This window comes from Triturus cristatus, chromosome 6, assembly GCF_964204655.1.
Source record: "Triturus cristatus chromosome 6, aTriCri1.1, whole genome shotgun sequence".
NCBI classification, from domain to species: domain Eukaryota; kingdom Metazoa; phylum Chordata; class Amphibia; order Caudata; family Salamandridae; genus Triturus; species Triturus cristatus.
In genome coordinates this window covers 1,377,849,081-1,378,137,438 of record NC_140589.1, presented here as the reverse complement: position 1 = coordinate 1,378,137,438, position 288,358 = coordinate 1,377,849,081, and the positions used below count along the sequence as shown (strand labels likewise).

General features: G+C 42.9%; 1 protein-coding gene across 3 annotated transcripts; it reads left to right on the top strand.

Moving 5' to 3' along the window:
- Positions 1 to 77,298: 77,298 nt before the first annotated feature.
- On the top strand, positions 77,299 to 270,377 carry CCDC85A (coiled-coil domain containing 85A). Of its 3 annotated transcripts, none has more exons than XM_085612372.1 (3): positions 77,299 to 77,916; positions 105,696 to 106,608; positions 170,970 to 172,603. In XM_085612372.1, exons 1-3 carry the CDS (start codon positions 77,707 to 77,709, stop codon positions 171,059 to 171,061), a joined length of 1,215 nt encoding a protein of 404 aa, XP_085468498.1. In that variant the 5' UTR covers positions 77,299 to 77,706; the 3' UTR covers positions 171,062 to 172,603. The 3 variants fall into 3 exon arrangements, with proteins under 3 accessions (XP_085468498.1, XP_085468500.1, XP_085468499.1); XM_085612374.1 differs by lacking the exon at positions 170,970 to 172,603 and adding an exon at positions 268,739 to 270,377 and having other exon boundaries at positions 77,300 to 77,916; XM_085612373.1 differs by lacking the exon at positions 170,970 to 172,603 and adding an exon at positions 115,955 to 121,269 and having other exon boundaries at positions 77,300 to 77,916.
- Positions 270,378 to 288,358: the final 17,981 nt, after the last annotated feature.

The window sequence follows — 288,358 nt, the reverse complement described above, 5'->3', positions numbered from 1 at the left end:
GAAAAGGTGAAAATAATTGGTTGTAAAATAATAATAATTGAAATAGCATGCCATTTTAAAAATAGCACTCATATATTAAACTGTCACATGCCATTATTTAAAAAAAATCCCAAAATAAATGATCCCAAAATTTAAAGCACTCCGTTATGACCCTTGCATCCCCCTCCTTGGTAAAAGTGGAGACATTTTTTGTTGCAGATAACATTCTTTAAAAAAATTAATACTTAATCATTAAATTGCCACCTTAATTTTTACTTAAATGTTAATTATAAAATGAATATTTTCATCCATTTACAAAACTTAAATACCCTAAAATTTAACACTTCTCAACCTTATCTCCTATAGCCCTTGTATCTCGTTCCTTACATAATATGTGCATGCAATCGATTGAAGAATTTAAAACAAATCAAAAACCTTTTAAAAAGTACAAGCTCAAGAATTAAACTGCCACTTGTCGTAAAAAAACAATAAATACTCTCCCCTCTAAAAAACATAAACAGCCCAAAATGAATAGACACCCCACCCTCATTTCCTATAGGCCTTACATTCCACTCCTAAAAAAAGTATGGAATATTTGGTTATGAAATAACTTTCATTTGTTTATATAAAAAACCTAAAATCCTTTAAAAAAACATAATACTTGAGAATGAAATTGCAAATCCATTTTTGTACTACAAGAACCTCAAAAAAGAAACCTCAACCGTTTACAAAAAAGAAACATCACTAAATGAATACAATTCCCAATCTTATCCCCTATAACCTTTGCCACCTGCTCCTAAAAAGAAAAAAAATTAAATAAGTAGAAACTCTTTCCTTTTAAAAATGCTCTCTCATTAAACAGCCACATACTAATATTAAAAAAGATAAAAACCCAAATATAAATGCCCTAACCCCTAAAAAGTATAGAGCCCAATATTCTCCTCTACTCCTTACAATTGTGGAGGGTAAACCCCGTGCTCATTTTTTAAAAGATATTGCTGCTTTACTCCCTACTATTCGGGGTAGACCTCACTAAACTTTCTTTTTTTTTAATAATACTCTTTCCCTCCTCACTATGGCTGGTAAATTTAGGCCTTACTTTTATTCCTAAATAATCTACTCCTTTTCACCTCTCACAATCCTGCCTGGCCTCTACTTACCACTACACAAGTTAAAGTCGTGTGGTAAATGCATGCATCATAAAAGCATGGGCACAAAATGTATCTGCGGGTAAAGACAGTGTGGTAAAGGCAGCACGTGGCAAATCCGGCATAGTAAAGGTAGCATACTGATATATGATATGACGATGGCCCATACTAGGAAGCTCTCACATTCCAAGTCTGATGATGGGGTGCTAGACTACGTATTTTCTATTACTAGTAATAAATGGCCTTTGAGCTGTATGCAGTTATAATGCAGTAAAGAGGTGCGCCAGTCACACCCACCATGTATGTTTGAACAACGAAGAAATGGTGGCTTCCAAGTATGCACCACCTTTAAGTAAACAAAGTGGAAGTGGTATGCACCAATATGAAGAAAGAGAAAGAGAGAGAGAGAAAGAAAAAAACCGAGTATGAGGCTGGACCCAACTGTAGAAATGTTCAACAGGAACTGACCTGCAGGAACTAGTAAGGACCTTTGCTCTTTTGTCTTGCTATATGTATAAGGAGTACCTGCTTGTATATATGTAAATGTGTGTCCACCTTTAAATACCTGTATGTTTGAAAACTGCATTTTAAATGCCTTTAGAACCTATACAGTTTTTATGGGCGCTTTGGCAAAATCTTCTTAAACATGTACAATTTTCTACACATTTTCCAGCATTTCTTTGTAAGGTGGATTTACAAATCTGGAAAAAATTGTTTTAAACGACTGAGCAGTTTTGACAATGACCCTATGCAGTGTAATGAGCATGTTTGTGACCTTTGCATCTAGAATGTAATGAAGTCAAGGTATAACCACCCACCCACAAAACATTCTGTCAAGCTTTTGCTATTTTACTTTGTCCACTGTGCTCCTTAGCGCTGTATTTTACAAGACTCTCACACATTCCCGATAACTAAAGTCAGTTGCCATGGCAGGCTCAGTACACAAATTATGTTTCAACACCACGGGCACCCTGCTCTGGTGGTTTTGCATCTACATGTGGTCACCCATGGTGGCGACTTCTCATGATGTGCCCGTGCCAGTGAGAGGTGTAAAGAAAGTGGTCCCAGCTTAAGGGACAGTGTGCATGTACAGGGTGAGGTATGGATTTACATAAGTATGCATTTAGCCAATGCCATACGTACTGCAATTCACTTGTTAGAAGTAACTAGTAGGAGAACTTGTCTGTAGAATGAGGCTTCTGGGCTCTCAATGCTGGCAGAACTGGGTATTCTGCAAATAGAGACTTTGGGAACAGTTGCAAAAGAGACGTCCTGCCTCAAATTTCAGCCTCTTTTTCTCCGCAGAAATATTTTGATTGAAAATTTAACAGAGAATCTCCAAAGGTGCAATGCAAGGAAGTTTAAGACACCTTGGGGCAAATGTGCAAGGAAATGTTGGAGCACGAGCGAGCTGCGCCAATTTTGGTAGCGCAGCGCTCCGACATTTTCAAAATGCAGGGATGCGCCATATTTACAACAATACAGTGCACCCCTGTGTTTTCCTCAGCACTAGCACTACGATTAGCTGCCGAGCAGCAACGCAGGCACCCTTCTAGTGCAAGGGTGCTTGCATTGCCGGGAATTATTGTTGATGTGCAGGAAGATGTCCCTTCCTGCACATAAACAATCAATAGTGGTGATTTGTTACTTCTATGTGAATGCAGCACACATAGAAGTAGCAAACTGTCATTATTAAATGATTGTTTATGTGCAAGAAGGGATATCTTCCGGCACATAAACAATCATTTGTCGCGTTTTGCTCTTTCTGTGTGCTGCAGAATGCAGCACATATAGAGAAAGCAAAAACGGGGAGAAATAAACGTATCGCAATTGTAACACCTGCTCTTGCATGGCATTAGTTTTTGGCGCTGCCTCAGATTTACACGTTCCTGTAAGCCCGGGGCGTTAAAAAGCAAAGGGTGTTGCGGTGGAATGCCCACTGCAACATCCATTGCACGCCCCTTTCATGAAAAAAAACTGTGAAAATGAATCATATTTACAAAGCGGCGTCAAGCCACAAAAAGTGGCTTACTGCCACTTTGTAAATATGGAGCAGGGTATTGCAGCCCACAGGAATGTCGTGAAGAGTGACATTTGTTAATTGCAACTATAGGTCCCAGTGTGTCTTAACTCTAAAATAGAAGCATGGAGCCATTCAGCTTCTGAGCAGGAGGCATGCCATGTCATTCCTTTCCCCCACAAGATATTAAATATCATTATATATCACATATACTATATATCACACAAGTGTAGGTTAATATTCTTCAGGAGGATTTATGACTAGAACGTTACTTCTTAATAATACCTTCCACTAATAAATCCAGACGTTTGTGCTTTTAAATTTGATTTATATGCACAAATTGCTCAAAAATCGGGGCCGCCCTATTTGCCAAACACTACACAATAATAGGAGCAACAAAAAACGTATAGAAAACTATTTTTAAAAGCATAATCTTCAACCTAAACTTCGTGAAACATAAGAACCATAAGTACCAGTTTTATCCTAAATAAATGATAGGTGCAAAATATGTGGCAAATTCAGTCTTCTTTATGTTACTGTGGGGAATTATCAGTTGCACAGTTCAGACAGAGAAAGGTAATTTTAAGAACAAATCTCTGAGTCAACAAGAGTAGATCTACGAGTAACTCTGGGTACTATCAAGAATTTAAAAAATCAAGAAATCTAGCAAAAAAAAAACAATAGGTCATCATACCTGAGTGTATGTTCAACTGCTGACATACAGTTGTATTTCAAAATAACCCTATGATGTGAACTATATTTTTCTGTACAAGATCACAAGCCAATGATCCACTGACGACTAGAATTTAAAAGTGGTGGAGAGTAAGGCCAAATACTTCAGTTATGTGTGGGAGAGGCCCATTTTCCCATCTGTGTTAGAGGGGTACTTCCCCCGAGAAGATTTGTAAAAATTGCTTTACGTAGGTGCCATTTTCAGCACTATTTCTCTGGTAAATGGCCCAAAAATGCTGTTCTTGTAGTCATTTATAAAGGAAATCCCATACAACTGTGTATTTGTGTATTTTCTTTTTACTTGTGGTTTTTGCAGCTTATTACACTTGTATAGTGTGTGATTTGAACTGAGTGACCTGCAGGCAACGGTCAAGAGTTCTGGAGTTGAGGCTAAGGGCAGTGCCAGTCCCTCAGAGTGCCTGCCACGCAGATAAAAAGGTGTTCAGAAAACATGATCATCCAATCATTGGCCTCTCTGCAGAGTGCACAGAGCAATGGTCACACATTCCAATTGCAATTATGTTTCTGTGAGAATGCACATGATGGACGTATACAGTTACCAAAATATTAATAAGATAAAAGTAAAACAATGTAGTGTTTACAGGTGAGTGGATGCGTTGTCTGTTTTGTGGTTGGTTAAGTGAAGGAGATGTGAGGAAGTGCATTGACGGGAGAGTGAAAAGAGGGGTGCTGAAGAGGAAAGAGATGAATTGTAAGACATGTTGGTGGACGAGATGTGAGGAGAAAAAGGGAGTCATAAAGAGTGAACATAACAGAAGTGATTGAGACAGTCTGGAGACCACTACCAGTCCTGCAGGCCCAGTAATATTTAATTCGCAATCTGATAATTTCAGAATAAATATATCTGGATGCACCAAAATACAGGTTGATTGGCACATGATAGAAATCACAGAAATTTAATTTATTTTTGTATGCCAAGGAAAGCTTTTGATTTCTTCCCTGTCCCATCCAAAGATAAACACTTGCAACCTTTCTATTTTAAGCCCATATGTAAGCAGCCAAAAGTTAAAAAGGAAAAATATTATTGCACTCCACTTCCCAAAAAATTCACACATTATTGTTCACATCTCATTGATGTCATAACCAATCCCTAAAGCTTTATGGAGCCTAAGTACATTACAATTGGGACACTTATAAAAATAAACTTGCACTCACTTTCAAATATGTGGCCGCTAACGTCAAAAAATGTAACTCTCCCTAGCTGCACATTAATCATAAATTAACTCTTTTCAACGGTGCCTCCTTACCTCGGTATCATTAATTCAATTTTCAATCAGCAAACCCATTCACTTGACTGGATTGTGCCCTGTGCATGTAAAACAGTTATTTTAAACACTCCCTTGGCTTTTGTTTTATAGTGCCTGCGCCGCCGTATTAATATCTTATATTGTGCTAGCAGCTGAGGCTCCATAAGGGGCAGCAATGGGGACTTTTTACCGCCACAAGTTCTCTTACCGGCAGCATGCACCCATTGGCATAACGCAGGCCCCGCATCCCCCGCTGTGCGGTGTCCCCCTAGCTCCAGGGGGACCTTTGTGGGCAGGTGGGTGGGGCTGCCTTGCTTACGCGGAGCAGGAGAGGAGTGGTTTGCTCACTCCTAAGTGCACAATGACTGTTTGAGCAGCCCTCTGTGTCCGCCCAAACCATCATGCGCACTTTCCCAGTTCTCCATGCAGGCTGCATTACAGCATGCATGGAGAACACGCCCAGGCTCCAATTCACTGGTTGAGCGTCCCAACAGGATGCTCAAAACCAATCACAAAGCTACTTTGCATTGTTGTGATTGGTCAGGGGAGCCTGGCTTCCTGTCCCATGATGAGAGCAGGAGCAAGGAGGAGAGACGCAGTGGCAGGAATAGCGGCAAGGTAAGTGTTGACATTTTTTTCGCCGCACATGCAGCCCTCCACCCCCTCCCCCTCACCCCAGCCCCTGCTACACCACCCGTGAGCCATGCCAGCCGCCACTGGCAACAATATGTCATTTAGATATAGACCGGGCTCATTATAATGTCCATACACTACCATGCACCAGTAGAGTTTCACAGATCGCATTATGAGTTTTAAAATGCGTCAATCCACCACACCTTTACATGAAAAGTATTAGGGAGCTGCCTAAGGATTTTGCTCATCTGCCAAACCAGCTCATTTACTAACTCTAGATGTTAGCAACTCCCTGTATTTTAGAGAGCTAACATGAATGTCCACCACTCTCATCCTGAAAATTGTTCCAGCACCACAGAGAGGAGATTGGAATGTAGACAATCCATGCTCAGCTAATGCTTTTTAACATGGTTATTGGTTTCTACACTGCAAAGACAATAAATCTCAATGGGCTGTGTGTAGTACTTTGTCATTACAGTGCTTTTGCTTTGTCAGGGGTAGTATGTGGTGGATACCCTACCATCAGTAAAATGAGTTATAAAAAAAGTGTGCAGATTTCTGGGTTTCACCAGCCTGTGAGTGGGGGATACTAGAACACACTTCTAGTTCCTCTCTAACCAATGAAGTAAAGGCTTTCAGGCCCTGAGCTACTTACATTTGCAGTAGCTCCTGTTTGCTCCACTGTAACCAGGCCCAAACTGCCATGTGTCTGGGCATTATCAGGCTGGTGAAAGTCTTCAGCCACACTAAACTTAGGCTTTTAGGGCTGGGGTGAGTGGGGAGTGTACTATGGTAACCCTAGTGTCCTCTCACATCTAACACTAAAATACAGTTCGAAGCAGGAACTGTAACCACAACAAACCCGTAAACAGAAGTCCAGTAGAACCAAAGCAGATTACTTCAGCATCCAGATAAGCTATACACAAGAATTGTCCTAGCATCCTGTTTGCTCCCTTTGAAGGGTGTAAAACCTTTGCATGTGCATCGGACAGACCTGTCACACAGAATTTGACACTAGGGTGTCAACAGGAGGGTTCCAGCCCCTACCTGGCACATTCTATTTGACCTCAGAGTAGTTATCTCTGCCCATTCAATTGTGTGCTACTGGGAGGAATCTAATACATCCTTCACCCCTTATTTGAGACTGAGCACTGGATGTGAGTAGCTGGAGAGCTAGTGCAAATTAACCCCAGAAACCTCAGGCAGGTGAAGGGTAACTTTCTAAAAGTTACTTTTCCTTAATACTTATTGAAAACCCCAAAATCAAACTTCACCATTGAATTGGATTTTTATAAACTATTAAAAAAAGTGGTTTAATTAAATTTGAAGCTAGTCCTTTTCCCTAGTTAGCAGTACAAGCATTTTAATCTGCACTCTGATTTTATACATAGGACAGCTATGCCAAACATAGTGAAAATACCTGTTTAGGTCTTGTCACTGTATGGATTTACTACATGTCCCACTTTTAAATACCATACAACCTACCTTGATGGCTACAAGATCTGTACAGGGGTCACTTACCAATATTTAAATTGGAGGTGTTTACAATCAAAAGTTTTTTTTTTAACAGGCCACACTTGCAGTCAGGCTACATTTGTAGGCCTCAAGCCATGTTTTGCTTGTCACACTAGCGCAGAGGTCATCAAACTATGGGGTGCCTCAGCAAGTACTAGTAAATGAAGATGGGCTGGAGGCACGACTTTGTTCATTTAGCGCTTTTCCCGACTGTTTTCATTTACAAGCAATAGCTGAAGTGCAATAAGAAAGGTGTCAGCACTGTGACCCTGAGCGCCATGGCGGCTAGGTAAAAGACATTTTTTTAAAAGCAAAATTTGCATTAAGTCTTTTGTTGTGTTTTTTTGACTTTCCTTTAACAGCAGACAAAATAATACACAAACCTTAAATGAAAAAAAAACAAAAGTTAAACTAATCAGTTGGACATGCACTCTTTATTAGGAAACCTCAATTGGTTAATGTACTCACTGCAGATGTCTGTGTGTAAGGCAAGAGAGTAACAAAATTGAATCGTGATTGGCACAGTGGGTAGCAGGGGCTGTGCATTTATAGTGCTATCAGGTCACAATTTATAAACAGTTGTATGACTGAACCATGGATGCCACTTCAACGCATGCCTTTACAACGCATCCTTAACAACACATATGCTGTTACAATGCATTTCTTTACCACGCTAAAGGTCACCATGCATGTGCCTTCACAATGAAAATGTAAGTATTTTGCCTGGTAGGTAAAAAACCTATATATATATATATATATATTCCCAAAGAATGCCCCGTAGCTTCAAGGACGCCACTCCACTCAGGATCGTTCACAAGAGCCTTTATTCAAACCGGAAACACTTCCCCAATTATGCACGTTCCCTGACGCGTTTCGGTGCAGCTGCACCTTAATCATAGGGAGGGGGAGTATGCAAAACCTGGGACACACTTCAATTTTTCACTTATTTGCATCCCGTCTCCAGTGAACAGCATGCCGGTATTTGAAGTGCCAATTTCCCCCGTTAGTGGAGCCCATCTGTTTTGCAGTTCTTTACAGTCCCCAATTCATAAAATTATTTCGCAGCCCTCCCTATGATTAAGGTGCAGCTGCACCGAAACGCGTCAGGGAACGTGCATAATTGGGGAAGTGTTTCCGGTTTGAATAAAGGCTCTTGTGAACGATCCTGAGTGGAGTGGCGTCCTTGAAGCTACGGGGCATTCTTTGGGAATATATATATATATATATATATATATATATATATATATATTATCTACTGGCGGTCGCCAGTAGATAGTTATAGTTAGGATCGTGTTTCCAGAGGAAATCTCAAAATTCTATTTTGAATAACTTTTGCGCCGGTTGACGAATCCTCGTGAAATTTTCAAAACTAATGGGGCGCTCCGTTCAGCTCCTACCCTAAAAGTCTCGGGGTGATTCGTCTAGTAGGGGTTGAGAAAAAAGGGGGGTCCCAAAACGCGTTTTCCCCATGCATTTTCCCATAGGACCTTTAGACACAGCTACAGCCCGAACGGCTGAACAGAATTACTTGAAATTTGGCAGAGAGGTAGCCATAAGGTCAAGGAAGTGCCTTTCGCAGGTCTGGTGTAAATCTGTTCAGTATTTCCTGAGAAAATAGCATTTAAAAGCCTATCAATATCTATACGCTCGCAGGTTGCGCGCACTGTGCAAGCCCTGTGCGCGCACCCTGCCGTGCGCGAGCGTAATTTTGATTGGTTGTTAGATGTCAGTAAACATTCGAATCGGTCGAAATCAGGAAGTGTCGGTCGCCATTTTGTCTGTCGCACTGAAAAGGAAAGGTGGAGACCGTGAATAGGGGGCAGGGTAGGGAGTTATTGACCCCTAGCCATTGTGAGGGGGTCACAGTAGGAGCACGAAGGGGGAAAAAAAAGATTTACATTTTTTTAAAAAACATCGCGAGGTGCGCGCACTCTGCTCGCACCCAAAACCCCCCCCCCCCCAAAAAAAAGAAATAAAAATCACGTTTAAGTGTTTAGATATTAAGTGGCTCTATAAAGAGCCCTTGTGTTTATTGAGTGTTTTTCGGTACCTACAAGTAAGTACCGATGCAGAGTCTAAAGTTCAAGAGGAAGACTCTGTTCCCTTCATCACTGAAATGTACACCGTCTCCTCTATAAATGTCTTGCATGTTGTAACGCAAGTTGTTGTGGTATATAGAACCCATACCATAGTCTCTGAGGAAAGCAGAAACAGACTTATCGACGTGCTTTCTTGCTTTGTCAATTTGCGGACAAAATTGGTTGGACCAGTTCCACTTTTGCCTTTGGCATATATTAGAATATACAAAGGCAGTTTGTGGGTGGAAAAAGTGACATCAATTGCAGAAAGGTGTCCTTAATAAGCATTTCCAGACCTACCCCAGTTAAAGTGCCTAGGTCATTACCACCACAGTGCACAATAATAAGGTTAGGCTGTGGGAGATGTAGAAAGGTTTTCACCAAAGGCATTAATTGGTGCCACTTTAACCCTCTCTGACCAATCCATTTAATGTCTACATTTGGCAAAGCAAGGTCTTTGAAAATACCTCTTTTTTCTGCATACTTTTCACTCCAGAAGACATAGCTGTGACCTACAATCCACACTGTGAACATCTTCCAAGGAGAACAGGATGCACTCAGGAGGTGTCTTTCAGTAGAATGGCAATATGAAAAGAAAGACAGTTGAAAAATGGAGGCATACATACTTTTTTTTAATAAAAATAACTCATTGGCTGATTCAAACCATTTTACAGTTAAAACTAGGCTGTATGTTTATATTTTTAAAAGCATGTTTTGGATTGGTACAGAAAAATGTGTTCCCACTGAACATTACTTTGGATTTGCTGTTAGGTTTGAAAAGTCAAGCAGTCTTGCTCTAAGGATTAGAAACATTGTGTGCTGAACTTCTGACCTCTCTGCTCACACCAGTGTTCCATGAGCTGTTGCTATGGTAGCAGGCAGAAGTCATGTTGGGGAAAGGGATGATTTGGAAAGGGGTTGAAAGTTGCAACCAATAGAAATGTGTGATTCCATTTGAAAAAATGTGGGAAGGACTGTGATTTTACATTAACATGTATATGTGGGAAAAAAGAGAGGGAAAATTGCCATTTACTGGTTGTGGAGAGAGGAGAGAGGTGTACAGCTCTGAGATTCTGGCTCTGATAATCTGCTGTTTGAGTGCCACATTTCTTTCTCAACTAATTAATTTTAAAGGTGAGTTATGAGTTTGAGAGGGGAAGTATGTGGTGTATTTTGATATAAATAATAGAATTGTCATTCTTGTTTTAAAGTTGTGTTTTACATTTTGTGATTTAGGAGAAATGTAACTGTCTTGAACTTGTAACATATTATGGAGTATGTCTTCACTGTAAGTTAAGGAATACTGTTTCGTGCCTAGAATCACATCATGAGTCTGTGTGCACACAGGATTTGTTGTCAGAGATTTAATTTGTGTTGCTCTTGTTCTGTTAGCCTTGCACTCGCAGAAAAGGGGCAGTTTGTTTGCTTAAAGTGTGATGGTTAGCATTCAGCAGAAATTAGTTACTCACAAAAAAGAGGCAAATGCAAACACATTTGAAAATAGCATGGTACATTTTCCTACCACTTTAACAGTTGTGTTTTACATTTTATGTTAAGGAAGATATTTTGGTGCCTTGAACATGTTAGATATTATGGAGTATGTCTTCACTATAAGTTAAGGTGTACTGGTATCACCCAGGAATACTGTTTTCTGCCTAGAATCACACCATGACACAGTGTGCACACAGGAATTGTTATCAGAGATTTAATTCGTGTTGGTCTTCCTCTATTACCCTTGGACTCGCAGGAAAGTGGCAGCTTGTTTTTTGTAATACATGATCATGGTGTCAAGGAGCTTTTAGGACATGTGCTCTTTTCTGCTTGTCTAAAATATAAGAAAAAAGTGTCAGGCTGTCACAGTAATTATCACTTACTCCACCACAGTACTAAATGTGCTTTCAAATTGCCAAAGAAAATATCGCTTTGTGCCTAGAATCACACCATGAGTCTGTGTGCACACAGGAATTGTTGTCAGAGATTTAATTTGTGTTGCTGTTGTTTTGTAAAACTTGCACTTTTAAGAAAGGGCAGTTTCTTTTTTTCAACTGTGTTGCTTAGCACTCAGCAGAAATCACTATCTGAAAAATGAGAGGCAAAAGCAAACACATTTGAAAATAGCATGGTACTTTTTCCAACCAATTTAAAAGTTGTGTTTTACATTTTATGTTAAGGAAGATATTTAAGTGCCTTGAACTTGAAAGATATTATGGAGTATGTCTTCACCATAAGTTAAGGTGTACTGGTATGACCCAGGAATACTGTTTTCTGTCTAGAATCACACCATGAGACAACATGCACACAGGAATTGTTGTCAGAGATTTAATTTGTGTTTCTGTTGTTCTGTAAAACTTGCACTTTCAGGAAAGGGCCTGGTATCACCCAGGAATACTGTTTTGTGCCTAGAATCACACCATGAGACAGTGTGCACACAGGAATTGTTGTCAGAGATTTAATTTGTGTTGCTGTTGTTCTGTAAAACTTGCACTCGCAGGAAAAGGGCAGCTTGTTTTCTTCAATTGTGATGGTTAGCACTCAGCAGAAATCACTATCTCACAAATGAGAGGTAAATGCTAACACATTTGAAAACCACAGGGTAGATTGTCCTTCCACTCCTGCAATGGGTGAGGTAGTTCCTACATGTTCAAAACTCCAATTAACCTTTACCAAACATGTACTCTTACACACATATCTGCAGTCTTCATGCAGTTGAAAAAGTCTCCATGCAGATCTCTCTTGCAACTGACAATACACAGTCTCCAGAAACACACTCTTTGCACACATGCAGCAGCTTCTCCTACACTCCCATGCATAATACTCAGCTGTGTGTTGTGTTTCAGATAGCAGTGTGTAACGCAAACAGATTGAATGTCACTAAGGCTCTTTTCCTTTGCTCTACTCTAATCACTCACCCTGTAACACATGCTGATGGTCTCAAGTAGCTATTAGGACATGTGCTCTTTTTTGCTTCTCTAAAATATAAGGAAAATGTGTGAGGCTGTCTCAGTAATTATCACTTGCTCCATCCACAGTACTAAATGTGCTTTCAAATTGCCAAAGGAAATATCGTTTTCTGCCTAGAATCACAGCATGAGTCTGTGTGGATAGAGGAATTGTTGTCAGAGATTTTATTTGTGTTGCTGTTGTTCTGCAAAATTTGCACTTTCAGGAAAGGGCCAGCTTGTTTTGTTCAAATGTGTTGGTTAGTACTCAGCAGAAATCACTATCAGAAAAATGAGAGGCAAATGGTAACACATTTCAAATCAACAGGGTAGATTTTCCTTTCAATCTTGTAATGGGTGAGGTAGTTCCTACATGTACAAAACTCCAATTAACCTTTACCAAACATGTACTCTTACACACATATCTGCAGTCTTCATGCAGTTGAAAAAGTCTCCATGCAGATCTCTTTTGCAACTGACAATACACAGTCTCCAGAAACACACTCTTTGCACACATGCAGCAGCTTCTCCTACACTCCCATACATAATACTCAGCTCTGTGTTGTGTTTCAGATAGCAGTGTGTAACGCAAACAGATTGAATGTCACTAAGGCTCTTTTCCTTTGCTCTACTCTAATCACTCACCCTGTAACACATGGTCATGGTCTCAAATAGGTGTAAGGACATGTGCTCTTTTCTGCTTCTCTAAAATATAAGAAAAATGTGTCAGGCTGTCACAGTAATTATCATTTGCTCCTCAACAGGAGTAAATGTGCTTTCAAATTGCCAATCAAATATCGTTTTCTGCCTAGAATCACACCATGAGTCTGTGTGCACACAGGAATTGTTGTGAGAGATTTAATTCATGTTTCTCTTGTTTTGTAAGACTTGGATTCATAGGAAAGGATCAGCTCATGTGATAGGATTTGAAAAGTTGAATAAAAAAATTGTAATGAATTAAAATTACATAAAGGTATTTTTTTTTTGTTTTTTGCAGGTATTGCTGTGCAACAGTGAAAAAATATAAAGATGCCTATAAAGTCAAGAAAGAGAAAAGAAAAGAAACAACAACTATATTTGAAGACAACTGGTAAAAAAAAAAAGGAGGAGAAGCGTGTGTTGGAAAACAGAAAAAGTCTTCTGGTAAGCAAACTAAAGAATTTTTAAAAAATATCTTCCCAAAAAAAAAAATGATCGAAAGATAAATTCGAACAGTGTTTCAAGTACAAAACAACAACAGTCAACAGCAAAAACAAAATGCTAATGTAGACTCAGAAGTAAGAAAGAGTGACTTAACACGGAAAATAGATTTTAAAAACATTAGTCGAAAAATGTTTCAGAGAAGAGTGATGTTAAATTTGCTAAAGGATGTGAAAAAATATAAGAAAAAAAACAAATTTTATAAGAAAAAGAAATTAATTGAAAGTATTGTTACTAAGGCATTAGAAATAAAAAAAAACTATTCATTTTAATTTTGAACAGGATGCGTAGATTAGATCAATTAGTCAATGCAATGAAGTCACAAAGCAAAAGGAAAAGAGAAGTAAAAAAAAATAACTTTTGTAAAGTGTTCTTAGGAGAATGGAAGCATAGTTCAAGTACTGAACCATTTTTTAATGAAGAGAGTTATCTTCAAAGTAATAGTTTGCTGCATGCAGTTGACACCAATGGAAGAGCATATGAAGTTAAGGATGGTTGTGTAATGGAAAAGGAGAAAATGGTTCCAAGAAATGAGGAAGAAGTGATGGCTGATGAGGTTATGGGGAGACGTCCTAAAGCCCCAGTGTACACTTGGAATTGTAGTAGTATTTGTACTGTGCGTCAGGAATCTATTGATAAATTACGTGACTTTCTAAGAGAATATAGTAAAAAGAGTGTTAAACAGAAAATTAAGGTGCTTCAAAGACTGGATCCATGCAGAGTGAGAGAGAATACTGGTTTGCAAGGACATTCTCTGGCTTGTCGATCTAGGAAAGTGTGTCAAAGTGTTTTTCACCATTTTAGGATGCTCGCTGTTCATCATACTGAAATGAGAAAGTTTGTGAGAACATTGTATTTTGCTAAAAGTCCAGCACTAAAGTTGAATGAGTTGAATAATGCTCTGTTCCGTGGATCTGTATCAGATGTAGTGAAGGTTACTGATGAGATTCAGTTTTGTTACTTTGGTCCAGAACATGAAAGTGCAGAAAATGACACAGTTATTGATGAAAATGTGGAAGAGAATGTAGAACTTACTGTTAGTAAAAATTTTGAAGATGAAATGACAAAATTTACTATCATCTCTAATGAAAGACCAAGTATTATTTGTATTTGTTGCCGGAGAAGCCATTACAAAATTCAAACAAGGAATGTTGATTTGTATAAAAAAAGTGAAAATGAAGATAATTATAAGTGGAAGGATTTTGCAACATATATATTTCTGGAAAATAGTTTTGATTTGGGTGAAGATCAGCGTATTTGTAAATACTGTTATAACAAGTTAGAAGAAAATAGAATGCCATCAAGAGCTGTACTTAATAAATTAGAATTGGTTGATATTCCTCCAGAACTTTCTGATTTAAATACGTATGAGTCTATACTCATTCAATGTGTCCATCCGTTTGAGACCATAGTGCGTATGGAGCCAAAAACAGGTAAATTACCTCCTTCGGATTTACAAAGAGATTTAAAAGGAAGAGTTGTCTATTTGCCATTGGATTTGAAAAAAAATATGGAAACAATTGATGCAGATACTTTGGAAGCTGAACCATTAGTTATTCTGGTTAATGGAGTACCAACAAAGAATAAGAAAATTTGGCAGGAGCTGGAGGATGTACGAAAAGTACAATGAGCAAATTTGTATTTGAAAAAAAATAATAAATGGTATGAAGCCATTTATATGGATGAAGATGAAGAAGAAATACTAGAAGACACAGGAATACCAACTGGGCAAATTGAAAAAGTGGATAAGTCAAAAGAAGAAGAAATTTATGAACATTTCAGCATACATCCTCTTCATTCTAAAGAAGTTATGGGAAACGCTATTGATCTGTTTCAGATGAAGAAAGCAAAAGGAACTCCTGTGAGTGTATGGGAGGAGAGCTTGGAAGCTCGTTGTTTTCCCCAACTGTTTCCTACAGGAGAAGGTGGACGATATGATGAACGTCCAGTACAGATTCCTGCTTCGGAGTATCGGACTACAAGATTATATGCAGAAGATCCCAGATTTCGTCAAAGTATTCCTTATTTGTTCCATCTTTTATTTGAAAGTGACTTGTCTGCACTACCTTATGCAGTAAATCACATTTTAAAAACTGGAGTACATCTACATAATGTGTCAGCAAAGGACTTTCTCAACAAAGTGCAACAGCGAGATGATCATTTGGAATCTCAATTGATCAATTTGATGGCTTGTCAGCGTGGAACTAATGAATATTGGTACCGACGCCATGGAGAATTGAAGTGTATGTTACGGAATTTAGGAACTCCTACATGGTTCCTTACCCTGAGCTTTGCTGAGTACGCTTGGGATGATTTACTGGATTTTCTGCGAGAGGCAAATTCAAACATTGAAAACATCCAATACAAGACAGCAGGAGAATTGTGCTCATTAGATCCGGTTAATGTTTGCAGATATTTCAATCATAGATTTGAGGCTATGATGTCCTTCATCTGCAATAAAAAAATCCACCTCTTGGAGAAGTTGTGGATTTCTTTTGGAGAAAAGAGTACCAAGCAAGAGGTGCTCCTCATATTCATATGCTGTTGTGGATCAAGGATGCCCCAAAATTTGGAACAGATGCTGATGAAGCAGTTTTATCTTTCATTGAAGGATATGCAACATGTGCTATACCTAAAAGCACAGAAGAGAAAAACTTAAAAGAGCAAGTTTTACGTTTCCAAAGTCATCGGTGTGGAAAATACTGTCGACGAAAGTACAAGAGTAAAGATAAATTCTACACAAAATGTCGATTTGGATTTCCATGACCTGTTCTTTCAAAAGGAAGAGTAAACAGTTTTATGTCAGCTGTGCGACATACTATTACAAGAAAATCGCCTAAGAATACCTACAACCTAAGAAGAAAAGAAGAGTCAAAATATATAAATGACTACAACCCAGTCATTTTATCCATGTGGAATGCTAACATGGATATACAGTATGTGGCTGACAATTCTATTGCTGTTGCTCGGTATGTCATATCTTACATCACTAAATCTGAGAAAACGGAATTGAAGGAAATGTGGGAAGAAATTTCTCACGAGAAGACTGTCAGTAAGAAGCTATACAGTTTCAGTTTAAAGATGTTATCGCATCGAGAAATTGGATCCTACGAATGCTCAGATAGATTATCATCTGCAAGTCTGTACTCGAAATCCAGAAGAATAATTTGGGTAAGTTTAGGCCTTGCAGGAATGCGAAATCGGGTACTGAAATTTATTCGAGAAATTGAATATTTAGCAGAGTTCATACCAGAAAGTACAGACATTTTAAGAACAAACATGTTGGACACATATTACCCACAAAGAAGTCATCACCTTGAGGACATGTGTCTTTATGAAGTGCTGCAGAACTTCATTTTTAAACGGAATGCCACAGAAGATATCAACAATTGAAAATATAAAGTCAGTGGTGAGGAGGGATGTTTGGTGAAGCAAACAAAAGGAAGTTTGATAAATCACCGGAAGCTGAGTTGCGACACTCCTGACGAAAAGGAATTTTACTACTTGGCACTTTTGCAGCTGTTTAAACCATGGCGTTCAGAGGATGAATTACTTGGAGATTTTCAGAGTTATGAAGATTCCTTCAATGCTAGGAAAGACAGCATAGAATGCAGTACTTTCACAACTAATGTTCAAATGTTAAATGAAGAAATTGAACAAGAAGCAACAATTGCAGCTGAAGTAGCTAGAGACAGTTCTCAAGACAGTCAAAGTTCTGGTACATTCAGTTAAGATCCTCTAGGACAACCAATCGTAGAAAATGAAGCAGCAATAGCCATGAATGAAGTGGAAACAGCTATGAATCAAGCTCAGGAAGATTTAGTAGACTTAACATATTTGGAGCATCAACTGAATGAAGAACAAAAACAAATTTATGAAGAAGTCAGGAAAGAAATTGATCACGGATTACTACATGAAAATAAAGAGTGCTCATGCACATCTTTTGAACCAATGAGAATGTATGTAAGTGGACAAGCTGGAACTGGAAAAAGTTTCTTAATTAATGTAATTAGAAGCTACCTACAGAAGAAAATGGATTCCATTTTGTCTTGTCTTGTTACTGCTCCAACTGGGTTAGCAGCGTATAACATAAAAGGAGTTACCTTACATCGTTTGCTAATGTTACCAGTAGAGCATGAGAACAAAATACAGTACCACAAACTAGCAGGAGAAGCATGCTTGGAAGTTTCAAGTGTATTGAAGAAATTGAAAGTATTCATTATTGATGAGGTAAGAATGGTATCAAACTTAATGCTTGCCTTTGTGCATTTAAGAATGCAGCAAATTCTGAAGACAGAGTATGACGTGTTATTTGGAGGAAAACACGTCATAGTTTTTGGGGATCTTTTGCAACTTACTCCAGTTAAAGGACAACCGGTATTCCATACTCTTACACATGAAGACACGAAAAAGTCGTTAGGAAGTATAGGTAATGTAAATAGTTGGACATATTTTGAGTATAAGGAACTCATTACCAATATGAGGCAAGCCAATGATGAGGACTATGCAAGCATTCTGAAAGATATAAGAATTGGACTACTCACAGAACATGGCAGAAAAGCATTACAGAGTCGATTGCTGAGTAATTTGTTTACAACAGAAGAAATAGTTCCAGAGAAAATATACAAGAAAATTGCTGAAAAAAATACTGTAATCTGCTTAATGCCAACACTACATGAATGCTCTGTATTCAATCAAGAACTTTTGACATTGGAAAATGAAGAGATCATAAAACTGGAAGCTGTGGATAAAATTCAACATGAACGAATAACTATTATATTGACAGGCAAATTGGCTACAAAATTGGATTCTCTGTAGAAAAACATTTCAAAAACAGCTGGTTTGGAAAAGAATCTTTATGTGTGTATGAACTGTAGAGTAGTTTTAAGACGCAATTTGGATGTAGAAAAAGGTTTAGTGAATGGAGCTATGGGTAAAGTTGTGGGTTTTGTAAAGTACCAGAAAAAAGATGGAATTGAATTCTTAAAAATAAAATTTGATCAGATTGAAGAGGTTAAAGTCATTAGTCGTTGTTCAGTTTGTTTTTTGCTGGTGAAAGACTTATATGTACGTAGGAAGCAGTTTTCGATTTCTCTAGCATATGCTGTAACTATTCACAAGTCTCAAGGATTAACTATTGATAGTGCTTTTGTAAACATTGGGTCTACAGTGTTCAAAGAAGGTATGGCATATGTTGCTTTGTCACACGTGAACAAATTATCTGGTTTATTCATGATAGACTTTGATGACTCAAAAGTAAGTGCTGATGCAAACTGTGTAAAGGAGTATAATAGATTAAGAAAAAGCTATGCTCCTCATTTAGGTCAGTATCCTGTGTTTGAAAAAGATGTTGTTTGTCGGAAAAGGAGATTTGAGAATATCTGTAATGAGGATGTACAGAAGAGAAAACAAAAAGATAGTGATGTGACTGTAAGCAAAAAGAAAAAGGACAGTGTGGAAGAGGTTGTTGGTTGTCATTTTGAAAATAGCTCTGGTGTCAACTGCTACGCAAATGTAGTGCTGAATGTTGTATTTTATCTTGAAACTTTGCAAGAGCAGATAATACTAAATCATGAAAAAAGATTCTGTTCTTTGCTGAGTCTCCTTTATGAGAAGCTGAGTAATGATAAAAATAAAATAGAAAGTGCTTCTGATGTTAGAAATCTTTTAGATGTATGTTCTGGATGTACACAGTTTACACAAAATGTCCAGCAAGATGCACAGGAATTCTTGATGTATATCCTGATGGTACTGGAAGATGAAGGAGTAGAAGTAGAAAATGTATTTGGTGTCTCTTATACATGGGAACATTGTTGTGATAACTGTATGAACACAAGCAGTAGTAATGTAGATTCTGAAAGGTTCATATATTTACCATTACCAGAAAGTAAAACAGTGACTTTTAGTAAATTAGTTAAAGATGCTAATCACAACATGGAATGTTCTAAATGTAAATCTGAAATGTTGTCAACATTATTTTTAAAGAAATATGGACAGTATGTAATTTTAATGGTACAATGTTGTAGAGCTGATGGAACAAAATTGGAAACTTTACTAAAGAAGTTTGTTGGCAACCAATTATCTATATCTGGAAAAACTTTTGTAGCAGTTGCAATAATTTTTCATGATGGTCCTTCTATAACTTCTGGTCATTACACAGTTTATCTTAAATGTGAAAAAGGATGGACACTGTGTAATGATTCTCAATTGATTTTCAAGCAACGTTTGCCTTATGATTTACCCAATTGTTACTTAATTTTTCTGAAACCCAAATTTTAAAAACTAAAATCAGCATCAGAAGAAAGCATTATTAAAATTTAAAAGGATTAAAATTGGATATTTCACTCAAAAGGGATTTTAAACTTACCATTTGGCCTCAAGGAAAGGTAAAACAAACAATTGTGGACTTCTTTGACAGATATTATTTTGGAAAATGTTCTTTTGCAACAAGGTTTACAGACGTTATTTCTTGTAAATTGTTATTGTTCTTAAAAGGTATTTTTGACATTTCTATTAAGGTATGTTTTAGTGAGGATACATTTGGGGCTTTTTTAAACAATCTTTCAGATTGGTTTTTTTTTGCCCGCTGTTTAATGATGAATACAATTGATTTCACTATTTTCAGTGAAAATCAAAACATTCTGAAAACAGCAAAAAAAGGGCAAAAAATTGCTTTGCTAAATATGAAAAAACATGTACTGTTTAATAAGGTGTATTGTTGAATATTAATACTTTTTTTCTTTTTTTCAGAACTAGAAAGAAAATTTAGAAGATGTAGTTCAGTTTCCTTGCAATTAAATAAAAACATTTTTTTCTAAATAATTTACTTTGATGGTCAGGTAAGTTTAACATATCTGTATGTTTCACTGCTTTTGTTTCATGCTTCCTTTTCTTCATGTCTCCTTACTCTGCTTTTCTCATTTCTCTTCTCACTCTCTCTTCCTGCTTTACTACTCTTTTGTAACTCCCTCACTCCTTCTCTACTACTCCCCTACCTTTACTACCTCCATCACTAATTTTTCATCCATGTTTCTTTCTCTGTATCCATATGTCTTAGTCTTTTTAACTGCCTTACTCCTTCTCAGTTGTTTGCTCTCTGTCTCTGTATCTGTCAATCTCGGTTTGTCTGTTTTACCCTTAATTTCCTTAACATCTCTGGGGCACATTTACAGGCCACCTGCACCACCACTACGTCACTTTTCTTGACGTACTAGTGGCGCAGGGTGCTTTTCCATATTTACAAGGAGAGAATAAGCCACTCTGTGTGTCTTTTCCTCTCCTTGTAAAAACAGCCAATTCAAATGCAGCACTAAAATGAGCTATTATCTTTTTTGATAGGTTTGGGGTACCTATAGGTAAGTACTGATGCAGAGTTTAAAGTTTAATAGGAAGACTTTCTTCCCTTCATCTGTGAAATGTACACCATCTCTTTTTTAATTACTTTGCCACTCCCCTCTCTTTGTCAGGGAGTCCCTGAAGGTTTACTAAAGGTGAAAAAAATGATTATTTTTTTTTAAAAAAACCCCATTGGGTGCGCGCAGGGTGCGCGCACCCCCCCAAAAAAATGACAAATAGATTCAAAAAACAAGTTTTTGTGTTTTGATTTTAGGTGGCTCTAAAAAGAGCCCTTGAGTTAATGTAGGGACAGAGGAAGAGAAAAACGAAAAAAAAAAAAAAAAAACTATGGCCTAGTGCAAGGGTGCTCCTCAAATTTTCTTTGAATGAGATCAATACTGCTCTCACCCATAGTAATAAGAGTAGCACAATCCATGCACCGTGTACTCATCCTCCCAAAACAAGGACGAATATCCAGAGGTGTGTTAGAAGGTGAAGGCACCATTGCAGAAGAAGTGCTCGGCTGAGCTGCCGAAGATGTGCTCGGCTGAGCTGCTGCAGATGTCATCGGCTGAGCAGGTGGAGGGTTTGTTCCAGAAGCTTGATGAAAAGTCACAGGATGCATTTTCTCAACGTGCCTCATCATAGTGTGAATACTAAAAGAGTACTTCTTATTAGCATTCCCATGTGACAAGATGCGTTGACAAAGTATGCAGGTGACCTTTGGTGCATTCACCTTCTTTTGTCCCTCAGGAAAAGTGAAAAACTGCCATATAAAGGAGTCTTTCTGCTTCCTCTGCCTCTGTCTCTCAAGAGTGTCCTGCTCACTCTGAGAAGGTGGCTGGTGCTCTGCCATTGTCTCACAAAAACAGAGTAGCTCCTTCTCCAAGGGAATCAGAACTAACAATGAGGGGAGTGGGTGTAGTTTTGGAAGAATCTGGAACTGAAAGTACTTTGAACCAATGAAAAGTGATGGTTCTTGATCACATGACTTACCATGAGGGGATTGGGTGTGGTGTTGAAACAATCTGAAACTGAAAGTAATGTAAACCAATTAAATGTGTTGTTTTATTAATCACATAACCCGAGGTGCGCGCACGGAGCAAGCTCAGAGCGCGCACCGTGCAATTACACATGCGCAAACGCGTACGCGCGCATGCACATAAGTATTATGAGCGTACGTAACGCGTATACGCAGCACGCGCGAATGTCAGCGCACGTACTCTACGCGTATACGCGAGTGTAGCGCATGGAGCACGTACGACGCACGCGTACGTACGCATGCGTACTGGGTGCACCCTATGAGCGCGTACTAAAACGTACGTATGCATACGTATATAACGTACGCATGCGTACACAAAAAACGTACGCATGCGTACTAGGTGCGCGCTGCGAGCGCGCACTAAAACGTATGTATGCGTACGTAGATAATGTACGCCTGCATACATGAAAAACGTATGCAAACGTACTAGGTTCGCGCTCAGTGCGCGCACCCTAAAAATTTATAGAAAAAAAAAAAGAAATAAAGTGGATATAAGTTAATAGAAGATATTAACTATGCTGTTCAACTTTATCCAAATTCAAAGTAAAAAAAAAATGACCCACACAAAATTAAAGGATACAGATAATTTATAAATGTATACATAGGGAAATTTTTGAAAAAGAAATATATAAAAAATATATTAAAAAAATAAAAAATTAGCATTTAAAAAACCTTTGAAATTCACTGAAAAAACCATAGGTTTCACACACGTTATAGTTAGGAACTAGCATTTAAAAAACCTTGCAAATTCACTGAAAAAACCATAGGTTTCACACACGTTATAGTTAGGAATTAGCATTTAAAAAACCTTACAAATTCACTGAAAAAACCATAGGTTTCACACATGTTATAGTTAGCTGGACATTTCACTCATAAAAAACCAATGAAATTCCCCCGTTATAGTTAGTTCAGCTAACTATAACTCGCGCGCCCGCAATCCACTGCTGATGACGTCACATATTACATCACTCATGATATGGTCAGTGACATCACTCATGACATCACTGATGACATCTCAAATGACATCACTGATGACATCACTGATGATGTCATCCATGTGATAAATTAGCACACCCTAATGTAACCTTTGATACACCGACTCAAAATTTAAGAGTTCCATTCTCAAAACCATACATACTGCAATACCAATAACTACATACCCACTTATTAACTCTTAGGTCTACATACACCTCCACTCATTCACCTGTACAGTCACTCATACTTACAGTCACTCCATACAAAACTATCATATGCATTTATACACCTATATAGACACTCACACAATCAATCAATCAATCAATCATAGGCATTTGTATAGCGCACTGCTCACCCGGAGGGTCTCAAGGCGCTGGGGGGGGGAACGCTACTGCTCGAACAGCCAGGTCTTGAGTTGCTTCCTGAAGGCGAGATGGTCTTGCGTTGTCCGGAGGTGGATGGGGAGGGAGTTCCATGTCTTGGCTGCCAGGTAGGAGAAGGATCTTCCTCCGGCGGTGGCTCTGCGGATGCGGGGGACAGTGGCGAGAGCGAGGCTGGCAGAGCGGAGCTGGCGGGTGGGCTTGTGGAAGGTCAGGCGGCTGTTGAGGAACTTGGGGCCCAGGTCATGGAGGGCCTTGTGTGCGTGGGTGAGGAGTCGGAACGTGATTCTTTTGTTGACGGGGAGCCAGTGCAGGTCTCTCAGGTGTCCGGAGATGTGGCTGTGTCGGGGGATGTCCAGGATGAGTCGTGCTGAGGCGTTCTGGATCCGTTGGAGTTTCTTCTGGAGTTTGGCGGCGGTGCCGGCGTAGAGAGCGTTCTCGTAGTCCAGCCGACTGGTGACGAGGGCCTGGGTGACCGTCTTCCTGGTATCAGTGGGGATCCACTGGAAGATCTTTCGAAGCATGCACAGGGTGTTGAAGCATGAAGACGAGACGGTGTTGACTTGTCTGGTCATCGAGAGGGAGGAGTCCAGGATGAAGCCTAGGTTGCATGCATGGTCCGTTGGCTTTGGGGTGGCTCCCAGGGCGGGGGGCCACCAGGAGTCGTCCCAGGCGGAGGGTGATGATCCCAGGATGAGGACCTCCGTCTTGTCTGAGTTCAGTTTCAGGTGGCTGTTCTTCATCCATTCGGCGATGTCTTTCATCCCTTTGTGTAGGCTGGCTCTGGCGGTGTCCGGGTCGCTGGTGAGGGAGAGGATCAGCTGGGTGTCGTCGGCGTAGGTGATGATCTTGAGGTTGTGTTGACGTGCGATGGTTGCGAGGGGGCTCATGTAGACGTTGAAGAGGGTGGGGCTGAGCGATGACCCTTGTGGAACGCCGCAGATGACTTCGGTGGCCGCTGACCGGAACGGGGGAGGCGGACTCTCTGGGTTCTTCCGGCGAGGAATGAGGTGATCCACTCCAGGGCCTTCTTCTGGATGCCGGTGTTGTTCAGGCGCTGTACCAGGGTGCGGTGGCAGACAGTGTCGAACGCTGCGGAGAGGTCCAGGAGGATGAGGGCCGCAGTTTCCCTGTTGTCCATTAGGGATCTGATGTCGTCTGTGGCTGCGATGAGGGCGGTCTCCGTGCTGTGGTTGGCTCGGAAGCCGGATTGCGAGTGGTCGAGGGATCCGTTGGTCTCGAGGAAGGCGGCTAGCTGTCTGTTGACGGTCTTCTCGATGACTTTGGCAGGAAACGGGAGGAGCGAGATGGGGCGGTAGTTCTTGAGTTCGGAGGGGTCTGCAGTTGGTTTCTTCAGCAGGGCACTGATCTTGGCGTGTTTCCAGCACTCCGGGAAGGTGGCGGTGTTGAAGGAGGCGTTGATGATGTCGCGGAGGTGGGATGCGATGATGTGGTCGGCCGTGTTGAAGATGTGGTGTGGGCAGGGGTCCATAGGGGATCCGGAGTGGATGGTGTTCATTGTGCGTGTTGTGTCTTCGGTGCTGACTGGGGTCCAGGTGCAGAGGGTGGCGGTGGGGGGCATCGGTTCGGTGGTGGGGTTCGTGGTTGGTGGGCCGAAGCTGTTGTGAATGTTGGCGATCTTGTCGTGGAAGAAGGCTGCGAGGGAGTCGCAGAGGTCTTGCGAGGGAGTGATGTCATTGTTTCCGGCGTCGGGGTTGGAGAGCTCTTTGACGATGCTGAAGAGTTCCTTGCTGTTGTGGGTGTTGTTGTTCAGTCGTTCCTTGAAGGCTGTCTTCTTTGTGGCGCGGATCAGTTGGTGGTGTTTGCGGGTGGCGTGTTTGAGGGCCGTCATGTTGTCTGTGGTCTGGTTGGTGTGCCGGGTGTTCTCCAGGGAGCGGCAGTTCTTCTTGGAGGTGATGAGCTCGTCGGTGAACCAGGAGGCTTTCTTGCTGCCGCGTCTGCTGGGGGGGTTCTTCTTCAGTGGTGCGAGGGCGTCTGCGCAGTTGGTGATCCACTGTGTGAGGTTGTTGGCGGCTTCGTTGGGGTCCGTTGAGCTGGTGGGGGGGGTTCTGGCTGAGGAAGGTGGTGAGCTGGTCGCCGGTGATCTTGTTCCAGCTCCTGCAGGGGGCTTGTTGAGGGTGGTGGTGAGTCGTCGTTTTACTGAAGCTGAAGTGGACGCAGCTGTGGTCAGTCCACTGGAGATTGGTGGAGTGGCTGAAGGTGACGTATTTGCTGGATGAGAAGACTGGGTCAAGCGTGTGGCCGGTGTAGTGGGTGGGGGTGGTTACCAGTTGCTTGAGTCCGAGGTTGGCCAGGTTGTCCAGCAGAGCAGTGGTGTTGCGGTCCTTGTTGTCCTCCAGGTGGAAGTTGAGGTCCCCCAGGAGGATGTAGTCGGTGGAATTGATGGCGTGCGGGCTGACGAAGTCTGTGATGTCTTCGCTAAACTGTGTGCATGGTCCCGGTCGTCTGTAGACGAGGATGCCTCTGAGCGTGGTCTTGGGGTCGGTGTGTATCTGGAAGTGGAGGTGTTTGACGGAGGTGAAGGTGTCATCGGAGTTGGTCGTGATGCGGATGGTGTTCTTGTGGATGATGGCGATGCCTCCTCCTGTCTGGTTGATGCGGTCCTTCCTGGTGATTTTATAGCCTTCCGAGACGGCGATGGCGACGTAGGGCGCTGAGGAGGCGTTCATCCAGGTTTCCGTCAGGAAGGCGATGTCTGGTGCTGTCGAGTCGAGGAGGTTCCAGAGTTCGACGGCATGCCTGTGAACGGAGCGGGTGTTGAGCAGGATGCACATCAGGTGTTTGTTGCTGGGGCTCGGTTTAGCAGGTGCGGTGTTGGGTCGGAGGCCGGTGAAGCGGCAGGTCAGGCAGGTGAAGGGTCCGTGGGTGCGTCTCGGGGTGGCTCGGTAGCAGGCGGTGTTTCGGCCGGCGTTGAGTGCGTGGAGGGTTCTGGCGTCGTAGATGTGCAGGGTGTGCTGGCGAGGGCGAGGACCAGGGGGTCTGGCGCTGGGCGCGGTCCAGGCGCAGACGGGCACAGACGGGCTTATCTTTGGCGCACCTTCGGCGCTCATTCGGCGCTCCCGCTGCGCGGTCGCTCTGGGGGCGTCATAAGTAAGGAGCCGGGAGGGAGGAGCAGCTGGGTGGCGGGAGCGGGGCGGCGAATGGAATCACAGGGGGGCGGGGCCGCAGGGAGGCATCGGTGGGAAATTCCAAGAAGCAGCGGGCAGCGGGAAATTCCCAGGAGCAGCGGGAAATTCCCAGGAGCAGCGGGCAGCGAGCGAAGGAATCTGCAGGCAGAAGGCGGCAAAGGCAGGCAGGAGCGGCAGCAGTGAGTGGGGCGACCAAGCCCTGTGGAGGGCTGAGCAGTCACACCACCAATCATCCATGGAGGTACTCTCACACCTAGTCAGTCATGCAAATAATCACACTCCCATTTACTCACCTATGCGGTTATACACACTCAAGTTCACTTAGTCATAAAAATAGTACCACATTCTTACGCTCTTATAGAATCATTGATAAAAGCACACACTCATCCATACAGTCACTCTCACAATCACACACTCTCACATCTACCCACTTATATACTCTTACACGCATATATACTGCCTTTCACATATGTAGTTAGTCACAAATGTACCACTGAGATATACATTCAATCCCTAACACACCCATACATACACTCACTCAACCATACAGTCCATCACAGATGCACTCTTAAAACCATGCACCCATAGAATCACCCACTCACACATCTATGCATAGAGTCACACACACCCTACCCACACAAACACTCAGGAACCCATACAGATACTGAGACAAGAAATCAATAACTCATATAGACACTCATGTAGCTATTCACAAAACCATGCAGCCACTTATACACCAACATACAGACACATACAGACATTTACACAGTTTAGTTACTAGTCTACAGTAAGATACATTTAGTGACTCACTTACAGAATCATGTTACGCACCACAGAAAATAATACATTTACACACTTGTACACCCACTCATTCTTCAACAGGCCTTTCCCTATATATATTAAACATATTAAAATTGTTCAGAAACACATACTCAATGGATGATGTCATCAGTGATGTCATCAGTGATGTCATTTGAGATGTCATGAGTGATGTCATGAGTGATTTTTTACGAGTGAAATGTCCAGCTAACTATAACATGTGTGAAACCTATGGTTTTTTCAGTGAATATATATATATATATATATGTGTGCCAGCCATTGGATTTCCGAGGAGAATTATGGCACTGCAAGTGAGAAAGGGAGAAGAGAGAGGCCTCGGTCTGTCTCGGAAGATTCCGCAGTTTGAGCAAGTATAATTACAGCGTGGCAGCCACTATGCACTTTTCAAATTATTTTTAACAGTGTGCACCAGGGGACTATGGCAGCAATATACGTGACATTGATGCTTTGCAAATAACGCTATTGAGCATTAACGAATTTAGCACCATGTCACGTCACGACACCATTATTGTGATGCATTCTGGGGCTGGTATGAACTTGAGAAACAGCCATGTGACCACTGGGGTTGAATACATACACTCACCTGTGAACAAGGCGATTAGCTGAAACATGTTAGGTATAAATGAGTGATCTCATTGCTGCCACGCTTTTGACGAAATAAAGTCAGCTTTAATGGAAGTCGGAATTGGGCTCTGCTTGTTCTGGTGAAACCCATGTTTACAGGATTCTCCGCTCCTGTTACAAGAGCCCGCCCTGCAAGGTTGGGGGCCCCCGGCAAAACGGAGTTTATTTGGAACATGTCGCCAGTAGATAGTTATAGTTAGGACCGTGTTTCCATAGGAAATCTGCAACATTCTATTTGGAATAACTTTGGCGCCGGTTGACGAATCCTCGCGAAATTTTCGAAATAGGTGGGGCGCTCCGCTCCGCTCCTACCCTGAAAGTCTCGGGGGATTCGTCAAGCGGGGGCTGAGAAAAAAGGGGGGTCCCAAAACGCGTTTTCCCCATCCAATTTTCCATGGGGACCTTTAGTCCAAGGTACAGCCCGAACAGCTGAACAGAATTACTTGAAATTTGGCAGAGAGGTAGTCCTCAGCTCAGGGAAGTGCCTTTTGCAGGTCTGGTGTCAATCTGTTCAGTAGTTCCTGAGAAAATCAAAAGTAAAATCATATATATATATATGTGGGCGGAGCCTAACCACACATCTCATCCTGAGATCTGATTGGCTGTCAGCACTTCATCCAAGAAGTGTTGGCAGCCATCTTGGGACCAATATACATGATAGCACATCATTAAAAAGCATTGCAGTTAATAGAAGGTTTTAAGACTTTAGTTACATTATAAATCATTTGTTGATGGTACCATACTAATTTTAGGAATTGTGGTATGTTCTAAGGTGATTTCACCATGTGAAAAAGCCTTCTGCTGGGATATCATGATTGAGAGAAAAATATTCTCTCATGCTTTTCCCACAGAGATTTGGAAGGTGATCTATAATCTAAACTGAGAACTTATTTTCTGTAAATTCACATTATCTTTCTCAGTCATGTGAGAATGAAGTCTGACATTCTCAGTAAAACATGTACATCCAACAAGGGCAGAGACTGTCAGTTGATTCCTTTGTGTTCTACTGCAGCTTCCCAGAGTGTTCCAAAGAACAACTAGAGCGCTAACAGTCCTACTTATGATAAACGTATGGCACACCTGAAGCCATCTTGCTTGGATTAAAGTGGTAACTCTTAAAACATTTAATTTAAAAAGGAACAAAATGAGGGGGTTCATTTTTCCATAACAAGTATGATTAGTGCTGCAGAAAGAAAAACTAGGGCACATTTTGACTTCTGAAATCCTCTTTTATTTCATTAAAAAATTCTGACATGCAGACTGAAACATGCACTTTCAATACCAGCAGCAGTTTTCCCTGGTGAGCAGTAGCTTTACTACAGTGATCTAATGAGCAAAAAGAGTGCTAACATTCTGAATTTATGGCAAATGTGTGACACGTCTGAATGCCTTTTTGATGGAATCAAAGTAAAAAGCTGAAAGTATTTCCTACTGAGGAGACTGCAGTAAATGAGGAAATTAGGAAACTTCATAACAAATAAGTCTCCCAAGATGGCCACCAGAGACAAAAGAGCCCAAATGTAGCCCAAATATCACCCAGATGTAGCCCAAGTATAGCCCAATGACAGAATGTCCCAGAGTGTTCTTAAAAACAACTAGAGCGCTTACTGTCTTCATTATGACAAAAGTATGGCACACCTGAAGCCATCTTGATTGGAATAAACTGGTAACACTTAAAACATTTAATTTAAAAAGGAACACAATGAGGGGGTTCATTTTGCCATAGAAATTATGATTAATACTGAAGAAAGAAAATGAGGGAACATTTTGAGTGACTTCTCAAATCCTCTTCTATTTCATGAAAAAATTCTGACATGCAGACTGAAACATGCACTTTTAATACCAGGAGCAGACTTCCATGGTGAACAGTAGTTTTACTACAGTGATCTAATGAGCAACTAGAGTGCTAACTTTCAGAATTTATGGCAAATATGTGACATATCTGAATACCTTCATGATGGAATCAAAGTAAAAAACTGAAAGCATTTCCTACTGAGGAGACTGCAGTACATGAGGAAATTAGGAAACTTCATAACAAATAAATTTCCCAAGATGGCCACCGGAGACAAAAGAGCCCAAATGTAGCCCAAAATCACCCAGATGTAGCCCAAATATAGCCCAATGACAGAAGTGTGCAAAACACTTATTATTTTGTGTTTTTGCAGTGTTATATAGTGCAGACTTGTCAGGTATTGGAGTGCTTTACATGAGCATTGGTTACATCACACAAGAACAAATTCATTTTGGTTGTAGACATGGGGAGACTAAGTGATTTGACCAGAATCACAGAATGTCGAGCTGAAGCAGAAACTCCTACCTGGTTCCCCAGTTGCAAAGTCTGCAGTTCTGGAAGTAACACCACATCCTCTCCCCTAAGTGCAACATTTAATCAAGTGGTCAACTGGATAAAAAAAACATAAAGATAACAAATAATTTAAAAGTGCTTTGACGCTGTTTGAAAACTCAGAAAATATATCCTTATTTTAGTCTTTTAGAGCACTAACCATAATTTTGATGCCAATAAGACCCTCTCATATATGTAATTTCTAAAGGAAATGCTCTAGGTATTACAGTTTTGATTACATCAAGATGACGTCAGGCGTTCCACACTTTTGTAATAAATATAGAATGTTAGCAATCTAGTTGTTCATTAGGATACTGTTGAGAGGCATAGGCCAGGGGCACAGACTCTGAAAATTGAAGGCAGGTAGGAGGGTGCAAAGGCAACAATTTAACCACACTGAGCAGGCAGGAAGGGCCGTGGCAGCACAACAGACTATGGAGGGAAGTGGAAAGGGGGGCAGGGGCAACAAACCAACAATACAGGACTTGCAAGAGAGGCTGTGGCAATGTAATAGATCATTGTGGGCAGAAGGAAGAGGCAATGGTAGTACAACCATACATGCCAACAGACCCGATTCAGCCAGGAAACGTCCAATGTTTAAGCTCAAATGGGCTTTATTTGATCTGTCTACAATCTCCTCTTTTTCAATGTAACTCAAAGGGGAAAATCAATACCCCAGTTTTTTTTCAAACTCCCTCTTACCAAGTTCAAAATGTTCGCAAGTATGGTACATTGGATCATGGAAGGAAATGGGGTAGGGACATGGACTTGGATAACATAGGACAGGAGGGACATGGAGAGGTGCACCAAACTGACCCTGCAGGGCAGGTATCAGGGTTTGCAGCAGCACAATACACCACACAGGGCATGCGGGATGGGAGTGCAGCACAACAATCCATAGAAAGCAAGAGGGAGGGGACAGGACCATGCTCATGGACAACAGAGAACAGAGGGGCAAGAGGCAATGGTAGCTAGCTGACCATAATGGACAGACAGGAGAGAAAGCTGCAGCATAACAGACCATAAAGGGCAGGAGGGACAGATCAGGGGCATTACAATGGAACAGACAAGCCAGGAGGGAGAGAGTAGGGGTCTGCACATGTAAACAGAGGGCTGGGGGCAAGGGGGCAGGGCAGGAGCAGCAAGATAGCCATGGAGGTTAGGCAGGATGGGCACTAGAAGCAAGACACACCATGAAGAGCAACAGTGAGACTGTGATGGCATACACACAGACCATGGAGGGAAGGTGGGAGGGGGTCAGGGGCAGCTAACTGACCACACAGGGAAGGTGGGAGGGGCCATGGCAGCACAGAAGACCATGCATGGCAAGTGGGAGGGTTAGTGGCAGCACAATGGCTATGATGGGCAAGAAGGAGGGTGCAGGGGCATGCACAAAGGACGATGGAGGATAGAAGGGAGGGTCAGGACCTGTGCACAGACAAGAAAGTTCAGGGGAAGGGGCCTCACAACAGACCGCACGGGGCAGGCAGGAGGAGCAGTTGCAGCACAACAGACCAGGGAGGGCAGAAGGGTGTGGCAGTACAATGGACCATGTAGGACAGGAGGAAGAGGATAGGGGCATGGCATGTGGACAGGCAGGGTGGAGGTGGCAGGGACAGGTTACAGTCATCTGACAATGCTAGGCAGGTGGGAGGGAAGTGGCAGCTCAACAGAACACTCAGAATAGATAGGAGTGGCAGGTCCATGGAACATGGTAGGCAAAAAGGATGGAGCAGGGGCCTGCACAAAGACATCGGAGGGCAGGGGGAAGGAGACTAGGGGCAGCAAGCTAAGCACAGAGTTTAAGCAGGAGGTCAATGATGGGGCATAGAATTGGGCAATGGAGGGCAGGAGGAGGGGACTGGTACATCATACTAAATTGAGGGCAGTGGCAGCACATCAGACCACGCATGGCAGGAGGGAGGAGGCTAGTCCATGGATTCACACAACAGAGGATAGGGAGGAGGGGGATGGGGCAGCAAGCTAACTGTTCAGAGAAGGCGGGTATTAGGAACTTTATTGTTTTTAAAACGTGTGTCTGTGCGAACTACTTAAAATATGAACAAGTATGCAGCATAATCTCACTTTTATTCAGGAAGAAGAGGACGTTTGTGACTGTGACTCCGGGCTCACTTGGCAGAAACACCCCCTGACCCTCCACCCCCTATCGCAAAATGTAATGTCTGTGAAAAGGGTAGGTGAACACAGTGTTATATAGAACATAGTCCTGAGAGCACGATTGAAAATGAAAACTAGATATAGTGTATGGTATAAACTATGCATCAAAAAGTGTGATATAAGATGAACCGGGCGTGAAATATAATATGCAATACATTGTGCGCAATGACAGATTCATTGGAGAGCGCGAGATAGCACAGGCACTAGCGCGTGCTATGTGATGTGCGCCTTGGAGTGTAATATGCACAGGGCAGTGTTGTGTAACCTAACTAGTCTCTAAAGTTGTAATATAAAATATGTGCTGGGGAGTGTAACGTTGCATATGCACTGTGACAAAGATATGGATCCCAGATTGTAATATGTATGGCATAGCACTGTGCGTTATAACATAGGCATCGAGGAAGGCACGTTAGATGGGGCAATATAACCCGTGCGAAGACAAGTGTGGCATGACATATTCACGGGGTGGTGCTACAGTGCACATGGGCTAGAGAGTGTCATAGCATATGCACTAGCTGGTGGAATACAACACAGAGGTGTGTGGCACTCGGCAGGCAATGGTGGGTGTAACACAGCATTGGGCTCTGCCAGGAGCGCGCTGTGACTCTCAAGTGATGTTCGTCCCCTTTCCAGAGAGTAAAATAAAAAGTATTACACATCCGGCAGTGGATGTGTGTTTTATTAACCGTGAGGGGGGTTTCTTACATAGTTTTGGTCAAATTTTTGTCGAATCCCCTTTGAATGGCTTGGTGTGCATGTGTATTAAATGTGCCTGTCCATAGCTACCCATGTTTGTATAAATAAACGACAAGGGTGTCTACCGGGATTAGGCACGGTAGGGCCTCAGACATGTCAGAGCTTCACTAGTGGTGTATATACATTCCACGGGGAATCATTGTCTGCATAGTCGCCTTTTAATGAATATCACTCAAATCGTCATGGTGATAGGTACGTACGGTTTGTCCAGCATGTCCTAGTTGTGTCTATAAATACATATTTTTTTAAAATAATAAAAAACAGTGGCCGGCAACTGGGGATTGGGGTAAAAAAATATAATTAGGAGACAGGCCCTGGGGGATGGGGTCATCAGGGCCAATAAATTAGAATAAGAAGGGGAACCACACAGCCCCCCTTCTTAAAAAATTAAAATAAATAAAAGACTGGCATCGTGCTGGAGGCCACGCCCCCTCCTTGCAGCACTCTGCAAACGCGCCCCCTGGCGAGTTGTAAGTTGGGGAATTAATTCCTCTTCAATACTGAGGGTCCCTGAGGGCCAACTAGCCCAACGGGCATCTCCAGTATGCGCCAGGGAGCTGCGCTGCAGACAGGTGTTCTGAGGCCAAGCCCCTTTTTACACCTCTCTGCAACGCAGCTCTGTTGCGCTTACTAGAGGTACCTAGTGGTCTAGTTTGACCCTAGGTACCCTTAGGATTCAAGGGGACTTAATCTCTCAACTTAGAACAGCCACAGGGCGCGTTTACACAGTGGTGAAGGGAGGGGACGGGGCCTGAGGTGACGTGTGCAAACACGCACTATGGCAGGTTTTAAATTGGGGATATAATTTCCCTTCAAAACTGAGGGCCCCTGGGGGCTAACTAGCCCACCAAGTGCTTCCAGTAAGCGCCACTGAGCTGCATTGCAGAGAGGGGGTCCAGGCTGTGCCACTTTTTAAACCTCTCTGCAACGCAGCTCTGTGGCACTTACTGGAGGTACCTGGTGGGCTAGTTGGACCCTAGGGACCCTCAGGATTCAAATGAACTTAATCTCCCAACTAAAAACGGACACAGGGCGTGTTTACACAGTGGTGAAGGGAGGGGACGGGGCCTGAGTTAACTTGTGCAAAAACGCCCTGTGGCCTGTTTTAAGAGGTAGTTTTAATCCCCCTGCCCTATTATATACTAGGGGCTTACAGAGGAGGTCATGCTAATCACAGGGGGACCCCAACGCATAATGTTCCCTAGTGTATGTAGGTGTTTTCACTGTATTCTAAGTGTCTTTTAACATAGCACTGGCTCTAGGACTGGTTAGTCAGACTCAGTTACCACCAGTATCCGTCTGAAAAAGTTGAGGGTACAGGATGATTTGGCAACAAGGATTCTTTCTGCTCTTCTTTTTGTTCTTTCTGCACGTTATCCTTCTTCCTGCACTTTTCTTTGTCTTTGAGGACTTCTGTTGCTTCTTTCTGCACTTCTTTTTTTTCTTTCTGTGCATTTTTTCTTCTTTCTTCACATGTCCTATCTCTGTAGGCATAGTTAGAAATTAGCATTTAAAAAACCTTTGAAATTCACAGAAAAAACCATAGGTTTCAGGCACGTTTTAGTTAGGAATTAGCATTTAAAAAACCTCAGAAATTCACTGAAAAAACCATAGCTGTCAGGGGTGTTATAGTTAGCTGGACTTTTCACTTGTACAAAACCATTGAAATTCCCCCGTTATAGTTAGTTCAGCTAACTATAACTCGCGCGCCCGCAATGCACTGCTGATGACGTCACATATTACATCACTCATGACATGGTCAGTGACATCACTCATGACATCACTGATGACATCTCAAATGACATCACTGATGTTATCACTGATTACATCATCCTTGTGATAGAGTGGCAGACCTCCTCTCACCCTAATATAACCTTTGATACACACATTCAAAAATAGAGACTAAAATTTTCAAAACAATGGACATACCAATACCAGTTACAACAACCTCTTCAGTAATTCTAAGATCCACATACACATCCACTCATTCACCAACAGTCCTATACAGTCACTCATACATGTACTCACTTATCATATGTACTCATACACCTATACATCCTGTTCCACAATGCCACTCATCCATAGAGTTACTCACACATATAGTCACTCATGCTAATAAAGAATCAAACATACATTTACTTGCATATACAGTTATACACACACCACCACACTTACTTCTACGGAAACTTACACATACTTAGTCTTTTAAACAATCACTTATAGAAACACATACTTATTCATACAGGAACTCTTTCAATCTCTCACTCTCACATATACTCACTTATATACACCAATAGTCCCATATACTAGTTTAAAACATATGTAGTTACTCATAAAGACACTATTGAGACAGTCATTCACTCTCTAACACACCCATACACACACTCATCCACCCATACAGTCCTGCACACATGCTGTCTTCAACACATACAAACAGTGAGTCACTCATTCATGCACCTATGCACTACGTAATACCCCCCACCGAACCATGCAGACACTCAGACTGATACTCAAAAAACCAACTAATAACCTATATAGACACCCATGTAGCTACTCACCAACCCATGCAGCCACTTATACACAAAGTGTGAGACTGATACAGATATTTACATATTTAAACATTACTCACTAAGCCATGTATTCACTATGATACACTTAATCAGTCAGTTACACAATCAATTTTTCAAAAACAAATCATCCATTTAGACACTTATATACCCATTTATTCTTCCATCGACCTTGAGATATACATATATAAAACATTTAATTTTCAGAAAAACAGACATTCACTGGATGATGTAATCAGTGATGTCATCAGTGATGCCATTTGAGATGTCATCAGTGATGTCATGAGTGATGTCACTGACCATGTCATGAGTGATGTAATATGTGACGTCATCAGCAGTGCATTGCGGGCGCGCGAGTTATAGTTAGCTGAACTAACTATAACGGGGGAATTTCAATGGTTTTGTACAAGTGAAAAGTCCAGCTAACTATAACACCCCTGAAAGCTATGGTTTTTTCAGTGAATATATATATATACATAACAAACTGCCTCTGATGAAATGCTGTCAAGCATGAAACGCGTCAGGCTGCTTATCTTTTGGCAAGTTTCCTTTCTACTATGATGCAGCTTCTACAATTAAAACGAAAATTTTACCTGCCTAAGTGTGTGGCTCTCCTTAATGGGAAAAACTTTGTTCTGGATTTAAAACGGCTGGTCCCGGTCGTGGGAGAAGCCCTGCCACAGTGTAGTGGACCGCGTTGGAGTCAACCGACAACCAGCAAAGCGGACAGGAGCTTGTTGTGTAGGAGTTATAAGATGCACGAAGTATGAAAAGGACACTTTTTCATACCCACTGGGGTTTCTGAACGTTTTAACTTTCTTCGTGCAAGCAGCTCACTGGAGTTTATATATATGGCACTACAGAGACCATCAGGCTCAGTGGGAGCCGACGCCCACTGAGGCGGGTGGCTGGAGAGATAAGTACTGCCATTTTGCTGCACGGAAAATCATAACGAACTGCCTCTGTTGAAATGCTGTCAAGCATGAAACGCGTCAGGCTGCTTATCTTTTGGCAAGTTTCCTTTCTACTACGATGCAGCTTCTACAATTAAAACGAAAATTTTATCTGCCTAAGTGTGTGGCTGTCCTTAATGGGAAAAACTTTGTTCTGGATATATATATATATATATATATATATATATATATATATATATATATATATATATATATATATATATATATATATATATATATATATATATATATTCACTTAAAAAACCATAGGTTTCACACATGTTATAGTTAGCTGGACATTTCACTCATAAAAAACCAATGAAATTCCCCCGTTATAGTTACTGCAGGCAACTATAACTCACGCGACCGCAATCCTCTGCTGATGCTAATACTGTATTTAGACACTTATTTACCCATGTCTTCTTCCATTAATCTTTAGCTATACATATATTACAAATATTTATTTTTCAGAAAGACACATATGTCATCAGTGATGTAATATCTGACGTCATCAGCAGAGGATTGCGGTCGCGTGAGTTATAGTTGCCTGCAGTAACTATAACGGGGGAATTTCATTGGTTTTTTATGAGTGAAATGTCCAGCTAACTATAACATGTGTGAAACCTATGGTTTTTTAAGTGAATTTGCAAGGTTTTTTAAATGCTAATTCCTAACTATAACGTGTGTGAAACCTATGGTTTATTCAGTGAATTTGTACGGTTTTTTAAATGCTAATTTATTTATGTATTATTTTTTTTATATATTTATTTTACAATAAACTACGTATTAAAAATTATTATTTTTTTTTTTTTTGGTTTTCACCCTGCGAATAATTTTTTTTTTTTTGTAAAAATTTTTTTTTGTTTTTTTTGTTTTTCAGGGTGCGCGCACTGTGCGCGCACCCACGCGATTTTTTAAAAAAAAATTTTTTTTTTGCCTTCGGGGTCCTTCAGGGACCCCCTGACAAAGGCTAGGGGGTCAGGAACTCTCTACCCTGCCCCCTTTTCACGTTCGCCACCTTCCTTTTTCACTCTCGCACTGAAAACAAACAAAATGGCGGCCGACACTTCCTGATTTCGACCGATTCGAACGTTGACTAACATGTAACCACCAATCAGAATTACGCTCGCGCACGTTAGGGTGCTCGCACGGTGCTCGCACGGTGCGCGCACCCTGCGCGCATATAGATATATATATGCTTTTAAATGCTATTTTCTCCGGAAATACTGAACAGATTTACACCAGACCTGCAAAAGGCACTTCCTTGACCTTATGGCTACCTCTCTGCCAAATTTCAAGTAATTCTGTTCAGCCGTTCGGGCTGTAGCTGTGTCTAAAGGTCCTATGGAAAAATGCATGGGAAAAACGTGTTTTGGGACCCCCCTTTTATCTCAGCCCCCGCTTGACGAATCCCCCCGAGACTTTCAGGGTAGGAGCGGAGCGTAGCGCCCCACCTATTTTGAAAAATTCGCGAGGATTCGTCGACCGGCGCCAAAGTTATTCAAAATAGAATGTTGCGGATTTCCTATGGAAACGTGGTCCTAACTATAACTACCTACTGGCGACCGCCAGTAGGTAATATATATATATATATATATATATATATTTTTTTTTTTTTACTTTTTCAAAGAAATTTGAAGCAGTTAAACGACAGGCCTTGACCTCCAAAGCACCACCGATCCTTGTTCAGAATCAGGAAGAGCACATAATTTCTGACACAGATCTGAGTTCAGCATTCAGCAGTACTGATTCAGATGAGAGTTGTTCAACATCAGACCAGTTACAACCCAAGCATAATTTTACCTCGTCAGATGAATTGGGGTTTATAATAGAAGACTGGAGACATACTTTAGGGCCGCGAGTACCCCAAATAACAGCAGGAGAAACTACCGCCGCAAACAGAGGCGCAAGAGGAGGAAACAACAGGAGAGGAAAGAGGGGGAGAGGCAAGTTCCATCCAAGCCTATAAATTCAAATATTGATAACATTAACAACACTGTTATCAATTTAACTACTTTGAATTTAAATGCCGCAGAACTTCAACTTTCATTTTGCCCTAAAAATGGTTTCAAATATGTCCAATCACGAATAGACATCTTCAAGTTCATACGCAAACTAAAGTTAATTAAATATCACAAGCTCAATAAAGCAAATGTCATGACTACTTCAAGAAATATAGAAAATCAACCAAGTGTACAATTACATGTATCGGATGTCTCTATGCTTAAAACCATGTACTTCTTGGCAGGACACACTGGTGAAGACCCAAGTGATACTCAGCAAGAACTTCACCAAATGGGAATAATAAGCACTAGCCCAGCAGTAAATCCATTTCGTCCTCCTTCTTCGTTTTGTCCTATGATGCCGAGAGATGCCATAGACATTTTTAGCGATTGCGTCATTGAAGATTTAAAGGAGTTAAATAGAACAGTCATACAGAGGAACAAACACCGCAGTTATTCAGAACAACAATATTCCAAATTAATGAGAAAAAGTAAGGATAACAATAATGTTATAGTCAACAAAGCCGACAAAGGTGGCAACATTGTGCTTTGGCCTCGTGAAGCATACTTGAATGAGGCCATTAAACATCTTAGTGATCCGTCATGTTATAAAAAAGCTACATTTAATGACCTTAAAATAACAAAGGATCAAGTATTCAAGGAATTATCGCAATGGAAGAGGGAAGGTCTAATAAATAAAGATGAACATAACTTTTTGAGAACAGATCATCCAATCACTCCGACTTTGTATTTCATTCCTAAAATACATAAACAAACTAATCCTGTGCCAAGTCGACCAATAATTTCCGCTCAGCGAGGCCTGTTGGAATCCATGTCAAAGTATGTGGATTTTTTTCTTCATGAACATGTGGAAGCTCTTCCCTCTTACATTAAAGACACGGGCCACTTTTTAAGCAAAATAAGAGAGGTCTCTTGGGATACTGAATACTGTTTTTTAATTATGGATATTTGTTCCCTTTATACCAGCATCAATCACATTGATGGGTTAAATGCTATACGATGTTACCTGTCTAGCAGAGAAGTACAATTTAATCAACATAACAAAATGTTATTGAGAATGATTGAAATATGTTTGACTAAAAATTTATTTTTATTTAACAAAGAGATATACCAACAACTTCCAGGTGTGGCTATGGGGGCATGTTTTTATCCCAGCTACGCATGTTTGCACGTTGGCTGGTGGGAGAAGTATGTCCTCGGCCACACCTACAATGACGCTCTTGTGAATAATATTGTCAGATGGTGGCGATTTATAGACGACGTGTGTGTGATTTGGAAGGGATCTAAAGAATCCGCACAGAAGTTTGTCGATGAAATTAATAACAAGAATTTGAACTTGGAGTTTACAGCGAGTATTAGCAATGAGAGGGTTGAATTTTTGGATGTCGAATTATATGTGAGTAATAACATCGTTCATTCTAAACTCCATAGAAAGGCCACGGCCGGTAATTCGACACTACATGCTAGTAGCACACATCCCAGACATCTTATCAAGAGCATCCCCTATGGGGAATTTTTAAGGATAAAAAGAATTTGCAGTAATGAGAAAGATCTGACAGATTGCCTAGATGATTCAGTACATAGATTTTTGGCACGAGTGTATAGGATGAAGGACTTGCAGTCAGCTCTGATCAAAATGAAAGGCATAGATAGAGACACAACAATACCTAATGATCAAATTAGTGAAGCATCTATTGAAACCAATAATTCTGAAACCAAAAAGTCCGTGGTTAGGCTCATCACGACTTTTAATTGTCAAGAGAAACAAGTAAGGAGAATTATCAATAAAAGCTGGCCGATTCTTAAATCTGATATTACTCTTGCACCTGAATTGAATGCCCTGCCAGCTATCACATTTAGAAGGGCACCCTCTATGAGGGATGCCCTAGTAAAAACCAGTCCAGAAGTATGCAATACCAGTCACTGGCTATCCAACAGAAAAGGTTTTTTACAAATGCAGCTCGTGCAGGGCATGTAAAAGATGCTTTTTCTCTTACCCCTTTTAAAATCCAGGGACTATTTACATGCAAAACTGATTATGCTATCTATGTGTTAGAATGCACTTGCCATTTGAAGTACATAGGTAGCACTAAACTGCAGGTTTTTAATCGTATTTTACAACACTTACGTGCCATTGTAAATTCGGACTCCACTTACCCTGCTGCGCGTCATTTTAAATTAGTACATCACAATAACTTGAATGATCTCAGTTATTTTGTTATTGACGCAGTTCCCAAATCAATAAGAGGAGGCAACAGAGAGAAAAAACTACGACAATTGGAGAGCCAATACATCTTACAATTTGACACTAAGATGCCAAATGGTCTAAATACTGGAGAGGATTTATACAACTTCTTATAAACTAGCCTTTTATCTTTGAATATTTATCGGTGTTTTGGTCTTGCATTTTATCAGATTTTTTACTGGTTTTATTGCTTTTCCAAAAGAAATCCAGGACACGCAGGAGTGTATGTTGCAAGATTTAATGGGCAAGGTAGCGCCTCACCAACGCGTTTCGCTTTGCAGCTTTATCACGGTGTGGCTAACATTTTACATTTCCTGTATTTACATCCTCCCTCATTCAATGACATTGAAGAAGGACCTCAAAGGTAGACTACGCTTGCTGGTACAAACGTCAGCGCCATCTTAGCATATTGTAAAATACAATATAACGTTTTCACACTAGCTGAATATTATCAACTACGAGAACAAACAGTGAGTAATGAACATCACATTAATCAATAAATTACTTAAACAATTTACTCGCAAAATTTGATATATGAACACTGATGTCAGCAAAAACACAGGACTTCATTGTGTTTTAAACTAAAACATTAAATGTCAAAACATGGTTATGCTATATAAGCACATGAACAATTCGTGGATTAATAATAACCATAATGAGTTATAACCAAGCTAGCCCCAGTGGGCTGCAATTCAAATAACATCTCACTAAGCATCACATTGTAGGTGCAGAAAAGAGGAGGAGTCTCGCCCCAGTGGGCCCAAATTTCATTACATGAAAAGTATATAATCCAAAAAATTAAATCCATAAACAATTGTATCAAAAGAAACCATCATGTTGACAATCTGGCACACATTCGTCTGATTCGTATCAGCTCATAATAACTATCTTTGAAAAGGGAAAAAGAAACACGCATTTTTATATACATCTCAACCTTTGATGTTGTAATACAACAACTAATTCTATCCTCAATAGAATACTGCTTCATATATTTTCATACAAAATTTCCTTATATTGCAAAAAATCTTTTTACAGAAACCTCTCATATTGTCAAATTTACAGATGTACAGCCATCTCTTCACTGGAATTGAGTCCTTAAGGCATCATGGTGTCAAAATCAATAATGTACCTTGATTCCAAACATCTTAGCTGGCGCTCTCTGTCACCACCTCTTTCCTGTCGCACAATTGCATCTAGAATAACATAAGATAATAGTTTTTCATTTTGCTTATGTGTATTAAAAAAATGGCGAGCTACAGGGTATTGAATATCATGTTTTTTGATTGCACGTAGATGCTCCAGAACTCTTTTCTTTGCTTGATGCACTGTACTGCCTATATAAAACTTACCACATGGGCAGATTAAACAGTACACACTATAGTCTGTTTTGCAATTAAAATTCCCTCTGATGACAAAATCCCTTTTTGTCCTGGGTAAACTTAGTGTCTTGCAGTCTACACTATGAGCACAAGCCTTACAGTGTTTATAAGTCTTAAAGCCTGTATAACATTTGGACTGACTTGATTCTTTAGCAGTTATAGTATTCTTGCATAGATCATATTTCAAGGATTTACTCCTCCGAAAAGTTATCTGCGGGGTATCATTTAGATATCCGCTGAGAACTAGATCACTTTTTAAGATGTGCCAGTTTTTTTCAAATAGTTGTCTGATCTTGAACGTACTTTTTGAGAAGGTGGTTATAAACCTAACTGAATCAGTGGATTCAGGTAACATTGGTTTCGGGCGTAATAGATCTGATCTGATCAGTGCATCAGCCTTGAATATAGCTTGTTTAATGATTTTTTCGCTATACCCCCGTTGTTTAAATCTAGCACTCATAGTTCTTTTTTCCTCTTCATATTCTTCTGCTGTGCTGCAGTTGCGTTTGGCTCTGATTAACTCCCCATAAGGAATGCTTTGGATCAAGCTAGACGGGTGAGCACTTTGGGCATTTAAAAGACTATTACCAGCAGTTTGCTTTCTGTGTAGTTTGGTAACTAGTGTGTTGTTAAATACTGATATTTCCACATCCAAAAACACAATATTACAATGACTTATCTGAAAAGTAAAATGTAAATTTCTGTCATTGTTATTAAGGGAATCAATGAATGATTTAGCCGACTTCTCATCCCCTCTCCAGATCAGGAATATGTCGTCTATAAATCTAGCCCATGTGACAATGCTGTCCCCCTGGGTTTCCCAGCAATGGGACACCTGCTCCTCCCACCAGCCCATGTATAAATTTGCATAGCTGGGGGCGAAGCAGGTGCCCATCGCTGTCCCTTGTATTTGTTTGTATGTGTTTTGGTTGAACAAAAAATAGTTGTTTGTCAAGCAATATCTTATAATTTCTAACAACATTTCAGTGTGTGCCAGCAATGAAATCGATCTAGCTCTCAAAAAGTGTCTTATGGCCTGGATCCCCAGGTCATGCGGTATGCTGGTATAAAGGCTGGTTACGTCTAAGGTAACCAGCAAAAAATCTTTCTCCCATACTACACCATCAATTAGTGTTAGAAAAGGAGTGGTGTCCTTAAGATATGCAGGTAAAGCACTAACAAAAGGTCATAAATAATAATCAATAAACTTGGATGTAACTTCAAGTTGAGAACCCATAGAAGACACAATAGGTCTGCCCGGGGGTTTTTGACAATGTTTGTGTAATTTAGGGAGCAGGTACAAAATTGGTAGTCTAGGATGTTTGCAATACAAGCTACGAAACTCGTCCCATTCTAGTAAGCCTTGATCTTTCCAGTTCACCAGCATTTCATTATACTGGGAGTACAAGGCTAACACTTCTGATTGGTTACTGGATATGTAACATGAGGCATCACTAAGCTGTCTTAAGCCTTCATTCAAATATTCCGTCTTGCTCCATACCACCACATGACCCCCCTTATCAGAACATCTGATGACAATGGAGCTATCATTACGTAGATTTTCAATTGCTTTAAATTGTTTTTGATTCAGATTACATCTAGAACTGCCATTAGAATTGAACCTCATTTTCTTAAGTTCTTTGGTGAAACTTTTCTCCAACACCTCAATTGCATCACTGTGCACAGTTGGCGTAAATGTCGATTTAGATTTGAATCCGCTTGACTCAGTCGAATCAACTACTAAGTCTAGTATATTCAAATTACTCACAGGATCTTCATGGTGCACTATATCTTCATTGAGCTGTGCCAAGGTATGTAGAGTTTCAATATCAGAAATACACAATACCTCAGGGCCCACATTGGGGATATTTTTACGCTTTGAGGCAGCTTGAGTGTGAAACCATTTTTTCAACTTGAGTTTCCTCAAAAAACAGAAAATGTCAATACGGGTCTGTACATAATCCAAATGTCTAGATGGACAAAAAGACAATCCTAAGGAAAGTAAATTAATATCTGAAGTTGATAACTTACGATCCGACAGGTTGACCACATTCATTTGGCACCCCTCTTTGCACATGTTGACAATGCTACTGTTGTGATTGGCTCTCCTTTTTCTTCTCCTTGACCTGGCTTCTTGGTTCCTGCGGTTCCTCCACGCCCCTATATATATACACACATATGTATATATGTGGGTGTATGTGTATGTATGTCTCTATATATAGCAATGTTAGTGCCTGGTAACTGTCATGTTGTAAAAGCTGTTTCCCTTCTAAAACTTTATTTTACGCAATATAAGACAGGCTCCCAAATAATTATTTAGAGACAGATATAACAAGCTTTTTGGCGTTCGCAAATGGGACGATTTGCAGAATTGACCCATTTGCCACTGAAAAAAGGCATTTTTCTATGAATCAAACTCAAATTGTGATTCAGTAACACATTATACCACTCCCATCCCCTCCCACTTCACTTTCACCCTTCGGCACCTTAATGTCCACATTTGCAGTTCAGGGACAACAGTTTTTGTAACAAAACGTATGGGAACTGTTTATTTGTAATTAAAATACAATGAGCACATCGGTCCCCATAGATCCCACCCACTTTGTGATGCACATGTTCTTTCAGGTGAGTTGCAGGATGGCCAGCAGGGCTTCATTCAGAAGCCGAGCCCTGATTGTAAGGACACCTGGGGATTCAGAATAATGGCCCAGGAGAAAGAGGAAAGGAACAAGACCCAGAAGTAGTGTCAAAAACATAACCCACAGGAGGGGTGCCAACTGGAGCTAAGTGTTATGTCTTTAAACTGACAGAGACATATTTCCCAGAGAGATTCCCATAGGACAGTGGCCTGATATGGGGGCACATGTTTATTTTCTAAGAAAGGGTAATCGCTACTATTAATACTGCAGGTGCAGCTAGGACCAAAGGACTGAGGTGGCAACTGCACCTCAATTATGGCTGTCTTTCTAGGAAAAGTGGATTGGGGCCCATTGTTCTTGCTAGGATTAAGGCCCAGGTCACCCTTGTTGTGCAGGAAAACAGGGCTTAATGGATGGGGAGAAGAAGATGTTTTTTTCCCTTTTCTGTATTACACAAAGGGGCAGACAGCCTACTCTGGGCCTCAGGCCTAGATGTGACTGTCCTGTGTAGTGGGCAGAGGAGAAAGCCTGTTTATTTGGCTGTAGGTATCACCGTATGTTGCAGGTTAAGAGGCACAGGGCCCCACAGATGTGAGAGGCCAGCTAAACTTGAATTATGGCTGTTTTACTATCCATTAATGTTTACTGCCAGTGTTGCTTTGGGCCTCATAGCTAAGGCCCAAGGGAGGGGAATATTGAAGCAGTTGGGACACTTTAGCTTGGGCCTCAGAGAGATGGCAGGAATGGGATAGGCAAGATTGGAGTCTATGTTTTTAACAAAGAGCAGAAGAGACTGCCTGCTTTGCAAGGCAGTAGCTATCACTAGTGAAGCAACTAAAGTGGCATTGGGACCCAGGGGTCTGAGGGGCTCCACTGCATTAAAATCATGACTGTCTTACTTTTCAAAGGAGGCATGGGGACTTACAAGTATTAAAGCTGGGGAACCCTTGCTGCAAAATGATGGAGGGGGCAACACAAAGCAGCTATTTGTTGTCTGAGAGGGACAGAGAGTTAATTGCAAGATTGGTGTGATGGCCAGACATGGTGGGGAAGGTGTGACAAAAGATAGCTTGCTACTCAAGGCTGCAACTATTATTAGTGCAGCAGGTGCAGTTGCATTGGGCCCTGAAAGTGTGAGGGGCTCATAACATTTCAATCGGAATCCATTTCTGTTTTTGTTTGACAAATTTGCTGTGTTACAATTCTCACGTTTTGTGCCAATTTTGAGCTACAGAAAAGTAACCCTGAAATCATCTTATAAGCACGACCCCTGACTTCAGCCCTCGCTACTCCCTCTTCCGTCAATTCTTGCCATAACGTTTTGGAGGGTCGCATAGGGGCTCAGAGCAAAAAAGGTTTGAAGACCTCTGCACTAGTGGATGCCACAATATGTGCTCCAGTTCACAGGTGACATTTAACTTTCCATGCAATGGGTGCAGGTTCTATACCATGTTTTATGGCCGTGTAGGAGAGTTTAATATGCCAATCTGGGATTAGCCAATTTGTATATTATGGGATAGGAGCACTTACACTGGGGACAGAGCAGAGTCTAAAAAACAGCAAAAAAAGTAAAAAAACGTTGGCAAGAAAATGGGGTTGCGAAAAGATGCATTTTCTCACAGATTTTCTTCTGAATTTTATTGCTTACTAGACTCTCTTTGGCCTGCACATTGGTAATCAGGCATGAATAATAGAGATTTTATCCTAGCTTCTGCATAACCAGCAGACTTATTTCTTCTTTGCTATGACATCATGCCAGAAGTTGTTTCTCCTGGTTACATTTGATGTCTCGCCATTGTACCAGATTCTGCAATAAGGCAAACCATGTAGTATCCTTCCACATAGGTCATGTCATGCGACCTCAGTTATATAATAGCTTTAAGGCCTTTAATCGTATCCTAGGACGTTTACCTCGCCATATCAGTGAATTCAGCAATTGATTCCCTCACTTACTTTTCAGACTTGAACTTTGACTAAAAATGCCTTGCAAAATATATAGACTATGGAGCGGGATCATCATTTTAATTAATGCTATCTTTCCTGTTACAGATAGTGAAAAGGAGTACCAAAATCGAACAAATTCCCTCACCCAGGCAAACACCCTAGCAATATTAACGACTTGGGAGAATATCATCAAGGGGCGACGATAATATTATCGCTGCTTTAGAGCCCGTCTTCGGGTGAAAAGCGGCAATAATATTATCGCATTATCATCAAGGGCATGCAAGCGCGTGATTCCTTGACGTATCGCCCCTTTTTCACACGCCTCGCCTCGATAATGAGATGCAAAAGAGGCGTGGCTGTGAAAACAACATGGGATAATATCGCGAAGGCAGCTTCGCGATATTATCAAGGAGGGTTAGCGATATATAAAATCGCGTTAAGTATGCCTTAACGCAGGAATTTAACGTCTGTTAAATTCCTGACTAAGGCATACCTAACATGGGGGGTGGATTCTGTGGCTAAGACCACAGGCCCTATCATCGAGGATATCACCGTTTTCCACCATGGAAAACGGCGATATCCCAGCTATCTCTGGAATTTTTATTGCTTCGGCGATGCGCATTGTTGATAACGCGCTAACCGGGCGATAAATTCCATATATAGCCGGTGATAAATATGCAAGCGCTAAGCGCGCTTTGCGATATTTATCGCCGGCCTCTGATAATATGCCCCTAACTTGTCTATAAGGGTAGAAATTAACTGCATTCCTACATACTTAAGCTTGTGTGACTCCCTTGCCAGCCCACTATCTGTTAATTTGGAGCTGTGTTTTCCCACCAGGATTACCAGCAAGAGCAAATGAGACTTGAACTCTGATTACGAGTAAACTGGGTAAAGTAAAATTACACCCAATCTTACCATTATGGGTCAGTAAAATTGTCCAAGGGCCTAGAGGATCACAAGCGATTTTTCTGGCGGGTAAGATCTCATGATAACTGCTCATGTGCACAGTGTTGACAGAAAATGACATGAAACAAGAAGTTTGGATTTCCTGCTTCACATCTCATTTGCAGTGCAGAAGAGAGTGTTTTGCTAGAAGAGGCATACAGCCGTTTGACTCTGATAGCCATATTCCGAACGTTAACCATCTGGCAAGCAGTCTTTTTTATTTTCATTCCATCCAAATACACAATTTGAAGAACCATCCATCAATTTTTCTGGATTACATTATCCATCTTGGCTCGTGAGAGAGGCAGACAGTACATAGTCAGTGGGGCAGTGCTAAAAGTTCTTTCAGTGGAGGTGGTGAAACAGGACCTGCAACTAATAGGGCACTTGGGGCCGTATTACTGGAGTGCCCTGGGGCGCAGTGGGGATTTGCACCAACTTTAAGTGCCTCCAGGCCACTTTGGTATTACAGAGGGCACCACAGATGCTTGTGCGTCCCCTTCTGTAATACCGATAGCGCTGGCGCACATAAAGCACCAGCGCTATCATCAGAGGGTGTTCGCTCATTTGCATGGGGGCGTGGCCCCATGTAAATGAGGGAATCCCTTTGCCTTTGAGCCCGTGCCATATTACAGATGTGGGCGCAGAGGCAAAGAAGATGCAAGGAGGAGCACTGACAGTGACCCCTCTGGAGGGGAAAGGGGGTACCATGCCCCCCCGAGACATCAAAATTACGCTTGCAGGTGGGTGTAGTCACTGACAGCACCAGCCTGCTAGGGGATCTCTAACCCCCCTTCAAAGTGCAGGCGGGTTTCCAACTGCATAGTGAAACATGGAGCGTCTGCTTTGAAGTCGCTCTGTTTTTCACCTGAATGCACTGCCCCTAGCACATTCACTATAATATGGAGCATTTTCCTGCTTAGTGATGGGCACACCTTTTGAAAGGTCTTCCCAGCGCTCACCAGGAAAATGCACCGCATACGTAACATGGCCATTGGTGCCTAAAACAACAGTACCAAAACTTGATCTAACCTGTGGCAACAAATCACATATAATTTCAATGCTGTGTCGGCAGAGCCCCGGACAGTGGAGGAGTGACAAAAGGTTTCAAGACCTCCAGGGTCAAGTTCTGGACCTCCTCTCCAAACACAATAGGTGAGGCCTGGCCATTGGTTGTATACCTGCTCCTGAACTAAAGCTGACTCTATGGGAGGAAGAGGTGCACATTATCATTAACATTTCAGGCATTAAGGAGATTGAATAAAGATCAGAGGTTGGAGGTGTAGAGTAACCAGGCAAATGGTGCAACACAATATCATATATGCATAAACATCAAGGAAAAACATGTCTATATATTATGTTGAACAATAATGAATAATATGTTCATGCCTTCCAAAACAAATTGAAAACAGATAGAAAAGTGTTTTGCAAAGGATAAGGAAATCAATATGTGTTTGAGTTTTTCAACAAGAATGCAAAATCATAGTGATATCATATATTTCTAATATGTAAATGTTTAATAATTGACTTGTTCAACAAAGTAGACTCATCATAAATGACTGCACAGAGACAATAGTCCTCTAAGAACTGGTTCTGGGGCAGGTGTTGTTAACAGCATCACAGCCTGCTTACATCAAACACCATCTGCATTCTTGAGGGAACATATAATGATACCCATGCACATTATAAAGTTTAAGCCCCAACCCCCACTTCAGCCTGGTTCAAGGCACTTATGCTACCTTTGGTAAGAACTGTGTAACAAGCTATAATTCAAATAATATGCCAACAAAAACTAGGAACATCAATAGCTTTGATTTAAATACAAATCAAAGGCAAGATGAAAAAGGATTAATCAAAATATTGTTATATTTAAATTCTTCTGGTCATTTTTTTTTAATATGAAAAGTTCATATATCTATTTCTTCAAAGATGAGACAAAATTATACAGTACTAAATAGTTTATACAGTTATGTCACTTAAATATATACAAAAAATTGAATCACATGATCTGTTTTACAAAGAATGGTTTTACGATCAATATATAATCGATCAGAGCAATGCGGTAGATGGAGACTACACACGTTTCGGCAAAACTGCCTTCATCAGGAGACCGTCTATTGCAATACAGTATGGCATGTACAGCTTCACATAACTTGAAAATGATTCTCAGGGTTGTTTGGTGAATGTTAGGACAATATATGGATATGAGATCTAAGGATTCCTATAGTATGTCAGCCAAAGTCTTTGATAGCATCTGATTTGTTAAGGTACTGACTGCTGTTGGAGTCTGTTGGTATCCTTTTTAAGACTATATTGGCCGTCCACTGTCAAAGCATATTATGGGAGATTTCAATAAATGGATCCCGAATAAAGAATAGATTTTCTCGAATGGAAATGCCCTATATTTAAATCATTTTTCGGTGTGGCTCAACATAATTATTGATGGTATCAAAGTGCGTATACTTGACTCTGAATAAAGAGTGATATAACCCACGAAAAAAGGAACCGCTGAATGATGTGGACCCAACCGTCTTTAGATATGGCTCAACATAAATGTCAGTGGTATCGCAATGTATGCACTATATTCTTGTTTATAGTGTGATAACCTCCGAGCGAAGCTTCTGGAAGGTAAAAACGCGAACCCCCTCTTCAGCCTGGTTCAAGGCACTTATGCTACCTTTCACAGAAAAATCATATAATAGTGTTGTTTTAAATGTGATACCTTAACATTGAATCATGGAAACAGAGCCACTATTATACCTGCAAGAAAAACATGTATATCGTTTGTCATGTTGAAAAGGAAATATATTATTTATTGATTTGCTTATATAAAAAAGTATTAAATATGTTTGCAACAATTATGCTCCGCAACCACCATCTGCAAAGCGCCCAATCAAAAATGGCCACAAGCAGCAAGTGGCACTACTGCTACATAGACCTTACCAATTCACAGCTCTCTGCAACTCACTCTGTGTCCTCAATCACTGTGCCTGCAGTAACCAAAAGCTCAATGGCACCAAGCCAGCCAGCCTTACCAATCTTCGCCCCCCTCGGGAAACATGGCGGCCGTGAGCTATGCGGTCACGGCCGCGGACGCTGTCAGGGGAAAGCAATACGCATTGTTTAAGAGAGATGTGACGGGAGCTACGAAGTGACATAACGTACCGCATTATATTGTACTGCACGAAGATGGTAGTGACACGGGCTCCCTCGGTCGAGCTTCCCAGGGGCCAAGCAGTAGACTGCAGATCTCCAAGTACACGATGGAAGGATGCGGCAGCAGAGCTGCGGCGTTCCTGGGAGGCCGGTGTTAGGACAGGGGGCAGGGGCAGAACAAGTTGTGACTGCCAGCAGCTCCCTGTGGAAACTGAGCAGACGGTTGAGCAGGCGGCTGGGGGTCGGAACAACACACCAGGAACACGGAGGTGGAGGAGGGGAGAGTACAACAAGAGAGCGAGGTACTCCTCGCATATGGAGACAGTTATTGCCCCGGAAGGTGAGGCTGGAGATAAACCCTCCAGGTATACCTAAAGGATTAGGAACATTGGAGGAGGTAAGACAAATTTTATTCCTATCATATCAGAACCGTCTACAGCGCCAGCACAAGGAGCAAAAATTACTGTTAAGGGAAGGAGGGGTCGGCAAGGTGGAGCGAGTCTTCCGTGAAGGGGAGCTGGCAAATCATCAGGAGAAGATAGTGGGTCTAAAAATAGAAAATTAAAATCACTCCCTCATTAAAATCATTTTTTCGCAGACTACCAAGTATGCAGAAAGACGGAGGTGCAGACTCAAACCTGGGAGCATATAACCTTAGTAGTCGTGGGAATGGGTAGGAAATTGAAAAAACTTTAAATAAGGGCATCAATCTCGGTGATGGATCCCCAAAACAAAATCAAAATCAGTTAAGCTGTAAGACCATGGCACCTGAAGAAGAAGCTCCTGTAACTCTTGTCAGTAATAGGTTTGTTGTGTTGGCATTAATGGATGACCCAGGAGCCCCCGAACAAGCTGAGCAAGTTGAACAAACTGGGACTGGATATAGTCAGAGCAGTATGGATATGGTAAACTTCGAAATGGCCCAGGGAGGCTCAGAAGACTCGCTGGCAAGCATTTTACTGGGCTTAAAAAGCTAAATTAAGCAACGCTATGAAGTTTCAGAAGCAAACCAGATAGGCATACAAGCCTCTTGCCCGGAGTTAACTCAGAAACTAGACAAAGTTACTCTTCGCACAAGGAGGTTGGAGGAAGAGGTGGTTACGGTAAAGCAGGCTGTGACAAAGAACACAACTGATCTCTCTAAACTAACTAGACAAAATCAATCCTTTAAAGAAGATCTTGAGAGACTGGAAAACCACTCCCAAAGGAATAATCTGGGATTTTTTAACATTCCGGAGGCTGAGGAGGGGTCGGATATGAAGGCCTTCATCATCAAGCTGCTACAGAACACGGTCTTAAAAGACAAGGAAGGGATACATCTTGACTACGAAATCCAAAGAGTTCATAGAGAGCCCTTTCGCCGCAACTTGCAAAGGGTCAAACCCAGGAAGATTCTTGTAAATTTCCTCTCCTATACCATCAAAGAGGAGAGCCTCAGTAGTGCCCTAAAAAATGGTCCATATTTAGTGGATGGCTGCTCATTGCTAGTCAGGTCTGATCTATGTATATCTACAGAGCAGAAGCATTGGGAGCTAGGGCATAAGATGGAAGAACTAAGGAAGTTAGGAGCTACGGTCCAATAAAAATTTCCCGCAATGTTGCGTATTATGTGGGACAACCAAAAGTATAATTACCGTGCAGTAGAAGATGTTGAGGCATTAATCGATATGATAATAAAGAAGAGAGATTTTGCTAAGTGACCTCGTATAATAGAGTTATGTGACCGTTAGCTCTCCTATATATTCTGAATCAGCTTATTTGCCCAAATGGTGCGTCCAATAGGCATTCCCATGCCTAAAACGATAGGGAGGTTTCTCGGGGTTGGACAAGGAGGAGGGGTGAGATGGTGATGGGGAAGATTGGGCACCAGTGGGGAGCAGTGGGTTAAAAAAACTAAAAAAGTCCTCAGAACCACGAGAAAGTCTGCATAAGTTAGGAATGAAGGAGGGTGAATTAGAGAGGAAGCAATATGGTGAAAGTCCCTAGTATCGATATACTCACATGGAATGTGAATAGTCTCAGGTCAAAGCCTAGACAGAGGGTAGTGTTGAAGTATCTGGAATATAGTTTGGTGCAAATTATGATCTTACAGGAAAAACATCTGTTAGCAAGGGAAAGTAAGGATCTGTTAGCCAGGTGTGGTTGGGTCCAGAACTTCATAGTTTCTGACCAAGCGCAATGTTGTAAGGGTGTTGCAATATTAATAGGAAGAGGCAGTGGGACCAAGCTTAGGTCCTCAAGTATGGATAGCTCCGGTAGATGGGTCTTAGCCCATCTGAAGTGTGCAAATAGTGAGTTTGTATGCGCCGGTTTTTATGGACCTAATGAGGATGACCCGCAGCACATTATTGAATTGGAACTAAGATTGGTGGATAATTCTGCTCCTGTGATTGTGGGCGGGGATTTCAATGTATTCTTGGATTCTGTGATAAATCGATCTACACGAAGGGATAGTGCTCCAGCTCCCAGAATGAGGTATGCCTTGAAAAAATTGATGCAGGACCTAGGACTGGTAGACGTTTGGAGACATTTGAGAGGGAAGGTGAGAGAGTATAGATTTCATAGCAAAAAACATCATCTTTTCTTTTAGATTATTTCTTGGTGGATAAGTGTCTTGCCTCTAGCATTATTAGGAATGAGCACCTTCCAGCCCATATATCGGACCATTCTGCATTTACTATGATGCTACACGCCCCAGGCCCGCAGCCCTGTAAGAGGTGGACAATAAAGCGTGCCCTTCTCTTAGATGAGGGGGCAGGGTCTCCCTTGAAAGAGGCCTTAAAAATCTTGGGTGTGCCAAAAGTAGAGAAGAAAGGGCAGAATTAGCAAAGATCGAAAGAGAAGTTGGAAATCTTGAAGAAGCCCTGTACTCTATAGACGCGGGAGAAGGAAGGGAGAGGATGGTTAGAAGGTTAGAAGGTTGGAAGAGGCCCAACTAAAATACATGATCAAGTTGGAGCTAGAGTGTAAGGCAAGGTGGCAGGCCTCAAATGTTAGGGAATTTGAGTATGGAGAGAAAGCTGGGGCTCTGCTAGCATGGAAATCCAGGGTAGAAAGAACTAGAAATGAGATAAAGGAGTTGAGGGGGCCGTCAGGGGAGGCGCTTGATAAGTGGGAAGACATGCAGAATCATGTAGTGGTACTTTTTGCGCAGCTCTATAAGGAAGATGTGAAACCTGAGCCCCAAAAGCTTAAAAGTTGGCTTAAGTCACTTGGTCTCCCTACATTGAATGGCGAAGGGGAGCAGACGATGGAAGCTGAAATCACCCAGGAGGAAATTAGGGGGGCAATAAAAAGAGCTAAGAACAGGAAGGCTGCTGGCCTAGATATCATCCCCTCAGAAGTATACAAAATTCTAATAGAGGAGGTCCTCCCTGTCTGGGAAAATTTGTTTAATATGGGATATAGGGGAGAGGCACACTTTGCAGAATCATGGAGAGAGGCCTCCATAGTTTTGATTTTTAAACCAGCAAAGAACCCCGGGAAAGCTGAGTCGTATCGACCGATATCCCTGCTTATTGCGGACTATAAAATCTTTGTTAGCATTTTAGCAGGCAGGCTGTCTAAATTAGCCCCTCAGCTTATCCACGCGGATCAAAAGGGATTTATCCCTGGGAGGCAGATTCATGAATTGACTCAGCAGCTAATAGGTAGTATTGATCTAGCAACATCAAGGGCGGTCCACTTGGCGGTAATTATGTTGGATGCCGCCAAGGCGTTTGATTGTGTCTGTTGGAATTATCTTTGGGAAGTATTGGAGGCCATGAGGTTCGGGCCACTTTTTGTAACAACACTGAAAGCCCTGTATCATCGTACAACAGCTAGAATCCTCCTTAAAGGCACCCTTACTAGTAGCTTCCCGATTTCCATTTTTGTTCCATATTTATATTGAACCATTTGCCCAGATGCTTCGTCAGGATGAACGGGTGATTGCTTTCTGTGCAGGCGCATATAATAAGAAAATTACGTTATATGTGGATGATCTCGTCATCTATACAGCAGACCCCGCTTCAATGATCCCCAGGATGGAACTATTAGCTAGAAAGTTCGGGGCTTTCTCATGGCATCTGGTAAACAATGAAAAAAACTGGACTTTATGTTGGAATATCCCAGACTGGAATGGAAGGGTACAGAGAGAGATCAGGTATCTTGGAATAGACATTATTATTCATTGGAGTAAATCCCTCAGCATAATTTAGAAAGGGTGCTAAGGAAATTGAAAAAACACTTATCAGATGGAAACATCTACCGCTTTCATTATATGGAAGAGTAAATTTAATTAAAAAGGTGGTATTACCCAAGCTGACATACCTTTTTAACTGTATCCCTCTTACGTTCCCCAAAGGCATGAGAGATAAACTACAGGGGAAATTGGGTAGTTTTGTCTGGGTAGCTAGAGAAGTAAGGTTGTTTTGGAAAAAATTAGGACGAAAACTAGGAAAAGACGAGCTGACACTCCCAGACTTAAGATTATATTGCATGGCCTTCTAGTTTAAAAACTGCAGAATACTCTTAGGCAAGCCAGGCCCCTTGGACTGGGGTGGGCTATTGGAGGAAATGGTGAAGGAGCAGGGCTCAAAGGGGTTTCCCTATAAGTTTGGGGCAAGGAATTTTTTTAAAAAAAGTAAGACTTTAGATACTTAAGGCAGCACTTACCTTGTCAGTAGGCATAAGGAAAATACTCAGAATGGAATACTTCTCGGATGGGGCACCAATATGGCACTCACCAGGCACGCCAGAATGTCTACAAGATCAGCTAAGCATCCCGTTAAGGAGAGCAGGAATTGACCAGTGGGGGCATCTCCTGGTGATGAAGGAGGTAGTCCCATGGGAAATCTTGATGGTAAAGACAGGCGGTTCCCTCTCAAGGTTTAAATACCTACAGGTGTTATTATGGGCTAAAGTAAATAGGAGGGAGATTAGCGGAGTCTGGGATTTTGAAAAGAAATTGCAGAAAGAGGCCTCTCGGAGCAAGGAAGTTAGCGACTGGTATTGGACATTAGTGTCCGCGGAAGATAAGAAGTTAAAAGCACCATACGAGAACTGGCATGGTATAATTCAGATGACGGAGCCGCAGAAAATGTGGCAACTTTCACTCAAACTACTCTATAAAGTAGTTAAACCGCAAACCTGAAGGGAAACCACTTCTTTGCAATTAATCGGCTCTATTGAACCCCTCAGAAACTGGCAACATTTGTAATCACTGTAGCCCCAAGATGCCATAGATGTGGTATGTTAAGTGCAGACCATAGGCATATGTTTTTTGAATGCCACAAACTACAGGAGTATTGGCATATGGTCGGAAAAGTAATTAATGAAATTCTGCAGACCAATATTAGACTGAGCCTCACATTGATCCTGATAGGCCTGGAAGATCAGCCAACATTTTTTCTATCGGCAAATAGGAGGGCTCTACTTTTCTATCTGATTCTCCTCGCTAGAAGAGAGATTTGCAAGAGATGGATAGATTCTGTACCACCAAATGGTTTTCAAGGGCTTCAAGCGGTAAAAACTATTTGTAAAATGGACATGGGAATTGAAGGTGGAACATGTAATAAGATATGGGAAGACCATCTGATTTGGAATGAAATAACAAGATCTCAACTTTCCCATGTCCTATGATTACACCTGCGTGGGAGCAGTATCCAGGGAACTGGATGGACTGGATTGCAGGACTATATGTTAAAAAGCAAACAGGTGGGGTGGCACACATTCGATATCCAGCTTGACTTTGCAAACAATAGTGGTATGAGGACAAAAAAAGACCCAATCTTCGCTCCGTCAAAACTCCATCTCAGAGCAGTACTACAGCCACAATGTCCATTAATCAACCACTGTTGTCAGCGCACATTCCCCAAAGTGTTGAAGATGTTCCCAAAGATGATGAGAAAGAGGAAGTCGATGAAGTGCTGATAAGAGAAACAGATAAGGGGCTGACATAGATTGGTCCTTATCTGGTGTGAAAAAATAACAGGCTGTTTCTTCTGACATTCCACCACATGTGGCCACAACCTCAGTAGGAAACACGTTTTCACATATGTTATATATAATTTCACTTCTGAACGAACCACATTCTTTCTTCTACAGTTTTTCCTTACAGCAGAATGGAGGCCATGTTAAAACATGAGTATAATATCCAGGCTACAACAGCAACAAAATAGAGCTACAGCACACCACAGGACACAGTTGTCAACTCAACATCAAAGATTGGTGAACCTTGCTGAGCAAAAGACCAATCACCATGCAGTCCTGCGCAAGGCACATGCAGTTAGTTCACAAGTATGTTTGCAGAATGATATGTCACTGTAGGACTTGGTCCTTTTTGTCTAAAGTTCCCTAAACGTTTTGCTTTCCCCCTAGACCTTTTTTCTGACATGGTGTTGCCAACTTAGATGCTTTGGACACTTTGCCACTGCTATGTGTTCTGACAAGTGCATCCACTTGCCAGACCTTACCCTTCCCTTTCTGTGCACATCAGACACCCCTATGGTAGGTCCAGGGTACCCCCGGGGCAGGGTGCAATGCATGTGAAAGGTAAGACATGTACTAAGGTGTGTACCATGTCCTGACAGTGAAATAATCTCCATTTCATTTTTCACTGTCAAAAGGCCATCTTGCCCATAGAATAGAATGGGAAGGCTGTGTAATATGTTTTCCAGCCTATCTTCCCACAGGCTTAAGATGGAGAGGTGAAGTTTAGTATGCCTGAACTCACAATGTTATAACACATCTTTTTATGAAGGTGGTTTTTGCATTGTGTGTTGAGAAGCCACTCTTTTAGAAGTGGCTGGGTTTTTGTGCTCTATCATTTATGTGTGTCTGTCTGGTTGTGGATTGACTGTCTGGATTTGAAAGCGATAGGATCTGGGGAATGTCTTGACCCAGGGGAGGAGGTGAGACAGCAACAGTCTGAGCTGCAGCTGGAGTGTAGGGGGAGGAGTAGCCCCAAGAGGTGAAGAGGCCTGGGTTGCAGCTATAAAACAATTGTCCCATCTCCTGCTGAGTGATTGAGAATCCAGACCCCCACTAATCAAAGGAAGAAGGTGTCACTGGCAGGGAGGCACCCAGAACTGGTTTGAACAGGGGTCAGTGCCCCCTGAAACACAAAGACTTTAAAGCCATTGAGGGGTATAACTATGAGGGCTGAAGCCCCTGAACTTTGGAGAATGGCTTGATCAAGATTGAACAAGACTGGAGCTACTTCGTGGTCAAGAGGAACCTTTGCCAAGGAAAAAACAACTGAATAGACTGAAGGAAAGGACTGACCCTTGCTGTGTGTTCTGGGGCTGGCCTGCAGTTTGCTGTTTTAACCAAGGAAAGGTTAAAGGGACTTTGCTGTGTGCTTTGTCCACCTGCTTGAAAGGACTTTGCTGTGATGTGTCCTGAAGTAACTTATCCCCAAGGGCCCGAGGTGAGCTGGCTCCCTATTGCGGAAACTCAGAAACACAAAAATTTCCAGGAGAGTCTCTGCGGCGCTGTGTGGGTGTGCTTGTTGCAGCCTGAGACCCTCGTAAGGTGTGCCCTGTGATCGTGGGCACCTGGAGTCCAAACGAGGATCAGCCACACTGTGCGTGTGCTTTTTGCAGCCAGACCCTTTTGCGAGGATTGTCCAGTTATTGTGTGCACCGGAATCCAAGTAAGTCTCCACGACGCTGTGGACCTGTGCTTTGTGCAGCAGGAGACCTTCGTGAGGATTACCTTGTTATCGTGCACTGGAATCCAAGTGAGTCTCCACGATGTTGTATGGGTGTGCTTTGTGCAGCGGGAGACCTTCGTGAGGATTGCCTTGTTATCGTGCACCTAGAGTAAAAGTGAGTGTCAGTGACGCTGCGTGCGTGTTCATCATGCAGCCTGAGACCGTCGTGTGGAGTGCCTGGTGATCGTGCACCCGAAACTCAAGGGAGTCTCAGCAACGCTGAGTGCGTGTGCCCTGTGGCAGCCTGAGATGTTCGTAGCAGTAGCGGCCCGGACCGGCAGCCCTGGAGGAGCTGAGCCGCCAGCCCGAGCCCGCCGTTGCCAAGTCCCACAGATTGCATCGGAGGCCCAAGTCGCTGGACGAGGAGAGGAGAGTGAGTTTGCCCCCCCAGGTAACGTGTGTCGACTCCTGGGGCGGGGCAGGGTGCGGGCTCAGAGGGAGACGCTCTCGGCCTCTTTCTCATTTAAGCAGCGCGAGCCTCTGCTTCGGCTCTTATCGCGGCTTGTATTGCCAAGGAAGTGACAGTACCGGGCCGGAGTGTGGAGCTGCACTTTTTGAGTTATACCATACCCGTGTGGGGGGCAACTGTTGTCTAAGGCTACCTGTGAGTCAGCACGAGTGACTGCCTGAGGCACCGTGATCAGTGCCGAAGTGTATTACAGATTACTCTATTTCTGCATAACGGAGTACCTGATTGTCGTAGTACACATTGCATCATTTCTGCATTACGAAGTACCTGATTAGAGTATTACGCATTGCATTATTCCTACATAACGAACTGTCTGATTAGTGTGTGACACATGGCATTATTTCTGCATAACGAACCACTTGATTGTCGTTTGACGCATTACATTGTTTCTGCATAACAAACTACCTGATTAGCATATTAAGCATTGCATTATTCCTGCCTAACAAACTACCTGATTACTGTATTACGCATTGCCTTATTTCTGCATAACAACGTACCTGGTGGTTGTATTACGCATTGCATTACTTTTACATTGTAAAGTACCGGATTGTTGTGTTACCCATTGCATTATTTTGACATTGCAAAGTGCCTGATTGTTGCGTACGCAATGCATTATTTTTACATTGCAAAAGTGCCTGATTCTAGCATTACGATCCACCGAACATGGTGTTAGGATTACAGTAGACTACTTAGAAGTGCTCATTAATATCGCCAGTACTTACAAGTGCTGGCTGGCCTAACAACCGGCCAGAAGGAATATTACAAATACGCATATGTTGGATTTATATTGTGTGGTCTATTTGTGGTGTCATCATTGGGTTGCTGTGAGCGTGGTTGCAAATACTTTACACATTTGCCTTGAATATAAGCCTGGCTGCTCGTGCCAAGATACCAAGGGGGTGAACGGGGCTATCGCAAGAGGTGATCTTCCTTTCCCTTACGTGGAACCGCGGGTCCCTATTTGGCCTAAGGTACTTAACTCAGCCAAACAGGGATTCCGGGGTCTAACAGTCACCATCCTAAGTTTATAGTAGCATATACTTGTACTCTTCAGGAGGACGTTTTTAAACAACTTGCAGGCAGACAAATCAGTCCACCCACCACAAGATCAAGTAGCAATTCATCAATCACCATTATCAAGTTTTTCAACACCTTCTGAACAGGTGTCCCCTGTCATGCCTCAAAGAAGATCCGCCTGTATGTGGAGAAAACATGGACATGATGCTACTCCTGCAAAAAAGACAGTGCAGTGTTGCTAATAGTAAAGTTCTCTATTATGGAGTTGTATTATATATATTTATGTATTTTTGTGTTCATTTTTTTCTTCTATTATGCGTATCCAGCAATAATATTTTGTAAAAATTGTTTGTCGTTTTTTTTTTTAATTATATACTTTAAATAATCTTTGTGATGGAACAAAGATTTTTTTCAGATATCTATTCAATATAAAATGTTATTTTTTAAATTAAATATATATTTTCAGTATACATCCAAATTTAAGAATCATTATTCAATTAATTATTAATTTAAAAACATTTAAAAATAAATAGAAGTTACTTTTTTGTGTCTGTTTGTTTATTTTTAACATTGTAATTTACACACACCTTGCTAAAAAAAACTCTTTTTTAATTATGATAAAACTTTTGAAATTTAAAGCTGTGGAAATTGTTTTTCTAATTTCAAATTAAAATATTCCATATGTTAATGTTAAATACATTAATTTAAACTTGATTTTTATGTTTTAAAATATTTATACCCCTGTATTTTATATTTACCACCTGGTCTGGGCAGTAAATTTAGATTCTAATTCCACTTGAAGCTTTCCTCCCAGTTTTAATAGCAGTTTCCCTTTTCCACAAGTGGATTTTACTGCATGATAAAATTGCAAACAGTTTTATCCCGTGCAATTTTTTGCATGTGATTTTACTGCACTTGAAATAAGACGGAGCGAAATTAAAACATAAAGTAGTGCTGTCATTGTATTCTATTTGAGAGTATTCAGCATGCGTGGAAATGTCTCATCTGAGGGACTTAAATATATTAAAGTGTCCTCCGAATAAAAAGATGCACTATGGGTCATTCAACCCACAACAATACCCCATTGCTCCAGCTCACTTCATAAATAAGCCACCAGGGGCTCCAAGGCAAGCAAAAGTGGGGCAGTGGGCACCACTGTCTAGTGACTCCTAATAATACCCAACTATCACTGAGCTTTGCTTGCGGTGGTGTGTGGAAAAGTGTGGTCACTTTCATGAATGCTATTCCAAAATAAATTCTCAAGAGCACTTTGAGTGAATGTTACCAACCCACCACAGAATATCTTCTCTATGTCTAAGGCCGTTCTAGCATGGTCTTCTTTACTCAGATTAAGAAATAATTTTAAGAAAACCTGATGAGTTACATTAATTATAGCATTCTTATGAGTGATAAATCCCAACTGATCTGGATGAATCAGCTGAGGAGTACGTCAGTAAGCAGCTGGCAAGAATATGAATGGAAATTTTGGAACCTACATTGAGCATCGATAAGCATCTATCCAAGATCAAGTTTTTGTGTGGCCTTTATCAAGTTGTCATATGCCCACTATTAAAGCTGGTCTCTTTGAGCCCAATAGGCTGTGTCTGTGATAGGCCTTCATACACACTTTGTTTGGCCTATCTTACCAACTGGTGCTATTCCTTAAAATTCGGAAAGGAAGCCATCTGGTACTGGGGGTCTTACTCCTTAGTATGCCTTCAAAAGATATAGTCAATTCCTATTTCTTTATAGGAGCACCCAAAGTACCTCTCTGTTGACCTAAATGTCTTGGGAAATCAACACTATTTGGGAATTATTTTATCAGTTCCGATTAGAGGGATTGCTTTGTGAATTCAGTTGTCTAAAGTAGCCACAGGAAACTAAGCAGCAGACTGAGAGATGCGTCTGTCCCTGATCATCTATTATCTGTTAGGTTTTTGCTGATTTTGCTATCTTAGCAGTAGCCAAGGCATGAGCCTCCCGGATTTATCACCATCCATGTACCATCGCTTTGCAGTTGCGGTATAAGTGTATCAGTCTTGGGACACATTCAAGTCTGTCCACTTACCCTTAAGTGATATTTATAAAGAAAAAACAGTTTGGAGGAGGAAAATTATAAAATAACTTCTTTATTCTATTGATATGTTAGTTGTGACCTGCCGGTGTCTAACTACATAAATTTAGGTGGAGGCATGTGTGGGTTGTAAATTAATCAACCGTTATGTAGATGTGTTTTAATGTGTGGAAAGCAGTGCATAATTTGAGCCGGTAGTTGCCGGTGCTAAGCACTGGCCCTTAATTGTCAACACTGGCTCTAGGGACAGTCTGCCACAAGGTGGTGCTGTCTGGCTAATTTAAGAGATTGCCACAAATTACTTCAATATACATCACAATGACTATTACCTGCCACCCAAGCCATTCTTCTAGCTTTGGGGACCGCATTGCCACACTTATAGAAGTGTGAAGGTTATTAGTTGTGTTGTTACGATTATTTGCAGCATAGCAGGGTTAATGTGTAGTGCAAGCTACAGTGGCCTCCTGATGAGAGCCCTGACACGTATTTTTTTTTTTACAAACTATGCACTGGTGCAAAGATATTTTAAATCACTCACCCATGGTTTTTGTTGGCAACCAGACCATGAAGGGACACTTACTAGTGAGAGAAGAGGATAAAACAGACAAGTGTCCCATGAGCCCCTCCTTTATATTGTATTGGAGAATAAACTCATTTGGGGATAGACGGACAAGACACACCGTGTCTTGCCACTCACACTAAAAATGAGGCATTGGGTTTGGAAACTATGGTTGTTCATTATTCATTAAGCTAGTACAGAACATATGTAGCATAATGGTGCCAAAGATAATGACTTTATTGGCAGTAGCAGAAATTATAAAAGTAGCCAGAATGAAGACCAGAAGCATAGTATGTCTCTACAGTATATTTCCTATGTATCCTAGCCCTGAAACCCTTTAGGTATGTTCTGCCATCATAGCAAGTCAGATAGAGAGTTGCATATCTGAACGAGTTAGAACACTGCTTTTGGCCTGAATAACCAAAGCAAAGAATAGGATGGGGCTCTATCAGTGGCAGATGCCAAGCCTCTTCATAGAGTTGCTCCCTGGGTGCTTTCATTCCTCAGCGTTCGACTTATCATCTAATTTCTGATGGGATGCATGAAAAATGACCCTTTATAATAGTGATCTGTGGTGAGAACAGCAGCATGAACATTTGTACTGAGAGTGTGCTCCCACTGTGGGCTCTGTACCCAAATGTATTTGTTATATATATATATATATATGTTCCACAGGTGAATGGGAGCACCCGTTGCCTCCAGAACGAAGGGCGCGTCGACGAAAGACCTCCCAAACAAGGTCACAATATTCAGCCAAACTTCTCCAAGAAAAGCAGTCGACGCCGTGTCTGTGCAAAAGAATGAATTTAATGTCAGCTGAAAATGCTATATATATATACAAATTCACTTAAAAAAACATAGGTTTCACATGTTATAGTTAGGTGGATATTTCACTCGTAAAAAACCAATGAAAGTCCCCCGTTATAGTTAGTTCAGATAACTATAACTCGCGCGCCCGCAATCCTGCTCATGACGTCACATATTACATCACTCATGACATGGTCAGTGGCATCACTCATGACATCACTGATGACATCATCCTTGTGATAGAGTGGCGGTCGCGCGAGTTATAGTTATCTGAACTAACTATAACGGGGGAATTTCATTGGTTTTTTACGAGTGAAATATCCACCTAACTATAACATGTGTGAAACCTATGGTTTTTTAAGTGAATTTGCAAGGTTTTTAAAATGCTAATTCCTAACTATAACGTGTGTAAAACCTATGGTTTTTTAAGTGAATTTGTACGGTTTTTTAAATGCAATTTATTTTTTATGCAAATTTTTTTTTTTCATGGTTTGTCACCGTGCTGCGATTTTAAAAAAAAAAAATGTTTTTTTCATCCTTAGGGGTCCTTCAGGGACCCCCTGACAAAGGCTAGGGGGTCAGGAACTCTCTACCCTGCCCCCTTTTCACGTTCACCACCTCTCTTTTTCACTCTCACACCGACAACAAACAAAATGGCGGCCAACACTTCCTGATTTCGACCGATTGGAATGTTGACTGTCATAAATCCACCAATCAGAATTACGCTCGCGCACGTTAGGGTTCGCGCACGGTGCGCGCACGGTGCGCGCCTATAGATACGTATGCACTTTTAACTGCAATTTTCTCAGGAACTACTAAACAGATTGACTCCAGATATTCAAAAGGCACATCCCTGACCTGAGGACTTTCTCTTTCCCAAATTTCAAATAATTCTGTTTAGCCGTTCGGGCTGTACCTTGGACTAAAGGTCCCTATGGAAAAATGCATGGGGAAAACGCGTTTTGGGACCTCCCTTTTTTCTCGCCCCCGCTTGACGAATCTCCCCGAGACTTTTAGGGTACAAGCGGAGCGGAGCACCCCACCTATTTTGAAAATTTCACAAGGATTCGTCAACCGGCGCCAAAGTTATTCAAAATAGAATTTTCAGATTTCCTATGGAAACACGGTCCTAACTATAACTATCTACTGGCGACTGCCAGTAGATAATATATATCTATATATATATATATATATAGATATATATTACCTACTGGCGGTCGCCAGTAGGTAGTTATAGTTAGGACCACGTTTCCATAGGAAATCCGCAACATTCTATTTTGAATAACTTTGGCGCCGGTCGACGAATCCTCGCGAATTTTTCAAAATAGGTGGGGCGCTACGCTCCGCTCCTTCCCTGAAAGTCTCGGGGGGATTCGTCAAGCGGGGGCTGAGATAAAAGGGGGGTCCCAAAACGTGTTTTTCCCATGCATTTTTCCATAGGACCTTTAGACAGGGCTACAGCCCGAACGGCTGAACAGAATTACTAGAAATTTGGCAGAGAGGTAGTCCTCAGGTCAAGGAAGTGCCTTTTGTAGGTTTGGTGTAAATCTGTTCAGTAGATTCTGAGAAAATAGCCTTTAAATCAATATATATATCTGAGCCAGCTTACGGTGCGCTTACGGTACGCTTACCGTACGTGTACGGTGGCGTGCGCGAGCGCGATTCTGATTGGCTCTTAGATCTTAGTAAACATTCGAATCGGCCGAAACCAGGAAGCGGCGGCCGCCATTTTCTCTCTCGCACTGAGAGTGATGTTTAAAATATAAAGCACAAAAACATGTAAAGGGGCTGTTTAGACAGCTCCCACACACATAGCAATGTTGAGGGAGTCCCCCAAGATCCCCCAAGGCCAAAAACGGAATTTTTATTTTTTCGCTAATTTCGCCGATTACGCTTACCGTACGCGTACGGAAAAAATTATAAAAAAAAAAAAATTATCCACACTCTCCCCACCCCGTGTGCAATTGGTGTCTGAAGGGCACCAATTGTGCATGGCTTATTATATTTGAGTTAAACTAAAATATTAAAAAAAATAATAATAAAAAAAAAAATTAGCCACACTCTCTCCACCCCGTGTGCAAATGGTGCCTGAAGGGCACCATTTGTGCATGGCTTATAACATATACGAAAAATTAAAATATTACCTTTCAAAACGAAGTGCATCATATGTCCTCCATGTGCGCACGGTGCGCGAAGCGCATCGTGCGTACATGGCCCATCTAACGTAACGTGGGCACGCGGTGCGCGTAGCGCACCGCGTGCCCACCGTGCGTGCACGGCACTAACTGCCTAAAGTGGGCGCGCGGTGCGCGTAGCGCACCGCGTGCTCACTGTGCGCGCACGGTGCGCGAAGCGCACCGTGCGCGCACGGAACGAACTGCGTTAAGTGGGCGCGCACGCCACGAATGGCGTAAAGTAACTTAGCATTTAAAAAACCGTACAAATTCACTGAAAAAACCATAGGTTTCACACACGTTATAGTTAGGAATTAGCATTTAAAAAACCTTGCAAATTCACTGAAAAAACCATAGGTTTCACACATGTTATAGTTAGCGGAAATTTTACTGATAAAAAACCAATGAAATTCCCCCGTTATAGTTAGTGCAGGCAACTATAACTCACGCAACCGCAATCTTCTGCTGATGACATATGTGTCTTTATGAAAAAAAAATATTTGTAATATATGTATAGCTAAAAATGTATGGAAGAAGACATGGGCAAATAAGTGTCTAAATACAGTATTAGCATCAGCAGAGGATTGCGGTCGCGTGAGTTATAGTTGCCTGCACTAACTATAACGGGGGAATTTCATTGGTTTTTTATCAGTAAAATTTCCGCTAACTATAACATGTGTGAAACCTATGGTTTTTTCAGTGAATATATATATATATATATATCTTTTAATTGTTAATAATAAGAATCACAAGCATTATATTAGGTCATATGCCAGACCGGAATCCCAAGACTAGAAGACAGATGTTAGAAATAGGGTTATATTTCACAGGCCAGTGATCACATAGGCCTCACATTTTAAAAATAGTGATGAAAGTGTGACAGTTTGATGCCTGTGCTGTGACAGATGGCCCACAACATTGTAATGACGTTATGACTATTTAAAGACACAGTCCATTATTGTGATAGTGAATTACATGAAATGGTTTCCAAGCCTGAAGATTAATTAGACTGACATGGGACAGGTTATATGTGATGTGTACTTTTTTATTTATTTATTGAAATTGTATTATGTAGATTTTAGATTGACGGATGAATTACTTATTCTCTTTATGTTTGCACTTGTAACCTTTTCTGGATAAATTGCTACTTTTATGGTATTTTTATATACCGAATAAAGAATTTCTATATATACATGCGATAATTCGTGTTGTTTTAGTATGTGTGCTTAGGATTGGTCCTGGAGTATTCAAGCAAAGACACCGGATATGATGAAATGGTATATTAACACATTGAAACAATGTACTTAGATGCTACCTTAATTTTTGAATATCTTCAAGATGGCACAATTTAAGAGTAGTACATCAGCAAACAGTAATCTTTTAAACAGGTACAGTAAAATGTGCAGAAGGCAACATGAGGTCGTCCATTCATAGATATTCTATAGGTTATTAGATTAAGACCTTCTTTGTAGCATTTGTTTCCAAACATCTCAGTGTAGCATACCCAGGCCTTAATTGGTTCCTAAAGGGAAAAGAGGATGTGGTCCGTCGGCTACGATGCCGACTTTGGTGCAGGAAACAAGGGTTAAAGCCTCGAGGTCGCGTCCACATCGTGTGATTCTGGGCAAATCACTTAATCTCTCCGTGCCTGAATGTGTAATGTAAATACGGTGCTATGTAAAGCACTCCAATACCTTCGGGTCGAGTTCGCTCTATGTAAATATGCAAGCAAATAAATAAAAAATAAACTTGTCGTTGTCTGAAAAATTGGAGCCTGGTAAAATCTGGCTTCATTGATCAGGATAAGGTTGCTACTGGCGTCTCTCATATTTCAGCATCAGGAGCTGGTTTACATTTCGAAGCATATCTGCACAATCATTCTGTATGTATGTGTGTGCCACTTTATGCTCCTCTATTTATGTATATATACATCATGTGAACCAAGTTGGTAACTGAATTCATCCCATAAGGGATGTCTTGGTGAAACACAGCCATGAGCCAAATATTTATTGTGCTTTGCGCATTAATGCAGAAATCTACACTCATCATTTTATCAAAAGGGTATCCAAATTGTACAAGTAAAAACTCTGATGCTTAGCTTGGTAAGACCCCTAGTCTACCCATTAAAAAACGTGGTAAAGAAACAAACATTTCCTGCATGGTAAAGAAACAAACATTTTCTGCAGAACTTGTGCGCCATCAATGCTGTTGTATGGCCAAATGTTCCTTTTGTGCCGAAATCAACTACTCTTCTTCCGTGTGACCTTTGATCAGCCTCTAGTTAACTGGTATTGATGTAATACTGCTTTCATCTCTGGTCTTAATAGAAGGTCGCATGTCTCTCACCTTCCCATTCTTCTAAGAAGAATGATAAAGGTGACCTCCCTCAGGAGCCTCACCATTGTCCTCCAAGCTTACTTTTGCTGCAAGCAAGGCACAAAGAAGGCTTTGCACTGAAAGTGGACAGCAGGCACCGTAGGAGGCACCTTCGGTGAGGGAAAAACAACAAAACTGCATGCACTAGACATAGAATCAACTGGCTAGAAATCTAGAGGCAATCAGTTCAAAAGCTAGAGAGGAAAAACACACACAAGAACTTGAAAAAAGCAGAAACAAGAGAATGCAGTGCAATGGGCAAAGAATGCAATTAAGAAGGATCCTTGAATGTTGAGATACACCGAGGATTTGACTTTGGTACCTTATGTAGGTAGGCAGTGCTGATGCTTCTTCCAAACCCATAAAGTAATTTCCCATCATCATGGTGAGTAAAACACATAGAAAAACACTGTACTTCCTGTATGGCATTTAATCCTCTCATCTGATCACTAGATGTCTTATACCTACATATATAGTTTAGTCCCAGTCCTGTTCCTGCCTTTCAAGAGCTGAAAAAATATCCATAGATATTATGAATGTTGCCTTAAGGTGAGTATGGCTTTTTTCCAATGTAATTGGACCTCATAGTAGTGGTGTGTTTTGCCAAAATTGTGTCCATAAAGAGAGCAAGTTGCGAGTTGCATGGCATCTGCAGGTGTCAGCACTTGGTAAAGACTTGTGGTGCCCACCGAGCATGGTGTTTACTAAGGACGAGTGGCATCAGGAGAGCCCAGCACCTTCTGGAACCATGCTGGTGCCACCATGTCTAGTTGTCAATGGAGAAACCAAACCGCCTTTGCATGTCATTCTACCTTACCTTGTACAGCAGGACATCTATTCCTTTCCATGTATGGAACCAATTTTTTGGGGGGGGGGTTATCATTCTGTGTCTCTCACATGATTTGAAATCATATTCCTGAAGGGTAGAAAGAGTCAACTACTGTATTTTTCCTTGTGGTTCTACCCTGATTCTGCAGACCTATTCAAATGTTAATCTATCTGATCATTGAACAGGCATAATGTGGGCACAATGCTTCTAGGGAAAACTTACAGTTATGTGTACTCTGTGTTTGATATCCAAGTTACAGCATGATTGCATCCAAGTCATCAATAACTTAACTTGTACAGTTAAGGTTTCTCAGGGATAGAGCCTTTTAGGAATGGGAAGTTATTGTAGCGCATGGATTTTAGGTTATGGCAACGATTTCAAACCCATGCAGGATCTCATAAAAACAAATACTCCTGGATCTTTGCCCTGGTCCTCAGAAACAGAACAAACTTTTTTGCTTCTGAAAAGTGTGTTTATCTTCTGGTCTGCTCTGAGTATGCCTGGTCACACAAAACCTTGTACTCCCTGTTGATGTCAAGGACTGGACACTGTGAAAGTCTGTCAAGCTTTATCCCTGATTCCCCGAATAAAAGGGTGACTTCTCCTAGTAGCCACAATGCCTCCCTGCTTCTAATAGTACACATAAAAATGTGTCAAGGGCCGCCTTAAGAGAGTCACACTTTGGAGGAAAGGGCCTCAAAGGACAAAAAAGCACCTTGCCAATCTTATAGCTCTTGTTTGAAGAGCAGAATTATATGAACAAGGTACAAGACTCTCCCTGATAGCTGGGAAGAGGAAAGAGACAATCAAAGACGTCCAGTAGAAGAGCCAAATCATTGACAAAATAGTAGCAAGTGGGTGATAAACATGATGACAATTAAGGGAACAAATGCATTGTAAAGCATTCTTTGCTCATTAATGCCTTCTATATGTATGACTGAAAGAGGAACTGACATCACAAGAGCTATTTCTCTCCCAACCATCATCTTGGAAAGGACAATTCATAAGGCTTGACCACGCCTCTCTTGTCTCGTGTCTAACACTTTGCTTCTATGTTTGACATCTTTTACTGAAGTCCTGCTGTCACCCTTCCTGTTTTCAGCCCTTTGCAGGTCATGTCTTCCAGATAACCACGACCGTAGACATTTCAGAGCAGTTTGGGCCATAAGACATCAGCTCTGTGCTAAGCATGTTGTCCTGCAATGTGCTGCCAAACTGAGGGAAAAAAACACTGTCTTGCTCTGAAGGCTCACTGCCTCTGGTGAGTGCTCGCTGCGAAGGTAACAACTGTCACAATAGGAATGACCTTGCCCTTGGAGTTGGATTAGAGAAACCTAAAACGACCAAACTTAATTGATTGATTGAATGATTGAATCAATGAAGCTTTGGGCTCCCTCCCTGCCAGCCATTTCTTTACTAGATAATCATTGTTTTCCTTTTCCATTTGATGCAACTATTTTTTTATACTTACAATTCCACAAATGTGTTGTACTGTTTCGTCCGGTAAGTCAGATTTAATAGATTTTTATCTTTTGGGGGTTTTCTAACTATCTCTCGTGTTACAGTACAGCCCATGCTTGAGTCTTTTTTTTATTGACTTCTTTTCCACCAGGCTGCCTCGCAGTTACTTATTTTCATTATTTATTTAGATTTTCAATTATATTGTTTGCCATTTGTCCCTTAGAATTAATATTATATATCCATTTTGGTGGGGTTGTGTTTTTTCAAGGAACGCTTTGAACAAGGAACTGCCATTTCTAAATAATCCAATGAAGCCATCATGTACTTTGGCCGATCAGTAAGATGGCAGCGCGCATCTCCCATTGTAGTCACACATTTCCTTTATTTTTATTCCTTAATTATTTTTATATTTTTCTTCTTCATTACCAATTTCTATTGTTCCCCATTGTTTTCTTTAGTTCTTTTTCAATTTCATCCTTTCTTTGTTGCATTTTCTCTTCCTCTTTCTCTTTCCCATGCTTTGTACCTCTACCTTCCTTCTGTTCTCTCAACCTTTCTGTTTCTTTCCTTCCACTGTCTTTGTCCCTCTGTCCTCTTTCATTTCTCTCTTCCTCCAATTGCATCTATTTAAGTTAATCCTTTTCTATTTTCCCTTTTGTTTTTTGTCAATTTTCTTTCCAACTTTATCATCTTTCTTCCTCTTTTCCTCATTGCCAGCCCCATACCCGGCTTCTTCTGCCCACTGCTCCTCTTCCTTCGCATCACAGCTCTTTTGCCTAGGGCTGGCAGTCTCTCCACAGATAATATATGATCCTCTGCCTTAACTTGCACAACTGGTGCAATAGTCTTGACCTCACCTTTGAAGTAACAAATGCAACTAATGAGTGGCAGCTACAGAAAGAAATTCTGCCGCGGCCACTATTTCCCAAGGCGGTAAAGGAGCCCCAAAGGGACGGCTCAGCAATTAAAAAAATATTGTAAAATAAATAATTGTGGGATTCACACATTTTACACTGGATTTGCCAGTACTGGGCTATCCCTGGGTATGCAGGACATTATATTTAAAATACATTTAAAACAGAGTGCAGAGTTTTCTTTTCAGTTCCACAAGCTAGGAAAGTATGGGTTCATGTGCATCTCTCCACCAATTTTCCTCATATCGAGAAAGCATATTTTTACTCTTATCAAGTCCTGGTTTTAGTTTGCTTTCAGGCACTTTTAATTCTGTTTTTCACCTTTATAAATACAAACTTACAAGTTCCAAAATGCATTGGAAATAAGACTGAATGAATTACTCATGGGGCAACTTGAGATCTCTGAAATGTCTTCTTTTGATTATGCAAAGCTATCTAAATTGGAACAAAGGGACAATCACTAAAAGGTTTATCTTGTTTGTCTTTTTAGCATGTAGGTTGTCTCATGGATTTGTGGGATGTGCCAGTGTAGTTCTTCTATGGCAGTAAGTGCAGTCAATATAGTTAGGATTCAAGATATCACAGATTTTCCAGGCCAGTGCTTTTTTTCACCACCTATCTTGGCAAATATTAGCAAATTTGGCAAATGCCCCATTTTTCAGAAAGCGTCTACTGACAACAGAGTAGGGCAAGTGTACATGTGTTTCAGTCAGAATTAATAGCAGCTGTTATGAACAAAGAAGTATTGCATTCTTTTTTTACTTAGTGCCTCGTTGTCTTTTACATGTAAGTCAGCGCTGTCATTCTGTGCCTCTTAGTGGGTGCAAAATTGCATTCCTACTTTTATGTTTGTGAAATATTGCAGCTTTTTTTCAAAATCTGGTCACTATGGGTCTTGGTAAATTCTTCACTTTCCCCATGCCGTAAAAATAATACATTTCAAAAGTTGACGGATTGGCAGCTATGCTGCCCCCACTATGAAGAGAACATTATTCACATTCTCTCTGAGCATGTAAGAAAGGTAAACTTGATTGCTAGAGGTGGGCGACCATCTAAAAGTCCAAGCCTGATGCCTGGCTCTGGCTCAGCTCAAGGTCCTCTTGGACACTTGAGCCCAAAATGAGTCATGGTTTCAGGTCAATTCTGCCTGCCACATGCACTGTTGGACCTGGCCCTTTTTGCAGGTTTATCCCCAAACTTTTTGTCTTCTTCCTCCTATTTTTTTGGACCCTTTATGCTGGTTTTAGGAATCTGGGCACTATACGCTGCTCACCAGTGCTAAAGTGCAAGTGCTCCCTTTGCAAATTGCATTGGTGATCGGTTTATCCATGATTGGCATACTTGATTTACTAGTAAGTCCCTGATAATGTGCACCAGATGTGCCCAGGGCCTGTAAATCAAATGCTACTAGTGGGCCTGCAGCACTGATTGTGCCACCCACATGAGTAGCCCTGAAAACATGCCTCAGACCTGCCACTGCAGTGTCTGTGAGTGCAGTTTTAAACTGCCATTTCGACCTGCAAAGTGCACCCACTTGCAAGGCTCAAACCTTCTCTTTTACTACATGTAGGTCACCCGTAAAATATGTCCATGGCAGCCCCATGGGCAGGGTGCAGTGTATTTGAAAAGGTAGGACATGTACTGGTCGGTTTTACATGCCCTAATAGTGAATGCTGCTAATTACGCTAACAGGCACAGGGGAGGTGAGGCGCCAGAATAACAAAGCGATGTGTTGGTTTCTTACTCTCAGGGAAGGTGATGCGTTGGTTCCTTACTGCCGGGGGAGGTGATGCATCATACTTTGCCGCTGACTCTTCTTCGCATCGAGGCCAGAGATCAACGCATCCCCCCCCCCCACGATCTAGTAAGGAGCTGATGCATCACCTCCCCTGACAGTAAGGAACCGACGACTCACCTCCCCTGAATAGCAGTAAGGAACCAACGCATCACCTTCCCTTGCAGTAAGGAAGCAATGCATCGCTTTGTTTTCCGGCACCTTTCTCCCCTTCACCTATTTTCATCTTTGAATTTTGACACATCCCAGGTACTTTGTGTTAGAAGTGAAGCATCCATAGATTTCTATGGACTACATTTCATTAACCTTTGAAAAGTGATATCTTTACTTCTGTGTGTTGCATTTTTGTTGTTTTGGTCTTGTTTTATTCAGATAAATATGTAAACTGGTGTGGACTCCTTTTGTAGTGTTATTTCTGTGTTACTGTGTGTGTATGTACAAATGCTTTACACATTGCCTCTGAGATAAGCCTGACTGCTCGTGCCAAGCTACCAAGAGGGTTAGCAGGGGTTATCTTAGCTGTGTGACTCCCTTACTGTGACTAGAGTCAGGGTGCCTATTTGGACAGGGTCAGTGGTAGAAGTGGGCGGGATCGACAGGGAACTGTGTGCCCCCACTTTTTCAATTTAATAGAATCTGTTACCCTACTATTTTATTTTAAAAATGCATCCCAGGGCGGCAGAAATAGCCAAGGTCTATAGATAAGACTTGGTCGTTCGGGGACAGGCGAGATGGGCAGTGGAGGAAAAGGACTCTGTCTCTTCCTTCTTGACCAGAAAAGACAAGGACAGTGTTCACTTCTCCTGCTCTGCCGCTGTCAGCTGCCCTCCCTACCTCTCACTTTCTTCCTCTTCCTCTTCCTCTTCCTCTTATTGCCTTTCTTTCTGTCTCTGTCTCACTCTCACTGACTTGCTGAATGAAAACTATGACTTTAAGAAGCGGCTCTTACCCTCTCTTTCCTCTCCTTTCTTTCAGTTGTTCCCCTGTGAAAAGAATCCAAAAGAGAAAGAAACACTTTTGCTGAAAATGTCGTCTTTTTCTGACATTTTTCTATTCCAAAGTGCAGCCTCGGGACGGAGAGGAAAAAAAGGTTAAAAATACGAAATATAACTAAATAAAGCAAGACAAAATGGTCACAAAGTGGCCAGATTGGTTTTATTCACACCCAACACATTAAAGCTACTTTACAGAATTGGCCAGTGAATTGCTACTTTCGTTTTCTCGTCTTTCTTTGAACAACATAGTTTCTCCCTTGGTGGAGAAGTGCACTCTATCCGGAGGTACTGCAATACCTGGCTTATGCGTGGAGTGGAAAACATTTAATGTGACCCTTATCAGCTGTTTTCCTTATTTTAGTTTATAAAATGTGTACCCCACCTCTGTGTTCAAGGATGTGGTCTTTTTAAACCATACTGCTTACGTTTTCTACGGATATAAGCAATAGAGCGCACTACCGGGCCCTGTAGACATGTCCTTAACTTTTCAGGCAAAAACACTCATAGATTTCTGAATAATGAGTGTAAAAGCCTCAAGGGAACCTTGTTTTTCCTGATTACATTTCAAGTACTTTATTTAATCTTGCATTCCCTATGAGTGTTAGCTTTTTCAGGATTGTATTACTTTTTTTTTCAGGCATCATATTACTCTTGTCTAGTGCATAATTTGAAATGAGTCGCATCCAGGTGTTTATAGCTGTGCACAATTGGGTTGTATCTGAAGCCAGTGTGAATTTCTGTCAGTGGGGCTGTATGGTGTTCTGTGGGGGAGAGGATGTGGCGCTATGGCCTGAGCTGACAAATTTGGAACTGGGCAACCGGGTTCAGCATTCATGACCAATACACCATACCACTCTCCTGAAGGAGCACATTCCCATTCTACAGCTCAGAAGTCCCCACTAGACCTTAGAAGCCCTGGTGTCTTAACACCAGCAGGTGGACCATAGCGGTGGCAAGTGTGGGTTAACCTTGAAGGCCTGTCCACCACAATCCATACTGAGGTTCACCTCCAGTCCTGCGGGCAAGCCTATGAAGCAGCACACCTTAGAGCAATGGAGACTCTGCCACTGAGGTCACAGGACCCTTGAGACCAGTCGGCCTCACCGTTTGGTACCTCCATTGGCCTTCTCTCAGCAGTAGTTGTGCAACTCACCAGGGATCGGCAATGCAGGATTTGCATGCACACTAATCTAAGTTCACAAACTTCATGGTCTCTCTGCTTCATGGACAAGCACTTTTAAAATGTGCTGCCTGCTTTGGACCACTTGAATTATGCATCAATGGAGGACAAAATTATGTTGCAGTGTTGACTAAATTATGCAGCAAAAAAAGGCTGCAGCATAATACAGTACATTTTCTGATAATTAATTATCTTGACATGTTTTACATATACTAATAGTCTCTGAAAAGATTGTGCCTCATTAGTAGTAGCAACAGAGTAATATGCAAATGCAGCAATGAGAAAGGCGACCAGCCAACCTTTGCAAAGGGCCCAACACAAGTCACATTTTTTTTGTAATTTTTGATCCGTTTGAACTACAAATTTTTTTTTGTCAAAATCTTCAGATTATGCAGCAGATGATGTATTATGTGGCAAATATGGCAGAGACATAATTATGTGGAAAACATTTGCAAACTAGGATATTTTGCCATTCATGTTTGTACTGCTTTTGTAGAAAAAGGGAGAAGGGCGGATGTCAGAAACAGCGTGGCTTGGAGACAAATGGCTTGTGATTCCACTTTTAAGCGTATTTGGGACATTCTGTGATTGGAAAAGTATCCCACTTTGTGAATGTATTTTAATGTCAGTAACTCATATTAAACCTTAAATAAACATGTGAATCCATTGGTTGAATTAAATAACATAATAAATTGGGATGTTTTGCTTTTTCTGGCCACACCTCTGACTCCACCCACTGACCCAATCCTCAGGTTATTCCCGCCTACAGATCCCCTACTTTTTTTCCCCACTTCAACCACTGGACAGGGTGCAAACCACTGCCAACTGGAGACCCCATTCCTAACATGCACTATAAATTAAAGACTAAACATTAACATTCGTTGTAATAAAGGAGAGAAAGAGATATCCATCTAGTGGCTAAATTTCACAAGGGGAAACAGGGGCTCCACTGGACCCCAGCTTCCCCACTTGACCAAATTGTGGGATCCTAAGAAAATAGTTTATTACACAAGCATCCATTTTCTTCTGTATCAGATATGAACCTCCCTTCAAATATGTAAGGTCAGGGCACGTGCTGTGCATAAACGTCTTGTGTGCAATTTAATATGCTATAATGTTGCTCTGTCTACAATGCACATTTAGGCCACATATAGGGTAAATATAACAACTGACTTGCCTCTTAGTTCACTCATGGAATTGTGGTCACCAGGAATATTTTTAAGTTTATGTTTAAAAACTATCACTTTTAATAAATGCCTCTCAAAGTCATGATATAACTGATACACGTTTCCGCGTGTTGCAGATTTACACTTTTTTAAACATTTTTACCTGGTGTTTGTTGCATCAGCTAGATGACAAATATTGTTCATGCTCTGCTGGGTACTTTACAGGCTGCCATGACAGACCCGTAATTCGCTTGTGCCTGTTAATTTGTGTGTTCGCCCACCTGTATTGATTGTCCCTCTACTGCAAGAACCTGTGACCAGTTATCTGTGTGCGGCGGTGGTTTTAGCGCTATCTCTAAGTCCTGACCGTATCCCAGCTCTAACTGCAAGCCTTGCGTTATGAATGATGTGTACATGCGCTACATAAATTAACACAGTGTCAAGTGTTTAACAAATGTCACGTGTTCAAATGAACGCGTTCGTATTTTTAAAATTTCCACACAAGACTGAAACATACAGGGTTTTTGCAGGTGGTGCGAGAATTTCCACTGTAAAGCTAACTTTTGGAGCGCACAAGATGAATGCTTCTCCCTGGATTCACTCTCGCACAGATATGCTATGTGGGGCTGCCCCCGTGGGCGCGCGGCAGACACTTTTTTTGCAAAGGTATTTCCCTGGGTTGGGAGAGGCGGGAAGCCTGCAACGGCAGGGTTGGCTCCAGCAGGTGGCGACGGCGAGCTATACTTGAAGGATCCTCTTCTCTCCCCGCCCCCTATGGGCGCCTACAGCTGACACAGTAGCCGGCTGGTCTAAGTCACTGTGGGCTGGAGCCTGAGCCGGCAGCCTCCCTCCTCTCAAGCCTCGGGTGCATCCTCAGCCCTGCGGAAGGGCAGCGCCAGGGCGGAATGCGGGGGAGAGCAGCGCCAGCCGCACTGCCTCCCTCCCGGCCCTGCACAGTCAGAAGTACAGCGGGGGCAGTGCTGGCAGCCTCGCGGGGCAGCCGGTAGGGTCTGCTGCCTCCTCTCCGCACTATGCCGCTCTGGTTCGGGATCTCATGTGTTTGATCGCTGATTCCCCGCTGCCGAGCTGTGCGCCAGGCAGGGTTCCCTGGCTGTAGGTATGACTGCTGGGGCGATGGGGGCGCACGCTGTGCCTGCTACCTGTTGAGAGGGCTGCGTACCCGCCATCTGAGCAGGGCACCACCATGTCGGGGGAGGGCGGCGATCCCGCCCCGCCTGAGGACCTGGCCAAGGTACCGGACGAGGAGCTGATGAAGTGGACCAAGGAGGAGCTGATCCGCCGGCTGCGCAGGGCCGAGGCGGACAAGATGAGCGCGATGCTGGACCACAGTAACCTGATCCGGGAGGTGAACCGACGCCTGCAGCAGCACCTGGGCGAGATCCGGGGGCTCAAGGTACGTGAAGCGGACGGTTTCTGGCGCCTTGTAAGAGGGTATAATGCGGTGGGCGAAGAAGTCATGAAAGTAGCGCTGACTTCTCCGCTCCATCAGCACTTCGTCCTGTACTCGGTGGGATGGGCAGGCACCTTTGTTCGCCCCTCACAATCTGTCTTTGCAGCACACCATTGACTCAAAAGTTCAGTTTTCCATGAACTTCCAAACAGTGCAACTTTCTACAAGTGCACCGACTTCACCAAAACCAGGACTCGCAATTCCTAGGCACTGACCTTGGTTACACCTGTGTGGGGGCGGGGGCATTCACACATCTGTAGTGGGTTCTAACTGTTTGGGGGTACTGTACGTGCATGTTTGGGAATGGAAAAGCAAAGTGACCATATGGACTGAACTGGAATGGGCAACCGCCCTGCGTGACGTCATTATCTCAACCCACTGCGTGCCTCACGTCACCCAACGTTTGGTGAGGCAGTACGTGAAACGTAATAGGGATGTTTGATGTGAAATTGGGTACTATTTCTAAAGAATTGGCAAAACAAACCGTAGTCCCACCTTCGTGCCCCAATCTTGGAACTCGTCATGGTTCATGGAGCGGTGGATATCACCGGGCAGTAGCCACTCAGCCTGCAGCCCATTGGGACTGGCAGCCACTGCGCCTTTGACAGTGCCAGTGTGTACCGACGATGACCCGCAAGGGCAGCTTAATTGCCATTTCTGCTAACGCGCAGGGGCGGGGCTATCATTAGTGCACCAGGTGCAGTCGTACCGGCGCCTAAAGGTCAAAGGGGCCAAGTGCACTCAAATGCTGGCTATGTTTTTTCACTACTCATCCGGGGGGCTTCTTCGTTGGCATTAGGAGTCTTGACACCCTTGATGTTTCACCGCTGCCACTGAGGGCACCTGGTGTTTCTTTCCTTTCAACCACAGGTTCATGCATTATTAGCCCGAGTGGCACCATTGACTTTAATAGCCTCACAGTTTGGACTATCAATTTTCTGTTAAAGATCTCGTGGGTAAAACTCAGTAAACGTCACTCTAGGCTTTTCAGTAGGAGGTCCGGTGACTGTTCACCCCAAGCCAGTGGCTGGCAAAGATTCCATGGGCTGGTACGCAAGCAAGGAAAGAGCTTCCCCCTTCGTCCTCTGGTTTGCTAGTGGAATCGGGCTTAATTAAGGGGCAACCCGGTGCCGCTACACCTGCTGCACGACAGCCACGCCCCTTCAAGGTTTGGAAAATGCAAAATATTGCAAGCCTGCGGGGTCTCCGGGATGCTTGAAATGAGGTGCACAGGTCCATTCTTAAACAGAAGTGGATTGCCCCTGTCCTAAATCTAGCACATGGCTTGCAGACGGTGCTCTCGCGCTCAGATCATACGGCAGCCAGGAGCTCTTGACTTCCAACTGCAGCCCACGATTCAAGCCCGGCGCGCATCAATTTAGTGCCCTCCAGCTCTGTATCGCGGACGATTTATCCGAAATGCATTAAAGTGCAAGAAAACCCAATTCTTGGTTCTATATCCTACGCAGGTCAGCATTTCAGTCGGTTTTAGTGTCCCAGAGAGGTGCCCGGAGATTGGTGTTTACGAGCTCCATAACGCCAGGCCTGGCACAGCCGAGACTGGCATTATGTCATCGTTGAAGACGCACATTTTTTTTTGTTTTCCCTTTCAGGGAGCGGCTAATAAAACCGACAGACAGTGATAATAAACCACCCCCGTTCAACAAGTGAGCTCCAAAAACAGACAGCCTGGCTGGGGGACGCTGGCATATTTTTAAACTATGTTATATATTTTTTCTTCAATATTTGCTGCTCCTGAAAGCAGCGCCCGCGGCTCTGGCACCACCCTGTCACACATTTCAGCGAACTGCAGCACAATCTAGCAGTTGTTGTGTAGGAGGTTGGGAAAACAACGCGAGCTTTTTGATACGCAGTGATTCAGCGTTTTGGAAAGATCAGTGCTTCTGGCGATGACTATTTACCGGGGACATTGAATAATGAAAAGTAAACAGGTGCCGGTGCCAGTGTGTGTACGTCTTTTTCAGGTGCGGGAAAAACAAACATTCTGAAGAAAACGGAGGCTTTCTGAAATTGGCAAAAGGGGAAATGTTTTTCCGGGCCTTTCCCGAGTGCCAGGATGAGACACCTACTGTGACCTACAAGTCACCCACGACCCATGCCAATCTTTCCTCTCGGTCGGGTTTAGCAAATGGTCGCTAACCTTCCCGCCCTTTTCGAAGCCTCCTCAGTTCAGACTACGCAGACGCAAACCCCACCTTATACATCAATACGGGCCAAAAGTAAAGTTGCAAGACCAATAATGCTGACGGATAGAAATAGATATTTACTGTACGATCAATTAAAATCATTACAAACTTTTCTTCATCAATAAAAGCGGCATATATTGTTTTGCAATTGCATTTATATAACGCTTACTACCCCTGGTGAGATATATAGCATGATTAAAGGTGATAACTGAGAAAAAAGGCTAATGTTTTACTAATGCTTATGAAGTTACGGGGTCACCGGTGGTGGCTGGCATCAACGGGAAGGCGGGGCGGGCACATGCGCTCAAGTAAAATTCAAAAATATAAAAATAAACAGGTGCACTCAAACTTAATATATAATAAAAGTAAACTTACCTTAGGACAGGAGCACAATTAAACTTAAAATATAATAAAAGTAAACTTACCATAGGACTGGACCTCCTGCTTCCGACCTTTTGCGACTGCAGCTCCGCCATCGGGAACTCCCTCGACCAATCTTGGTGCTGCTCTCATGCTGGGAGAGCAGCATCCTGATTGGAGGGAGCGGCCTCATTCGGCACTCCATAGCGCTCATGAGGCCTGCACTTGTCTGAAGACAGCTGGCTTAGAGGTTTCAAAGTGCGTGTGCCTGGCTGGCCGGCGCAAGACAGCCAGCCAAAGGGACATGCGCACTTTGAAAATTGCCCACCCTCCTCCCTGCTGCTGTCATTCAGCAGCGTCCTGCCCCCTGTCCTCACGGTAGGCGCAGGAAGGGAGGCTGAAAAATAAAATGATGATGAGTGACCATTTTATCTTTCATCTCTGGGCTTTGATGGGATTTTTAACTGGGGAGATGCCCCAGGGGCTCACCCCAAAGGATAACCTCAGGACGTTCAAATGGCAGCTGCCACACACACCACCAATGATTAATGCTGCGCATTTTACAAAAGGAACTACAACATACCAGAAGAAGTAGAAATGACTAATATGAATCAAGAATTGGTCCCAAGGTTTTGGGACAACCACCCTGAAGCTCCGGATTCTTACAAATCTTGAGGGGTAAGAAATAGACGTCGGTCATGGGAGGACGGTAGGCTTATTTCAGGAATTTAAAGGATCATTTTGCTTCAAATGTACGTGAGTGCACGGCCAGTCTGGCATTATAGGTAAAACCAGAGCTTTAAGTGGGATGACATAACTGGAGGGTCTCTCAAAGTGGCGTGGCCAATGTAATTAAGGGCGTGGCTTAAAAGCACTTAAACTAAAAAATCTGTGCTTAGGATAGTGTGCCGCCCGACTTGTATTTTGCTGTTTCTGTCCTTGCATATAGATATATGATACAAGTAACATCATACCTACAACAAGTCAGGACTATTGGCTTTGTCAATGGTTGTTGCATTAGATAAATAAGCAGCAACTATGGCTTGTTGTATATAATATTGAAAAAGCTTCCACTTGGAGCCCTGGTGATACCGGGACAGTGTTGCTGCTCCCGACTTTCTAAAAGAGAAGGGAAATCCAGAGAGAAAAAGACTCTCTTTAAAGGATTTCCCTTCTCCTACAACGCTCACCTGGCATAACGTCATGCCGCAACCACTACCAGTGAGAAGTGAGCAGTTTGAGCAGCGCACATCGATGTGCCTGCTGTCACTGCAGTCTGGAAAAAAACCGGACTGCAGTGACAGCAGGCACAAAACAGAGCCCGAAAGAGACCCGTTTCGAGGCCCGCTTTTTAAAAACTGCCGGTGCTCAGACCCGGTGAGACCCAGCCCCCTTAAAGCCCTGGGTAAAACCAAGATTTGTTTTTAGTTGATCTTGGCAGGAACGGGAAGCTAATGGAGACTTTTGTGGATGGTAATGAAAGGTTGTCTCCTCCTAGGTCCCATGATCAATGTTCATACTGCGCCCTGAGCTTTCTGGGTGTGGTCTCAATCAATGTTCCTCTAGTGTCACTAGTATTCCTAGTGTGGTTGCATTTGTGATTTGAGTAGGCTTATAAGGAAAGACGCTTATTAGCGGTGGGTGAGCCAACAAATGTATACGGAGAGCCGAGCCAGAGCCGAGTCAACAAACAGCTCTTGCTCTAAGAGCCCATGCTCGAGCCAAGCCTTGAAAATATTTGGAATGCAAATCGTATAACAAACCTCATGTTAGAATATAATAAGGTGGCTTCCAAATTAAAAACAAATTATTTGTTTAAAATGCAGATTTACCATAGTGAATTAGAGTATACCTCTGTATCAAGAAGTATTTATTAAAAGTGAGAGCTTTTAAACCTGCATTGAGAAACATTCCCAACCCACATTGTCGACAATGCTATCAGCACAATGTGTCCCTAACTGTGGGTCACTACCCACTGATGTGACATGAGCTGATTTTTGGTGAGTCGGGAAAGTCCAAGCAATACATATAGATGCATTTAAATTCTGTATTTATCTTGTCACATTTGCTGTGCTTCAAAGTGAGAGGTCAAACATCAGGCTATCTCTTCTGACAAATTGCTGCTTATTTTTTAACACTGAAAATGGTGTTTACAAACTCTTCTCACTTTGCAGTCAGAGAAAGAAAATCAAAGTGAATAGTTGACAATCTTGCTGGGGTACATGGAGTGTGAAAGGAAAGGTTATAAGATATCAGTGTTTGGTACCATACAACAAAATGAAATGTAAAAATGTAAATGAAAGGTAGACATTCAGCAGTTAGGAAAACAAACATGAAGAACATTTGTGTTATAATTCTGAAGTGTGATGGAAATAAAGATTTTAATGGGATCAAAATAAATCAAGACACTTTACTTGCTGATGCACAAATGACAGATATTGGCTGAAACCCAATTTCCAACCATCATGTATGTGCTATTGTTTTACGAGTAAACTTTGACTGTGCAAATTTAGTGGCCATTTCAATGGAAAATCCGCTGTCTGTAAATGAGAAAGCACTACCGCATGATGCTTTAGTTACATTAAATAATTGCCTGCCTCGTGTGTCATGAAACCTTGTAGTTTTGAAAAATTGGGTTGTGGTTCAAAAAAGTTAAGGAAGCACTGTATTATTAATGAACCAAAAGGCAAGCCAGTTGTCATATGTGGCCTAGATTCTTATAGATGAAGCATCATTATAGGCTGTTAAATCAAACACGAGAGGTTTTTGTACAGTGCACATCCTGAACTCATTTATTTGAACGTGCTCACTTATCTGATATCGAACAAAAAGATGGGTCGGTGAAATAAAGTATTTGTCTAGGAGCTCATAATTTGGTCCAGCAGGGAAACCGAGATTGATGCCATATTTTCCAGTTTTACACTGTACAATCCAACCACTAGATGAGTACGTTTTTCTGACATCAAAGGTTAATGCTTTGCACTTTATTCTCAGAACATGAGATAAGAGTGTGGGAGATCAGCAGAATCCACATTTAATTTCTGCAGTTTTACACAGTGCAAACTTTCCCCAGAGATGCAAAAGCTCGTCATAGCAGACATAGACTATGTTACACCTTATATTTTTTATCACACAGAGAGATTTACCAGGATTCACAGGACACCCATCCTGGCCAGGATTCCAACTTGGATCCCTGTGTTTCATGGTTGGCAACAGTAGCGGCTCATGCAGGTTAGCGTGGTGGGCCGAGCCGAGCCGAGACGGGGGTGGTGGGGGTGAAAGAGACAAATGACGGGATAGGGAATGTAAAATAAAAGAAATTAAATAATTGACTATAACCACTTACCTTGCGCTTGCCACATCGCCGACTCAGCAATGAGGCTAACACAAGGTAAGTGGTTTTATTTATTTATTTATTTTACATTCCCTAGCCCGTCCTTTGTCACTTTCACCCTCCCAAACCTGCACAGCACCGCCCTGCCGTGATTACCTGCATGGGCTGCCACTTGGATGGCAACCTTAGCCAGCCTGACCACATGACCTCCAGTGAAAACTCAGCTTGTTTTGGGCTCGATGTTCAACGAGCCGAGCTCGAGCATTCAGTGGCTGTCCCACTTCTAGCGGTTAGCATGGAGCCAAATTCAATGGCGTGCAGGTCATAGCAGTGAGTGGTGAGTTTAATTGTAGTACAGTCAGTAGCGGTCCGTGGAGGGAGTTCCGTGGGGCGGTGAGGCGGGGCAGGGGAGGGGCAGGGTGGGGAAATGTAAACACCGGAATATGGATGAACGGAGGTAAGTACACATTTAAATAAATAAAATGAATTCCTTTGCGCGCGCTGCATCGCAAAATGCGATGCAGCGCGCGCAACGAAATTTGTTTTATTTATTTAAATGTGTACTTACCTCCGTTCATCCATATTCCGGTGTTTACATTTCCCCACACTGCCCCTCCCCCGCCCCGCCCTGCCCCGCCTCACCGCCCCACGAAACTCCCTCCTCGGACCGCTACTGAGTACAATTGCTGCTTGTAGTTGATATTGTGTTTATATCTCAAAAAGACACCAATCGCTTCGAGGACTTGACAGTTCATAATTGAGGGGAAAAAATCCTACCAATTCTTTTGTGTGTGTGTGCTTAGTTTCTGGTGTGAAAGTGACGATATAAGGCCAGCAAAAGTAATCGCGCGGTGTGTGGTTGTTTTAACGAAGCAGGTACAATAAGAGAACAACTTAAGCCCACTTCACTGCTATTGAAGCCAGCAGGCTCCAGACTGGCACAGATGTTGGAATTAGTGCTACAGCGCCAGCCTCCGAAGCGTGCCAAGAAGTAGAGAAGTGCCCTGCATTATTTATGAAGGGAAAGGAAATGAATCCCTCCGAGACGCGGCAACAACTTGCCCTTTTACTGCTGACATACTGGCATCTTTTTCATGATTCTGCCAAATTATGAAACTTTAGTTTTTGATTTTTAAACGTTCTGGCTTTTTTTCAGGGAGTAAGGAGTGGAGAAAGGAATAAAACCTCCTCCTTTGACAAATACTGTAATGGAATGTGAGCAGGAGTGCATCCTTGGCTTGAAAGGGCCGCGTTGTTCAGAAGATCCAAGGCTGCTATTTGAGGCATATTGAAGGGCATGCTGACCTTGGCGGTGTTGTCAGATTCTTGATGGGCCTCGAGCACCCCATCTCCCCAAAAAGACAACCCAATGCAATAATGATTGCAACTTGGGTACAGCCTCGATATTCATCTGCCATTACTGTTGTTGGTACAATTAGATTTTTAGCATTTTTTGGCTTGTAAGGTAGATCTTTTAGCATTATTAGGAAATGTTAACTTTGGACCCAATTCCCAAAGAATTCTCCAAGAATTGGTGTGACTTACACGTAGAAGTTCACGCGTGAGTAACTACTCGAAGAAAGATCTTAGCGATTTGGCCCTTACTTGGTATACAAACTATTTTTTCTTCTTCTGAAGAATCGCTAATATTCTGTTCCTCATTTGCATTGACTGTTTTTATGGTGGATAAACATTGTTCTCAATCAGAGGTGGCCAGCACAGTTTAGAGTGGTGGGGGTCAGGAAGTCGACAGGCGATGGGATAGGTAAAATGTAATAGAAAAATAAATAATACCACTTACCTTGCTCTCGCCGCCATCACCGAGTGAGCAATGCGGCAAGCGCAAGGTAAGTGGGTTTTATTTATTTTTTAATTTCATTTTACCTATCCCATTGTCTGTCGGCTTCTATCCCGCCGCTCTTACTTGTGCTGGCTGCCACCGTTCACAATGCCAGATTCAGTGTTGCCCCTAGATGTAAAAGAGTCATCCAGAGGCAATAAATATAGTTTGTCAGTGTCTTTTAATGGAGCTTGTAAATCAGCTCCCATCTCAATCCTAGTATAACAGTTGAATGCCCCTTGTGTATTTCTTAAGTCTTAACATTCTTTTGGAACTAATGACATCATAATGTCATTCACACATTACTACATTCTCCCCCCTAACATTCTTTTGGAACTAATGACATCGTAATGTCATTCACACATTACTACACTAGAGTTGGTACGGCATGAAATATTCGCAGTGACCGCGGCTGCATCAGAAATCGTTAACCTGTTATGTAGTTAGTGCCTGCTCCAAACGTGTACAATGAGACCAGTGTTCTAGCACCAGTCAGACTCTGGTTCTCACCGAAAGGCAGAGGGATGAACAGATCATGTATTGGTCAATTGTTGCTTGTTCCGAGCTCAGAATGCTCTAGCTTCGCAAGCACCCGAAGGACACCTACCCTAAATATAATTTTCTCAGGCACTTTTTTAGTTCTGCTGTCTACAAGAAGTATTGGGCTAGATGTATGAAGTATTTCTATGTATACAAATACTCTGATTCGGATTTGCAACCCTGAATATGTTTTTTTAATGTACTAATTACATTTTAGTAATGACAACACTTTTGCTGACTTCTAAAATGGGATTAAGATTCCATACTGATTCCATATTTGAAAGGGGTGTTTTTTAGGCATCCCTTCCAAATACTGAATCTCCGTGCAATGTATCAATGTTTTGTGACCAAAATCTGGTTGCAAAACATTGAAAAATTACTGACTCACAAATGGAGGTGGTAATACATTTGCAAAAGGATAGATGTTCCCCTCAGATCCATTCTGCTTTCTGAATGTAAAAAAAAATGTTGGGGAGGAGCAGTGGACAAGTGGACTACTGCAAACTCTAACACAATGAAAAAGAAAACTTTTCTTTTTAAATGTATACCTGTCTCCATTAAGGAAAATGGACTGCTTTAAAACATTACTTCATTGAAAGGTGATTGTCTGATAAAGTAGCTTGGTACGAGCAGACAGGCCTGTCCCAAAGGCAATGTGTAAAGTATTTGTACTCCAAACACACAGTAACACAGTGAAAACACCACAAAGGGGCATCACACTATTTTAGAAAAATACATTATCTTTATCTAAACCAAACAAGACCAAAACGTCAAAAATCCAACATTCATATAGCAAAACATGACCTTTAGAATAGATACTTCAAAAATAGCACTTGTAGAAATGAACAGCTTCAATTGGGGCTATTAGGACGTTGTGATAGGCATAAATACAAAGTACGGCACCGACCATGACCTGCATGGCACCGGGCACGGAGCCTCATGGACCCCCAAACGATAGTACCCTAGAAACGAAGTCAACAGATAATGCGCAGCGTTGTGAAGGAGAAGCGTCAGTGCCAAGGCAAAGCCGGTTCCCTTCTGCCATGGGTGAGGTGAGGCATCGAGTCCGTGAGGAGGCGAGGCTTCGAGTCCAGTACATGAAAGTTGGGAGGCATCGGTTCCAGTGAGCTGATGTGACGTTAAAGAGTTTGCGAAGGCAACCTCATTGGTGAGGCGCTGGCGGTGATGGCGTCGGTGCCTAGCTGTGATGGCGTCGGTGCGAGCACTGGCATTGGTAAAGGACGATAATTGCAGGTGTCAAAGAGCATCGGAACTGCGGTGCAGGCAGGGCGGTGCGTTGGGCGGTGCGTTGTGCACTACACGAGCAGTGTCCCCGTCCTTGGTGCCGGTCACCGCATCACTGCCTGTGTTGCTGATGGCGCTGGAGTGGTTTTTCTTGCTGTGCAGCACCAACCACATAATTCTCAGGGTCCAGGAACTTGAATTGGTGCCCTTTTGAATACAGGAGTCTAGAGAGGAGTCCAGGTGCTCGTCAGGGGGTTGCAGGTGAAGTCTTTGTGTCCCTGAGACTTCAGACCAGGAGGCCAGCACACACAGGCCCTTGGAGACTCTTCTTCCAACAGGTTCACAGCTAAGTTCTAGTCTTTGTCCTCTCCTTGGCAGAATCAGCAACTGCACGACAACTCAGCAAATCACACACAGAAAAGTGGCAGTACTTCTTCTCACAGCAATCCAGCTCTTCTCCTTGGCAGAAGTGGTCTAATTCTCTGGGATTTAAAGGCCAATAGTTATAACCCATTTTCTCTTCGTTCTATTTTGGCAAGGAACTCGGAGCCCTGCTAAAGCCAGTTCTGCTCTCTCTGGTGCAGCATGACCACAGGAGGTGGAGACCACATTGCGCAAATGAAACACAGCCTTTTCAGGTGTTAGTGAAACTCCTCTCACCACTCTAAATGCAGCTAAGGTCTATTCAGCCCATCTTTGAGTCACACAGGAAAGGCAGGACACACTTCAGACCCCCCCCCCCCTTGGGGCTGTCTACAGTGAATTCACATCCCCAGCTCCTGTCATTCGAAAGCCAGACAGACAGTCAATACACCAGCAGCAGATGCCCACTGAATCGTTAACTAAGAAAATGCCTACTTTCTAAAAGTGGCATTTTGAACACACAATTTAAAAATCATCTCCCTAAAAATGTTATTAAATTCTGAGTTCTTAGAGCCTAAACTCCATTTCTCGATCTTGTCCCAATAGTAAGTTATTCTTCTAGGATGTTACAAAGCAACTCCCATGTTAGCCTAGGGGACAGATAGCCTTTTAATAGTGAAAAACAAAATTGGCAGTATTTCACTATCAGGTCATGTAAAACACACCAGTACATGTCCTACCTTTCACATACACTGCAACCTGCCCATGGGGATACCTTGGGCCTACCTGTGGGGTTCCTTACATGTAAGAAAACGAAAGGTTAGGGTATGGCAAGTGAGTGCTTGCTAGGTCGACATGGCAGTTTAAAACTGCGTATGCAGACACTACAATGGTAGATCTGAGACACATTCACAGGGCTCATGAGGGTGGCACAAACAGTGCTGCAGGCCCACTAGTCACATTTGATTTACAGGCACTGGGCACTCACAGTGCACTGTACTAGGGACTTACCAGTAAATTAAATATGCCAATCATGGATAACAACTACAACAGTTTATACAGGGAGCACTTGTACTCTAACACTGATCAGCAGTGACAAAGTGCCCAACACATCTAAGCCAGAAAAACGAAATCCAGCATACAATCAAAATGACAGGAGGTACAGGCAAAAAGTCAGGGGAAACCACACCAAGGAAGCCACGTCTAAGATGACCTGTAAAGAATTCCTTCATTAAATACTTTCATGACTTATTTTCACAATATAACTGGTGTTTAGGATCTATGCAAACGTACCCATGTGTAAACGCTATGATAAGACTGAAACTATGTCACCTTTGGGTCTAGCTCACCAATGGAATGTATTCATCAAATGTTTCATTCTTAGTTTTACACAACACATCTGTTCTTCAGGGGAAAACTCCAGAGGATCTTAGACAGAAGTCTAGGAAAACCATAGATTTAATATCATACTTCTACCACACTCCAGTTAATCCAGGGGCTTTCCCGCTGACGGCCAATGTACAGCACTAAGTGTGGAAGAAATATGTATTAACACAAATAACTTTATTTGTGTCTCCACATGGAAAATATCTCCCATGTGGCATAATCTCTGCCTTCACTTACAGAAAATATGGACGGATTTGGAGAACTTTTCCACCTATTTTGTACACATATTCCAAGCTTATATTTGGGAGAAAAGTTATGTGTACAAATATGTTCAAAGTAATCTATGAGGAAATGCTCTCCAAGTCAAAAGTTTATGGATGTCCACTGCTATCCTAGTGTCTACATATTGCCCTCTTCTGAGACCATCAATGTTCTCACCCCTTACCATAGATTTGGATTTTTCCATGTAGTTAGTGGAATTTGTTGTAAAAAAGTTCTGGTAATCCAGATTTTAAAATTCAGATTTCAAATTCAACTTTTTTTCACACCTTATTGACAGGTAGTGTGCCAGGAAGACACTGTGTTGCAATGAATGTAAAAAGTGCACTTTTTGGAGCATTCGTCTCATCAATGCTCACAGTTTATTCCCTTTTTGTCAAAATCCACATTTGAGAAAATATTTTGTTACATGAATTGGGTTACTGTGTTCCTAAGTCTCAAAGCTCAATTTCAAATCAATGTTCAGACAGTGCCAAATAAAAAATGTTTCACATCTGACTCCATGGCCATGAATTGTCTTTGGCATTGAATCCTAACGTCTTTGAAGAGGAAAGTAAAAGAACAAGATAAGAACAAATATCAACACAATTTCTTATAAGAAAAAGTAGGCATTTTCATATGGGGTGGGGACGAGAAACTGGTTGGGCATTCTGGCTCGGAAAACAAATAGGCTTCAACCAGGATTTCTATTGCAGCATACTCTCACAGATTCTACAATAACCCAATCAGTCAGACAAATCAGGTTTTTTGGTTGTTGTATCTGATGCTGCAATGGCTCCTTCTGCCCAGACATGTGATGTTTTCTTGTAATCTCTGGGAGCTGGCCTACAACTTGTCTTGTAGTTTTGTGCAGTGCAGTGTGGTATATCCTCATAGTGTTATTGTATGTTATCCAGCCTAGCTGTCTCCTAGCTGCTCAGCCAGAGTGAGAGATGGTATTGGAATGCTGGTGTGACTGTGATGAATGGAATGCTTGGGTGCCTGTGTGGATAAGTGGTGACAGTTGATGATGGGCTGAGCAGCAGGCAGGCTGCTCCTAGTGGGGCTGGAGTAGAAGCTGGCGCAATGGATACACCCGGCAAAGGACTTATGTTTATATTTACTACCTGCAACTTGGAACTAATAAAGAAACCTACAAAACTCTTCCTGGCTACCTGTCATAAGGTACAACATATTTTGGTGACAACTGGACCAAGACGTATGCGTGTTTCAAGATACTACAGTACATGAACATGGTATGGACATGAAGAACAAGAAAGCAAAGAAACCACAAGAAACTAAGAGTAAAGCGTCAAGTATGGAGCTACAGGCTATCCAGCCCCACCAGTGTCCTCGTCAACGGACAGCGCAAGCATGGACAAGCTCCATTGGACTATTAAATATGGCATCATTCCTTATGGGTAAGTGGTTCTAGTCACACTACTTCCACATCTCATTTTGGGTATTTTCCACATCCAAATGGATCTACTAGTTTTGGTGGTGCTTGGAGGTTTGAGTTCTACATCTGTGGCATGTACATCCAACATTTTTCATTGTGGGATTTAAAGTGTGTTCGTGTTTTCAAACAAATTTCCTTGCCCACCGGTCTGTCAGCGCATTGTTATTGGAACCTTGGTATGGACGCATTGGTATGGGTTCCCAGCGCTTTAGTGGCATGTTACTGTGTGCCCGGCGCTTTACAGTAGTGTCAGTTTTTGCAAGAGACGCTGTTTCTGGGTGCCACAATGGTCGTGAGTGGCATTTCGGTGAAGTCTATTTTGGATGCTTGCCGGTTCAACCGCTGTGGAGTTTGTGCAAACTGCGGCATTTCTACAATGACTGTCACGCTTGACGGTCTGTGTTTCAATTTTGTTTACCAGAAACCCATGGAGAGCGTCAATGCTGGGCATAGGAAGGTCCGACTTATTTGGGACGCTGTCTTTTTAAAATTTGAAGTCTGACTAGAGTTTGGGCCATTTGGCGGGCTCAATCTCACCTGCACCAGGAAGACGTGCTGTTCATCTCGATGGATCTTCTGTGACGTCCTTGTCACAAGCTGCTATTGGACGCTGCCATGCACTGATGCGCTGTGAGCCATCCGGCTCAGCGTCAATTGTGTGCCACCATCTTGTAACTAGTGTCAAGATGCAAGCATCGGACTTTGCCAGTGCCCCGTGTCAAGCAATCCTTTTCTGAGTTTTTTGCCAACTGAGACCTGGGGCGTTGCTGAATTCTAGTGGATTGACGCTTTTACAGGTTCTATTTTAAGTATGCATCATGTGCATGTCCACGACAGTACGCATGCACATAGTCGAGGGGCAGCCACAAATTTCCCCGGATTACACATGGTGCAGGGGACACTTATTGACTCATGCCGTTCTTCTCACAGTGTTCTGTCATTTTTTTGTCTGTGTTGCCAGCACGTTGGAAATAAATGGGAATTTTGCAGTCAGTGCTGTGCCTTATTGCACAGTTTGCAAATTGACAGGCAACATTGTGGTATATATACAAGAAGTGTGGTTTAAACGATCTTTAAATGAGGCATTGGGCACTTAACTAGACTATGCTCGTGAGCTACAAACTGCCATAGAATCTATTCCAGTGGTATTTTGACATTTTGTTTTGATTGAAATATTACAGGCAAGTTTTCATGTCAGAGAGTTACTCTCCTGGGATGTTTGGTTTGTCAGTTAGCATTTTTTAGTTGCTAATCTACTTTCATGCTTTTCTGTCTTCTTTACTTTTGGGTTGCACAAGATGACAGTGTGCCCATAGTAGTTCTACTCAGGTGAGAGGTCGCTCACCGATATTGAGGTACTGGTGTAAAATTTACATTAGTATGGGCAAAGAGTTTTTGCTTTATTAAGAGTTTAGCGTGGACAAAATGTCATATTTTGGTTATTGTTTTGTTATATCACAGTTCAGGTTCCCTTACGTAAGGGTGGTTCTTGTCTTGGTGGCTGGTTCCCCACTTTTCTGTCTTGTTTTTACGCTACATTTATTTTTGGTGTGTTGTTTTGTGTGTAAGTCATAATGCACTGCACGTTTGGTCTGCACGTTTTGTTGGTTTGTGTGTAAGTCGCCTTGCACCTCACATTTTGTAGTCTTGTGTGTAAATCACCCTGCGCGTCACTTGTTGTTGTTTTGTGTGTAAGTCGCCATGCACCTCACGTGTTGTTCAGTGTAAGTCGCCCTGCGCCTCACATGTTGTTCAGTGTAAGTCACCCTGCGCCTCACATTGTGGTTGTTGTGTGTAAGTCACCTTGTGCCTCACAGTGTGTACACTCTGTGTTGTTCACCTTTTGCTACACATGTGCTTCATCTCTTCTTACTCTGAGTTGGTCTTTTGGGGTTTGTCCCTTACGTGTTGGTTTCACCCATTTTGTCTGTTGGGGTTTTGGGTGTTTGTCTTGGGGTGTGGCCAACCCTTCACTACATTTTTTAAATTGTTTATTGGGAAGGATGAGGATATTGTTTGTCAATGTTTTATTCTTGCTTGCCAATATTTTCCTTTTTCTTCAGGTTACGCAGTTTTCCTACTCTTGTGAAGTTGTATTTAGTTTTGCTTCCTTGAGTTTGAACTTTTTCTCGTTCTGTATATTTTCTTTTCTTGTTTATAGTTATTTCCATGTTTCATCACACTTTCATTTTTCATTTAAAAGGAAGGGGTTAATATTATATCCTCATAGTGTTATTGTATGTTATCCAGACTAGCTGTCTCCTAGCTGCTCAGCCAGAGTGAGAGATAGTGTCGGAATGTTGGTATGACTGTGATGAATGGAATGCTTGGGTGCCTGTGTAGATGAGTGGTGACAGTTGGAGATGGGCTGAGCAGCAGGCAGGCTGCTCCTGGTGGGGCTGGAGTAGGAGCTGGAGCAATGGATACACCTGGCTAAGGACTGATGTTTATATTTACTACCTGCAACTTGGTACTAATAAAGAAACCTACAAAACTCTTCCTGGCTACCTGTCATAAGGTGCAACACAGTGTCTGTGTGGTAATCGCCATTTCCCACATATTCTTATCTAGTCTTGGTGTATTTCAGATGAAAAGCACCACTGTCTTGGTTACTGGTTTGTTTTGGTCACATGGGTGGCCTATCTGCACACAGGAAGATGTTTACTTTTGTACTGCAAGATTTCGGACCTCTTCCTTAAATCTTAAGTTCTTCGGGTATTGTCAGATATCTGATGTCTTTTCGAATATTTCTGGCTTTAAAATGAGTTTAAGAGGATCCTCATTGTGTGTTTTCTCACCTTCCAGGTCTATCAGTCAGCTACCACTTTCTTCTTCTGTCCTTATTTTGTTAGTATTTTACTGGATACAAAATATCTTGCTTCACAGGTTCCTTAGCATTCAAACTTGGAAGACCTGTCTGTCAGAGGCACACACGGTGTTTGTAGGTTTGGGGCTGGTGAGCCACTGAATAGTAAAATCCAGTCAGGCTTTCAGGACATTCACAATGAATATGTATATTTGAGGCTAAAATGTATAAAATGAATTTCATGGTGTATTATTTGCATGTTTGTTGGTCATTCTAAAAACGCAACTGAGTTTACTGTTTGAAGGGGCTACTGAGACCCAGGCATTCTTTCTGACAAGGCCTCCCTTTTGACAAGTTTTGGTTCTAGCAGACTGCATTTGTAGTCACCCAGTGTCTAAACGTTCAAAATAGCTATTTTCCTTCCTAGAGGGATGGTTCTGTCTGCTTATACAGTTAATCTCATGTCTACACATGGATTTAAAGTCCAAGCCTGAAGCTAATTTCTAAATCGTGTTTCAATTTTAGGTTTTTCAAGACCGTTGCTAGATTTTAGCTTACATATAGCAATAATTATCTAGTTAGAGCCTAGAAATGGACAATGCATAGCAGCAGATGTAAAAAGTAATATAATAAGGCATGGGTGCTCAAGATATCCACAAAGATTGATTGTACATTGGTGGATGGAGCTGACCCTCTGCAAATTGGTCACACCCTTCAAATAATTCTGGCATCAGAGGAGCCAGTGTTACAATGGTCTGCTAAGATCTAGGCCCGCTTCCCAATGACGACTTGCATATGGCTGTAGCACTTGATATTTCTTACCAACAAACTCGGGTTTCCAAAGGGCCACACTCTGAAAGGATTAGACACACGTAAATTTAATAAATGCATACATTAGTAAGGTTGTGAATCCTATTTTTCTGTTGTCATTCCTTTCATGTTCATGCTTTGGTTACAGTATGCTTCTATTTGCACAATACATTGCTGAATTATACCTGTTTCCCAAACCCGGTGTGTGCTTAATGTATCAATTGCAAGCATCACAAATGCAAATATTTGGGAAAGCTTTTTTTTCTACTTGTACTTTCTGCCGTGCACTGACCATGTTTTTACAGTGTATGGAACATTTTATAAGCCCCTTATGTAAAGTGCCCACCCTATGAGAACTGAACAGGCTTGTGTACCTTTCAGCACTTACCGTGCTTTCTACGCCTGTATTTTTAAGTATATATGTAGTGCTCTAATAAGCATGGGGAAGGAATGATGTTTGTGAATAAACAGGAAGTTACAATATTTGCCGGTAACATCCTCATTAGAACCACATTTCCTTGATCATGCCCCTGTGAAAGTCCGGTATTCCAATACCAACTTAAGTTGTGCAGGTGGTTGCAGTTGGTGAGCATTGGCACTCATATTTAGGTTGAGCCTACAACAGTGCATGTGTTGCATGCGATCTTGCTTGCAAGACACTATTGCTTATAAGTAAGGGCTTAGAGCCTGCCCATTTCTTACCATTTGTTGACTTCCGGGTCACTCTTCTAGGCAGCCTCCTAATTGGCATGGGCAAGGGTCACTTGCATTCCTTTATGTGGAGTACAGACCAAGCACAGATTGATTAAACTTAGTCAGTGCCCGTTGACTGCTCCTGATGTGATTGAGGTACAATCACTTCATCCATGCCCTGACCCCTCTACTCCCATTTGGTGCTCCCTCCCACTTGTTTTATTTTCCCTATACCCCTCTCCTCGCGCTGTCCGTTATTGCTGCTCCCTTCCCTTCCCCCTTCATGTTGCTCCCCCTCACACTTTTCAAAAAACATATGCACCGTAGCACAGCCTGCTATGCAAAATGGCTCTAGAAAAAAGCTCTATATCGTGGTCAGTGCTGGCCACATCATAGCTCTTTTTTTCTTGACTTTAAGCATGTTGTAAAGCAGCTATTGCTGCTGTGCAAAATGTCTTAAAAACATTGACAAAGCCAATAGATCTTGCATAGGCGAGACCTTATTTATTTATTTATTTTAGTAGGTTTGTATAGCGCTGGCACTACCCGAGGGGTATCGGAGTGCTTTACAGCACTGTAACGACAGATATCGGACAGTCATAGTACAATAATAACACAGTCTAGTCAGTTATCAGTCAATCACAGTGCAATAAAAGTACAGTTTCCGGGGTCTAGTCATTCTCATTCAGTAATAAAGTATTACGAATGCAGAGTTAAGGGGTAGGGGTATATATAACTAGGTGGGGATTCTATGGTGCGATTGCATAGCTATTTTCCAGATGGCTAGAGGTGCCAGTTGAGGAATCAATTTTTTTAGTTGTCTCTTGAAGCTCATGAAGGAGGGGTATATGTATGGGGAGAGAATTCCAGATTTTGGGGGCGTTGCATGAGAACGAACAAGAAAGGGTTTTTTGTTTGTCTTTTAGGGAGGATGAGAAGGAGTGAGTTGGAGCTCCTTGGGTTTCTCGATTGTCCTGCTTAGTGAGTTTGGCTGCAAGGTAATCTGGTTTACCAGTGTAGGGCTTTGTAGGCGAGACAAGCGGTTTTGAAGCAGCAGCATGCTTCGATTTGTAACCACTTTAGGTTTTCAGTGCGAGGTAGATGTGATCATGTTTCTTTGCTCCTGTGACCATTCTTGCTGCTTCATTTAGGATGGCTCTCTTAGGGGTTACGTGTGATTTGGCTTCTCCTGTGAGTGTGGAATTTCCATAGTCTAGTCTGGACAGAACTAGTCCTTGCGTTGCAGTTTTTAGGCCATTTGGAGGTTGGAAGAGTAGGATTTTGTTGAGGAGTTTTAAGCTAGAAAAAGCACCCTTTGCAGTGGACCTTATGTGTGTGCTCATGTTTAGTCTAGAGTCCAGAGAGATCCCCAGGGATTTGGTGAAGTCAGCTAGAGTAATATTGCAGTTTAGGACATCTAGGTTATTTATCCGTTCTTGGACCTGTGGTGAGTGGCCATGGTTTGAGAAGACTAGAATTTCAGGGTTTTCTTGGTTGAGTTTGAGGTGGTTGTCTGATAGCCAGTTTTGTACTTTAAGAGTGTGGTGTTAAGTCAGCGAATGTCATTCATAGAAGATATTTCTAGTCAGAGCTGAGTGTCGTCGGCATAGAGGTGACAGGAAATATTTGCTTGACTCAGAATTGCAGCAAGGGGTTCCATGTAAATGTTGAAAACTGTCAAAGAGAGGACTGAGCCCTGTGGGACACCTCGGGTGATGGGTAAAATGTTGGACATTAAGTTGTGGATTTTTTTAGTTGGGGTCGGTCATGCAGAAATTAGGTGAACCATTGCAGAACAGTGCTGTCTGCTCCTCTTTGTGGTTGCAGGGCGCCCAAACGTAACTTGCGATCCACTGTGTTGAAAGCCACTGGTTGTTCTTGAAGGATGAGTAGGCAGCATCTGTTTGTGTCTATGGATTTATGATTGGCATCAGTTATATTCAATATAGCTGTTTCAGTGCTGTATCCCTTCCTGAAACCTGACTGGTGTGAGTCGAATAGGTTATTGGAGTACATGTGTTGGTTGAGTTCAGAGAGAACACATATCTCGATAATTTTTGTGAGGAAGTTAGGGTTGTTGATGGGTCTGAAATTCTTGTGATAGTTTGGATCGGCGTCTGTTTTTTCTTGAAAAGTGGGGTATTGGCTTTGTCAATGCTTGTTGTAGACTTTGCAGACTTTGACCCAGAGTGAGAAAAAAAGGCAGAATATTTAGAAAGTGGGAGGAAGCGAAAGATATGACCGTATTAAACGGTGAAAAGTTGGATGAAAAAGAGCCAACAAGAATGAGGTAGAGACCGGAAGGCTGGTTTGGTGGAAGAAAGAGTCTTGAGGGAGAATCAAAACTAGACAGCCTAGGAATTCTGGAACCCCGGTATTTGGCAGCACCAGAGGTGAGCTAGTAAAAAGAGGTTTGCACTTATGTTCTTTACAAAGTAATTATTCACTCTGTTTCTTGTTTAAAGGTATGTGTGCATGTATAATACAAATTTTGCACTCAGTACAAAATGTGTATCATAAGCATACTCTCATTATGCATTTTGTGTCTTTAATACTACTTATTCCAAGGCTTATTTAGTAGTCACTTGATTGTGGCTGCACAGTTTATGCACTTACTACACGTGTTGCATGACATCAGACTATCACAGCACTGACTTTGTAAACGAGTGTTTGAGACCTGCAAAGATGGCTTTTGCAAAGATCATAGCTAAGCAAATTATCTCCTGGTTACTATCCGATCAGAAGGAGTAACTGGCAACTGGAGGGAAGAAGTCCATCTCCAGCTGTGGGTGACCTATGGATGCAGGTCACCATACCAGCAGAACGGCTGTTTGACACCTGCCTCTTTTCTTACCGGCTTTACTTGAAGCATCCGCATTGAGTCTTATGGATATTTAAGATTCTCAATGTGGCAGGTTTTATAATATTATTGGTGGGGCCAGTGTCACATGACCAATTTTGAATATGAATTGAGAAGAATTACAGTGACATAGAAGTGTTGCGGGCTCATCTATTTGAGATAAATGTATATAATTTGACCTAAATTTATCATACATTTAATTTCCAAATCTCTGTTTTCCCCCCGCACAGACACCGTGCTGTCTGCTCATACACTGCCCTCCCTGTGATCTCACACTTTCCTTGGGCTGTAACTTTTGAAGACTCACTGTCCTCTCTGCAACATTTCCCTTCATCTCACAAACTCCCCCCCCCCCCCCCCCCCCCTCTGAACAGTCACTGCCCTATGTTGGATGGCAGGGGTGCCATACTTGAGTATTTTGTCATCGGATTTAATTAATAAACATTGACCTACAAATGCACAGACATAATACCAAATATGTGTGGCTAAATAAAAGTGCATGAGCCTAATCAGGTGCTTGCCCATCATCCTCAAAATTGTAAATAAATACCGCAACTTGATTCACATTAAAGAAGATTTTTTGAACGCACTCCAGCACTAAGCTGCACATTCAGGATTTTTTTACTTCAATGGATTTATTATCTGCCCTAAAAGGGAGCAGCGCCAGTGTGAATCCCAGGGCTATTTGCATTTCTCTAAAACAATGGCGCTTGCTAAAAATCTTTTTCCCCTATCTTACTGAGATCCCATTGGAATGGGAACTATTAGCTATGGTCACCACCTCCTGTGCTAACACTGTATTAGAACAGCTATGGGAATGGGAGCCATTAGCTATGACCACCACCTCCTGTGCTCACACTGTATTGGAACAGCTATGGGAACACATCTGTAGACTAAAGGGGACAAGAAAATGTCTGAGCAGGTGCATCTGCTCCAGGGCAGAGGTTTAGTGGGCTTACAAGTGCCTCACATGGATCGCTTATGTGACATGATGATGTGTGTCCTGCACTGAGGCACTGTAAGATTGACCATTCTTGTCCCTTCAAGGGTGGAGCTCCTCAGCTAATTTTTATTGTAGTTTTATACAGCGCAAACTCAACACGAAGGTATCAGGGTGCTTTACATGGCCACCAGTTGTATTACAGAGACACATTCATTTTGCTAGGCACAGGGAGATTACGCGATTTGCCCCGAATCGCAGGATGTTGAGCATCCCTGCTGAGACTTGAACCCTGTTCCCCAGCTGCTTCAAGGTTGACCGCTGTAGCTGTTAGGCCACATATTGTTGGAGCTCAAGCCCTAGTGCCCATATACCCTGTAATACCACTCCCTTGTGAGTTCACAGTACAGAACATTGATACCAGCTGTTGCATCTTAAGGTAAAGGTAGCATTGAGCTTCCATTTGTAATTAGATTACCAACTGCCTTTGGCATACATCCATAGAATGGACCAGGGTTCACCAAAGTTGGTCCTCCATGGCCGGATCTATGCCAGATTTTTAAAATAACTAGATTTATCTAAATGGGGATATGCTAAAATTCTGTCATGGATCGGGCTCTCCAGGACCGAATTTGGAGAACCCTGGACTGGAAAATCAAATGGGCTCATTCACACAATAAAACTGCTCTTGTTGTGTGAGGAGCCCTATTGTACATATGTAACCCACCCAGTCATGTCACTTAACACTTCCAACAACACGTGCAGTCCTTTCGTTGGAGAAAACAGGCTGCAGTTTTTTAGCAATCGCCATAAATCACTGTTACAGCAGGGGATCCACATTTGCACCCTCCATGCTTCTAGTGGTGGCTGGCATGTAAGGAGGGGGATAGGGCGGGTGGACAAAATAAAAGTAAAAAAATAAGTAAACAAAAAAATAATCCCACTTATCTTCATGGCGCGGCATGCTCCTCCTCATAGTGGTCTTCTCCAGGTAGGTAGGCTCCAGGGAATTGCAGTAACCAATCCTGGGGCTGCTCTCCTGCTGCATTAGAGCAGCGCCAGGATTGGCGGGAGTGGCCTCTCTCGCTGCTCCTGAGGGCACTGGAGCTTCAAGCTGTCTCTAACCTAGAGGTTTAAAAGGTGCATGTCTGGCTGGCCATCGCAAGACGGCCGGCCAAAAAGACATGTGCACTTTAAACTTAAAATGCCCTGCCCATCACTGCTTTCTGCTGCTGCCTGACTGGCAGCATCAGAAATCAGAAATCCCCGCCCCTCCGTTCTGACGCTCGGCTCGGGATGGGGGGTTGAAAAAGAAAGTAGTAATAAATGAACTTTTTTACAATTTTTATTTTTCTATCCGTGGGAATTTTTGTTAGTGGGGTGACGGTCCTCCGCCTTAATGGATGAGCCGCCCCTGCATGCTCCCCTGGCTACTGTTTGTCTGTCTTATTAAAGCCATCCAAGACGTGACCGGGCTGTTAGTGCCAGGTTTCCTCTGCAGCTACCTCCTGTCTCTTTCTTATCCACGGTGGCTCTCCCATCAGGCATACCAAGACCCTGGCCATGGCAACCTTTACCACCCCCTCGGTCTACCAACTGACCTCCAAGTGATAACTTGTTAGCAATTACTGCTGTTTCTGCCACCTAATGCCGCCGTAGCAGCTGCCTCTACTCCAACCCTACGATTGGAACAACCGAACCACCGTTCTCTTGGTGGTGCAGGTAGGTCATCTTTTTTTCCTAAATTGCTAGGCTATCCCCACAATTCTGCCATATAGGCTCTCAACCAGACAATCCCTCTGTTGCCATTGGTCAATTTGAGGTGCGTCGGCCAAACCAGAGGGCATACTTTCATGCCTTTATTTCAAGTGCATTACTGCTGCCCTCCCCCAATGACAGGATCCTTGGCACCAGTCAGACCTGCTAACTGAACCCTCCGCTAACTACATCCTCCTAGGGGACCTCAACTTCCACCTGGAGAACAACAACGACAGGAACACCACCGCCCTGCTGGACAACCTCGCCAACCTCGGACTTAAGCAACTGGTGAACACCCCCACCCACTATGCCGGCCACACGCTTGACCCCGTCTTCTCATCCAGCAAGCACATCTCCTTCAGCCACGTCACCGGACTCCACTGGACCGACCACAGCTGCGTCCACTTCAGCTTCGGAAGAACTACGACCCACCACCACCCGCAACACGCCCCCCGCCGGAGCTGGAGCAAGATCACCGCCGAACAGCTCACCGCCTCCCTCAGCCAGAACACTCCCGCCAGCACAACGGACCCCAACGAAGCAGCCAGCAACCTCACCAAGTGGCTGACCGCCTGCGCCGATGACCTCGCACCACTAAAGAACCCTCCCAGCAGACCCGGCAGCAAGAAAACCCCCTGGTTCACCAACGAACTCAAGGAATCCAAGAAAAACTGCCACACCCTCGAGAAAGCCTGGTGGCATGACCAGACCACAGACAACAGGACCGCCCTCAAGCACGCCACCCGAAAACATCATCAGCTGATCCGCACCACCAAGAAGTCGGCACTCAAAGAACGACTTGACAACAACGCCCACGACAGCAAGGAACTCTTCAGCATCGTCAAAGAGTTCTCCAACCCCAGCGCCGGATACAACTACATCACTCCCTCGCAAGACCTCTGCAACTCACTCGCCTCGTTCTTCCACCGCAAGATCGCCGACATACACAACAGCTTCGACGCACAGACAACGGACCCTACCACCGAACCAACGCCCGCCACCACCACCCTCTGCAACTGGACCCCGATCAGCACCGAAGACACCACCCGCACAATGAACTCCATCCACTCCGGATCTCCAACCGACCCCTGCCCACACCACGTCTTCAACAAAGCCGACGCCATCATCGCACCCCATCTCCGGGACATCATCAACTCCTCCTTCCACACCGCCACCTTCCCGGAGAGCTGGAAACACGCCGAGCTGACCGCCCTCCTGAAGAAACCAACGGCAGACCCCGCCGACCTCAAGAACTACCGTCCCATCTCGCTCCTTCCTTCCTTTTCCTGCCAAAGTCATCGAGAAGACCGTCAACAGACAGCTTGCCGCCTTCCTCGAGACAAACGGCTCCCTCGACCCCTTGCAGTCCGGGTTTCGGGCCAACCACAGCACCGAGACCGCCCTAATCGCAGCCACCGACGACATCAGAACCCTGATCGACAACCGGGAAACAGCGGCCCTCATCCTTCTGGACCTCTCTGCGGCGTTCGACACTGTCTGCCACCGCACCCTAGTGAAGCGCCTCAGCAACATTGGAATCCGAGAGAAAGCACTGGAATGGATCATCTCGTTCCTCGCCGGAAGAACCCAGAGAGTCCGCCTCCCCCCCCCCTTCAGATCCGAGGACACCGAAGTCATCTGCGGCGTACCACAAGGATCTTCACTCAGTCCAACCCTCTTCAACGTCTACATGAGCCCCCTCGCATCCATCGCACGCCAACACAGCCTCAACATCATCTCCTACGCCGACGACACCCAGCTGATCCTCTCCCTCACCAACGACCCTACCACCGCCAGAGCCAACCTACATGAAGGGATGAAAGACGTCGCCGACTGGATGAGGAACAGCCGCCTTGAACTGAACTCGGACAAGACGGAGGTCCTCATCCTGGGATCATCACCCTCCGCCTGGGACGACTCCTGGTGGCCCCCGGCCCTGGGCACCGCTCCCAAACCAACAGACCACGCACGCAACCTGGGCTTCATCCTGGACTCCTCCCTCTCGATGACCAGACAAGTCAACGCCGTCACATCTTCGTGCTTCAACAACCTGCGCATGCTCCGCAAGATCTTCAGATGGATCCCCACCGAAACCAGGAAGACCGTCACCCAAGCACTCGTCACCAGCTGACTGGACTACGGGAACACCCTCTACGCCGGAACCACAGCCAAACTTCAAAAAAGACTCCAACGCATCCAGAACGCCTCCGCACGACTCATCCTGGACATCTCCCGACACAGCCACATCACCGGACACCTGAGAGACCTGCACTGGCTCCCCGTCAGCAAGAGAATCACGTTCAGACTCCTCACCCACGCACACAAGGTTCTCCACGACCTGGGCCCCAAGTACCTCAACGACCGCATGACCTTCTACACGCCCACCCGCCAGCTACGATCGACCAGCCACGCCCTCGCCACCTTTCCACGCATCCGCAGAGCCACCGCCGGAGGAAGATCCTTCTCCTACCTGGCAGCCAAGACTTGGAACTCCCTCCCCACCCACCTTCGGCGAACCCAAGACCATCTCTCCTTCAGGAAGCAGCTCAAGACCTGGCTGTTCGAGCAGTGACATTTCCCCTTCCCCCAGCGCCTTGAGACCCTCCCGGGTGAGCAGCGCGCTTTACAAATGCCGTGATTGATTGATTGATTGATTGATTGATTGATACGACCTGGGCTCACTTATGTGTTTGGTTTGGCCTCCCGAGACCCAGCTCCGCCAAGCCAAGCCAACGCTCCTTTCTTGATTATTGAAGTAGGCGGTGCACAGGTACATCGCATGTGTAGAGCAGATTGGCGGCTCCTCCTCTATGGCAGAGGAGCATCGCCCCACTGCTTTCAAGCAGTGCGAGAAGGGGAAACATAACATGATAATAACTTTCAGTTACTCTCATGTTATGTGTCCTTTGCGGGCAGGAGGGTGGGTGGGGCTGATCTGCTCACGGAGCAGGGCAGGGACAGAGTGGTTTGTCCAACCAAGTGTGCAATGACTGTTTGGTCGGCCATCTCGGGCCACCCAAAGCAGTCATGCGCACTTCCCTGTTCTCCATGCTGGCTGCATTACAGCCTGCATGGAGAACATGCCAACCCCTACAGCCCCAAGCTGAGTGTCTTGTCACAGCACTCAGACCAATCACAACGCTGGCAGCGTTGTGATTGGTTATGGGGAGGGAGCCTGGCTGCCTGCTTCCTGTAAGCGGACTCAGGAGAGCAGGAGCACAGAAGATGCGTGACCCGGCCTTGAGTTACGTTTTTTTTGTTATTCTAAATGTCTAAACCCTGCTGCCCCCCGCGACACCCCGCCTGGTAACAACCCCCTCGTAACCCCCCGCATGGCTGCCGTATCGGCCCCCCAACCCACGAGCCATGCCGGCCACCCCTTGATATCTCTGTGCCAAGGAGAGACACATAATACGCCACACAATCCACACATGATATTGATTCATAAACAATAGGGTTAACATTACCAAAGCTTAAAAAGAACTGAATCTGAGTTTAAGTATTCGGCTGAAAGTTGGGATCACAACCACGAACTGCGTGGGTACTGGTTGAAAACAGTGATCAAACCAGTGTTACATAAGGCCACATTGGTCATGTTTCGACACAAATGTAAAAAGCTATAATTTTTCATTTTTATATATTTTTTTTTAAGTAAAACATTAGAATCGTACCTAAGAAAAAACGGGAATATTGTGGACTTCCTCAAGGAGTAATACATTAAACATCAAATTCCTTGCCTATCGCTGCTCTAAAAGCATCAGTTTACATATGCACGTAGGTAATACTGTGTGGGATGTTTCTAGCAAATACAGCAATCTGATAGTGAATGATAGCAGGCTGATGCTCTGCTTCATAGAAATATAATGCACCTTGCTTGGATGACCTCATTCAGTCAATTCCGGACCCAAAACGCTTCTAAAAGAAAGTTAGCCCTCTTGTTCCACATGTGCACGCTCATTGTTTTTTGATTATACCATTTTTTGTGTAGATTCTGGTGGTCCTGATGTGGCCTTGCAATAAAAAAGCTGAATTTAACAAATGTTGAGAAATGAGGACAGGCTCTGATACTTTTGTAGTATATCTATCTACTTTAATTGTGCAAAATTCATTCAAATCCTTACGTCTTTATTCAATAATCACACTTACATTGTAGTATTCATATATGCCTTCTCCGCATGTTTATGTCACCGGAAGAGATCTTTCTACCATACACACTTATGGATAGAGAAAACAGACTTCTATCATTTTTTAAATATAAATAAATGCAAAATCTAACCTTGTTTAAAAATAATGTAAGTTTCAGAGAAACTTTAATTACAGACTTTTACCATCTAGTTTAATTAAATCTGCCTTTTATCCTTAATTTGATTATAGTTTGAGTATGGGTCGTCAAAAGCAGGCAAAATGCACAGGCATGTAATAAAAAAAACAATCTGACAGCAAACAATTGCAACCCAATACATGCACCAAAGAAAGAGATTTAAGAAAAAGGCAGATAGAGAATCTAAATATATTTGTTCAACTGCACAAAAGCGATTCCAATAAGTGCAACTTTGTATATCGATATATAAAAGGAATTTTGTCTTCAAAATGTATCTTTCGTGGCATACTAGTGTGTTTCAAGCATTTAAAAAATGTATATTGTTACCGTCTAGTGATTGCCTGAATATTGTAGTAAGATAATCCCAAGAGGGTTCCAATTTTAAAAATTGAAAATATTTGAAAATATACAGTACTTAAAATAATATAAAAGCATCAGAACAGTGATATTTCCTAGGGCATGACCGTTTTAGCAAAAACATTAAACTTAAGTCTGTAGACCCATTTCTGATTTTGCTGATTTTTTTTTCTTTTCTTTTTAAGGATGTAAACCAAAAGCTGCAAGAAGATAACCAGGAGCTGAGAGACCTCTGCTGTTTTCTGGACGATGATCGTCAGAAAGGGAAGAAAGTGTCCCGTGAGTGGCAGAGGCTGGGCAGGTACACATCCGGAGTAATGCACAAGGAGGTTGCCTTGTATGTACAGAAAGTGAAGGACCTGGAAATAAGGCAAGAAGACATGCTCAAAGAAAACGTGGAGCTGAAGGAGGTTTGTTTGATGTTGGACGAGGAGAAAAGCGGTGGAGCGGGCAGTAGGAGTTCAATAGACAGCCAAACTAGCCTAAGCCAATTAAATCCAACCACAAGTACTTTCCTGCGGGATGTGGGTGATGGGAGTAGTACCTCTAGTGCTGGAAGCACAGATAGCCCGGATCATCATAAGCATCATCCGAACAGCAGCCCCGATCACCTTCAGAAACCGAGGCGTGAAGGAAGTCCTGAGCAGCAGAAGCACAGGAGTGGAAGCCCCGAACATCTTCAAATGCCGAGAGGGTCAGCAAGCCCTGATCAACAGAGGCACCTGAAGGGCGCCAGTCCAGAACATCACAAAGTTGTGGTGGTCAAAGGTAGCCCCGAGTTGCAGAAGCACACGGCTAGTACCCCGGAAAACCTTCAGAAGCACATAATGAGTAGCCCTGAGCATTTTCAAAAACACAGACCTGTGAGTAGCCCAGAACTTCAAAAGCACAGAAGCGGCAGCCCGGAGCATCTTCAGAAAAGCACAGACCATCTTCAGAAAGCAAGAGGAAGCAGTCCCGAACATCTCAAGCAGCATTACGCAGGCAGTCCGGAACATCTCAAGCATCTCGGCGGGGGCAGCAGAGAAGGCACGTTACGGAGACAAGTAGCAGACGACATGTCGGCTCATCACAGGAGTGTATACAATGGAATGAATGGTGGGTCCATAAGCCTGCTGAAACCACACTTGCACAGACTGCTCAAGTAGAAGTCATATGCTACCTTTGAAGTGAAGGATGGTTTCACGCGTAAGGATAGAGCATGCATCATAACTTTCAGAGCATTAACCCCATTTCTCATTTGGCAGTTCAGTTCACCATCAACTACACACCACTATATTTTTGTGTGTTCCATTTTTTTCGTTTGTTACTACTAAACTGTTGGTTTTAACTGTAAATTAATATTACAGCATCACAAACTAAGTTGATTTGTAGCCATCATGGCATGCTAACATTGTTTTAAGTTTGCTAGACCAAACTGATCCATCTGGTAAAGAAGCTTTCAGCACCATATGCTATTTTGTGAACGTATTTGAATGAATCATTTAAGTGCAATCTCATTACAATGAAATATTGTGTGGTATTTAAAGGTATTATTGCAAATTACAATTCCTTTTAGGTGTCACCAAGATCAGGTCCTTTTTAGCGATGGTAGGCAAATGTGGCTTTGTGTGTCAGTTACTGTAGCTTTTGTGTGTTTCTTAGATTCCGTTTTCAATTATGTTCTACATAGTAAGACCTGTGGAGTTTTATAGTTTTATAGCTGACATTTCTATAAAAGGTATTTGATATAACGTGGTTCAATCCTGTCTTAAGTTTAGAGTTTATTGTGGCTTGTTTAACCGTTTGCAGAGATGGAAGCATCATTCACACGACATGTACACAATTTTAAAACACATCTGAACACTTTTTCAGTGCCTACCAAAAAGTTGTAGACATGGAATGATTCAAAAGGAGCAGACATTTATCAAGTTGTGAAGTAAACTAATTAGTTGTGTTGTGAAAGACAGACCAGTTAGAGATGCTCACATGTGATCTGTAATGGTGTGGTCAGAGGTGGTTTGGTGGAGTTGCTACCCTTTCTTTTATGGAAGTCATGGCATTTGTTTTTTTATATGGACCAAATATTTTGAGGTTCTCTAAACTGTTCGGTTTGATTTAAATGGCTAGGTGCCTGGTATGAATTGGCTCAATGCAATTAGAAACACTCCATGACTTTTAATTGGTATATTGTCTAGCTCAAATTAATGTCAGTTAAGGCTTACACCTACCTTTGTGAAAATTAAGATTTTTGTATCCAAAACATCCCTACTTTTCCTCATTTATTATATTTGTTGGAGAATGATACAGGTATAACTGATGTCTTTGCCCCTGTTCTACAGATCTGGAAGTGACTAATTCATGCTAATTTGATCTCATGGGTCTCCCCATTGTTGTCTCATATTGTTTTATGCAAAAAAGTGTACACATTGTGTCACAGTGATGTACCATGATAAAACATGGCAACATAGGAAAATTTCTGGTCAGTCTTCGAGTTGATGGTACATTTAAATTATTCTGATTTGATGTGCATAAGAAGTTATGCAGCAACATGCAATTTGAGCACCAAAAACCATGAAATAGTGTGCACTTGAATATAACATAAAACATCAAACCACTATAGTGAAGGAATAGCGCGTCCTTAAGGAGCCAATATGCGCTCTGATAATAAAAAAATAAAAAATCCAATAAATTTATGAAGAAGATACACAATATTCATTATGGGCATCTGTGTTATGGTTTGATAATTTTCTTTTTTTTGCGGTTCATTCTCTGATTACCACATAACATTACAGTAAAAAAAAACAGTAGAGCTGTTCCTGAAACTGTGGCAAACAACTTTGTGGCACAATGAATTATTATATGGAGAACACAGTGGCGTACCATTAGCAACTGCGGCTCCTGCGGGTGGGGGTGTCGGGGCGAGCTCCAGGGATGTCCCCTCCGGTACTGTGCATGGGCGTCACGCCCATGGCTTGAGAGTTCCTGATTGGGTCAGTCGGGAAGGGGGGGGGGACCTCCACGTACTTTGCAGTACACCACTGGGAGCACACAACAATGTTCACCAAGCAAGCCCCATATCAAGGCCACTGGAATTATGCAGTATTGAAAGAAACATTTAGGAGGCAGGATTGACTACATTTTGCAGTAAAAAAGCGGCAAATAATGCAGCGTGATATTATTTTGTCATTTTAATACATTAATACTCTTAGCAGAGGCCCACTGCAACACTTAATAAAATCAGTTACATAAATGTGACTAGTTAACAGTGCTTAATTTGAGCTGGGTGTTTCCGGTGCCCAGCACTTAATTAACAACACCGGCGCTTATGACCGCTGCCACATGGTGACACTGTTTGTGTAATTTAAAGATAAGCAGAACAGCTGTTCATTCAATATGTATTAAAAACAACAATTACCTGCTCCCACACCTTTGTTAGAGCTGTGGGGGCCTCGAACAGTCTGAATTATCACACTTGTAGGAGTGTGAGGGTTAGTAGTTGTGTTGGTACTAATAGTGAATTACATGGCAAAAGTGGTAATCAAAAATATGCTGCATAAGTGGCCCAGCCCCTCAATAGATTTCATGAGAAATGCCAGGTTGTTTAGACCAACACAGAACTGCAATGACTATTTCGGCAAGATAAAAAGATGCCTTCTTTAGAACGGCTGAAAATGTACTTGCCATGTTTGCAAAAAAATATTGGAAAGGGCTGACTTAGGTTTTGCTCCACATTAATATTTTTCACACAGAAAATCACATTGGAGGTGAAAGCAGATCCCACAGTTGCAGTGATTTTACACTTTACCATTGTGGAAAGACAGAGATTTTAAAGACTTGTTGGCTTGCCTTATATTTTCAACCACAGCGGTGTTAGGTTTCCATTTCCAAGAGATGCTTCACTAGATGAGAAGTTGCAACTGTGGCAAACGAGTCAGCCAACAGGGGCCACTTGGTGACTTGACATTTGATGCTATTTTTATGAAGTGTCTGAGGGCTAATGTTTAGATGGATATTAATTAAGGATATTCTCATGTGGGTCACTTGTCTCTTATTGCAATATGATATGACAGGAGCATGGTCAGACTGGACGTGGCCGGCACTTTTGGTCTGCCAGCAAATTCTGTTTTTGGAAATGATTCTTTCATCATGTTTGAAAAAAGAATAAAAACAAGGGCAGGGTTCTGACTCAGAAATGTTAAGCAATCCACGTGAATCTTTGTAGGACACAATGCCATTGCTGTAAAACGCCTAAAATCTGAAACTGCATATTTTTTCAGGAAATGTTTGAAATAATTAACTTTTACATTTGGAATTGCTATGCGTATGTATATAAAATAGGTTAGTTTTGTACTAAAGCAAAAATCACAATTTTAGAACTATTATTAAGATCGTATTTTTGGCTCACTGAAGTTATTTTATGTTAACCTAAATTGCCTTCTTCATGCATTGTCTCACTCTTACTACAACATTGGAATGTTGGAAGCTCCATTGAAAACAATGGAGTAGCTCCGGGCTTATAATGGCTGGTATAAGCCCTGAGCTCCAACATTTCAATGCTTCTTTGTGGCTGTGAACAATGGCTTCAGGGAGCCTGAGGGGATTTCAATCCCCTCGCGCTCACTGAAGCCTTTGTTTAATTTGTTAGAACTTTCTGCCCTCTAGTGGTAGAATGTTCTAATAGCCTTATAGCCCTTCGTAGCAGGGCTATACCGGCTATTAAAGTCCCGCTGTCTTGTTAAAGTCCCTCGCCTTCGGCTCGGGCATTTAACGATGCATCGGGCTTTTAATAGCCGGTATAGCCCGCTACGGCGGGCTATAAGGTTATAGTACGTGTGATGGCAAGTTTTGCTAAACCGGATGTTTGCCTGATGAGATTTTCCAAATATTTCTAGGCCGCAGTGAGTTAACATGGCGAGCTGTGTTTCTCTGTTTGCCTGCATAGGCCCCTGTCGTCAAAGCCTTGCTTGTTTTGATCATTGTAAAGAGATTATCAACTTGCTGAAGACTCTCTTCTATTGCCCTTTGGTGTTTTAGTTCATGATAAAAACCTCTTCACATTTGTGACTACGCTATTAGAGGGGGTTTGCGGAACTACATAATCGCATTAAACTTCAAGAAACTTTTACAACAGAGCTCCTTATATACTATAGCTAAATTTTAGATCAATACTACGTTTTAGACGTTTAGGCCCTCCTTTTAGACTTGGTTGGAGGAGCTTCCACACAGTTTAATTTTTGCTATCACTTCCTCATGACAGCTGCCGGAGGTATTTGTTCTTGATTTCAGACGCACCAGAATGGGAAAATGGCAGATGTCAGCATTGCCATGCAGGGATCCCTGGCCGGGATACTGGGCCCTGTTATTTTTCACATTGTAAACAACATATACAGTCATGTCTGTCTTTAAAAGATTGCTTATTTATATAATAAAAATATGAGTGCCATGCTAGACGGGCAGTCCCAGCTCATTAGATCACAACCTCATCAGTCTGCTTTAACTAATTATATGAACAAAATGTCAGACTGCCATTTTCAATGTGAAAAAGCATGGCAGCCACTCAAAAAACCAAAGACCGGTGACAATTTTTCACAAAAACATCCACACCTCAGGTTAAAGCATTTTGTGATCTAAGATATAACTTAAAAGACAGCAGAGTGACACTACCAAATAGGAATTTCAAGTTAAGACAGACGGGAGAATCTGAATTCCAAAGGATTCAAGCACTTGGTGCTGAGGAGACTGGCTTCAAATGAGAAGACGAAGTAATGTCCTTCTACTCAGCTTGAATCCTTTCGGCCTACTTTTCCCTTCCCAACTATCAGACAACTTGCTCAAACCACATAGACACACAGTAAAGAGTGCATTTCTAATTCTTGTTGTCTAGGTAGAAAAAGTCTCTTTCACTACCGCAAATACTAAATGATGAATACTTCAGACAGGTGTTATTTTCTGTCATAGGGTAACATGCATTTCAGTGATCTTTTTTTGAAGGCAGTAACTCTTTACACGTGCTCTTCACATACATTACCACTTCATTAATTGTTTTCTTCTTATGAAGGCTAAATGTTAACGCCTAGAAATCTATGCTATTAATCAGTTTACAGAGTGCTGAAATTCTGAACAGTACATCTAAGCACTGTAAACCTTTTTGGGAGTATTTAGTAGAGGTGGGCCCTCAATAGCCTATGAAAACTTTATTGCTGTAAAAGTAAGGCAGCACCTTCTTCCATTTAAGGAAAAAATCTAATTCTGTTGTATTTTAATCATCTTAGGAAAAACCCTCTGTTACTGAAAACTAGTTTCCAAAGAAATAACTCAGTCTAATAGAGCTAACATGTTTGTAAGGTTAGTTGTTGTTTTTCTGTCCTTATTGTTTTGTTGTTCTTATAAAAAACACCTGTGGAATGTATTCCGTCATGTATTCATGGGGTAAGCTTGAAATGGTACGGTCAATGTTTCTTCACCTCATGCACTGTGTGTAGAGGGTGTCGTTTCCAGAGTCAGACGGGGTTCGCAGGGTCCTGTGGCACAAGGGGCCCCCATACTGCAGGGGTCCCAACCCTTTATGGCCCTCAATTGAACACAAGGCCAATGAATGTCTGAGATATTGAAGATTCAGGGCCCCCTCTTCATATTCTGCCGGTGCATCATTTTGCGTCCAGCCATTGCCAAGAGTCAATTTAGGACAGCAGTTAGAATCACTTATACAAATCTCGCCCTTCTTTGCGTGACTATTCGGCATCCGCAAGGATGTAGCAGTTTTTGTGACATACGGTTTCTGTCATCCCATATCCCATCAAGTGCTCTAGTTTTTTTTCACAACCTGAATGTGGCAGGGCATCTGCAGTCCAAATCTCTCTTTTTCAGTGAAACGTGTCATAGAAACTGAAAAGGTGTTGTGTCTGTGCCTTGTATGTTTATTTCTTGACACAAATATAGACTTTTTTTTAGTCTTTAAAGGGACTTTTTGTTTAAAAATTGGATGTTTTTGCATACTCTAAAAAGCAGCATAGGTCCACATAAGGGATATTTTTGGTTCAAAAGGAGAAGAGTGGGTGGGAATTGAGAGATGTGGTGACTTAAAGCAGGAAGTCTCATCTAGTTAGGAGACAGCATGTCCTTTTTAAAAGCGATTTCCAACCTGCAAATGAACATTAACATTACGTGTAAACTTCAGGCTAAAATTAAAATATCGTTCTGGCTTCATCTGAGGACGAGAGCTTCAATCAGGCAGACGCTTTGGTGAAATGTGGACTTTCTGCAAAAGTGATTTACTTTCCCATACCCATTTACCTTCAAGGGGGTTAACCAAAGGTCATTGCTACAATTTCTCTGAAGCACACAGTTATGACCACTTGTCAGAGACAAAGGTAACCTCTACAGAGACGGTCGGGTCCATTTCTGATTAGACAAGTGAGTAAAGTGAGATGTTGGCTTTGAAGTAGCAGGTTTTTTTCACGTATGTACAGCTCCAGAATTTTTCATGACGAACTTCCGGGAAAGAGCTGTCACGCTCTATGCATTGATTAATCTGGGAGCTTTAAGAGATGTAGACTTTGTGTTTATTGTATCTTGGGCACTTTATGATTAGCAATGAGCTTTGATTTTGTGTCCAATGAGAATGGTGAAATGGCACATAGTGGTGTGTAGCTGACCTGCTAATGAACTGATGAGGTAACACATGCTGTTTGCTAACCACAACACATGTGTAAGAGCGCACAATAGAAAATGGAAACAATTACTATTGGTAAAGTCTCCCTGCATACTCATACACATGCGAAATCCATTGCAAACGTGTGTTGGTTGTGCACATATATAGGTATGTGTGTGTAGGTGTATATATACATTTATGTATATGCCCACTTGTAATTACATAAAGTTAGATTATATATAGCTTATTTTTTGCATATTTCATGGTGCAGAATATTCTGCTTAAAACAAGATGTATGTTTTATGAATTTCATATTGATAATGTTCTGTCTTGTGCAAACTAAAAGTTGTTATTGATTTATGTTTTATTTTGTGTGTGTATATTATATATATGTGTTAGGTGTTTGTTATGTTTGGAGATACAGTTGAACGAATTTTTGTGATATTTGACTGTGACATTCAGTGCTTTGGCTGGGAGTAGCCAGGTGATGGAGGACTGGGACCCAGGGGCATAAGGGGGCCTCTACACCAACATGATGGCTGTGTTTTACTCCCTGGGTGGAGAGCAGGGCATCAAATGTCCTTCCTTGCAGCAGGGCCCATGGCACTGTTTCGACTCTGATGGCATACAAGAGCACACTAAGGGACAGGCTACCTATTTCATGCCGCCAGTAGCCATGGACTGCTGATCGTTTCCTTTAGGATAGCTATATGTTACTCAACTACAGGGTTTAGAATGCAGGCCAGCCTGATACTAGCATTTCAAATTAAGATAGATGCACATAGGTATGTGTAGTGACTTGGCAATCACATTTTTCAGCAAGGAAACCTCAAACATATTTCAACAGCTGCACATTTTTCAGAATTTTGCAAGGCTATATAAAATTGATTGATAATACCGTATGTGCTTCTTGTCCATAGCAACACATCTTTGGTTTCTTTTTTTGTTTTTTGTCAAAACTGTTCTCTGAATAATATAAAATATTTTGTTGAACAATTTGCGTGCGTTTCAATAAGTGTGCTTTCAATACTCGATTTATATTGGGCTGTTTGGGTTTAATTTTTTATTGTACTGTTTGGTTGCATTTCATTTTCACTTGTGTCCAAATTCAGGAATGCCTTCAGAAGGTATGCGTTTCTTTTAAATCAGGGCTCTCATTTCACATTTTAATTTTTTATTGTACTGTTTGGTTGCATTTCATTTTCACTTGTGTCCAAATTCAGGAATGCCTTCAGAAGGTATGCGTTTCTTTTAAATCAGGGCTCTCATTTCACATTGTGCCTATCCACAAATAATGCTATTGTTTGATCTCAAGAGTGTTAGCAATCAGCTACATTCCTATATGATAATTTAAACAGAAATGTCTGCCAATTTCTTACCTCTACTGATGTAATCATGACTACAGAAGTGTGATATTGTTTGACGAAGGGTGTGCTTATTAATAACTGGAAAGCTGACTTCACTCAGGAGCAGCAAATAAAGAGTATTTTTGGTGAGCGTTCCTTATTCTATATTAATGTTCAAATCCTATCCAACAATGCAATTGTAATAGTTCCTTGCTTACAGGATTGCATAGTGCCTTGTGGCATTACAGCAGGCTATGAAACCAACAGTGATTATGTGCAGTGCCACAGCATGTGATCTGACATGACACTCTCGAACACATTGTACAAATAAGGAAAATTCCCCCTGGCTTTGGCTTTACACAGCTCCTAAGAATGTCCCCCAGCTTTATATTGTCAAAAGCAATTTGCGAAACATGTTTACTTCTAGGAAATCTCACATCTGAGAAATGCATTCACTAAAGGACTCGAATTGTTGTTGAGTTAAACATGAAAATATCTGAAACTTTGAATGTGCCCTAAAATTGACTGTAGTTGTGGCACAACTCACTGTGCTACCAAGGGCTAAACGTGTACAAAATACCTGCCTGTGTTTTAGCTCTCCTCGTAAAACTGTGTGGTATCTATCACTTCTATTGCTGTGTTAAGAGAAGAGACTTGACATATTTGAGGACTCAATGGTGTTCCTTATATATTGATCATAACATGGGGGTTGAGATACCAGGAGGTGTTTGAGGAAGTGTAGTTAGAGTTGTTCCTGACTTATCTGTGGCACCTATGATGTCTGCTGCTCCTTGTTATTTAGTGTGGTGATTTGTGGTTCAGATGGGTGATGATCTAAAATGAATGTTGTAAAAGAAATTCAGCAACTCAGTTTTTGGTGGTAGTCATTTCATGCTAATCCAAATTTGGACATAGACTGAGCTTAGTGAAGTGTCCAAGAAAATATAGCTGCATCACACACTTGGAAAATAATATTTGTTCGTATACATTAATTGATAGTGCTGGTAGGCGAGAGGTTGTATGTCTGGAAACATCTACAGAAATATCATCTTGCATACATATTGCGTGGTAAATATTGTATGAATTCATAATGTCTCCATGGGTGCAGGTATTCTGTTAATGCGCTATCATTTGTAAAAGAAGAAGTACTGGTGCTCCAAACCCAAAGCTAGCGCTATCAAAGGTTGGTTATTAACGCACAACATGGCAAGACGAAATATGGGAGTTGATGATTATTTAGACATGTAAAAAAGGATTTCCAAGGTAACATTTTTCAGGTGTAGCCCAGCTTTCTCAATAGTTTCAAATGAAATAACAGAACATCTGCATTTTGCCTTTGTAATATTGTGTATCAACTTAAGATGTGTTACTAGGTTTTTGCAATGTAACCTTCATGTACCGATAGTGTGTGTCATTTGTTTTTTTCGTTGTTTCATTTTGTTTTCTTTTTTAATTTGCATTGCAGGGTCATATTTACTAATGCCTAACTGTATTTGAGACACACCTGAGGCACCACCATGCATCTTGCAAACAGTACCACAAAGAAGATGAGCAGGCCCTTAGTGAACAGGAACCAGCCCCCAACCCTCGCTGAAGCTGTGCCCTCACAGTAGCCATTTTTCCTGGCTCTTGTGTCAGCACTTAAACACTGGTGCACTCACAACAGAGGGGGCAGCAATTAGGTGTAGAAGTGATCGTGGTTGAGTACTATACAGATGATCTTGTGTATTTCCTTCTTTATTGCAGCATCTTGGTCAGATATTCTGTACGTAGAATCAAAGTGCCACATACAATACTTTTGAACTAAAGGAAACCAAAACCAAAATGCGTGAGAGCAGAAAAAGCGAAACAAAAAAACCCAGGAACACTCGACACATTGATTATTGTTCATTCAAGCACTGCCCATGAAGACCTGGATAAAGTAATTCTATACCAGGGGAATCATAGCTCATTGTCCTAACTTAGAGTATCAGAGAGGAGAAGCAAGTTGGTGGTTGACTCTGGAGCTCTTTGAAAATGGATGTCGATAGTGGTTGAGAGATGTCTTTAAGCATAGTAGGACCGTTTCTATTTTGAGTTTTAGGGTGGCATTTCAGACATCACAGTGGAAAGTAATCGTCTTTCTGCGGCAAGAGAGGTTTAAGTATGATGAGATAGTGAAGGGCCTGTGATCGGATGGGGAAAATAGGGATATAGTGAGAGGTGGACAGTGCCAGGTAGGGACGAGTAAGAGCTTGAGTTGATTTGAGCCTAAGTATAAGGCTGTTGTAGAGGACTTGTGAAGTACATGCCCGCTTGCTTGCCATCCGGAAAGGTATTTATATGTCTAACGAGCGTGGGAAGTTGAATTAGCTATACATGACAAAGCCTCATTATTTCTAAGGTCCAGAACTTGGTAGGACGCTTTCCTGCGAACTAGAGGAGGATTGTGATTTTGGATGAGTGAAAGGCAACATTTTACACATATTTCAGGTTTTCTGATTTTGAATTAGGGTAGTAGTTGAAAGGCAGATTAGAAAGAATTTGAGAAATGTATTTACGAGTCAATATACCAGACACTACCTCTACTGTAGAGTAAAACATAGGTTTAGGACAACTGTCCCTGAGAAGGTGGATACCTACCAATAATGAAAACATTAGAAACCGCTTGTTGTTATTTATATAATGATGTATGATGATGCCAGTACTAAGAACAGTGACCCATGTAGGTATTAAGAATAGTAAGTAACAAAATTCGAACCTACTTCTGACACCACGTAGGTACTGCGCATTTCCCAGAGATCTCAACACGTACAAATTGAGTATTTCCAGAGAAAATTGTGGCAACTCAACAATGCCCTTTGCCATTAGATAAGAATTGATAGCAGTGCCCAATGGTAAATTAAACCAAAACTCACTGAGAGAACGAAGAACATAAGCAAGCAGACATCCCCGGCATCCAGCATGTGCATGCTATCATCCACCACCAGAAAGGTAGCTGTCTTGATGTCATAACCTGACTCGATATTGATGAAGTGAATGATGTGAAAGGTGGTATTAGATTCCTCTTGGACATTATACTTGGAAGGTGTGTATCGGTTGAGACAAACTTCATATGTACGACCAATTAGAAATTCTCAGAATGTTCTTCTGGGAATCTGAGAGACTTGCACAGATTCCGTCAGCCAGTGAAGGAAAATGTTATCCTTCACAGTGATAAATGTGGTCTTCACATTGAGCGTTTATTAAATTTATTCTGCTCCCTGTCCTACTTGAGCACCAATGGCTCGGCTCTGTCGGTTAGGGCGATCTCAGTTGCCTTTGTGGCCTAAATTCCAATTGCCAGCAACTGAGTAGACTACATGACTCAAAGTGATTTCCAGATTGGATGCTTGCTAATTTTCTAAGAATATCAGTGAAAAAGAGACTGTATAAGTACAGTGATAGTTGTGTTTTGCAGGTCATATGGTACTAGTGAAGATCCTGTCACTGAGCCATCCGAGATTGGTGAGCAGTGGCCAGAACTGTGCATATTTTTCACAACTGTAGACGGGCATGAGCCTTCATCGATTGATATTTCGGTTACTCGTAGTTGAAGTTTTTTTTATATCCTTCTTTGTTACTAAATCTAAACTGCAGAAGTACACTGTTCCATTGAATATAATGGTTTCTTCTCTTTTCCCTAGACCTAAAGTAAAAGATGTTTAAAGTATTTCTTCCATGACATGGCTACACTTTTATTTCTAATTGTTTCTATTTGGAATGCAACAATCTCTTGAAATTTTGAGTGAACGTTTGTTCAGCTTTATACTTTTTTGATTTAGTTTAAAACTTTTAGTGGTCTTTCTTTGTTTTCCTGAAAGGAAAAAGAACACTCTTTCTTTGCAGTGTTTCTTGGCTACATTGTTTGTTAGTCCTGTTTAGCCTTCAGTTAGTTATATGATTTCAGTTGCTATTTGAGGAAGCACTAATTATGGCATTGCTTGGTTTTACATTTTTGGATTGTCTTTAATAGAGCTAACTTTACTTAAATCAAATAAGTGCTGCAAGGTCATATTATTGGCAATAACAGTGCTATACAAATATCTGTTAATATAGCACAACCTAACATAACACATTCCTCAGCAAAGTATTATACTATATTAAAAGATAAGTGTTACTGATTTGGGAGGCTACTTTTATTTGCTGATTGTGTGAAGGTGCAGATAGTCATACCTGCATACCATAGCATTTGTCTCATTGATTTGTTAAATATCTTTCCTGGTCTGAACGACTTTCATCATCAATCTTCAAGCTCCAGCTTTCAATTCCTGGAGGCAGATCGTTATCTCACTTAATAGACAACAAGTTAGCTCGGTTTTAAACTGCACACGTGATGTGTACAGGCTGAGTTCCCTGGGCTAAGACAAACTGGTCTGATCAGATCTGTGAATAGATTTGTATACTTTAATTAACAGTTTAAAAGCACTAAACAGAATCAAGAAATGAATCCACCTTGCTTCGCTTGCAGAAAAAAAGTGCAATTATCCTAGTGTTTACAACACTAAGCGGTGATGGTGATGACATTTCCCCTTAAGCTCAAAACATTCCTTTTGAAATCAGCCCTATTGGAAAACACAGCGATTTGGATAGGTGAACGTCCCTGTAAATGGCGTAACAACCTGACTGGAAGCCCATGTGTCGAAGAGCCACTGAGAATTGGATACAAACGTTTATGAAACACTAACATGAACATACAGTTGAATCTATAAGGTGTTTGCATTTGTGCGTGTTTTGCTTCACTTTGAAGAAAATGTGGTTTCATTCTTGTATATGAAGAACATTTCCAATTCAATTACCTTTCCTCTTCTCAATGTAAGCTGCATTTCTGAACATCAATACTTTTCTATTTCTGCTTCAACCTTGATTATGCTCTTGTTATTTCACTCTACTGGCATTACTCCTTGTAATCAACAATGTAATCTCTTCACCTCACTCCAAGGTTCCTTCCCTACCCATTCTTCTTAACCTATCTGCAGCATTCAATGTGGCTGATCATATTATTCTCGGAAACACTCTGTCATTGGTCCCTCTGCTCCATGCTTTTCCATGTTTTCTTATTTCTTATGTGGTTTTTATTATGGTAGCCAGGGTGGACTCTACTCTTTTCAACTAATTCTTCACTATGGTATTACTGAGGGTTTTCTTTTCTGAAGAAGCAAGCACCATATTGGCTTCCATCATCACATTTTCATTGCCTATTCTGTCATGTTTTCACTGATGATTTACACATTTGTTCCACTTTCTCACAATCATTTTATGACACTATTTCAAATACATCACTTATGTTATTTATGGGATTTGTAATCTCTGTCCTCCTCTGAACGTAAATGACACACAAATTTCTCTTTTTACATGTTTCTTGCCCTATGTCTTTCACATTTCCTACTACTTTCTTCCTCACTTCATTGCTTCCACACTCTGTCTATGGCCTGGTTCTTTAGAAACATCCCAAGCTCTGCACCTGCAGTTTTCTGACCTCGCATGGGTGCACATTTCTACATTTTTAGTTTTCTTAAATGTTGTTCAAGGAATGGGTAGAAAATTGCAACAGTTGCGTAATTCCTCACATGAAAAACCTGTTGTGAATTCCTTTTTTGCAAGCAAACTATGCAAGTATGTTATTTTGTGGGCAACAAAATTAGACCAAGCAAATGCAGAGGCTTTTAATCTTTTTCTATTTCTTTCTCAGTGGGAAAAATATATTTCCCCATAAAGACACTCTTATCCCTACATGCACATCACATTTATTTGAGGGTTGGGGAGGTAGAGAGTGTCACTTCACCCCTCACTTCCACCCCTCCCAGCCTCCACCAACCTCCACAGAAATGCATTTACTGTTGTGCTTATCAGCAGAAACTCTACGACCATTTCCATGGTGGGAAAGGATCAGAAACTGGATTGTAAATACTTGTGGTCACAAACATTCAGAACTTCCCCCTCCCTGGAATGACCACTCTCCATACAGAAGAGGAGATTTATTCACACAGAAGCATCTTGGCATCTTAAGGCTAAATCCATTAATAATTTTAGAACTAACTTTAGTAAATGGCAAAAGTCTGTAGTGATATCTCATGTTATTTTTTTTTTTAAAGCAAGGAAGAGATGTACATGTTCTAATAGCTTTGTTGCTCAATCCCAACTTTGACTCATTCTCAGTATTGTCCTCCAAAATGTCCTTTGTATCTCACACTAGAGACCTTTCAACCTCATAATATCTATACAATTGTTCTGCTCCTGGTAGTGAAACTCTCGTTTTTATCATCCTCATTGCAACTTATCCATTATTTTTTACTGATCCACCTTCACTCTTTTGATCTATCCAGCTTTAACTATCGATTTCGCTCCTCTATACACATTCTTGTTGCCCACATATCTCCACATTGCATGGCACTCTCTTTTGATGCCTGCTTCTAACTCTATTTACTTGTTCTACTTAGCAAAGGTATTCACGGCTCTGTACTTCTTCAGATGTCTTCTTTAAAAAATGTCTTCCCCATTTTCTGTGGTCTATCTCTCAGTTCCAACTAATCCCTGAACAAGCGTGTACTAAACCTCACTTTTGATATTTTACAATGAACGTCCCTAAACTCTCCCAGTCTCTTGCGGTCTCCAACTTTTACTCTTTTCTAAAAAATCACTTTACTTCTACTACTTTCGCTGGCCATTCCCATGCTTTTGCAACCCATAATCAACTCTTTTAATTATTTATAAATAACATTTGTAATCTATTGTACATATGCACTGTATTCATTTCTCTTCCAGATCGCTGTATGGAAAGTGATTTATAAATAAAAATAAATAATTGAATAAAAATGTTTTATTTGTAAATATGCATGCATGTTTTTTTTTAGAAGTCATTCATCAAAGACTGTAGCGAACTCCAGGATAAATATACCTAAAAGTAGGAAATTACAAGCCAAGACACGTTTCATAGATTCAGGTATTCAAAACCCTTTTTATATTTTTATTTTTCAGTTTAATCTGGCATGAGTTTTCCTGTATGTACGGAAACAGTAAACCAAACATAAACATACAGAACTCCTGACTTTAAAAATAAATGCAAATTCAAACAACCAAAATTAATGTCAAGATCTAAAAGCAAACACAAATTTATACCATCCAAAACTTAATATTAAAGAACATCTTCGCGGAAAATATTACGGAAGATGAAGGCACAGATCTGGTTAATGGTAATTCGAATACATTTAATAAAAAAATCTTTTTTTTCGTTTTTGGTCCATAGGTCAGAAACACTGTCACAACAATATAAAAAAGTCATTATAGTACAGTTACATATCACATAGTACCCACAGATTTCGGAGATAGTGATATAATGCCACTATCCCAAATGCTATGTCAGTGGTTCACAACCACACTCTCCAGCACATTATCTACCATGTTGATGCATTCCCTCACCAGACAAGGGGGATTATTACCCAGAGAATCAGATATCTTCATCAACATCAAAGGGCATTCAGAGAGATCCTCTGTTACTTTTTCATTTCTGAGTTTTCTGCATATGATGTTCATCAGCGAAGCCCCATTGCTGCAGGTCATACTTCCAGCATGTCAAACCAAGAGCTGCCCAGGGGAACCTAATGAATGGCAATTCACCTTTTCGCTAAGACAGGCCCATAGGCCTACATCATTATACAATGCTTTTATTTGCACCATACACCAAGCAGGCACCTTACTCCAAAATCAATCCACCCCAAGATGCACCCATTTCTTGCGTAAAAAATCTGTTACATGTGCACCACATTGCCCCCTATAGCTAGCCAACTTGCTCTCTCGCTCTTCTTTGTGTTGCCCCCTGTCCTTCATTAGGGCTGCGTATAAAACTATTATTTGCCTCCTACACCCTTCTAAGTCCAATAATCATGACATGACAGCATGTTGTGCAAGGACCTTTGGGAACCTATTCCACACTGTACCCATAGTGTTAGCCAATGTAACATAGTGGAGAAATTGTCCTGCCCCAAACCAAATTGGTCTTACGCCTTTTCAAATATAAGATCTATTACTGGGGAACAAGCCTCTGTTGTGTCGGGTTGTATTGCAAACGGCTCCACACTTCCAGTTCCTTACTTAATATTATTCGAAAAGCTCAAACCCCCTGGCATCACAGGTCGCGGACCTCCTGTCAGCACCAACCACCTTCCACATGGAACTTTGCATGAGCTCCAAACATTTTTAGAACCCTAAAACCCAACATTCTTAGAAACCCTAAAACATTCCTAATCCAACAGTCCTCACCTTTTAGGCAGACACCTTCTAGCCAGCTATGGAAAGAAGTATCTCTTACCATATTGCCAAATGGTTTGAGGGACCATATGGTCATTTTCTTTGCAAACAAAGGTCTGCTCAGGACCGTTATCGCCATTTTATGCCACAGTTCTCTGTAGACTGTTGGAACAGGTAGGGTACACCTCTCATGACCCCTGTTTCATCAAAGGAAGTTCAGATAGTGTGTGTTGATCATATATGCCTGCTAGCAGTGCATTTTTGCAATTGAGTCCCTCCTCGACCCTGTATAGTGCATGTTGTATCTGTGCCGCTTCATAGTACAGGAATAGATCCAGGAGTTCCAGGTCTCCTACACCCAAGGCAGGTTCAGCATGGCTGCTTTTACATGGCTGCACCACCTAACTCACATTAAGGCACATAACAGGCTATCCAGCTGTCGAAACGTGTTCAGGATGTGGCTGAGCATATTCTCCAGCACATACAGGTATCCGAGAGGAAGGCCGAAGTTTCCATGGTAATCCTACCCATAATCGAGAGGGGTATAATTCTCCAAAACTCCACCGACCAGCTCAATCTTTCCACCACTCTGCCCACATTAAGCGTATATTGGGAATACCTAAGAATTATTATAAAATGGATTGGGGCAGGTTTTTAGGCCTTGGGTATGAGTTATGTTATAAATATTGGGATTACTACTTGTCTGGATTTTATCGCTCATGATAATTACTGTGTGCGATGAAATACGCATTGCCCAGATATATTTTGATCTTTTGGCATGTCAAACAGGCCAGTATTTGCCGGGGCGGGTGAATGCCCAATAATTGATAGGACATGTAGATTCGGGTGAGGTACGCGCAAAATCCGAATGTTCTGCATCATTTTGTGGGAACAGCTTGGAATGGGCAATACTTATTACACATAAAATATAAGCACAGGAGTATCGGATTTTATTGAGTGAGATAATTATCGCATCTGACAACTGGACATTACAAGGGACTTACATGTAAATTAAAAATGCCAATTAGGTATATGCCAATCAAGCCATATTTAGAGGAGTGATTAGAAGCACTTTAGCACTGGTTAGTAGTGGAAACTGAAAAGAATGAATGGATAGAGGAGAGAGAGATAGAAAGAGCGGAAAAGGGGAGCAGGGCTGGTTTCTGTATTTTTGCCTTCCCATATAGACATATTTTTAAAATATATCTGAACTTCCACTGAGGCGTAGTTGAGATCTCAAAGAACTGGGTGATTTTATACATCTTCAATTTGCTGTTTATCAGCATGGCTGCAGCACAGAAGACATCTTGGGTAGAGAAGTGGGGCTATAATAGAAAGGAGAGCTTGCACAGCATTGCGTCACCACGCAGCACACTTAATATAACTAAGCAGATAATGAGCCAAAAGATACTTGTGTTAGAATTTTTTGGCAAGGACAGATCGGAATTGGGCACGAAAGTCTTTGCCAATCAAGAAAGAGATGCAGGCACTCACACCAAGGGTATCTCTTCAAGCATACATTGGAAGGGCACCTTTCCTCACAAACGCAAACACTTGATTTAAGAGATTTATTTTAAAAATGCTGATCAATCTATTATTCTTTGCACATAAGCACAAGTTTCAATTGTCTGATGTAATCCCACTTGCCAACTCTTGTGAGCGTCATCTGCGTCAAATGAGTAGTGATGTCCACTTTCACCACAGCACCTACAAAAGCTCCGTGCAAATTCACTAATAAGGGGGTTAACTAGCTGTCTAATCAACGTTAGTAATTTTGAACATACTTTGGTTTGGCTCAATCCTCACATTCAGCAGTTATCTGTCCACAAGGAAGGTAAATAAAACCAGAACCTGCCTCTACCAAAATCCAGCCAGTCTTGTGAGATAATGAGTCTCATGATCAATTCGGTCTCAGAAGTTGAATTGCATAGTAGTTTGTAGCCTTTGAATTTGTCTTCTGCTGCACGCCCTCGCCAAAAGAAGTCAGCACAATAGGATGGGAAGCCAAAATGCCTTGTCTTGTGTATTCTAAAAGCTTGGCATTACGGTGCTGGGAGCCATGACCACATACACCTGGACCACTGTTGTATATATATTTGGCCTAAAAACATCACCACATATATACTGACTGGGCTGACTTGTATGAGGCCAATCTTCACTCTGCTTGGGTGAGGTTTTGCCCATTAACACAGACGTACATGAGACCAAGGCAAGTGTTCATATCTCTGTCTTCACTGGAGATCCAAAAATAAGGATTAATCCCCCAAAACATTTTGGCGAGTCACAGTAGGTCGATGGTATTGCTCACAATAATCATGTTTCTTTAGGATCCATCAGTTATACAAGTACAGCAAACATCTTTTTATCAAGCCTCTAAGGTAATGTGCTGTGTTCCAAGTTTCCTACCAATAAATATATTGACAAAATTGTAAATCAGAAATGAACACCACAGAGAGGAATGGGGCAACAATACTATATTCCTTTGACAGTGCTTTGGCAAGGTGCAACTCAACTTCTTGCTAGAACCTCATCCCTTTGCAGTATCACTTGAAGTAAGAAAACAGCCATTACAATGACTATTAACAACTTCACAGTTTACCTCATAAGGGCCACAAAGAAACTTTGAAATCCTACTTTGCCTGTGGAACCTCAGTGACTGTCTCATCACAAGACCCCAGGTGGTCAGAGTGTTGCGGGCAACGATAGATACCAACCCTATTGGAATTACGAGATCCTCTGTAAATCTGTAGACTCTGTGCATGTCACCCGAATATTTTGGTTGCTGAAAGCCATAGAGTCAGTTGGTGAAATGCTGGAGAGTAATAAGGAATAACTAGGGAAAATAAGATAAGAATTACCCACTTCAATATTGCTGTATAACTTTTGGGGACCCTCAGGGTCTCACTTGTAATCCTCGCTAGCTCTGCCCATATCCCAGATTTTATGATGCTCCTAGTATTGAAACTCCTGGAGCAGGGGAGGCTGGATGGGAATTGGGAAACCAGGGCACTCTTAATGGGACCATGAATATGTATCAGAGGGGTCATGCCACATGGTACTTTGCCCACTGGATTACTTTTCTCGATGAGGAACATAGGACAGATGCCACTTGTGGGCTGTACTTTTGCACTGTTAACTGTTGCATATGTGAGGGTTACACACCATTGATCTCTTCTGAGCGAATGTTTCTTTCAGGTATCACTTAAGAATAGTAATTTTCAGGCTTGAAGTTTCTTATGCCATTGCACTGTAAAATGTTCAAGAAACCACTCAATGGCCTTTAGGTCACTCTGCAACACAAGCCTCAGGAAGGAAACACATGGAAGTAAGCTCTTTCTTCCACTTCTCCAGACAGTGCCCTGCCTGTAGAAAACATGAAAAGATCAATGTGCTATGACATCACTTTCTAGAACACAGAATGTGAGGTATGCCCTGGTAGATCCACTTCACCTTAATTCCCACAATGCTACTGAGGTGATATTCAAGAAAATGCCCTTCTACCTTTGTTCTGTGCTTAGTTTGTAAAATATAAGTTCTGGGGCCCAATTTTTTTCTGAGGAGCCTATAGCACACACTGTCAAATGTTGAGGTTGCAGAATACCAAGGCTGCCTTATCTTCTTTACGCCTTATGCCTTTTTGTTCTACCATCCTATACTTCCTGTATCTTTTTTTTTTTACTTTTCAGGCTCTTTTTCATTAGTGTTTTCTCACGTTGTCACTGTTTTTCAATGTGTTTCTTCCCCCTTCTTTTCTGCCATTCTCCCTCTTGCTCTGGGTCAATGATTCAATATGCAAAATAAGTCCCAGTACCCAAAAATGTTGCAATTGCCTACCACCTGCACCCAATGCACACATTAGACACTGTGCAGCTTCAGGTAAAGGCGTTGCTGGGTAAGAATTGGGCCTCTGGTTTTGATTCTTAATTTGACAGGATGCAGAGGTTGATAGTTACTTTGTTACCCTTACCATGCTCCATTAGGTTTCCATGCTACCTATAAACTGGCTCATGCACCAACCAATGTTCCTCCTTTTCAATTTTTTTTTTAAACCTTCTCCAGAAATGGACTGGCAATGTTTTCAACATATACCATAGAATGTAGCTCGAGAATGTTATGGGGCGATCAAACATATGGCCTTAAGGAGTGAAAAGACATGCATATGTAGCATCGTCCTCCTTTTGCGTTAATGGTGAAAGTCCTGTGGATGTTAAGTTTACAATTAAAATTAATCTACTAGAGTTCCGGGACAGAAGAGTGACCACAAGAAAGCAGCAAGAGTCTTACATTTTTCCTCAGTTCATAAAGGGTATTTTATTTATGAACTTTGAAGTCGGTTCTCATTTGTGAATCCAACACCTCAGAACAGATATGAAACACACATTAGACAGTGGGTACTGTAAGAAAGAACTTAGATGAGGATTTGAGTACAACTCCTGGTAGAATTGCTAAAAATAGCAGAGATGCCAAGTCTCTGCCACCAGTCATAGGCTGAAAATCTCCTTCAAGTAATACGTACATATATTCTAAATTGAGACAAGCAATACATGTAAAAAGGGATGTAAATATTCAACTCAGTGTGCAAGATGTAAAGGGGGCACTTTGAACCCTATATTTACGTAAGACAAATTGATTGGAAATTGGTATGATTCAGCTTCACCTGGTCACTACCCCTCAAGTTGTTAGCAACGCCTCTTCGATCAAGGGGGGGCAAGGGGATGGTTGTCCATAGGGGGACACTCCTTGAGGAATTGCAAAAGTACTGGAGACTATCTTCCACTTAAATTACTATTCAAATCAGGTACCCAGCACTCACGAGAAAATCACAAGAGTGATGATAGGCACCCTTACCCCACAACCCACTTAACCAATGAGGTCTTCTAAAAGGTTGGGCTGGGAAGACAGGAAATTGGGTGCTAGAACACATAAGGGCTCATCGTGAGTACTGTTGTGCCCCTGATTAAGGTGGAAACCTGACTCAAGATTACACTTTGTGGAGAGGAAATTTTAGCACCATTTTCCCCTACACATATTTCACCAGGTAAAACGTGCAATAAAGGTGGGATGAAGCATGCAAGATTCTCAGGTTTGCCCCTTGGAGTGAATGAATACATGCAGTTTTACCTTGTCTTTCACAATTCAGAGCTGAAAAATGATGAAAATGTGTCAGTACCACATTGGATAGATACTGAACGCCCCAGTTTGAGTATTTCCATACTGCGTACTACAGTATCAAAGAACAGGCAAGTCTAAGCTTAATGGAGTGATAGGGTCAGCTGCAAGGATGATGCAACCTAGAGGTTAAGTTAGGTGTAGGTCCTTTTTCAAGATCCCTACAACAAGAGAATGAAAATTATATATAGGAAAATAGGAGTAAATCAACTGTAACAATGTGAAATGCAAATAAAGCTGCAACTAAATCAAACAACCTAAGAAATTCCTGCTTCTTTAAAAGCGGTCTTCTTACTACGGCGCCTGTGTTGATTGCACTCCACAATACTGACTACCAACATATGATCAAGGTAAGTAAATGTGAAGTTAAGAATAGTAAATCTATACATATCTAGCCATACACTTCAACTGGAAGGTGTTGGATTTAGCCCAGTGAATGTGCTAAAGGCGCATGAAAGACATGTCTTCCCGAGCCTCATGTGGTTGTCATGGGAGCCATTACTAAAGGTTCGTTAGGCATGCATTTGTTAATGTTCAGAAAGAAGGTAGCGGTTACTTGATAGGTGGTAAAATGCAGACAAACTGAATCTGTCCTGTGGCGTATGAATGTGATGGACCCGTGCATGGTGGCAACATGTTGATGTGAGTGCGCTGATTGGTTGGATTAGGCCTATGGCCAGCAGTATGAAAGTCTTGAGTGTGGTGCATGAATGCCGTTCAATGGACCATAAAGCAGTTGATGCCATGAACAGGCTTTATGGCTTACCTTCAGAAGGCTTGGTTTCAATATTCGGATTCTTTGATAAGGTGTTTGTGCTATGAAGCCAGTAGTTTTAGAGGTGCTAAAACCAACCAGTGTGAGTGGTGGATTAACTTTAAGAAATTAGTGCCAGATTTATATCTGCACCAGTAAGATGGCCCTTGCTAAGAACTCATTGGTTTTTATTTTTTTTCCATTACGGGTAGCTGTGGATTTTGGGCCCTCGCTCATCTGGCACCTAGGCAAACATGCACATTTTTGGAAACTAGACAACCAGGGAAGTGCAGGCGTGCATATTACAGGAATGTTATAGATTGTCTCAGATTTCACTTATACAAAACCTGTGAAATTCAGTAGTTATAATTACCTGAGCTAACTATAACTTACGCCACCGCAAATCACTGCTTATGACCGTACATATTTCATCACATGGTCTTGTATCACAGCTCCGTTGACGACACAAATAAGGTACCTTCCAGCGGGCTAAGGCTGGTCTCTGTATCCAACCTATGCTCCATCGCAGTCGGCCTGAATTTTTGGACTAGTCCAAGTCAAGCGGGCCCAGGTAACCCCGGTTGGTGCTTTACACTTTTAAGCACAATATTTACAGATATTCATAAAAAATTCACAACTCTTGTCCTATTTACTGGATTTTTGTAGCTTTGGTCTTGTTTTGGTAATTAAATTATGCTCGCTCTATTTTTCTAACTAGGTGTGGTATCTTTTTGTGTGGTGTTTTTACTGTTTTTCTGTTTGAAGTGTTGCACAAATACTTTTACATTGCTTCTTAAGTTAAGCCTGACTGGTCTGTGCCAAGCTATCAGAAGGTGAGAACAGGTTAATTTAAGGTGCATTTGTGACTTAGGCTGACTAGGATTGTGGTTCCTGCTTGGACAGGGTGCATATCTCTGCAAACCAGAAACCCAATTTCTAACATTATTCCTAGGATGATGTTTTTTTTTCCGTTCAGCATATTACTCTTGTATAGTGCCTACTTTGAACTAAGTTGCCTCCAGGTGTTTATAAGTGCCACAAAAGCGAGTTCTGCTGTTCAGACTCAAGGCAGTGCGAGTTTATTGTAGTGTTTGTCAGTGGGTCAAAAAGGTGGTCAGAATTCAGGGTCATCCAATCTTTTGTCTCTCTACAGAGTGCACACAGACAACCATTGACAAAGCCAACTGTTAAAAATGGTGGTCTCTAGTTGGCAATGGTATGTACCTTGACCAAGTAGAGACCCTTCCTTCCAGTCAGGTTTAGGGAGTTACACCCACTTGGTAGCTTGGCACAAGCAGACAGGCTTATCTTCGAGACAATGTGTAAAGCATTTGTACATAACACACACAGTAACACAGTGAAAATACTAGAAATGGACACCACACCAGTTTAGAAAAACATATATCTTTATCTAAACCAAATAAGACCAAAATGACAAATATCCAATATACCCAACTCAAAATATGACTTTTAAAAGGTTTCAAGCAATTCTGTCCATAGAAAACTATGGATGTTTGATTTTTACACAAAGTACCTCAAACACATCAAAATCCACAAGGCAAAACAGCTGCAGAGAAGGGAAGCATCAGAAAACACAGTGATGCTCAGTTCCAGAGTCCTTGGGGAGACGAAGCAACAGTTCTGCTGCACGCAGGAGAAGTGATGCATCAAATCCGAACTGTAGTGATGTGATGATGAAGTGATGTGTCGATTCAGTTCTGGTCTGCAGGTGCTGCATCGGCGATACGTAGCACACAGGTACGATGTGCGAAAATACAGGATGCGCTGGAGGTCGATGTGGCAGCAGCAAACAGGTGCTGCGTTGATTACTTGAGCAGCGGTCTAGCAATGCATAGTTTCTTTTAGCCACACAGCAGGTCTTGCATCGGAGTCAGTGCGATGGTCTCGGACTTCGGAGACCAGTGTGTCGAGCTCAGCATCCGGTAGTTCTTCAGGCTCTTGACAGGTGCTGCGTACGTTCCTTCAGACGCATGAGGCTATGCATCGGGATTTTCTCCCTCACTGCGGTACTGCGTCGCAAATATCAGTCGCAAGAAGGGTGAAGTGTTGATTTTAAAGTTTCTTCAGTTCTTCATAGCTTTCTGTAGCAGGAAAAAACACTCAAGGGCACATAACTGGAATAGGCACCCCCAGGCAGGTCAGAACTCCCAGCAGTGAAGTTCAAGAAGGCTGTAGATGAAGTCTTTGTGTCCCTGAGACTTCAGAACAGGAAGCAACCACACACAAGCCGTTGGAGACTCTTGTCAAGCAGGTTCCACAGCAAAGTCCAGTCTTTGCCCTCTCCTTGGTAGAAGCAGCAATGGCAGGTCAACCCAGCAAAGCAACACACAGCAAAGGGGATGTCTCCTCCTCACAGCTCTTCAGCTCTTCTCCTTGCCAGAGGTTCCTCTTGATTCCAGAAGTAATCTAAAGTTCTGGGGTTTTAGTTCTAATACTTATACCCCTTTTTTCCACTTAAAAGTCTTTGTTCAGAGAGTCTCTCTTGCTCAGTAACACCAGTTCTGTCTTCCGTGGTCCAGTTTCATTATAGGAGGTGGAGACAACATTGCGCAGAGCAGCCACAGCCTATTCAGAAGTCAGTGACAATTCCTCTTACCACTCTAGTCCAGGATAACCCATCAGCATATGCAGAGTACACCTCAGCTCCCTTTGTGTGAGTGTCTAGAATGAATGCACAAACAGCCCCAGTCAGTCTAAAACCAGACAGTGAATCCACAAGCAGGCAGAGGCACACAGGATGGTTAAACAAGAAAATGACCACTTTCGAAAAGTGGCATTTTCAAACACATAATTTAAAAAACACCTTGACTAAAAGATGTGTTATTAAATTCTGAGTTCAGAGAGCCTAAAATCCAAATCCCTAGCTGTTCCCAATTAAAAGTTACACCTGTGCAATGCTACAAGGCAGCTCCAATGATAGCTTACGTGAGAGCTAGTCCTTGCAATAGTGAAACAACTAAATGCACAGAATTTCACTATCATGACATGTAAAACACACCAGTACATCTTCTACCTTTAACATACACTGCATCCTGCCCATGGAGGTACCTGGCGCCTACCTGAGAGTTGGCCTACATGTAAGAAAAGGGAAGGTTAAGGCATGGCCAGTGGATGCACTAGCCAGGCCGACATGGCAGTTAGAAACTGCATGCACAGACTCTGCAGTGGCTGGTCTGAGACATATTTGAAAGGCTACTGGTGTGAGTGGCACAATCAGTGCTGCAGGCCCACTAGTAGCATTTGATTTACAGGCCCTGGGCACACACAGTGCACTTTACTACTGACTTACCAGTAAATCAAATATTCCAATCACAGATAACCAATCATATTCACAATTTGCACAGGGAGCACTTGCATGTTGGCACTGATCAGCAGTGTCAAAGTGCCCAGAGTGCCTAAACCAGCACAAGGAAAATCCAGCACACAGTCAAAAAATACAGGAGGTTGATGCAAAAAGTCAGGGGAAACCACATCAAGGATGCCAGGTCTAATACCAACTGTCCATGCTGGTTTTAGGTGTGTCAGTTGTTGTGTTATATATCTTGATGGAACAACAGAAATCCAAAACACCGGTCGGGTGGGACACTATTGGAATCACAGAAATTTAGTTTAGTTGTTTAAGCAAAACCTGCACCTTCATAGCCAACGTCCCTTTTACATACCCCCCACACATATTTTAATCCCACATTAAGCTCTGTTTTTAGCTCATATATTGCAGTAAATGTCGTTTCTGGCCGACATTACTAACCTTGATCTTGCGACATACAACACATCTATATCAATACAGCAAAATGTTTGCAAAACAGAAAACAGGGAAAATATTTACATTGGTTAAATTGCATAAGCAATTTCTTTCCAAAATGGTCTAACCCAGCTTTAACAGATCAAATAGCATTTTTTTAGTTTGAGGGTCCTCAATAGTCTTCACAGTGTGTATATGCCACAATGGAAGTCGTAACTTTTCTACCTCTCAAGTTCAAACACGCCCTTAAAAGCACCACAACAATCGCTGATTGCGTTTTATGTGTTCTTGGTATTCTTGTCCTACTGATTTGTGAAGAGGAAACCCTGAACGTATACTGGCAAAGACTTATTTTATCCAATAGTATCCATAAAGGTGAGGGGTGCCCACCCTAAAGTTAGAATAAAACCTTGCGTTACCAGATTAGTAGATAGTTAGAGCCAGCTATTCAAAATCCTGACTGTTAGAAATGGGATTTCTGGTTGGCTAAGGCTTGCGCCAAAGTCAGGCAGAAACCACCACTCTAGTCAGGGCAAGGAAGTTACACGCCAAAGATAACCCCTGCTCACCCCCTTGGTAGCTTGGCACGAGCAGACAGGCTTATCCCTGAGGCGATGTGTAAAGCGTTTGCGCACGCACCCAGCAACAACACCCAAGGCCCACCACAAAGGAAACTCCACACAAGGTATTATATAAAAATAACCTTTGTATTATACACAACACCTTAGATAAAAACACACACTTTACAATGTGCCAACAGGCACGGGCAGAATTTACAAGGGATTATATATACAGGGGACAGGGCCACATGGACCACTGTCAGGAATTAGCACTCTTTAGAAATAGCACTTAGAATGTAGGAATAATATTTTAGAACATAGCACATACAATCACTGTAGCACTAAAAATAGAACATATAGCACACAACCAGTAACTACTGGTAACCAGAAAGTACCACCTATGCAACCCTAACCACCTTTAGGAATATCACGCAGGGAACTAGGACCTTACTAGTACCACCTGTACTAGGAGAAAAACAACCACCTAAGTATCACTCTACCTGTAGGGGTCTAAGCACATAAACACAGGAGGCATAAAATACATTTAGAGGTGTAAAGCACATGACGCATAAACACATTCAGAGGTGCAGGAAAGGAAACAAGAACACACTAGCATAATTACTACTAGTAAAACAATCTCCAATGCATAAACACAGTTTCGGAAGGAGAATATCATAAAGACATTGCGCAGACGCAAAAGTACATATATAAAAATCACCAGGTACCCTAGGGGAGGGCACAATACAGTAAAACTGTCCCCCAGGCCAACTGGCCTCTCAGGGGTGCAGAAATGACCAATAGCCAATAATGTCAGGGCGTGACTGCGCAGGCTGCGCAAGCCAGGCGCACAATGTACAACCTAAACGTTGCAGCTGCCCACGAAGTGCTGGGCAGCTGGAGAAGTGAGCGAGGGCACAACTGCGCCTTTTAAAACAAATGTGGCATACCTTGGAGCCTCTCTGGGCTCTGCCAACAAGAATGCCCCCAAACGTTGGAGCCTGGTGGGCTCAATAAACAAACGTGCCCGTTAGAGCCTCGTGGGCTCGAAATCAAATGTGCCCCAACCGTTGGAGCGCCACTCGCGCCACTCGCGCTCGAGAAAATAATGATGGCCCCCTCGGTTTAGAGCCTCCCTTGAACAATTGTCCCTAAACATGTGGGGGCAGCCCGCTGCCTTCCGGGGCCGCCCAATCCTTGGGGGGTCCCGGTGCCTTATGCTTGCACAAAAGAAATGGTCCCGCAGCAGGAGCCTCTTGGGGCTCCAAATTCCGGCACAGCGCGGAGGAGAGACCGGCGGGGACACCCCCACTTACCGGTTCTCTGCAGCAGCGTCCTCCCACCTCACCGCGACCGGCAGCACTCCGGCCGGCCGGCCTGACTCGCTCTCTCTTCTCCTCTCAGGGAAGCGCGGGGTAGGCTCCCGTCCGCTTCCTTCCGTCCCAGCGCCGCTTCCTCCGTGGGGGCCCCGGTCACGTGGCGACACTCCCTCCCGCTGGACCAGCGCGGCAGGGAGACGACGAGGCGGGGACTCCGGATTTCCTTCCTCGGGAAGGCAGCGACGCGGGGTAGGCTCCCGCCTTCGAAAATAACAATGCAACGGGGGCTTCCCCGTTCAAGGCACGCAAAGCGGGGTGGGCACCCGCGAGGAGGGCGCCGCAACAAGGGGTGGGCACCCGTTTTTAGAAATAATTAAATAAGCGGGGTGGGCACCCGCCAACGAATACCACAATGCGGGGTAGGCACCCGTGAGGATCGCCAGCGGGGGAATCCCTACGTCGGGGTTCCCCGGTAAAGGATCGCAGCACAGCGCTGCTGGGGCCACAGATAGCGCGCTCCTAGCGCTATGGTGAAAGGAAAGCGCTTCCAGGCGCTTTAGGGAGCATACAATAAAAAGCGCAAGTCCAGCAGAGTTTTCCCCTGCAAAGTTTGTAGGAAGATAGGCAGGGGGGCAAGGCTGGGCCAGGGGCCAGCTCACTGGGCCCTCCAGGGCAGGAAGGCAGTCCCAAGTGGCGGTTCCTCCTAGCCTCCAGCAGCAGCAGCCCCCTCCGGTCAGGATCCAAAAGCAGAACAGTTTCTGTGGGGACACAGCCCCATTTTTATACAGCAAACCCCTTTGTTCTGGGTTCAGGGTGAGGGGGAAAACCAGTCGCAGCTGGTTGGGGAGCACCCTTGATGTGCTCAGCCCCTCACTCTATTCACTGGCAGGGCTAGGGTCATCAGTCGCACCACAGGGGGCGGGGCCAGCATTGTGTGTGGAAAACCCTGTCCTATTCAGGACCCAGGTGTACTCCTCCCACCCATCTAGCTGCTGATCTCCCCATTCACCACTGGGTGACTCATCCTGACTCTGGGGAATCCCTAGCCCGTCACATGACATGACCAGCCAATCACGCGACAGACACACTGCACACAGAAGTGCCCACTTCTAGAAGTGGCACTTCCACACTAGGTACATGCACGCCGCACACATCATCGCGCAGCATTCACTCCCACGAGTCCGCACATACCAAACTCGGGCCTGCACACCCCACGCATCAGGAACTACTAGGGACACATACATTCCCCATGCATTCCTATGGGAGGGCAGGCCTATCTCACCACATGCACTCAGAGCACGCACGCACTTTACCCTGGGACACAGGGAAAGTGCGCAGAAACCAAAAAATCACCACACCAAGTCATCAGTAAAAAGAAAAAAGTTCAGGGGTGAACCTGCCAGAAGGGCCAAGTCCAACACTGACTGCAGCCAAATGCCTTAGAATAACAGGATACAGAATCCAACCATTGCCCAGCAAACTCCTCCTGTTTGAATGTGTCTTTTATATCATCTTCCTGCAGTGTGGCTGATGGTAATGCCACAAGGAACCACAAGACTTCCACATTGTGCTTTGGAAGACCCTTGTGGACGTGGTTCCTCTCCCAGGAAACCCATTCTTTAGGAGCTACTGGGCAGAACTGTGGGGGTTGAGGCCTTTTACTTCTGGTATCCCGGGGCCCGGCTTATTATGGGTCATGAGCAACTCTGCCAAGTACCCCTTCAACACTTGAGTCTCAGTAGTAGCGTGGGTTGAGCACTGCCAGGCTTCCTGGGGGGAGGTAGATACAGAGGGTGAACAAAGGATTACAACTTAAAATAAGTTCAGCAGCAGCAAAAAATGATTGTCCACATCCAATACTTGCTTTTATGAAAAAAGCAGTATTTATATATGTACACAAAGTGAAATACAGCACACACAAACAATGCACGCTGTACCCTAAGGTCAGGGCTCTAGTGTTCGATAGGTAGGTCCCCAAGTTCTACTTCCTTCTCACTAGCGGCAGTGGGTATTCCTCATTCACTATAGACAACATTCAGGTTAGTCCTACTAGTAGCCCGAGTCTCTGGAATCCCATTCCCACTCTTCAAAAAGTCAAAAGTGTTCCAGCCCCCAAAGGCTATATGGAAGAGTAAGTTCTGCAGGGGCCTCCTGGCCCTACGATCATTCTTACCCACTTCTGCAGGGTTTGCACTAGTAGATTCCCTGGGAGCGTGTCACTATCAGATGTTGCTCGGGGCTGCAGCAGCTGCTGACGGAGAGTGGCACTCACGGTTCTGCAGGGGAAGCGGCTGGGTCTCCATGGCACTTCCTTCAATGAGACAGTAAGTTCCACTAATCCTTCCCACAGATGGAGGGATAATTGCTTTGGTTTCAATCCTCAGTCGAGGACTGGGACATGCACATATCCATACGGCATCCTCACCTTGCACCAGCGGCTGAACCAGGAAATGTTCATTGTTTTTGATGGTGGTCTTCTGGGGTAGCTGACTTCACTCTGTACATGGGCTATAGCCCGATCAGCATGCCAGTATTCTTAACTACATCCCCCTCAGGCATACAGGATCGTCGACTTTACTTTGCATATGGCTATGGCCTGATCAGTGCAACCATAGCTAACTTCATGACAGTACCCCCTGTAGCATAGAGGCGCACCGATTTAAATCTGCTTACAGGCAATAACCAAATGGAAGTGGCAGTCATCTCACACCCCGCAACAGGGTTCCACTCACCAGGATCCCCCCCTGCACTTCGCTCCCTCCAAGTGCTCTCCTCTTCCTCACTGGGCACACTGATCTTTGCAAGCAGGTAGGCACTGGTGTTCTAGGCTACAGGGGCAGGTGATCTTGGATTCTACTGAGTGATGTCCCCTCAGACAGCAGAGGAAGACTGGATGGCTGTGGCCCCAAGGCCTGGTTGCAGGCAGAAGTCTTACAGAGCTTCTCCTCCTAGGACAGCCTGGCTGGCTGATTGATAGTTGACTATTTTGGGGACCTCAAGCTCCCTTTCCTATAGTCTAGTGGTTCCCAAACTTTTGACTCCTGAGGACCCCCAGTAAGTCACTACTGGAAGCCGGGTACCCCCAAGCCATCTGTACTATTTAAATTTCAAACATTGATACAGAAGTCTGTGAAAAATACACACACAAGTGCATACCAAACAAATACTCTAATAGCTAAAGATTTGATGATATTATATTGAAAAAATTGGCAAAAATGTAAAGATTTTAATGGGAAGGTTGGTGCTGCACCTCGGCGACTAACTTTTCAATGTTTGCTTTTATTTTGCGGTATGAGACTCCTGCTTCTGGCAGGGCCGTACTGGAAATGTAGTCAGAATAGTCCCTCCACTGTGCGCACCAAGTGTAGCGAGTGAGCCTGACCACTGCAAAGGGAGCTTTGGGGGGCTGTGTCCCCTTCTCCCCCCCAAGAAAATTTGGAAAAAACTGTGCATTTGACATACATTTGCCATTATATATTGAATTGTATTAGCTTTTAAAGCATAGTAAATGATGACCTTACTGTGTAGCAGGATACAACATTCTTTTGTTGGGGCTTCTCAATGATTCCCTCACTATCACCTCCAACACTACCTCTTATCTCTCCATAGCCCCTCTGTCACATGTAATGCATTTGTTTTATAGCATCTCTCATACCAGTATAGGGCAGAGACAATGAATCATACATGTGCAAATCAGTGTATAAAAAATGGTACGTAAGGCAAAGGGGACTTCAAGGTGTGGTATTCATGTCATCTATACTGGTAGGCATTTTTTAAGAGTGCTTGGTCTAGAGAAGCACAAACTCAGGATTCAGAACATGACAGTGGTTAGCATCGATGTTTATAATAAGAATTTATTTCTACCCAAATATGCCTTTATTAGCAGCATCAGGATAGTGAAAGACTGAGAGAAAACATAACTTACTATCTTGTACCATGCAGTTTGAATGCAGCTATTTGATGAAAGTTCATAGCTCACTGTGCTAGTTTATGATTGTAACTTGTGAACTGCACAGTAACAACAGAAGTTCAGTGACAAAAGCCGTAACCCACTGAGCTATGCACATCAAATATTGTTTTAGAAATATGCAAAACATTGCATTGGGACTTCAGTACCTGATCTCGTCTTAGTTCGATCCATTCTGGTTAGAGTTAATGTTCTTGACAGGGAGAGGGTCAAACGAGTCTCCCTAAAAGGCAGAATGCCAAGTGTTTTTTTTCAGGACAAAACGTCCTGCTCGAACTGATAAAGCTGACAATGTTAGTTTCCAAGGTTTGTCATTGACTGAGGTCGCGCTTTTTGATTGTTCATTCTATGGGCGCGTTCACTTGCATAATCATCACTTTTGATAACTTAGTTCTTCAAAACGCATTTGAACTTCATCTGGTCTTAAAGAGACCGTGCTAATATTTTGCGTGGAACTCTTACATAACAATCGAGATCATGGGCTCCTATTGTCAACCTACGCCAGCGGAACCGAAACTAATTCGAAAATGAATAATTTACTTGATTAGTATACCTTCTTCCTAGTTCTTTTTTGCCACAATTCTTTATTCATTTATGCAATTAACAAAATACAGTGAAGGGAAGACATTTGGGTGGGAACAGTATGCAGAGGTCCAGCTTTATATAAACATTACATTTTTTACTGCAAATTTTAAAACCATGCTCATACATAAAGCATTTTTTTATACCATGTGCAACATTGAAATGTCTAAAACGATTTAATGTAGCAGTTCCTACTTATTACCGTTTATCAGATGGATCAGGTACCCCATGTGATCATACAATACTGGATCAACTAATATCGACTTATAACCAAGCCACAGCTCTTCCCACTAGTTTTGACTTGTTCCTATGTCGCAAAAACCAAAGGAAATGATGGACGGAGTGTTGAACATTGCAAGCACTCACCCCCAGTCAACTGATCTGGGTTTAATCCATCACCGTTCTTTAGCCCACTCTGCCACCCCAGTTCAGACATGGCCATATGCAAATCAGTCTGACCCTGTGCCTCATGGGAACAGTCCAACCCGAACTGCCAAGCCATGTCTTCCCTGGACCGGAAACAAGCTTTCTAGGACCGGTTTCTGGCATTTCAGCCGTCTTCAGCCAGGCTTGCTTGAATCCAGTGGCAAAGTGAGCAAGGGACTCACGTCTGAGCATACCCTGCCAACTTATGGCGAACAAAGCAAAAACCAAAGGAAATGATGGACGGAGTGTTGAACATTGCAAGCACTCACCCCCAGTCAACTGATCTGGGTTTAATCCATCACCGTTCTTTAGCCCACTCTGCCACCCCAGTTCAGACATGGCCATATGCAAATCAGTCTGACCCTGTGCCTCATGGGAACAGTCCAACCCGAACTGCCAAGCCATGTCCTCCCTGGACCGGAAACAAGCTTCCTAGGACCGGTTTCTGGCATTTCAGCCGTCTTCAGCCAGGCTTGCTTGAATTCAGTGGCAAAGTGAGCAAGGGACTCACGTCTGAGCATACCCTGCCAACTTATGGCGAACAAAGCAAAAACCAAAGGAAATGATGGACGGAGTGTTGAACATTGCAAGCACTCACCCCCAGTCAACTGATCTGGGTTTAATCCATCACCGTTCTTTAGCCCACTCTGCCACCCCAGTTCAGACATGGCCATATGCAAATCAGTCTGACCCTGTGCCTCATGGGAACAGTCCAGCCCGAACTGCCAAGCCATGTCTTCCCTGGACCGGAAACAAGCTTCCTAGGACCGGTTTCTGGCATTTCAGCCGTCTTCAGCCAGGCTTGCTTGAATCCAGTGGCAAAGTGAGCAAGGGAGCGAGGAAGGTGGGAGGCTAGGCCAAAAAGAATAGCAAACTTACCTGGAGTTCACTGTCGCAGCCGCTGCATCTCCTCCAGCAGGAAGCACCCAGCCTCCCAGAATCCCCTGACCAATCACAATTTGGTCTGAGCGCAGTGTTTCGGCACTCAGACTGGGGCTCGATTGCTGGGCATGTTCTCCACCCTGTGGAGAACATGCACAGTGTTCATGACTGGTTGGTTGGCCTGAAACAGCCGGCCAAAGCCTCATGCGCACTTTAGGTGCCGCCACCATTCCTCCTTCGGCCTCGACGTAAGGGGAGGCCAACCCTGACCCGCCCTCTCAACGGGGCTGAACTGCAGTGCAACTGTAATAGTAAAAATAAAATGGTAATAACGGATGTTCCGTTATTATCATTTAATTTTTACTTTGCACTGCTTTAAAGCAGTGGGCGACGCCCCTCTGCCTTAGAGGAGGAGCCATCCTTGAGAACAAGAAATGGTCAGTTTTCTCAAAATAAACCTTCCTGAGTGGAAGTAGTGACAACCCGTTGTAGCTCTTATTAAAAGCTGGCAAAACCAACAAAGCTGCTGATGCCTTCTTAGTTTTCGTAAGGGGCCCTTAGCGCAATATACCGCCAGTTTTGACCCTTGTACTAAGCCAAAGCTTTTGCATTAGTCGCCCAACTTCCATCAAAATGAAGACCACAAGAGGTTTTGTTGAGAGATTAACCTTAAAATCCATCTGACAAGAACAGACACTGAGACATCAAGATATTTTCGTTGAGTGATTAACTTCAATATTTTTCTGACAAAAATAGACACTAAGACATCAAGATTTTCTTGACGACTTTCTGACGTATGATCCCAAAGGAACTTGCTTAACTTACAACGGGTGCAAATTACAAGTCCAAGGAATTTTTGCATGCCTGATTTTCCAGGTCAAACCTAGCCTTAGTTAATTGGGCAAATAGAGAACATTCCACTGTTTATGGAACTCGAACAGGTGAACGTAATTCTCCGTTCTAATGTGAGTAAGGTAGAAGGCTCACACAAAGTTTTCATGTTTAAATATAAAGCTCTGTGCAATTGATGATAACAAAGGGCCACATGTATCATGCATTGTACAGGTCTGCAAACGGCCTGATTCACAGAATCGGGCCGTTTGCGACCGATAAAATGGATTTTGGTATGTATGAATTCAAATTTGCGATTGAGTAATATGTTACCGGATCACAATTTGGAATTGCAAATACATTCGGTATTAGGAAGGGGCATGCTCAGGGCGTCCCTTCTTAAAACTGAATCGTAGCGGTATGTAGGAATGCTTTGTGACTGAAATGTGGTTGCAAAACATTAGCATTTTACTACCTACTTCAAGTAGTTGGTCACCCATTTGCAAATTGGAAAGGCATCCCCCCCACCTTGTGAATGGTAGTGAATTGTTTTTTTCCAGTGCAGGCATTGGTCTTACGGACCACTGCCTGCTCTTAAGAAATTACAAGAAAACTTTTCATTTTTCTTTTTTTGTACTCAACCTGTTTTTGCTTAAAGGAAAATTGGCTGCATTAAAAAAAAAAAAAGATTGCTTTATTTAAAAGCAATCACAGACATAGTGGTCTGCTCACCCCAGCAGGCCACCATTCCCGTGATTTTAGCAATTTCCAATGGGTCACAAATTGCAACCTACCTCATTAATATTCAAAAGGTAGGTCAATTTACGACCCAATAGGAATTGCTAAATGAAACTCATGGAGTTTCATACATTAGGGAATAGTGATTAACTAATTGTGATTCGCTATTTTCAATATTGATACATGTGGCCCAAGGTGTGCAATTTACACTTGCAAGATCAAGCAATTAGAAGCTCCTGGAACCGGGGCCCTAGTCTGCTCTGCTATTCCTTAAACATTACATTTTGCCAGAATTTCCCAATGAAAATGCCAAGGCAGCAAGTCCTCCAGACCCTTAGCAAATATAGATTTCTTTTTCTCATGATTCACAGATCTATTCATGCAGGCCTCAGGTCTGAAAAAAAGACAATTAAGAAATGCAATGTTCTCGCAATCAATACAGATAAAGTTCAAGTTACTTTAAATACACTAGGCTACATTAACCACCTTCCTGTCTAGGTCCGGACTGGCCATAGCAGGCACCGGGCAATCCCCCAGTGGGCCGCATGGGTGGGGGCTGGTTATCGGACCCTGGGGGCCGTTTTTGTTACAGGGCTGTTTTTGCAGCATAGCTGCAAAATCGGCCCTGTAATAAAATCGGCCGAGAAGAGAACCGGCCCTGGCAAAGAGCTCGGCGGCACCCCCAAACACCCAGGAGGGGCGCCGGCCAAGCACTTTGCCAGGGCCGGTTTTGGTTCCCAGTCCAGCCCTGTTCCTGTCCACTAAACATGAAAGCCTTCTTGGATTTGAAAAGTGGCTTAATTAGCACCTTCTCCTGCATTCTGTCTCGTCAAAGTACATGGCCCAAGGACAAATAATATTAAGGAGCGATGTGCAGGGTCGACATCTCATACAAGCTGCACCTCTTGTACAAAATGGCTCAAGCTCATAGCTGTAAATCTGGAACTGGTGGCACACATTCCCTCGTTTCACTACACACCACTTATTATGGGTAAATGTTTACTGTAATCTTTATAATGGGGGGGGGAGGGGTATCTCTCCATTGCTATTAAACTATTACAAGGTTCCAAGGCTAGATGCAAGAAATCCTTAAGCCATCAAAATGGCACCATTCTAGAAGTAGGACTACAGCAGTGTTTGAGCTACTCTTTGAGCACAAGGTCCTATATGCAAAGAGGGCGAATACTTTTTACCTGTACTAAACTCCACCAAGGGAGGAAAAATGTGATTTACGCTTTTACAGATAGATCGAGTAGCACACTTGTAGTGGCACTCACACCCTGTAGTATTTAAACTACTGAAAGTTTAGATGAGCTAAGTGGCACAGCAGGAGTGGGCATCACGAGCAGACCTCCAGCTCGTGCCCTTAGCAATATGCTTGACAAGCTTCACCTGTGCCACTGGTGTCTTGGTCATGTCAGATACGCTGCAAGTAGTTTCTGACTTTCTTTGAAGGATTCTGTGAATCTGGGGTGCTCCTTTTCTATATTTTGCTTGCCAGGAATGAGAAAATCTTTAGAATGTTGCATTATGTACAAGATTATAGTATTTATCCAGATTATTTTCTCCATTTGAACCTTTAAAAAGGTGCATTCTTTGATTCTGGGAGTGGTCAGATTTCCACCAATTAATTGAATCAAATGTATGTGCAATCTTGTTTTTCCTCCTCTCTCTACTGAACCAGTGTCACCATCTAAGGTGGCCTTTGGCCAGATGGTGCCCATAGTGAAACCAAATGTGGTGCCCCCTCCAACCGTTTTCAGTGTGTTGGAAAATTGAGTGGGGCAGGCAGACCCTGAGGGGAAGATAAAGAAGTCCATCAGAAGATAAAGACATTTGGGTCTGGGGGCCAATGTATAACACATTTTTTTACAGCCAGATTTTGCAAGCAGCCCCTATGCTCCGCTGAAGGATGGTTCTCTGGGCATGTGCACATTATGCCCACGCTAAAAGCCAGCCCTGGTGACCATAACGTTTATGAGATTAACCTTGACGTTACTCTGTACCCGGGTTAGAACACGTTTTATTTCCTTGTGTTTGTGCAAGGCAATATGGCCATGAAAGGCCATGGTTTGGTATAAGCCCCAGTAGAAAAAGTAGATGTTGTTTTAGTATTCGGAAGAGCAGAACAGTGGGATTGTTGCAATTTAAAATGAGATTTGCTTACTTTCATCTCCTTTATAATAACCAGTAGCTAAGGTGGGAGACTGCAAGTGATGTGTTACTTGCCATGATGATGACATCATGGTGTCAAGCTGAACAAAGGCAATGGTATATACACTACTTGCTGTTGTTCACCCACAGGTTTTGAATAATCACCTGCGCTCTGCTAAGGTATATATTTGCAGTTATTTTACTTTATAACAGATGAAAAGATTTATCACAGAAGCTTTGTGAAGAGGCACCAAGAGGAAAATCTTTTGCTGATTGGTTCCCAATGTGACAATTAATTTTATTTCACCTTTGATTTATTTCTCAAAATCATAGGAAGGTGGGAACTCTTGCTCATTATAGATGTTAGTTTGTTAATTATCCCATCATGAGGTGGTTAGATTCTGCTTTACATTTTCCTTAAAAGTGTGAACTAAGCAAAGTTGATGAAAAACTGAGAGTTTGGCATGAAGTGTGAACAAGTCTCAATTAGACCACTCAGAAGGCGTGGAGTTTTAATGCCCTCTAGAAAGTAATTATTATAATTTTTTTAATAACACTAAATTAGTTAAGTTTGCACTTTTCAACTACGCATATGTATACTGAACAGAACACTTACTAAAACAAAGTTGTAATTCTGCACTGAACACCAGCCTAACAGTTATTCTGTCACAGAATTTCTGGATATTAAACAATATGCCTCCACAGACCTATTCATCACTTCCGTCTTTGTCCATGAAAGTGGGTAATCCCAATTGAGGTGCAATGGGATTTTGAGATCGAATCGTGATAACATTTTAAAAAAAATATCACAAGTTTTTCCTGAAAAAATCTTGCCGAGTGAAATCTGGTAGGTGTGAGTACGTGCCTAGATTTACAGCTTGTAATGGGACAAAACATAGTATTCTAGAATTTCAATCCATTTTGATGTGTGGAACTCAGAAGGAAGATGAATACCAAACATGGTAAATACCATATTCCTTTGTATTGATATTTAGGGCCCGGTTATGATGTTGGGGGGATAGCCACTGACAAGCCGTGGTTGGCTGTCAATCTGACATCTCAGGCTACGGTCTGACTGCTGCATAATGATGCCATCAGCAGGAGCGCAGCTGGTGGAGGGACTGACCGATGTCTCCGAAAGGCTCAAGGAGCTCTCCAGCTCATAGGTCAAAGCGTAATCCCTACAATGGGGGAAGTGCCTGCGGAAGCACCATCGTAGGGATTACGATGACCCTGTTCCCTCTGCCTTTACCACGTTGTCCGACTGCCATGTGAAGGCAGAAGGAATGGGGCTTTGGGGACCCCAAGCAGGGCCCCTGTGGGCCTCTGCTATGGGCCCAGGGGGGCACATGTGGTGCTCCCCCAAACATCCATGCACCGTGTGCCAGGCAACAAACGGTGCCTGGTACAAGGTGCATGTTTTTTGAGAACTGACCTTTCCCACTGCTGCATAAGCCCTTTTCTTGGGTCGCAGCACAAGCCGCAATGGAACAGAGCAGTTTTCCGGCTACCTGAACAGCGGTCACATTGGAATCGGGCAGTTGGAACCGCTGACATAAAGTCGGTCGGACACCTGCCCTAGGCGATGGCGGACAGATGTTCATCCAACTGCCATCATAAACTGGCCCATAGCGTGTGCTGTTTTACCTTACAAAATAATTGGCCTCACACAATGAACTCCTGAGGTCCTCATTGCAAAGTATGTATGAATACCACATTCGTATTCCTGTACCCAGAAATACTGATATTGCCAGAGTTGGTACTTCTGGGTTGCAGGAATTCCAGCCTATTATAGAAATATCCCTGAGAAATAAGGACCAATATGTCAGAATCAGTGTTTCACAGGGTGTCCCACATGTTGTTCTTCATTAACTAGCCATTTTTCATTTAGTACTAGATGTACAAAGCCTTTTTGCAGTCACAAACGGTGAGATTCACAGAATCAGGCCTTTTGCAGCCATAAAAAGGCTATTTCTAATATATCAAACCCAATTTGCAATTCAGTAACACATTACTAAATCCCAATTTGGGTTTTCGACCTAATACTGATTAGGTATTTTGAAGGGATGTCGAATGTATTAATGTTTTGCGACTGAAATGCTGTTGCAAAACATTATTATTTTATCGATACCTCAAAGGAGGTAGTAATCCATTCACAAAAGGGAACTTCTTTGTGAATGTTAAGAAAAAGATTTTTTGACAGTCCTACTTTTAAAAGAGAAAAATGACACTTACATTTTTTTCGTTGCTTAAGCACATCCCATTTTCCTCCTTAAGGAAAACAGGTTGCATTTAAAGGAAAAAAAAGTGGTTTTATTAAAAAGCAATCACAGACATGATGGTCTGCTCACCTCAGCAAGCCACCTTCTTTGTGATGGCTGCAATTCCTAGGGCATCATAATTTGTGACCTACCTCATTAATATTCATGAGAAAGGTTGAATTGTGCCTCACTACTAATTGGTAATTTGCAAATTGACCTATTAATATATAGGGCCCTTCACAAATTACCACACTGGTCAAAAATATACTAGCCGCAAATTGCGACCAGTATTTTGTGACCAGTTATTAGAACATCTAGCCCTTCATCATTTCATTACGTTGAGGGGGTCTGGGTAAAAAACTTGTCAACCGCAGTAACCGTGCAACATTGGTAATTCCGGATGCGGCTTGTAACTCCCATTACCAGCAGCATCAGGAAATTAGTTAAGAGTAAGTGGTTAGTGGGGCCAAATACTACAGTACACTCGTAGTAAGAGCCTTTGTGTGAAAAAACTGCAATCCCATCTATGTAACTGTTTGGCGATCTGTTAATTTGCCGTTTTGACTCAGAATGTTTCCTGTGTTGTATCAGTCCTGAAATGCTTAAGATGTTTTTTTGGTTCGACTTGGTAAATTCCACCAGTGTGTGTTTGTCACCAGATATCTTAAAGGGAGGCACCTGGGAGTTTTCTGGAGAAGCTTGCCTTGCTAAATGGGTGCATTTCCATTATCATTCTTCATTTGGTTACAAGGAGTGAGCAAGCCCCCTATTACAGTGCCATCCTGTGTTCCTTCCAAGGACTGGGACCATTTAATTGCTGTCGTGCAGTGAATTTATGGCATACTGCAGTCATGGTGGTTTGCAGATTGTTGAAGGGTCCCACAGCACTGTCACGATGTGAGGGGTTCTGTTTGTGTCTTGCCTCCTGCAGCTACTTCTTTAGTGGGGAAAGGAGACTGGCATGCTTCTGGTGCCAGTGCAAGGTAGTAGTTCTGGCCCAGAAAGTTGGGGTATCTTATGGGATGATGACCCAATAACGTGACTGTCTGATGCACAGCCAGAATTCTTTGAGAATAACCTACTGTGTGGGTGATGGGCAAGTTCAAGTGGTTTCCATGGGCTCTGTGAAAGTAAAGTGAGATAGATTATGTGAGATTTTCAGTGTCTTGTGTGTCTGATTCAGTGTGTCGAATTTGATTTTGGATTGAGCAGTAGATTATCTGGTGCCAGACTTCTGTAATGTACTTTGTATGTAAGCGTTGCCATCCAGATAGGTAATTATTATGTGATGTAAGTGATGAGTGTGTGGTATCAATATTATCAATCAATCTTTATTCTGCCTAATTATGACCATATAAGGCACAAAGCAATCAGACATTAGTCAACAATTGATTAGAGTGCAAAGTGCCACATAAAATAGGTAAAATGTATTAAAACCAATGATAAGAAGTGCAAAATGCAGAGTTTAAGAAGCAACAAACAGATACATATTGTTTCAGCAGTGTGGTTCCGCCATGGTTTTCCTCGTTCTAACTGCAGCTTTTAAAAAAGAGCATACCCTGAAGCAAATAGCAGATGTATTCAATAGTTGCAGATGGAACAAAGCCTCTCTACATTTGCAATGGCCCAATGATTTTAAAAGAGGTTTGAGCAAAAGCCTGCGATGGTAAAAGTTGTAGAAAAACATATAGTATAATAGCGATTCCTCGGATACCTCACCACAGGAACAGGTTCAGATATGTCCCTTCTACATGTCAGTTGGAATACCTGCGCTCATGAGCTGCCAAACCGTACCAGCCCTAAAACTGAAAACGAGAGACGTCTCCCATGGAGTGAGGCTAAGTGTCAAATAAAAACTGGGCACTGCACTAGCAAAGACCAACACAGTGTTTCTCTTTAACTCAGTTTTTTTCATTAACTTGCAGTCTTCCAGCTTCACAAAAATCCGAAAAGTGGCACTTACCCAGTGATTTATCACCTTTTTTGATACTCTTCGGGACAGAAAAAGAGAAGCTAAGTCCAGCTCCTGAAATGTGCACAAGATATCATTTAACCAGGGAATGGGGCTCCATTTATTCAAGCTGAGATCATCCAAAATTATGACTCTACAGAGTTGGGGGTGCGGATGAGCCCACAAATTAACCCACAATAAGAGTGGGGCTAACTGCACCCTGTTGGCTATGTATTGCTGATTTAGCTCCTGGTCCATGATATGACAGGAGGCTGTCGTTGGCAAGTGTAAAAGCCTCCGGCATATACGATTTTCCTCTAGCTGGGGAAGGGCACTTTTGTTGCATCCCCAAACCCCCACCCCATACGTCACACCTGGGACACACTGTGCGTTATATACTTTCATCAGTGGCCAGATGGTTCCCCTTCCCCTCGTGTATGGGAGGTTGAAAATTGTCCCAGCTGACCTACTAAGCTTAAGACATGAACTGTTCAGCTGGGCTGCTGGTACCCCGAGGTATTAAAGATAACTCCCAAGTAGCTAAAGTTATTTACACTGTGCAATGACTGACCCTTGATAACAAGCCTGAGGGTAGCAATCCTACCTGAACCACAGGCCATAATCTGGTACATCTCATAGTTTGTTACCAAGTCAAGACTATCCATGAAATGGACAAAGTGGTCCACCAATACCCGCAGGACATTCGGTGTCCGGGCCAGCAGAACAGCATCATCCGCGTAGAGCAATGCTGCTACTTGGGTACCAGCAACTCCAGACGTGTCTATTGGGGTTATTGTCAAGTGTGGGAAGAGGTCATTAATATAAGGTATGAAGAGCAGCGGGACCAGAATTCAGCCTTGGGGCACTCCCCGCTTCAAAGAGGCTTCCAGGATTTCTCAATTCAAACTCATCCACACCCTGGCTGTGGAGTGTGTGGTATATTTATGCTGATTTATCTGAGTAGTTCTAAGATCTACATTGATTGGTGTGTGACAGTTCCAGTAATTTAAGAGATCTATGTCAACATGTGGCTATGATGTCCTGTTGTGTACATGATGATGTAAAGGATCTGTCCACCCTGTGCTGTCTGAGGATGAAAGTTTTTAGGTAGAATTAAATTATCTGATGATATTAAGTGTTTGATATCCAATGATGTATGGTACTAGAATACCATTGCCTAGATATCTTTTGACAACAATATTGTTTTAAATATTATTTATAAACATATTGCTACCCTGGAGTAAATAATATAATATCTACATCCATTGAGCTTTAGTTTTACCAAAAGTATTTAGACCACACTATGTATGTCAGACAATATTTTTGTAAACAATATTTTTTCATACAACGATCCAAATCAGGCAACATTATAGGAAGTCATAAGTATGTTGGCTGCCCATGATGGTGTGTCTATATTGAGGAATGTGTGTTGTGCCATAGGTTATGCTGATGAGTGCATCTTTAGAACTCCTTATGCTCTGCTCAATATGTGTGTGCTGTTAAGCAGAGTTTATTGAGGTATGAGTTGACAGTTGTTGTTGTAGTAGAGAAGCCAGGTAGGAACGGTAAACAAACAGAGTTTTAGAATCATCACTACGTGGCTAGAGGGGCGAAGACAATCCTACAAATAGATGATGGTTTCATATCATTGCATAGATCATAGGATAGATAGTCAATTCAACCATAGAATACATGCAAGATAAATAATAACAGCCATGTCCAGTCTACTAATTTGCGCTTGAAGTAGTTTACCTTACTAGTGTCAGAGTGCAATGACCTAATCTGTTGTTATGAGTTCTTGAGCTTTGCTGTGTCCTTGAAGATATTGTGGGCTCCTAGAGTAGTTGGCAGTTTAAGCCATATAAGAGAAGCCTTAGAATTGTTAATACACATGCACCTTACCACCACCTACACTCGCCTCTGCTTGGCCATGTTGTGAGTGTGATTATGCTAGGAGTTTTGTCTAATGAGTACTGATGTTGTATGTTACAATCTGAACATGACTTGATATGGGTATGCTGGTGAGGTGGCAAATGTCAAGCCATGTTGTGAATCAGGTGGAGCCAGGGATTGTCGCTAATCAATTCTGTGTTTCTTAGAAGGGTGCTCTGTCTACTAAGAATTGTTGAACGAAAGCTACTCTTTTGGGACAAAGGCCTAAAGAGAGACAATACAAGCTTTATTGTCACTTTCACAGCAGTGGCTTGGTTATGCTCAAATCATGAATAATTATTAAATCAGTAAACATCTTCAAATTAGTTGCTCTCCTTTTGACCTTGGATTATTCACGGCAAAGAAACTAACATAAAGGATTAACTTGCATCGCGAGGGTGCCAAGACTTCTATTTTATGAAAGTGCAGCTGCTCTGTATCTCTTTGTCTTATTCATCTCCAGTGTGGAGTTAGTAAGGATCCCTCAAGCCTGACAGTTGAAGAGCTGATCTGAAAATGTGTACATGTCGATTTGGGTTCTCGATTAGGAGTGGGCATACCTGGCATAAATCTCTCTAGCTTAATTACTTTAAAATCACTTGTAATTATGTTTAAATACGTGACAAGCATTATCCAGCATTTAGTGCTATTTTCTTAGTGCAGAATACACCCTTGCTTCCAAAATGGGCCAGATGTTGCATTTTGCACTAAGAAATTAGCACTAAATGCTGCAGTACAGGAACATCAGTAGGCAGCAGCCGCTCTCTTAGTTTGTTGTTCCTGTGCTCCTGTGGTAGGATGTGTGCTCTAAATTACTCTTAATTACTCAAACTGGCATAATTGCGTAATTTTGGTAACTTCACATCGCAAGACTAATGCTTTGTTAGTAACATTACTCTGATTTCTCCGGTGGAAATGAAAGTTTGCCCAGGCCTATTCTGGATACACCCAGGACCTAAAATGCACCAGACAGGAGTTACGAGTGTACCCCCACTTGGAGACCTAGGTGAGGATGACATTACCAACCTGCCATCAAGAGTAGACCTGGGCGTAAAATTCCGCTCCGCTTGCGGAATTTGTGGGATTTGGCCCACTCCGCGCTCTGCTTGGAACGCGGAGTTCTGAAAAACTCAGCGTAGCAGAGTTTTTTCTCTTGCGCGGCTCACCAACGTTACATTGGCGATCGAGGAAAATCATACTTTAGACCACCTCCTGGGGAGATATCTTAACGCAGGTAGTCGCAGCAGGTTGCTACCGCTTGTGTTTAGAAACCTGCCGCTCGTGTTATGGAAGCTGCCCCTCGTGTGGAACATCAACTCGAGTGGCAGAAAGAAGCAGCGCCCTTTTGTGCTGTGCGTGGTTCTGTTCGTGCTGATTTTACAGTGCGGGACAAACACCCAGTGCAAAAAATCAGCATGATAGCTCTGCTTACCGCATTCAATTGCTTGCGGAAATCCACAGAGTGTGGTGGAGGTTTTTCGGCACTTCATGCAGTTCCATATAGCAGAACTCCATTAAATTTGCCACACACTAATCAAGAGCTGGCATTTTGTATCGCACCACAGGCTGCTTCAAGGTATTAAGGGGTCAGGAATGGATCTGGCGCAGGAGGGAGGAAGGAACAGAGTGGAGAGCAGAAGATGCAATTAATCCACTGTTGACTATGGGTGTCCTTGTCAAGTCACTTTTTTTTAGTGCAGGTGCCTCTGCAGGGCTGCAAGAGTAAAGGTAATGAGCAGGGGTGGAGACTGATGGAAGATCTTGAGGTGCAGGGTTGAGTCAGAGTAGGTGCTAAGAGAAGGGTGCTTGATCAAACTACAGTACCAAAGTGATGAAATAAACTGTAGTATAATCTGAATGGGAAGAGATAATTGCATTTCATGGAGCAAGTGCATGAATTCTGCCTTCTGATGACAGCTTCTGTGGGTGGTTTCCAAGGGCGTTTAATATGAGACCTTCAGCGGCGTAGCTTTATGTTAGGTTAAGTTGCTCCTGTTGCCAGAGTGGAAATAGGAACAGTGCACTGGTCAATGCTGCAAGCTATCAATAATGAAGTATAGAAAGCTGCTAGAGCGCCTTTCCATAGTTCATTTTCTAGTGGTGCAGCCTAGGCTGTAGAGGGTTATATGGGCTCCCATTCTTTTTTTGTGCTCCTATAAATTCTGAAGGGCAGAAATGAATATGACATGGATGGTATAACACTTTCAACATTCAGAGAATAACGTAATTACTATGATGACCAATGTTGGTTACATCATTGCATACACTGTATTGGCAGAAGAAAGTACAGTTACCTTGCAGGCTACATGACAATTAAAATAAAACTAAACTGCACCTTCATCATAGTGAATTTTTTACATCCCAATGTAACTCCACAAATGCCAACCTCTTCCCAACAGGCACCACCGTTGCCCCTTGAATCCAGAGAACCTAAACATCATGTTAAAACTCCTTCCTCACAACCAAGCAATTCACCTAGGCCAGTGACAATGGTTCCTAATGCAAGCAAGGAAAATGAGCCCTTCTACCCAACCAGTTGATAGTAAAAATAAAAATAAGAGTGGGAAAAAAAGGGGCTTGGGGGTGTCTCCCCCCCCCAAAAAAAGCTCACCTGATGTCACGTCGAGAAGTGCAGGCAATCGGCGTCCTTTGAGAGGAAACGCAAAGAAACTTCCGCTTCCTCTTTACAACGTACGATGTCTCCACGGCAGATGGAGAGGAGACGATGTGAAGAGGTAAGGGGAATTTTAGTTTAAAAAAAAAATATATATAAAAGGATTGAGGGTTAAGGGCAGGGTAAATATAAGAAGGATTTGGGGCTGGGGGGTCACGTAAGGGTACAGGGGAGGGGTATAACCTTTACCAAGAGTATGCCCTTACCATGCATAAATTAACAACGAAAATAGTTGTAAAGGTACGCGTGGTAAAGGAAAATTAGTGGTAAAGGTTATGCGTTGAAAGAGCATTCCATTGTAACGCATGCGTGGTAAAGGCATGCGTTGCAACGGAATGCGTTGTGACGTCATACAACCAAATCTTCACTCCGAACCAACCTGTGTCAATGAAATTTCTCTGCCCCAAAGTCTGAAGACTCCCACTCAGCACTCAATGGCGCAGTTTTTGACACAGTTGTCCAAGATCATTGCTAACATTTGAAAGGCGAGTCGCATCACTAATGTCCCCATGTGGTTGTGTGTTGGAATACTGAACAGAGATCTTGTTCTGCAACCATTGTTCTGAGGATCGAGGGAGACTACATATGTGTTCCAATGGCTGGATTTCAGTGCACTCACCTTTCAAGACACATGTAAGGTTTTCCTCAAATGTTCTTCAACACAATTGTTACGTGTTTGAACCAAGCCAAGGCTCAAACTCATACAATGTTGGCTCGACCTTTCCTTTGCTCCAATGTAGGGTAAATAAAAGCTTTGATCCTTATTTGAATGCAGACTGATTACTTATCTTGTGCAGTTAGCTAAATGATTAGTAAAAGGTACTGTGTGATAGTAGTTATTATTTCAGTGACAATTTCACAGTTTATTGTAGTGTAGTATGAACATAGGTACATTAGATCGCAATGAAGTAATTAGCCAAAGTACTTCCCTTACAACATATGGAATAGAACACAGTTTTCTGATGCCCTCTTGTGGCCGTTTGTAATGATTCTGTAAATCAGCTGCCAATAATGGACTTAATAATGTACCCGCCCTGATGTCTTTTTGAAGTCGAATAATGACGTAAGATTTTTTATGATAGCTGTCATGCACATGCAGTGGAAAGATTAACAGCAATAAAATAATAGCACCAACAAGATTTATAATAACACTAATAATACTACTATTAACAACAATTATAATGATACTTTGTACACCTTTATAATGCACTTTTCTAACCTAATCATCTAGGGCGCTGATAACAGGTGTTCATATGTTCCCCGCATACATTAATAATTATGTTTGCTACTGGGTGGGCTGTAGTACATATTTTAATAGTGATTTGTTCAGTTGATCAATGCACATGTTTCTCGCAGGTACTATTTTTGTGAGCTAGTCTTGTAACAGAGGACCTATAAACTTTGACAGGTTTTCATCTGGTAGTCCTTAAGTGTATTCCTCCACTTATGAGCATCAGTTTTGGGAGTACTGGAAGAACAGCACGTTTTAAGACAGTTTCGATGTGTTGCTGCTGCAAAGCCTGCCGGGAAGAGTCCGCCAATGTTTACAATTTCAAGTATTTAAAAAAAAAAAAAAAACAGGTTGGGCTTGTGCGACTGAGACACAGTCCCAACGAAAACACCGTGCCTCTGACATACCACTTAAGGGTAGAAGACTGTTCTGTGATTACTGTTATCATTGTTCGCGTCAGAACATTTCCTCGTAGTCTAGACAATAGAGGTTATCTGGTCGAATAAGTCTCTAAAACAAATCAGCTGTTAACAGTACAATGAAACACCCAGAAGCCAGCAAGGGAAGCAAACAGGAGGGCCCGAGAGGTACAATTATCATGTTATCTTTGAAAGCACTCTGCTGCTTCTAATGTTATGTTATGTCGCTGAATCAGTGGCAACCCAACCAGGAAAGTATTTGTTTCATGTCATTTAATATCCATTGAGAAACTTGCTTTACAGAGGGTTTAAGATGCACAGCTAAGAATGTGGATTTGAAGGTGTGCATGCACTGTAAATGGCTTTGCTTTGTTGGAGGCTTTACTGTCTGAACACTTTTGTTTCTGAACTTTGGCTACCCTTCTTATTGCAGGCAACATAGAAACTGTGGGGTAGATTTACAAGCCCCTTGCCACACTTTTGCGCCGCAGTTGCGTCACTTTTGTGACGCAGCGGCGGCGTACAAAATACAAGGCAATTTACAACCTGACTCATCTAGGGAGATGCGTCACGTTGTGAAGCCGTGCGTCACATTATACCTGTGTCGGGTATAATGTATGCAGGGTGGGCATTCCCATGCAGGAAAGCATCATAAAAGTGACACAGTAAAATCTACAAGATTTCACTGCATCACTTCTAAGACGCCACTGCGTCAAAACCTTACACCTGCTTGAAGCAGGCGTAAGGAGTGATGCAGTGTAGTGGGAATAGGCCTCAAAATGCATTGTTGGTGTTGCTTTGTGCTTGCAACACAACTCCAGCAATGCGTGACTTTTACCCCAAAAGATGCGTCAGAACTTTTGATCCATCTGTCAATCCTTGCGTCATGGTGTGCCGTATTGTAAATACGGTGCATCCATAGTGGCGCAAGGATTTCTCAGGGTGGCGCAGGGAAAGAGACGCATCTCCACAGATGCGTCCCTTTCTTGTAAATCTGCACCTGTGTTTGTTGTTCATCACATGCTTCGTCACATTTGATGCAGTGCCACTGGTATGGGGGAGGGAGGCATGTAAAACTATTCACAGATTAACTTCGTACTTTGCTTTATATGCCCTAATGTACGGATGGATACTGGAAGGTGAAACACGTGCAGCAACTTAGATCACTCAAGCAGTGTTTCCAGAAAGATAACACTGAAAATAACAATTTAATCAATCCACAACTGATAAGGGAAGAGAAGAAGAGAGGGCAAACAGAGTATTTGTAAATGAAGAAGGCATCTTCAGAAACCCCAGGCATATAGGGAATCTTTAACTGAAAATATATTTTTATAAATAAACTGTGAGGTTTTGGATTAAATGAATGAAATTTAATAAATCTCATCATTATTAGTGAAAAAGACAATTCAGTTGAGCAAGTTACGCTACAGTGCTCCTTTCTTTCTTTTTTGTCCAAGTTTTAGCTGATATGTATTAAGTGCAGGGCCGGACTGGGAACCAAAACCGCCCCTGGCAAACTGCTCTGCCGGCCCCGCCTGTGGGGGAAGAGGGGTGCAGCCGAGCTGTTTGCAACGGCCGGTTTCGGCCGATTTTGTTACAGGGGGCCGATATTGCTGGCCCCCAGTAACAAAACTGGCCCCCACCCTAGTGGCCCACTAGGGAAATACCCGGTGCCCGCTACGGCCAGTCCGGCCCTGATTAAGCGTGTTGCTTTCGTAAGAGTTAATAGTGGCCTCACACTCAAATGGCTACAAAGAAATCCATGTTTAACAGTTATGTAAAAAACATTGTCAAAACCAATAGGTCTCAACTTAAAGTCCAAGCTATTGCTGTTTCCACTGCTTGTTTTCAGTTGAACGGGAATGAATACATGAAGGTGCTTATGAATGCAATCGTGGAATTGATTTTTTATTAAAGTAAACCCATTCTAAGGTTGCCCAATGCTTCATGAGGCATGAATCATGTTGCATGTGCGCTACATTATTACATGAGAGCATGAATGGGTAATGACATGCACACCCAATTAAAATTTTCTGTTCCAACATGGCAGACACTCATGTTACAATGGTACATAAAATGGTGAAAAATAAAAAATAAAAGTTACTGCGGAGTATGTAAAATAGGTGAGCAGCCCGGCAGCAGTTGGCAGCTGCCAGGCTCTTGTAAAGCGAAAAATAATAACCCTGGGAAAATTTGCATATTCCCAGTTGGCACATTTAATTTACTTACAAATTCTTAGTTTCTGGTACTACCTGTACCCAGGCCCTGTAAATTAAATGCTGCTAGTTGGCCGCAGCAATCATTGTACCACCGACTACAGTAGCACTGAAAAACATGTCTCAGGCTCAGCCTGACCTCTAAAGGGCACAGTTTTAAAACTGCCATTTGGACCTAGAAAAGTAAAATATTTCCAGGCCTAAACCTTCCTATTTTTTTTTTAATTGACCTCTAAGGTAGTTACTAAATGACCATAGGGCAGGGTCTATGACATATAAAATATAGTGCATACATATTAAATGCTTTACACACCCTGACAGTGAAAAACCTCCAAGGTCGTTTTTTACTGCGGCATGACTGGCTCTCCAAAAGAAACCTTCTGGGTTACACTATATAAATGTATAATTCTTAATTTCAGTTTGGGAGCAGATAGAAAAAGGACACTTTTTAATAGGAATTTAAAATCAAACTTAGTGGTCAAGTCAGCTTTTAAATGACTGTTTGAAAATTAAACTTTTATTAAGTTGTCATTGACCTACCTAAGCCAAAGGGGCCTATCAGCCAATCTCACTGCCGATGGCTCCCCAGTGGTGAAATGTGGATTGCTCCCAGACATTGGACAAAGGGCTTGGGTGTGGCGTGTTATTTTTCTTTCATGAGCTAGATGGCCTGAGTTCTGTGTCCAGCCCGTTCCTGAGCTTCAATGGATGCCTACAATGTCACAGGCAGATGTAACTCACAACTAGGCCTGCTTCCCTTTTTTTTTGCTAATCATCTTGACACTGTTGGATAAGTTACAGTAAACAGACAATAAGTGCAGCAACATTTAGTTGGGTTACCCCTGGGAACATCCACCCCATTGGCTTGGCAGCGCACAGGAGTTTCCCCTACACACAGGCTGGCACTGGCCATTAGAGAAGCATCCCCAGTACCCTCCTCGGAACACTCTTGTATCTGTGAAGTTTAGAAGATCAGAAGAAGGATGGCCCTGCTGTCTGAAAAACCTGAAGAAAGACTGGACTGCGTGGCTTGAATTCAGGACCTCAGAAGTGACTCTAGGGCCCAGTTGGCAGACCTCCTGTCTGAGATACAGGGACAAAACAAGCTACATAGGCCTCCGTCCCTGTAACTGCCCAGCTGACTAGTTCCAACTGGAACTAGCCTGGACCCTGCTGCTGGGTGAGTTCTAACCCCCAAGAGGTGCCCCCAGACCTGGACCTTTGACTGATGTTAGAGTGTACTTCTCCTGTCCCCAAGCTGCAAGATCAGGGACTTAGAAACTATTTTTCACATATCTACTTGTAGAACTGTCGGAGGCTAGGACCCCTGTCAAAACTGCAGCTGTTGACGTCGAATCACCAGTTGGCCTCAGCTTGCTGGTTCACCATGCTAAAAGAGATATGACTTCCAGACAAGTGTCCATGTCCGAATGTGGAGTGCTTCATCGAGACCGATGCCAAACAGCAATCCGTCGATGTCAAGGCCTTCCTGGATGCAGACTTCAGACTTCGCCCGCTCTGAGCCATCCCGCTTTTGTCAATGACTGTACGGGGACACCGCTCTTCAGCAACCTGCTGCTGCACAGCCCCACTTTGGATCCAGCTTGCTCTGGATGAGCCCCTTTTCATTAAGCTCAATTGGCAATCTTTTCACTGGGCAAACCTGATCCCTGTATCTGACATGTGTTCCATCGTGGTCATCCTTAACTTTGGACTACGACCCAGTCTGGCATGACCAGATAACTGTGATTGGCCCTTTTTGGTACTATTTTTAATTCAAATTTTAAAAATTCATATCTCTGGTTCTACGTATTGGATGTTTGTCATTATGGTGTCATTATATTTATTGAAATGTACTCTAATTCTTAAAATTGGTTTAGGAGTGTTTAGGTTTAGGAGACTTCTTTTGTTATATTTCTACTTTTTTACCGTTGGGTGCTGCATAAATACTTCACACACTGCCTCTAAATTAAGCCTGACTGCTTAAGCTAAGCCAAGCGACCAGAGGGTAAAGGAGAGGTTTCTTTAGCTACATTTGTGGATTACCCGACAAGGACTGTGATTATTGTTTAAGGTGGGATTTCACCCTGTCAACTAATATTCCTGTGTTTTCCAGATATTATAAATTTAACAGGCAGAAACAGAAAGACTAACATTGTAATGTCCGAGTAAAAGGTCTGTACCAGTCCTTTTGCCCTCTTACTCTCCATTGTCTTTTGTGGAGTGCCCAGCATTGCAGTGTCCTATTTTGTTGTTGTTGCAGTCTAAAAATGCACAGCACCTTACCTTTCAGCATATTTAGAAAGCTGGAATAGTCAGAAGTGTTTATAAATTGGATTTGTTTATGTAGTTAGAATTCAACTGGATGTGAGGTGATGAATACCCCATTCGATATTCCTCAGTCAACCCTTTCAGTTGTGAATCTGCAGTTTAAGGCAAGCTGAACAATTCCACTTTCTTGAGTTTCCTGAAGAGAAGATGGTTATATTCTGCCTTGCCCTAGTGTTCAGGGCCCTGCGCTTCCAGGATCCATACGTATGCTTTTATAACTTGATTGTTGACTGATCAGGTGTGATGTGGTAAACTGTATACTGGCTAGCCTTAATCACAGTGCCGCAAAAAATGAATATGGCTCTGTGTACAATGGGTGCCAGTATAGGGATTTCAGTGCCATTTTCAGAAGGATGCGTTTGTGTATGTCAAGGCACTCTCTGGCTCTCTATTTCTTCCAATCATTGTAGCTTTTTTGTTGAGCTTTGGGGGCAGGTGTAAATGATGTTGCTAGTCCAAAGACACAAACACAAGGGCTCCGCTTAGCTATACCCGATAACCATTTAAAAAGAACAACAGTATTTTCTAAAGCTTGTACAACATAAGATATATGCCCTTGACAATTTGGTTAATTTGTGATGCAAGTGATAGGGCTGAATTGGTAGAAAATTCCTGCTTCTTGTACATGGCTGGTGTTGCCCAGTTTTTGACCAGTAAATTAGGAACCGTTTGGGATCTGTTCCACCCAGGATAAAGACTACTGACTTCACCCTCGTCAGATAGAGGAAACAGGAACATCCTAGACTAGATATGTTTGGAATGTATGTCTGTCTTCCGGGATCCCCAGGTCATTCTTACAGAGAGTACAGTAAAAATGATGCACACACTTCACTCCTAATTAATGATATTGCAGTACTATGGTATGGCTCAAAAGAAGAGGAGGGTATGGGAATGAAATAAATAAAGTGTATCGTGGGGGAAGAAAATTGATTATGAATAAAAGTGGAATAACAGATGGAAAAACAGATCCCCCTCTGGAATTCAAAAAAGCGATTATTGACATAAATAGTTAGGAAACAATGTTTTCATATACAATTAAATATAATGGTCTGTGACCACAAGAAGGGCGTTGATCACAAGTGAACGGAAGGTGTCTTTGACACCGATCTACAGCAGAAATAAAGCCTAATTTTTTTAAATATTAAAATCATTTGTAAGAAAACAATAGGAGAGCGAGGAACTCGGGGTTGCTGAGGGTACGTCTTCTTCCCCAAAGTAATAAGCAAAACAACTTGGACAGATCCGCTGAAAGCGGTACCACTAGAGTGCACTCATCCAAGTTGTAGCAGAGAGCAAACATCCGATAGATTTTTTAGAAGACCCCTCACTCACCAACCTAGTTGGTGACATGCTTCATCATTGGCATCCCAGCTGAGTTGCTGATTGCAACCCAGCTGTGCTACGACACCTGGTTACAGTGGAGAGTTTTTTTTGGGGGTGATGTAAGTGCTCTGAGGGTGCTCAGAAAGTGGTGAGATTAAAAATGTCTCTAAAATATGCCCTAATAAGAGACTTTAATGTAAGGGTCTTAGGACATGATTGAAAAGTAAACTTTGGATATACAGAAGAACTAATTGTACTGCTATATCCCTGAAGGACTGGTCAACATGTTCCAGCCTTTTACGTCAGTCGTAAGGCTTTCATCAGGACCAAAAGATGTGCAAAACCAGTGAAGTGGTTACAAATGTGGAGGTAAGCGCGTGTGTGAATTATCAGCACACACCCTAAAGTGTGCTGTGAATGTTGTGGGCAAACAGTACTTACTGACCCACTGCTTGACGTGGTATCTGAGAAAGAACACACAACATAAAAAGACATACAAAACGTTTAAAATATACTATATAATATAAATGCAGTTTGCATACTTCCTACCTTCTTTTCATGCCGCATGTTGTGCAGTGCTCTGATGCGCAGGGTGAGTCAAGGAATAGTGGTAAGAGATACTGTAGAACAGTCATGCATTCGCTGAACAACAGTAATTATGCAGTACTATGCATGATGGTAGTTTGCAACATGCATAGTTTAAGCCTAGGTAAATTACCATGCGTGTTCACAAGTATGCACAGCAATACAGGCCACCAGTGCTAGTTCATCTGGGCTGGCGTGATGTTAAAACCAGTTATGAGAAGTTGGCATGGTATATGCTGTCCACTAATTAAAGTGGGCAACCTGTACCAGTCCAAAACAACCCCTTATGCTGATAGGTTAAAGAGAGCCTTTATTGAAAGCTATCCTAGTGGTAGCTATGGAGAGCAGCCTTCAGGCTAAGTCTTGAAGGAATGTAAAGCAGCTTGTTTTACCAGTCCATAATCTCTTGAATGACCAAATAAAAGGACAACCACACCAGGTATATATTCAAAATATATGTAATTAAGATAAAACACACCCCTCTAAGCTCTTTGAGGCTGAAGTTCGAAGTACTTAAGTTACAAGTCAGTATTCAACAGTAAAAGCACAAATACATGTTTGGGCCCTAGGGGCGTGCCAAACCATATACCAATAAAGTGGTATAAGAAGCACGACTGAACTATACACAAGGCCTAGAGCCTTTAGAAGCGTTTGGGCCCCAAGGAACCACCCAAGGTAGTGACGTAGAGGAGTCACGGGGGACACGTGCAGTGTTAGAACACAGGTGCGAATCGCCGTTGACTTCTATGAGGAAAGTCGCGGTTGGGAAATTACAAGTTAAGGACACTTAGAGGATGACTACAAGCAAACCGTTTTGGACTTAAAGGTGTCTAGGGACAACACCCATGGGAGCACTGGAGTACTCGAGTTACCTCACCCACGGAAGCCGGGTGCATAGGTGTCTTTTGGTGTCGGGTCACGGCGTTGTTTTCAATGGAAGCTGGCAAAGAAGTGCTGCTGCCGTGAAGAGGAGAAGTGTCCAAAGAGATCCAAGCCTGGATTGAGGATGGAAGGAACCTGAAAGCAGAGGGGATAGAGTCTGGGTCACTTACCAGTGACCAGGGGCACGATAGTCCAATGCCCACAGATTTTGGGTGCTTCAGGTGAGTTGACAAGTGTCTTCACTATTCAGCCACGAGGTCCAGGAGGTGTCGACGATGACCAGGAGCTGGCTTCTAGCTGTCCCACAAAGTCTGTCGAGTGCTGCGGTGTCGGCGACCAGAATGGACCCAACAAGCCTTGGCAACAGCAAGTCAAGTGGAAATAGAAGAAAGATGTCGGTGCAGACCAGCAATGTCTGGGGGACTCACCCAGCAAGGGTAAGTCACGGCCCATCTGGAGTAACCAGGAAAGCTCAAGCAGAAAAGGAGTTGCCTTCATGGGGACCCACTAGCCAACGGGCTAGCGGTTGCAAAGGAGCCTCGAGCAATCACACTGGAAACTGGCCCACGGGTCACTCGGGGAGTGGAGGCCAGAGATCTTTGGAGCAGTAGGTGCCCAAGGCTAGGGCTACTCGGAGCCCAAAGCACAACTTCAAGGAAGACCAGGAAGATGATGCACCGGCAAAAGTTGACGGTGTCCAGGGGTCACTGTTCCACATTACCCACGATAGCCACGGGCCTTAGCTTTGCTGTGGACTCAGGGTAGCCTCGGAGAAGTCTGGAAATCCACCTCTGGTAATGCAAAGACTTCAGCGTCTGGTGGGAGCTTCAGGGTTGCAGACCAGACAGTTGCTTCTTTGGTGCCTGCCAAGCATGGGAGTCCCTCCTTGACCCCAAGGGAGATTTCTTCCATCTTCTAGTTGAAATAGAAAGTCGAAGGTCAAGGATATATGTTGCAGAGTTTCTTCCAGGGTAATCTGAAGTCTCAAGGACTGGGTTCCTATACTTATACTAAGGGGGTTGGACATACTCTGGGGACCCACCTATGGGAGGGTTTGGAAAGAGGGGTGGTTACACCCATTTCCTTTGTCCAGTTTCACGCCAGACCAGGGGCAGGTAGCCCCTTCAACCGGTTTGAACTGGACTATGCACACGGGCACCAAGTGTGCCCCCAGTGCTGGACTTCAAAGCACCAGAGAGTGCTCCCGCCCAGCCCCAATACACATCTGCCTGTCTGGAGAGGTGGTTACACCTCCCTGTGACAGGAAACCTATTGTCCAGGCCTCCCCTGCCTGTGTTTCGGTCAGCAGCAGGATGCCAGATCCGTGTCTGTGGCAGTGGCATCCATTTTGTGATGCCAGGGCTCTAGAAAGTCTTTACTGGTTAGGCCAGTGGGTACATGTCTCTCCCTCTAGAAGGGTGGAATGCTACCCCCGCCGCCAGAACTGGCGGGGGGGGGGGTAGTATTCCAAAGTGTTTGACACCAAACACGACATGTTTCTGTGCAGCTAGTCCAAAGTTAGCATTTTCCGCGAGGTTATAATGCACTTAAGAGTATATGGTCAGGCTGCACCTCAAACCGCATCAGAGGAGGTACTCAGAACGCTGCAGAGGGGCTCTGCTCATGCAGACAGGGGCACCTCTCACATAAAAACCAAGCACTCTGCCTTCAGGATTGTTAAGGCCTGCCATCGGAGTGACTTATAGGTTTTATATGTGTGTGCCATGGTAGTGATATAGGTAGCCTATACCACAGTAATGGGTGCATGCACCAACTTACCCAGGCTGCAGTAGCAGGCCTGTGGTGTCATTTTGGAGGGCTTCCCAGGGGTGGCATAATACATGCTGCAGCCCCTGGTAGGCCTCTGAGGTACCTATGCCCTGGGTACATTGTATACCATATACTAGGGACTTATAAGTAACTCCAGAATCCAATTAGAATTGTACCTAATGTACATGGAAACCATTTTAGAGAGGAAACAGCTAGGCTGGGGTCCTGATTAGCAGGGCCACTGCCAGACTAAGGTCGAAAAACAGTGAAACACCAGCAAAAAGTGGGGGTACCCATGTGAAGCAGATCCTACTCTCCTACACAACCCCCCACCCCCAAACGCAGGGACATTAAACTAACCTTGACCAGTTGAGTCTTCATGTTCTAAGTTGAAATACCTAGAGAGTCCATCTGCATCCCCTGTAGGGAAATGGACCACCAAAGCAGTTTGGGGTTTTCACCTTTCATGTGTTTTAACCATATGAGGGGCTTATGGTCTGTCTGAACAAGGAAGTGAGTACAAAACAAGAAAGGCCTCCACTTCTTCAGAGCCCAAACCACAGCAAAGGCCTCCCTCTCAATGGCTGACCAACGTTTCTCTCTAGGGGTCAGCCTTCTGCTTATGAAAGCTACTGGCTGATCCAGGCCTTCATCATTCAATTGTGACAGTACAGCCCCTACCCCCAATTCAGATGCATCTGTTTGGACAATGAACTTCTTGGAGTAATCAGGACTCTGTAGAATGGGAGCAGTGCACATGGCCTGCTTCAGGTCATCAAATGCCTTTTGACAGCTAGCTGTCCACTGAACCTTTTTGGGCATTTTCTTAGAAGTTAAGTCATTCAGGGGTGTCACTATTGCTCCACACCCCTTGACAAATCTCCTATAGTACCCAGTCAGGCCAAAGATGGCTCTCACCTGAGTCTGGGTGGTTGGAGCACCCCAGTCCATGATGGTCTGGATTTTGCTCTGCAGTGGTTGAACCTGGCCTCCACTCTCTGGCACTTGGTGGCCTTGATAGTGAGGCCTGCCTTTTGCAGGGCCTCCAAAACATTCCTTAGGTGGACCAGTGATCCTCCCAGGTGGAGCTAAAGACAGCAATATCATCTAGATAAGCTGCACTGTAGGCTTCCAGACCTGTGAGAACTGTATTCACCAACATTTGGAAAGTGGCAGGTGCATTCTTCAAACCAAAGGGCATCACCACAAATTGGTAATGCCCACTTGGGGTCGAAAATACTGTCTTTGGCTTTGCATCATCAGCTAGTCTGATCTGCCAGTAGCCAAAGTATCTATAAGCTCATCTGCCCTTGGAATTGGATGGGCATCAGTCCTAGTGACTGCATTGAGACCCCTGTAGTCCACACAAAACCTCATCTCTCTTTTCCCACCACTGGTGTGAGGTTTTGGCGCAAGGACCACTGGACTAGCCCAAGGGCTATCTGAGGGTTCAATCACTCCCAAATCCAACATTTTCTGGACTTCTGTCCTGATACTGTCCCTGACATGGTCATTTTGCCTATAAATCTTATTTTTAATAGGCAGACTGTCCCCAGTGTCCACTTCATGAGTGCACCAGGTAGTCTGACTTGGAGTCAGAGAAAACATGTTTCTGAACTGATTGAGCACCTGTCTGCAATCAGTTTGCTGCTGGGCAGTGAGGCTGCCTGCCAAGGCCACACCATCAACTGACCCATCATCAGAGTTCTGTGAGAGGAGGTCAGGGAGTGGGTCACTCTCTTCCTCCTGTCCCTCATCAGTAGCCATGAGCTAGCCCATGTCAGCCCTGTCTACATATGGCTTTAGCCTGTTGACATGGATAACCCTGTGGGGACTCTTAGGAGTTCCTAGGTCTACTAAGTAAGTAACCTCTCCCTTCTGTTCAACAATAGTGTGGGCTCCACTCCATTGGTCTTGGAGAGCTGCTGAGGCCACAGGCTCCAACACCCATAATTTCTCTCCTGGCTGGTAAACAGTCAGTCCAGCCTTTTGGTCATGCCAGACTTTTTGAAGTTCCTGGCTAGCCTCAAGGTTTGTAGTTTTTCATGTACTCAGCCATCCTGGAGCAGAGACCAAGTACATAGTCCACTATGTCTTGCTTTGGGGGTTTGAGAGGTAACTCCCATCCTTCCTTCACCGAACACAATGGACCCCTGACAGGGTGACCAAACAAAAGTTCAAAGGGGCTGTAGCCAACCCCCTTTTGTGGCACCTCCCTGTATGCAAACAAAAGGCAGGGCAAGAGAATGTCCCATCTTCGCCTGAGCTTTTCTGGGAGCCCTTTAATCATGCCCTTTAAAGTTTTGTTGAACCTTTCAACCAAACCATTGCATTGTGGGTGATAGGGTGTGGTGAACTTGTAAGTAACTCCACACTCCTTCCACATTGCTACCAGACATAAAATTTGTAGCTCTGTCTGATACTACCTCCTTAGGAAAACCCACTCTTGAGAAAATTCCCAACAGGGCTCTTGCCACCACAGGTGCTGTAGTGGTCCTAAAGGGAATAGCTTCTGGGTACCTGGTAGCATAATCCACTACCACCAGGATAAATCTGTGCCCAGATGCTGTTTGGGGATCCATGGGACCAACAATGTCAATCCCCACCCTTTCAAAGGGCACCCCCACCACAGGTAGTGTTATCAGGGTGGCATTTGTAGTGCCACCTGCTTTGCCACTGGCTTGGCAGGTTACACAGGAGCGACAAAACTCCTGTGTGTCTTAAGACATGTGGGGCCAGTGAAAGTGAGGGACATGTCTGTCCCAAGTCATGCCCAGGTGGCCTGCTAAAGGAATATCATGGGCTAGGGTCAATAGGAAGCCCCTGAAGTTCAGAGGTATAACCAACCCCCTGGTGGCACCAGGCTTGGGGTCTCTACACTCTGAACACAGGAGTCCATAATCCCAATACACCTTATGGGGACAACTAGCATTCCCAGCAGCCTCAGCAGCAGCTTGCCGTCTGAGGGGTTCAAGAGAGGGACAGCTCTGCTGCTCCTGGCTCAGATCTGCCCTGGATGGGCCCCCTGTCCCCAAGAACTCAACCTGATCAGGCTCAAGCTCCTCTAGGACAGTTCCTTCTTCAGGATCGTGATCATCTCCCTCAAAAGACTGATCCTCCTTCTGAGTCAGGGGGAAGGCTCTACCTTAACCCTTCAGCTCCTCCTCTTGGGTGGCACTTGGTCCATTGTTCCAGAATCCAAGGCCTGTTCAGTTTCAGACATTTTGGCCTGTGACCTGGTCACAGAAAACACATCTGCAGGGATGGCCAGCATTTCTGCATGAGTCCTGAGCTCTACTTCTGCCCAAGCTGAAGTCTCTAGATCATTGCCAAGCAAGCATCCGACTGGTAGGTTTGCACTCACCATAACCTTCTTAAGGCCAGTTACCCCTCCCCAGGCACCACAAGATCTTTTGTCACCATAGTGACACTTGCTCCTGTGTCCCTGGATGCCAAAGGATGTACTCAATTGATTAAAGGCTGTTGCCTCTACTTGCCCAAGTTACTGGGACTCACAGAGGGGGTCATATCCATGCCCCATCACAGGCAAGAACAGCTTGAGTGGTTTCTCTGACTAGGCCAGGGTCAACCCTACTAAACCCTTGGCTTGTGTACTCCCACTGTCCAGGCCTCCCCTGCTGGAGTTTCGGTCAGCAGCAGGAGGCCAGACCCATGCCTGTGGCAGTGGCATCCATTTTGTGATGCCAGGGCTCTAGAAAGTCTTTACCGGTTAGACCAGTGGGTACATGTCTCTCCTTCTAGAAGGGTGGAATGCTAACCCCACCGCCAGAACTGGCGGGGGGGTAGTATTCCAAAGTGTTTGACACTTTGGGGTGATGTAAGTGCTCTGATGGTGCTCAGAAAGTGGTGAGATTAAAAATGTCTCTAAGATATGACCTAATAAGAGACTTTAATGTAAGGGTCTTAGGACATGATTGAAAAGTAAACTTTGGATATACAGAAGAATTATTTATACTTCTATATCACTGAAGACCTGGTCAACATGTTCCAGCCTTTTACGTCAGTCGTAAGGGTTTTCATCAGGACCTAAAGGTGTGCAAAACCAGAGACACGGTTACAAATGTGGAGGTAACCACATGTGTGAATTATCAGCACACACCCTAAAGTGTGCTGTGAATTTTGTGGGCAAACAGTATTTAGTGATCCACTGCTTGACTTGGTATCTGAAAAAGAAGAACACACAACATAAAAAGACATACAAAACGTTTAAACTATATACTATATTTATGTAGTACTATGCGTGATGGTAGTTTGCAACATGCATAGTTTAAGCCTAGATAAATTACCATGCGTGATCACAAGTATGCACAGCAATACAGGCCACCAGTGCTAGTTCATCTGGGCTGGCGTGGCATTAAAACCAGTGAGTCTATACTTGTGTCTTAAATGCGCATGGGATTCAGCGCGCTGGTGCTGGCACCTTGCTGACACGTAGTCCGAGGCAGTAATGGACGTAGAGTACTGTATGTCAACGAAGGGGTGCGATTATTTTAAAGCGCATGAGCCAGCATAGAAAAGAATAAATTAAACATATGTTCACACAGATAACATAATGAAGACATGAAATGAGCACCGGGCTTACATTAACCACAATTGAAAAGATCTACTTAATCCTGCGGGGAGGGAGCCTCCTATTGTCACACACTGCAAGCTGTAAAGAGATCGTTAAAAAGATGGTTAAAAAGATGGTCAAAAGATCAGGCCGGGAGTGGGAGCCACGTCTGGTTATGAACTTGTTCACCGCATATCAGCATTCATTACTTCCTTCGTCAAGGATGGACTCTCATATCTCCAACCTGCAATACCCTTCACGGGATCCTTCCGGTAAACACACTCGTATCGGATGTGGTTTAATGCAGTTCCGGGAGTAGGCGTGGCTACATAAGGAGCCGTGTGCTCTCCAAGGTGAGAACTGAACCGCTAACTTCAGTAACGTAGTGGGATTACGTGAGTGTGATTTTCTACTTCCTGGTAGGTGGGACTTATTGCCGCTATCGATGTTATGAGCACCATTATGATAAAGAGTAAAAAGAAAAAAGAAAAATGGTGCGTTGTTAAGTAGGGATGTTGCCGTGTATTGAGAGCATATTATATGCACCGTTGTGGATCTAAGTAATGGGGTGCCTATTTTGAGCGGACCATTATTACCGGATAAGGATGTGTAAAAATCTTGTCACAGAGAGTTAAATTAATTGCCACAGAACACCCGAATAGTGCCTTGTAGCACACCTAGTGCCACTTTGATATGAGTCCAACAGTACAAAGTATACTACTATCTCTGAATATGTAGTACATACAGAAATATTCCTCATAGGAATCCATTGGACATGAAAGCAATGTAAGTATATGTGTATGGATCTTGATTATCACTATCATGCTCTTTGTAATGCGTTCCATGGGATATTGTCATTTAGGCTGGATAGGCGATAAACCCAGTGTTGTTCTTTTTCAAGGAGCTGGTTCTGTAGATTGGTTGTTCCTTTATCCAACTGTTCGATTATGACCCATTCGTGGTATGGCCCACCTCAAGAAAGTATTCTGTCATTTTCGTGGTGTACGCCGGCAATGGATATTACTTCTGTGCTCGCAAATCCTGGGTTTTTTTTTTGCGGCTAGTCATCCCGACGTAGCGTAGTCCGCATGGACAGATGATGAGATAGATTACATTGACTGAGTTACAGTTAGTGTGTCTCTTGATTTGCCATGTCTTCCCTTCTTCTAGTTCCAATGTTTTTGTGGGTTTGGTTAGGTGGCAAACACTGCAGTTGCCGCAGGGGAAATGACCAGTCACATTGGGGAGACCCCAGGCATTAAGAACAGTGTTAGGAGTAGTAGTTTGTTGTCGGGGGTGTGTACTTACTAAACTGTCTCATAGGTTTTTTGCTCTTTTTTACGAGAACAGAGGGTTCTCCCAGTTCAGGCTGCCACTTTTGAGTATGCGCCAGTTCTTTTGTATAGACCGTGTGAATTTGTCAGCAATGGAATTGTACATGGTTACGCATGTGAGTGGTATTGCAGATGATGTCTTCTGTGCTTGTTCCAGTAGGCCTTCAAAATCATTCCCCAGATTATTTAAATCTGAAAGATGGGGAAGAATAATTAGTTGAGAATTGCAGGAACCATCCCAATAAAATGTGCTCATACACACACATATTTACTGTTCTTTTTTGTAAAATACTTTTAAAACTATCTTTCATTAATGATTGAATGTGCACCATCATTAAATGTATGAAAGTGTGATTTAACTTTTTATTTAATATTGCTAGGTACATTTCAGTTGCATGGTATATTGTTGCGTATCATTTGAATTAAATACTCAGAGATTTAGAACTGGGAAAACTAAATGTTCCTGTTTAAATATGCGAATTTTGGAAACCACAAACAGCTGGCTAACCTTGCTCTGATTTGCAAAGATTTGACAATGCATATTCATGGATCTACAGTGCATGGCTATAATGTAGCAATTCATGCCTCTTTTGAACATGATGCTAAAATATATTTTGATTTTTAATTTTATATTTGTTTTCAGTTTTTGTATAGCCATCTGTAACCTTTTTCAGATTTTCCAAACCTCCTTCATTTTACTGGGATATATATGATTTGGGCAGTCAGACCCCACCAGGTACGACAGGGCTGAATGTACTTTGCAGAAGTGTACAGTGTGTCTGCTTGTGATGTTAAGAGCTTTGAGATGATTCCCCAGGATTTCAATGCTAAAACCTTGCTTTGGGTGTAAGAAAAAGAATTCACACATTTTAAACTTTAGAAGTGTGTGACCATAGCATTTATCGAAAGTACTGCATTAATAAAAAGCATCTGCTTCATAAGACAGAGTAATCCAGTGCATTTTGAGTGTTTCAAATACAAAGCTCAATGTGTTGCTAAAATCTATTCCTGTGGCACAGGAGGCAGTGAATCATCGGGTCAACCATTTGTAGTGTAATTTATGTGAGATAGTTTAACAGATCCTTCCCTTCATTTCAAAGGCAGCTAAAAACCACCAACAAGTGTCCAAGTAATGCTTAAACAAAACTGGTACACATGTTTTAAAATTCATCTACAGCAGTGTATCTTAACCTGTGGTCTGTGGACACCTGGGGGTCCAGAAAGCCTATTCAGGGGACCCGTCACTGCTTCAACATTAAATATATTAATAGAAGAATAAAGTGTATCTAAATAAAGAAGGAATATGTAACATTTTAAATGTTGAAACATTATACAAATGTAAAGGCATTTGAAGTTGGAGGGGAGTTAGTATTCTCAGATTGATTTGTGGGAACAGTGCAAGTGCATCAATCATAATTTATTATGAATGATGAGTGACCTCAATTGATTTTAGAAAAGCTCCAACCTTCCCATTAAAATCACATTTTTGATTTTTTTAAACATTTTGTTTGTGAATTAAATAACATATTTCATAATTTGCATATTTGTTTGATGAATGCATGTTTCTGTATTTTTGTGTATTGTTTTGCAGTTCAAATCATCAAAAATGCTGAAGCCGTGGTCCCTGGTCCCTGGCTTCCAGTGATGACTCAGTGGGTGTTCCCTGATTACAATAATGATTAAGTGGAGGTCTACAAAAGTCAAAAGTTTAAGAACCACTGATCTACAGCAAACCCTTAGGACCATCAAGAAATAAAATAAAATATAGAAACAATAAATCACATCAAAAGTAAACATAATCCGATGTTTTGACTTTCCTTATGTTAGAAAATGAAGGTTTATGTGTTATTGTGTTACCAATGTTTAAACCTCTTCATGAAAATTTGTGGTTGCTCAGTGTAACATGTGTCAAAGCTCTCCTGAGGTAGCTTTCCTTTTCCCTCTCTTAAAACATGACACAAAGTCTAATGATCTAAACATTACCAAAAGCACAAAAACAAATTTTATCAGCTCCCTACATTGAAAAAAGTTGTTGTCCTTACTTAATTATGTTATGTTGTTATGTTATATTATGTTATGTTAAGTTATGTTATGTTATGTTACCAGCATCCATATAGTGCATTTCTGCCATTTCTATGGTCCTACAATCCTTTCAGAGTCTGAGCTCACTTTGCATTTGATAATGTGTTCAAAGTAACAAATTAGAATCACACTGTTTGTTTTGAGGTGATTTTTATTATTGTGCATTTCTCACTAGTTAAAGTGAATTAAATGCTCCTTAAAGCTACTGACACAAAAACATTTACTTCTGGCAATACAGTATGCGAAGGAACTTCATTCAATGATTAAAAAAAGGCCAAGTATTTACTCTGTGTTACTTACCCATGTCATAATATCATTGGCCAAACTAATCGCAATAACCTTTTTATAATATGAATATTCCTGCCTATGGAAAAACAAACCAACAATTCTATCACAGCTTGCAGAAATATTTCTCTGGTGCTTGTTGCACATTATTCCACTGAACATAGTAGAAGCAGAAGTAGGGAGAGAATTGCAGAATAGAACGGAACAGAAATGATTAATATACAATTCACACAAGTATTGTGAATTAACACAAATTAACATATATCATTTGGAGAAAATGAAAATGTGCTAATGCGATTTCCCAATAACACTGAGAGGATAAGTTGTACATTTTCACATGGTACTAATTTCAACAATGTGGCATTTAATTCCATTTTACATATTATTCTATGTATAGTGCAAATAGAGTTTTTCAGCATCCAAAGTAATCTTTGTAGTTAGTTTTTGTGGCTAGCATTGGCTTTTTATGCTACAATTTAAACTACACACTTCAAAAAGTCAGAGCCGTTTGCAGCAGCAAAATCAATTGCCAAAATTGGTAAAAATGTAAATCTACTCTATTTGGAGTAGATTTTCACCTCCTTTAAAATTCACTAATTGTTTCCAGGAACACTCCTGGGAAACTGAAATCCTGTCATGAATTTCTTTTGCTGAGCAAATCTCCACATGAATTATGTTCATAAAAACATTCCCTACCTGCAACTCCAGTTGTTTTTGTGTTCGTTTTTCAAATAGTTTTTCACTATTTTTCTTGTTTAATTTCCTAGTTGTTCTTCTTTTATTATTATTGCTTTGACCAATTGTTGTGTATGATTGTTTCATTTTATAGTACTGTTATTGACTTTTAAATACAGATCATTTTGGGTTTTATTCATTGAATTATTTTGTCTTGTATATTACTAATAAAACATGTTTAACAAGTGACTCTCATTTTTAATTTCAATCTGAAATATATTATTCATATTACTTCATTACTACTAATCTGTTTTTCTATTTTAGTTGGGTTGACGTTTTCATTAAATTCAGACAAATTAAGTAGTTGACTTCATTTTTCACCTAATAGTGAAGGGAAAACATATTTGTCACTTTCTGTTTACATGTTTTTTTTCTTTTTTTAAGTTTTAAGGAGAAATGACACATTTGCTGTTGAATGTTTATACGTTTGAAATTGAAAGTCATTTCTACTTTTGATGCTATTAAGATAGTTCAAACACTTTCCAAAATACTACTTAGTTTTTATACATATCAGGAGCACATTGGTATTCTTTCCATTAGGCAACTCCTGCAATTTAGAAAATAATCAGTTATTATTCTGTCAATTTACAAGTACAACCATGCATTCGAAATGTAGGCTATGATCTGTGAATCTGCTATTTCTAAGCAATACACTTCTTCGACTTGTTTTGTAAATTGATATGAATTAATGCAACCTTTGTTCTACTGAGCATGCTTATAAATATAGTGCCTCTGCTGAGGATGCCTAGCTCATCAAATCCAAAACGTAACTTTTGATGCTATCAGATTGATGAAAAAAAGTCTAATGAACTGTGCATATGCACTGACTTAAATTAGACTCTGATGAAAATATGTTTTTCTTCAGCATTTAAATGCCAGTATATAAGCAGTACACACAAACTGACAGCCTATAGGTGAAATCAAAAAAGTTACAATGGACCTTTCATTAAATTAGATTAATGTACTTAATAGCAAACCAGTTGACATTTGTAAAAACTGACTGCATGGAAATAAATAGAAAAGGTAATTGTTCTCAAATCTAGAAATTTCCCACCAAAATGAAATAGTCATTTCACCATAATGAACGTGATGTACCTAGAATGTTTTTCGGTTCAAAAAGAAAAATTGATCATTAAGATATCCTACATTGTTTTGCACTGGAATAACATTTCCTCCCAGTCCAATTTTGTTTTACGTCCCCATCTTACACACAAGTCAGGTGTAGCCAGCTGTTTCTTCAAAGGATCACTATTAACTTTGTCAAAACATATGGGACTCCATTGGTCAAACAAAAAGAAGAACCTGCACCATGACACTTCCTCAGCTGTTGGCAGAGATAAAGAAGAAGAATGTCACAGTGTCTAGCGGGGTTTTGCCTTTAAGTTGTGGTGTGAATTTATAGATTGCAGAGTATGACAGTATTTAGCTGAGTTGACATTCCCCAGTGAATTCCTACATACTGTAAAACACAATTTCATCCTTGAAAACAGGAGAAGTGGGCTTTCATAAGCATTCTAATAAATTACATATGAATAATTCAGGCAGTGTTCATATGGAATCTAAATGTAGAGGCTTTTGTTAAAAACACATTAAGATATAGGTGTAAGAGTACAATAACTACTCCAGCATCAGCTGTAGTATTTAAATATACATACTCTACTTCTAGAATCCTTAGAAGGTATGAATTCCATAAAATTTTATATAGTCTTGATTAAAAACCTTCTTCTGTCAATGACAAAAACATATCAACCACATTGGCAGGACATAAGTAAATCTAAACCTTATAAACATCTCCATGTAGTTGATCTTCAACTATTTGGTGTATGTTTTCATAAACATGAGTTTTTATAAATTATTACATCCCATCCTCCCCCATGCACAGTTCATTCCCTTAACTACTCCTATGAAACAATATGGTTGTGCCGAACTATAAATGAATAGTTCCCTGCTAAATACTTAATATCTGCTAACCATTTAATAGTAATTTCACATTCTGGAAATTTGATTCTTGTTACGCTATTTTTCAATATATTCCACGCAAAATGAAGTGCCAAATGTATAATGTTTTCAAATAAGCAAAGTTACTGCACTGCATTGCCTGAAAGACACAGAGCAGGACAGCATATTTACATAGCTAGAGCACTGCTGCTCTCTTCCCTAGTGCTGGTGCACTTCCTGGCTGCCTATTTGCATGCATACACCTTTGTACCATAGTGCAAATGCATCTTCATTAGTCTAGCATACGCGTTGTACTGGAAAGGTACCCATCCAGTACAAAATACCATGCTTAGACTTACTTTTAACTTTTCCCACTTGGTATGTGTGCTGTACATTTAGACACACATCCAAAATTGACAGGGTTTGGAGAAAATATATTCTTCTTTGTGCTTAACTCAAGAAGGTGTAACCTTTGATACTATGCCCTGTTTACAAATGTTAGTAGGGAAGGCTTTGCTTCAGAAACCATGGGTGCCTGCATGGTAAACTGCTTTTTGGGGCATTCATTACATTTTTACAAATACTACTTTGCTTGCTGTTTTAAAACCCCTCCTTGTGCAAGGTCCCCGTGCCAGCTCCCCATGTGACAGTCACCTGTCCAGCCTGCCCGCAGTCCGCCACCCTTTGCTGTCTTCTGTTGGTGCCTCTGCTGCTTCATTTTATTCTTGTAATGCCCTTCATCTTTGCCATTCTTTGCTCTTTCTGCCTGCTATCTTTGCCTTTCTTCACTCTTTCTACCTCTGCTTTTTCTTTTTTTCTGCTCATTTTTGTGCACGGCTTTTACCTTTTTTTGTTAGTTTCTGCCTCTATGTTTGCCTTTTCTGCCAGTTTCTGCCTTTGTTTTTGCCTTTTTCTGCTTGTTTCTGCCTCTACTTTCTGCCTTTTCTTCTCATTCTGCTTCTGCTTTTGCCTTTTCTATTCATTTCTGTCTCTTTATGCCTTTTTCTGACAGTTTCTGCCTTTATTTTTGCCTGTCTCGACCCCCTTCCTGCCATTAATTTCCTCCTGCCGGTCCCTCCTCCCGCCACCCAGTGCCCCACCCAGCCCCAGGACCTATTTAATGGAGGCCTTAGTGCGACTGCACTGCCAGTGGGCTGAAGAAGCGCCAAAGATAAGCCTATCTTCGCCCATCCGTGCCTGGACCGCACCCAGCGTCAGGACCCCTGGTCCGCCCACCATCTGCCACTACACCACCAAGGAACTCCTGGCCCTGGACCCCGGACCCCGCAATAACAGCTTCTTTACATCCTCTTCGCAATCAATCAAAGGACCCCTCACCTGCCACCACTGCCACTTTTCCTGCTGCACATAAACACAAGCCCGCGCTTTACTCCGCACTGCTTCCAATCAGAAGACTAAGAACAACCCGGGACCGCTCCAGTGCATCCTGCTCTGCAAACATGCCATGGAAATTTGGGACATCATCGCCACCATCTCCTCTGATGTTGCCTTCATCACCGAAACATGGTTCACCCCCTCCTCGAACCCTGACTTCACCACCGCCACTCCTGATGTCTACAAAATGATACACTGAGACCTCACAAACAAACAAGGCGGGGGCATCGCCATCATCTTCAAGGAAACCATCTGATGCATCGTCACCAATGAAGACCTCATGGAACAACTCATCTTTCGGCTACAGGCCAACACTAAGACCACCAAAACAGGCACCCTCGCCTACAGACACCTCAGGACCCCGACCAGCTTTCTGCGACGCAATCTCCAACCTCATCACTTCCATAGCCATTGACTATGGTAGAGGCACTCCTGCGCACCAACGTAGTGAGGTCCGCATCTCCGATCATAACCCCTTGGAGCTGGTACTTTATTGGGGTCGCATTCCTTCACTGATTCCCATGTGGCCCCTACAACCGCTACAACTGGAAGACCCGATTTACCGTGATACATTAGCTACCACCATTGCCACCTATTTTACAGACATGGAGGGGACGGCTTCCTCTAGGATTGTTGAATGGGAGGCGTTCAAGGTAATAATCCGGGGTGTCTCTATGGGGACACTGGCAGGAATTCATCGTGAACCATACGTGATCTCACAGACCAAGAGAGTTTATTGCAAGTGCTAGAAATAGCAGCTCAGTCTAATGATAGGAAAGAACCAGACCTCCAAGAAGCCAGGATCAGATATGCCGAGTTATTGGAGCACTTGAGGGTGATAGATTTGCATGCGTACACGCTGCATACTCACGCTGACTCGGACAGGTCTGGCACGCTATTGGCCAAGTTGATTAGACCACAGCCCTCCCCTACACCTATTCTGGCCATACATAATGACCACCACAAATTGCTCACCACACAAGTAGACATTAATAGAACGTTCTATGATTACTATACAACTCTTTACGCCACTCCCCCTCATGATACCACGGTCGTAACCACTGCATTCTTGGAGGTGATGGTACTTCCCACTATCAAGGCAGCCCAGGCTGTGGATTTGGCAGTCCCCCTGACTGCTCCTGAACTCCATAGTGCTATATGAGTAATTCATCGTAACAAGACCCCAGGTTCGGATGGGATTCCCACTGAATTTTATTCCACCTTTGCAGTATCTATGGTCCCTAAACTGCTCCAACTGTACACCGCTGCTTCGGATGAGGGTGCCTTGCCCCCCACGACCAGGGAGGCGATAGTGACCTATTTGTTGAAACCTAATAAAACCCCAACAGATCTCTCAGCATATAGGCCCCTATCGATCCTTAATACGGAGTACAAAATTCTTAGTAAGCTTTTGTCGGCACAACTGCTCCCCTTACTCCCCACTCTGATTCGCACCAACCGATGCGGGTTTGTACCTAAACGTAGTACCTCCATGAACATATGTCACCTCTATGCCCTTCTACATTCTGCCCGAAACAGCTCCCCTCACGCAGGCTGCCTCTCCTTAGATATACGTCAGGCATTTGATTCTTTAAGCTGGTCATATATGCTGCCCACATTGGTTAAATGTGGAGTTCCCCCAGCTTTTATTAAATGAGTTAAGCTCCTTCATACTAGACCTACGGCGAGGGCCAAAACCGGCACCAATATTTCTGCAGCATATAATGTGAATCGGGGTACACGGCAAGTTTGCCCGCTGTCGCCCTTGCTGTTTGTGCTTGCTCTAGAACCCCTGGCACAACAGCTACCACACATGATGGCGCCATATGGATTCCCAGTGGGTTGGCTATGTCACTCTGTATCTGCATATGCAGACGACATGTTGGTCTACTTTGCAGATTTGCATGTAGATATGGCGCCTATCGCCTCACTGTTTGAACAATTTGGGGACATTTTGGGATTGTGCTTTAATGCTTCTAAATCGATAGCCATTTCCTTTTATGACACATACACACTCCCCACACTGCAACTACATCGGACACAGTTGATGGGAATTTTGTCCGAACACTTAATAACCTCAAATCCCAGGTGGCGTTCTGGAATACTTTACCTTTAACCACTGCAGGGCGTGTGGCTGTTGACAGATGCTCATTTGACTGGGCACACGCTGTTGCTGGCGCTGCTGCAGGCGCTTTGCTGCGCTTTTAACGCTTTTAACTCTCCTCGTTTGGTATATTGTTTAAATTTTATTTTCTGCACTTATTCCCTGATTTTAGCAGGGTCTTGGCCCCCTCCTCTTACCGCACATAATTCGGCTCCCTCACCGCCGTTTTGGCGGGCCTGGATCCTGGGGGTGGCTCATTGTGGGCGCCATTTTGGGTAGGGAATGGGAAGATAGCTTTGGGCGCCATCTTGGAGCGTCCTTGCGCTCGCGCTTTAATTGGCGAGCCTACTTAAGGCGAATCTAGTTTCAGGGCAGGCCTTGACAGATGCTCATTTGACTGGGCACACGCTGTTGCTGGCGCTGCTGCAGGCGCTTTGCTGCGCTTTTAACGCTTTTAACTCTCCTCGTTTGGTATATTGTTTAAATTTTATTTTCTGCACTTATTCCCTGATTTTAGCAGGGTCTTGGCCCCCTCCTCTTACCGCACATAACTCGGCTCCCTCACCGCCGTTTTGGCGGGCCTGGATCCTGGGGGTGGCTCATTGTGGGCGCCATTTTGGGTAGGGAATGGGAAGATAGCTTTGGGCGCCATCTTGGAGCGTCCTTGCGCTCGCGCTTTAATTGGCGAGCCTACTTAAAGCTCCCCTCTCCCGCGCAGCGGGACGCGCAGGTGGTGACGCCGTCGCTTAGCCGGAGTCGTGCCAGAGTCCTGCCCGTCTGCGCTCGTCCGCGTCGAGGCAGCGCGAGGCGGGGCAGGCTCTGTACTTCAACACATCGTTGTTTAGCCGCTCCTGGCAGATATGTTGTCCTACACACGGTCAGAGCTGCTGGCCATAGGGCAAATGTCCAAAGGAGGTGCGTGTAAGCCTGTGGACCCTTTAATTGGCCCATACAGCTGCGCCTGTAAAAGCTGGTCTCTGATGAGCCCTACTAAAATACGCTCCTTGGACGATACCATCCCAGTCACACGATTACATGTTGCATCGCGAGATCTTCGTATCTGGTGCCTAAATGTTAGATCACTTGTAAAGCATCATTTGTCTATTTACGACCTGATAGAGAAAGAGGATCCCGATGTTTTTTTAATGACAGAAACCTGGCTTCAGGACTCCGACTCCGCCATATTGAATCTTGCATTCCCCCAGAACTATACCATCTTCACTTCTAACAGGACCACAAGAGGTGGTGGTATTGCTATGGCAGTCAAGTCCTGTTTTCCGGCGGAATGGAAGCCGTCAGAACTACCCGCATGTGAAAGCGCTATTTTTAAAGTCGCCTTCTCCCATCAATTTACTTTCAGTGGCCTACTTGTATACCGTCCCCCCGGCAATGACTCGGTTTTTAGGTCTGCGCTGGCCGATATGGTCAGTCCTATAGCACTCGGCTGTGCCAATTTTAATATTTTGGGTGACCTCAACATCCATTTTGATAATGGGTCTTCCACTACCGTGAGTTCCTTGTTGGCGGATTTGGAAGCTCTCCAACTGATTCAGCTCGTTACCCTTCCAACCCACTCGGGAGGCCATATTCTTGACCCCTTCTTTTCCACACTAGATGGGTTAAGGCTGTCAGAACCGAGGTTGATGGGGTGGACTGATCACTTGTTAGTAGAAGCTTTCTGTCCGGTCCTTGATAAGCCTTTTATACCCACAGACAGGCCTATTCTTAAAAGGCCTTGGCATAAGCTTACGCTGGAAGAATTCTACGGCATATTAGAGCGAAAACCTCTGAGTACCTTTACTAATGTGGATCAAGGATATCAACAGTTCTGCGCTTGGATCACAGATGCCTTGGATTCTCTTATACCTCTGCGGTGGTCGAAAGGCCGGACAAAAACACCGAGCCCCTGGTATAATGAGTCTCTCGCAGAATTGAAGAAATCCTGCCGAAAAACAGAGAGGGAATGGAGACGTTCCTGTGACCCTGCGCTGAAAACTCGGTATTTCACTGAGTTGAAGCTCTATCATAGAGCTATCTGCAGAGCAAGAGCTGCATTTTACGCTCATGAATTTGCTACCAGCCCCAATCCTTCAAAATTGATTTTCAAGGTACTGAAGCACCTTATGAAAAACAGATCCTCATCAGAGGTGATTTGCACAGATTCGCACTGTGATAAATTGGCCTCCTTTTTTGTGGAGAAGGTGGCAAAAATCTATCATGGGTTCGACACACTCCACCAGGATCGACTGGCTTCTACCTCTGTCACGACAGATCTTGAGCCTTTGGCCATTTTACCTGAACTGTCTATTGAGGCCTTTGACAGGTTCAGCCTTAAGGTCAAGTCAGGCTCTCCTAGGGACCCGTTAAAGCCAGCCTTTATTAACACACTTTCCCCGCTGTGCCGTGACCCCATATTGAATCTCATCAATATGTCATTGTTTTGTGGAACGGTACCCGCGGCATGGAAACAGGCAGTGGTCACTCCGATATTAAAAAAAACCAACTCTGACCCCCGACTGCCAGAAAACTATCGACCTATCTCCCTGTTGCCTTGGATTGCCAAAGTAACAGAAGCCCATGTCAACTCTGTTCTGTCCGAGCATCTGGTTCGTAACCAGATTCTGGATTCCAGTCAGAACGGCTTCCGGTCAGGACACAGTACCGAGACGGCATTACTTTACATCACGGAACATCTTCGCCAGGTACTTGACTCAGGTCATACTGCAGCGCTTATATTATTAGATCTAAGCGCTGCCTTCGATACTGTGTCCCACCATATACTTATCCAACGCTTACAGGAGGCGGGAGTGACGGATGTCGCTCTCCAGTGGTTTCAGTCTTTTCTGGCAGACCGCTCCTTTAAAGTGGCTATACCACCTGGTCAATCTGCCACCTATCCCTTGGAGCTCGGGGTACCACAGGGATCTTCGTTGAGCCCGACAATGTTCAACCTCTATGTGAAACCGTTGGCTGGTGTCGTCAAACAGTGGGGTCTCACGATGGCCTCATATGCGGACGACACACAGCTAGCGGTGACACTTAGTGAAGACCCTGAGGTGGAGGCCCCCAGATTCCGTGCGGGTCTCTTGGCAGTAGCCGGTTGGCTTCGCACCAACTGCCTTCAGTTGAATGCCTCCAAAACGGAGGTGTTGGTTTTAGGTAAGCATGCGGAGTTATGGGGAAACCAGTGGTGGCCACCGGAGCTTGGTGTCACTCCTATTCCAGTCGCTGGACTGAGAAATTTAGGAGTATGGGTAGATTCTGCGCTGACCTTCAGAGATCACACCAAGAAGGTGGCTGCTACGTGCTACGGAATTCTACGTGGTACTAGGCCGGTCTTAAAGTACTTTGATCCCCCTACCAGACAGCTTGTAGTCCAGGCCTCAATACTTTCTCGGCTGGACTACGGCAGCTCATTGCTGTTAGGGGTGAATCAAGCGGAGGCCTCTAGGCTCCAAAGAGTACAAAATGCCGCGGCACGTGCCATTGTGGGCCTTCCCAGACATTGTTCAGTGTCTGGCACCATCACGGCCTTGCACTGGCTCCCGGTCAGACAGCGAATTAAGTTCAAGGCGCTGTGCCTGGCCTTTAAAATTCTGAAATCTTTTTCGCCGCCGGCACTTGTTTCTCTTCTTACACCCTATATGCCTTCGAGATCCTTGAGATCGGAGGGGCTTCATCTGGCCATCTGTCCACGCTTCAAGCTGAGCAGAATGGGTGGCCGCTCCTTTAGGGTGCTAGCGGCAGGCCTATGGAATTCGCTCCCTGTACACATTCGTGCTCTTGAAGATCTACTCACCTTCAGGCAGGCGATTAAAACCTTCCTGTTCCCGGTATCTAGTTAATTTCTTTCTTTTTATTGTGTGTTATGTTATAGCATCTGTCAAAGCGCCAGGACGCCCCTTTGCTGGGGCAGCTGTGCGCTATAAAAATACCAAATAACATAACATAACATAACATAAGATGGTTATGCTCCCTAAACTGCTGTATCAATTTGCAAATCTCCCCATAGCACTTCCTGCTTGGATCTATAAAGCACTGGATAAATTACTAACTTCCTTAATTTGGCGACAGGGCCGTCATAGATTGGCTCTTGCCAAAATACAACTATCAAGTACTGAGGGCGGAATGGGAGCGCCAGATTTTAAAGCCTATTCTATAGTTGCCCAATTACAATGATTGGCTGGTCATAATCTATTTGAAATAGGTTATTCTTCCGATCGCTTACGGGCTAGGACGCTCCAATCCTTATTATGCCCTGGAGTGACTAAGATGAAAGACCCTCCATTTCTTTTACATATTACACTCCACTATTGGAAACTGGCGCTGAAGTATGCTGACATACCGGTGCCATATGCCCCAAATGTACCCCTTTGTGGCTTACCCATGGTACTAGGAGTTTTTTCAGCCACTAACCTGCGGGGATGGATGGAATCTGCTGCGAAAACTGTGGGGGGCCTATTTGTGGACGGAACGCTAATGTCGCATGAAGTATTTGTGCAAACCTATTCGGCTCCTCCTACAGTGTTTTTAACACACGCTGCAGCTGTACATTATGTGCGTAAATACTGGTTATTGGATCAGAGGGAACCTTTGGATTATTGCAATCAATACACATAATGGGACATGGTAGTCATCTGGTCCGATGGCTGTATCGGGGCCCACGGCCCCATCTGGGAGTTTCCTTGCTACCTCTTCGTCAACGTTGGGAGGCGGAGGTGTCCAGGGACTTTACTGATTGGTCACAGGTCCTTGGGGCGTCTCCCGAAATGCTTGACTAAAAACAATTCAACTGTTTGTCCTATCTCGCACCTCGGGTGATACACTAAATGTAACAGACTTTATCCACATATTTTGGACCTGCTCCGCCCTTGTGGACTTCTGGACAGAGGTTCTACAAGGCCTCACATACCTTTCTGAGCGTTCCGCTTGGAACACCCCCGAGGCCTGCCTCCTCGGGCTCTTTCCTCTTCCTAAGAAGGCAAAAGTGTTGCACCGTTTTATAGGTCTCATTCTCATGCTAGCCAAAAGGTTTATCACACAAAGATGGAAATCAGCCAGGGCACCACGCAAAGTGAAATGGCGGGAAGAAGTTATAAAATGGGCCACTGCTGAGATGGAGGCATTGCACCACGAAGAGTACAGAGGGTTAAGGAAGAAACCAATATCGTTGGAATGGGCTCAAATGTTGGAACATTTGAAGACACAATACACGGAAGTCGCTGATGATTAATATGTTACTGAAAATGTTACCTGCCTTCCTCCCCCCTACCCCCCTGTTTTCTATCCTTCCTTCCCCTCCCTTCCTCCTCCCCCCCTCCCCCCCAGTCGGTGGGGCCCTGCCCCGCTCCCCCCCCGATGGCAATCAGAACGAACACCTAGTTTATAGTAGCATAGTTCTTTATTGTTGTTTTTTTTTCTTTCTTTATGTCACAGATTTAAGACTTCATTCTAAGATATCCGATAATATATTCAGTATTCTGAACACAATCTTGATTGTACATTTATACGGCATGCTTATTGTTGATTCCACTCAGCTTCACTCATATTTTCCATTACCACAGCTTGTATATATACATACATACCTTGAAACTGTAATCCTTAAAGATTTACATGAATGTACTTCTCAGTGTTTTCACGGACTATTATGAGATATATTATGCTGTAACACCAACTGTATCAAAACTGAAAACTTAATAAAATTCTGTGTTAAAAAAAACAAAAAACTGTCGAGCCCCTCAGGGCATTATGAGGTGCTCTTCCTGGAGCAGTGGAAGTTTTAGTAGCAGCTCTCCTGCTGTGCTAGGAGATCCATAGAGCTTTTTGTTGATTTTTTTGGGCAAGCTGTCTTGCGCAGTGCACCCAATTTCTCTTTCTTTCTGGGTACCCAGTCCCAGCTTCTTTTCCTGCTGTTGTGAGAGCCGGCAGTTCTGCTTTGCCCTGCCCACTGCTGCGGGCAGGGATCTCCTTCCTTGAGGTGGTCGCCCGCTCCCCGTAGACACAAGCTAGGGGAGTGAGGCTGGCCCACTGCTACTGGGGGTAGGGAGCGTGACAGTTCTCCGCCTGAACTCATCTGCCTCGGGGGCCGAAGATGGTGCCCAGTCCCCTTTTCAGCAAGAGCTGCCCATGAGATGGGGGTCCTCTGATCAGCAGAGAGTCTGGGGTGGGGGCCTCACACATGCTCCCTCCCTGAAAAAATGAGTGAACTAGTTTTATACCAACACCTGGGCCCGGACCCATCCCGTGGGTCATTTAAAGGACAATGCAGCAGAGCCCCATGCTCTCCTTGTTGAAGGAAAGGTCAAAGGATGCCAAACATTAAAGTGCCATACCTCTGGCCCCATTGGCCCGATTTTAATAATCACGGGCTCATTTCGCTCCTGGTGGTGAGCTCTAGTCACCAAGGACAGTTTGAGCAGACCTGCTCACGTCCAAAGTAGTGCAGTGCTCAGTAAGCTGGGTTTTCTGAATCCCTTAACCAATCTTCTTCCTGTTCTTGGTTTGTGTGTGCAGACATCCAGGGCTTCCCCCTAACTGCTCCTCAGGAGGTGTAAGGCAGCCAGTCTCACTGGCACTGGTCCGGAGGGTCAACTGGGCACAGTCCTTAGTCCTTTCTGGGCATCAGGGGGTTTATCCTTCCAGTTATCTATGGCGGTCCCAGGAGCCAGGAGTGAGGGGCAGAAAAAACACCAGGAAAGAGAGCGTTTACACCTTGGACAAGAGTTTTTAAAGGGGAGAGGAAGGGTTTAGAAGCCAGGCACCTCTGGCCAATGCTAGGGCACCACATCACCTCTCAAACCCTGTCCCAACCATTCTGCACAGGATGCTGGAACTGTTTAAAATGGTGTCACCCAGCAGTCACTGGTCACATCTGCTCCTGGGGTCTGAGCTCCGCCTCTTGCTTACATCACTACCAGGGTCTTGCACACCAAAAGTTCAAAGAGAGCCCCCTCCTAGGTTGGCTCCAGTTGTCTGGGCTTCCTAATTTGTTGAGTGAGCCAGGGCAGGACGCAGATAGTTATCAAATGAAGATTTTGTATCACCACCCTCTCCTGAGTAGGAGCTGGGGGAAGCATTGTTAATTACTCTTTTTGTGTGTGATGGCCCTTGTTGCTGCTGCTTGAGAGAAAATTAATTAACCAGCCACACCAGGGTGACATGAGGCCTTGGCTCTGATCCTGAGATGAGCCAGAGAGATATGGCAATTCTGGATGACTCATAAGTAGTACATATATCATTGTGGAACTTGCAGATTTGATTTTCTTACACAAGTTACACCCCAGTTCAAGACATCACTGGTCTCTGTAGGCCAAAGGGAAGCAAAACTGCACTCTAAGGCAGTTTCCGCCTATGTGTATAATAAAGTGTCACTACAGATAAAACAGTAAATCACATTGACTTTTCCTATTAGTGTATACTAATGTTAGAAGGCCTATCTCAATCAATATCTGATTCTGCATAGTCCCCACTGTGCCAGGCTGCCTGTGTGCAGTTACCGGGCTGCTCACGACAGTAGTCTCCTACACACAGCCCAGAAAAGTGTGCACACTTGTGCACACATGTTCACATGTAGCCAGCCAACCGTCCCTTATGCCTACTGCGTTGCAGTGGCCTTATCTTAAAAGGCGGACACCGGTGGAAAGCACGCTCAGTCCAATTGCCATGTGATTACAGAGGTGAGACACATATAGTTAGATTCACTCACAGTAAAAAGTCCAAAACCGGGTGATCCAAAAAGCAAACAATCTGAGCGATCTGGATGGGTGGAACCAAATTGCAACAGAAGTAATTGCCAAAAGGAAATTGACTCTGCCCAAAACCTTGCTGTCTCTCTGAGGTCAAGAAGCTGTCTAGTGGTTGTTTTTGTTTTTGGTGCATGACGGATCTCCAGCGGCCACTATTGATAATACTGTTGAAGACTATTTTTGGAAGTCGATATTTTCTTTTATAACATATAACTCATGAGCCCCTAAATGGATGTTTGTCATTTTGGTAAGTGTAAATATTTAATTTTGTAATGGCATTATTCCTTTTCAATTAATAGGTATGGGAACTTTTTTGTGTTTTCTTTTCAACTTGTGATGCTGCAAAATACTTTATAGGCATTCTCTGTGAAGAAAGATTATTGCTTAACCTATAGCTACCAATAGTAGACTTGGACTCCTGATTGAAAGAAACCTGATCTTGCTTCTAGGTGCTGGGTGTTTAACTTATGGTAGCTCATCTATTCGTATCCATCATAGTTAACTGTTTATGTCGTATGAACACTTAATTTTTTCAAAGGTCTCTCTTGACTGGTTAATGTTGGGGGTGCCTAGAAAGTGTTTGCTGGTGCCTTCTGGTGTCGATAACCTTCTGGGCACCTGCAAACTTAAGAATGAGGTGGCCCAGTCATCACCTCCAAGCCACCTTAGTAATATGCATGTGACATCACTAGTGACATTACACACTTATGGGTTGGACCCAGAATGGCTTCCCTAGTCCCTCCCAGGTCTATGAACAGTATGTATCTGGTAGGCAGTGCTATAACAAGGGACAGCTATTATTGACCCCAGGTCAACTATAGCCATATTCACTTGCCCAATCCACTTCTCCTGAAATCGGTGAGGTAGAGAGATGGGAAAGAGGGAGGAAGATGTGCAAGATGGCTTCAGATAGCCACTCCCCTTCCACTTACCACTTCCTGATTCAATTGCACACCGCATCTTCACTGGCCAAGAGAAGTATTGTGAAATGAAGGAAATCTAAGTGTACCCCAGCAGAAAGGCAGACACTGTTTGGATATGTTTACCTGAAGAAATGAAATAAAATGAAATTAAATTTTTGTACTTGTATAGCGCACTCCTGCCAAGCGACGAGGCATCCTGGCGCTTGTACTCATACCGCTGTGGAACCCTTCCTGGCTTTCCCTGTGAAATGTCCACTCCTGGGCACCCCTAAGGTGAAGCCAGGCATCCCCAGCACTGTTGGGGCTGTTGTGGAGATTAAGCAAGCTATTGCCCAGAGTTGCAGAGTGGGACCCATGATTAGGGTAGGCACCGAGGCGAGAATTATCAGGTCCGAGGAAATTGAGCCCAAGACCTTCTGAGGTGGGAATTGAACTCTGGCCCCGGGCCAGATCTCTGCATCAGGGTCTGCCGCTCTAACCATTGAGCCACACTTCAAAATAGCATCTGGTCCTTTCTGGGACACAGACACACAGTTCTATAAGCAAGAAAGTTGCCAGATGCTGTTTGCTGTTTGAATTTATGCTTATTTGCTTAGGATAGAAAAACGTTCAAACAGTATCTGTCTTCTTGCTGAGATTGAGGCACCCAGTTCTGTGCCCCGTAAAGGAGTCACAGGCAGTTTGAAATTGTTCTTAATGTAAGAATGCAATAAACATTTAAATCATCAAGAAGCGAAATTCTGTTTCCTAGGTTAGGGAAAAAATCCAAATAGTGGTTGGCTCCTTGCTGTGAAAGCTTTCTGGATGTTTTCCTTCTCTCAGTAGAAACTGGAGTTCTGTAGAAAGCCAGAAATATTAGATAATCCAATAGGTACAGGAAAGGTCTAAGAATGCACCATTGAAAGTAGAATAATGGATTAAGGTTGATTTTAGGAATGTGGACAACTGCTTTATTTGGGCTTGTAGACGTCTGTCACCAAGCGAGACCTAAAACTGAACACTTGGAGGAGTCCGTGGATGGCATGGCTTATGGAAATGCAGCCAAGAAACAGAATTACTATTCTTCGTTGGCATAACTGTGCTTAAATATTTATTTACTACTACTTAACATTTTAAAGTGGCAATGTTTATAATTAGTTTGAACATTTTTGCCCTAAATTTATTAAAATAACTTGGTTTGTGTGAAGTATTTTTTTGAGAACAAAGTAGAATGCTGTTTTATGAAAATGTAAAGTGCCTTGAGGGATAGACATATAGGGGCCTATTATGATGTGGGGCGGACTGTCGTCCACCTGACGCCGTCTCGGAACTGGGACTGACCGACCTCTGGTTGGCGGTCCCAACCTCCTGATTAGGATGCGACCGAAAACCGTTCAGTCACATTCCAACATTTTCCTATGGGAGCATGTTTTACAGTCGTAAACCGACTGTAGTACATGCTCCAACTGCAGGCCGTACACACAAGGGTGACCTGCTAGGGGCCCCCAAACATGCTTTCCGACAGGGTTTCCATGTCGGAAAGACCGGCATGGAAACCCTGCCATAAAACGCGCATCGTAACCCCAAGAGTGGAAAGACCGCTTTGGGATTACGGGCCGGCCTCTGACTGCCCGACGGGCTCCTTGAGCCTGTCGGAAGCCAACCTGAATAACCGGCTGGTTTAATTTCCGACCGTCAACATTGTAATACGGCGGTTGGTCGGGGCCTTTCAAGGCCGCATCGTAATCAGCCCCTTGATGTCATCTGTCACCAAAGATGTTTAGGCCATGAGTGGGCATCAATTTTAAATCTATGACTAATGTATATTTCTGAGGGTAAGGTAAGCTGTAGCACTACACAGAATTACCTTATAATGAGTTTCAAGACGCACAAATTTCCAGTTTTGTTTCATGATAGTTTTCCTTCTGCATCTGTCCACATGTGTTCATTCCTGAACAAACTAGTTCTCTTCTTTTGACAAGAATGTGTAGCTGGTAGATGTGCTTAAAGGCTTGGTCCCAACTGGAATGGCATGGCAAGCACAAAAATGATGTATTCAACCCAGATCTGTGACTGGGGAAGAATGCTTGATTTGTTCAGCACCTATCCATAATCTGTTCTTTTTGGAAAGGTTTGGATTGTATCATTTTCTCCTGCTGCCACACTTGAATCACATTGGATATAGATATTTCTATGAAATAACCAAACTCAGTTTTTTTTTTTCCTTTGTGAACAGCAGACCAATTTTGTAAATACATTACTCCCATTGTGTAAAAAAACTGGGTTCCTGGTTGAGGGTGGTGAAAGCCTACTCAAGCAGCAACCACCATTTTTGTCAGGTTGAAGTCGCAAGCAAACCCTACATTATCCTGTGCCTAACCTTCTGCTGGTTTGGCACAGAGCAGTCAGTTTTATCTTAAAGGAAGTGTGTAAAGTATTTATGCAGCAGTTCACAGAGTAATAAAGTGAAACACAACACAAGAAAAACACAACACCAATTAAAAAAAATAGAGTAAAATGAAATACATTATTTGACTCCAAAACGACATAAAAACAATCAGTAGAACTGGAGATATGCAGTTTTAATGAGTTAAGTGAAAATAGTGCCAAGAAGCACAAAGCGGTAACTGTGGTCATCTGGTCACAAGTTTAGGCCGAACACGAAGGTGTGCAGGCTAGATACAGGGACCAAATTTGGCTAGCTGAACAAGAGCACTTTTAATCCTGGTTGCGCAGCATCATGAGATCCTGTATCAATCAATCAGAACATTTGTAAAGCGCACTACTCTCCCGTGAGGGTCTCAAGGTGCTGGGGGGGGGGGGGAGGGGTGCTGCGACTGCTCGAATAGCCAGGTCTTGAGTAGCCTCCTAAAGGTTAGTAGGTCCTGGGTCAGCCGAAGGAGGATGGGGATGGTGTTCCAGGTTTTGGTGGCGAGGTGGGAGAACGATCTGCCGCCGGTGGTTGCTCTTCGGATGCGGGGACTGGTCGCGAGGACGAGGTCAGCGGAGCGGAGCTCGCGGTTCGGGGTGTAGAAGATGAGTCGTCTGTTGAGGTATGCCGGTCTGGTGTTGTGGAGTGCCTTGTGTGCATGGGTGAGGAGCTTGAAGGGGATCCTCTTGTTGACGGGAAGCCAGTGCAGGTCTTCCAGGTGGGGTGTGATGTGGCTGTGGCGAGGGATGTCGAGGATCAAGCATGCAGAGATGTTCTGTATGAGTTGTAGTCGTTTCAGGAGTTTGGCCGAAGGGTCCTGCGTAGAGGGCGTTTCCGTAGTCCAGCCTGCTGCTGACAAGGGCCTGGGTGACCGTTCTTCTTGTTTCGGTAGGGATCCACCTGTAGATCTTGCGGAGCATGCGGAGGGTGTTGAAGCAGGAGGACGAGACGGTGTTGACATGCTTGGTCATGGAGAGTGTTGAGTCGAGGATGAACCCCATGTTGCGTGCGTGGTCGGTAGGTGTCGGTGCTGCTCCCAGTACGGTCGGCCACCAGGAGTCGTCCCAGGTCAAGGGGGTGGAGCCGAGGATGAGGACCTCCGTCTTGTCCGAGTTCAGCTTCAGACGGCTGTTCTTCATCCACTCGGCGTTGGCCTTCATTCCTTCGTGGAGGTAGGTTTTGGCGGTGTAGGGGTCCTTGGTGAGGGAGAGGATCAGCTGGGTGTCGTCGGTGTAAGAGATGATGTTGAGGTCGTGTAGTCGGGCGACGTGGGCGAGCGGTGCCATGTAGACTTTGAACAATGTCGGGCTGAGGGATGATCCTTGGGGTACGCCACAGATGATCTCGGTGGCTTCGGAACAGAAAGGGGGGAGGCGGACGCTCTGGGTTCTGCCGGAGAGGAAGGAGGTAGTCCATTCCAGAGCCTTGTCTCGGATCCCTGCGTTGTGGAGGCGTGTGCAGTTGCAGACAGTGTTGAAGGCTGCTGATAGGTCCAGGAGGATGAGGGCTGCGGTTTTGCTGTTGTCCAGCAGGGCCCTGATGTAATCGGTGGTGGCGATGAGGGCAGTTTCGGTACTGTGGTTGCTGCGGAACCCGGACTGGGACGGGTCCAGGATGCTGTTCTTCTCAAGGTAGCGGGTCAGTTGTCTATTGACGGTCTTCTCGATGACTTTCGCCGGGAACAGGTGCAGGGAGATGGGCCGCAAGTTCTTGAGGTCCCTTGGATCCGCCTTGGGTTTTTTGAGTAAGTCGTTGATCTCGGCGTGCTTCCAGCTCTCCGGGAAGGTCTCGGTCTCAAAGGAGATGTTGATGGCCTTGCGGAGATGGGGAGCGATGGTGGCGCTGGCTTTGTTGAAGATGTGGGGTGGGCATGGGTCTGATGGAGAGCCGGAGGGGATGGTGTTCATGATTTTGATGGTTTCGTTGTCGTTTATGTTGGTCGAGGTGAGCAGGGGATCGATGTGGGTGGTGGCCGTGGGGTCAGAGGTCTCGGTGGCTGTTGGGGCGGTCAGGTTGTTCTGTTGGTGCGGCTGTTGGAGGGTTTCTTGATCGGGGCGAGAGTGTTGGCGCAGTCGTCGATCCACTGTCTGAGGTTGAGGGCGGAGGTGTTGGTGTCGGTGGAGTCGACGGGTGGGCTTCGGGCGAGGGTGGTGTTTAGCTGGTCTTCGGTGACTTTGCTCCAGCTGTGGCGGGGGATCTGTTGAGTACGGTGGTACGTGGTGGGTTTCCGGAAGGTGAAGTGGATGCAGCGATGGTCGGTCCAATGGAGTTCGGTGGTGTGGCTGAAGGTGACATGGGAGCTTGCGGAGAAGATATGCGTGTGGCCGGCGGAGTGGCTGGGTGTTGTGATGAGTCTGAGGTTGGCGAGGTTGTCAATCAGGGTGGTGGAGTTGGTGTTGTTGTTGTTCTCGAGGTGGAAGTTCAGGTCCCCAAGGAGGATGTAGTCTGTGGATGCAAGGGCGTGGGTGCTGACGAAGTCGGCGATGGAGTCGCTGACCTGTGGCCTGGGGCCAGTGGGTCTGTAGACAAGGGTTCCTCTGAGGGTGGAGTTGGGATCAGTGTGGATCTGGAAGTGTAGATGTTCGGCGGAGCTGAGGGTGTCGTCGGTGCTGGTCGAGACTCTGAGGGTGTTTCTGTGGACTATGGCAATTCCCCCTCCTGTTCCATTGGTGCGGTCCCTGCGGGTGACTTGTAGCCATCAGGGATGGCTATGGCGATGTCGGGTGCCAAGGAGGGGTTCATCCAGGTCTCCGTCAGGAAGGCGACGCCTGGGGAGGTGGAGTCGAGTTCGATGGAGTGTTTGCGGGCGGAGCGGGTGTTGAGTAGAATGCATCTGAGGTGGTTGCGTCCTTTCTCGGTGGGCGGTTTAGTGGCTCAGAGGCTGGTGAAGCTGCAGCTCCGGCAGGAGAAGGGTCCTTGGGTGCGCTTCGGGGCGGCCAGGAAGCAGGTTTGTGATCGTCCGGTGTTGAGTGCATGGAGGGTGCTGGCATCGTAGCAGTGTCGGGCGTCATGGCGTTCGCGGGGGCCAGGGGGCCTGGCTCTGGGCGTGGTCCAGGCGTGGACGGGCGCAGACGGGCTTGCCTTAGGCGCGCATTCGGCATGCCAGCAGTGTGGTCGCGCAGCGGCTGCCATTATAAGGGGAGGTGGGAGGGAGGAGCAGCTGGGAGGCGGGAGCGGGAGGAAGAATTGGCAAGCAGGGGGGCGGGGCCGCAGGGGACCCAGCGGCGGGAAAAACGGGCGAGAATAACGGGGGCAAGAGTGCAAGGGCACCAGTGGGGGCAAGGTGGGGGGCACAGAAGGCATGAGGGACACAGAGGCCAAAAGGGGGCAACAGGAGACAAAAGCAATCAATGTGGATACAGTGAAAACAACTCAGTCAGATGGGGCAGTGCAGAGGGACACAGACCTAAGGGGGCACCAGGAGACAACAGCAATCAACGGAGAACAGTGAAACACAACTCAGGAAGAGGGGGCAGAGCAGCAGGACACGGGCACACAGGTGGTGCTGTGCGGCGTGGGGGAGTGACCTACCTGAATCAGGGTCAAGGGTTGCTCTGAGTATCGAGTATGCGTCATGCAGCTGAGGGGATACAAGGTCCTGGTGGGAAGGTGTGTCACACAACGGTGGTTCTAGGAAGCTGCAAGGCTGTGATGTGATGTCCTGAGTTGTCAGCGAGGATGCCTTTGGTAAGGATCTTGAGATGCTACGACCTGCGTCGAGGTTGCAATGCACAACAGCAGTTCTGAGGAGGCTACGGACTGCGATGTAAAGTCCTGTGTCTAGGATGCATCACAAATTGGTTCCGCTGAGGAGTTTTGTGAATTGATGCGTCACTCTGCAGTTCTAATGTGGAGTTTTGAGAGGCGATGCGTCACATTGCATTGTGTTTGCGGGACCATATTTGGGCTCACAAAGCACCCTCAGGGCCATTTCCAAGGGTATAGGATTGGGGTGGCACCACTTGGGAGGGCAGGTCTCACAGCTGTCAGAGTAAAGGTTCTGGCTTCAAGGTTGCTGGAGCGTGTTCTGTCCCTGAGGCCAACTAGCCCTTGGAGTCACTCATTGGTCCTGGATTCAAGATACACATCCAGTCCATCTCACTCAGGTAAGAAGGCACCAGGGCATCACAGCAGGGGAGAGGAGTGGAAGTCTTTCTTGCAGCACAGCAGTTCTTCTCCTGGGTCTTCCACAGGTTCAGATGTGTACTAAAGAGCTGGGTCTGAGGGTTCATTATTTATACCTGTTGCCCACTTTGAAGTAGGAAAAGATACAACCCCATTGTTTAAGGCATCCCTTTCCTTCCTTCCCTGGCCCCAGCTGGTTAAGGACACCAAAGACTGCTGACAAACCCTATGTGAGTGTGTTCAGGAAGAGTCTTTGTGATGTTCAAGTGTTGTAGGTGACAGCTCCTCCGTCTCATTAAGACAGAGTGGCCCATCCTGCCAACACCTAGTATCACTTTGTCTCACAGTCTGGGAGCCATCAATCAATCAATCAATCAATCAATCAATCAATCAATCAATCAATCAATCAATCAGGGGTTTGTAAAGCTCTGTGGAGGATCATTCAAAGAGCAAGGTCTTGAGGTCCCTCTTGAATTGGGTCAGCAACGCTGTTTGCCTGAGGTGGAGGGGCAGGGTGTTCTAGGTCTTGGTGGCAAGGTAGGAGAATGAACTTCTTCCAGTTCTGGTCTTGTGGATCCTGGGGACAGCGGTTAGGGCGCTTTGGGTAGAACAGAGTTGTCTGGTGGGTACTTGGAATGTGTGGTGATGGTTCAGGTATGCTGGTCCTACGTTGTGGAGAACTTTGTAGGCATCTGTGAGGAGCTTGAAGGTGATTCTCTTGTTGACCGGGAGCCTGTGGAGTTGCTGGAGGTGTTGCATGATGTGGCTGCGGTGGGGGATGTCGAGGGCCAGTCTGGCAGCGGCATTTTTAAAGTTCTGTAGTTTCTTGAGCTGCCTCTGGGTGAAGCCGGCTTAGAGTGCGTTGCTGTAGTCGAGTCTGCTGGTGATGACTGTGTGTGGAACCGTCTTTCTGGATTCTGTGGGGATCCATCTGAATGTCTTTCGAAGCAGGCAGAGTGTGTGGAAGCTGGCTGAGGAAACTGCGCTGATTTGGCGGTTCATTGTGAGCGATGAGCCCAGTATGATTCCAAGGTTGCATGTGTAGTCTGTAGGGGTGGCAGGGGGTCCCAGAGCAGCTGGCCACCAGGAGTCATCCCAGGCTGAAGGGCTGGGACCCAGGATGAGTACTTTGGTCATGTCCGGGTTGAGCTTGAGGCAGATGTCTTTCGTCCAGGTGAAAACGGCTTTCATTCCACTGTGGAAGTTGGTTCTGGCAGTTGTGGGTTCATTGGTGAGGGAGAGGATCAGCTGGGTGTCGTCAGCATAGGAAACGATGTTGAGTCTGTGGCTTCTGACGATGGCTGCGAGGGGGGCCATGTAGACGCTGAAGAGGGTGGGGCTCAGGGAGGAACACTGGGGCACTCCGCAGCTGATCTCTGTAGGTTTTGAGAGAACCAAGGGTAGGCTAACTTGCTATGTCCAGCCGGTGAGGAAGGAGTGGCATTCAGTCCAGTGCCTTGTCATGGATGCCGGTGTCGTGGAGTCTCGTGATTAGGGTGCAGTGGGAGACGGTGTCAAAGGTGGGTGAGAGGTCCAGTAGGATGAGGGCTGCGGTTTCGCCCCAGTTAAGGAGGGAGCGAATGTTGTCGGTGGCAGCCAGGAGTGCGGTCTTGGTGCTGTGGCTGCTTCAGAAGCCGGATTGGAAGGTGTCCAGAATGGGGTTCACTTTGATGAACTCGGAGAGTTGGGTGTTGATGGCCTTCTTGATGACCTAGGCTAAGATTGGGAGGAGGGAGATGGATCTGAAGTTCTTGAGGTCTGTTGGGTCTGAAGACTGCTTCTTCAGCAGGGGGTTGATCTTGGTGAGTTTCCATTCACCGGGAAAGGTGGCGATTTCAATAGAGCAGTGGATGGTGTGGCGAAGCTGGGGGGCTATGGCGGTGGTTGCTCTGGGGAAGATGTGGTATAGGCAAGGATCTGATGGGGCTCCTGAGTGGATGCTCTTCATGGTCTTAAGTGTCTTCGCTGTTGTGAGCGGGGTCCAGCTGTGCATGGTCTGTTGGGGTGCAGGGAGGTTGTGTGTGGTGGTAGCGGACATAGTCGCAGGGTCTAGGTTGTTGAGGCTGTCATAGATCTGCCTGATCTTGTGGTGGAGGAAGGTGCCGAGTTTGTTGCAGAGGTCTTGGTAGGGAGGGATGTCTGTGGTCTTGCTGTTGGGCCTGGCAAACTCCTTGACATTGATGAAGAGTTATTTGCTGTTGTGTGTGTTGGCATTGATCTGTCTTGGAAAGCAATTTTAATTTTGAGGAGGAAGTGGTGAGTGTTGACGGTGGATTTGAAGGTTTTGTGGGTTTCCAGGATTTTGTTGTTCCTCCATCTCTTTTTGAGTCATCTGCAGGTGTGTCTGGACTTGTGGAGGGTGGGAGTGAACCTGCTGGCTTTCTTGGAGTGTTGCTTGCCTGGTCTCTTCTTGAAGGGTGCCAGAGTGTCGGCGCAGTTCGAGATCCTACGGTGGAGGTTGCATGATACTGGGTTGGTGTCAGTTGGCATTCGCAGAGTGGTTGTGCTGAGGGAGTTGACGAAAAGTTCTTCGGTCACCTTTCTCCAACTGCGACAGGGGGGGTGGTGAGGGTGGTGGTGGTCGTGGGCATGGTGAAGGCAAGATGCACGCAGTGGTGGTCGTTCCAAGAGAGTACAGTGGTGTGGCTATAGCTGAAGTTCCAGCTGACAAAGAAAATGGGGTAGAGTGTGTGTCTGGCTGTGTGGGTCGAAGCGGTGACTAGCTGCTTGAATCCGATGTTGGCGATATTCTCTAGGAGGAAGGCGGTTTTCTGGTCACTGAGGTTGTCTATGTGGAATGTGAGTTCTCTGAGTAGGATGTAGTTCGTGGATGTGAGAGACTGGGGTGCGATGAGGTCCGAGATGGTATTGGTGAAGGGTGGTTGTGGGCCAGGGAGCCAGTAGACGAGGGTCCTGTGGAGGGTGGTGTTGGGGTTTTTCTGCTCTGGAAGTGGAGGTGTTCCATGGTCGTCATTGGGACGTTGAAGTGTGTGGTTAGTCAGAGGCTGTTCTTGAGGGTGATGGCGATGCCTCCTCCTTGGCGGTCTGGCAGTTCTTGTGGTTGATTTTGTAGCCGTCGGGAATGGCAATGGTGATGTCTGGTCCGGAGCAGGGGTTAGTCCTGGTTTCCGTGAAGAAATGATATCGGTAGAGGAGGCATCGAGGAGGTCCCAGATTTCTGTGGCGTGTTTCTGTTAAAGGATTGCCCGTTGAGAAGGATGCAGTTGATCCAATCAGGTGCGCTATTGGTTGGCGAGAGAAGCTGGCGTGTTGGTGTGGGTGAAGGCGTGGTTGTAATTCCGGCAGGCAAAGGGTCCAAGGGTCTTCTTCAGTGCCGCTAGGTGGCAGGTGGCATAGCGTCCAGAGTTGAGGGCGAGGAGTGTGCTCGCGTCGTAGCGGTGATAGGTCTGAGAACCAGGGTCCCTGGTGCTTGGCTCAGTCTAGGCACAGAGAGGGGCAGACGTGCTTGCCTTTGGCATGCCAGCGGCGCGCAGCCACACATCGGCCACCAATAAGTAGTGCTGCGGGGGGAGCTGGACAGCTGGGAGGCGGGAAAACGTGGAAAGGGACACTGGAGGAGGGCAGGGCCACAGGGATCCCAGCGGCATGGGTGACGAAGGATGAAATGAAAAACAGGATGAAAAAGTAAAAAAGTACAGAGAAAGTGCAGTCCAAACAGGCAGAGGCAGTAAAAAATAAAAGAGAGAGAGATGAAAGCAAAAAGAGAGACAGAAAGAGCAGAGAGAGAATTAGAAGGGCAGTCAAGCAGCAGAGCAGTGATGCTCTACCACTGAACCACCAGGGATGTAGTACAGGCAGGAGCTTGCGGGTGGAGGAGGGCCTCGAACTCCTCACCTCTGGGTCAGCAGCGGGGACAGCAGCAACTACCAGATGGAGCTGCGCTGTGAAAGGAGCAAGTCCACTAAAGGGTTACACAAAGACCAACTACCATCTACACCTAGTCAGGTGACCCAGGGACAGGCTGAAGGCACCAAAGGGTTAGGACAAGAAAATGCCAACTTTTAGGGGATTTTGAATTATAATTAATTTTAGTGAAAGAAGCATTTCTCTGTCTGTTCCCAAACCTTTCCTCAAAATACCATGTTCACTGCCCTAAAATCCTTTGGGGCTTACTTTAGGGGTGACATATATTCATTAAAAAGGAAGGTTTAGGCATTGCAAAAAATGTATTTTGCCAGGTAGAAATGGCAGTTTAAAACAGTGCTTCAGCCTCCAAGGGCAGGCCTGAGCCATGCTTTGCAATGATACCATAGTGGATGGCACAATGAATGCTGCAGCCTCCTGGTAGGATTGAATTTACAGGCCCTGGCTACCTATAGTGCCATTTACCAGGGTCTTGTGAGTAAATTAAATATGCCAATTGGGTATATGTGAATGTTACCATGTTTAAAGGAGTAGGAGAGAGTACAAGCGCTTTGTCACTGGTTAACAAGGGAAAGTGCTCAGACTTCTAATGCCAACAAATTCATCAAAACACATTGAGTGAAAGCAAAAAGTCTGGGGGCATAGTACAACAAGGATGTCAGGTCTAACAATATGTCTTCCTGGCCTACTCACAGATGAGAAAATAAAATGGACAAGGTTTCAGTTTAGTATATACCTGTGGGTTTTAGTGAGAATGGCCACAGAAACTCTCTAAATAGGTGAACACTTGCTTTCTTTTAACAGTAGTTTGTTAATACATCACCTGACACTGTATCCTCAGTCTGTTTTAATTAATTACCTTTTAGCCTTCAAATACTTCATATAACTTTCCTTGGAAAATGTAATGGCAATGATTTAACTTAGTGGGCATTCTCATTGTAAAATATTTCACACACTTTAAAGTACTTTGTTGCAAAAATGCCTGAGAGAGGAACATAAAAATAACATTTCAATAATAAAAAATTACAAACTAATTAAACGTATACAGGCGTACTCCATTGAACGTGTTTACCACACACTCATACAGTTGGAAAAAACTAAGATACTGTTTTCCATTAATAGTCCTTAAGTCCTAGGTGTAGTCCTTATGTGTGTCTTTTCTAATATTTATAAATTATGTCTGCTTAAGTTTGAAACCTATTTAAAATCTTCTAAACCAATGTAACTTAAGATCAATGAAAGCACAATTTTACGCAATAGGTGTGTTTTTATGAATCGAGCTCAATGTTCAAGCTCAAAATTCAAGCTTCTGTATGTCATTTATGTAGACTGCAGAACGAGGAAAGTCTTGAACTAAAGCCTTATCCTTCTTCAATTCTTTGGGAGTAATCTGGATTGAGTTGTAAAGCCACATCATCATGCAGCAGGCGATCTGCACATAGGCTCTGGCTTTTACGTGATGCCAGATTCATGCTTACAAAGGCCTGGTCATACGTTGCTCATGGGTGAACGTGGGTGCAATTCACCTGTTATTTATGGATGATTGGAAATGTTGGTACAAACCATGAAATGGTCTGGACCCCCAACTCAGAGCTGAACCTAACTAGCTCAGATACTAACTGGCATTCTCAAGCTGGCCTAAGGCGTCCCTTAAACCACTATAGTAGACTATCTGAAGAGATAGCCGCATTCGGATTGGAGATTGGAACCCAGCGGCCCAGCTATAATCTGCTCGGTATTGTTTATAATCTTCCTCATCTTCAATCAATCTGTTACCTTTTGCGAGTGTGTAGCACATGGGATCTTGGACCGCTGCGCTGCGACAATTCGTCTACGAAGTAGCTATGCGCTGTACAAGCCTCATTATTATTATTATTATTATTATTATTATTATTGTCATTTGTTCAAACCATGCATCACATCAAAGTTAGCATTCAATGAAAAACAGCACTATATAAAACATCAACATAAATTTAAAATAAATATCATGTAAAAATGCCTCTAATGCTGATCTAGTCTCTTTAAACAAAAAGAGCAAGCACCTACAGCCAGTCTAGGAGACCACGGCAGGTATAGCATGAACTGAAATTCAGGAAAACAAAGAGATACTCTGAAGCAAGCTTTAAAATCACAAATTTTGAAATACTCTTGTGTATCACACTCCTGATCCTCACACTGATTCAGAGAGTGAACTAGTTATTAGTTGGTTGATAATGAGAATACTCTGATGTATTTTGGGTAGTTCAATAGTTGGACAACGTGCACGCCTTGGGGATGTTCAATACCACATGATGAAGCATTTTGAACATTTAATCGTAACTTTATAACAATCTGCCCCAGTTCCAAGGCCACTGGAATATAAAAATCCCCTGAATTGCTAAAGCTTGCTACTGCAGAGAAGATCTAATTCTCGGAGGGACTAATTGTGTGAAATGCATCACAGCATTTTGGCAGTTTTTGTTCTTGTTACACTGGCAGGTTTTAATGAAGCTCAAATAGGGCTTGCTGCTTGTAATTTAATAATTTAGGCATTAATGTCGACAGCTGAAGAGCTCTATGTTCTCTCCTTGCACTTTTTTCTTGTGTTTCTCAGACATCTGTACTCCTCTCTTATACTAGCCAGTGATGGTTATACTCACTGCATCAAGACACAAATCAGATTGAGAAGTAACATCATCAGAAAACCTAATTGGTGCAAACTCAAGTGTGTGGCAAGGACTGTTTTAGCATCTGTCAAAATTATTATATCAGGACTTGGCACAGATCATGTCATACTGAAAACAGAAATGGAACAATGTAAGGATTTTCAGGGCCCTAAGCAAACTGGCTTTTTTTGCTTGCAACTATTTTTCGTGCTTTTTGCTGTAATTTGACATCACCATTAGGTGGCGCCCTGAGTTTGCTGCCTTATTTGTTCATATCTAAATGACAGAATATATTGCTTTACATTAATATCAAAGTATAAATACAAAAATATTGTTTTTGAGATATATAGTTTAAAACAGTCAATATTAAATATATTAACATGCAACAGTCATATGATACAAATTAAAAATATTTAAATAATATATAAAATATATATCAGTAAAGACATATTTAAACAATCACACACAAATATATATGTATATTTAAGTAAACATATATATTTGACGACTATCTTTTAAAATAATGATTTTAATTTATGTTATAATTTTCTAAATTTTGAAGTGAATAATATAACAAGTATATATAGATTTAGATATATACATATAGAAAATTAATTAAAAAACAAACGAATTAATTATCAATGAAATACTTTAATGATTACAAATTGATTATTAATGAATTATATTTACATTACTTCCCACCCTTTGCCCTACTAAAGTCAAGACCTGCAGCACCAAAAATTACAATAAATGATTACATTAAAATAAAGAACAACTAAAAATTCACAACTTATATTGAAAAACAGCAACAATTCTACAAACAATTAAAAACATATCCAAGCATAGCTATGGAAAAAAGTGATCTCCACGGGACATTCTCTCTGGACCTACCCTCCTTTGCTACGCCGGGATTCTCTGCCTTTCCTAAGGTGTAATTCTCTCCAGATTTCTAAGTGGAATTTACCCCACTGCATCGATTCAGGTGTAGTATTTTACACTCTAGTGGGCTCCCATGTTTTCAGGGTTCAACTACTAGCACATATAGGGTAGGACTATCTCATTCTGGTCCTGATGAAATGCCGATTGACCCCCCAGTCAACTTAGACATGAAACATGTCGACCCCACCTTACTCCTCACACGCCTAGCTAACTGGGTACATAGTGATCTGAGGATGGCACAACTATTTTTATTGAGTCAAGGGACCATTACCCGATACACACTTCGTCGGGTTCCTTAGACATTTTTACTTTCACTCCTGTCACCACCCTATTTATCAAAATAAACCCTTACATGCACTCATCTAATGGCATTTACAGGTCAAAAGACCTCCGATAACTAGCCCCCAGGCCCATCAGGCATTGCAGTGCCGGTCTGACGAGGAGTGCTCTATGATGAAGCATGACACCCTACCAGGTGTGTGGAGGCATTAAGATCTGGCCACCCGGATCCCTTGTGATCCCTCCTGTTTTGAGAGATGGACACCTATATATGTGAACTGAACTGATGCAAGCAACTTATTTCCCCATACACTGAACATCATCTGCCAGATGCTAATTACATTGAGGGTGCCATTTACAGCTTGACAGAGTGGGAGCACCACCATACATTGTCTAGGTTCCATCCTCCTGCCCAGCCACTATCACAGTCCCCGCACCTCATTTAGAAGTGGAGGAATCTCTAGGTTTCTATCAGTGAGGCCTCTGCCCATGGAAAATCGTGGCCTAGTGGTCTGTCCACCACTGAACTGTAAGGTCTCAATTTTCTATTTTTCCTAGTGCAATGCTATTTAATTCGGACTAGGGCAAGAGCTGTTTCTTCCTATTGATATTACAGACACAGGACAATAGTGCATGATAGCTTGCCATCTATTTGAATCAGCGCTAGGTTTCACAGATATTCTTGGATCGGGTAAAACGTCTAAATGTCAACTCTTCAGTTTTGAATTAGTATAGTAAGGAAACTCATTCATAGATTATTTGGGCCACTAGTTTGGTAAAGTCGCTCCATCTCAAATGTCCAAACAATGAGTACATATCCAAAAAGAATTGCTCGAGTAGGCATTGGTACAAATGTATCACTGTTCAAATCTGTTTTCTCTCTTTAAACAGTCTGATTGAACAAGTCATACATATACACAAAGAGGTCACAGTAGGGAATTTAAACCTACTGGAATCTGATGCATTAACATCTAAACCTACGTAAAGATGTAACGTATTTTTGTTTTTTAAATAATGCACATGTATTGAAGACTGGAGCCGTCTATATGTAGTACTAGAAGTTCTGTCAAGTTATGGCTGTTACAGATCTCCTGCTTACGTAACAAAAAACAGGAAAGGTAAGTGTAGAAAAGATCAAGGTAAAAGCGTGAAAGAATGAGTGTTAGCTAGAGGAGTAAGTGAGCAGAAGAATGAGTGTGAGGATAAATTGATGAAAGACATGCCCTGTTTTACAAGCATTTCTTATTATAACCTAAATTTAGTGCATCTTGTATAACATATATGTTTTTTTTATAATGAAGCACTTACTGTCATCTGATTAGAGACTTCATGGCATTTTACATAGCAGATAATTTCACCACTCAGCTCAGTGGCAACATTCCTTTTAGGAGATTCAGAACCTATGGGGTAGATTTTACCTTATGAAGCAAAAAGTTGTGAAACTTCAGAAAGACATCAAATGCTTCGACAAGGAAAAAGTATACCCGTATCTTAAGGTAGACTTTGTACCACCAGGAACGGGTAACCTTTCGGATACTAGCTCTAATTCCACCAGAAGGGGGTCCTCTAGTAACAGCGACTCCAGTGTGGAAAACTGGAAACCCAACCAGCCCAGGAGGGGCGGTAGGCAAGGATACAATACCTATCCGCCACCTCATTACTAGGGACCAGCTTTTTGGCAATACCCAATGTTTCCTCAAGGCCCACCTCAATTTGGACCCCCAGGCATGAGCCAGCCTTTTTTAGGCAGAGGTTGGGGCAGAGGGCGGGGGTGAAGAAGAGGAAACTAACAGGAAATGAGGGTACAATGGGAGGAGCCACAACAGCGGGTGATGGAAACCAGGAGTCACTCCAAAAAGAGAACCTAGTGGTTAACTTGTCACCCAGACAACTGATCGAATCTGAAGAGGACGTCCTCCAGAAAGGTCTGGGATTTGTTCCGACACCCAAGGTGGACAACTTCAAACAAGAATGCGAATTACACCAATTTTTTTTCCGCAAAGTATGCCTGAAAGCATTCTTTGACGGTCAAGCTACCCAACCAGAAGATGACTCAGGTTTACACAACCCCTCGACTTTCACCCCGAACAATGGGATGGTACCGAACGAAGTGATAACCTATGAACAGGCTGTCCTTAAAGAGGTGAAAGCAACCACTAACTCTAGGCACTTCAGCAACATCTCTAAGAAAGAGATAATGGCCATAGAATCTTTAGCCAACGACCCCACTATCACTGTGAAACAAGCCGATAAGGGTGGGGCAATCATCATAATGGCCATCTCTGACTATGACACAGAATGTCTTAGGCAATTGAGCAACAGGAAGTACTACACCCCTATTCCCAGGAGCCCTTTAGAACGTCTGACACAAACCATCGTGGGCCTCGTTGACTCTGCAGAGAACCAAGGGTGGTTAAGCAAGAAGGAGGCTTCCTTCCTCATTAAAAAAGAACCCAAGACCCCCTATTTCTATATATTACCAAAGATCCATAAGGGGGTCACTCCAGTGCCTGGTCGCCCAACTGTATCCGGAATTGACTCTATTCTAGAACCTTTGTCACAATTTTGTGATCATTTCCTACAACTATTGGTGAAACTTGTGCCATCATACATACAAGACACCACAGACGTACTGCGCTTACTTGACCAGTTCCAACAAACGAATGAGATTGACTTCCTCATCACTCTAGACGTGGAAGCCCTCTATACCAACATCCCACAGAGAGCCACCCTAGATGTGATTGAGGAAGATCTCAACTCAGCTACTTGGGAATCATTAACACCACCCAGTTTTATCATGGAATGTGCCACACTGGCACTGACGGAGAACTTCTTTGAGTTCAGGGGTCAGCTTTACCACCAGACACAAGATATTTTCATGGGAAGTACCTTCACTCCCAGTGTGGCCTGCCTTTACATGGCTGCCTTTGAGGGACATATCAAAAGAGGGGGGGGCCAAGGAGCTAATAAAGGTCCAGTGTCCATGCTCCAAATACTTAAGTTTCGTTAACACAAGGGGCACTGTTCCTGTATGCGGGGTGCAAAAGTCACTCACGCATGAGGGTGCAATTAGTCACCCGTGCAATGAAAGAAAAGGGTGTGGGGATAGAAGAAAGAAATTAAGATATCCTAGGTAAAAATGGGGGCCCATTCATGAAGTGGAACTACCACTTGTACTCTGTTGCCCTCACACACCCCAAGGGGTGTCATGCTTCATCATCGGGCTGTTGCTCCTCGTGGGGCCGGCGCTGCAATTCCCCACGGGTCCCCCGAAGGGTCTCTTTATCGGAGATCTTTTTAGGCCTGCCGGATGGTGCATGTGGGTGTGTGGGGTATGGGTCCAATTGAGGGTGAAAGAGGTGCGTGGAAAGTAGTGAGATATTTAATAAAGGGTAGACATGCAGCAAATGTATGGATAGTAAACCCTTGGCAGATTGCCTGCTAATTAAAAACTTGCCCCGGAAAACACTATGTCCGGGTGTCAAAAGGTCATAGGTCGACATGTTTCGCGCCTGTGTCGCCTTAAGGGTCGTTGGCGCTTCTTCAGGACCAGAGCAATGATATATAAAGTGCACGTGATAAAAATTCCAAAACCCTCTAAATCAAAAAAGGGGCGGGGCAGTAACCTGATTACCATTAGTACGGTTACAGCTGCATGGTGAAAGAACGCTCCTGATAAGAACCTAGGAGAAGGAACAGAAAGAGCAATTAAGAGCATCAGTAACAACTTGATGTCTCATAATGTGACACATCTGTATTCACATCAATAAAAACAATAAGCAAAGAAACAGGCACAGGGGGCATATAAGTACATTCAATAGGGCAGTGGCCCAGTGTGGTATTATTGAAACACCATGCCATTTGATAATGTCAATATCGGTACCACTCGTAACCCTCCCAAGTGGGGATTATGCCTTACAGTAACAGCAGCTAGTAAAACGAATGTTGCTTCGCCTATTGGCGGTGCCGTGAGGTCATTGGTTATGAAAGGTGCTTACCTCATTATGTTATGAGGATACCTCCGCCGGCAAGAGCAGGGAATGCCCGCAACATTACTGGGCTGTAAAAAATGGAAATGGACACAGAGATGCAGGAACAGAAACCCAGCACAGGCTTTCTTGAGCCAAACGCTCGCCATGTCTGAATTAATGCCACGGGAATCTACTTACTGTTTTCTCCGGGGGGGCTGCCTCCTCTACACCTACCCCTTCCAAGTCACTGCCGGGAGTGAAACAGTGGCCGTGGAACTTGGTGCTAATAAAGAAGTGAGGTCAGGTGTGGGCGTATACAATTTCCGGGTTGTCCTCACAGATTAACATGGAGCGCGCATGCGCACAAGCAGGGGTAAACAGCGCATGTGCGTAACAAGGGAGAAGATCTCTCGAGCACATGCGCAGAAGCCAGATGGTCAGCCGCATACCAGACTGGGCTAAGAAGTGGCTAAAAAGATTTTTTTTCTTTTGGAAAAGAAATCTTATTGGATCGTTGTAAGGGACAACACATCCTTCATGATTCAAACCCATACCGTGACAATATACGGTTATGGAAGCGCTTCATTGACGACGTCCTGATTTTTTGAACAGGGAACTCGGAATCCTATGGTAACTTTTTCAAGTGGATTAACAACCTGAACCCATACTTGAAATTTACAATCACTGCATCTCCCACCCAGATTACCTTCCTGGACCTCACTATAAAAATTGAAGGGGGACATCTGACGACAACCATTCACAGAAAGAGCACTGATCACAATAGTCTCCTACTCTTTAGCAGCCACCACCCCAAAGCACTTAAAGAAAACTTACCCTTTGGGCAGTTTCTGAGGGTAAGGAGAAATTGTAGCACAGTGGAAGAATACAAGTTTGAATCAGCGATCCTTGCAAAGAACCTGACTGCAAGAGATTACACACCAAGGAGCATTGCACTTTCTAGGAAAAGAGCAAGAAATAATAACAGGGAAGGCCTGCTAGAACACAGAGAAAAAAACGCGACTGAGTCTCTGACCTGTGTAACTACCTTTACACCAGCTTCTAACCAACTAACAAAAGCAATAAAAAAAACACTGGATCATACTGAACACAGGCTCCATGAACCTGGATCCACCACGTTTTGCATTCAAATGCTCTAAAAACATCAAAGACATGCTTATCCACACTAGACCTAAGGCAAAGGCAACTAATCAACAGGGAACTCTTTGGCACCTACCAGCGGTGAAAGGTCACTACCCATGTGGTACATGCACTGCTTGCGCCTTTACTTCTTCACAGAAGACCATCACACTCAACAACACGTTCACATGGGAGATGAGGTCTCATACTAATTGCAATACATCTAATTGCATATACTTGATTACATGCCCCTGCAACCTGTACTACGTGGGGATGACGACCCGACTGATCAAATTATGCATATCAGAACACCGAAGTAATTTTCGTTGTCACAAGAATAATACGAAAATGTGTGCCCACTACCTTGAAGAAAATCACACATCAGATTCTTTGCAATGGGTAATTCTGGAAGCATCCCCTAAAAAATTCCAAGACAAGCCTTTTTACAAAAGAGCAGAGGTGGATACATCGATTATCAACAAATGACAAGGGGCTGAATGAAGATATACCATGGAGCTCAATTAGAATCTAAACTGCCAAGGATATTCACACTGGCTATGTTGACATGATCCTCAGCACACCAATAACTTCCATCATAATTTTGCGTGAGCGCCCAGAATGCATTAGGGTCCCATTAAACAACATCATATGGAATTTATATCTACCTAACAGAGAATAGCGGTGAGACTCCCCGATACACCACATAAAAATGGGGGGCAGGTTACACACGACAACGCGCACATAACACTGCAAACAACATACACCCCAGATAATGTTTTTAGGTAAAAGGCATAAACACCATTCCAATATGGCCACCAAATACTAGGTCTTGCACTGGTTGGGTGTTTCACCACAATTACATACTGGCCCCACCCCCTGTCACATGACAAACAAAGGGGATAAAGTCTTGTTAGCCATTAACCTCCCCACCTTACAGACCTGGTGGAGTGGGTAGGTCATGGACGAGGCGAAAAACGCATAACCGTGAGTAATCGTGGATGCCGGGCTGGGTTTACAACAATGAAAGCGATAGAATCGTTCCCGCGCTGGTGGCGGGGTGCCTTGCGAGCATACCACTAAGGCGTATTAGCTTAACGACAAGGAGCGCACTACCCCGATTTTCACGCGACATGAAGTGCACTAATTAGGCAGAGGCTGTAAGGTGACGGCTTCACCTTTCAGCGGATAGCGCAATTTTAAATACAATGACCAGCAGAACTAATCCGGCGTAGGCGGCAAGACCGCGATCTCGAAAGGAACATGCCCCACAGGCAGGCATAGGAGGCAAGGCTGTTAATTTAACACAAGCACACCCCTTAGCAGCAAAAGCGTCACAATAAAGAGCTTACCCCCCCATTTTCATGAAACGTAAGGTACAGTGCATTATCTGAACAGTAGCTGTCAGGCGGTGGGTTCAAACACCATGACCGGTAGAAATAGTCTTATGTAGGCGGTAAGACTTTGCATTAAACAAGAACATGCCCCGCAGCCGATATGGCTTAACACTGTATGCACAACTTTCACTTTACTAGAGCGAGGCACAGATAAGCAACGCTTCACTGTCCACACGGATGGAGAAGGGTTCCGATTACGAGCACACCCCTAGCACTGAAAGAGTATTAGATCATTATCTCGGCGGGAGCTGAAAAAAAGCGGTTTCACTGCCCCGTGTGGGTGTTGGGTTTTGAATGCGATGACCGCTCAAGATCCCCGACAGCTATGAGCGCGTCCAGGTGGAGCATGGGATGCTTGAGTTAACTCTGTGTGTACAGGTTAGATGGGAGAGTACAGACTCCGGCTACAGCTACCGGTTAGCGGCCAGCAGAAGAAACCAATGCATACACTAGAAATTTACGTTTTTTCACACCTTCTAATGTAAATACGCATGCCAATAGTCAAGAACCTCTCCCAGGAGTATCCTATGTATAACAAGGATTGAGTGAGTGAACCTTACATTAAATAAAAGAACGCTGGGGATGGCTTTCTGATAACACCAGGTGATGTTGGATACATTCGACGTAACAAACCAAGTAATGTTGGAGCCATTTGCTTTTATTTGTATTTCTCCTTTTTAGTCAGTTACACATAGGAGCAAATCCTTATGCGTGACCCACCGGGTACTGTTGAAGCCTGGGAACTCTACAGAATTGGGTGAGTCCATATTATTGTATCGGTGCTGCACTACTGAAGTTCCACAGGGGCTATAATTCACATTAGCTCACTGTGGGAACTCACCACTTGTTTTAGTTTCAATGTTTTTAGAAGTCCTCAAATGCAACTGCGTTCACTGCACATGAGTAAAGATAATAAGTCAGGGTCACCACAAAGACCGTTTCTGCATTTGTTATGTGCCATATCAGCCTGAATGATGTCAACATTTTGTCTCCCATTACAGGTAGATCCAGGTCCAAACAGGTACACTAATAAATAGACACTTGGTTCTGTGATAAAATTTGATACCACTAATTCTAGGTGTAGATAGTCTAACCTTTCCGGTCCTGAAGAATCGCAAGTAGAATGAACTAAAAGCGAGCAACATGATGACCTACACTTTTCAACAAGGACACCCTAACCCGAGACATTAGACTTGGGCGAGTGACGTGTTGTCTGTTTTTACTTAGGGTAGGAGACCCCCAGAAAAAAGTTTGTCCTTCTAGGTACTCTGAACCCTATTTTAAGCACCTTCCTACATCTACACAGTTCTGGTCCCACACCTGCACTTCACCATACGGCTGTTGGATAAAAAATCTCCGATAAAGTACCCCTATTATAGGGAGCCCGTTGGGTATTGCACCGCCGACCCGACGAGGGGCATCCCAAATGATGAAGCATGACACCTGAAAGGGTGTGTGAGGGCATTACAATCCAACATATGGATTCCCAACTCTAAACCCCGGGCGGGGTACAGTTAGTTCCGGTCTCTCTGACTCTTAAACCCTGACACTAGAGGAACAGCAAAATCCTACTTTTTGAGTAGATTTACAAGCCCCTTGCACCACCGTGCGGCACCATTGCGTCACTCTTTTTGACTCAACGGGCGACGCAAACAATGAGCCAATTTACAATGTGACCGTCAAGGGAGTTGCGTCACGATGTAAAGACCTGCGTCACATTATATCTGCGCCAGGTATAATGCATGCAGGCTAGGCGCACCCATGCAAAATCCATGTAGAACTGAAGCAGTGAAATTTTCAACATTTCATTGTTTCACTCTATGCCTTCACTGAGTCAAAATCCCTACGTCTCCTCACACCAGGCGTAAGGAATGATGCAGGGCTTTTTGTAGGGGACTCACCCATCTGTTGTGGCACATTGCTGGTGTTGCGTCACTTTCATGAGCAACTCCAGCAATGCATCACTTTTGTGCCAACAGATGCGTCAGTATTTCTGACACATCTGTTAATCCTTGCGCCATGGAGCACTGTATTGTAAATACAGTTCTTCAATGGTGACGTAAGGACATTTTACACTGGCGCAAGGAAACTGACGCATCTATGCAGATGCGTCAGTTCTTTATAAATCTGCTCCTATATGTCTGAGTCAACGCAAATAAATTGGATCCCTATGGCCTGCACATAGATCTCTGTGGTAGAGAAACTAATGTGCTGAACTCTCACTATTGTGACAGCTTACATAATATTCCATCAAAGGTATTAATTCTAATAAAGTTAAATATTAATTGGGAGGAAAGGAAGTCCACCACAAGTAATAAGTAATTTGAACTTGAGCTCAACCCCTAATAGCTATGGCACAGACCAGGTCGGCTTAACCTAAAGAAATTGTGTAAACCATTTAGGAATATCAAAACCATTAAAATGTTAAATACATAACACAATAAAAATCCCAATCCAAACAGAGGAGCGTAAAATTTAATAAACAAAATGACACTTAAATGACAAAAATCTAATAAGGAGAACAGGAGATATGAATTTTAGAAGACTTTACGGAAATTAGCATCAAAAAGCACCACCAACGATAGGCTAGGGTAGTTGTAGACAGTGACTTAGGTGTGATTTCAGGCTGACCATAATGGTGTGTGGGTCAGATACACTAATCAGGTTTGTGCCGGTTTGCGATTTTACTTTGGGACTCGTCTCAGAAGTAGAAGTTGAAATCCTTCGATGGGGCAAGGGTGGAGACTGTATCCAAAGAAGTTCTCTCAAAGTCGATAGCCATTGGATGATATCTCACTGAAGCTGATGGTTTATAGTGTTAAAAGCTCTGAGTATACCAAAATTCTCACGCAGGATACTTTTGGCGCCTTTGACCAGTGCAGATTTGTGCATTCAGAATGGGTCTCCTTTTTGGAGCTCCGAATCCTCCAGCAGAACAAGGTTGTAGGCTGTATCTAACAGTGAGTTCCACCAAGCCGGATACCATTTCACTGAGGGCCCACTAAAATAGATTTGCTGCAGTGGAGAAGCTCCAAGCCAGAGAAATCTGTTTCTTCAGGCCAGCAAACTCACACCTTGGGTAGATTGGCTTTGGTGGCTCGCCCCGGACCTCTGGAGGTCTGGAAGTCCAAAGTTCCAAGTCCCAACTTTTTAAAGTTGTTAAGAGACAAAACCAAGGGTTGCAGGACCTTAGGAATAGTCCTTGGTTGCCAATATGTGTCCCAGCAGAGGCCACCAGCAGGGCCCAGTCCAAGTCCAGTTACTACTGGTCAGCTGAGCACTCCAAGGAAAAGGGGTCTTGCAGCTTGTTGTGTCCCTGTAGCCATACAGTAGGTCAGTCAACTGACCATGAGGTACACTTCCTTGTCCTGGGTACAAGTAGAAGCAGGTCCAGCTCTAGCTACTGACCTTGGAGTACACTTCTTTGTTCTGGGTACAAGTGGATGCAGGTCCAGTCTTTCAGGTTTTCTCACAGGTCTCAAAACGCAGAAGCAGCCTGTCTTGTGCTTTTCCACAAGCAAAGAGTGTGTTCTGAGGAGAGTACATTGTGGTGCCACATTGGTACCAGCTAGTGAGTGTGGGTGACTACTGGCTCCTTCCACCAATGGGGTAATGTTTCTGGGGCAACCATACCAACGTTTGTAGCAGTTTCTGCTTGTCCTAGTGTAAACAAATCCACAGTGCACCTCACTCCCATAATCCAAAATGGGGAACCATTCCTGCCTTGTTTAGAGTCTGTGAGCCCACCCAGATGTGTGACCAGAGATATGAACAGTCCCCTCCGCTGTGGACACTCATAACGAGTTCTGTGGGTAGCGCCCCTCCCACTGTTCTTTCAGTGCCAGCGTGGTTGGGGGGTGCACAGATCTCACCCTACATTTACTAGTGAAAGGGTATGTTACAATTAAATGAAGTTCCTGAACCCATCCTAATTTGTCACCTCAATAAGGTCAAGCAATTGCTGGGCAGCTACTGAAGAGTTAATGCAAATTAGACTCCAGGCGCTTCAAGCAGGGGAAAAGGAAACTTTCTACTCTAGTTTTCCTTTTAAATCTTTTTTTTTTAGAGTTTTATATAGCGCGAACTAGACCCGGAGATATCAGAGTGCTTTACGTGAGTACCAGTTTTGTTACAGATGGACACATTCATTTGTGTTCGGCACAGGGAGATTAAGTGATTTGCCCAGAATCACAGGATGTTGAGTGTCCATGCCGAGACTCAATCCTGGTTACCCAGCTTCGAGGTTGACCGCTCTAGCCGTAAGGCTACATCCTCTCCCCTTCCTTATACAACAATACAAGAGCAAGAGCCTTCCATAGTGAAAATAGCTTTTGGGGCATTGTCATTGTAGGGACATGTTAACACTAACTTCCTACATATCCCACTTTTAATTACTTACACCCTGCCTTGTGTTTTTGCCCGTCGAAGAAGGTTATTTTGATGTATCGGACAGCAGGGGAACCCTTTAGCAGTCAGTCGTATCTGGTAAGCCCGAGGCCATGTTTTCTCAGTCATATTAGTAGATCGCACAATAAGTGCAGTCCACAGGTGAAAATTAACTTTCCATGCAATATACGTATTTGCGCTCCATATACTATGGACGTATAGGAAAGTTAAATATGTCAATCTGAATTAATCAATAATTTTATTTTGTAGGTGTCAGAGAACATATAATTGGCACTGGACAGCAGTGCCATGTGTCCAGAGTCTAAAAACCACCAATAAAATTAAGCCAATTACAACTACAATAATAATAGTAATATTAACAACAGTACTATTATTACTAATAATATTATAACTGCGATGCTAATAATAACAGTGATAACTGTTCTAACAAACATTGCTGCTGTTTTTATTTAGCATTAAGCCAGCACCTTTATAAGGCGCGCCTGGGCAGAATTGAATTGAAAATAATTTGTGTCAAGCGTTACAATGTTAGCCAAAAAGCCATCATGATGTATCTGGTTTCTGACAGGAAGTGCATGTCGATGTAAATAACTGTAGCGTTTTAACGGTGCCCGTCATTTTTATCATGACAGTTGATTTTGAGAGTTATGTCGACAGATGAATGTATAGAGATAGCGGAGAGGGAAGAGAGTGATAAGGTGAGATAAAGAAATATAAGCTCAAAGAGAAGGCAATGGCGAGAGACAGTTTGAGGGACAGCACGTTATCTCCCATCTTCTGCCTGCGGCGCATTTGGCGGCTGCCAACAAAGTGTATCCCCCAGAGAGCTTAATGCTGCTACGAGTGGTTGACACAAGGCACTATAAATGTTAAAAATATCGGATGAAGGCTGCGAAGTTTAGGGACATTCGTTTTTCGTTGTCGAATGACTATCGGACGGCAGAAGCTTGGTTCAGTCTGTTTTGTTCAGCCTGACACAGGCCTGCAGTGTGCAGCTATGCAGGTGCGTCATTCACCAGAGACAGTGAAAGGGAGACTGCCCTTAGAAACAGCTGACGTGTTGTTCCCACTAGATTCAACCGCATTTATAATGTTGTAATTGCATACAGTCAGCTCTCTGACTGCTTCTCAATACTCAGACAATCAATTTCGCTTTTTGATAACATGAAATTGATGTCCTTGATGGACTAAGATTAATTATTGACATTATGCATGCAGTCTCTATGCTATTTGTCTAATGGTCATGCTGTCTAAAACGTGTTTATGTTTTTTAAAGTTGTCACGTGGTGTGTGAGTATGGATTTGGTGTTTTTTATGTCTCCTTTAACCCCTTCGCTGCGGCGGGAATTCCGCCGCAGCGCTGGGGGGTGTGGGGGGGCAGCGCAGTGGCGCTGTGCTCATGACGGAGCCACTCCGTCATGAGCCACGGTTGAGCTGTGCTCATGACGGAGTGGTTCCGTCATGACTCCGCCCAGTTGCATTGTCCCCCCGCACAGGCGGGGAAACAGTGCCGCGTGGGCGGAGCGGCGGCCAACGGTCGCGGCATGACGGAACCACTCCGTCATGAGCACACGGCAACCGTGGCTCATGACGGAGTGGGTCCGTCAAGAGCGGGGAAGGGGTTAAAGTGGGACTGTTGTACCTTGGGGCACAACTCATAAATTTCCTATTGACACACACAGGCATACGTCTTATTGAAGAAGTTTAGAAAACCTGAATATTGTTCACTTCAGTGAGTCAGGCATCTAGCTATTTTTTCAATCAAACACCTGTGTCGTAAATGTAATCTGTATCCACATTTGTGTACAGTCCAATACATCACTCCGCACAAAACAATACAAACGCAATTTGCCTGTAAATAAATTCAACATTCACAAACAGAAACAGAATTCTGATATCACTTTTGAAACAATTTTTCCACTTATGGCAGGAGAACTTTGTGTGTCTTCTGCCAGTCTAAAACATGTTCAGTATTAGGAGACTTTCTACTTCTACACAAAAGACTACAAATAAAAATGTGTTCTTTGGTTGAATATGGAGTTCATAAAAAAAAAAAAAATGGAATTGTTGCCTGAGATGCCGTCTCCTGTAATGTAAACGACATGGACAACTTCAACGTTGCACCTGCACTACTATGAATGGCTATGATGCATTCGAAAGTGTGACATGGATGTGACAGGGTAAGCTATCTTGAATGTACCCTGTGCCAGTGGCAAAGAAATACACATGACAGAACAGAATGATGTAAACCATACATGCAGATACACAGAGAGTTATATGCTATTTAACCGCTTCGGTGCTCATGACGAGCTGGGCTCGTCATAACGGTCGCGGCCCACCCACGCACGATTGATTCCCCACCTGTGCGGGAGAATCCATCAGTGGGCGGGGTCGTTACGAGCTCAGCTTGTCATGAGCACAGCTTCACTGTGCCTCATGACGAGCTGGGCTCGTCACGAGCACAGCGCCACCGCCGCCGCCCCCCACCCGCGCCGCGGGGGACTTACCGCCGTGTGGAAGGGGTTAATACCATTGTGAGGTAGGGGAGCCTCAGTATGACCCATCGAGGCTTTGTTTTGTGACTCCTGGTCCCTCTCCACGCACGGTGATGGTGATAAATAGCATCTTACACTCAGTGCTTCTTCATCAGTGCCCATATATGCATATATTTTCACTGAAAAAACAAAGGTTGGTTACAGTGATGTTATTGTTAGGGCTTGTAATAATATAAAATCTAGTGTTTAAAAAACAGAAACCCACTGAATTTCACCAGTTATTCTTTAATGACCTTTGCACGGTTACAGTGCACTGCTAATGACCTCACATACTACATCACTCATGACATGTTGTATGACATAATTGATGGCATCACTGATCACATCAATAATCACATCATCCAATGGATGTGACAGTTTGCTAGAAGGTATCAGTAACCCTTATAGAAGCCAAAATTCTGTTTTGCTACTAGCCTGTCTAGCTGCATGGTGTTACATTGCTTGAATCACAGATATAGATTCTAGCTTTAAGACCTGGCTCTTTATGCAGAAAACCTAAGCAATCCCCGTGCCTCCTGCTTCTCTGATTTGCTCACTTAACGCCCGGACACCTCCTCGTGAGGTAGCTGTTCGCGCTTTACAAATATCAGTATTATTATGATTATTATTATTATTATTATAAGAGAAAACTCAAAGTTTTCTAATAGTTACAAGTGAATTATTATAACCTGAGGACAAAACTGAAGATTTAGAATGAAGTAGATTTTGCTGATATAATATAGTGATTGGCATCAACAAGGCTGTGCACTGTGTATTTTTATGCCTTGAAAAATCGGTGTGTCCGTGAAGCATGTGTCAGCTGGCTGTGAAGATTATTTGATGGCAATTTGAGAAGATTAAACATTGTGAAGATGATATTTTTCTCTGTGTTCTATAAGAAATGGATGGACTATATTTCAAAATAAGTTCTTGTTTACGAAAAAATATTTTTGTTGGTATCCCATCACCTCCGAATTACATCTAATTTTATATATATATATTCACTGAAAAAATCAAAGGTAAAGTTACAATCAGGAGTGATAAAAAGATCTGTTTTTGTTTAAAAAAAAAAACTTAGAAATTCACTGGAAAAAAAAGGTAAAAATTAAAGAAGGTTACGGTTAAGTGAATATGTCAGTGACAACATTCACATCTTGAACTTAAAAAGATCACATAAAATTTACCAGTTATAGTTAGCTGAGTTAATCATAACTTGTGCCCCCACCATGCTCTGCTTATGACCTCAAAAATTACATAATTCATGACATGTTCTATGACATCATTTGTGACATCACTGATGACATCTTAAATGACATATTTGCAGACATTGCTTTGGCAGTGCGCTGCAGGGGGTTGGCAAAAGGGCCTGGCATGCAGTCAGGCCCTGTGGCGTACCCACACGTAAGCAGCCGGCCCCCTGGTTGGCTGCAGGGCCTGGTGCAGGCAGCCACCCGAAGTCAAGCAACTCCACGCCATGCACTGCCTTTGTATGTGCATTGCATGGGATTAGCCGCAGGCCCTTTCTTGCATTCAGACCCTGCTTTCAACTCCACGCAGGCTACCAACCCCAAACTGTGCACAACCTTTGTTGTGTGCCGTGTAGAGTTGGCTTTTGAGCCTCGGGGACTCCATCGCCAGGGGCTGTGTGTTTTGTTAAAGGAGAGAGGGCCCCCTCCCTAAGCCTATTTTACCTCTGGGGACCTCATCCCCTGGGCCATGACTTATTTAAAAGGGGAGGGGCTGTGATGCCCCACTACCTGAGTTCATTACGGCCTGGAGACCCCATCCCCCAGGAATGTATGTATGTTAAAAGGGGATGGGCCACACAGACCCCCCTCTCCGAGCCTATTATGACCCCAGGGACCCCATCCCCTGACAGATATTTATAAGAGGTGAGTGCCTTGGTGCTACTGTGCGGGTAGCCCCAGGGCCCCTGTGGCCACAGTCAGCTTCTCACATGGTGATTCCCGGGGATGGGGTTAGTTTAAGTTGGTTTTGTATAGAAATAATAAATTACATTTCCTTACTGTAAATAAGCTTAAACCATTTATTTTTTCATTGAATTTGTATGTTTTAAAAAATGTATTTCCAACATAACACAAAGTCAATTTATCATTGCTTTTAATTTGATGTGTTTTCAGACAAAATTACTTTTTCTGTTACATTTCTATGTCATCTTTTAGAACATTTACAGTTCAAGATGATCATATGGTAGTAGTCATCATGAAACACTGTGGAAAAACAAATCAAATGGATTGTGAGAAAGCCTCATAGATGTTGTACATTTCCAACTTTAATCTATTTAAGTAAGTAGCAAGCAGGAGCAATCTAAATTTCCCGGCCTGCAAGAGCGCAGGCAGGGAAATAAAAGTCTGCTCCCCGTGGCAGGAACATTTTGAAAGCTCCTGCCAGGTTGAAGCACATTTCCCCGCCCGTGCTTTTGCGAGCAAGCAATGATGTCTAGTGAGTGGGATCTCTGGGACACAATAGTGGAGGCTCCGAAAGGAGGGGGCATGTGTCTCCCTCCCCTAAAAGGACATATGTTGGTCCAGGTGGATAGGGTTCAAGGGCCTTTACAGGCTCGGAGATGGGGGCCGCATTCCTCCTCCCCATTAATTTTAAATCGGTCCCTGGTGCCTCTGTGAGGTTCGGTATGGGGGGCAATGTGCCCCATTTTAATATTGTTGCGGTTCCCCAGTGATGGATTCTATGGGGCTATGATCAGCTAATGGATGAGGACCTCTAGCCCCCTCACTTATTCTTACATTTTTGCCTGCAGGATGGGGTTCAAAGGGCCTTGAGGAGGCTTGGGGTGCATGCTCCCTCCCCTTTGTTATAAATGGTGGACTCCTGGCCTCCATTTAATTTTTTGTTAATATACTGTGGGATCACAACTTTTTTTTATTTTGTCCCCAGGGTGCACCTCTGGGACTCTCCCACAAGGGCTAGGTGAGCATGGCATTTCTACCATCACCAAAGTCAATATATCCCTGTGCACACAAGTGTAAACAATGTTCAAACATTCATTTCGGCGCCCCTTGTGACACACGGAGTCCGACCGTGACGAGAAAATGTAGAGAATGTGGTGGGGAGTGTCACCTTCCCACTGAAACAAGTGCGCTCTGTAAACAATGAAACACTACAGTTTCTTCTCACAGTTCGATAAATTTATTTGAGCAAGGAGATTTGATCAATGAGTTATGTTTCAAATACTCATTAAATACTTCAAAATCGTGTCCATAATCCACTTTGTGTAGAACAAACGTTATATTCAAATTAATATATCCACCCAATGCATTTCGGGTCACATAACTGACCCTTCTTCAGGGGTCTAAAATGAAATGAAAAAGGGACCATTAAGTTCACAGCACTTAATAAAACTGAACAACCAATAAATGCACAAGTGAAATACAAGATCGAAAATCATCAAAGAAAGAATGCTAAACAGATATATGAATCGCGTAACGTGTGAAAATACAGTTCATGCACATTCAAGTTGAAGTAAATGAAAGAAAATGCAATAACGGAATCGAAAAGGAATGACAATGTCACGCAGTACATGATTGCGTGTGGGGGAAACAACCTCGGATAACTAAAAAGCGAGAAGCGCAAAATAAGCGCGGGGTAATACATTGTCTAAACTGTGAAAGATGAAATTAATGTCATGCGCTTATCGGCAAAACGTTACACTTACTGCGGACCGGCGGGTCTCGATTGCCGTTGAAGTTCTGCGGTCAAAGTTGAATTTCGCGCTAGCGGTTGTAGCAAAGGATATGATAGGTATAATAGTTTCGTGAGATCATGATCACCTGATGTAGGAGGAGGAACGTAATCATGACGTGTGGATGGAAGACCAATGAAAGTGTATCCTATGTGAACGTGAGTGTCACGTGATCGGGAAGAGAAGAGCTTCGAAAAATGTTACCGTGGTAAATTAAATAAAGAGTTGGAAAAATGAAGGGTGGGAAAAAAAAAAGTGAGAAAGTTGAATGGTGCATGCTGTGGTGCGAAGTCCAGAGAAAATACAAAACATTATAATAACAACAGGTTAAATTTGAATGTACAGCCCAGAATATTCCTCATTACCAATGCCATATTATAAAAAACATGATAACTCTATGCGATCATTCATCCCATACGGATGGGAACTGTTCAGTTTTTTAATCCAAAAGTATTCCGCTCTCAGTCTTTGTTTGAGGGGATCCAAGTCTCGGCGTTGTGTGATCGTTTCAATGATGGTAAACCGAAGTTGGGAAATTTGATGTTTGGCCTCAATCCAGTGGTTTGCTACAGAAGACTTCGAGTTCATAAGTCTGATCTTACTCTTATGTTCTGTAATGCGGATTTTAATTTTTCTTTCTGTTTGACCCACATATACTTTGCCACATGGGCATTTGATGACATAAATACAATTGGCCGTGTCACAAGTGCTGGTATGATTGAGAGTTATGGGGTAGCCTTTGGTTGGATGATTGAGTTTATTACCAACAATGACATTACTGCAATGTATACAGTTATGGCACTGTAACATCCCATGCCATTTCTTCATGATTTTTTGTGGAGAATTCAATATTTCTTTCAGGTTTTTGGATCTTTGGAATGCGAAGGTGACACTCTCTTGATATAGATCTTTCAGATCAGGTTCCAATTGTATCATCCGCCAATGTTTGTTGATTACCTTTTTGATCTTAGATGACTCAGTTGAGTATTTCAGAACACATACAGTTTTGTTCTTAGGATTGGTCGTTTTTTCTTTTAGTAGATCATCTCGTGCAAGTCTTGACACTTTGTCTAGAGATGTCTTTAATACATTCTCAGGGTAGCCTCTTTGGCGATACTTCTCAGTTTGTTCATCGAGAGTTCTCTGTAAATCTTCTTGCTTAGATGAGATGCGTTTCATTCTGATGTATTGAGATGTTGGTAGGTGTTTCTTCAAAGCCTCAGGATGAAAACTTTGGAATAACAGGCAAGAATTTTTATCAGTTTTTTTAGTGTAGACTTGAGTGATGATTTGATTGTGATCAAATTTCACTTTCACATCTAGAAAAGCAATGGATTTCTCTTCAATTGTATGGGTAAATTTTATGCGGTCGTTATAAGTGTTTAAAGTGCAAATGTTATGTTCAAGTTCTTGACGAGATCCTTTCCATATTACAAATAGATCATCAATGTATCTTTTGTACATAACAATTCCTTTTGTCCATATAGGATTCTCGAGGATATGGTCCATCTCAAATTTGTTCATAAAAATATTAGCGTACGAAGGAGCTCCTCCGAATCCCATGGATGTACCACTAGCTTGGTTGTAGAACTTTCCTTGCCACTCAAAGTAGCTGTGATATAGTGCGAATTGCATGAGTTCCATGATGAATATTTTTTGTGACTCCTCCAAGTCACTTTTCAGTAGGATCCATTCAAGTGCTTCCAACCCCTCGTTATGGGGGATCGATGTATATAACGCTGTTACATCTATAGTGCACAGCGTATAGGTCTCATCCGTTTCAAGTGCAATCAATTTCAATGAGTTCAAAAATGCAGTTGTGCCTTTGATGTATGTTACACTTTGTTGAACAATGGGTTGTAAAAATGTATCCACAAATTGTCCGATGGGTTCAGAAATCGACCCACAGGCCGAGACGATGGGTCTGAATGGAGGGTTGGTAATGTTTTTGTGAATTTTTGGCAGCATGTATAGCTGCGGTCTTCTGGGAAATTTAGTAACGAAAAACTGTTTGGTTTTGTCGTCAATCCAGTTCATTTCAAATGCATGTTCAATGATCTTATGTAAAATTGCTTGATATGCATGAGTTGGATCAGAATCCAAGGGAAGATAAATATCTTGGTTCGAGACGTGATCGTTCACACACTTTACATAGAATTCAGTATCCATCACAATGAGAGCTCCACCTTTATCTGCTTTTTGGAAGGTGAGCTGTTTGTTGTGGCTTAAATTTTTCAAAGTATGCCATTCTTTAACTGATAAGTTCATCTTCTTTGGTTTAATGAACGGAATTTCATGGACATCAGCTAGCACTGATCTTTCAAAGGCTTCAATGGTCTTGTGTGAAAATGGCGCACAGAAGGTGCTCTTCGGTTTGAAAACTTTATCCCAAGTTTCCTCGCAATGAGGTTTTTGTATATCTTTGAAGAAGAATTTAAGTTTCAAAGATCTGAAAAATTTAAAGAGCGCAATCTCAGTTTCAGCCAAGTTCGAGTGATAAGTCGGGACAAAGGTGGTGCCTTTACTTAATAAGTTGATTTCGGATTTGGTGAGAGTCTTAGATGAAATGTTGACTATGAGGTCACTTTCGACAGTTGGCTCCTGGTCCTTACCGCGATGTTTTGGTCGGTTTCTTTTACCCCTTCTTGTTGCTCTGCTGCGCTTGGTGGAGAGTTTGCTGCCGGACTGATATCTAAAAAAGCAGATTGTTGAGTAGTGCTTGTAGATGGTTTAGCAGTGGGTATGGTGGTCTTGCTTATGGGGCCTCTTAATGCAGAAATATCCGAATCAGATACAATGCTTTCTTGAGATGAAGATGACGGTGCCTTTTGTGACTGTTGTTGTGGTTGCCATTTTCTTTGGTTATAGACTTCTGCCCAAGAGTACACTTCTTCCAATTTATAATCCAATGTGTCTCTTCGATATTTGCGGACTTTTCTCTCATTGACTTCTTTGGCGTATTTTTCTAGTTTTAAATTGATCTCTTCCAAGGTTTTTGTGAGGTCTGGATTTTTGTTGATTTCAATTTGTAAAATTTTAATTTCTTCTTCCAACTCAATCAGTACTTTGGATAATTCTTCCACAATCAGTAAGATTAAATCTAGTGAACATTTATTTAAAATCTGATACCATTTTTCCACGAATTTTTTACTGTTTTTGCATAACATTGGCTTGAGGGCGATTCGAAGGCCCCTAGGAATACGTTTATTTTTGTGATAATGAATCAATGTGGTGGCATGCATCCTTTGGTTGATTTCCTTCTTACTCATATATTCGAATTGTCTCAAGAGCTGTGCTGTAGTCGTTTTTTGTGTAGTGAAATTTCTGGTCTCCTGAATCAGATCATATATTTCCAAAGCGGCTTCTGGCGTGAAGCCCAAGGTTTCAGCCTTGTTGGTCGTGAGTGACGCTATATCATCAAGTTGCATGATTGCTAAGTGGTGCAAGCGGGGATGAGGAGGACTGGCGTACCAAATGCAAAGTCAATATATCCCTGTGCACACAAGTGTAAACAATGTTCAAACATTCATTTCGGCGCCCCTTGTGACACACGGAGTCCGACCGTGACGAGAAAATGTAGAGAATGTGGTGGGGAGTGTCACCTTCCCACTGAAACAAGTGCGCTCTGTAAACAATGAAACACTACGGTTTCTTCTCACAGTTCGATAAATTTATTTGAGCAAGGAGATTTGATCAATGAGTTATGTTTCAAATACTCATTAAATACTTCAAAATCGTGTCCATAATCCACTTTGTGTAGAACAAACGTTATATTCAAATTAATATATCCACCCAATGCATTTCGGGTCACATAACTGACCCTTCTTCAGGGGTCTAAAATGAAATGAAAAAGGGACCATTAAGTTCACAGCACTTAATAAAACTGAACAACCAATAAATGCACAAGTGAAATACAAGATCGAAAATCATCAAAGAAAGAATGCTAAACAGATATATGAATCGCGTAACGTGTGAAAATACAGTTCATGCACATTCAAGTTGAAGTAAATGAAAGAAAATGCAATAACGGAATCGAAAAGGAATGACAATGTCAGGCAGTACATGATTGCGTGTGGGGGAAACAACCTCGGATAACTAAAAAGCGAGAAGCGCAAAATAAGCGCGGGGTAATACATTGTCTAAACTGTGAAAGATGAAATTAATGTCATGCACTTATCGGCAAAACGTTACACTTACTGCGGACCGGCGGGTCTCGATTGCCGTTGAAGTTCTGCGGTCAAAGTTGAATTTCGCGCTAGCGGTTGTAGCAAAGGATATGATAGGTATAATAGTTTCGTGAGATCATGATCACCTGATGTAGGAGGAGGAACGTAATCATGACGTGTGGATGGAAGACCAATGAAAGTGTATCCTATGTGAACGTGAGTGTCACGTGATCGGGAAGAGAAGAGCTTCGAAAAATGTTACCGTGGTAAATTAAATAAAGAGTTGGAAAAATGAAGGGTGGGAAAAAAAAGTGAGAAAGTTGAATGGTGCATGCTGTGGTGCGAAGTCCAGAGAAAATACAAAACATTATAATAACAACAGGTTAAATTTGAATGTACAGCCCAGAATATTCCTCATTACCAATGCCATATTATAAAAAACATGATAACTCTATGCGATCATTCATCCCATACGGATGGGAACTGTTCAGTTTTTTAATCCAAAAGTATTCCGCTCTCAGTCTTTGTTTGAGGGGATCCAAGTCTCGGCGTTGTGTGATCGTTTCAATGATGGTAAACCGAAGTTGGGAAATTTGATGTTTGGCCTCAATCCAGTGGTTTGCTACAGAAGACTTCGAGTTCATAAGTCTGATGTTACTCTTATGTTCTGTAATGCGGATTTTAATTTTTCTTTCTGTTTGACCCACATATACTTTGCCACATGGGCATTTGATGACATAAATACAATTGGCCGTGTCACAAGTGCTGGTATGATTGAGAGTTATGGGGTAGCCTTTGGTTGGATGATTGACTTTATTACCAACAATGACATTACTGCAATGTATACAGTTATGGCACTGTAACATCCCATGCCATTTCTTCATGATTTTTTGTGGAGAATTCAATATTTCTTTCAGGTTTTTGGATCTTTGGAATGCGAAGGTGACACTCTCTTGATATAGATCTTTCAGATCAGGTTCCAATTGTATCATCCGCCAATGTTTGTTGATTACCTTTTTGATCTTAGATGACTCCGTTGAGTATTTCAGAACACATACAGTTTTGTTCTTAGGATTGGTCGTTTTTTCTTTTAGTAGATCATCTCGTGCAAGTCTTGACACTTTGTCTAGAGATGTCTTTAATACATTCTCAGGGTAGCCTCTTTGGCGATACTTCTCAGTTTGTTCATCGAGAGTTCTCTGTAAATCTTCTTGCTTAGATGAGATGCGTTTCATTCTGATGTATTGAGATGTTGGTAGGTGTTTCTTCAAAGCCTCAGGATGAAAACTTTGGAATAACAGGCAAGAATTTTTATCAGTTTTTTTAGTGTAGACTTGAGTGATGATTTGATTGTGATCAAATTTCACTTTCACATCTAGAAAAGCAATGGATTTCTCTTCAATTGTATGGGTAAATTTTATGCGGTCGTTATAAGTGTTTAAAGTGCAAATGTTATGTTCAAGTTCTTGACGAGATCCTTTCCATATTACAAATAGATCATCAATGTATCTTTTGTACATAACAATTCCTTTTGTCCATATAGGATTCTCGAGGATATGGTCCATCTCAAATTTGTTCATAAAAATATTAGCGTACGAAGGAGCTCCTCCGAATCCCATGGATGTACCACTAGCTTGGTTGTAGAACTTTCCTTGCCACTCAAAGTAGCTGTGATATAGTGCGAATTGCATGAGTTCCATGATGAATATTTTTTGTGACTCCTCCAAGTCACTTTTCAGTAGGATCCATTCAAGTGCTTCCAACCCCTCGTTATGGGGGATCGATGTATATAACGCTGTTACATCTATAGTGCACAGCGTATAGGTCTCATCCGTTTCAAGTGCAATCAATTTCAATGAGTTCAAAAATGCAGTTGTGCCTTTGATGTATGTTACACTTTGTTGAACAATGGGTTGTAAAAATGTATCCACAAATTGTCCGATGGGTTCAGAAATCGACCCACAGGCCGAGACGATGGGTCTGAATGGAGGGTTGGTAATGTTTTTGTGAATTTTTGGCAGCATGTATAGCTGCGATCTTCTGGGAAATTTAGTAACGAAAAACTGTTTGGTTTTGTCGTCAATCCAGTTCATTTCAAATGCATGTTCAATGATCTTATGTAAAATTGCTTGATATGCATGAGTTGGATCAGAATCCAAGGGAAGATAAATATCTTGGTTCGAGACGTGATCGTTCACACACTTTACATAGAATTCAGTATCCATCACAATGAGAGCTCCACCTTTATCTGCTTTTTGGAAGGTGAGCTGTTTGTTGTGGCTTAAATTTTTCAAAGTATGCCATTCTTTAACTGATAAGTTCATCTTCTTTGGTTTAATGAACGGAATTTCATGGACATCAGCTAGCACTGATCTTTCAAAGGCTTCAATGGTCTTGTGTGAAAATGGCGCACAGAAGGTGCTCTTCGGTTTGAAAACTTTATCCCAAGTTTCCTCGCAATGAGGTTTTTGTATATCTTTGAAGAAGAATTTAAGTTTCAAAGATCTGAAAAATTTAAAGAGCGCAATCTCAGTTTCAGCCAAGTTCGAGTGATAAGTCGGGACAAAGGTGGTGCCTTTACTTAATAAGTTGATTTCGGATTTGGTGAGAGTCTTAGATGAAATGTTGACTATGAGGTCACTTTCGACAGTTGGCTCCTGGTCCTTACCGCGATGTTTTGGTCGGTTTCTTTTACCCCTTCTTGTTGCTCTGCTGCGCTTGGTGGAGAGTTTGCTGCCGGACTGATATCTAAAAAAGCAGATTGTTGAGTAGTGCTTGTAGATGGTTTAGCAGTGGGTATGGTGGTCTTGCTTATGGGGCCTCTTAATGCAGAAATATCCGAATCAGATACAATGCTTTCTTGAGATGAAGATGACGGTGCCTTTTGTGACTGTTGTTGTGGTTGCCATTTTCTTTGGTTATAGACTTCTGCCCAAGAGTACACTTCTTCCAATTTATAATCCAATGTGTCTCTTCGATATTTGCGGACTTTTCTCTCATTGACTTCTTTGGCGTATTTTTCTAGTTTTAAATTGATCTCTTCCAAGGTTTTTGTGAGGTCTGGATTTTTGTTGATTTCAATTTGTAAAATTTTAATTTCTTCTTCCAACTCAATCAGTACTTTGGATAATTCTTCCACAATCAGTAAGATTAAATCTAGTGAACATTTATTTAAAATCTGATACCATTTTTCCACGAATTTTTTACTGTTTTTGCATAACATTGGCTTGAGGGCGATTCGAAGGCCCCTAGGAATACGTTTATTTTTGTGATAATGAATCAATGTGGTGGCATGCATCCTTTGGTTGATTTCCTTCTTACTCATATATTCGAATTGTCTCAAGAGCTGTGCTGTAGTCGTTTTTTGTGTAGTGAAATTTCTGGTCTCCTGAATCAGATCATATATTTCCAAAGCGGCTTCTGGCGTGAAGCCCAAGGTTTCAGCCTTGTTGGTCGTGAGTGACGCTATATCATCAAGTTGCATGATTGCTAAGTGGTGCAAGCGGGGATGAGGAGGACTGGCGTACCAAATGCAAAGTCAATATATCCCTGTGCACACAAGTGTAAACAATGTTCAAACATTCATTTCGGCGCCCCTTGTGACACACGGAGTCCGACCGTGACGAGAAAATGTAGAGAATGTGGTGGGGAGTGTCACCTTCCCACTGAAACAAGTGCGCTCTGTAAACAATGAAACACTACGGTTTCTTCTCACAGTTCGATACATTTATTTGAGCAAGGAGATTTGATCAATGAGTTATGTTTCAAATACTCATTAAATACTTCAAAATCGTGTCCATAATCCACTTTGTGTAGAACAAACGTTATATTCAAATTAATATATCCACCCAATGCATTTCGGGTCACATAACTGACCCTTCTTCAGGGGTCTAAAATGAAATGAAAAAGGGACCATTAAGTTCACAGCACTTAATAAAACTGAACAACCAATAAATGCACAAGTGAAATACAAGATCGAAAATCATCAAAGAAAGAATGCTAAACAGATATATGAATCGCGTAACGTGTGAAAATACAGTTCATGCACATTCAAGTTGAAGTAAATGAAAGAAAATGCAATAACGGAATCGAAAAGGAATGACAATGTCAGGCAGTACATGATTGCGTGTGGGGGAAACAACCTCGGATAACTAAAAAGCGAGAAGCGCAAAATAAGCGCGGGGTAATACATTGTCTAAACTGTGAAAGATGAAATTAATGTCATGCACTTATCGGCAAAACGTTACACTTACTGCGGACCGGCGGGTCTCGATTGCCGTTGAAGTTCTGCGGTCAAAGTTGAATTTCGCGCTAGCGGTTGTAGCAAAGGATATGATAGGTATAATAGTTTCGTGAGATCATGATCACCTGATGTAGGAGGAGGAACGTAATCATGACGTGTGGATGGAAGACCAATGAAAGTGTATCCTATGTGAACGTGAGTGTCACGTGATCGGGAAGAGAAGAGCTTCGAAAAATGTTACCGTGGTAAATTAAATAAAGAGTTGGAAAAATGAAGGGTGGGAAAAAAAAGTGAGAAAGTTGAATGGTGCATGCTGTGGTGCGAAGTCCAGAGAAAATACAAAACATTATAATAACAACAGGTTACATTTGAATGTACAGCCCAGAATATTCCTCATTACCAATGCCATATTATAAAAAACATGATAACTCTATGCGATCATTCATCCCATACGGATGGGAACTGTTCAGTTTTTTAATCCAAAAGTATTCCGCTCTCAGTCTTTGTTTGAGGGGATCCAAGTCTCGGCGTTGTGTGATCGTTTCAATGATGGTAAACCGAAGTTGGGAAATTTGATGTTTGGCCTCAATCCAGTGGTTTGCTACAGAAGACTTCGAGTTCATAAGTCTGATGTTACTCTTATGTTCTGTAATGCGGATTTTAATTTTTCTTTCTGTTTGACCCACATATACTTTGCCACATGGGCATTTGATGACATAAATACAATTGGCCGTGTCACAAGTGCTGGTATGATTGAGAGTTATGGGGTAGCCTTTGGTTGGATGATTGAGTTTATTACCAACAATGACATTACTGCAATGTATACAGTTATGGCACTGTAACATCCCATGCCATTTCTTCATGATTTTTTGTGGAGAATTCAATATTTCTTTCAGGTTTTTGGATCTTTGGAATGCGAAGGTGAAACTCTCTTGATATAGATCTTTCAGATCAGGTTCCAATTGTATCATCCGCCAATGTTTGTTGATTACCTTTTTGATCTTAGATGACTCCGTTGAGTATTTCAGAACACATACAGTTTTGTTCTTAGGATTGGTCGTTTTTTCTTTTAGTAGATCATCTCGTGCAAGTCTTGACACTTTGTCTAGAGATGTCTTTAATACATTCTCAGGGTAGCCTCTTTGGCGATACTTCTCAGTTTGTTCATCGAGAGTTCTCTGTAAATCTTCTTGCTTAGATGAGATGCGTTTCATTCTGATGTATTGAGATGTTGGTAGGTGTTTCTTCAAAGCCTCAGGATGAAAACTTTGGAATAACAGGCAAGAATTTTTATCAGTTTTTTTAGTGTAGACTTGAGTGATGATTTGATTGTGATCAAATTTCACTTTCACATCTAGAAAAGCAATGGATTTCTCTTCAATTGTATGGGTAAATTTTATGCGGTCGTTATAAGTGTTTAAAGTGCAAATGTTATGTTCAAGTTCTTGACGAGATCCTTTCCATATTACAAATAGATCATCAATGTATCTTTTGTACATAACAATTCCTTTTGTCCATATAGGATTCTCGAGGATATGGTCCATCTCAAATTTGTTCATAAAAATATTAGCGTACGAAGGAGCTCCTCCGAATCCCATGGATGTACCACTAGCTTGGTTGTAGAACTTTCCTTGCCACTCAAAGTAGCTGTGATATAGTGCGAATTGCATGAGTTCCATGATGAATATTTTTTGTGACTCCTCCAAGTCACTTTTCAGTAGGATCCATTCAAGTGCTTCCAACCCCTCGTTATGGGGGATCGATGTATATAACGCTGTTACATCTATAGTGCACAGCGTATAGGTCTCATCCGTTTCAAGTGCAATCAATTTCAATGAGTTCAAAAATGCAGTTGTGTCTTTGATGTATGTTACACTTTGTTGAACAATGGGTTGTAAAAATTTATCCACAAATTGTCCGATGGGTTCAGAAATCGACCCACAGGCCGAGACGATGGGTCTGAATGGAGGGTTGGTAATGTTTTTGTGAATTTTTGGCAGCATGTATAGCTGCGGTCTTCTGGGAAATTTAGTAACGAAAAACTGTTTGGTTTTGTCATCAATCCAGTTCATGTCAAATGCATGTTCAATGATCTTATGTAAAATTGCTTGATATGCATGAGTTGGATCAGAACCGTAGTGTTTCATTGTTTACAGAGCGCACTTGTTTCAGTGGGAAGGTGACACTCCCCACCACATTCTCTACATTTCTACCATCACCCCTTAAATGTTTTTTAGTGATTAAACTCAGGACAGGGGACTAAGTCTCCGAGTCCTGTAAAGGCTGCCTGCAATATTTTTTCTCATTTTGCATGCAGCCAATCAGAGCGCTTACTCCCACAAGAGCCTTACTGCAGCGGAAGCGAGTAGGCCCAAGGAAAAAAAGCCCCCAGGGCACATCAGAATGGTCTATTTTGTTAAATTTGGTTCCGGGGACCCTTCCCAGAGCCCTTAGAGCCCACTGTTCAGATATACAAATATTTTTAATCACTAATTTCTCAAAAACTATTGGTCAGATTTACACCAGATCATAAAAGGCATGCTTTCTGGACCAAGACCTAGCTTTCTGCAAATCCTGGTGTCATTCCGTTCAGTGGTTTTTGCAGTATTGTTTTCCAAAATATCTATGGAAAATGCATGGGGAAATTTGGTTTTGGGACCCTCCCCTTTTTTTCTCAGGCCCCCGCTTCACGGATCACCCCACAACTTTCTACAAAGGAGGTGAGTGAACTTTTTGTTTTTAGTTTCGTGAAGATTTTTGATACAACATCACAGTTACTAGCAAACCAAAAATTGCTGTTCCTATGGAAACGCAGACCCTAACTATAATTATCCACTGTGTTACAGAACATAATGTTAGAAATAATTACAGATGAGATTTCATATCATGTTATCATTAATCCATCCATCCATCCATTTATTTCAAGCCATTTAATTTTTTCATAAGCAATAGTCATACTGATTTACAGTATGCTGCTTTATAGGAGAAAGCAGATGTGAGTAGCACCATATCAGTAAATCAAACTCAATCACAATGTTGCTCTCATCGAAGCAAAGTAAAAAATGTGTGTCCACCTTGAAGATATATTCAAAGTATACCAGCATGCTACACAGCCAGTCCTTTATGCTAGTGGTTGATTTATGTGAATTGTGAGATCCTCATCAACACGGAAGAAGAAAAGAACCCATGAATACTTGGAGCCTATTATGAAATTACTGGTAATGGACTTAGAGTGGTACATTGTGCTACTGCCAATCGCAAAGTACACAGAGAGCGTGGGAAAGAGAGAGTGTTGTGAGGTGCTCGCCAACATAAAACTAGCATTGAGATAGTCATCAGGTCTGGCCTTAGCAGGTGTGTAATTCTAGTAATTTCTTTTTCTTGTTTTTAAATCTTAGGTAATCATATATATATATATATATATATATTACCTACTGGCAGTCGCCAGTAGGTAGTTATAGTTAGGACCTAGTTTCCATAGAAAACTCATTTTTTGTTTTCCCAATAACTTTGGCGCCGGTTGGCGAATCTTCGCGAAATTTTCAAAACTTATGGCCTGCTCTGGTCAGCTCCTATCTTGGAAGTTTCGGGGTGATTCGCCAAGCGGGGGCTGAGAAAAAAGGGGGGTCCCAAAACGTGTTTTCTCCTTGGTATTTCCCTTAGGAAACTTTAGACACGACTACAGCCCGAACTGCTGAACGGAATTACACCAAATTTGGCAAAAAGGTAGCCCTTGGTTCAGAAAGTGACCTTTTTGTTAAATGGTGTAAATCGGTTCAGTAGATCCTGAGAAATTAAAAAAATAGAGGTCAAAAAATCAATTTCCCATAGGAAACTTTAGACACGGTTACAGCCAAAACTGCTGAATGGAATTACACCAAATTTGGCACAAAGGTAGCCCTTGGTTCAGAAAGAGACCTCTTTTTGAAATGGTGTAAATCCGTTCAGTAGTTGCTGAGAGGATCAAAAAATAAAAGTTTAGATAGCTATGGCCGTGGTGGATCCGCGTACCCTGCCGATCATGAGCTGCATTCTAATTGGCTGCCAACACTTCAAACCAGCAAGTGTTGGCAGCCATCTTGTGCCTCGGTAGAACCGAGACACAAGGAAACAATAAAACAAACGCGCAAAACAAGAAAAGGGGGCAGGGTAGAAATACCCTGAACCCCTAGGCCTGCTCAGGGTGTCCCACAAGGACCCCCAGGGTCAAAACAAGCATTATTTTAAAAATAAATCGACAAAATCCATGAACATAAAACAAAACGAAGCGCGGGCTCTCGCGCTTCGCTATTATTTAGCCTCCGGGTGGGTAAGTCCCGGGGGCAGTGAAAAATTGAAATTGTGGGGGCCCAGGCAGTCCCCCGCAGCCCCGGCGACCGCCACCCCCGGGGCTTTCATTAAGGATTTGCGGGGGGCTCATGGCCCCCCGCAGCCCCGGGGACCACCACCCACCGGGGCTTTGCTTTTTTAATCTGTGGGGGGCCTTGGAGGTCCCCAAGCCCCGGGGACCGCTACCCCGGGGCTTTGATTAATTATTTAGCGGGGGCACATGGCCCCCCCGCTGCCACGGGGACTGCCACCTCCCCGGGGCACTAATATTTAAATGCTGGGGTCCGTAATCGACCCCCGGCCCTGGGGACCACCACCTCCCCGGGGCTGTGCAATTGTTGGGAGGGGGGCCACTCGGCCCCCCTCCTGGAGCCCTTCTTGGCCCTTGGGACCGCCACCAACAGGGCCGGCTCCTGCAGTGTACCAGGGTGCCCACCCCCAGGACACTGCTGTTTGCAATGACAGGGCGGGAGCCACGCGGCTCCCGCCCTGTCATTGCAAAGCAGAATTGCTTTTCCATAAGGAGAGCTGCATGTCAGCAGCTACCCTTGTGGAAAAGCAATGCTGGCTCCCGCAGGATGCAGGGAGTTGGCGGGACCATGGGGGGTGATTGGGGACCCCCCCACGGTCCCCAATGGATAGGGCCGGCCCAGGGGGATGGTGTCCCTGGGGCCAGAAGTGGCCCAGGAGGGGGGCCATGCCCCCCTCCCCAACAAAAAAAAAGTCAGGCCAGCCCTGGGGGATGGGGTCCCCGGGGCCTTAATTGGCCTGAGGAAGGGGGCCACACGGCCCCCCTCAGAAAAAAAATGCAATGGCCAGGCCCAGGGGGATGGGCTCCCGGGACCGGAATTGGCCACGGGAGGGGGGCCCACGCGACCCCCTTCTTGTTTACATTTAGATATTTTTTTTAAATGGGGGTCAGGCCCTGGGTGATGGGGTCCCCAGGGCCCCAAAAAAGTAAAAAGAAGGGGGGCCACACAGCCCCCCTTCCAAAAAAAACAAAAAATAAAACACATGTGATCGTGCTGGAGGCCCCGCCCCCTCCCAGAAACACTCTGCAAACGTGCCCTGTGGCACGTTTTAAGTTGGGGAATTAATTCCCCTTCAATACTGGGGGTCCCTGGGGGCCAACTAGCCCACCAGGTACTTTCAGTTAGCGCCACAGGGCTGTGTTGCAGAGAGGTGGTCCAGGCCAAGCCCCTTGTTACACCTCTCTGCAGCGCAGTTCTTTGGCACTTACTAGAGGTCCCTGGTGGGCTAGTTGGACCCCAGGGACCCTCAGGATTCAAGGGGACTTTATCCCCCAACTTAAAACGTGCCACGGGCGTGTTTGCACAGTGGTGAAGAGAGGGGGCGGGGCCTGAGGTGACATGTGTGCAAAAACGCCCTGTGGCGCGTTTTTAGTTGGGGAATTAATCCCCTTCAATCCTGAGGGCCCCTGGGGGCCAACTAGCCCACCAGGTATCTCTCGTAAGCACCACAGGCCTGCACTGCAGAGAGGTGGTCCAGACCACGCCCCTTTTTGCACCTCTCTGCAACGCAGCTCTGTGGCGCTTGCTGGAGGTACCTGGTTGGCTAGTTGGACCCCAGGGACGGTCAGGATTCAAGGGGACTTAATTTCCCAACTTAAAACGCCCACAGGGCGTGTTTGCACACACATCACCTCAGGCCCCCTTCCCTTCACCACTGTGCAAACACGCCCCGCAGCGCATTTTAAGAGGTAGTTTTAATCCCCCTGCCCTATTATGTACTAGGGCCTTACAGAGGAGGTCATGTTAATCACAGGGGTACCCCAAAGCATAGTGTTCCCTGGTGTATGTAGGTGTTTTCACTGTATTCTAAGTGGCTTTTAGCATAGCACTGGCTCTAGGCCTGGTTAGTCAGAGTCCGTTACCACCAGTACCCATCTGAAAAAGAAGTGGGCACAGGATGATTTTTCTCCTCTGTTCTTTCTGCACATGTCTTGCGTCTTCCTGCACTTTTCTTCGTCTTTGTGGACTTCTGTTGCTTCTTTCTGCATTTCTTTTGTTTCTTTCTGTACATTTTTCTTCTTTCTTCACATGTCCTACCTCTGTAGGCATAGTTAGAAACTAGCATTTGAAAAACCTTTGAAATTCACTGAAAAAACCATAGGTTTCAGGCATGTTATTGTTAGAAATTAGCATTTAAAAAACCTTTGAAATTCACAGAAAAAAACATAGGTTTCAGGCACGTTATAGTTAGAAATTAGCATTGAAAAAACCTTAGAAATTCACTGAAAAACCATAAGTTTTAGGGAAAGTTATAGTTAGTTGGACATTTCACTCGTACAAAACCCGTGAAATCCCCCCGTTATAGTTAGTTCAGCTAACTATAACTTGCGACCCCGCAATGCACTGCTGATGACATCACATAGTACATCACTCATGACATGGTCAGTGACATCACTGATGACATCACTGATGACATCTCATATGACATCACTGATGACATTAACCATGTGATAATTTCATGCATCTTCTCACACCCTAATATAACTTTAGATACACCCACTCTAAATTACAGACTGCCATTCTCAAAACCATAGACACTCCAACACCAATAACTACATACCCACTCACTGATTCTTAGGTCTACACACACATCCACTCACTCACCCGTACAGTCACTCATACTTATGGTCAATCAGTATAGGACTATCATATGCACTCATACACCTATATAGACACTCACACACCGCCACTCATCCATAGAGGTACTCACACACCTAGTCAGTCATGCAAATAATTAATCACACTCCCATTTACTCACCTATACAGTTATACACACACCAGCTCACTTACTCATACAAATACTAGCACATTCTTACGTTCTTATACAATTACTGATACAAGCAAACACTCATCCATGCAGCCACTCTCACAATCACACACTCTCACTTATAGCCATCTATAGACTCTAACACACATATATACTGCCTTTCATATATGTAGTTAGTCACACATGTACCACTGAGATATACGTTCACTCATACTGTCCATCACAGATGCACACTTCAAACTATGCACCCAGTGAATCTCCCACTCACACATCTATGCACAGAGTCACACACACCCCACCCACACAAACACTCAGGCACCCATACAGATACTCAGACAACCAATCAATAACTCATATAGACACTTATGTAGTTATTCCAAAACCCATGCAGGCGCTTACACACCAACAGACAGACGGATACAGAGATTCACACAGTTTAGTCACTAACCCATGCATTCAGTAAGATATGTTTAATCACTCACTTATAGAGTCAGTCACGCACCGCATTCAGACACTTATACACCCACTCATTCTTCAATATGCCTTTCCCTATATATATATTAAACATATTTAAACTTTACAGAAACACACAGTCACTGGATGATGTCATCAGTGATGTCATTTGAGATGTCATCAGTGATGTCATCAGTGAGGTCACTGACCAGGTCATGAGTGGTGCAATATGTGACGTCATCAGCAGTGCATTGGGGGCCACGAGTTATAGTTAGCTGAACTAACTATAACGAGGGAATTTCACGGTTTTTGTATGAGTGAAATGTCCATCTAACTATAACTTTCCCTAAAACCTATGGTTTTTTCATATATATATATATATATATATATATATATATATATATATATATATATATATATATATATTTTTTTTTTGGGGGGTTTTTTTTTGTTTTTTTGTTGGAGGAGTGGCTCAGGACTCCAGGAACACTATGCCTGGCACTGTATTACACTCTTTTTGTGGAAGTGCATGTACGTGTGATCAGGCAAAATGCTGTCACTCACAGCGCATGACAGCCCAGGAATGAAGTGCCAATGGTGTATTCTGTGGTATTTGGAAATATTTATGACAGTTTAACAGACCAACGGATTCAGAATACGGACAGAAATCCCTTAAATGTCTTTATGTATTTATGTATTTTAATATGCCTTTTTTGGAAACCGTGAGACTGGGGGGAGATCTCAGGATGTTGAAGTTGTCTCTAGGCCAAACCTTAAAATGAGAACCTCTAAAACATAGTTGAAATATGACATTTAGTCAGATATTTGGACTGCACACAGATAATATTATACAAATCTGTCCAGGAATGTCAGCATGGGATTGCAATCATATCTGGCAGAAAGATTGAGACAATTAATTTTTCACATTCAGACCATGATTTCAGATTGTGTGGTGGTCCTGATTTCAATGTTGCTTTTATACATAATCTGTTAATATTAGACATATTTTGTGCGTGATGGCTACTCTTGGCCTCGCCTACAGTGGGTATGAAGTCATATTTTTTAAAGAAAGCAAGGCACTGTCCCATTGTTTGATTTTTTTATAATTAACTTTTTTTGCAGATTCTTTACTGATCTGAAGTTTCTTAGTTCTAAGCTTTTTTCCTCACAATATAACCTGTAGGTAACAAATGTAGGCAAAGTAAATAGGTCTGGCCTTGACCAGCCTGCATCTTTTGTATTTATTTATTTGCAAACATCTGCAAAAGGCATTACAATTCTAAATTACATAAAAAGTAAAAATAAGGGGAACTTAACCCCATCCATGCTCAGGATGGCTCCCGGCCGTCATGAGTCACGGTAGTCGTGTGCTCATGACGGCCTGGAGCCGTCCGACCGTTGCCGCTCCGCCCACGCGCAGCTAATTCCCCGCTTGTGCAGGCGAAATAATCAGTGGGCGGAGTTCAGACGACTCCCGGCCGTCGTGAGCACACGCCCACCGTGATTTATGACGGCCGGGAGCCGTCCTGAGTACCAGGGCGCCCCGCCCAGCCCCGCCCCCCCTCGCACCGTGGCGGAATTTGCCACGCGTCGAAGGGGTTAATCATGGTGTGCATATGTAAACACAAATAAATACACAAATAAAGATGCATTGTAAAAATAAATAAATAAAAATCATGACATAAAAGCAGAAAGAAAAGCAGTGATTGGCCTACCAGTGCTTGCACTGACAGGGTTTATTTTTTAGACAGATGTGCACATGTACACAAGAAAATGCTGTCACTCACAGTGAAAACAGCCAATGTTTGCATTGGGTTAAATCGTTACCCTGTGCAGTATGCTGTGGTGGGCGTAGTCATAATGTGAATGACACATGAACAGACAATGGATGAAGAGTACAGACCAAAAGATGCTACAAGGCGTGGAGCTGGTGACACAGTAAAAACAGTCTCTAGGCCAGGCCTGTAAAGATCTACTAGGACCAGAAATTACATGTCTTGTTAATGATCAGTAGTATTTAATACATAATAATTATAGTTACGATTATATTTATCAGTCCTCACAGTTTACATGCTATTTTGGTCTCCTGACCTGTCCTGTGTTTTTGCTGTGTGTTGGACTTCCTTTTGCTGGTCTAGATGCTTTGGGCACTTTGCCACTGCTGTTCAGTGCCAAAGTGCAAGTGCTCTCTTTGTAAATTGTTGTTATGGATTGGTGATTCCATGATTGGCATATTTGATTTACTAGTCAGTCCCTAGTACCGTGCACTGTAGCAAGGCTAGTCCAAGAAATCGTGACCCACATTAAAGTAGTAAGCGGTAATTTAACTTTCACTAAAAGTTGCCTGCAAGGCCAAAGGCCGTAGTTCATGGATGAACAAGATAGGCAAAGGGTTTGCTCCTCTAGGGCGGATGTGCGCTGCAGTATCTGGAAGACACAATCAACACACTCCTTGATCGGGCATTCAGAAAGGGCAAACTAGGAGTTGTCTAGGCAATGAAATGGCACTTATTGTCTAATAGTGTTTTCCATCAAAACCCTCTTGCAATAGGTGAGGACAGGGTTAATAGTGGAGAGGGGGAGAGTGGGAAGAGACCAGACACAGGAGATCAAAAAGAAAATGACCTTGGGCTATATGCCAAATTTACTTTTCACTAGGCTTACAGGTTGGAGAAGAGCTGGGTTGAGATTGAACAAGATGAGAACAACCAAATCTGTGCCAGCTGTTGTCCTAACCAAAACAATGGAAGGAGGGCAAGTCTCCTTTCACCCCATTGTCTCTTTTTTACCCCCACATTTCCTTCACCACTAACAATAGTCTGGGAGGAAAGTTTGGAAGCCCATGGGGAGCCTCTTTATGTGAGCTGAAAAGAGTAAGAGTGAGGAATGAAGGGTAACAGAGGGCCGGCTATTTTGCTCTTGCACTGTCATGACTGCAACTTTCCAAGTACTGTGTCTCTCACCCTTCCATGTGCAAGGTGCCAATCTGGCTATGGTCTGAGGCACGACATGTTTAGGGCTGGCCTCATTGGTGCTCATCTGCATTTGCTAGCCTTCAGGAGGTTGAGATGAGCTTGGGGCATGATCTCCTGTTCAAATGATGGCTTCCTTTGCCTTTCAAAGATTGAGTGCTTCCTGCTCTGGTTGCCACCCTTCATTGTTCTTCCCTTTCCTTCCTTGTTCATGGGGTGCATTTGTTCAGCAGTTGGCAGCATTCCTGTCTTTAAAATGACAGAAAAGGTGGATGACCACTACTCACGTCAATAATTACTATTATTGCCTGTTTGGCATCCTTTTAGTCATTCAACAGCGTCTTTGATTGGTGTGTGTTGCCATAAGGAGAACCGTGCATTCTCCAATGCCCCACATTTGTGGGATAGATGTGCACCGCATCTCGCTGCGTGTATGTCTAAGATAGTGCTGTGTAGCTGCCTATATGTAGTATCCCTTATTAAAATTATAATTTTCATGTTTGAATCTCACACCCACACCTGTCACACCACCTGGTGCTCCATAACACAGTAACCGCAGCTCGGTTGACATCAGGCACAAAATTAAAACACTCCCCACATAGGCTCAAAACTGAACGAACATCCTTCTAACCACACACCCCACATGATGTAGCTTCTATAGGTGTGGCTAAGCGCCTCAACGCCCCACATAGGGGTAGTAAGTGCTATCCAAATGTATTATCATAGAATAAAAGTGATTTGTCCAGAATAAAACTTTGCCATCAAGTGCCTGGGATTCAAACGCAGATTCCAAAGTCAGGAGCTTAACTATTAAACTACATTTTCTTCCCCTAATTGCTTTTTCTGCGTGTTCATTAGGGTTTTTTTGTACTATACTGACAGACGTTATATTTGATAGGCGGCACCACCACTGTTTTTCGGTAAGTAATTTATTGATAATGGGATGTGTAGTGATTTTGGCCTTTTTATAAAATAACATACAGGTTCCTCATTCATCACCGGTAAGGCCCCAAACATGAAGAATAAACAGGTAATGATTCCTGCTGAGAGCCCCTATGTTATCTCTGGTGTTGCTTTCATTTTCCCATAGTCTGAATTAACATTTTGGTAATATGTGTTCCATTAGTTATACGGATACATGTCACTACAGAGCGAGCCGAAGCCGTTTACTGTTCCTGATGCGTCTTAAGTGTGAATGGCTGAGTAACTATGCCAGCACAAAATGCACGTGTTTGCCATTTATTGATAAAAACCTCGTTTATATCATCACCAGTCTTGCAAGGACATTACACCCTCTTGCTCTGAGAAGGTCTATCATAACCACGGAAGAACGCTAAGCTATTATTCGATTGTCTCGAAGGGCAAACGTGTAAACTAATATAAATGTAAGGGGTGAGATTAATTCCAGAGTGCATAATTAAATCTTGAGTGTAGGTCAACTCATTTTACCCATTCATTAAAAAAATAATCAGTCCCTCGTCAGTCTTCAAACGCTTCCAAAAAGGGTTTAAGCAGGAGCATTTTCAGAGGTGTACTCGGAGTACATTCTTGCATTTTGTCCTCGCGTGAAATATATTGTTAGTTAGTATAAAGGCGATTCCACCTGCATTTCTGTGGTTTCCTGTTCCACTTCGAAGAACATCACGTAGAGCTAAATGTTCCACAAGGACCCACAGAATGAGTTGCATAGTTTGAAAAAGAATTCCTTTGTGAAGAAATGGGCGTCTTTATGCGCACTTTTCAATTTTGTTAATCATAGACTCTTTCTTATTTGTGCATCTTTTTTCCATCATGCTCACGGTCTGATTATATGTCTTACCTTCTGCTGTGGGCTTCTAGTCTATGCTGTTTGTTTTGCTGTTGTGTAGCACGCAAACAGTTACGTAAATATGTATATGATATTTGTATTGCACAAACCTATCCGAAAGTGAGCGGAACGTTGTCATTGTGCTGATTCTTATGACGTATTAACATGTTTGTGCTCACCCACATGCCTATCATCTTTGCCACCAGACATCTTGCTTCCCTCTGCAACTTTCCTCTCAACATGCAGCTTTTGTTTTATATATATATATATTTTTTATTTTATTGGGTTTACAGTACATGAACAAGTGCCTTAAGAACTATTAGCTACACACCGTTTCATGAGGTATACCTGTTCTGCTCCAATAACATCACTTTCAGTCCACATGCAATGAGCACAGGTTGGCAGGCACCTGTACCCATAGGTCATAGTAACATATATACAAACTCCCTGTTCCACCCATGGTGACCCCATGCATCCGCCGTCGACCCGGTCACAGCACCACCCGGTGACTATTAGAAACCTACATCTTCGACCTCTCTCCATGGACCACAGACTTTCTCAAACTTTTTGGGAAACATCTGGGCCGGATATACCAATTTTTCCGCCGTCCTACACCAATCCACATCAGTATCCCATTCCTTTACCATTGTAACCTTGTCTCTCCCCCAGTTTCTGATCAAATCTCAACGTGCAACATGCAGCTTTAGATATCTGTTGCAGACATCATTTCAATTAATATTTTAACATATGCTTAGAGGGGGCTATGGGTCTGCCCCTTGCTTCAGATTGGATGGCTTTCTTGTCTATTTTAATCCCCAGCTCCTGAATCAATGGCTTTTCTCCATATACTTATCTTTGGCACACCCTTGGAGCATATAGGTTTCAACTTGCTTTTTGATGGTTTGAGCACACTCTTCCTCTACCAGAGAACACATTTTTCTCAGCTTGTTTTGCATGCGTTTGGGGTATAACTGGTGATGGGAAACACTTTTCGAGCCGAGACGGATATGCGAAGACGGATGCGTCTAGTTACTGACATATGGTTATCACTGTAAACCTCTGAGTGGATACAACTTTACTGCACATACTGTTGCTCTAAATCAATTGGCCCTAATACATCGGCATAAGAAAACGTATTATAACATATACTGTGAGCCCTGAAGAAGTCCGTTTGTGGACGAAACGCGTTGGCGGTTGCAAAAACGTTTTTTAAAGATTAAGAAAAATGAATAAAGCATAAAATCAAAAGCACAAGATGACATCGATCTTTCTTTGTGAAAACAAATATTATTGTCTGTGTATCATACACATTTGACCTTCTTAAAGAGTGCAGGGCTGTTTGTTTTTTTATGGGTGTAAATATACGGCACCTCTTTCTCTCTCATCTTACCCTCACGCAGAAAAAATATTTTTTAGATTCATTTTCTGTAATTAATTTGCAAAGCTGTCACTTAATAATCATTCTTCCCCACATATTTTTGAATCTTTGAAGTATCCATGTTGGACCTATTCTGAGTGGACCGGTTAATGGAGGTGGATTTGTCAGGACTGGAGGAATGATTCCAGCCAGCATCTCTCTGGAATTACCAGACCTGTTTCCACATGTTGTTCCCAATGCTTCGGGCCTTGTCTGGACACATTTTCCTCCTTCCTTTAGAAGAAGGAAAGACTCACTAGAAACCCATGTGGGGTTAAATGGTGGTATTCTGCACCCAGTAAAACTTGGAAAAAGGCGGGCAGTATATTTTTCAGAGACACTGCTTCACCCTAGTCAGAATAGACCCCTTGGAGGGAGTTCCATATTGGTCCAAGAGAGAGGAGAGTTTGGCTGCTGTTGCTAATTGGTTGGCTCAGGGGTCTGCAAGTGTGTAGTCATTCTCAGGTCAAACCTTCTTAAGCCATTGGGGGCATAGGGTTTAGAATTCCAGTGGGCCAAACATGGCAGATGAACTTGGCCGAGCTGCTCCTTTGACTGGGCTCACTACTAATTTTACGCCCTATCACAGCCATTTTCCTTAGCTTCGATGCCAGACTTTATCCTGAAACCTTTACCTCATTGTAATAACCCACCACTCATTTTATTTGATGAAAAGAAACCAAAATGAGAAGGTTTCTATAGGCGCTTAGAAGCCACTTCTGACATCCTTCCCATGAATCAGCCTAATGGTGCGCGTAACATCCCATACATTTATCGACTTGCTTCCAGTGCAATTTAGAAATCATATTTTGTGTCCCATAGACTGTAAATCCTGTGTATCTTATCAGTGCAAATTCAGCTAAGCTTCAGTGATTAATTACAATTATGTCTCAAAAATGTGCAACTTATTCCTGGTGGCATATCAAATGCGGGCTCATGTGCAGCTTTTATTTCTTAGGGCTTATTAAATGCAAAGTGAATCCAGAAATGATGAGGCGTGTTTACTAGGAAATGAAGCTCACAACAAGTATTGTTGCTTCACTGAGCGGTCGAACTTCCCTTGTGTTAAATAAACATTGTTAAGTTACGCATGAATATTTAAAATTGTGTTAATAGATTTTGAATTTAATTTCAACTTTAGCTTCTTCTTCTTAAACCGAATATTAACATCTCTCCATAAAGGCGCTGAGCTTCAAGAATTCCGCTGATTTTACAATCTCGGTAATATTTAATAATGTCATTATCAAAGGGGTCAGGTCCCTAGAAGTGATCTTTTAGGGAAGCAGGAATGGGGCCACAGATAAAACTAGGGGGACCACCTACAAAGGATACTCATAAAGAGTGTGTGCATGTAATAAAATGTATCTATGCATAAATCTATATATAGGTATACATACTACATTCAAATTCAGATTTAAACATTTTAATGAAATGTGGCCTCAAGTATTTCTTCAGACAGTCTTTGCTTTGCATGATAAAGGTAGTTGGACAAATTGTGTGTGGCAAGGTGCATTGTCTGTTGTGTTTTTCTTTTTCCATGTCACCTCCCAGAAAATTCAACAGCTGCGGTGGTGGGGCACAAGGAGGGGGGCAAAACAAATGGAACTTTGAGGCAGTCCCCATCCAGGGCCGGACTGACCATAGTGGGCACCAGGGGGCATATTTACAAGCTGGCGATAAAAAATTATTGCCGCTTTTGCGGCCGTTTTCGGCTGAAAAGCGGCGATAATTTTATCGCCTAATTAGCAAGGCCACGCTAACGCGTGAAACCTTGCTTTAGCGTGGGCATTCCTATCGCCCAGCTTTGCATCTCTAATGAGATGCAAAGTGGGAATTCCTGACCTGACATGACAGGAGAAATGTCGCTAAGCGACATTTCTCCTATCATCAAGCCCCACGCTATGAAGCATAGCGTCAGGAAAAGTAGCGATAACCCCTGTTATCGCTACTTTCCTTTCGTTTGCTTCAGGACTGACTTAGCCATGATATCCTATGGAAGGTGGATATCATGGCTAAGTTTGTGAGTCCCTATCAGCAAGCTAACGCCACATTTCGTGAGATTATCGCTGGGTTTCCAGCAATAATCTCACGTTAGGCAGTTAGCGTGAGGATTTTTATCGCTGAGGAGATAAGCGTTGCTAATAGCACGCTATCTCAGCGATAAAAATTCACGTTACCCGGCGATAATTATCCTCACGCTAAGAGCGCTGAGCGATAATTATCACCGGGTGTTGTTGATATGCCCCCAGGTGTTTTCCCGGTGGGCCAGAAGGGTGGGAGCCGGTTTTCAAGCAGGTGGGGGCCGGTTTTGTTACTGCGGGCAGGTTTTGCAGCAGTGCTGCTATATCGGCCCCTGTAACGAAAGCGGCAGAAGTGCTAAAGTGGCTAGCAGTGCTGCTTCTTACTAGCCCACTCCCCACCACCCCTACGCCACCCCAGGGCTAGTCCAGCAGAATCGCCAGGGCTCGTTTGTGCTCCCAATCCTGCGCTGTCCCCATCTGGCCCTCCTCTAGAGAAGCTACTGGTGCTTATTTTAAGGATAGGTGCCGGGCGTGTTGCCTATATTGTCCAGATATTTCTTCTATTATGCACCACAGCGGTGTAACTAATTTCATGCTAAGTGAGTCCCATACATACGAAATGGCCGTATTTAGAAGGCCAGTTGGTCTTTTCCTGCAGGTATGAATAATGCCAGTATTACACTGGAAATTAGAATACTTTACAATCTTGCTGAAGTAAAGGTTATCTGCAGGGCACCCAGGCTACAGCCGCATGATGTTCCCCTACTTAGCTACTAACACTGAGAAACTTACCAAGCACCTCTAACCTCCCTGACCCTGGGCATTGACACTGTAGGTAAGTGGGAAGTCTGCAGAGGTGACTAGATTGATAGAAACAGAAGCCCAGATTACTACTAGTTTGCACCTGTTTTGTTTCACATAAGTGGTGCAACCTGGCGTAAAGTGTTTCTTTGAGATTTACTTTCCAGTACAAAACCTATTCTGCACTGAAAAGTAGCCTTAAAGTAATCAAATTAGCTCTAAGTGGTACTTTGTTCTAGTTTGTGTCTCAGAGGCATGCCATGGATGTTGCATGACCATTCCCATTTAACCATCCATGGTTTTTGATTCAAATTCCTATCGACTAAAAAAAAGCAGACAAGGATTTGCACCAAACAAATTGCATCTCCTTGAGGCAGGGGTAATGTGTAGGAGAAGTTTTCTTCACTCAATATATCTCTCAGTTTCCAGGTATGCTTTCAAGCACAACATACATACAATGTTTGAAATTATTTTAACTATCACCAAACATGATATTTTGTATAGGAAGAATACCCTTCCTGTACAAAACCATCACGCACACATCTTTGCATTATGGTGCAAGGGGGTGTGCATTGGCGCAAGGCAGCCTAAAGTGCGCCAGTGCAGGGGGAGAGAGATACAGCACCATATCGTAATAGAGACACTGTTCTGCTTTCTCACCTTCATACCATGCAGCATGTCAAGTCTGGTTGATGTGCTGTGTCGCGGAAAAAAGTAGTGTATTTGACATGGATCCTTCTCTGTAGAGACCATATACCGCAAACAATTAGATTGGCACTAATGCTACCTAATTAATAAATAAAGTTCTGTAATTAATAGTACTTTGGCATGCCTGTTCTCCGATGCCTTCTTTAAATCAGATACCATGGCCCAGCAGGATTTCATTCTATAGGCGTTGTGTCAACAAGTATAGGCAGACGCGTTTTAAAAATATGGCTATTTAACCTGTGAGGCAAATACCATGATTATCTTCTAACACAATAAGTGCTATCTTTCAAAAAATGCAAAAAGAACAATTGACGGACAGAATGCAGACCAATCTCATACATTCACCACAGTACAGAGATCTGGGCCTAAATCCATTGTTTTTTTGCACCCTATGCCATTCCAGTTTGAACCCAGCCATCTGCAAATCAGTCTTGACCCTGCGCCCAACAGGAACAGTCCAGCCCGAACTGCCAGGCCAGGTCCTACCTGGACTGGAAACAAGCATCCTAGGACATTTCGGGGTTTCACCCAGGATAGGTTGACTACAGTGGCATGGAGATCACGGGACCCACATCTGGGCATACCCGTCCCACTCGGGGTGACAAATGCAAACATTTCACTGTGTCACTGGATTCAAGCTAACCTGGCTGATGAGGGGTGATGCCCCAAAACCGGTCCCAGGATACTTCTTTCTGGTCCAGGGAGGACCTGGCTTAGCAGTTCGGTCTGGACTGTTCCCATGAGGCACAGGGTCAAAACTGATTTGCATATGGCTATGTCTAAACTGGGGTGGCATGATGAGCAAAAAAACCGATGTATTTAACCCAGATCTATTGACTGGGGAGAATGTTTGATTTGCTCTGCATTCCGTCCATCATCTGTGTCTTTTATCTTTAAAAAAAAATGACAGATAATGTATAAAACATATAATACACACCATAATATCAAAGATACTAGCATATGGTCAGTGAGTAAGAAAATTAGTGCATTCATCCCAGACATACTAATAATAGAGAATAATCACTCTTAGCAATGGAAGGAAGTGGAAGACCATTCAGAATGTATAATTTGAGATCAAAGAGTTGGGCCTCCAGGAGTTTAGTTTGATGAAACGTAGCAGTCCAGATGTGTGGGTGGATTTGCTGATCACTTAAGTGAATTGTCCGCTTTACAAATCTGCTGATTCTCTGCAAGCTTTTAGAGGAATAACCCCGTCAACCTGCACCTATCATGACTGAAAAACTGGCATGTGTATAACAAAAGAAATTGATTGGTCACTCAGATTTTGAATCAAGTGACTGTAAACGATTCTATACATGTTTATCAGAAGGGTAATGGAATTGTAATAATTTCAGCTACATCATAGGTGGTGGAGTATGGTACCCGAATATCATATACTGTCTAAAATCAACATTTTGTCCTAAATATTGTTTACATAAATACTGCTCTATTGTACTTTATAATACAATCTCTATTATTAATTGGATGATATGTTTGTAAATGATTTGTAGGACACAATAGTTAGGTCAACCACATTTGGATGAACCTACATTCATCTGCTGTAGGTTATGATAACTTTCAGTCATAACATATGGAATGTTTCCTGTACACTGCATGAGTCATCATATGAAGCATCAAGCACCATAACACAAAGGATCCTGTCCCACACACAATCAGGAGCAACACGTCCTGATCAAGGATTGCCCAAAAGACAGCTCACCTCTGCAGAGTACAGCATTGTTGAGCTGTGCTGCTGTTCTCACACCACCTTCTCTGGAATGCACTCCCAGAGAGAGTTGAGGAGTCCTTGTTAGTTCGGACAGGCCTCAGTCTTCCTTAAACAGGTAGCCAGAAAGTGACTGCCACTGGCAGCCCCCTGCAGTGCCATGGACCTTCGTTGGCACAGGGAACACATAGGACAGCAGTGCAATAAGTGGTCCAGGCTGCTCCGGGACATTGGTGTGGCTCTCACAGTGTTGACCTGCTGCCATTTATATGAGAATGTGGTGAGATAGCCCGATTTGGTCCTCATTATAAGTTAGGTGGAATACGTGAGGTATTTAGCACTCATGAAGTATTTACCATTTGTGGTAAAAACTTCCTTTTCCAAGTTTTTCACTTGCAAATGAAGCATAACATGCAGAAGCAGCCTTTAACACACTAAATTCCACATTTTGGCGTTTTTACAAGCCTTTTCGCCGGCAAATGTCAATAGGTTTGACCAGCTGGAATTTGTTAGTGGAAACCTGTGAGTGTGTAATAAATCTCACAGAACTTGTAGTTCCCATCCCTGTGCAGAATGTAGCCCTGCACTTGTAATCATCACTTGCACACAGACTCAGTATTGAAACAAGTGCAGGCTTTCAAGATTTCAGCCTGCTTAAGTGTGACATTTTCCTATTTATAGTGCCCTTATGTGTGATATTGCCGTGGTCTATATGTCCATGGATATTCTTTGCTCTCTGATGTCATTGATGCTCATTGTTGCCAGGGGCAATTAATGGTGATTACTGCCTGTGGCCCTGAAGGTTCATTACTGCTACGGTTAATCGAGATTCATTACTGTGCAGGGCCTATGATACTCTTTACTGTCTGGTGCCATTGAGGCTCATTACTGACTGTGGCTTTTAATTCTCATTATTACCTGGGGCCACTGAATCTTATTATTGTCTGCTGCCATTGAGACGTAATACTGCATGGGGCAATTGAGGCTCCTTACTAAATGCATCCATTGATCAACACAGATATTGATAGTCATTACCTAAGTTTCATTACTGCTTTTGACCATTGATGCTCATTACTGCTATTGATACTCATTAATGATTGGGGTCATTAACAATTATCACTTTTGGGACCATTCAGGATCATTGCTTCTTGGTGAAATTGAGGCACATTTCTTTCTGGGGTTACTGGTGTACTTTGCTGCTGCCTCATGCCATTGATGATCATTTCTGTGCGTGGTGATTGAAGCTCATTACAGCTTGTGGCCTTTGATTCACCTTACCCTCATTGGACCTATTGAGGCTCATTAATGTCCGGTATTATAAATACACATTTCTACAATGGTCCAGGTTTAATGCTTCTTACTTCCTATGGCTAATCTTGATTCTTATAACTGCCTTTGGGTCATTGACATTAATTATGTCATGGGGCCACCATTGTACATTAGCTATTGGATCCATTGATGCTTATCACTGTTTGGAGCAATTGATGCTCATTACCACATTGCAATACTGATTTACTGTGTGCCTGGGGCCATTGATGACTATTCAGCCTGGGAGGGATTGAGGCTTGTTATTGCTTGGGGCCATTGAGGCAATTTTCTTAATGGGGCCTTTATGGCACATTAATGCTTGGGGCTATTAATGCTAATTTCTGCTAAGGGCCACTATTAATGCGTGTTACTGCCTGTGGCAAATGTTCATTACTGCTCATGGGCAATAATGCTCATTACTGCCAGGGACCAATACTAATGCATGTTAATGATGGGTCATTACTTATGCTTATTACTTACCAGAGCCAGTCATGATCATTACTGCCAAGGGGTATTGGGGCTGATTACTGCCTGGAGCTGTTCTGCTTCATAACAGCTTTGAATCACTGAAGCCTTATGTCCTTCAATATAAAATCTTTGTCAATAAGGGTAGATAATCAACAAAATCTGAATTCTAGGAAACTGTCTATTCCAACTGCAAACAGATGCAAAAAGACCTCCTTTATCCCAAACCTCCCCCTTAAGAATAAATATGATTCCTATCTACTACACTTGCTTTCACAGGGTGGCTCTTCACCCACATCAACCTCATTCACCAACTCATTCGTTTTTACTCTTGATTTGGCTCTCACAAGTTTCCTTTATATCAACAAGATGGCAAAATCAGTAAATTTTATCTCCACACCCTGAAAACAATGTCACCTCGTTTAGGCTAAGATCATTTTAAAATAGTTGTAAACATTGTAATTGTCATATGCCATAAGAGCAGAAGCCACCAACAATCAATTACACTACTCAAAATAGTACTGCACTTGCTGTGAAGCAGGTTCACTCAGCAAGGAAATTCAAATACACAATTTCAATACTCCGAGATGTCCCTTTTCTCCACATCATGGCCAGAATCCAATTTAAAACCTGTTGCCTTGTTCACAAAGAATTCATATTACCATTCTCCCCAAATTCTCAAATTTAGAATATCTAGAGTACAAAACCGACCACCTCTGGTGCAGCAACCATAGCCCAAAACTATATGCCACCAACTTCTGAAGTTTGACCCCCACTCATCACTTTTTGGAAGCATCTCAAGGCCCACCCTTTCAGTCAATTTGTACACTAAGGGCCTGATTACAAGTTTGGCAGTCCGACCACCCGAATGCCATGGCCTTTAGACGACTGCAGTGCTGGCAGTCTTCTGACTGCCGTATTATGAGTTGACTGCAGTGCCCGCGGGGTGGCTGCAGCAGTCTTGCGGCAGAGGGGGGTGGTTCTTCATATTTATCGATGCCTATGTGGGCATTTTGACTGCATACATGTGGAATGCACACATATGCATGATACAAGTGGAAAAATACCACCTACCCATTGCCGGGCTCCGGCCCATATGTGGGCTATCCAGGCAATGTGTGTATGGTACAAAAAGGACTTCGTTGTAGCTCACAGCAAACAGGGTTGTATTCCTCATGGTGAAGATGCTACTGTGAAGCGGGGACCTGGAGTAAGGGATCCATTGAACTGTGCCTGGATGAACATGAAACGGGTGAGTATGCACCCAAAATCCTTAATTTCCGACGACTTGAAGATGATGGTCCAACAGCTGCAGTCGGCTCATCGGAAAGCCAACTCATAATACGGGCAGCAGGGAGACTTTTCAGTACCACCCTATGGCAGCTGTTTTTCCCCGACTATGACCCCAGCGGTGTGCTGGGGGTGTCAGCGGTTCAACCGCATACTTTGATAAGGTAATCCTACAATCTTGTAATACGGCAGTCGGACCACTGAGCTCGAAGTGCTCGGAGCACAACCGCGGGTACAGCGGTTCATAGACTTCCAAACTCGTAATAAGGCCCTAAATCTGCATTCAGCCATATGGACTCTATAGCAAATATGCAACTGTTTTGTAAAGTATTGCTCTAATTTCCAATTTCCTCCCCATCTTGTATGTAGGAATGCATGTGGTATTTTATAGCACAAACCTAGTCAAAAGGCAGCAGAGAGGGTATAAGACAAGCATAAAGTCAACAAGTGATAGGAAAGGTAGAGGCACACAACTGATGGACGGAATGCAGAACAAATCAAAACATTCCCCCCCTGTCAAGAGATCTGGGCTAAATCCATCATTCTTTTGCTCACCATGCCACCCCAGTTTAGACCTGGCCATATGCAAATCAGTCTTGACCCTGTGCATCATGGGAACAGTCCAGCCCGAACTGCCAAGCCAGGTCCTCCCTGGACCGGAAACAAGCATCCTAGGACGTGGGTCCCGTGCTCTCCATGCCACTGGAGTCAAGCTATCCTGGCTGATGAGGGCTGAAAGCCCGAAACCGGTCCTAGGATGCTTGTTTCCAGTCCAGGCAGGACCTGGCCTGGCAGTTCGGGCTGGACTGTTCCCATTGGGTGCAGGGTCAAGACTTATTTGCATATGGCTGGGTCCAAACTGGGATGGCATGGTGAGCAAAAAAACTATGGATTTAAGCCCAGATCTCTGTACTGGGGTGAATATATGACATTGTTCTGCATTCTGTCCATCAATTGTTCTTTTTGCATAGGAAAGGTAGCTCATGTGTGGACTGTTAATGCATTGTGACACACTGTTCTTTAAAGAGATGTGTCTTCAACTCTTTCCTAAGTTGGAGCAGTGTTGGGGCAGTCCTCATGGATAACAGGATGTTGTTCCAGATCTTGGATGCATAAATGGAAAAGGCCTGCTGTTTTGTTTTGAAGAATGCAGTTAAAAAAATGTTTTGTTTGTTTGCTTTAGAGTTGGCAGTTGTCCTGTGGACAATTGCCTACACCTCCGAAAACTTTTTATACATTCACAAGGGAGATGGTGTCTAAGGAAATTACGTCCATTTTACAAATGCACTACGGCCTTTGAGGTGTCAGTAAAATATTAATATTTCTCGATTGGATTTTGGTGTCAAAACATTGATACGTTAGGTACCCATTATGTATTTGGAAGGGACACCACCAACATGCCCTTCACAGATATTGAATCAGTATCCATTTGCAGTCCCATTTTAGGAGTCGGAAAGCATTTAACTGTTGCATACTGCAAATTGGTGCATTTGTACCAGTTGAAATGCTTAGTAGATTGGATCCTAAGTTATTTTAGTATGTTAATGTTTTTTGGGCTGGTGCAAATATATTTGTATCAGTGAGTCATACAGATCCCACAATTTTTTTTTTTTTTAAAACAAACCTACAAGCAAATGAAAATTATTTTTTTCTGTGAAATCTGCCGGATTCAGTCTTGGGTGATTAACATGCCCAGTCCCAAGACTAGAGAATTACAGGGCATATCAGCAACACCCGACGATAATTATCGCTCAGCACTCTAAGCGTGAGGATAATTATCGCCGGGTAACGTGGATTTTTATCGCTGAGATAGCGTGCTATTAGCAACGCTTATCTCCTCAGCGATAAAAATCCTCACGCTAACTGCCTAACGTGAGATTATCGCTGGAAACCCAGCGATAATCTCACGCAATGTGGCGTTAGCTTGCTGATAGGGACTCACAAACTTAGCCATGATATCCACCTTCCATAGGATATCATGGCTAAGTCAGTCCTGAAGCAGGCGTAAGGAAAGTAGCGATAACAGGGGTTATCGCTACTTTTCCTGACACCATGCTTCATAGCGTGGGGCATTTCTCCTGTCATGTTAGGTCAGGAACGCCCTCTTTGCATCTCATTAGAGATGCAAAGCTGGGTGTTAGGAAGCCTGATGCTAAAGCAAGGTTTCACGCGTTAGCGTGGCCTTGCTAATTAGGCGATAAAATTATCGCCGCTTTTCAGCTGAAAACAGCCGCAAAAGCGGCGATTATTTTTTAGCGCCTGCTTGTAAATATGCCCCTAACTTCTTAATCAAAAGGCGTTGCTACAAATTGTGTTTTCATTTTTTATTAATCGTTTTACTTTAAATTACAAAAGATAAATTATGGAGAGAAAATAAAGTGTGCTTTCTACAGTCAAATATCATTACCACAGGTATCACAGGTAATGTTGCCCATAAAAATAATATATTCTAATGAGAAGGGAAACTAAGAAAGACACTTCCAGTAGGGGTACTTCAATGTTTGGAGCAAATATTTTACTTTTTTTTTGTAGTCCTGAACGTATGCAAAAGCTGACAACAAAACCCAGATCACTGAAATAGTAAGCATAGCCACACAGAAAAGAAGAATGTCCACATTTCCGCATTGAAAAATGTACATTTCAAGAGCGTTTGCAGAGATTAACTTTTTGAAAAAATTCTCTTCGGGAAAGGTACTCATGGAGACACACATTTTCCAACTCACTAAGCTATCCTCAATACTTTTGTGTTGCTCCCTCAGCTTTCGTACCGTAAAAAAAATCACTACAGGCAGTTTCCTCTTGCAATGCATGCTGTAGAATGCAGCATGCATTGAATGAGGAAAAAAAAAAAGGAGAAATGAAAACATTTCTCCTCATTGGCATCGTAGCAAATTGATGCATTTCCAGGTTTACGAATCCTCGTAAATCTGGAAATGTATCTGGTTCCATGGGTGTTGCGTGGGAACACCCATAGCAACACCCATGGAACGCCCCTTTCACGCAAAGTGCTGCTTGTAAAGGGGCCGTATTTACAAGGACAGGAAAAGCCACCCTGGCCTTGTAAATATGGGGCAGTATAATGCGCTGCCAGTGCGTCACAAAAATGGACATACTGGCAGCGCAAGGGGCTTGTAAATTTGCCCATTCAGATGTGAGTAAATGCATTTTTAAGAGCAAAATATTACTGCTGAGATTTTGCTCTCATAAATGCCACTATTTGTTTTTGTAGGGTTCACATAGCAGCGCAAACAGCTTTGGGTTTGGCCTCTTAGTAATATGCATTTAATCTAAGCCCATGCTAGGCTCCTTGGACTCTGCTCATTTGACATTTACCTGGCATTCTGCTAATGTGTTGAATTTCTTTTAGCAGTCACCTTTTAGAAATCATAAACTATCTCCATTCCCAGTAAATCATGTGAAAAGCTGCAAAGAGGAATTGATTGTTTTTTATTTTTATCTGTACTGGTGTTTATTGTAGCATGTGATTTATTGGGTTGTGTAGGTTCAGACCCTTCATTGCAGCTCTGCACTTTAACAGTCTATCATAAAACTTCTTTATTTATAAACTGTTGCGTGAGACAAATACACAAATGTTCAGGGGTAAACAATGCTAGATAACAGAAAATAAAGAATAGAATCCCCACAACAGTACCCACTATCAATCTTACAAGAACAGAACGAAGCAATGTAAAAAGATATACTGGTTTCTTTATCAATAGTTCCTATAGTTAGGATATTTTAACACATTGTGAACTTGAATAATTTTGAACTTTAGATATGACTGCACAAATCTATCTTTGAAACGTATTCAGTTGAAACTATGAACCATGTTAAATTAGGCGTGTGCATTTGGGGAAGCCAGTACTGATAGGATGCATGGAAGAGTCTGGAACAGTGTTGTACTAACATATAAGGCAATCGGGCAGTGCCCGATGGGTTGGTCTAAAAGATCTTTTAGGCCCACTTTGTAGGAGTATGTGGACCTGTTTTATGGCCTAGTAGGCGGGTTTTTACAGTTGATTTTCCTGATGCCACCACATACGTTGCCTGCAGTAAGCACAAATGCATGCAATCTCCTATACCTTGTGAAATACCCATAAAGTGTGTCTTCACAAGCTCAAAACAGGCCTGATTTACAAACGTAGGTCACTTTCTAGCTATCTGGTTTGCTAATTGGAGCCACTTGTATTTGATGCCTGGGACCATTTTTTATCCCAGTCCGACCTTGGCTGGGAATGGCTGAGGATTTATCCACTCAACCTCAGAGAAGTATCATTGAGGTGGGTTTATGCATGGGAGAAACGTGGAAATACTTTACACATAAACATAGTGTGTAGCTAGCAAGTTCTCGTGTAGGGAGCAGGTAGAGTTGAATAGACTTGGCAACCAAGGAACACAAATTAAATTGATGATCATCACTTCTTTTGCAGTGTTCCCAGGTGAAGTCAATCAGGACGGACAGTGTAGCGGATGGTACCCACTTAATGGGGTTGAAAACAGCATAATTTTAATTGCAGGTGATGTGTTTGCGCAGATCCGAGAGAGACCTATCAAGAACTTCATTTTATGCTGGACAAGTGCTGTTATGTTTGGGTGAAATTGCAACAGGGTGGGAGAGTAGTGCCAAGGCTAAGCACTAACATGCAGATTTTGGTGGTTAGCGTACCAAAATCCACATGATACAGTAAATAGCGCATGTTTTCCCCTGCTAAATTTCAGCTGGCTTGACCTGCTGAAATTTAACAAATGTTTTTTTTTTTTAATGCATCCAATAATTATCACATGTGTTAAATAAAACCAAACTTGTAATTCCGTTCCCTGCATAAATAGATTTTTCACACGCCACAGAATTTAACAAGCCAATCATAACTCATAAGTAGGCCCTAAGTGTATCACAGCAACAAACATGCCTAAATTGATGCATCAAAATGTGCATACAGAGTAAGTTTCTAAAAGGAACTGATCATTATTCAAGTTCCTTTTACTAATGTTTACCATTTCCATTCAAATACCTTCTATTACACTCATAGATAGCCTTCACATCACACACCTAACACTGCCTCACTGTCTGTTAATTCTGGTCTCAAGACTGTCTAAATTTCGCTCTGAGCACCTCATGCTCCAACACCTTCTAACTGTGGTCATAAAATCTGGCACCAACAACACAGCACTTTCAATATAACCCTCATGCACCACCACCTTCTACTTGAAGAGATACCCCACCTCTCCAACCTCCAGAATGACCTGGTGAGGTGTGTCATGGTGGACTATGCCACGTTCCTGCATACTGGTTGATATAATATAAGCAAAGCTATTGTGATTAAGACCCTGGTCAATTTTAACATATAAACACAACTTTGACAACATAGACTTAAGTTTGGGATGTTTTAACTTGTTAATACAGAGCCCAGAGATTATATATTCTTATGATGGGTTTGACAGATTAACGCTGACCTTGCCTGTTCACCCTTCCCAGTTGATGTCTACTAAATTCAATGCATTCATGCTATTCCTTTCTGATTGTTCTGGGCCATAGGCAAATCCATAGGAGAACTATATTTTGAGACGTATTTGGAAGACAACAAGATATGCTGTAATTGTACAGTAATGATACAAGTACTACACAGATGAGCTTGTACTCTTCTCATTGAGTGTGATTTTCATACTTGTACCCTGAAAACTACGTAAGGACCAAAAGAGAAAATTCAGATGTTCATCAAGATACTCATCAGATACTCATCAAAAGGCACTAACAACCAAATCTCACATCAAGTCCATGATTTTCAACTGCAGGTGAAGGACAGGGCCCTCTAGGGCCACACGGGTTATATACAACCACCTGCTATGTCTTCCCAAAATGAAGAGTCGGTCAGACAGTAGAGAATATAAACTTACTTTATTCGATATATACTCTGCAGAGGAGCTCAGTCAGGCCTTCACCTTTAGATGTCTGATGAGGGACTGATGCCCCAGGGTACGCTGTAAAGGGTCTTTACAATTCTAAGTGGGAAGAGGAGAATTACATAGTCATTCATTGGTCAAGGCTAAAACAAAGCAAGGCAAGCCTCAAAGAAATTCTGTTCAATTTTTGAACATTCCTTCGTCGATCTGCATAATTGACTGAATCTCCTGCATCATCATGGGGGAGGCTTTAGGATCATGTCCTGAGAATCTAGGAGTAGGGGTAAGCTTAGTCACACAGTAAGTGCAGCACACTGGGAGGCAGTGAATACAGAGGCAACAGGTAAAAATGACACCTGCAGTACCTATTAAGACAAGTAGTATCTTCAAACCCCATGATGTCAATAGACCCCAGAGCCATCCTGTGAGGGACCATGAACCATTGTCTTCATGAATTTCTGAGGCAAGTCTGTGTAGTTTCTGTATTGCGGAGTAGACAGTGGGAGTACTGTCTGAGCTATAGACGCAACAGCTGCTGCCGATGACGTGACAGGCTCCACCCCTGTCAGCTAAGATAACAACTAAAACCATCCGGTTTTGAAGCGAGACAAGCCTCATAGCCTGGAGCTCAAATGTAATATGGTCAGTATACCTGCAGTCGTATTAATGACTCCCTCGACTACTCTGGCCAGACGTCGAATATTGGGGCTATTGAACATGGGACCCCAGAACGGTATAAAGCCTTTCATTATGTCAGTAAACTGCTGCAAGGAAGCATCTGTCTGGTCAATATTGTCTGGATCGACAACTCTCTTAACACGGAGAACCGGGGCATCCCTACACTGCAAACGAGGAGTTTTGTGGTAACTGGAAGGAGCTATATAAACTGGGGGAAGGAGGTAAGAAACGTAGCATCGCCCAGACCATCAATCAAGTAACCACACATAGCCACGACCACCACAAACAAAATAAACATTGGGTGGTGGGATCAATGGCGGACTTTTGGGCATTCATTTTATATGGAAGTGATGTTGCATCTACTGTACCCCACCTATATTTCTCCCGTCCCTTGGACACAGAAGGGAACCAGTACATCTACCACTGTCAGGGGTATGGGCTTATCTTCAGTGACATTGCGGGCTTGGAAGGATTGTTAATATTCAGATATATTGAACTGCGAGAAACTATCTCTGTCCACCCCTGTTCTGTTTGCCTTCCTACCTCTATTTGCCACTCTGAGGCAAGAACTCAAAAATACTCGATCAAATCGCCCATCTCCAGAGGAAGAACCAGGTGGAGATCTATGCTGAGAATACACATTCATTGTCAGAGAACAGGAACTGGTGCTCCTGTGTTCTAAAGAGTCAGGCTGAGAGAACGAGTGGATCAAACTAAGTACGGTGAACCAACCCTCACAGCTATCAACATAGGACAGAGGCATAGGCAGCAAGTTCTCACTTTGATGTGTGACAGAAGGTAACAACCCACACACCCAACATTTCGTTGTGTTGTAAACAGCATGTGTTTGATGCAGCGTCTGAATAAAAACATTATCTTTATAGGACTTCTGGTGCTCTTCTTTGTGAGGTGCTAGGGTCCCAATAATATGCTCAGGAGGTGTTGGTGTAGTACTTATCCAAGCATGCACAGGATTTTTCTCCTCCAGGAAGAACGCACCCCAAATACAAATATCAGAGAAAGCAAAATTACTACCACAAACACTATTTTAGTTTTGGGGGACAAGGAGGGCAAAACAGTACCATGTGGGGCGGGACACAGAGCCACAAAGGCCTGCTCCATATCTGGAATAGGACGACCAGAGGGATACATTTTAGGAAATGTTTTTAGGACTAGGACCCACAATACAGCTGACCAGAGAGGTATTCTTTTTTCCTGTGTCCATTATGAGCCTCACAGGCAGGCTCCTATCGTTCATCAAGCACTCCCACAGAGGAGCTGCGCAATCGCAACCCTTGCTGGAAAACAATTGTGTCTCTTAATGAGAAACAAATCCTTCTTCTTTCAGGATAGGGCAACCTCCCTCTAGGGCAAATACCCTCAGCGATCCTGTCCAGTGTCTAGGGCGGTGCATCAGTGTTCTTCACTCTAATCTAAAGCAGGCACCAGAGACACAGCACCTACACCCTAGGCTCAAGTCCTTCCCTAACTCCTGGATTGCCCTGCTGGTGCACTGTCCTTCTGTCGGCAACAGATTGTACCTGGTACGCCCAGGCTCCTCTTCGTTAACAAACAAAGGCAAGAGCTCAGATTCAGCTGGGGATCGGGACTCAGGTGGTTGTACTCCAAAAACCGTAGCATCTGGGGTGGCCCTTATCTCAGGGAGGATCGCCTCGAATAAGGCCTCGTCACTCTCCTTGTCTGTCTGTAACCCTCTCAGCCAGGTATTGGAAAAAGGGATGAAGCGGGGAACCAGCTCACCTTCCTGGTCGGCGATCCCGTCTCGCCCCAGACATTAGCAGGGCGCCCGAAGATGATTTCATAGGGTGACAGCCCTTTTCTAGAATGTGCTGTCACTCTCGTGGAGAAGAATGCAAAAGGCAACACATCTGGCCATTGCAATCCTGTACTTTCATGGATCTTTGCTAGCTTCAGCTTGAGTGTACCATTGTACTTCTCAACAAGGCCCGCTGATTGGGGGTGGTTCGCTGCATAAAGTTTCTGCGTAATTTGTAAGCTCTTACACACCAGATCAATGACTTTGGCATTGAAATCGCTCCCATTGTCTCTCCAGATCACACGTGGCAATCCGTAGCGTGGAAAGTACTCTTTTATAAGTGCCTTTGCCGTTGCCACGGCCGTATTCTCCTTAGTGGGGTAAACCTCCACCCATTTACTGAATGCACAAACTACCACTAGTACATATTTCAAGTTATTCACTTGTTCCATTTTGATAAAATCCATCTGGAGAACCTTGAAAGGGAAGGAAGGCGGTGCAAAATTACCAGCAGGTGTAGGAGTGCCTTTCCCAGGATTGTGTTTTAGACAAATAATACAGTGCTTCAACAAATGTGCGGCAACCTTAGGGATATTGTCACTCTGCCATACTGGGTCTAGTAGCTTGCATATTCCTTTGGCACTAATGTGTGCCAGGCCATGGGCCATGGTGACTACAGGGAGAACGAAAGTATTAGGCAACAGCCACCTCTGCTTTCCTGAGAGGTCAGTCCAACACCCATCCTCGTCCAAGCGTCTTGTCCTCTCCACCCACATTTCCAGTTCATCTAAAGTCACCTCTCTCTGTATCTCCTTCACCCTTTCTACTGTATTCTCAAACATCCCGTTGTCTGGAACCCATCTAGCAGGGCCTGCCACAAACATCTTATTCATCTTTGATCCAGCTGTCTCCTTAGCTGTTTGGTCTGCAAAGGCATTACCTCTCCCGACATTATCTGTAATAGCTCTATGGACGCTACATTTTATTATAGCCAACTTATCAGGAAGTGTCAGTGCTGATAACAATCTAATTATTAATGGACCATGCTGTATTCTTTGCCCATGTGATGTTAGGAACCCTCTCTCTGCCCAGAGGCGCCCAAAATTATAGGTCACCCCGAAGGCATACCAGCTGTCAGTATAGACATTGCCAGCCAGTCCCTCACTCAACTCACAAGCCCTCAAGAGGGCAACTAACTCTGCTGCTGGGCTGAATGGTATGGAATGCGAGATGTCTCAACAACAGTGTGTAACATGGTGATCACATAGGCTGCAGTGGTAGTGCCATCCGGCAATTTCAAACAAGTGCCATCGACATATAGTTCCCCTTGGGGGTCAGATAAGGGAACATCAGTAAGGTCTACCCATCCCTTAGTTTTCTCCTCAGTCCAAAATAAACAATCTTGGACATCATTGTCCTTTCCTACTGAAGGGAGGGGTAGTAACGTGGCTGGGTTCAAAGTAGCTCATCTTTTAATGGTAATATGCGGAACAAATAATGTTCGCTCATATCCAGTGAAACACGCACTGGTGAGGTGCTGCGTCTTTGTCTTGTTCAAAAGCGTGTCCACAGCATGAGGTACCATAACTGTGAGGTCAGTATCAAGAATGAGCCCTGCCGATTGTCTGATAGATACTGCCGCTGCAGCTCTCAGACAGCTCGGGAGCGCTTAGGCGACATTATCCAAAATGGCAGAGAAGTAAGCGCAGGGTCTCTGCTTCCCACCGAAACCCTGTGTTAGTACAGAGTGCGCGCAGCCGTCCGCCTCATGTACATTGAGCACAAAAGGCTTCCGGTAGTCAGGAGTACCAAGCACAGGAGCAGAGCAAAGCGCAGTCTTTAATTGTTCAAAAGCTTGCTGGCATGCAGGTATCCAAGGCAAAGGCTCATGCATGATTTTGGTGGTGAGGTAAAGAAGGGGTTTCGTTAGTAAGGCAAAATTCGGGATCCAGTGCCGACAATACAAAGTTATCCCCTGAAACGCGCGTACCTCGCATTTGGTCTTAGGAACAGGCATATTAGTAATAGCAGCTATGCAGTCAGGTGTCAATCTGCGACCCTCCTTCAACAGTAGGTGACCTAAGTAGGTGACCTCTTGTCAACAATATTGATATTTCGAAAGTGACACCTTGGTGTGGTGTGCCAAATGTATCAGTAATTTGATTGTGGCGTCTTTACAGCCTGTTTCAGTGTCTGAGGCCACGAGGAGATCGTCAACATATTGCAGTAACACATTACTAGAGGGAAGCTACAGAGAATCCAATTGTGTTTTCAAAGCCTGACTATAAATACTGGGGCTTTCTGTATAGCCTTTGTGGTTGTTCGATATGCTAAAAATGAGCTTAAGTATATGGCCTTCTATTAAGGCAAGGGCCACTGGAATTATGTGATTGTGTAGCATTTGTAGCGTAATTATGGATTTGACACATTTGCCACATAATCTATAATCTGCCTCATAATCTGCAGATTTAACAATAAAATATGTTTCTAGCTCAAACAGTTTCAAAAGCTACCAAAAGTGCAGCGACACGTGATGCTGTGCAGTGGAAGGCTCTTTGCAAAGGTTGACTGGTCACCTTTCTGTTGCTTATTGCTGTATTTGGGTGTAAAACTGGTACTAATGAGGAAAAACCTATCCCCAGATAGTGTTATCAAGTGTAAAAAAGAGGAAATAATGCAGTAACACTATCACAAAATGTGCCTCATTAGGCTACACAATTTGCCATTTCTTGACAGTCTTGAGTATTTGAGCGCGGTATAAAACCCACTATAACATAACATAACATAACATAATTTAGTCAACCCTGTTGCATATCCTGGCCCTCCCTTGCCGCATAATTCCAGTGCCCCTGATTAAGGATAGACTGAGATAGCAACTGAAACTCGTGGCTCTTCCTTTGAGACCCCTGGCACGCCCATTGCTGCCCCTAGTCCAGTAGCGGCCCGTGGTGGGAGTGCTGCCGGGCGCTGATGTGGGGCGGGGGAGGGTGGGGGGTAGTAAACTACCCATTACGGCCGATTAGAGGTAAGTAAACGTATAAATAAAACAAAAATTTTGTTGCGCGTGCTGCATCGCATTTGGCGATGAAGCGTGCGCGACAAAATTTGTTTTATTTATTTATATGTTTACTTACCTCTAATCGGCCGTAATCCATAGTTTACTACCCCCTCCCCCGCCCCATGTGAGCACCCGGCAGCACTCCCCCCATGGGCCGCTACTGCCCTGGTCTCAGGAGTAAGGATAGAACAGGCGGAACAGAAGCAGAGATCGACTACCCTCTAATAATTGAAAATAGTTTGCGTCAAAGTTGATAAAGTAGAACGCACTTGACTAATTTAAAAAGTTGTTGATTTAATTGTTTATAACATATTGTAAATGTATAAACACGTTTTGCACTGTCCTTCTATTTACCATCATATTCCTAGTGTTAAGCTTTTGTAATCTGAGGTTTCCAGAAAGTACTTTGACATGGGCATTTGACAGTAAAATTAACTAATTCCATTAATCTAATAAACCAACCGCAGAGCCTACTTGATCATTACGTCACGTTTTTAGACCAATCTACAGAGTAGCGGTGCTGCTGCTGAAATTAACGAATACTGCATTGTGCAAAAATAGGGCGAACAGTCAGTCATCATGCCTGCAATGGGTACATATGAAAAACAAAGATTCCTACTTTGGTGAGCCTCTTCCAGAAGCATCTTCCTGAAAACTGCTTTAGTAAAAGGGCGTGTTTCGTTAAAAGAAAAGTTCAGGGCTCGTTCTGGGTTTCGCCAATATATAGCATCTGGAAAAATCTAAGTGCATCTTCCTATTTACGGCATCTGACAGGCGGCCTGGGTTCTACTCTGTTTAAAAACAATGAATCATGCTTTGTTGTTCTGCTTTTTAACTTTGATATAATTTTCGAAATGTGAGAATGGCTCATTCCTTTCATGTCTTTTACTACTCACATTTGAAAACCCCTGACAGCTAACATCCAAGGAAAAAGAAACTCTGTGTTCCATAAACAATTACGGGGCATATCAACAAGCAGGCGATAAAAAATTATCGCTGCTTTTGCGGCCGTTTTCGGCCGAAAAGCGACAATAATTTTATCGCCTAATCAGCAAGGTCACGCTAACGCGTGAAACCTTGCTTTAGCGTCAGGATTTTTAACGCCCAGCTTTGCATCTCTAATGAGATGCAAAGTAGGCGTTCCTGACCTGGCATGACAGGAGAAATGTCGCTAAGCGACATTTCTCCTATCAGCAAGCCTAACGCTGTGAAGCATAGCGTCAGGAAAAGTAGCGATAACCCCTGTTATCGCTACTTTCCTTACGCCTGCTTCAGGACTGACTTAGCCATGATATCCTATGGAAGGTGGATATCATGGCTAAGTTTGTGAGTCCCTATCAACTAGCTAACGTGAGATTATCGCTGGGTTTCCAGCTATAATCTCACGTTAGCCAGTTAGCGCTAGGATTTTTATCGCTGATGAGATAAGCGTTGCTAATAGCACGCTATCTCAGCGCTAAAAATCGGCGCTAGCCAGCGATAATTATCCGAGCGCTAAGTGCGCTCAGCGATAATTATCGCCGGTTGTAGTTGATATGTCCCTATCTTTTACATCTAATTTCACCTTGGCTGCCGCTTAAAGCATATTTTGCCAGCCGTGGTGGACATATTTCTATACTTTCCATTCCCCTTCCTTGACATGAAGTGGTTCTTTTCTGATTGGAAACACGTGTTTGCACATGACCTGTGATTCTTAACTATTATTTTTCAGTTGCAGCCAATTGAGCGTCATACATATGGGGTCAGGGGGCGAAGGTATGATAATAATAATTTGTTTTGTACACAGTACATCATCCCTTTATAAGCGCTGAGAATACCTTGTGCTTTTGTTGTACATTAGTACAATTTAATGATATTCAATTTACAGCCCACCGAAGGATGAAAGGTTTGCCAGAAATCAAACATGGCCTCCAGATCAAAAATGATTGACTTGCTCGGTCATCTTACTGTGTTACAAAGCTTGCAGCTGGGTTCAATGTTATAAAGTTAATATGGGGAAACACAGTGCTGAAAACCAGGGATTCTTTATTTATTTAGTATTTCATCCACTAATGGATCATTTAGATACTACAACTACAACACTCTAATTTTATGGTTTTATCTGCATAAACAAAGTGAGCATCCTGTGTTTATGTCAAACAGCAACATCTGCTGTTGTCTGAGAAATACTTAACCCAGTGCTTAATTTGTTAAAATACATAAGCACCAGGGCCCTATCAGGAGGCCACTGCAGCTTGCATCACTCATTGCTCCTGCCAGTGCTGCCAATAACTGTACTAGTACAAATACTAAGCATTCCACTCCTAAAGGTGTGACAACTCAGACTATTCTGGGTCACTAAATGCTATAACAATGGCTCGGGCAGCAGGTATTTGTCATTTTTAATACCTATTAAATTATTATATAACTGTTTTTGTGCTCATTTCAAAATAAGGCAAAAAGTGCCCCCCATGTGGAGGTCTGCCATAACAGCCAGTGTTGACTGTTAAGTGCAGGTGATAAGCATCGGGAACCACTGGCACAAATTAAGCACTGGCTTACCCTCTTAGATGCTACAAGTGCGAGACCTTTTTAAAGGGCCGTGACACACACACAATCTTTCATAACAGTTTTTTTCCCCAAAAGGAGTCCAGGCCAAATTTGTGTTTGCTTTTCCCACATGTTGGGAAATCTGAATGTATCCATGTTGTTTGGATTCTCCAAGAGGAAATCACAAAATTAGCCAAAGTATATCAAAATTGTGTTTTGTTATTGGCAAAACTGAAAATAGTGCAGTGCAAGAAAACATATGCAAATTTTTCCGAAAATGACATCAACACAAAGGGGCTGATTAGGATGTCGGTAGGAAAGCCTAATTACAATACAGGCGGTCAGAGTTTAAACTGGCCTGTTGGACTGACTGGCTTCCAACGGACTCATGGAGTCTGTCGACCAGTCGGAGGCCACGCATAATCCCCTATGGTAGGCGTTTCTTCCGTCGGGATTATGATGTCGGTTTCTGACAGGCTTTTCATGTCGGGCTTACCTACATGAAAAGCCTGTCGGAAAGCGACTTTGGGGGCACCTAGCATGGCTCCCAAACCTCTGCAGCCTCAAGTTTGGGGGCACCTATGGTGCCCGCCTGTAAATCCCTAGAACGTGTGGCAGGCACCTAATGGTGCCTGCCAAACAGTAAAGGGATTTACACAAACTCCCATTTCTCTATGTGAGCTTGTGCTACAGGCAGAAACCGCACACAGCACAAGCTCCCATAGAGAAATGGAAGTTTGTGACTGCACCATGTGCAGTCGCATCATAATACAGTGTGCGGAACCGCCTATGGTAGGTTGGTTCCCACACCGAAACGGTGTTGGGTGAACTCAAGTCCGTCCAACATCATAGTAGGGCCCATAGTGTACTAAGTTCATCATCTTCCCGGGTTTCAGTAGCAAGCAGGGTTGTAAAAATACATTTTATATTTCTCTGTTGTTTGCATTTTTCTAAGTGGTAGTCTCTTTTTACTATTTTTGAGGGATTACTACCTTCTTGTAGTTTTCTGTGTATACATAAATGAAACCAATGGGTGAACATGGAAAGCTGTTTGTTTTTGAAAAGTAGACCAAATTCAAAATTTAGCAAGGGGTCATTTACGTAGCTCTCTCCAGGCTTTCCTAAAGAAACTAATTGTTGAACTCCAATTTTTTTTAAAACAAGGGAAAAATAGCAATAGGTGACAACATTTTCATCAGCAAAGCTTTGTCCTGATGTTCAATTTACAAAAACAATACACCAGCGCATCTGTCAGGCCCTTCTAGTTGCAGGAATATATAGTGTTTATTAGTTTACCAAAAACAGGCAATACCGGGAGCCAATAATTGAGCTGCAGCTTTGAATGATGTTTCATTGTGTACCAATTAAGCATTAATTTAGATGATGTAATGTATTGAATGACAAATGAACATGATTAAGACAAAGTTATTTTTGTAATGTGCTCTAGATACTGATTTGAGCATTGTTTTTTTTACAATCCTGAATTCAGGACTACCTATACTATCATGTGATCTGGAAGGCATTTTGAAAAATGTGTTCTTATTTGCCCAGTGGAAAACATCTGAAGTCAAAAATGGAGATTAATTTAATAGATAATAACAAATGTTCTACTATTCTGTGTTACAAAGGGTATCCTAATAAAAACTGTACCCACACTTGTGTGGGTGGGCCTATCGGTCATGACAGGAAAGACTCAAAATGCAATGTGGAGACATCAAATGTTTGTCTGGAAAATTTTGGTGATGTGGGTAGCTGCATTATTTAGGCCCAGGTTCACCTGCCACCCTGGTAAACCTACTAAACCCAAACATTTCTGAACATTTACACCCAGTGGAGTCCAGGGTGGTGTGACTTGTTTATACCCCACTTAAAGTTATTTTCTAGAATACCCTGCCACACTCAAACTTTGTCTAAAATCACACATTTTCCTTACATTTTTGTGAGCCAAAATCTGAAATCTGCAGGGAGCCTAAAAAAATCCTACTACCCAACAATCCCACATTTCTTCTGATAAAAACAGTACCCAGTTTGGGTGGCTTTGCCTGTTACCTGAGACAAGAGTGGACTAACACTTCAACAATGTGTTCATTTTCCCCACCCTGACAATATACTGCAGTGGGCGTGAACAGTTTGTATACTACAGTTAAGTGGTTAAAAAATTTATATCCTGGCCATATTGCTGGGCAGTGATTGTGTGTTTGGCCTTTGGCTCCTTTTGAACACATCTATTTCCTGCCTAACGAAAATGCCCAAGCCTTCATGACTGGTGTCCCCAGACACCAAGATGGTTCTGTCGTAGCACAAGTCCTGACAGCTCTACTTCACAGTTGGCACACAGTGTCCAATTCCAAGTGATCCTCTGGACCTAATCCATGTACGCAACAACTTCAGCTGTTTTAAGGCTTTTGCACACTTGGGCTATAGGAAGTAAGTGCACAAGAGGGAAAGCCTGGGGAGACAAGAAGGCAGGACCTTTAGGTTGTTGGCCCTCTCTGGATTTGTGAGTTATCCAGCAATCAATCCAAGAGCACAATATTTAAAAGAGACGTTCAAAGAGAGTAGGAAACAACTCTTTAGAATGGGTACTAGTTAGCAGTCAGGAAATCTTCAGTTCACCATGCAGGGGAGCCTTCTCTCAACTTCCGATCCAGGTAACTTTTCTTTTTTGAGAGTGTCAAGCTGGGTACTTTAAACAATCCATAAACCACACAATCATTGGTACTAAGATTGATTGATTATGCTTGCATAGTGCACACATGACCTTGCTAATCCTGATAAGATACTCAGGCTTTTCAGATATTGCCTTGTGGCATCACAACTATTCTGGAGTCCCATATTCCAAAATCTAAAATGGTAACCCCCTATCCCAGCTGAGAAGAGTTCCTACCATCCTTCCACCTTTACTTCTGACCGGCCTAGTTCAGCCCCTGAAACACCAAAAGAAATCCCTTCCCAGGAGCCAACTTACGGCTCATGTCTCCAACAGTGCTTGGGACCATTGATTCTGTAGCCCTCCCTCCTTAAAGCAGCAAGGTGCTGCAAGTTCTGTTCAGATACATATAGCTCCACCATGCAGGCTGTCGGGATTATCTCCTCCCATCCTGGACATGGTGTGGGAAGTACTTTTACGTGTCAGCTGAAAAACAGTGTAAACACAAGCTATGCATTTTTTACATTTCAGACAAAACTGTTCATAACTTTTGCTAGGCATCACAGCTGGGCTGGAAAATATATATCATCCTTTGACACCTACCACAGGGGTGCTATATGGCAATAATTGACCTCTGCTGCAGGTCTTTGCTTCCCTGTTTACCTGTACACAACAAATCTGTGCTAAATGGCAATAATGTATCTCTCCTGCAGGCCTTTGCTTCCCTGTTTACCTGTACACAACAAATCTGTGCTAAATGGCAAGAATGTACCTCTGCTGCAGGCCTTTGCTTCCCTGGTTATCTGCACACTACAAATCTGTTTCAAATCCCTTCCCAGTGAAAGGTTACTATTTTAATGACATATTAGATTTTATGCAGTGAAGAGGCTGCTTGGAAAAATGCCATCTAATATCAGGTTAGGTTTTAGAATTAGATGAGATAAATGTATCCTTCATTCCTATTCCGATTATTGTACACTGTGAAACTGGTCAGCCAAGGAAGAGAATGTCAGCTGTAGAGGTGTAAGGAGAGGCCAAATTGGTTTTCAGCTATTTTTACAAATCTGATTTGACCATTAAATCAGATTTTGAAAATTAAGTAGGAAATAACGTTGAAGCATTTTTCTAGCATTTGCCAGAGATATGTAACAAAAAATGTAATGCCCTCTAGACCTGTTGAAGGAAAATATAGCTTTTGCCTGCCAGGCGTCACTGCAGTAGCTTTAAACTGCAGCCCTTCCAGAGCACATTGCTACTCCTGTCAAACATATTTTTCTCAAATATGTGGGTGGTGTAAATACACAGCACAGTCCACATATGTTAACTTTGACACCATAGGCACATTTTCTGTGCTGTTTCCAATGTTCTTACAGGACAAGTGGATAGTCCAATTGGTTGAAACCAATTTTGCAAGCCCCATTTTAGGTCAGATCACAGGTATAGTAGCAATGATTAGCAGAGTCACAGGGCACAAAGTCCTACCTCTCACACAAATAGAGTTCAGAAAAAGCGGAAAAGTTTGGGTGACCATGCAGAAAAGACAAATTTGTTACACTAGTATATTGTGTGGCGGTGTTAAAAAGGAATATAAGGATAACCAAAACCCACTATTTCAAGAGAATGCCATGGAGGGGATGACATGGAGCATGAGCTGCCAAGCATGTGATGAGTGACTAGCCTACACATCAATGTTTTTCTGACATGCGAAGCAGAAAAAGGTCAATATGCGACCAAATGGTCATGGAAAAATATACAGAACTAGGGAACTATATAAATATAAGCCCTACTATTGAAAGACAGAGTCAGAATATTACTAAGCTAGAGGCAGCTATACTATAATGAAGGAAGGCAGCCATGATCTTAACTTATATAGTTAGACAGGTAGTCACCTGAAGTCACATTAACAAAATCAGAAATTGAAAAGACTCTTTAAACATAATTTCGAAAGACTTATGCAAAATATTTAAAAATAATCTCTTAGATTAAAGTATGCGACACAAAAAAAGGAGTATTCATGTTTCCATGATGTAGAATCCAAGACCATGGAACTGGGACCCTAGCCTTTTTAGGGGATCATTCTTCAAAGAGGGGGTGTGCAGTGCTATTTCTCCGACGGTGATCATAAAGGACCTCAAAATAGATGCCTTTACTGCCTCTTTCAATAAAGCTTTCCAGACCCTTAGAAGGGCCACTGAAAAAGGTTTTTAATTCCTTTCAACAGAGAGGCTCAGCCACTGTTGGTAGGTTGGAATTCACGTTGTCCCTTTTATTGAAAGCTAACATAGATCCCAAAAGTTGCAAATCATCCATCTCAATAATACTGTTGAATTACAATGCCAAAATGTACACATTTTAGTTTGTCTATTAGTTTTCATAAAAACAGATAAGCTGCTGACAGAATTAGATATGTTCTGAATTCAACCAGACTTTGCACAATACTTGAATGATTCTTCTCTCGCTGGGTGTGGAGTAGATGTTCCATAACGTTGATCAGAGATAATGCTAAAGAAGTAAACAATATATACCTACCACATAGATATACCTACTACATAGGCTTCAACTTCCAACACTGTTCATTTGTATTATGATTTAACCTTCACAATAACTTCTTCACTAATCAATCATCTACATGCACAGAAGTCAACCTCTGCCAAGTAGATCATAGTCAATTTCCTCATAAAACATTAAATTTAATAGAAGACCTCCATTGTTTATCTGAGCCATTTCCCATACACCTTGGTCTAATCATTTTATGGTTTCTGCTACCACCAGTAAAATTATGTGGATCCAAAATGTAATGTTACTTCACTCACTTTAAGCAAGTGTACATCTTGAATGCCAGCTGCAATAAAATATTACTTTGTGGCCCAGTGCCATCAGCTCCTGCTCAGACCATATTGTTGTTCGCCATGTAAATATAAATAGGTGGCTCACAAGAATCTGTCGGAAAATTCTGTTTACATTAGGCAGTGGAGGTAATAGAACCTCTGATCCCACCGATGGTGACTTGTATCTACTGAGTAGCAACAGCTAAGATAGTTGATAGTTGGATACTTTGAAATCGGCCACAATGCACTTCCATTGAAGAAGCTGATTAGTCAAGATGTATTTTTGCTGCTTTATTATTTCTTACATGAAAGATTATATTTTGAGTGATGATAAATGTACTTACCTAACCTGGTCATCAATACAGATTTGGAATATTAAAATGAAATGCTAAAAATGTAGTTGCTCCTCTGAATTTTCTTTCTAGTAAACTCATGTTTTCACTGATTTCGAGCATAGGGGATTCTAAAAATTAGTTAACAAAACAGACAATGGGGAGTGCTAATGTTGAACAGTTTGACATACCTTGCCACAGAGATATAAAAGCATTAGTCTAAAAAAAACAAATCAAGAGCCCTGACTCCTATGAGCCTACAATGGATTCTATTGCACAATAAACATGTACATCACAATATCCCCAATGAGCACATGTCTGACATACAGGAATATGTTTGTTGATTTGCATAAAAACTTGTATCATAAAGAAAGATATGTTATTTGCCATATCAAATAAACCTTTATACCTATAAGAGACTGATTGCCATCCTTTATCTGTTTTGCAGGTGAGGATAAAATTGCTCTTCTATAATGCAGCGATAACAACTCTCAAATGTACAGAGTCAAGAAATTACATTAACTCACTACTCCCGCATTTTAGCAGAGCCACCATGGGATGTGGTGGAATGCTGTGCCAACTGTCCATTGCTGTTACCTTCAATTGGAAATTTTGTCAATAGGCCAGTGGATACAAGAGATTGCCAATTTAAAAAAAGGAATGAGGACCTCTATAGGAAATGCTTGTAAGGACCCCACAGCACTCCACCTGCTCTCGGATGCTTTATGCAAAGCTCCATTTTGATCAAAGCGTCCATGGTCGTTTGTATTTCAACCACACTTAAATAAGTGTTTTCTATTGCTGTTATAATAGAGAGCACATTTTCTGAATGAAAGATGAGGGTATCAAGACTTCTTTGGACATTGCCTACAACCAGTTCCCACTTGAGAGAACTCCTTACAACAAAGAACATTCATAAAGAACTGACTAGGAGAGACTGATGGAACAATCCAAGCATCCTTCATTCTGCTTCTGCCCCTGGAACCATCTGCTCCTAACCCAAGCAGTTTCTTTAAGTTCTTCATGGCCGGCATACATCCAGCCAATGCTTGGACACAACCACTTCATCAGACATCATTTGAGAGAACTGATCTGGGTAAATATTTCTATGTGCACGGTTGTCCAATGTTGCCCTCCTCCACTGCACACCAGGCAGGCCTCCCTTGTTCTGGATAATTTCTGAACCTTATCCTGCAATCAAGGTTCATACCAACACTTAGACTATTTTTTGAAAAATTGTTGTAAGATATAGACTTTATTAGGCTCCTAGAACAACATTTCCGATATGGTTTCAGAAATAAATTCACTTTGGACAAGTGGCCCTATTTTTATGTAGATTAGAGCATTATTGTTTGTGCTAACTAGTAAATACATTCTTATTAATCTTAGTTTATTTTCTGTACAATATCTACTTATCTATTTGCATTGTTTTTGTTCCTTTCTGCACCCCTGTTTGCTTCCTGTAGGGAGAAGTCTTAGCAGGACTTAAGCGAGGTGAATGGCCCCATGCTTGCAAAGCACTATTTCTGTTCTATCATAAGATACATGTCTGTGCAATATAAATAATTCAAAAGCTGTTTACAGGGATAGCACCAAGGCTTATTTAACAACATTAAATTAAAGTTATTGTGAGGCCATTTCTGTAACATTCTGAGTATCTTCTTGTCTTTGAGTTTGATCTGTGCACTTTCTTGTGGAGGAAACCACATTTTACAGATGATAGATTTGCTTTATGGTATAGTAAAATGTATTGAGTGACATAGCCAAATTGTGAATGATAGTGGGTTAAAGGACGACTTGCTTCAATTAAATATGATTTGCTGCAGCACACATACCTTGTTAAGTCCCTTGAGTTAAAGGGCTTTTTAAATGAATGATAAAATAATCTATGAATGTAAAGGCTATCTAGCAGTATTCATTTAAAGCTAAATTTGAAAAAGGATATGTTGATGATCCATATGGATATTAAATGAGCTGTGAATAATAATGCTGACTGATAAATACTGAAAAATATGAGAAAGAAAAGGTAGTGAAACTAGTCTTCGTGAATGGACATTCCTTTATGGAGATTAACAATGTGTTCCTTCAGGGTCTTATCTAAGTTCTAATTTTTCTGTTATCCTAGACCACTTTACCCCTAACAATTAGGTAAAATATTTTCTAATTTATGTAAAAAAAATTACAAAATGTATATTGACTGAAGGTAAATGAGGATATAAATTCTTGTGGTGCATTGATTTAATGTTATGCTGCATCTGGTTTTTTGATGACATGAGTGTGCCATGCGGCAAGGATAATGATCAAAATATGAAGATGGATCAGCCTGAGAGCTGTGCAAGCACCAATAACAGAGATGCTCCACTTTGGAATGTGTGGGCCTCATCCTGAAGTTGCTTTGAAACAATGTGCCTGGTTATGATGGTGGTAAGACCACCACCAACTGGCCGTCGGTGGTGGTCCCACCGACATCTAGCCCATCGCTCCAACCGTCACATTAGGATGCAGGCGGTCGGAGCTTGGCTATCGGGGGAAAGACTGTCGACTCTGGCAGGATCAAAGATCCCACATTGGTGGCGGTCAAATTCCCATTATGCCCTACTATGAGGGCAGTGCCTGCGCAGGTACCGCCGTAGGGATTAGGATGTCCTTTTCCGACAGCTTGTTCATTGTGGTACGACCGCCATGCACAGGCTGTCAGAAATGGACTTTGGGGGCCCCACGCAAGCCCCCTGTCCCATGTGGGCCACTTTAAAGTGGCCAGGGGGAGCTATGGTACCACACACACATCCATGCACCATGCGCTAGGCTCCACATGGTGCCTGGCACACGGTACATGGATGTGCACAAAGTGCCTTTTTTAACAGTGCCTTGTACTGCGACAGTTTTTCTGGGTTGCAGCACAAGCCGCTGTTGAAAAAGGCATTTAGGAGGAACTGCCAACACATTGCTGGACAGACACATGCCCGAAACATAGCTGCCGGGTGCTCGTCTGACTGCCATTGTAATCAGACTTACTTTTGTACTGTTCTTACAACTACATTTTTTACCACAAGTATGCCTTTACTTCGGATTCCTTTACAATGAATATCATTGTAAAGGCATGAATGGTAAAGGCATATGTAAATGTAAGAATTTTTCAGGAGGGTATGAAGTGTTTTTTTAATATATATTTGTAAATATATATGGGCAATTTTAGGGTTTAGAGTGGGTATGGGTTTCAAGATATATGTAAATGTAATTATTTTGCAGGTAAGTATTAAGAGCATCATTACAATGCTTGGCGGTTTGACTCCCGGACGATATTGTGGTGGTTGGGAGACCGCCCGACGAACATACAGAGGGCTGACCACCGTATTTTGATGTGACTCTCTGGCTGGCGGTGGTACCATGGTGGGGACATGCTGTGACCTTGAAAAAAGAGCCTCAGCACATAACGCTGCCGTACTGCACCTCATGCATGTACGTGCACCTTGTGCCATGCACCATGTTGTGCATGGCACACAGTGCATGGAGGTGAGTGGGGGCACAACATATGAACGTAGGAACAAGTATTTTGGTCTACAATGGCCAAGGCCCTGTTTGTTTTTCTGATAAATCTGGGATTGCGCCAAAATCCAGGGGAGTTGTGTGGGAGCACCCATGCAATGCCAATGGAACGCCTTACTAGGGCAGAGGCAGTATGGCGATTTGTGCTTCGTTGCTTTACTACAGATTTCTGGAGCCCCTCAGGGCCCTGCAGAGTGGCCTTGCGTGGCTTTATAAATCCCACTTAAGGCTTGCGTTGCGCATATTCCACATTGCGTGGTGCAAACGCGACGCAAATGGGGTCAAAAATATGGCCCTCGTTTCATTCTAACAATGGGTTCTAAACTGTTGTAGTAAAAAAGGTTTGGATTTGTATCATGATGAGCTGCCAGGGAAGTCAGAAACAAACAGGCAATCACCCTTTGCGACTTGTTTTGTCTAAAGTCCTTCTATTAACTCTGAAAACGTCTGCATAATATGTATGAACTTTAGATCCTCAGATGCAAAATAAGGTGCTCAGCTCCACGCTGAGTCAGTGCACCTGATCATGATATGGCCCCTGGTGCCTGGGATCCATGTATTGCCACAATCAAAACTGCTGAAGTGAGAGACAGGAGAATTAAATTTGACCAACATAGGTGGTGTGTTATTTAATTGTGCTTCTAATGTTGAGCCTACAGCTCAAATTGTAGCTTGTCACCAAACATTTCTGGTGCACTGCCGACATTTCAGTTACCACATTGCTGAATACTCCAAATAAGACCTACATTTTGTAATTTCACTCTAAGATTTTAGATGAGCACATGCAATGTGAATGAAATGCCTTCCTACTCAATAGGTGTTTATTTCAGCTGAATATCCAGTTAGAGTAACTTCATGGAGTTTTTGGTTTACTTGTCAATTATTATTACTTTCCACCAATGTATTTAGGTTTTCTGTGTGTAGTCATTATAAGTAGAAAGTGGTGCTTGTTCCAAACAATGGCATAGCTAGCCCTTGTGGCAATCACTGCTTTTGCTGCCCATGGCGGCCACGTGAAAGAGCAGGGGGGGTTGGTGCTGGCGGTTTCTGCGTTGCGGCCCATGGCGGTCACATTAAAGAGCGGGGAGTTGATGGAGATCACCCCCCCAAAACCTCTTGCTATGCTACTGGTTCCAAATTGAGACAGTTTGCAACAGTGTATTGGAACTAAGATATATTAAAATATTTAATAAGATACATCACAATGCACCTCTCATGAAACTGCTGTCATTTTTCTTTCGATGAAAGCTTTTTATAAAAAGAAACCAGAATTTACGTCAATTAAATTAAAAAGTTCTTGACATATCAGTTCCTCTTTTATGTATGTTCTTGATATGTGTTTATACAAAAATAAAAATCCTCCTCCTGTTAGCTGATTGTCCACATGAAGCACTATATTCTTCTGTTTGCGGTTCTTATGCTAAAGGTTTAAAAAATATATATTTTTCAAAAACCTTTCTCCCTACTCACTAGAAGGTTAAATAGGCAAAAACAAGCGTGGAATTGAGGCAAACAGTAGCTATCAATGCCGCAGGTGGTGCAGTGGTGCCTGGCCCCAATCGCCTCAGGAGGGGCACGCAACCTGATAAATGCTGCATTTTACTCCATACCCAGCAGTCTGAGGGCCAATTTTCCTTGCTTGCTCTGGGTCCCATTTTACTCTTGCTAAGCCACTGTACACAACACAGTTAAACAGGACTTATTCAAAATAATTTTGTGGGGTCAATGGTTACAAGAAAAGGGAGACACAAGAATGAATTGTCCTACCAAAGGGTTTGACATAGCATCATAGGGATATGAGGTGTTAGCTAAACGCATTAGCTTCTCCACCAATTTCTGCTGTTGCCATATAAATATATTGATGTGACCTGTTGAATGCCAGTAGCAATAGTCCAAACAATCAGAGTTTTGCAGAAGAGAGTCTTTTTATTGTAGGTAACTCTACTTCAACAATAAAGAAAAACAAATCCACTTTTCCTTACCTCAAAGTGCAGTTACCAAATCTATCCTAGCCTTCAGGTAGACGCAGTTGTTTAAGGTTTTGACCTTAATTAAGACCCACTCGGATGTGGTTGGATTTTTAGTGACAAATACTATGGGTCCTATTAGCTAAGGGCCTGATTCACAAAGGTAAACTTACACTTTTGTGTAAGTTTACAATTTGTTTGGTATTCACAAACTAAGGTTCATATTTACAAGCTCTGTACGCCACCAGAATGTCACATTTTGTGACGTTCCAGTGGCACACAGGGCTTAACCATATCTGAAAAGGCCATGTAAAGCAAAGCTTTTCATGGCCTTGTAGATATGGAGTAAGGCAAAGCAGCGCAAGTCTCTGCCTTTCCTTAGCCACACAACACCCATGGACTTTGACGCTGCCCCAGATTTGCTATATTTCATAAAACTGGTGGAGCGCCAAAACCTTGCCACTACCTAGAGCAGGCGTAACAAGGAGAAATGTTTACATTTTTCTTAGTATTTTTCTTCTTTCCACGTGTGTTGCATTCTGCACCTCACATGGAACGAGAAAAACACTTCCAATGTTTATTTTTGTGCAAGAGGGTGTCCCCTCCTGCACTGGTTGTGATGTGATTCAAGTCTTTGCGACGGGTCCAATCCATGCAGCAGCAATGATGTACCAGTTCTGCTCGGGGTTGTGCCATGTGGCAGAGGAGATGCGTTGGTTCTGCTGGATCCACCGTGGCTGGTATGTACCTTAGGCCCACTTCCAAATGTCCATGCCTGTGGTGACACCACTTGGCAGGGTAGACTCAAAGATGTCAGAGTCCAGGTGCAGGTGCAAGGTTGTTGGAAGCCTGTTTTTCCCAGTTGAGGCCAGTGCAAGTAAGAGAGGTGGGGCGGGTGGCGAGTCAACAGATGACAGAGAGGGAAAATAAAAGAAAAACACTTTATTGCCCTCACCGAATCGCCAAGTTGGAAATCTGGCAAGTGAAAGGTAAGTGGTTTTCTTTTTTTTAAATTTGATTTTCCCTCGTAGTCGTTTGTTGACTCATACCCAGTCTTGCCTCACAGCTCTCACCTGCACTGGCCGCAACTGGTTTTGTCCCGGAGGTTTCAGTTCTGCAGGCCAGCCAACTAGCCCTTGGAGTAACTCTTGGTTCTGGGCTCAAGAGGTGCAGGTCCAGACCTTCTCAGCCAGGTAAGAGGGCAGCAGGGCAGCACGACAGAGCAGCAGTTCCTTTAGAACTGCAGTCCTGCCGAGTGGCAGTCCTCCTTATCACCAAAACTTTATTCAATTTCTATGGCAAAAATCTTACAAGTATTCATTAAAATTTCATTACCCAGATATCGATACAGAAACATATAAAACCTGTAATCAATGAAAACTGTTCCATCAAAAAATATAAATAAAAGGCAATTGGTTTACCTGTTAGAAATGGGGGTCTCTAGTTGGCAATGGTTTTCACTGTTGTCCAAATAGGGACCCTTATTCTTAGTCAGGGTAAGGCAGATACACTTCTAAAATAACCCCTTCTCACCCTAATGGTAGCTTGGCACAAGCAGACAGGCCTATCTCGGTGGCAGTTGGTAAAGCATTTGTGAACACATCCAGTAATAAAGTGAAAACACTACAAATGTACACCAGACCTGTTTGGAAAAGTAAGTAATCTTTATCTAAACCAAACAAGACCAAAAACGACAAAAATTTACAATACAGTATTAAAAATATGATTCTTAAAAAGTAGAAACAGTTCTGTTCCAAGAAAATGTGGGATGCAACACCTTTACACAAAGTACCTGGGATGCGTCGAAAAAGGCAAGCAAAAAGGGTCACAGGGAAGGTGATGCATGCGGTTCCTTACACTCAGGGAAGGTGATGCATCGGTTCCTTGCTCATGGGGAGGAGAAGTGTTGGCTCCCTACTGCTGTGCAGGGGAGGTGATGTGTTGGTTCCTTACCAGAGTGGAGGTGATGTGTCGGTTTTTTACTGCATTGGGAGGTGATGCGTCAGTGTCGTACTGCGTCCCCCAAGGATGCGATAGACTTGACGCTCGATGCGATGCCTGACGATCCAGTACGATGCGCTGCGTGAAGACCCGGGATGTGCTGCGATGACTACAGCCACGCCCCCTCGATGCATCGGTTCTTCTCCAACAGGGCCTTCATCAGAATTGGTGCGGTGATCATCGACATCGGATATCGTTGCACAGGATTGGTCACACAGCAGACACTTCAGCCGCAGGCAGGCATTGTGTCGATTCTTGGCAGGCAGCGATGCATCGGAAAATTCTTCTTGCACCACTGCGATGCGTCAGAAACAGGCGATGCGTCGATTTTCACAGTTTTTGCAGTGTTCAGTTCCAAAACAACCTGCAGAGGTCCAGAACACTGACAGGCACCTCTCAGCAGATCATAACTCCCAGCAAAGGAGTTCAGGGGGACTGAGGGTGAAGTCTTTGTGTCCCTGAGACTACAGAACAGGAGGCAAGCATTATTTCAAGCCCTTGGATATCTTCCTCAAGCAGGGGACACAGCACACAGAGCAGTCCTTCTCCTTTCCTTAGTAGAAAATAGCCACTGCAGGCCAACCCCAGACAGCAAACAGCACTGGGGCAGTATTCCTCCTCAGTTTCTCCTGCTCTTCTCCTTGGCAAAGGTACCTCTTGATTCCCAGAAATGATCTCTGAAGTATTTTCTATCCCTGAGGCTGATGAAATATGCCCAAAATAGGTCAAATGCGACAATGGTGATGGGGCATTTCAAAGAGGAAGTATGGCTCAATCCTACTAGAAGATTTAACCATTATGTATTTATGCATCGATTGTTTAGAAAAAGCAGTGGCCTCCTTTTCTGCTGTCAAGCTGTGTGAGAAGGTCTGCTACACCCAGACAAGATCTTATTTTGTAATGCCCTCAGGATCTGAGAATAAGCCTCATCTCCCTAGAACTTTAAAGGTGAACTTTATGTAATGGAGCCATGGTATATGGGATACATTATCTAGGAACAAACAGTCCTGGAGAATTATAATTAGCTCTTCCTTGTACCATACTGAACACCAAAGTAAAGGTGGACCAAGGACGAAACAAATCTGTGATAAAATTCATACCCAATTCTCCGTGAATAATTGCAGCTGGGGTCCCCTGTCACAAGGCCAAAAGCCCCCTCAAAAACTTGTTTTCCAGCACGTGGATCTTGCCAACAGGTGCATATCCCCAGATTTTGTACCCAAATGTTGCTGTAGCGATACATTTGGCCTTGTATATATCTGTCAATTAGTTTGGAGGTCTTCGTCCTAGGCAACTGGCAAAATTGTTCAGGCTAGAGATTGCCATTTTTAGACTACCAAGATCGGAGAAATATTCCAACCTTCTTAAAATATGGCATAAGGCTGTCAAATTGGAGGTTTGTGTATTCTTATGGCCAACCACCATGAAATGTGATTTTTAAAAATTTGTGGATAGGTCTAAACTATCCATCAAAACAAAATATAAGTCAAAAGACCATTGTAGTAATCAAGTGCACATCCAGAATGTAGTTTAAAGTAGATTCATTCAAGTTGGTTACAAGATGTAGGTTCAGTAGTATTCAGAAGAAGATCAACAGTATTCAGCCCTACCAGGAGCAGCCAGCCAGGCGCTCAGCCCTTCTCCAACTGTGAGTTCCCACTCCCAACATTCCATCTTGCATCATTCAGGCAGCATTCCACTGGCACATCATGAACCATAACAAACCAGGATACTACATATCCTCCCTTGTTCCACAAAGAAAACAAAAGGAACGCCAAAATTTAAAATAACAATAGAGAAAGAGAGCAGAAGCTAGACGCAGGCTAAAGGAAAGAAGAACGAAAAGCACCAGAGAGAGTAGGGGTAAATTATAATAAAAGTGGGGGAATCGCTCTATCACCTACTCTAGGGCTATCAAGGTCACAATTGGACAATAGCCCCTTCTGCCGAATAATATACATAATGAATATGAATGGTGCGAGGATGCTGCTCTGTCGAAAGGGCTGGGTACATTCCCCATTGATTCCATATCTAACCACTCCTGTCAAACCACTATGAAGATCTCTCAGTAACAAGAGTCAATTTAACCCCGATGGACCCCAGCTCAGCCCAGAGCTTATCTTTGTTGACCTTGTCAAAGGCAAAGTTGAGGGACACAAAGGCCAAATGTATGGCCCCCTGCGGGCCTTAGTGTATTTTGAGATCAGGAGATATAAATTGAAGTTCTGCTGTAGCGTCTCCCTTCCAGGCTCAAACCCATATTGTACGTCAGGCAGAATGTTGTTCTCATTAGCCCAGCTAATCAGTCTCCCCTGGGTGACACTCCCTATGATTCTTACTTCTACATCCACAAGAGAGATAGGCCTGTAGCAGGTGGGATCAGCTCTAACTCCTTTTTTATATACTGGGACTATTACAGACTAATGTCACGCATTGGGTAAGGGTCCTCAGATGGCAGCATTTATGTGGAGGGTAATAACGGGAGCCCACAGATCTACTACAGACTTCAACAAGTCTCCCGGGACACCACTGACTCCTGGTTCCTTGCCCAAGTGTAGAGATAAAATAGAGTCTTTCACTATAACCCACTGAATTATGAGCCTATCAGCCTTATGGATGCGGTCGAAATCTCTGGGTACTCACAATTATAGAGGGTGGAAAAGTGGTCCACCCAGGCCTGTGGAGAGACTGTGACTGTCTGATTGGAAAGCTGGTCTTCTTGAAAAATGGGTGATTCAAAACCTTCCAAAATATGAAGCTGTCCTTCAGATAGCTCCCTGTCACCAAGTCCTCCCAGGGTTCATTCTTTAGCTGATGCTTCCTATTCCTGAGAAGGGTTCTATAAGCAGCCCTGCACCTCTTAACCTTCAGGCTATCTCTGGCTATATTTTTTTAAGTTGCCAAAAGTAGCTTCCTGTCCCTTGTACAGTTCTTATCGAACCATCTAAAGGGAAAAGGAGAACGTTCCACCCCTGGCTTAGAAAGAGCTAGTTTAATATATTCAAAAATTGAGTCAAACGCCATCAGGCATATAGTCTTCTGAGTCCTTGACATCGAGGCAGGTACGAAAGTCAGCCTGACATGCCTGTACCATATTGGCTTTAAAGGCATCTGGGATGATCTAATCACATTTAAGTCTGCCACCCTTGTCTTTGGTGATGGCCAGGGCTTTATACAGGACGCAATTGTCTGACTGCTTATTTTCCCATTAGAAAATAGCGCCGGGGGGTTATGGTCACTATGGACTTCCATTCTGTTGCAAAGCTAGACAGAGTAGGGAAAAAGCTCTTTGATATGAAAATTTAATCAATAATAGAACTCTACCCTGGATCTTTAACGGTTGGTAAACCATCAGTGCGCTCTAGGGTAATTTTACTAAACAGATTGAACAAGTTATAGTCTATGACCAAATCATTCAAAAGGTCCCCTTGTAGAGTAGGCTTCATATGTGCTTGGTCGATAACTACCCCCTCAGGATCCAAGGAATCATAAAGATAGAAATCTCTGCATGAGTAGATATTAAAGTCCCCTAATATCATTAATACTATGTGTTGAGAGGGACGAGAAGCGGAGAAGACATTTAGGAACTTTCCAAGCTTCTGCAGAATGTCAGTGGTTTCTCTATCATGAATAGCGTTATAAACATTTATATCAAGAATTCTAAATTTGTGCTCAAAGGACAACACAATGCCCAGAAAAAAGGGGAGTTAGAGGGAATCATTTTAGGCTTACATTCCAAATCAAGTTTAACTAGGGTGACCAGCCCCAGCCTAGCTCGACCACTTGAGGATGAAATTCCTTTGATACAAAAGGATATGCTGCTATCTAGGTGAAACTCTCCATTAGGATCCCACGTTTCCATGCCACTGGAGTCAAGCTATCCTAGCTGAAGAGGGGCGAAACCCCAAAACCGGTCCTAGGATGCTTGTTTCCAGTCCAGGGAGGACCTGGCCTGGCAGTTCAGGCTGGACTGTTCCCATTGGGCTCAGGGTCAAGACTGATTTGCATATGGCTGAGTTGAAACTGGAATGGCATGGTGAGCAAAAAGACAATGGATTTAGGCCCAGATCTCTGTACTGGGGTGAATGTATGGCATTGTTCTGCATTCTGTCCATCAATTGTTGTTTTTCCATGCTTCATCATAGTGCCGCTTCTACGTCCAGGTGCAGACCAACATACTGGACGGAGCTCTGATTTTTTGGAGAGGTGTGAGGAGAAAAAAGTTTTCCCTCATGAGGGATCAATAGTGCAAAGGAAAGTGCATTCAAACTGCCTCAGATGGTTCCACCTGAATGCCTTTATTATTGAATCAGCTCGGCATTATTTAAAATGTAATGTGAGGGGTATATACCGGAGGAGCTACTACTCCTTATCCCTCTCATAATATACCAATATGTTTTGGCCAGATTAAAATGCCCCTATGGGTCAGTGGCCTTCTTCAGGGTAAAGATCCCTCGCTATATATGGTCTATGTCACAATGCGGACAATTGTTATGTAGTGGTTAAATCGAGCTTACTCCTTTGTCGTAACAGAATCGCCATCAAAATCTGTGAGAGAGAAAAAATACTTATGTTTAAACCCCATGTCTCTGCCCCTTATCTATAAATCCATATTGGTACATAAGGAAACATGATTACAATATTCTCCCAACCCTAGATGTTGCCTTAAAAATTGATACAAATGATTGCTATAAAAACCACACTCCGCACCCAACACCGTGTGGAAGTTGTGACTAATGAAACACACACTCGTGACTCAAACACAGGAAAATTCTGATCAAATGAGGATACCTCCAGGGTATCTTACCCGAGTTTTATGGTATAGTTTCGTAAACCGGGACCTTTGTGGGGATAGTGCCTGTAGTCACACACTGCAGGTTTGAACAAGATATTAGAATAAAGATTGTATATCCTCTACGTGTCTTTGCTACTTTGTTCTACAGAAGCTGGATTTTAATTAGTTAATTCCCAGTAATCAAGAAGTGGAAATTCCGGTAGTCAATTTTCCATGTGGATATATCTTATACCTATAGTACTCATTAAAGTAATGAGACCCACTACCCTGATTTAGACTGTAATATACTTTTCAGCGCTTCAGGTTGGAGGACAATGTAGGCGCCTCCTAGTGCTGGCAATTGTGGGCAATGGAGGTCTGAAATAGCCAGTCCCCCAGGCAGAAGTTTTGCAGTGCTTTCAGCAGCACAGCAGTCTTTCTTCCTGGCACAGTATCCACAGGTCCAGAAGTGTACCCAAGAGTTGGTGTCTGAGGCCCAATATAGATATCCAGTTCTACCTTTGAAGTGCATGAGAAGTTTCTAGAGACTTTCCTTTGAAGTGCACTTTTGCCCTGCATCCCCTACCCTGGCTCCAGACTAACTACAGGGGGTATGCAGCCCTTTGTGTGGAGGTATGATACAGCCTATTCGAGTGTAAGTAGGGCTGGGCCCAGCTCATCCTTCTCATCCTGCCAGTGATGGCTCATCCAGGGACACCTATGCTCTCTATTGTGTCTGTCTGTCTAGGAGTAATAAACAAAGCTCAGCTGTCAACTGCATTTAGTCATGTGACCCAGAGACAGGTTACAGGCACAAAATGTTTAAGGCAGGACAATGCTATCTTTCTTAAAGTGGCATTTTCAAAGATGTAATTAAAAATTCAACTTCACCATCAGTTAGGATTTGAAATGACAATTCCAGAGACACCAAACATGATTGGGTTACCTGTTCCCATTTAGAAATTCCACTTACAAAATGTAATAATGTAACTCCATTGTTATTCTATGAGAGATAGGCCTTGTTGTAGTGAAACACGAATTTATGTGTGTTTCACTACTAGGACATAAAAAACTTAAACGTACAGGTCCTATCTTTTAAATATATTGCACCCTGCCCTCTGGGCTGTTAGGAGCCTACCGTAAGGGTGACTTTTTGCCAGGTCAAAATGAAAGTTTAAAACTGCACACACAGGCTCTTCAATGGCAGGTCTGATACATGTCTACTAGGCTACTTAAGTGGGTGGCACGACCAGTGCTGCAGGCCCACTAGTAGCATTTAATTTACAGGCCCTGGGCACAGGAAGTGCCACTTTATAAGAGGCTTACAAGTAAATAAAATATGCCAATTGGGGATAAACAATGTTACCATGTTTTAAGGATAGAGCACTTGCATTTTAGCACTGATTAGCAGTGGTAAAGTGCCCAAAGTTCTTAGGTCAGCAAAAAGGAGATAAGCAAAAATAAAGGAAGGAAGGCAAAACGTTTGGTGGAAGACCACCCTATGGCTGACAGGTCTTACATCCTCCTTGGAGAAGTGGTTATCCTGATCCTCAGATCCATATTTCCACATATAAAACTGTGTGTAGATAAGCAACATAAACTCTTAAAAGTACAGAAAGGCATTTTTTAGATATTGAGCAGGTGCGGATCAGTTGAATAGAAGGCTAAGAATGTCAGCAGGGAAAAACATGACATGAAGAGCAATAGACAGTGCAGCAGATGCTTTTTTAGAAATGGCCATCGGAGAAACATTGCCTTCTTTCATGAAAAATGGAAGATGCATCAACACCATGTGGAGAAGCTCATTAATTCACGGGTTAAGCTTCAAAATAGGTTAATGTAAAATGCACTGCCATTGCACAGGGAGAGGGATAATTATTTAAGCTGTGCCTAATCAGTGTACAGAATAGTTTTTCAAAATAGCATCCTACATGGTCTTATAAATGGACAATGTTGATACCATTATTGTATCTATTATGACTCTGTTTCCATTGACAAACATTAACATGTTCTTCATTTCTCTCTTGACCTTACAAGGAGGAGGGGGGTATTGTAGAAATGTGTTCAAGTTTATCTAGTATGCTCTTTTATGTGTTGCTTAATTTTGTTGTAGAAAAGCTGCTTTAAGAAGCTGTTTTAAATGTGCTTGTTTGCATGGTTAGTAACTGTCTCCATACTTCAGTCTACAGCTATTTGCTTCTTCTCTGTAGATTTTTCACAGGAAATGTGTCTAGATTTCACAATTATGCCCTATTTTTAATTTATATCTTGTTTCTAATCGTGAGTCATTTCCTGGCTTTCTGTCTGTGTTACCAACTCAATTCCAATTTCAATTTCAAATCAGCTTTATTCGATTTTATGTCATAAAATCATAAAAGTACAGTGTTAAAAACAGTTTAAAAGGAAACAATTTTCCAAATTCTATTAGGGGCTACAGGGAAATAAAAATACAAATCACATTAAAAAACAGAAATATATGATAAAAATCCATATATATATATACACAGAGGGATACAAAAGCACCAAATGTTCGCAGTAACTTCACATGGTGTTCTGGAACCTTATGACGGACTTTAAGAAAGAAGAAGTGGCCATGATGGTATATTTATTTTCCAACATTTGTAGTCTTAAAAAGGCTGTTCTACATTGTTTTAGATTTCATCTTCTGATAATAGGCAATAAAAACTTTTTCCTCGATACGACATAATATTTACAGAATAAAGTGCAATGCATCGTGGTCAATCTAGAGATATCATCGCATGGACATATAAGATGATGTTTTGTCCAGTCATTGATATCAGGAAATGTGACCATCCTAAAAAAAGACCCACTACGAAAACGGGCCAAAAGCATACGGGAAAAACTACTCTGCACCAGTGTCATATAAGGTTGTAGGCCTCTACAGGTAGACATCAAGTGATTTGCCATGACCGATTTCTTTTCTCTCTCGATGAGCCAGCGTTTGTTCTCAAAGTGATTCAGACAATGTGTCTTAAGGGATTTTCTAGAAACAGATTCCAAGCTGCTTGGGTTATAAAAATATTCTGGGTGGCCTATGTCATGTGTCATGCTTTTTATATAACTGATCCATGGCAAATTTGCCACCCCCTCCAGCTTAAGGCAATCCGTAATTACGTCCCTGTTGAAGGCCGTCTCTATCAACACCCATACCTTATGCCATAGAAGGAGGGGGATGATCTTTATAGTGTCAGAGATATGTGCAAGACCAAGTTCCCTGTGACAACAATAGGTGGCGGTCGAAATAGGAACCACCAACAGATAGCGCAAAAGGATGTTTTCACAACGTTGTATTTGGTCCGTGCATTCAATACCCCATATGCCAGCCCCATATGTCCCTGTTGAGATACATTTAGATTTATAGATGGCCAGCAGCTCCGGGACAGGTCTTCCACCTAGTTTTTTTGAAAAGTTGGTGACAACTCCTATGGCTCTCGAGAGCCATAGGCTGCTTTCCAAGAACCCTTCCTATCAAAAGTTATGCCTAAATAAGAGAATTTATCCGTGCTTACAATTTTTTTATTGTCAATGAAGATGTCACATGTCTTTCTCAATTTTGTCCCACAACTCATTGCCAATGTCTTGGCAATATTTACCTTTAAGCCCCATTCTGTCATATAAGCTACAAAGTTTGAAACAGACCTTTGCAAACCCAACTGTGTCCGCGACATTATAACAACGTCATCCGCGTAGAATAAAATTGGAACAGGGGTATCCCTAATGGTTGGGTGATCGTGTTGATGCTCGCTCAAGTGTTGCCCTAAGCTGTTTATGTAGAGCGAGAAAAGCAGGGGGGCAAGAATGCACCCCTGCCTCACCCCTCTTTTTATAGGGAACTTGGCTGAGCATTCTCCCTGTTTCCCATACCGTACCCTCGCACCTGCCCCCCTATATAATTCCTTTATGAACAGCAGCAAGGATGGATCCAACTCTAGATCTTTAAGAATGTCCCACAGCATGATGTGTTTGACACAATCAAAGGCGGAGCTTAAGTCCACAAAAGTGAGAAAAAGTTTGCCCTTCTTAGCTTTTGTATATTTATCGATAATCAGTGACAGATTAAGTCCCTGTTCAGTGGTACCTAAACCTGGGCAAAAGCCATATTGGAAGACTGATAAAACACCTGTCTCTTCCACCCATGTCTCAAGCTTATTTAAAATGACCCTTCCCGCTATTTTCATAAAGGCATCCAATAAAGCTATCAGGCGATAGCAACTAGGTTCCTTTCTATTCCCTTTCTTAAAAATAGGTATCACAATAGCGTCAGCCCAGGTGGGAATAAGCCCGTAACGGATGCAACTATTTAATACATTAGTTAAAAGAGGAGCCCATAACCCTATGTTAGATTTGTAAGCATCCACCGGAATACCATCCGGCCCTGGTGCTTTCCTTGGGGCACTATCATTAATAGCCCTAGTGACTTCCTCAAGGGTAATATTGATCTCTAGGGGGAACGGTCCATAATCAATATTGTCATCTGCTCTCAGTGCAACTATCTCTATCCTGTCATCATCTGTAGTCTCATCCCTATAGAGCCCTGAGAAGAAATCAACCTACATGGCACCACTAATAGCCATATCTATGATATCTGTCTCTCTGTTATTAAAAAAAGGGGCATTAACTGCTCTCCAAAAGCCAGTGTTATCTTTGTTTATGCAAGCCTCATGTAGGGCATCCCATGCTTCCCTTTTTAATATTGCCCTGCGTTTTTTTGTGCCAAATGGTACAAAGATCTTGCCTGCCTTATTTTATCCCTACTCCTCGGTTCGTTGTGCAGAGCCTTTTTTAAATGAGTATAGGCCTTCGTACATTCTTTGTCAAACCAGCCCTGTGAGGGTTGCTGGCCATGTCGTTTTTCTCTAGTTAATAACTTCCTCGCCTCTACTGAAATCTTAAGGAAGGCGTTAAATATTTCTTTGTCCTCCCTATCCTGTGAGAGACATATCGCTATTTCCTCTGAGCTATTATTAATCAGACCTCGGAGGAATGCCACAGGATCCACTTTTGCCCAATTTAACGTATACCCATTTGCGCTGGCAAGATAGATGTCAATATTATATTGTGAATTTCTATCAGGTTTTTTCACCAGCCCTCTTAGAGAGAGATCTAGACAAATAGGGTAATGATCACTCATTAAAATGTCAAGGGTCTTACATGAGAGTACATTGCGGGAATATCTGTTAGAAGTTAGGACAAAATCAATGGTCGAGTTACATCCTCTTCCATTAAAGGTCGATTGAAACGGAGTGGGAGACAAACTCAATTCATTCGCGTTCGCGTAGCCAAGATCAAGTTTGAAGGCTACATATTATTCAACAGATCTCCTAGGGATGTATGTGAAAAGTGAGAAGGTGTATCTTCGTTATCATTCCCCAGGCCACAGATGCCTTGTTCACTGAATTGGCACAGGGAGCAGTTGAAGTCACCCACCCAAGTAATAAACATATCTCCCATCAATTTTTCTTCAAGATTTTTACGGATGTACCTAAGTTAGATAAAACATTCATTGTCTGGGCTTTGGGGATGTTGTTATGAAAATTTATCAAAACTGCATCCTTTTGCCCGACTAAGTTCATAGTCAAGATCTGGTAAAAATCACTAGCCTCTCTAATTTTCACATGCGAGACCCCTGCCAAATTGGAAACATAGGCACATAGGCCTCCTTTATTACGACCATGTCTACTAGTGCATGCTGCGGTGTTAAATGTTTGAAAGCCAATTATACATCTCCTCTATAGCGCATGTTTCCTGGAGGCAAATTATAGCAGAATCGTTAATATGAGTTAGCCACTGGGGGTCTTTTACTTTGGCAGATAAACCTGCAATGTCCCAAGTTAATATATTGCAGGATCTACTAATATTTGGAATGATCACTTCTCCTTCATTTACCCTTTGTGTATCTATTATAGTATGTTCAGTTTGACCATTTTTACTTGGCGAATTTGCGGAGACTATGCTTCTGTCCTCCCCCACCCTGATGGTATCTTTGGGCAAAGGTTGATCTAATGCCTTCATACATTGGTAATTATGTTCTAATCCCTCATTTACTGCATATTTCTCCCTTGTCAAAGTCATACCCATTTTCCTTTGATGCTCCTCCCTCCCTGTGAATGCAATGGGTCAATCTAGTTCTTCCATTCCCGTTAGTGGTTCGAAACGATTATAAAGTGGAATGTTCTCACCTCCTAGGTGTCCCGTATGAGAGTCCCTTCTAGGTTTTCTAACAACGGGGCCCACAACAGAGTGTTTCCCATCGGGCCTACATGGACCGGAGTATGGCGGATAGAAAGCTCCTAGTGGTAAAACATTGATTGCGTCATAGTTAACTAAAGCATTTCCTAACCTGTTTAAGATTGCATGCACTAATCTGGGATCACTAAACGTCAGGACTTCACAATCACCCTCAGCTCTTTTCTTTCTTTACCCACCCACGCAACCCGCCTTGCCATTTTAAAGTGCTTAAATAACACATCCGTAAGGCCGCTATGCCTTCCCAACCAATAAAGAGACTTATTGCGGAGCTCTATTCATGTTTCTGATTCAGGTGTCTTCAATACTGGGGCATTGGCCAGAATTACCACATATGGTGTGGCTTCTGGTGGCAAGCCAAGGCGAGTTTGTATTTGGAGCTCCTGGGTTAGCCTTAAATCCATGCAGTTTAACCCTAGTGCATTATTGTGTCTGTTGTTCTCTCCCACCAACCTATTTGTCTCATCTGTGACATGTTGTTCACTCGTATCTACATTGTGTCCTCGAGCTGGGGGTCCAGAGGTGATATCCCTAGTTACTGGGTTTGGGGTAACTGTGTGGGTTGCGCTTCTCAGCCCACATATAGAACTCTTTACCTGGAAATGTGTTAAACTACCCTCGTTGTTTGTGCAGGTTTTTCCCATTAGGTTCCCCTCCAAGTTTACCACTCTCTCAATTAGTTTCCCCATTGCGCTCTCTATATACCTATACAGTTTGTCTATACTTTTCGATATCTTTTCCAAAGCCAATGACTGGCCCACTAGCTGGGCATGCGTGGTAGGTTTTCCTGTGCACGCTGTGTTTTTATGAGTAGGTTGTGGTTGAGATGACAGTTTACCCTGGATTGCCCTTTTCTTGCCTTGGGAGCTCTTTTTACACTTCCCCGGACCTTGCCCTCTGAGTTTCTGGTTAGATATACCCTCCGGGCTTCCGGGATTTTTGCTACGCTTCAGAGGTGGTTGTACATCCTCCACCAGGTCGCTCAGATCACTCCGAACTATGTGATCCGAGATATCCTGTATGGAGCCATTTCGTGGACCCTGAGCAGAATTATTCTCACATAGGGGTAATAAGTTGTTAGAACTAAGACCTCCATCCTCCCTTACTGGACACTGCCATCCCTTTGATAAGGACTCCTCCACCGTACTAATTTGCTCTTCAATAGCCCCCATAGCCCCAGTGAGATAAGACAATAATGATATTTGGCCCACTACCTTTGCCTCTATATTTGCTGCAATTACTGCATGATCCATCTTCCTTTTTGGCATGGTTAGATATTTAATAATGAAGGCACAATAAAAAATTAACTTCCAAAGACACTTTAACAGGCTTACTTCTAGGAGTAGTAGTTCTTAGTCCTTAGCCCAAAGTCCAATGAATCTCCCTTTTGTGGGGGGTTAGGGGGGTGGCCCAGCCCAGCCCCTACCGGTCCCTGACGGGCACAGACAGGCCTGCCCTTGGCCCGGGCTTTGCCCGGGCACGACCCGCACGTGTCCCGTGCCGCAGGGGTCGA

What these genes read in the sequence shown, in the direction of transcription:
- CCDC85A (XM_085612372.1), top strand. Translation starts at nt 77,707, where the DNA reads ATGTCGGGGGAGGGCGGCGATCCCGCCCCGCCTGAGGACCTGGCCAAG. An exon ending in GCGAGATCCGGGGGCTCAAG is followed by an intron (nt 77,917 to 105,695) that starts GTACGTGAAGCG and finishes TTTCTTTTTAAG; the next exon opens with GATGTAAACCAAAAGCTGCA. An exon ending in TGTATACAATGGAATGAATG is followed by an intron (nt 106,609 to 170,969) that starts GTGGGTCCATAA and finishes ATTGTTTTGCAG; the next exon opens with TTCAAATCATCAAAAATGCT.